The sequence below is a fragment of the Scyliorhinus canicula genome, chromosome 1 (assembly GCF_902713615.1).
Source record: "Scyliorhinus canicula chromosome 1, sScyCan1.1, whole genome shotgun sequence".
Classification (NCBI taxonomy): domain Eukaryota; kingdom Metazoa; phylum Chordata; class Chondrichthyes; order Carcharhiniformes; family Scyliorhinidae; genus Scyliorhinus; species Scyliorhinus canicula.
This window is the reverse complement of record NC_052146.1, coordinates 62037785-62326142: the sequence shown is the minus strand read 5'-3', so window position 1 is coordinate 62326142 and position 288358 is coordinate 62037785. Positions and strand designations below refer to the sequence as shown.

The following is a 288358-nucleotide window of genomic DNA, read 5'->3' as shown; positions in this document are numbered from 1 at the left end:
TACTGTTGTTTAAAACAGTAGAGGACAGAATAATCTGAGTAATTATAGGTCAGTCAGTTTAACTTTGGTTGTGAACAGATTATTGGAATCAATTCAAAGGGACTGTATAATCCTTAATTTTGAAGAACATAGATCAGGGATGGCCAAAGTTACTGAATTTAAGGTCCAATGCTATAATCTTCAGATGCTCGAGATCCGCAAAGCATGAGAAACCTTTAGAGGCCAACTACTGCTCGCAGAGAGGCCTTGGGAGTCTCCATCCTAGAATCATAGAATTTACAGTGCAGAAGGAGGCCATTCGGCCCATCGAGTCTGCACCGGCTCTTGGAAAGACCACCCTACCCAAGGTCAACACCTCCACCCTATCCCCATAACCCAGTAACCCCATCCAACACTAAGGGCAATTTTTTACACCAAGGGCAATTTAGCATGGCCAATCCACCTTACCTGCACACCTTTGGACTAGGAGGAAACCGGAGCACCCGGAGGAAACCCACGCACACACAGGGAGGGTGTGCAGACTCCGCACAGACAGTGACCCAAGCCGGAATCGAACCTGGGACCCTGGAGCTGTGAAGCGATTGTGCTATCAACAATGCTACCGTGCTGCATCCTGGCCTTAATTATATGAAAATTGGGCTAATATGCAGTCAAGGCCATCCAAAGGAGTTTTGTCAGGTGTTGATTTGTAAGCACTCCATGATGTTTTGATTTTATAAACCACTGCGATTCACAAAAGCATGTTGTGCAAAATAGTGAAACAAATTACACACTGGTTTTCTCGAGTTGAGCATATTTTGTTCCCAGAACTTGCTTCCAGAACTCAACTGTGGATTGTGATCTACGCAGCATTTTTAGACCCTCGTCCTCCTGGAAGTCCAACAGTTCCACTTTTACAGCAGATGGTTTTGTAATCAGAAGTTCGAGAATTGGACAACCATCGTTGACAACAGCAACCATGAATGGGTTGACAAGAAAGGTGAAGCAGGGTCTTAACTTCTGTAAGTCATCAAACTGACTTGAAACTTACCAAGCAGTCCTTGTAATCTATCTCTGCATTCTTTGAGTTTGTGATCTTTAACTTTAATATCAGAGAATTTGTTTAGCCAGACATGTGCTCCATTTGTTGCAGCACTGATGAGTTTATTCAATGTAGCATTTATCAACACTCTTGTCAGGTGCCTCCTACACAGGAGTTAGGAGCAGAAGTAGACAATTCAGCCCTTTGAGCTTGCTCCGCCATTCAATTAGATCATGGCTGATCTCTTCCTGTTTCCCATATCTCTTTAACCCGGTTTTATCAGAAATATGTCTATCTCCTTCTTGAAACCATTTAATGATTCAGCTCCACTGCACTATGGGGTAGGGAGTTCCACAAATGTACCACCCTCTGCGAGAAATAGTTCCGCCTCATCGCAGTTTTAAATCTACTGCCTCTCAACCTTTTTCTGTGACCTCTCATTCTGATTTCCCACAAGGGGGAACATTCGGTCGACATTTACTTTAGCAATCCTTCTTCGTATTTTATATAGCTCGATTAGATCCCCTCTCATCCTTCTAAACTCCCAGTAAGTATAAGCCCAAACTGTTCAATGTCTCCTCATATGTCAACCCTTTCATGCCCGGAATCAATCTAGTGAACCTCCACTGAACTGTCTCCAATGCCACCACATCCTTCCTCAGATAAGGAGACCAAAACTGGACACAGTACTCCAGATGTGGTCTCATCAACACCCTATACAATTGCAACAACACTTCTCTACTTTTATACTTCAGTCCTTTTGCAATAAACGCTAATATCCCATTTGCCTTTTTTATTACATGATGTACCTGCATATCGACTTTCTGCGATTCATGAACAAAGACACCCAGATCCCTCTGCCCCGTCGCATTTTGAATCTATTGTCATTTAGATAATAATTTACCTTTCTATTTTTTCAGCAAAAATGGATAACCTTACACTTATCCATATTAAATGGCATCTGCCAAATTTTGGTCCATTCTCCGAACCTATCTATAGCCGTTTGTAAACTCTTTATTTCCTCTTCATATCCTGCTTTCCCACCTATGTTAGTATCATCCGCAAATTTTGCTATGTTACACTCTGTACCTGCTTGCAGATAATTTATATAGATGGTAAACAGTTGAGGCCCGAGGACTGACCCCTGCAGCATCCTGCTAGTTGCAGTTCATCAGCCAAAGGAGGACCCGTTTACTCCAACTCTCTGCTTTCTGTCAGTCAGGCAATCCTCAATCCAATTTCATACTCTACCCCCAATCCTTTGCAATCTCACCATCTGGATCAGTCTTTATGCGGCATCTTGTCAAATGCATTCTGGCATATACCACATCCACAGGTTCTCCATTATCCACCTTGCCTGTTACATATTCAAATAACTCAAACAATCTATGTCAATACCACAAGTTGTTTCTTTTAGTGCTACTAAGTCCAGCATTTCTTCTTTCACAATTACATCAGAGGAAACAGAATGAACAAATACTGGTGGTTGTGGATTGTCTTGCCAGTCTGTGGATTCTTCAAGATCTAAGCTGGATGCTAGAGAATTCTTCAGGTTGCTTACCATCTTGTTGCCTAAACATTAGCACTACTCTGGGAGATACACCTCCGTAGAGTGACGTGAAATTGAAATTTGTGTTATTAGTCGCTGAAGGCTTGTGTTCTTTGGATCTAAAACTGCAACTACAGCAATATTCCACTTAGCAAATTCTCCATCCGTGTATAGATATTTAGCACAAACAATATTTCATTCCATAACAAAGACCCGCCAAAGACCCCCCCGATTCTCCACTTTACCATCTCATGATCGGGGGAATGGCCACACGCTATTGCTGTTTTTGCTTCTGTCTGGACTGTTTCCTTTCTCTTTCGATCCTCCACCGTTCAATCTTGGTTTTGGGCCCAGAGCGAAAAGCTGCACACTATGAGCAAGTTCAGGAGGCACCGTTTGGCCACCCGGTATAGATTAATCAAGGAAAGCCATGCTAAATTGCCCGTAGTGTCCTAATAAATGTAAGGTTAAGGGGGGGTTGTTGGGTTACGGGTATAGGGTGGATACGTGGGTTTGAGTAGGGTGATCATGGCTCGGCACAACATTGAGGGCCGAAGGGCCTGTTCTGTGCTGTACTGTTCTATGTTCTAAAGCGAGCATGATTTTCTTTCAGCCTAGGTCATTTTAGACAGCAGGAAGAAATAGATGGCTCAGTCAGCTGGGAAGGAAAGCAGACGATGAAGTTCAATCAGTTTTCAGAGATGTCGCAAGGTAAGGAATATACAATAAGTGGGAGATTACTGAGCAATGTGTTGGACAAGAGAACCTTGAAGTGTTTATCCACTGATTCTTATACGCATCAGGATAGGTCAACAAGGTGGTTAAGAAGGCATATGCCATGCACTCCTTTTGTAGCCGAAAAAAAAGGAGATTATCCCAGAATTACTGTATCACAACTTGAGTTCACCACATAACTGAAATGAGGCGATTGCACTGGAGACAATGCAGAGGAGATTTATAAGGATATTGCCAGGACTGGAAAATTTTAATAGTAGTAAGATTGATTTCCCTTGGAAAAGAGCAGCTAAGTGGGTGATTTAATGGAGGTATATAAATTTATAAGGGGCTCAGATAAAATAAATAGGGATGACCAACTTTGTAGTGACCAAAGACCAGGGAGCACACAGACTTAAAGTATTCTGTAGAAGGATTAGAGGAGGAGTTAAGGAGACATTTTGTTCACCCACAGGGTGTTAGGGACCTGAACTTACTGCCTGAAACAGAGAGGCAGAAAGGCTCATCACGTTAAAAAAAAGTACTTGACATGAAGTCGACATGAAGCACTGTGACCTGCAGGACTTGGAACTGAGTGAAAGAAAATTAAATTAGGCTGGGCAGTTTTTCATCAAACAGCATGGACACAACATTGAGCCAAATAGTCTCGCTTAGCAATTTTTTGTGATTCCGAAGAATGAAATGCATACATGATGCAAAATTTATGTTTATTTTATGCATTAATTATGCAATATAAAAACTGGATGAAATGTTAAATTGAATAAATACTATCTACCAATTTCTTCATGGCAATGACTAGTAGCATTCCTTAGCGTCCTTTCCAAACAACCAACAATGTGCATTTATAAAGTGTCTTTAACTCAAAATAATATTCCAAGGTGTTTCACAAAAACAGAATCAGACAAGATAATGAAGGAGACAGGAATGAGTTTGGTTAGAGGTAGATTGCAAGGAGCGCCTTAAGGAGAGATGTGGACGTTTAAGAGTGGTTCTCCAGAGTTTAGGGCTGAGACAGCTCAAGGTACAGCGCCAATGGTTATCCGGAGGAAGCAGAGCTAAGGCCGAAAGGCCTGGGACTACAACAAGCCTGATGTTTGTGTTAAAGGCGACAACGCGCTTTCACACCGGCAGTAGAGACTGCAGTGAGCCCACAACCATTCACTCCTGGGCTGCAAACATCCAACCCAGAGCCTTACTCAGTGCAACTCCCAATGGAAATTCACTCACCCCCAGCTACCGGCCTCAACCGGCAAGGCCCACCGAGCCTGACCCAACAACAGGCCACGCCCACCGAGCCTAAGATGGCAACAGGCCCCGCCCACCGAGCCTCGCCCAGCAACAGGCCCCGCCCACCGAGCCTAATCTAGCAACAGGCCCCGCCCGCCGAGCCTGGCCCAGCAACAAACCCCGCCCACCGAGCCTGGCCCAGCAACAGGCCCCGCCCACCCTGGCCCAGCAACAGGCCCCGCCCACCGAGCCTGGCCCAGCAACAGGCCCCTCCCACCGAGCCTGGTTCAGCAACAAGCCCCGCCCGCCAAGCCTGGCCCAGCAACAGGCGTCGCCCACCGAGCCTGGCCCAGCAACAAGCCCCGCCCGCCGAGCCTGGCCCAGCAACAGGCCCCGCCCGCCGAGTCTGGCCCAGCAACAAGCCCCGCCCGCCGAGCCGGGCCCAGCAACAGGCCCCGCCCATCGAGCCTGGCCTAGCAACAGGCCCCGCCCGCCGAGCCTGGCCATGTGAGCCAAGGCACCGCCCTCCTCTCCTGATTTGCATTTACCGATCATAATCCAATGCGGTACAATTTACTCTACTTTCAATTAACATCTGAAACTATCAGAAATAGTAAAAGTAGAACATTGTACTTTTAGGTACTAATATTGTAGCAAAATATTAACTTAAAATGGAACAACAAAAAGTCACCACCATCATATAAAAGTGCTTAAAATACTTAGGCTTTATAAAGCACTGAGTTTGAAGGTATTATTGTGCTCGCTTCGGCAGCACATATACTAAAATTGGAACGATACAGAGAAGATTAGCATGGCCCCTGCGCAAGGATGACACGCAAATTCGTGAAGCGTTCCATATTTTACACTACCTAAACATTTCACCTTCTGCAAAACACACATCTTTCCGTTTCCAAACTTTGCTCCCAAATACAAAGTATCCTACAATTGCATTTATTTTTTATTTATTTCTTTTCATTTATCTCTTCCCCAGTTTAGTCGGTTCAATCTTATTCTCTTTGTCCAAAATTGGGGCGGGGGAGGGGGGTGACGATTAATAAATTTGCAGATGAAGGTCTTAGGTTGCAGGAAGATATAGGCAGGTTGGTCAGATGGGCAGTTCAGTGGCAGATGGAATTTAACCCTGAAAGGTATGAGGCGATGGGCTTTGGAAGGAGTAACAGGACAAGGGATTACTCAATGAATGGCAGGACACCAGCAAGCTCAGAGGAACCGAGGGATCTTGGGCTGCTTGTCACAGATCCCTGAAGGTGGCAGGACGGGTTCATATTTAAGAAGGCATACTGGACGCTTGCTTTTATCAGCCATGGCATAGATTGTGAGTGCAGGGAAGTTACACTGGATATGTATAAAACTTTGACACAACAGGAGTACTGTGTGCAGCTCTGGTCACCTCACTGTGAGAGAGATGAGATTGCACTGAAAAGGGTGCAAACGAGATTCACCTGGATGTAATCATTTGAGCTATGGAAAGAGGCTGGATATTGGGTTAGAACATAGAACATAGAAAATACAGCACAGAACAGGCCCTTCGTCCCACGATGTTGTGCCAAACTTTTGTCCTAGATCAAGAACAAATTAATCTACACCCCATCATTCTACCTATCCATGTACCTATCCAATAGTCGCTTGAAGGTCCCTAATGTTTCCGACTCAACTACTTCCACAGGCAGTGCATTCCATGCCCCCACTACTCTCTGGGTAAAGAACCAACCTCTGACATCCCCCCTATATCTTCCACCATTCACCTTAAATTTATGTCCCCTTGTAATGGTTTGTTCCACCCGGGGAAAAAGTCTCTGACTGTCTATCTATTCCCCTGATCATCTTATAAACCTCTATCAAGTCGCTCCTCATCCTTCTCCGTTCTAATGAGAAAAGGCCTAGCACCCTCAACCTTTCCTCGTAAGACCTACTCTCCATTCTAGGCAACATCCTGGTAAATCTCCTTTGCACCTTTTCCAAAGCTTCCACATCCTTTCTAAAATGAGGCGACCAGAACTGCACACAGTACTCCAAATGTGGCCTTACCAAGGTTTTGTACAGCTGCATCATCACCTCACGGCTCTTAAATTCAGTCCCTCTGCTAATGAACGTTAACACACCATAGGCCTTCTTCACAGATCTATCCACTTGAGTGGCAACTTTCAAAGATCTATGAACATAGACTCCAAGATCTCTCTGCTCCTCCACATTGCCAAGAACCCTACCGTTAACCCTGTATTCCGCATTGATATTTGTCCTTCCAAAATGGACAACCTCACACTTTTCAGGGTTAAACTCCATCTGCCACTTCTCAGCCCAGCTCTGCATCCTATCTATGTCTCTTTGCAGCCAACAACAGCCCTCCTCACTATCCACAACTCCACCAATCTTTGCATCGTCTGCAAATTTACTGACCCACCCTTCAATTCCCTCATCCAAGTCATTAATGAAAATCACAAACAGCAGAGGACCCAGAACTGATCCCTGCGGTACGCCACTGGTAACTGGGCTCCAGGCTGAATATTTGCCATCCACCACCACTCTCTGACTTCTATCGGTTAGCCAGTTCGTTATCCAACTGGCCAAATTTCCCACTATCCCATGCCTCCTTACTTTCTGCATAAGTCTACCATGGGGACCTTATCAAATGCCTTACTAAAATCCATGTACACTACGTCCACTACTTTACCTTCATCCACCTTGCTTGGTCACCTCCTCAAAGAATTCAATAAAACTTGTGAGGCAAGATCTACCCCTCACAAATCCGTGCTGACTATCCCTAATCAAGCAGTGTCTTTCCAGATGCTCAGAAATCCTATCCCTCAGTACCCTTTCCATTACTTTGCCTACCACTGAAGTAAGACTAACTGGCCTGTAATTCCCAGGGTTATCCCTATTCCCTTTTTTGAACAGGGGCACGACATTCACCACTCTCCAATCCCCTGGTGCCACCCCTGTTGACAGGGAGGATGAAAAGATCATTGCCAACGGCTCTGCAATTTCATCTCTTGCTTCCCATAGAATCCTTGGATATATCCCGTCAGGCCCAGGGGACTTGTCTATCCCCAAGTTTTTCAAAATGCCCAACACATCTTCCATCCTAACAAGTACCTCCTCAAGATTACCAGTCTGTTTCAAACTGTCCTCTCCAACAATATGGCCCCTCTCATTTGTAAATACTGAAGAAAAGTACTCATTCAAGACCTCTCCTATCTCTTCAGACTCAATACACAATCTCACGCTACTGTCCTTGATCGGACCCACCCTCGCTCTTGTCATTCTCATATTTCTCACATATGTGTAAAAGACCTTGGGGTTTTCCTTTATTCTACCCACCAAAAATTTTTCATGTCCTCTCTTAGCTCTCCTAATCCCTTTCTTCAGTTCCCTCCTGGCTGTCTTGTATCCCTCAAGCGTCTGAACCTTGTTTTCTCAGCCTTACCTAAGTATCCTTCTTCCTCTTAACAAGACATTCAACCTCTCTTGTCAACCATGGTTCCCTCACTGGACCATCTCTTCCCTGCCTGACAGGGACATACATATCAAGGACACGTAGTATCTGTTCCTTGAACAAGTTCTACATTTCAATTGTGTCCTTCCCTGACAGCCTATGTTCCCAACTTATGCACTTCAGTTCTTGTCTGGCAGTATCGTATTTACCCTTCCCTAAATTGTAAACCTTGCCCTGTTGCACGCACCTATCCCTCTCCATTACTAAAGTGAAAGTCACAGAATTGTGGTCACTATTTCCAAAATGCTGCCCCACTAACAAATCTATCACTTGCCCTGGTTCATTACCAAGTCCCAAATTCAATATGGCCTCCCCTCCGGTCGGACAATGTACATACTGTGTTAGAAAAGCTTCCTGGACACACTGCTGCACAAACACCACCCCATTCAAACTCTTTAATCTAAGGAGTTTCCACTCAATATTTGGGAAGTTGAAGTCACCCAGACTACCCTGTGACTTCTGCACCTTTCCAAAATCTGTTTCCCAATCTGTTCCTCCACATCTCTGCTGCTATTGGGAGGCCCATAGAAAACTCCCAACAAGGTGACTGCTCCTTTCCTATTTCTGACTTCAACCCATACTACCTCACGAGGCAGATCCTCCTCGAACTGCCTTTCTGCAGCTGTTATACTATCTCTAATTAACAATGCAACCCCTCTCCCCACCTCTTTTACTACCCTCCCTATTCATATTGAAACATCTATAACCAGGAACCTCCAACACCATTCTGCCCCTCTTCCTGCCAAGTTTCCGTGATGGCAACCACATCATAGTCTCAAGTACTGATCCATGCCTTAAGTTCACCCACCTTATTCCTGATGCTTCTTGCATTGAAGTATACACACTTCTACCCATCTCCGTGCCTGCAAGTACTCTCCTTTGTCAGTGTTACCTCCCCCACTGCCTTACTACACACTTTGATGTCCTGAACATTGGCTATCTTAGTTGCTGGACTACTAGTCCGGTTCCCCTTCCCCAGCCAAATTAGTTTAAACCCTCCCGAAGAGTGCTAGAAAACCTCCTTCCCGGGATATTGGTGCCCCTCTGGTTCGGATGCAACCCATCCTGCTTGTACAGGTCCCACCTTCCCCAGAATGCGCTCCAATTATCCAAATACATAAATCCCTCCCTCCTACACCATTCCTGCAGCCATGTGTTCAACTGCACTCTCTCCCTATTCCTAGCCTCGCTATCACGTGGCACCGGCAACAAGCCAGAAATGACAACTCTGTCTGTCCTGGCTTTGAACTTCCAGCCTAACTCCCTAAACTTGTTTATTACATCCACATCTCTTTCCCTACCTACGTCGTTGGTACCAATGTGCACCACAACTTCTGGCTGCTCCGCCTCCCCCTTAAGGATCCTGAACACACGATCCGAGACATCACTGGCCCTGGCACTTAGGAGGCAACATACCTTCCGGGAGTCTCGGTCGCGACCACAGAATCTCCTATCTATTCCCCTAACCATTGAGTCCTATCACTATTGCTTTTCTATTCTCCCCCTTCCCTTCTGAGCTCCAGAGCCAGACTCAGTGCCAGAGACCTGGCCGCTAGGGCCTTCCCCCGTAGGTCATCCCCCCCAACAGCATCCAAAACTGTCTTCTTGTTTTGAAGGGGAACGGCAACGAGGGATCTCTGCACTGTCTGCCCGTTCGTTTTCTTTCCCCTGACTGTAACCCAGCTACTCTTATCAAGTACCTTGGGTGTACTTCCCTGTAACTACCTCCCTGTAACTCTTCTCTGTTACCCTCCTTCAGCAGAGAAGACTGAGAGGGGACCTGATTGAGGTGTATAAGATTACGAGGGGTATACACAGGGTGGATAATAAAAATAATAATAACCGCTTATTGTCATAAGTAGGCTTTAACGAAGTTACTGTGAAAATCTTTATCAGTGTCAGAAGTAGGCTTACATTAACACTGCAATGAAGCCACTGTGAACATCCCCTAGTTGACACACTCCGGCGTCTGATTGGGTACACTGAGGGAGAATTCAGAATGTCCAATTCACTGAACAGCACGTCTTTCAGAACTTATGGGAGGAAACCGGAGCACCCGGAAGAAACCCACCCAGATATGGGGAGTGTGGTGAATCATAATCTAGTAATTCACACTGTGATATATTTTTGTATTGTGTTCTTGTAAGCTCGGTATACGAGCAGTTGCGCGGCTCTGCCCATAGGGGGAGATGAGGAGTTTGTACTGGGCTCCACCCATGGCTCCTCCCACTAACTGGAAGTATAAAGCTTTGCAGTCGTGAGCCTGCCTGCCAGTTCATCTCGTCACAGACAGGCTCTGTTGTAAGACTATTAAAACCACTGTTCACTTCCAACCACGTGTCTTGTGAATTGATGGCCACATCAGGGAGAATGTGCAGACTCCGCACAGACAGTGACCCAAGCTGGGATTCGAACCCAGATCCCTGACGCTGTGAAGAAACAGTGCGAACCACTGTGCTTGCCGCCAGGAAGCTGCTGTTCCCCTTAATTGAAGGGTCAATAAAGAGGGGATGTCATTTTAATGTGAGGGGAAGGAGGTTTAGTGGGGATTTGAAGAAAAAGCTTTTCACCCAGAGAGAGGTGGGACTGCAGTCACTCTGCAACAAATTTCCTGGCCACTCACAATCTTTTTAATTGACAACAAACTTGGCCTGTTCTTGAATGTTGTCAACACAAAAGTCATATATAAACTCACATTGGGTTATCCAGATATTCCACTTTCCACATATGTTGAGGAAAAAACTCTGGAATATGTTGTGCACTAGCTTGGCAGGCTCCTCTCTCAACAGATCAGCATTGACAAGGAAATCCAACACTGGATCAGCGGTGCCAGTTCAGCCTATTGCAAGCAATGGTAGGCTGAACACTGTGGGCTGTTGCTCGTTGTGCTAAGTGTGCTTTACATTTAATTTGCTCTGTTTTATAATCTTGCTCTAGAGTCGCCAGGTATCTTTATGATACCACCACGAGGTTCAAGTTCAAGTGCTGATCAATAACTCAATACACCAGTTAGTAAGGTTCAAATCAAAACACATTTATTATATACACAGTCAATCGCTATTCATGCATAAAATACTACTCACTAGTCTATTTCTTACACTAAAAGGCCAATACTTAGCTTTGGAAACAGGCCCACCAGGTCAGGGGAACAAATGGCCTCTTGTTCGCTTCTGCGTCTGCAGGCTTCCAGCTGGTATGGACTAAGGGTTAGGAGCGCCTATCTTGTAGCATCCGTTGAATGGACACTTACTTGGTTGGTGCAGCTGCTAGGCAGGTCACGGTCAAGAGTTGTTTCGAGCTGCTGAGAGACCCTGCCAAGAAGCTGTTTGGCCGGACCCTGCCAAGAAGATCGAACTGAACTTGGGGACTCTATTTTATAGTCCCCAGGGGCTTCGCGCCTTTTTGGGCGGACCCCGTACCAGGTTCCAATTGATTGGACCATGTTCTAATCAATTGATTTGATTTCCCCAATACTGGGGCTGTTCCCTGATCGCTGGGCGGTTCCTAAGTGTCCGTTGGCCTTCCTTTGTCTTGGCTCCCGCTGGCGCCGAGGAGTCTGGCTTGGCCTCGATTATCTTAAGTGTTTCCAATTGTTCCCGGGGATCGCTCATCAATATGTAGATTGTTGTTAGTTTCACTGCTGTCTGGGTTTCTGCAAGTTCTAATATACAGGAGATTTTGTACCTGCATGTTTTCCTGTGTTTGGCCATTTCTCCCTGACTTCTTAGCGGATCTCTATTTTAAAGTCGGGAAGTGGCCAACCCAGGTGGCTACAGGGCAGAGGGCAGAACGGTGGCGCAGTGGGTTAGTCCTGCTGCCTCACGGCGCTGTGGTCCCAGGTTCGATCCTGGCCCTGGGTCACTGTCCGTGTGGAGTTTGCACATTCTCTCCGTGTTTGCGTGGGTTTCACTCCCACAACCCAAAGATGTGCAGGGTAGGTGGATTGGCCACACTAAATTGCCCCTTAATTGGAAAAAATGAATTGGGTACTCTAAATTTACAAAAAAACGCTGAGGGCAGAGGTGGGAAGAGGGTGAGCTCCAGGACTGGTAAGGGTTTGGGTGCGAGTTTTAGATAGAGTTCCCTGTAGACTGGAAATCAGTGTTCAAGAGCCTCAGGGAGCAGCAATGGAACTCCCAATCTTGGACTCTTCACTTGATTGAGAGCAGTAATACTGTCTCCAAAATGTCATTGTTGCCCAGAACCCATGCCAAGCACGATAAAAATGCATGGATCCAGTCTCTGCCTCCTGCCTTGTTTTTCAGTTGAGTGCCTCAGGGCCTTGCTCAGGCCAGTTAGTGATGGTTGTTACATCCTGCTGTGGCAAGCGCAGGCCACCTCGCACAATGACGGGGGCCTGGCCAGAGGTGGTAGGCCTTGTCAGTGACCATGATGTTGTTCCCAGAACCTGGATTCAGTGTAAGGCTCAGTGACCTTCTGTGCACTGCCTGGGTGAGTACTAATTCCAGTTGGAACCTTGGATAAGTGTCCTTGTGGGTGGCAGCACTTGTTGAAATACAGATCCTGATGTGGCGCATAATCCTGTGCTTTGATAGACTATAGCCGGCCTGTATGTCAGAGTGATATGCAACAATGTGATGGGCACAGCATCTTTCTTGGTGGTGGTGGTGAAGGGGGGGAGGGCGTGGCGGTGATGGCAGCGGTGGGGAAGGTTTGAGCCTTTGTTCAAGGGAAGGGAATCTAACAAAAGTACATTTTCTTGTACAGCAGAGGAGTCACAATGCACATGGATCAAGGCCGGACAGGTTGTGGGATACCCAACCTTCTTATCTTAATCAGGAATAGAGGACGCTCGAAAAACTTAGCAGGTCTGCCAGCATCTATTAGGAGAGTTAATGTTAGGAGTCTTTTGACATTCCGGTATTGTCTGGCCTTGTTTCAGATTCCAGCATCTGCAGAAGTTTGCTTTTTTTCTTCATCATCCTAAGTCAGGCGGAAGAGTGAACCAGGGAAATATCCTGTGAACATGGAGCCAGGTCCACGACTTGCGGGGTGCCAGAAGAGGGCGAGTCCAGTGGACAGAGAAGAGATTTGAGGAGGGCATGAGAGATGTAGGGCAACGATTGTAAGATTAACGTGTAAAATCCACTTATCCCTGTTGCTCCTCCATTCAGAAGTCTTTGTTTAACCAGATGTCCATTCTGAGTAGCAACCCGAATACATGCCCTCTGACTTGGTAATTGTTAGATTCCTTTGTTAGCCGCAAAGAGAAAAGATATGGAGTAGCCCACACTCTGGATTCTTTCAAACGCGAGAGAGGTGTTGTTCATACAATCTAAAATGGAGAGCTTTGCAAATCCCGCACAAACACTCTGCTGATGTAACTACACATCACGTGATGCTTCACCAGCAGGTATTTATTCTCTGGTACATGACATCCCTCTCCCTTTACTTCATTAGTGCAACAACAAAGATTTAACATTTATACAGTTCAATTAGACAGTCTCTCAGGTGGACGTCTATTCCATTTAGGTTGGATTCGACGTTCTGGAGACCTTGGATGTGTCATGTGTCCTCATTCCCTTCTGGAGATGGTACGTCCTGGGAAATTACTCCAGTATCTGTCACTATAGATATTGGAAAGGCCTCAGAAACAGAATCTGAATATGTCTCTGTGTCTGATCTCTGTTCCGAAATATCACTGTCTACACAAGCATGGAGGATTAATCAAACTGATTCCCTACAATAGAACTCCATTCTGCACTGTCAACTCAAGTCTTCATATGGTGTAGGGTTTCAGGTCTGGATATTACCAATGAACATGTGACAACATTCCTTTTTGGACCAAGTCCATCACCTTCCTAATCACTGGATCGGTTGTTGAGAAGAAGTCACAGGTACATTATCCACGACTGAGAATTATCGGACGTTGATGAAACATTCTTCAGATTGATGAATGACTTGTAACGGCAATCATTACAGAGCAGTCGCATTTACATGCTGCTCTGACTTACGATATTGGATATTGTAAGTGTGTGCCAATAATATCAAAGACCATCGCAGTAACCTACTAGCTGCCAAAGAAGATATATCTTTATCCGGCCCAAAGATTGTCATCAAGGGTTGATGATCTGTCAAAATAGTAAAATGACATCCATAAAGGTAGTGATGGAACCTCCTTACCCCAAAAATAATACTCAAAGTTTCTTTTTCAAGCTGAGTGTAATTTGTTTCTGTGCCAGCAAGAATTTGTGAAGTAAATGCTTCCAGTCGTTCTTCTGCTGAAGGTATAATGTGTGAGACAACTGCAAAACCCCATAGATTGATGCATCACAGAATTTACAGTGCACAAGGAGGCCATTAGGCCCATCGAGTCTGCACTGGCTCTTGGAAAGAGCACCCTACTTAAGCCCACGCTCCACCCTATTCTCCTAACCCAGTAACCCCACCAAATCTTTTTGGACACGAAGGGCAATTTAGCATGGCCAATCCACTTAACCTGCATATGTTTGGACTGTGGGAGGAAACCGGAGCACCCGGAGGAAACCCCCGCAGACAAAGAGCAAAGAACAAAGAAAAGCACAGCACAGGAACAGGCCCTTCGGCCCTCCAAGCCTGCGCTGACCATGCAAAACTAAAATCTTCTACATTTCCGGGGTCCGTATCACTCGATTCCCATCCTATTAATGTATTTGTCATGATGCCCCTTAAACGTCACTATCGTCCCTGCTTCCACCACCTCCTCTGGCAGCAAGTTCCAGGCACCCACTACCCTCTGTGTAAAAAACTTGCCTCGTACGCCTCCTCTAAACCTTGCCCCTCACACCTTAAACTTATGCCTCTTAGTAATTGACCCCTCTACCCAGGGAAAAAGTCTCTGAATTGTAGACCTCTATCAGGTCGCCCCTCAACCTCCTTTGTTCCAGTGAGAACAAACCAGTTTACTCAACCTCATCCTGGAGATTTACCAGGATGTTGCCTGGAATGGAGAGTAGGTCATACGAGGAAAGGTTGAGGGTGCTAGGGCTTTTCTCATTAGAACGGAGAAGGATGAGGGGCGACTTGATAGAGGTTTATAAGATGATTAGGGGAATAGATAGAGTAGACAGTCAGAGACTTTTTCCCCAGGTGGAACACACCATTACAAGGGGACATAAATTTAAGATAAATGGTGGAAGATATAGAGGGGATGTCAGAGGTAGGTTCTTTACCCAGAGAGTAGTGGAGGCATGGAATGCACTGCCTGTGGAAGTAGTTGAGTCGGAAACGTTAGGGACCTTCAAGCAGCTATTGGATAGGTACATGGATTAGGGTAGAATAATGGAGTGTAGATTAACTTCTTCTTAAGGGCAGCACGGTAGCATTGTGGATAGCACAATTGCTTCACACCTCCAGGATCCCAAGTTCGATTTCGACTTGGGTCACTGTCCGTGTGGAGTCTGCACATCCTCCCCATGTGTGCGTGGGTTTCCTCCGGGTACTCCGGTTTCCTCCCACAGTCCAAAGATGTGCAGGTTGGGTGGATTGGCCATGAAAAATTGCCCTTAGTGTCCAAAATTCTATGATTAACCTAGGACAAAAGTTCGGCACAACATCGTGGGCCGAAGGGCCTGTTCTGTGCTGTATTTCTCTATCTATCTATCTATCTCCTCATAGCTAATGCCCTCCATACCAGGCAACATCCTGGTAAATCTCTTCTGCACCCTCTCTAAAGCCTCCACATCCTCTGGTAGTGTGGCGAACAAAATTGAACACTATACTCCAAGTGTGTCCTAACTAAGGTTCTATCCAGCTGCAACATGACTTGCCAATTTTGATACTCAATGCCCCGGCCGATGAAGGCAAGCGTGCCGTATGCCTTCTTCACTACCTTCTCTACCTGTGTAGCCCCTTTCAGTGACCTGTGGACCTGTACACCTAGATCTCTCTGACTGTCAATAGTCTTGAGGGCTCTACCATTCACTGTATATTCCCTACCTGTATTAGACCTTCCAAAATGCATTACCTCACATTTGTCCGGATTAAACTCCATCTCCCATCTCTCCGCCCAAGTCTCCAAACGATCTAAATCCTGCTGTATCCTCTGACAATCCTCATCGCTATCCGCAATTCCACCAACCTTTGTGTCGTCCGCAAACTTACTAATCAGACCAGTTACATTGTCTTCCAAATCAATACAGGGAGAATGTGTAGACTCCAAACAGACCCAAGCCAATAATCAAACCTGGGACCCTGGAATTGTGAAGCAACCGTGCTACATCGTAAGCAAGTTGCAACTTCAGCTTGGGATTATAATGAAGCAACAGCTCTGACCTCAGTAAGGCATCCTTTACCTCACTGTATGCACTTTTGCATTGTTCCGACCAGTGCCATGCCATAGCAAAATGTGTAAAGGCTTCAATTGTGTTGTTTTACCATCATAATTGAGCAATCCTAAAAACGACCTTGATTAGCATTTGCTTGATTACACATTCTGTGGATGTGGTATTTCTAAGATTGCTGACATTTTCTTCATTTCCTTGTATAAGCCATCTTTAATACAACCCAGGTAATTCATGGATGACTTTAAAAAGTCACATTTTTTCTTTTTAACTCTTAGATTGTGGCTTCGTAAATGCTTTAAATAGCTTCCAAATTCTCCAAGTGTTCCTGTCCACTTGAAACGGTGGTGATTATGTCATCTAAATAACATTGCACCCCATTCAGCCCATCTAGAATTTGATCCATAGATCTTTGAAAACGAGCAGGAGCAGATGTTATTCCAAACGGAAATATTCTGTAATGAAACAGGCCTTTGTGCATCACTATGATGCGTGGGGCTGTGATTCAACCGCCACATTCAGCTGCAGATATGTCACCTGCAATGAAAGATCAATTTTACTGAATTTCTGTCCCTCCAGAAAGTCCAGCAAACAAGTCTTCAATCAGCGGCAATGGATAATGAACTTAGCACAATATTTGCTTAATAGTTGTTTCAAAATCTCCATGTATTTAGGGCTGGTTTAGCTCAGTGGGCCAGACAACTGGTTTATGATGCAGAATCAAGGCCAGCAGCACGGGCTCAATTCCTATACCAGCTTACCCGAACAGGTGCCAAAATGTGGTGACTAGGGGCGTTCCATAGTAATTTCATACTTGTGACAATAAAAGATTATTATTATTCTCACTGAGCCATCAGGTTTCAATACAAGGACCATATTGCTACAAGCGATTGGGCAACACTTGCCCGGCTTCGTTGCTTAAAATTAAGTCCAGGACCATCCCCTCTCTTGTAGGACATTCTACATACTGGCTTAAACATTTCTCCTGGATGCATTTTAAGAATTCTGCTCCCTCTAAACCTTTCACACCATGACTACCCCAGCTAATGTTGGGGAAGTTGAACTCATCCACTATCACCACTCTGTCACTGTTAAACATCTCTGAAATTAGCCTACATATCTGCTCTTCTTTCATAGAATTTACAGTGCAGAAGGAGGCCATTCGGCCCATCGAGTCTGCACCGGCTCTTGGAAAGAGCACCCTACCCAAGCCCACACCTCCACCCTATCCCCATAGCCCAGTAACCCCACCCAACACTAAGGGCGATTTTGGACACTAAGGGCAATTTTGCTTGGCCAATCCACCTAACCTGCACATCTTTCGACTGTATTTCTCTCAGACTGTTAGGGGGCCTATAGAACACTCCCAGCAATGTGATTGTTCTTTTATGGTTTTTAAGTTCTACCCATCAGGCTTTCTTTGAAGAGCCTTCTAAGATATTGTCCCTCCTTACTGCTGTAATTAATTCACTGATCAAAAGTGTGACACCCCCTCCTCTTTTATCTCCTTCCCTGTCTCGCCTGAAGATCCTATATCTTGGAACATTGAGCTGCTAATCATACCCCTTTTTCTTTTATTTTAAACTTTTTTTTAATAAATTTAGAGTACCCAATTATTTTTTCCAATTAAGGGGCAATTTAGCGTGGCCAATCCACCTATCCTGCACATTTTTTGGGTTGTGCGGGTGAAACCCACGCAGACACGGCGAGAATGTGCAAACTCCTCACAGACAGTGACCCAGAGCTGGGCTTCGAACCCGGGTCCTCAGCGCCGTAGGCAGCAATGCTAACCACTGTGCCACCGTGCTGCCCCTCATACCCCTTTTTCAACCGTAACTCAGTGACAGCAATGACATCATATCCCATTAATGCCCTCAACTCTAAAGTGTCCAAAGATGTGCAGGTTAGGTGTATTGGCCATGCTAAATTTCCCTTAGTGTCCAAGAACATGTAGGTTAGGTGAGGTTACTGGGGAGTTGGGCAAGGGAGTGGGCCTGGGTAGGGTGATCTTTCAGAAGGTCGGTGCAGACCCGATTGGCCAAATGGCCTCCATATGAACTGTTGTAGTTCTATGGTTCTAACATGTTTGTCAGACTCCTTGCATTAAAATAAATATAAAATCTTGCCAAACTCCCTTGTGACTTAGCTGGTCTAGGAATTCTGTGACTTCCAGACTCACTTGCTGTCCTTTCCAATTTTGACTGTGCCTCTCCCCCTGCTGAATCTTCTCTCAGGATCCCACTCCCCTGTCAAGTAGCTTCCCAGCAGAATCCACAGCCAGCCTATCATGAAGAGTATCATCAAGTGTTGCACCACACTCGCAATATTTTACCAACCTTCTTAAAGTTGCTACGAATTGTAAAATACCTCACCTTCTTCCTGACTACAGTAGTGGAACCAAAACCTTTCTGCAATCAGTAACGGTCCAGGAGAGAAATGCACTTCTTAAATTTTCATTAGTTCGATGGAGGTCTTTTCTCCTGGTTTTGCTGAGTGAACTAAATTTTGTAGCAGCAGAAGTATTATGCCCTACTGGGCTGAGAAATTTTACAACCTTTAGGTGCTCTGGTGTTTGATTTGCTGTGAGATATATTTGGAATCTTTCCTCATATGAGCTCCAAGTCTCACAGTTTTCAGCAAATGCATCCATGGCACCAGTTGGGGAATGGCGTCATCTCTGGGACCTTCTACCTTTCACTTCCTGCTATTCCTGCACTCCTTCTGCCTGCGCCTCTCTGAATCTGGGACGCCACCTGTGGGCAAGTGGCCTCCTCTCTGCTCTGGTCCTCTCCTCTTCTGAGGAGATCCCTCTGGCAGTGTACACAATTCCTATTTTTTGACAGATGGTTGCACAGGTTTCTGCATGGAAGGGGCCTCTTGGCAGAAAGGTTACAACTGCAGCTGCTGAAAAATCAGAGTGTTCTCCAGGACACCAAAAAAAGCTAGAAACGATCTGTAAACCAACTCCAAACAACTCATAGCAAAACTCCTAACTACAAACCTTCCCAACATCCTGTGGGCCTTTTATCCAACTCTGGGCCATCTGTGTCTTTTTCAGCTTAAAGTCAGCTTATGTATGTAAGTGGCCCATACATTGAGCATCAAAGCACATGGACCACTCAAAATCACTGACATTGACTTTTTCAAATGGGCTGAATTGGCCCTTTAATTGTTGGCAAGCGTAGTTCCGACTTAAGTGTGTGCCTGCCGATCAAAATAATGCAAGGCGGCACGATGATGATGCCCCATTTCACGATCGTTCATGTCAACCTTGCACCTGCTCAGCCAGCGCAGAACTCTGGGCCTAGTGTCCTTCTTGAAGCCAGCTCCAAAAGCATTCACGCAAACCTCCAGCAAAATTAATTTCAATGGACTGGACACAGTGTCTCCTTTGCCAGGCCCTGTTTCCTCAACTCTCACATAGTCAACATTCCACTGGAAGACTTAGAAACTGCTTCAAAGACACTCTGAAGCTCTCCTCGAAGAATGAAAACCGTGACGATAATGATTTGAATGGATTCAAATGACCAATGGTTCAAAATAACAACTTTTCCATCAAGCTGCATCACGCTTTGAGTCCAAATGTTTTAATGACGTGGCAGAGCAGCAGAAATGAAGGAAAGTGAAGGAAGCAAATCCTGCACTCTGGTCCCACTACCTCATGGGTCATCCTGCTCCATGTGTCCAAAGGTTCAAGGATTGAGAATCAGCCTATCCAGTCACATGAAGACCCATGGTAGAAACCTGCGACCCTGATCAAAATTGAAGGACAACCGATGCCTTTTTTTGATGTCCTGGAAAACACTGTATTATCAGTCTCACCCAATAGGGGGCAGCAAATCCAAAGATATCACAACATGACTACCAGTTCATTGGAGACTGGAATCAATATTAAAATAAGGGACGATAATGGCCTGGATTTCTCAGGCAGCAGTAAAAGGACAGCATTCAGTATTAGCCTCATAAAATGTTGTCCGCAAAAATTTAGTGCATCTAGAGCGTAGTTTTCCTTTATTTTGATGTGACTTTAAATTTGGCACCATGTATAGGGGATGTGTGGCATCCACCAATAGGGAAAGCAGCAGGAACGCTAATTAACCAATCAGATCAGAGGATTTTCACAAAGAGCAAAATAAGAAGCGAAAAACAGCTACTATGATTCACATCTTAATCATTGGACAAAAAGTGAATTTAAGATTGGGATCGCATTGGATTCAAGGTGAAACTGAAATATCATAAACCAACCTTACATTTCTTCTTACGATTTAGAAAGTCATAAGAACATAAGAAATGGGAGCAGGGGTAAACCATATGGCCCAACATGTCTCCTCTGCCATTCAACATGATCTGGGGTGACCTTTTGCCTCAGCTCCACTATTCTTTCATATTACTTGATTCGCTGACATCAAACATCTGCCGATTTCAGCCTTAAATATATCCAATGGTGGAGCATCCATAACCATCTAGGTGGACACTTCCAAAAGGCTCACAATCCTCAGAGCGAAGCCATTTCTCCTCATTTTGTCTTAAGTGAGTGATCCCATTTCCTCAGTCTGTGCTCTTGTGTTCTAAACTACCCAACCAGGGGAAACATCCTCAGTGTCTACCCTGTTTGACCTCTTCAGAATAATGTATGTTTCAATGAGATAGCCTTTCCATCTTAGGAACTAATCTAGTCAACATTTGCTGTACTGCCTCCAAGGTAGTTCATTCTTCTATTTGGAGATCAAAACTGCATGTAATGCTCTGTGTGTGGTCCCACCAAAGCCCAACACAATTGTAGTAAAACCCACTTATTCATTTATTCCAATCCCCTTACAAGGGGCACTTGCCTGTCTAATTGCTTGCTGTACCTACATGCTCATTTGCTGTTTCATCTATGTATTAATCCAAGGCTCCCTGAACATTTAAACAAAATGTTTTACTCCTTTCTCAGAATTACGAAGATAAAGCGCAGAGTGGATTGGACCAGCCCTTAATCCATCTCTTTGCATGCTCCAAAAAACAATTTAAATTGTATCCAATTCATGGTCCCTACATACATAGAACAGTACAGCACAGAACAGGCCCTTCAGCCCTCAATGTTGTGCCGAGCCATGATCACCCTACTCAAACCCACATATCCACCCTATACCCGTAACCCAACAACCCCCCCCCTAACCTTACTTTTATTAGGACACTACGGGCAATTTAGCATGGCCAATCCACCTAACCCACACATCTTTGGACTGTGGGAGGAAACCGGAGCACCCGGAGGAAACCCACGCACACAGGGGGAGGACGTGCAGACTCCACACAGACAGTGACCCAGCCGGGAATCGAACCTGGGACCCTGGAGCTGTGAAGCATTTATGCTAACCACCATGCTACCCTGCTACCCCATACAAGATCCAAGTTGATAAGTACAGGCATTACAACTGATCAAAGGCTTGATCCTATTCATGATCTTAGCCAAAAAGCTGCGAAGTGTGTCTCTCTGAACATAAATATTTTCAAGTTTCCCAACTTTTAAACAATTTTCTGCTTTTCCATTGCTTTTTTACCAAAGTGATTAACCTTTCTCACATTATAGCCCATCTACCATCTTGTTACTCATTTACTTAACCTGTCTACACCGTCACATCAGACTTTGTGTCCTCCTCACAGTTTACCTTCCCATCAGGCTTTGTGTCCTCACAGTTTACCTTCCCACCTGGCTTTGTGTCCTCCTCACAGCTTACCTTCCCACCAGGCTTTGTGTCCTCACAGTTTACCTTCCCACCTGGCTTTGTGTCCTCCTCACAGTTTACCTTCCCACCTGGCTTTGTGTCCTCCTCACAGCTTACCTTCCCATCAGGCTTTGTGTCCTCCTCACATCTTACCTTCCCACCTGGCTTTGTGTCCTCCTCACAGCTTACCTGTCCACCAGGCTTTGTGTCCTCCTCACATCTTACCTTCCCACCAGCCTTTGTGTCCTCCTCACAGCTTACCTTCCCACCAGGCTTTGTGTCCTCCTCACAGCTTTCCTTCCCACCAGGCTTTGTGTCCTCACAGCTTTCCTTCCCACCAGGCTTTGTGTCCTCACAGCTTACCTTCCCATCAGGCTTTGTGTCCTCCTCACAGTTTACCTTCCCATCAGGCTTTGTGTCCTCCTCATAGCTTAACTTCCCATTAGGCTTTGTGTCCTCCTCACATCTTACCTTCCCACCAGCCTTTGTGTCCTCCTCACAGCTTACCTTCCCACCAGCCTTTGTGTCCTCCTCACCGCTTACCTTCCCACCAGGCTTTGTGTCCTCCTCACAGCTTTCCTTCCCATCAGCCTTTGTGTCCTCCTCACAGCTTTCCTTCCCATCAGCCTTTGTGTCCTCCTCACAGCTTACCTTCCCACCAGCCTTTGTGTCCTCCTCACAGCTTACCTTCCCACCAGGCTTTGTGTCCTCCTCACAGCTTTCCTTCCCATCAGGCTTTGTGTCCTCCTCATAGCTTAACTTCCCATCATGCTTTGTGTCCTCCTCACAGCTTACCTTCCCACCTGGCTTTATGTCCTCACAGCTTACCTTCCCACCTGGCTTTATGTCCTCACAGCTTACCTTCCAACCAGACTTTATGAGCTCCTCACAGTTTACCTTCCCATCAGGCTTTGTGTCCTCCTCACAGTTTACCTTCCGATCAGGCTTTGCGACCTCCTCACGGATTACCTTCCCATCAGGCTTTGTGTCCTCCTCACAGCTTACCTTCCCATCAGGCTTTGTGTCCTCCTCACAGCTTACCTTCCCATCAGGCTTTGTGTCCTCCTCACGGATTACCTTCCCACCTGGCTTTGTGTCATCAGAAATCTGAAATATTTCACTCTGAGTACTTTGTCAAACTCCAGGGCAATATCGCAGTTGGGCATTTGAGAATATTTTAAGTGTTCAATCAATGAAGCCTGTCTCTTTGCTTTTCAGAAGTTAAAGGGGGTATTTTTATTTTTTGACGATGACATAAACATTGGATTAGCTGTTCACTGTACACAAAAACTGAATTATCTTTGGGATGGGGCGTATGCGGGAGACTAATCCAATACCCCTGGCATACTCTGAAAGTTATGCCCATTCTGCATCAGTTCTAAGTTTTGGACATTGGCAGCCCAAATTCTTCCTGAGGGCCATGCCTCAAATTAAATGGAACCGGAAAGCTCATGCAACTCACTGGATTGAAGCTGCTAGTTGGTGGGGAGGGTGGGGGAGTTGTGACTGAAGAAAGGTGGGGGGTGGGTCTGTGGCAGTAGTGACTCAATTTAATTTTGTGTGGACACAAGGAAGACTCTAGCTTACCCCATAAAATAACTTAAACTAATGGGGCATTAAATCTGCCGCCATGAACACTAATTCTGACAAGTTAAAGCTGGTCCCTTAAAATTTACATTAACATCTTAATTATTAATAAATACGCATGACAAACCAAACTAGATTAATTTATTTATATAAAAGAAATATTTTTCATTGATTACGTCTGCATTGAAATAGGGCACAATCTAACGGATGCACCTGACTTGGGGCACAACGCGGCCAGTAAATCTCGCGAGAGGCCCCTCACGAGATTTACCCGGCTCCCCACTCCTTGCGAGATCTAACGGGATCTCGTGAGATGTCATGATCCTGATCCTGCCCACAATGGGCAAGATCTGTATTTTTCACAGTTGCATTAAAGCGAACAGCTGGTCTTACTTTAATATGCACTTGCTGCATTTAATCAAGGCATGGAGATCTCAGTCAAGCGCCATTTATCACTGGTCTCCAGAAATGGGCACCAAGCAGAATGGCACTTGGGGGGGGGGGGGGGGGGGGGGGTCTCCCAGGTGATTGGGAATTTCTGGGGATCTCCCAGGTGATGGGGAATTTCTGGGTGGCTGGGCAGTACCCTGGCACACCTGATGCCACTGGGCACCCTGGCACTGCCAGGCATTGTGTCCATGTAGCCCTGGCAGGGCATTGCCAGTGTGCCAGACTGGTAGTGCCAAGGTACCCAGGTGGCATTTTGCCTATGCTGGGGGTTGTGTTTGTGAGTGCCTGCACGCATTAGGTTGGATGTGAGGAGCTGGATGACCCTCTTATAGGTGATTTGGGACACGGGTGTTGGGGGGTTCTCAAGATCGGGATGCCATTTTCAAATGGCACCCCAATCTATTCCTGCACTGGCAAACAGAGCTAGGCTCACTCCCCCGCCCTATCCCAATAACACAACGAACCTACTCATCTTTGGATACTAAGGATAGCAGTTTAGCGTGGCTATACCACCTAATCTGCACATATTTGGACTGTGGGAGGAAATTGGAGCATCTACAGGAAACTCACACAGATACGGGGAGAACATACAAACTCCACACAGACAGTCACCCAAGGTTGGAATCGAACTCTGGTCCCTGATGCTGTGACGCAGCAGTGCTAACTACTGAGAAGCCAGTGGCATAGTAGATAACATCCCTGCGTCTGAGCCAGAAGCTCCAGGTTTGAGTCCCACCCCAAGGAAGGTGTGGTCATAACATAGTCAAACAGATTGAGTGTCGACCTGCAAATCCTTCCAAACGTGGCAATGGCTGGTGGTAAGAGTGGGAGAGACTCCTGGTCAGCCATGCTTGATGCGGCGTGCCACCTCTCAAGCTGTAAGCCCCTGGTGACAGACTAGCAACTTGTTCTGGGAATTACTAACAAAGGAAACAGACAAAACTCTAGGTGCGGATAGAGAATTGGACCGATTGGAAATGAAAAAAAAACCTCTTTACCCAAACACTGGTGGAAAGGTGGCTGTTCAAAGCATAGTTGATGTGAATAACAGTGAGGTATTTAAGGGGAATAGAAGGTTATGTTGACAGGGTTAGAAGTAGGGGTTGGGGGAGAGGAAAGTCTTTTGCAGTTTGTAATGAACTCCAATTGGCTTTATTGGTTGGCCAATTGGAGTATGAGCTCCCTCAATGATAGCTCACCTGTGTAGGCTTTGTGAGCCAGTCTTAAATTGACTGGACTGCTAGCAGCACTGTTTGTAGATGCTCCTGTAATATCGTTATTGTAAATGAATATTGGTGTGGTGACGGAACTCCTGCCTCCCGTGGATTACTACACAGTTAAAACACTGGCAATGATCAGTTGAGTCAAATGGCCAGTTTTGAGCTGTTATGACATTTTTACATAAAGCCAAAACAATGACGTGGACTGAGGACATTTAATTAACTGGGCGCAATCTTCAATGAGTATAAGGAACACAGCTGTGAGGAACTCAATTTAATCAATGCTGTTCATTATAACATCTGACAGGATCATCCAGATCCATCTGTATTTGTAAAGATTAAAATAAAAATATTTTATTTGTAACACTATAGAATACATTCTACATTTCAGATGAGGCAAAGTGTACGGAGGCAGGTCTGCATTTCTGCGAGGTTGCTGGTTATAGGTCACAGGGTTGTAGCTTGTCAATAAAATGTTGCTGAGTTATTTTGCAGCACACAGGGGGTGGGATTTTGCAGCCCTCCTCGTCCGCGGGACCTTCCGGTCTTGCCAAAGGCGACTCCCCCGTGGTGGGTCCCCTCGGCGGCTCGCCAAGCGAGCCATACAAAACGCCATAGACTTTGGCGGTACAAGAAGATCGCACTGGTGGCCAATGTCGAACAGTCTGTGTCACCAGAAATCATGCCATGGGAGCTGGAGGCTGGCGGTGGACACCCACCCAAAGTTAGCCACATTAATTTGCAAATACGTTAAAACATGTGCAAGTGTATCAACCTGTCCTCCAAATATTGCAGTTCAGAGGTAAACCTCAAAGAGGCTGTTTTTCCCTACAATGTGGAGCTGAAAGCTTTCAAATGCCTGTCGGGCTTGATTTTAACACCGTGCAAGTGGCTGGGTTTTGAATGGGTTAAAATGGGACCCCAGTTCCTCTACTGGCACAAGCCAAAAAAACAGCAAAAGCACTTGCCAAGAAAGTTAACATTCATCAAGAGCAAACTTAAATACAATTAAGTTAAATTAATGACAGGTGTCCTAGATTCAGACATTAGATCTTCTGGCTTTAAAACGCCCAGCTTCAATGAACACACAACAGCAGATTGTGTCTCTCATGGCAGCAAGCTCCAGTTATATAAGAACGAGTAGTGGAGGTGTAAATGAGTGGTAGTGGCTTGGCTAGGGCAGCCCGGCAGCATAGTGGTTAGCACAATTGCTTCACAGCTCCAGGGTGCCAGCTTCAATTCCGGCTTGGGTCACTGTCTGTGCGGAGTCTGCACATCCTCCCCGTGTGTGTGTGGGTTTCCTCCGGGTGCTCCGGTTTCCTCCCACAGTCCAAAGATGTGCAGGTTAGGTGGATTGGCCATGATAAATTGCCCTTAGTGTTCAAAATTGCCCTTAGTGTTGGGTGGGGTTACTGGGTTATGGTGATAGGGTGGAGGTGTTGACCTTGGGTAGGCTCTTTCCAAGAGCCGGTGCAGACTCGATGGACCGAATGGCCTCCTTCTGCACTGTAAATTCTATGATAATCAATGTATACCCTGTACAACCTTCCTTCCAATTCACTTCAACAGAAAGGAAAATGGCACGGGGAGCAGCGAGTGTTTAATGGGCACCTCCCACCAAAGGCCAGCCCAGTATTCTATTTGACTTGATGCGAGCGATGCCTCGCAATGCCTCGCAATGAAGACCTGTGCAACTGTCAGAAGGAAAAGATTTATTTATTTAAATAAATCGGAGTACCCAATGCATTTTTTCCAATTCAGGGGCAATTTCGTGTACCTGCACATCTTTGGGTTGTGGGGGCGAAACCCACGCAAACACAGGGAAAATGTGCAAACTCCACACGGACAGTGACCCAGAGCCAGGATCGAACCTGGTACCTCGACGAGAAGGAAATGATTTATGATTTCACTCTATTTTGGGCTTCACTCTTTGGAGACTAAGAGAGCAGGGTGAATCCTGAGGTAACAAGTAATGGTGTAGGTGAGAAGTGAGGGGCAGAAGGACTAGACCAAGAAGAGTGGCCTTAGAGCAGCGAGCAAAAAGAGACAGTGATTCCAGGCAGAACACTGACTTCAGGTAGATGCTTTTCGGCCTCTTGGCTGAGATCAAGTGTAGGATGAAGCTCCAGATCAGATGCAATCCCACCCATGTCAGCTTGGATCTCTCCCTTGCAGGGGTCATGAATTATTTTCAATTTTAATATTTTTTGGAGCAAACAAGGAGTTGCCCTGTCCATTTTGTGCTTTGGCTTTGTAACTCTGAGAAAGAAGTAAAATTTTTTAAAAGTAGGCAAGAGCACTGGGTGGCCCAGTGTAGGGTAAAGTTGCATGAGGTGAATTCATGGACGCAAGGCCAGTTACTGCTCGAGATGCATTGGAGACTAAGGCTGTGTTGTGCAGTTAATGTATTAATGTTTAATAGACATTGTGAAACCTGAACATAACTTGGGGTTGTAAGTAACTAATTAGATGCAATGCAGTATACACTGTAGTAATGTGTAGTTTATAGCAAGTATTTAGATGTTTAACCTGTCGATTACACCTTGTAGCAACTTTCATGTCTGCAGCAAGAGACTTCCGGTGTCGGGATGTGCTGAGCGGATGAACCAAACGTGGCTCTCCTCCTGAGAATTTGGATTTAGACACTTGTAATTGAAAATAACCCACCAGAATCAGGAAAAAAACATCCCCTGACTCTGATCCAACAACAGCAGAACTAGTGATGTCTAGCAGTAGCAGCTCCAAAAAGAGGACATGGGCAACAAAAGCCTGGAGAAGCAAACAGAGGAGATTGCAAACGCACAAGGCGAAGAGGATCCAACCACACCCGACAGAGAGGGACTACCAGGCCACGCACGGAGATCCCACTCGCCGGTGGAGGGAGTTCCTCACGAAGGAATTAGAAGAAGTCAAAGAGACCATCAAGGCCGACACAAGGGCAATGGTCAAGGTGGCAGAGGGGGAAGCACTGATCGCCATGCAGGCGGCCCTGGACAAGGCAGAGAGGCAGCTGGAGGCCCTGGGGAATACCATAAAGGAGCTGGAGAAATCCTCAATGGCGAGAGCGACTGGATCATTGCACAGGAATCCAAGGTGGCAAGATTGGTGACAGCGCAGGGGACCGAAAAGGGAAAATTGAGGACCAGGAGAGTAGGGACCAGAACCTGTGGATAATAATCGCTTATTGTTACAAGCAAGCTTCAATGAAGTTACTGTGAAAAGCCCCTAGCCGCAATTTTCTGGCACCTGTTCAGGGAGGCTGGTACAGGAACCTGCACTGGTATTGTTCTGCATTACAAGCCAACTCTTTAGCCCACTGTGCTAAACCAGCCCCGAGGATATAGTGGGCCTACCGGAGGGAACCGAGGGCAGTAACCCCACGTAATACATGGCCCAGATGCTGGGAAACCTGGTGGGGAGAGACAGCTTCCCCCAAGCTGCCAGAAATAGACAAGGCCCACAAATCACTCCGGCCAAAGACCAGGGCTTGGGAACAGCCAAGGGCCATAATTGCTAAGCTGCACTGATACCAAGACTGGGAAAGAATCCTGTACTGGGCTTGGCAGCCAAAGTCCTGCAACTGGGAAGGGTACCCCATCAGGATCCACCAGGACATTGAGACTGACCTGGTCAAGCGCCGGGGAGAATTTAATAGAGTGAAGACAGCCTGTACAACAATGGGGTAAAGTTCGGAATGCTGTACCCAGCCAAACTATGGGCCACCTTCCAGGGCAGGGAACACTACTTTACTGTACCTGCGGACAAATTCGTCCATAAACACGGGCTGGGACGATAGCAGCAAAACCAGAGATGAAGTGGACACTCCGGCAATCTGAGACTTTAAAGGAAAATTTGCGCGGGACTGCATCGCCTTGCTCGGAATTTTGGAGCTAAGGCTCAGATAGTTGGGGATGAGCACAGCAGGGCGCAAAGGGATGAGCAGGAGGAAGAGGGAGAAGACAGGTAGCAGGCGAAGGAGAGGCTTAGGCCGACCGGCTTAGGCCGACCCCAGGAGGGGGGCCACCACACTTGCAGAAAGTTAGTGCTGGGAGCTATGAGCAAGGGGAAGGCCGTGACGCATCTCCATGAAACAGCCGAGGGCCATAATTGCTAAGCTGCAGTGGACCTACAAGACCATAAGACCACAAGACATAGAAGCAGAATTAGGCCACTCGGGCCTCGGGTCTGCTCTGCCATTCAATTATGGCTGATATTTTTCTCATCCCCATTTTCCTGCCTTCTGCCCATAACCCCTGATCCTCTTGTTAATCAAGAACCTATCTATCTCTGTCTTAAAGACACTCAGTGATTTGGCCTCCACAGCCTTCAGTGACAAAGAGTTCCACAGATTCACCACCCTCTGGCTGAATAAATTCCTCCTCATCGCTATGGAGAATCATACACCCAGGGAGAAGGAGTTCTCTGTCTCTCAGGTACACAGAGTATATACCAAGATTGACTCTTGTAGTGTGGAAATCAGTCTTCCAGGGGTACTAAAGGCGGAATACTCCTCAATTGTAATCTCCAACATGGATGCGAGGTCGGAGATGGGCTGTGCCCAGTGCTGCACATGGAAGTTGGGCATGACCTTCCTGGCTGATAAGGCCTAATGTGAAACAATATCACAGGTCACAGAGAGTACCTCACCAATAATCAGAACGGGAAGTTCTCACCCTCCATGTTCTGGGAGGCGGCGAAGGGGAGAGATTATCACTTACAAAGCACACAGGGACAGGAAGGAGAGGGTGGCTCGACCATAGAGCTGCTGGTGGAGAGGAAAAAGCTACAAATGAACTTTGACCTGCCCTCCACTGGAAAAGCAGTGCACTAACTTCGCCAGACACAGGAGACCTTCTAAGAACACGGAGACAAAGCCAGCTGCCTGATGGATCACCAGTTGAGAAAGCAGGCTCCCACAAGGGAAATAGCGCAGATCAGGGACACCATTGGCAGGCTGGTAGCCAAACCGGAAAAGGTCAACGAGCATTTGAGGCCTTCTACTGGGGGCTCAACATCTCTGAGCCCCCCGAAGGGACTCGAGGATAAAACAGTTCCACGATGGACTGGACATGCCAGACGTGGGTGAGGATAGAATTAGAACCGGGGGAAGTCAGGGTGAGTATTAACTCCTTCCAGGCGGGGAAGGTGCCGGGGCCAGATGGATTCCCGGCTGCCAAACAATATGCGACAGCACTGGCTCTGCACTTATGGGAGATGTTCTCAGATTCGCTCGTAACGAGTACGCACAAACTTAAATCTCACTGATACCCAAAAAAGATAAAGATCCAGCAGAATGCAGGTCCTACAGACCCATTTTGCTGCTAAACGTAGATGTGAAAATCCTGGCCAAAATCCTGGCTAAGCAACTGGAGAACTGTGGACCACTGGTCACAGAAGACCAGACCTGCTTTGCCAAGGGTAGACAACTAACATCGAACATCAGGAAAGTACTGAATGTGATAATGGCCCCACCCGGAGAGAGAACACCAGGAGTGAGCATCTCCCTGGATGGAGAAAAGGCTTTTACAGAGTCAAGTGGAAGTACCTCCTCGAGGTACTGGAGCCGTTTGGTCTTGGTTCAGGTTCCCCGTCTAGAGAGAGTGATGGGTGGGTGAAGGAGCCTGGAGCAGAGTGGGTAAAGATGGAAGAGAGTTCCTGCACAGGGATGTTCCTCTGAGCCCTTGTTATGACAGCACTCCCATCCCTGCCAAACACTCAAAAAGCCCAGTGATCGTAGCCATGCTCCAGATGTGGTATCAATTGAGGCAACACAGTGGCCTGACTGAAATGTCCACCACGCCCCCCATCTGCAACATCCACGGGTTCACTTCAGCAACAATGGACACCACCTTTAAAAGGTGGAGACGGGATGGGGGAACGTTGATGGTTAATGATATCTACACAAATGACGGACTAGTGATGCTAAAAGAACTTGCGGAGAGGTTTCAACTTCTAAAAAGGAAATTAGTTAAGACATATACAACTTAAAAACTTCCTCCGTAGGGAATCAACGACATACCCATGGACACTGAGACACTCAAAAGGTAAAAGAACTGTTGTATGTGGGTGACTTGGGGTAAGGGAACTCAAGGGACCTCTATGTATGACTGTTGGAGAAGGCACGCTCCCCTCTGGACGAGATGAGAGAAAAATGGAAGAACTAGTGATAAAAGTAGCGGGGTGGGATGGGGGGAATGGGGGGGGGGTATGTGACTCTGGATCGAAGCACTGAGCAGGGTGAACTCCACCTGCACATGTGCAGGGCTAAGGCTAATGCAATTGAAGGTGGTGCACAGAGCGCACCTAACCAGAACCCAAATAAATATGTTCCTTCTGGATGTGGAAGAAAGATGTGAACAGTGCCAGGGATGCACGGCCAGCCACACCCACATGTTTTAGGCCTGCCCCAGAATTGTCAGGTTCTGGACGATCTCCTTTTTGAGGCAATGTCCAGGGTTGTGGGGGTGAGGGTGGAGCCAGGGTTGTGGGGGTGAGGGTGGAGCCAGGGTTGTGGGGGTGAGGGTGGAGCCATGCCCAACAGTGGCAGTCTTCGGGGTCTCAGGCCAGCCAGAATTCTTCCTGGGGAGGGGGGAACTGATGCCCCAGCCTTTGCTTCCCTCATCGCCCTCTGAAGAATCCTGCTCAGCTGGCGGTTGTCAGCAGCACTCAGAGCTGCAGACCGGCTGTCTCACTTGTCGGAATTCCTGAAACTGGAGAAAACAAATTTCACTACCCATGGGTTGGAAGATGGCTTCCACAAGATGTGGAGGCCATTTACCTACTTGTTCCAAAACCTATTCACAGCCGTAGCCAACACAGCGGGCGGTGGGGGCAGGGGCAAGGGTGGGAGAAGCGCATGCGGGGAGGGGGGGGGCGCAACAATCTGCGGGCAGACCACAGATCGCAGGTGGCAGAGCCACAGAGGAGGGGCCCGGAAACAAGCAGCAGGGAGCAGAGGCAAGAACAACACACTGGGCGACACACGCCAGGGCGGCATAGTGTGGAGAAATGTTAGGTTAGCTGTTGCTTCGGTTGCAAAAATAGGAAGGCAGATTATTATTGGAACGGGTGTAAATTGAAAGAGGTGGCTACTCAGTGAGACCTTGGTGTATTTGTGCATCAGTCGCTGAAAGTAAGCGTGCAGGTACGACAGGTATAAAGATGGCAAATGGTAAGTTGGCCTTCATAGCGAGAGGACGAGTGTAGGAAAAGGGATGTTTTACTGCAATTGTATAGGGCATTGGTAAGGCCATACTTGGAGTACTGTGTGCAGTTTTGGTGTCCTTATCTGAGAAACAATGTCCTTGCTATGGAGCTAGTACAGTGAAGGTTTACCAGGCTGATTCCTGAGATGGTGGTGTTGTCTTATGAGGACCATAAGACATAGGAGTAGAATTAGGCCACTCAGCCCATCGAATCTGCTCCACCATTCAATCATGACTGATATTTTTTCATCCCCATTCTCCTGCCTTCTCCCCATAACCCCTGATCCCCTTATTAATCAAGAACCTATCTATCTCTGTCTGAAAGACACTCAGTGATTTGGCCTCCACAGCCTTCTGCGCCATAGAGTTCCACAGATTCACCACCCTCTGGCTGAAGAAATTCCTCCTCATCTCTGTTTTAAAAGATTGTCCCTTTAGTCTGAGATGGTGTCCTCTGGTTCTAGTTTTTCCTACAAGTTGAAACATCCTCTCCACGTCCACTCTATCCAGGCCTCGCAGTATCTTGTAAGCTTCAATAAGATCCCCTCTCATCCTTCTAAACTCCGACGAGTACAGATCCAGAGTCCTCAAACATTCCTCATATGACAAGTTCTTCATTCCAGGGATCATTCGTGTGAACCTCCTCTGGACCCTTTCCAAGGGCAGCACATCCTTCCTTAGATACGGGGCCAAAAACTGCTCAGAATGCTCCAAATGGGGTCTGACTAGAGCCTTATACAGCCTCAGAAGTACACCCTTGGTCTTATATTTTAGCCTTCTTGACATGAATGCTAACATTGGGGCAGCACGGTGGCGCAGTGGGTTAGCCCTGCTGCCTCACGGCGCTGAGGTCCCAGGTTCGATCCCAGCCCAGGGTCACTGTCCGTGTGGAGTTTGCACATTCTCCCCGTGTATGCGTGGGTTTCGCCCCCACAACCCAAAGATGTGCAGGGTAGGTGGATTGGCCACGCTAAATTGCCCCTTAATTGGAAAAAATGAATTGGGTACTCTAAATTTATTTTTTAAAAATGAATGCTAACATTGCATTTGCGTTCTTAATTGCCGACTGAACCTGCACATTAACCTTAAGAGAATCGTGAACAAGGACTCCCAAGTCCCTTTGTGCTTCTGATTTCCTCAGCATTTCCCCATTTAGAAATAGTCTATGCCTAAATTCCTCCTTCCAAAGTGCATAACCTCACACTTTTCCACATTGAATTTAATTTGCCACTTCATTGCCCACTCTCCTAGCTTGTCCAAGTCCTTCTGCAGCCCCCTTGCTTCCTCAATACTACCTGTCCCTCTACAGATCTTTGTATCATCTGCAAACTTAGCAACAGCACCTTCAGTATCTTCTTCCAGATCATGAATGTATATTGTGAAAAGTTGTGGTCCCTGCACAGACCCATGAGGCACACCACTAGTAACTGGCTGCCATCCTGAAAACAACCCCTTTATCCCCACTCTGCCTTCTGCCACTTTATCCATGCCAGGATCTTACCCTGAACACCATGGGCTTTTAATTTATTTAACGGTCTCCTTTACGGCACCTTGTCAAAGGTCTTCTGGAAATCTAAATAAATCATGTCCACTGTTTCTCCTTTCTCTAACTTCCTTGCTACCTCCTTAAAGAACTCTCACAGATTCGTCAGACATGACCTCCCTTTGACAAAGCTGTGCTGACTCAGTCCTATTTTACCATGCACTTCCAAGTACTTCGCGATCTCATCTTTAATAACAGACTCTGAAATCTTACCAATGGTAAGAGGAGACTGTAAGAGGAGACTAAGGGCTGGATTCTTCGGCCACGCCTGTCACGCCAGGGACGGGACGGGACGTGGACCATGTAAAGGTCTCGGGCTGGAATTTCCGGTCACTGGGCGGGCATGGCCGGAGAATCCCAATCTAAGTTGGTGAAATAAATTAACCTTTATTGTCACAAGTAGGCTAACATTAACACTGCAATAAAGTTACTGTGAAAAGCCCCTAGTTACCACCCTCCGGCACCTGTTCAGGTACACAGAGGGAGAATTCAGAATTCTCAGCTGGTACGGGAATTGAATCCGCGCTGCTGGCCTTGTGTGCATCACAAACCAACTGTCTAGCCCACTGAGCTAAACCAGCCCTTTGGAGTTTCGAAGAGTGAGGGAGGATCTCATCGAAACTTTTAAAATTCCAACAAGAATACAAAGACCAAAGAAAAATACAGCACAGGAACAGGCCTTTCGGCCCTCCCAGCCTGTACCGGTCTTGATACCACCCTTGGCCAAAACCCTCAGCACTTCCTCGTGCCATATCCCTCTATACCCATCCTATCCATGTATTCATCAAGATGCCTTCTTAATGCTTTTAATGATCTGCTTCCACAACCTCCCCTGGCAGCGCGTTCCAGGAACTCACCATCCTTTGCATAAAAAAACCTGCCTCGCACATCTCGTCTAAACTTTGGCCTCCTCGTGACTGACCCCTCCACCCTGTGAAAGACTGCCTGCCCATCCACTCTATCCATGCCTCTCAAAATCTGGCAGACCTCCATCAGGTCGCCCCTCAGCCTCTGTGGTTCCAATGAAAACAGTTTGAGTCTATTCAGCCTCTCCACATAGCTACCACCCTCCAGACCAGGCAACCTCCTGGTAAACCTCCTCTGCACCCTCTCCAAAGCTTCCACATCCTTCCAGTAATGTGGTGACCAGAATTATGTGCAAAAGTCCAAGTGCGGCCGTACCAAGGTTCTATGCAACTATAGCACGACTTGCCAATTTTTATACTCTATGCCCTGTCCAGTGAAGGCAAGCATTCCATATGCTTTCTTGGCTAGGGAAGATTCAGAAAGAATGTTCCTGATGGTGGGGGAGTCCAGAACCAGCGACCATCGTTTGAGGATAAAAAGTAGAGCTTCTAGGACTGTGGGGAGGAGAACTTTCTTCACCCAGAGAATGGTGAATCTGTGGAACTCACTACGACAGAAAGTAGTTAAGGCGAAAACATTGTGTAATTTCAAGAAGGAATTAGATATTGCTCTTGCGGCTAAAGGGATCAATGGAGATGGGGGGTGGGAAGGTGGCACTGAACTTGATGATCAGCCATAATGAATGAGGGCAGCATGGTGGCACAGTGGTTAGCACTGCTGCCTCACGGTGGCGAGGATCTGGGTTTGATCCCAGCTCCGGGTCATTGTCCGTGTGGAGTTTGCACATTCTCCCCATGCCTGCGTGGGACTCACCCCCACAATCCAAAGGTGTGCAGGGTCGGTGAATTGGCCTTGCTAAATTGACCCTTAATTGGAAAAAAAAAGAATCGGGTACTCTAAATTTATGTTAAAAATATGATTATAATGAATGGTGGAGCTAATGAAGGGCTGAATGGCCTCCTCCTGCTTCTATTTTCTAAGATTGTGAATGTATAAACTTTGATGAATGATGGAATTATGTACTATAAAATATGAAAATCAATAAAAACAATAAAAAAATGTCTGCAGCAAGAAACTTGCATTGCCGCTTTGCTTCAGCGATCAAATATAATCACTAATAGGTCAGGTACTTCCCATAAATAGCAGGAAATGCTGGAAGTATGCAGCAGGACTGACAGCATCTGTGGAGAGAAATAGTTAACCTTTCATCAGAACTGAGACAAGTTCGAATGTAAGAGGCCTTGAACAAATGGAAGGAAGAAGTGTGGGAAAATGAATAAAGACCAGATAATTTGTTTTAAATAGTCTTCCTGTGGTTTAGTGGTATGGTCACTGAACTGGTCATTCACAAACGGAGGGCAATACTGGGCTCGAATCCCACCACAGTAGGTGGTCGAATTTGAATCGGAGAGAAGAGCTCTTGGACATCCTTCACCGACCTCGTTGCGCTCTCACCTCAAAATGGTGAATAGCGGGAGAGGCCGATAATGTGAACCGTGCTCGGGCGCCTAACAGTTTGCGGTGTAACCAGCCTGGGATCTTGCCGTAGCATGGCGAGAAACCAATTATCACCACTTAGCCCTATTTCCATACAATTAACGGGAGTCACCCCTTATCCAACGGCCTCCTGTCATTCAGCGGGCTTCCCAGCAAGTGCTGACATTGGCACTGATTAGTGCTCCTTTTGAAAAACGTGAACTTGGAAAAAGGGCTTCTGTGGGGAGCCGAGGAGGGGAGTAACCATCTTTGCTCACATGCAAAGAGCTTGAGAGCGCTGGGCTTGCCATCCTAGTGTTCGGTGGGGAGCGAGGGGGGGGGGGGGGGGGGGGGGGAGCATGTGGGAGCCTAAGTTGGGGGCGGGGGTGGTGGACCCTCCGCATGGGTGGACCGCCATGTGAGGGTGGGGGGAGGCACTGGGGGGCAACTGCACGTAGCACCACCATGCTATCCCCTGGATCGTGTGTACCCGTTCCGGGGAGAATCCTTGTCCCTGCCCGTCTGCCCGGCCAACCACCCATAGCCCCCACTGATTGCCGAGGCTGCTGGCTGTGTGGCTGAATTGCTAACAGGGAATTGGCAATCGTGGTTAAGTGAGCATTTCACACAACCCAAGTGGAGTCCTGTTGGTGGGCGGGCCATGTAGCATGTCGGAGTCATTGCCTTGCATCCCAATCACACCTTGATGCCTGGTTACTGTGCCTGAACACTGCGGGAGGCAACACCACACACGCAGCAGTCAACAGCCAAACACCCAGCGGATGGGACACAGCTCTGGGGACAAGTCCACGTCCGGAGGATGGGTGAGTGGGTGAGTGCTGCGGGAACGGGGTGGGGTGGCGATGCCAGAGGAGATGGGCCAGGTGTTCGGAGGTCGGGCCATATTGCAGAGGAAAGGTATAGAGCCACCATACTGGTTATGCACAAAAGCATTTATTGTGTTTTACAATTCCCCACTGTACCGATGGTGCCACCGCTCGCCCCCCTCATCCTCTACCTACCCCCCAACCACTCCCCCCTCTCCCGGTGCCTTCAGTAATCCTCAATGTGCTTTGCCTTCTTAGCTTTACCACTATGTCAGAGGTGGAGGTAGCCAGTTGCTTACCACATCCCATGGCCCTCGATGCCCTGGTGGGCTTCCTCTGGTGGCTCTGGGGCCAGAGAGCACCAGTGCATTTGTCGGCGGCATATGCTGAGCCGTGCCACCCTGGCCTGTGTGTTGACTGTGACACGCGGCCTCATCAGGGCAGTGGAACTAGTGGGAGCTGGTGGCCACTGTCACTACTCCATGTTAGGCCTGGTTTGCCACCACGCGTCCACTCCTCCTGGTTGGTGCACATAGGGCCCTGGGATTCACCTTAGGAAGGAGGGGCAACTGGTTCAAGACCTGGCTGCCCTTCATGTTTTGGCTCTGCCAGGCCTGGTGGCTCCCCATGGTCTGCACCATCATGTCGATGTGCTTGGTGATGCTCCTCAGTGACTGGGACATGCTCTCAGCACCTTGGCAATGCCCACGAGCAGGTGGGACAAGCTCCGCAGCAACTCGATCATTCCCATCTGAGAGCGGGACATGTCCCATTGAACCTCATCAAGGTCAGCCTGGTACTGGGTAACATCCCCCAGTGAGACCGGCGTTTTGCCGAGAACCTCAGCCATGGTCATCACCGACTGCACGATGCCTTGGACACCTTCGTAATCGTGCAGATCTCATGCACCAGGCTCTCCACTACGGTCGCATCGATCTTAATGATGACCAGAGTGTTGGCCTCAGTGCCACCAGATTGTGCCCCAGAAGCCTGACCACTAACATTTCCCACCGAGGTGCGTGTATCTGCGCTGGTGGAGTGTGGGAATGATGGCTGTGACGCCTCGATCGTGTCTTCTTCAGAGCTCCCCTCCGAGGTGGTCTTGTGGGAGGCTGGAGAGAGGGCCATCCAGGATGGGTCGGCGCCGTTGGTTGCAGGACCTGCGGGAGGATGGACATTGGGTCAATGGGAGTTATGGGTCGGTCAGTAAGGCAATAACAAATCACATTGGACAGGTCCTCCGGGTGGAAACCAGTGGTTCCTCACCCCTGTGGCGTCTGCCAACATCTGCGTGGGTGACTGATCTGTCCTCGGCTACCCCAGTCACCTCCAGGGCCCGCTCCTCGAAGGAGGTGAGGATTCTTAAATCCGGCACCACACCGGTAGTCTGGGTCCTCTCCCAGCGATTCAGGGAGAGCTTTTTCTGAGGAGACACAGAGAGAGTATCGTTAGCCACACGTGTAGTTCACTGCGGTGCAGGAGGGGGCTTGTGAAGGAAAGGAAAGGGGGGTTGAAAGGAGAGGGGACGAAGGATGGTTTAGAGGGGATGAAGAGATAGGGGGGTGGAGGGAGAGTTGGGAGTCGCATGGAGAGTTGGGAGGGTGGATGCTTGTCGGGGGGCGGAAAGGTCTCGGGGGCGGGGGTCAGTGGTGTCTACCCACCCATGCTGCCCTGTGTTGGCCATTGATCTTTTTGAGGTAATTCTTTTTTTTAAAATTTAGATTACCCAATTATTTTTTCCAATTAAGGGGCAATTTAGCGTGGCCAATCCACCTACTCTGCACATTTTTGGGTTGTGGGGGCGAAACCCACGCAGACACGGGGAGAATGTGCAAACTCCACATGGACAGTGACCCAGAGCCGGGATCGAACCTGGGACCTCAGCGCCATGAGGCAGTTGTGCTAACCACTAGGCCACCGTGCTGCCCTTTGAGGTATTTCTTAACATTGTCACCAAGATTTGGATGAAATGACGAGGTGGTCACAGGTGACACCCAGATCGCGCTGGACACTGAGAAGAGCGTGAGCTTGGAGATGGCGCACTCAAAAATAAAAACTGCAATCGAAGCTGCTAATACCATGGAGGACCAGCCACAATCAAGCTTGAAACAGAAGATATTCTCCCAATATTAGAGAAGCTTGCTCCAGAGGTAATTGGTGACTCGTTCCAGGCCTTTGAAGCAATTCCTGCAGTCAACCCCAGATCATCAAGGAAACTGAGGATGAGTGGGAAGACATTGATGAAGCAGATGATAACTCTGATGTTGAAGAGTTTGACCATGCCAAGTGTCAAATACCGGAGATCCTTGAGGATACTGAGGATGATTGGGAAGACATCAATGATGAATATGATGGTGGCGATTCTGATGTGGAAATGATTGACAACTCTGAAAGTGAAACAGCGGAGGAGCTGATGACAGTCTTACTATGCAGCTCAACCGAGCACTCGTTCATTCTTGAACGAGACCATGATGACCCAACGAATGGATCATCACAACCAGAGAGCATCATAATCTCCAGTGAAGAAAATAAATAAAATGCTCCAGCGAGCCAAGAAGGGACAGCATCCATTGCCGTAGTGATAAACTCCACCCAGGCACCAGAAAGCAAGGCGCTCCAACATTCAGTTGAGGCTGCAGAAGTGGGCGTGTTCACGCAACCCAGTGATGACGCGTCAGCCTCTCAGGGTCCACCTGAAACTCCGACGACCTCCGAACACAGGGTGAAAACCAGCAGCCAACCAGAGGCTGCCAAGCCTAAATATAAACACAAGAGAGTTCATCATCCCATTATCAGAACAAGAAGAAGAAAGAGGAGAAGACTGGGAAAGTTCGCTCATCCCAATGACAAAAGTAAAAAAGGAGAAGGTGAGGTCATGAGTGACCAACCAGAAACAAAGAGAAGCAGCAAACAGTGTTGTGGCAGGAAGCGCAAAAGAAAGAAGCTGGTGATGGTGGCGTGGCAATCATGGACACATGCCTTCCAAAGGCACAGAGCAAAGAGGAGAAGAAGTAAGAGGTTGGCACGCACAACGAGTCTTTGAAAAGGCAGGCAACAGCCCAAATGATCACAGGGTGATTCGCAAGGGAGGCACAATGACCTGTGCGAAAGAGACAGACACTGGCTAGGCATATCATGTTTATAGACACCCGAGTTAAACCTATTTACAATGTTAGACATATCGTGAATGTGAAATGAAAATCGCTTATTGTCACGAATAGGCTTCAAATGAAGTTACTGTGAAAAGCCCCTAGTCGCCACATTCCGGCGCCTGTTAGGGGAGTGTATAAAGTTAAAATAGCAATGATGATTGTAAACAAATGTCAATTATCTCTGAGGAAGGGGGATGTGGTGATATGTCTGTAAGCAATATCATAGATGGCTGGTGGTGCAACCTCCAACCAACAGGTGGCAGTACAGACATGCCATGTGATCTCAAGACAGTGGTCATGTGACAAGACACTCCAATATAAGTGACAAAAGGTTTCATTATAACAAGCAGATGTTATAAGACGTAGAAGTCTTAAATAAAGATCCTGGATCAGACAAGTCAAGTTGTTTGGTAGAGTCCTTGCTGGACATTGAACTCCGAATACAACGGGCTGGATTCTCCGCAGCCCCGTGCCGAACGCGATTTCGGAGTGGGGCGGAGAATCCAATTTCACAGCAAAATTGGGCCCGGCGCCGGTTTGGCGATTCTCCAGGAACCAAGAATCAGCGTGTTCGCCGAGTACTCCGCACGGCTGGGGGCCGTGTATCGTACCGGTCGGGGTGCTCTGGTGTGGGGGGGGGGAGGCCTTATAGGCGGCCGGGGGACAGATTGGCACGGTTGGATCTTTGGGCGTGCGGCCGATTGGGGAGGGTCTACATTTTGAATCTGCTTCCATGGCCCAAGTCCACCATGGCGTTCAGCGCGGCGTGGGGACATTGTTCCATTTTGGGAGAATCCAGCCCAACATCTGCGATAGGGTGGAGGGCAGGAAAATTTAAGTGACAAAAGGTTTCGTTGTATCTCCCATTTCTTGAACAATTTATTCACTTTACTTCACGTACAATACTGGGATAATTTATTCACTTATTCTGCAGAACCCAAATTTGCAGAAAGGCTTTGCTTTAAGGAGATAGGATTTTTGCCAAGATGATTCATGAAATCAAGTGACTGGATGGCTTAGGCTGTAGTTACACAAGGTTACCAGACTCACTGCTGCCAATGCTTTATTTAGACTTCCTTTGCTGGATTGCAAGCTTACAAGCAAATGATTGTGCTTACTGCCTTTGTATTTTGAATGGAAAGAAATTTAGCACTAAAAACATTTGCTTCATTTTGTAAAGGACGAAGAAGGCCCAATGGATCATAGAATTATAGAATTTACAGTGCAAAAGGAAGCCATTCGGCCCATCGAGTCTGCACCGGCCCTTGAAAAGAGCACCCTACCCAAGCCCACACAAGCCCTATCACCGTAACCCAGTAATCCCTTTGAACCTTTTTGGACACCAAGGGCAATTTAGCATGGCCAGTACACCTCACCTGCACACCTTTGGACTGTAGGAGGAAACTGGAGCACCCGGAGGAAACCCACGCAGACACGGGGAGAAAATGCAAATTCCGCACAGACAGTGACCCATGCCGGGAATCAAACCTGGGACCCTGGAGCTGTGCAGCAACTGTGCTAACCACTGTGCTACCGTACCAGGGATTGAGGGTTATGGGGAGAAGGCAGGAGAACGGGGATGAGGAAATATCAGCCATGACTGAATGGCGGAGCAGACTCGATGGGCCGAGTGGCTCAATTCTGCTCCTATGTGTTATGGTTTTATGATACCAAACGTGAAGGCTGACTGGATTGATGCTGCATGTGACGTCAAGCCCAGAGGTGATGTGCGTGTGGGTGACTCCAGAATGCAACAATGTGAGATGCATTTATGGCTGCTGGGGATGTGCGGGGATAGGGGATGGAGAGACTGCCCCTCCATAAATGCGTCTCACGTTGTTGCATTCCGGAGTCAGAATAATATGAGCAGTTACACCACTGCTTAAGCAACACTGCCAAACGGTACTTGATTGTGTCAGTATAACTGCCGCTGCCTGATGTTTGGAGCTAGATGTCCAGTAAGCAATATAGAAGGATGCTAGGCAGCAATGGAGCCTTATCACTGTTTCCATAGAGTCCCGACAGTGCAGAAGGAGGCTATCCGGCCTATCGAGTCTGCACCGACCCTCAATAAGAGGAGTCTACCTAGGCCCACTCCCCACCATATCCCTTTTTAAAAAAAATTTAGATTACCCAATTATTTTTTCCAATTAAGGGGCAATTTAGTGTGGCCAATCCACCTACTCTGCACATTTTTGGGTTGTGGGGGCGAAACCCACGCAGACACGGGGAGAATGTGCAAACTCCACACGGACAGTGACCCAGAGCCGGGATCGAACCTGGGACCTCAGCGCCGTGAGGCGGTTGTGCTAACCACTAGGCCACCATGCTGCCCTCCACCCTATCCCTTTAATCGCATGCATCAAAATCACCTCACCCACACATCTTTGGACTGTGGGAGGAAACCCACGCAGACACGGGCAGAATGATAAAACTCCACACAGACAGTCACGCAAGGCTAGAATCCGGGTCCCTGGTGCTGTGAGGCAGCCATCCTAACCACTGTGCCACCTGACCACTACTCATTCCTCTGACACATAATAGATTTCAGTAAGATGTTTCTGCCTACAATAATTTCCCACAGTTGTCAATATTGAGCTGTTTGAGCTGAGCATGGCTGTCTTGGCAGGTTTGCAGTGAAGCACCATTGTCCCTCACAATTGTTGGCAAATCAGAGGTGTGGCCCAGTGCTTGGCTTTAGCCACATTCTCCAATCTGAGTAGAAAATGCCTCACACAGTCACAGAGTAGCAGCAGCTGTTCCTCACACTGAACATTTACTTCACAAGATATCTGCCACCATTCAGGTTCAAGACTGAACGTGAGGAAATGTCACTAGGAAGAGCGTGGAAGCCAGGAGTGACAGTGAGCATGACGTGCCAAAGGATGTGTGGCATTCAGCTGTCTGTGCTTTCGAGGGTTTGTTGGAACTGGGCATTTGTTAGAATGGAGGTAGCTTTAGTGGCTGGTGTGTGTTAGGAGTTCAGACTCCCAGCTATCATCTGTCAGCTCTTTTTTCATCTGCACTTATCAGTTAGCTCTTATTCCAGAAATCTCAAGCAGCACAGGATCCTGAAGTTCAGATGTGTCTTCCCCATAGGCCAAGATCCCTGATGGCAGGGTCATTCCTTAAAGTAACCATTCTCTTTATCCGTAGAGGTAGATAGTTAACTCAAAGACGTCAGCACGGTAGCATAATGGTTAGCATAATTGCTTCACAGCTCCAGGGTCCCAGGTTCGATTCCCGGCTTGGGTGACTGTGCGGAGTCTGCACGTTCTCCCGATGTGTGCGTGGGTTTCTTCCGGATGCTCCGGTTTCCTCCCACAGTCCAACGATGTGCAGGTTAGGTGGAATGGCCATGCTAAATTGCCCTTAGTGTCCAAAATTGCCCTGAGTGTTGGTTGGGGTTACTGGGTTATGGGGATAGGGTGGAGGTGTGGGCTTGGGTAGGGTGCTCTTTCCAAGAGCCGGTGCAGACTTGATGGGCTGAATGGCCCCCTTCTGCACTGTCAATTCTATGAAAACCGATGTCCAAAGATGTACAGGTTAGGTGGATTGACCGTGCCAAAATTCCTCTTAGTGTCCAAAGATGTGCAGGCTAAGTGGGGTTACCGGGATAGGGTTGGGGAGTGGGCCTAAGTAGAGTGCTCTTTCTGAGGGTCGGTTTAGACTGGATGGGCCAATGGCCTACTTCTGCACTGATGGGATTCTATGGAAATTTTTCAGGATGGAGATAAAATCGTGTTATTTGGTGGAGTCCTGATGACTTACATGTGATACAACCTATTTTATTGCACGCCCTCCTTCCCCTTGTACCCCTGCCAGGTCCTTTCCTTCCATGATTCCATATTTAAATAGGTATTTCATAGAGACCTGTCCATAGCCACTTAATTATTAATTGTTCTCCCCTTTATTTGACTCCTTCAACCATGAACTTCAAAAAAATTCCTTCATGCTTTGAGCCAATAAATTCTTAATCATGTTTTCCTTCTGGGTTGGCTCAAGGCCACTAAATTATGAAAGATCTTTTTCGTTTTCCATTCACATTTCTGCTTTCAGTAAATAAATTATTAACTGAAGTGTTTACTTCATATATCAGTTAAAAGACAATTAATTACAAAATTATTAGTCTCGCTCACACCTTGACTTCAAGTCAATAAGTAATTAATCAACTAAATAAGTCACTTCAAGCCTGCATTGATGAAATATTTTTTTTCTCTCACAGGCCCTGGTCGGAATGTCAGCTGCCGTCGATGAAATAATGAGCTTTGCCACACCATATTTTTCACAGAGTAAACAATTATCAGCAGAAAGCAACAGAGTTTCTTTAATTTTTAACACAACTTGCTGCGTGGCTAAAACGGATTTAAAAGTTAACCCTTAAAAATGACTCGAATCCTTAAAAAACAAATTTGTGAAGGGCGACTCTTGATTTTTGACTTTGGGCAGGATTTTCTGTGCTGCTGCTGGGCACGTTTTTAGCCTCCCTCCCTGAGGCAGGTGAAATTTATTGTGGAGACTTGAAACGTTAGCTCTGTTCCCTCTCCACAGATGCAGCACGGTAGCATTGTGGAGGGCAGCACGGTAGCATTGTGGATAGCACAATCGCTTCACAGCTCCAGGGTCCCAGGTTCGATTCCGGCTTGGGTCACTGTCTGTGCGGAGTCTGCACATCCTCCCCTTGTGTGCGTGGGTTTCCTCCGGGTGCTCCGGTTTCCTCCCACAGTCCAAAGATGTGCAGGTTAGGTGGATTCGCCATGATAAATTGCCCTTAGAGTCCAAAATTACCCTTAGTGTTGGGTGGGGTTACTGGGTTATGGGGATAGGGTGGAGGTGTTGACCTTGGGTAGGGTGCTCTTTCCAAGAGCCGGTGCAGACTCGATGGGCCGAATGGCCTCCTTCTGCACTATAAATTCTATGATAATTCTATGCCGTCAGATTTTACAGCATTTTCTGTTTTTATTACAGAATCAGAGATTGGTTAAAGGCAGAAGGAGACCATTTGGCCCATTGTGTTGACAAGGGCTCGCCAAATGAGCTGGATGCTGGAGGTGGGGGGGAGGGAGAGGGGAGGGAGAGGCAGGGGGCAGATGGAGAGACTGGCTGCTCGAGGTAAGGGAGGATAGGGGAGGGAGAGAATGGCTGCGAGTGGTGAGTGGGAGACAGGGGTAGGAGACAGTGGCTGCCAGTGTTGAGGGAGGATAGGGGAGAGAGAGACTGATTACTGAGAGTAAGGGAGGATTGGGGAGCTAGAGACTGCTTACTGATGGTAAGGGAGGATAGGGGAGGGAGAGACTGATTACTGAGAGTAAGGGAGGATGGGGGAGGGAGAGACTGATTACTGAGAGTAAGGGAGGATAGGGGAGGGAGAGACTGATTACTGATGGTAAGGGAGGATAGGGGAGGGAGAGACTGATTACTGAGAGTAAGGGAGGATTGGGGAGGGAGAGACTGATTACTGAGAGTAAGGGAGGATAGGGAAGGGAGAGACTGATTACTGAGAGTAAGGGAGGATTGGGGAGGGAGAGACTGATTACTGAGAGTAAGGGAGGATTGGGGAGGGAGAGACTGATTACTGAGAGTAAGGGAGGATAGGGGAGGGAGAGACTGATTACTGATGGTAAGGGAGGATAGGGGAGGGAGAGACTGATTACTGAGAGTAAGGGAGGATTGGGGAGGGAGAGACTGATTACTGAGAGTAAGGGAGGATAGGGAAGGGAGAGACTGATTACTGAGAGTAAGGGAGGATTGGGGAGGGAGAGACTGATTACTGAGAGTAAGGGAGGATTGGGGAGGGAGAGACTGATTACTGAGAGTAAGGGAGGATAGGGGAGGGAGAGACTGATTACTGAGAGTAAGGGAGGATAGGGGAGGGAGAGACTGATTACTGAGAGTAAGGGAGGATAGGGGAGCTAGAGACTGCTTACTGATGGTAAGGGAGGATAGGGGAGGGAGAGACTGATTACTGAGAGTAACGGAGGATTGGGGAGGGAGAGACTGATTACTGAGAGTAAGGGAGGATAGGGGAGCTAGAGACTGCTTACTGATGGTAACGGAGGATAGGGGAGAGAGAGACTGATTACTGAGAGTAAGGGAGGATTGGGGAGCTAGAGACTGCTTACTGATGGTAACGGAGGATAGGGGAGGGAGAGACTGCTTACTGAGAGTAAGGGAGGATAGGGGAGCTAGAGACTGATTACTGAGAGTAAGGGAGGATAGGGGAGGGAGAGACTGATTACTGAGAGTAAGGGAGGATAAGAGAGCAAGAGACTGATTACTGAGAGTAAGGGAGGATAGGGGAGGGAGAGACTGATTACTGAGAGTAAGGGAGGATAGAGGAGGGAGAGACTGATTACTGAGAGTAAGGGAGGATAGGGAAGGGAGAGACTGATTACTGAGAGTAAGGGAGGATAGGGGAGAGAGAGACTGATTACTGAGAGTAAGGGAGGATTGGGGAGCTAGAGACTGCTTACTGAGAGTCAGGGAGGATAGGGGAGAGAGAGACTGATTACTGAGAGTAAGGGAGGATAGGGGAACTAGAGACTGATTACTGAGAGTAAGGGGGGATAGGGGAGAGAGAGACTGATTACTGAGAGTAAGGGAGGATGGGGGAGCTAGAGACTGATTACTGAGAGTAAGGGAGGATAGGGGAGAGAGAGACTGCTTACTGATGGTAAGGGAGGATGGGGAGGGAGAGACTGATTACTGAGAGTAAGGGAGGATAGGGGAGAGAGAGACTGATTACTGAGAGTAAGGGAGGATAGGGGAGAGAGAGACTGATTACTGAGAGTAAGGGAGGATAGGGGAGAGGGAGAGACTGATTACTGAGAGTAAGGGAGGATAGGGGAGAGAGAGACTGATTACTGAGAGTAAGGGAGGATAGGGGAGAGAGACTGATTACTGAGAGTAAGGGAGGATAGGGGAGCTAGAGACTGCTTAATGATGGTAACGGATGTTAGGGGAGGGAGAGACTGATTACTGAGAGTAAGGGAGGATAGGGGAGCTAGAGACTGCTTACTGATGGTAAGGGAGGACTGGGGAGGGTGAGATTGGTTGCCGGTGGTGAGGGAGGGGTATTGGAGGGTGAGACTGGCTGTCAGTGGTTGGGGGTGGGTGGGAGAGAGAGGTTGCCGATGGGTGAGGGGTGGGTGCGAGAGACAAGGCTCCCTACATGAGTCAAGATTGTAGAATAGCAAAATCTTTCCTCTCCAAACCACCTGGGCTCCATAGGTGCGAAATGAAATGAAATGAAAATCGCTTATTGTCACAAGTAGGCTTCAATTAAGTTACTGTGAAAAGCCCCTACTCGCCACATTCCGGCGCCTGTCTGGTACGGGAATCGAACCGTGCTGCTGGCCTGCTTGGTCTGCTTTAAAAGCCAGCGATTTAGCTCAGTGCGCTAAACCAGCTAAACCAGTGAGCTAAACAGTAAACAAGTGTGTAACTGTGCGATTGAGAGAGTGCGCGAGCGAGTAGGTGTGAAATGAATATAGGAAATAGTTATGTTTTATATTTTATATTCTGTTGCAGTAATGGTATTCAAAACCATGGGTTGAAATTTATACAGGTAGTAAGTCTGCTAAAGCTGTGATTAAAGTGTAGTAAAGGTGAGGTAATCATTGATTTTAACCATTTACTTGTTTACAGAGACATGGCTGATGGAACATTGTTTTGATTTCGGAGGATTCCTAGGGTGTAGATAATTTATGAGTGTTGCGTTTATTCCTAGACATCATGGGGCATCTTAGTCGGGGGATGCTGGAGAATGCCTTCTACTTGGGATACAGATTATCGGCGGGATTCTCCAATCCCCGGCGCTGATTTCATAATCGGCAATTGGGTGGGGAATCCCTTTTGATGCCGAAAGTGGGGGCGGCACCTGTTTGATTTAGGATTCGTATGCTCCACCCCTCCGAAACGGCATCATCGTGGTGCGCGCTGCATGTCATTGGGATGGCCTCAGTGCACCACCTGAAGGCCCTCCCCCGATGCTCCACCCCCGATGAGCTGTTCCCGACCACGTGTGGTCTCAGCCGTGTGGGAACCCAGCGTGGGCGGCTGCGGACTGTGTCCATCACCATCACAGTCGGGTGGGAGCCATGCTGCTGGCTGGGGAGGCCTGCGCGAGGGCTGGGGGGACTGGTGGGAGGTAGCCGGGTGGGGCGAGGGGATGGTCGGGGGAGGGAACTATCTGACAGGTCGGGTTCGTGCACAGCCGGCGCTATGTTTTACGGTGCAACCGCTACAGGTCTTCGCCGTGCACATGCGTGGCCACGGACCCGGCCATTCTCCGGCCGTTTATTTCGTGGCGGCTGGGAATTTTGCCGGTGGTGAGGGAGGGGTATTGGAGGGTGAGACTGGCTGTCACCGGTCGCAGGATTGGAGAGGGGGTGCCGCCGATTTCTTCCACGTAAAGCGCCACAGATCCTCTGCACTTAGCCTCAGAAACTGAGAATCCAGAGGGAAGCACAGTGGCGCAGTGGGTTAGCACTGCTGCCTCACAGCGCCGAGGTCCCAGGTTTGGTCCCAGCTCTGGGTCACTGTCCGTATGGAGTTTGCACATTCTCCCCTGTCTTTGCGTGGGTTTTGCCCCCACAACCCAAAAGATGTGCAGGGTAGGTGGATTGGCCATGCTGAATTGTCCCTCAATTGGAAAAAATGGATTGGGTACTCTAAATTAATTTTTTTAAAAGAACGGAGAAGCCAGCCCATGATTTTAATTGAATAGGAGTGTCTGACAAGGCAGAAGGATTTTCATGTTGATCCTGTAAAGGTTGGAGTTCTGATATAGTCTTAACAGTGAATGAGTGTGTGGGAGAGTGAGTGGGTGAGTGAAAGAAGGCATGTGAATGTGTGCATCCTCACCCCACACACTAACATATACTCATACCCATTCACACTCTAATGGTCATCTTTATTAATTACTAATTTAAAAAAAATCTATTTATTGCTTTAACATTGATTATTTTGCTCAGTTGTAAGAATCTTTCCTATTTATTTCCTTTGTTCCCATGGGGCAGCACGGTAGCGCAAGTGGTTAGCATTGTGGCTTCACAGCGCCAGGGTCCCAAGTGTGATTCCCCGCTGGGTCACTGACTGTGCGGAGTCTGCGCGTTCTCCCCGTGTCTGCGTGGGTTTCCTCCGGGTGCTCCGGTTTCCTCCCACAGTCCAAAGACGTGCAAGTTAGGTGGATTGGCCATGATAAATTGTCCATAGTGACCAAAAAGGTTAGGAGGGGTTATTGGGTTACGGGGGTAGGGTGGAAGTGAGGGCTTAAGTGGGTCGGTGCAGACTTGATGGGCCGAATGGCCTCTTTCTGCACTGTATGTACTATGCTCTAATTTTATTTTATTATTTTTGGTCTACGGCCCCATAATTGGGGTATGCCTTTAAAGAGAAGACTCAAGCTGACGCAGCCGGCTTGTCAGGGTATTATGCTCCCAAGTTTTATGTTTGGAGAGGAGTCTGGCCAGACTCTTCGGTGCCGAGTGAATCGTAGGAACCGGCTTTGGAGGAAGTTGTTTCAATTGGCTAACTGGCAACCGTTGGGTTGGCAAGGGACAGTGTTCTGCCTGACAACAGTCAGTGATTAGTTCCCGTGTTATGCTTTCCTGGAGAATTTGGCAGAGGTGTTTAGACCTTGGAAGGAGAAGGAATAGACTCTCTCTCTTGCTTGTTGAAGTCAAAGAACTGCTTTATTGTTCTACAACCAAATGAGTGCCTGGATTTTGCTGTAAACTTGAAGTGATCCTGAATCTACAGAGAAAGTAGACAACCTTGCCAGAGAAACCCACCTCAAGCCGAGAAGGAAGAAGGACCAAAATGAAAGTCTGAACTTCAGAAAGATATCTCAGTGCATCTAAGATCCTTTTATTCTATTAACATTTTCTTTCCCTATCAACCATCTTTTCCCCTCTGTGTTGTTTATCTGTTTGTGTGTAGAGAGATTGGAGGTAGTTAAGAAGTGAGGGCTGCGAAAGGGGCAGTAGGTCGTCAGTTACATTTTCTGTCAGTTTAATGATAATACTGAACACGGTAAAAGGTTAAGTGTGTTAAAGTTGCAAACCTGGTGACTGTAGTTTTTTGGCTCAACCAAGAACCTCGTGTATTTACAATAAAACTTCATCTCAATGATGTTGGGACTCCGGGTCAAGTGGGGCTGGAATTGACCGCGCACTAGCCCAAGGTTCTGTGACACAGTATGTTATTTCTTTCAATTTTGATTTTAAAAAATTCCTGTTTAATGTTGTGCCTAACTTTATCTTTCTAAAATTTGCTCATCGTTCCCTTAAATGAGAAAAAGTTGAAATTGAGCCCCTCCCACGACAATCCTAGGCTGCAGTGATTCAGTCCTCTGTCAGCAGTTGGCGCTGTGGCTGTTCCGCTTTCAGTTTCCCAACAGCTTAGGGGCGGAATTTTACAGTCAGTCTCGCCAGTGGGATCTTCCGGTCCTGCCGAAGTCAATGGGATTTTGAACGGCTCGCCACATTTTCCATCCTGCCACAGCGGGTTTTGTAACACTCCACCCTTAGGGTCCTGAAATAAAAACGTAAAATGGTGGAAATACTCGGCAAGTCAAGCAGGATCTGTGGAGAGAGAAACAGGGTTAACGTTTCAGGCCTGCGACCTCTCGTCAGAACATTTATCACGGATTTCCAGCACCCACAGCATTTGACTTTTGTATCTTGGGTTCCTGTACTGGCCTGCATGAATGACCTGTGACCTGTCTGACCTTTTAGAAGGCCCTCAGCTTTCAGAACTGTGTCTTGAACCCTTTCAGAGTGATTTCTAAAAAAAATGTATCTTCACATGTGTCATTCAACTCTCTCTCCCTATCAGTTTTATCTGGAACATCTAAAGGGTTCTGCCCTTTAGATGCCATTGGCCTACGACACATGAGATTTACAGATAAACAATCAAATGTGCAGATATTCTGATCAGACATCCTTGCCTAAATTCGCTTCCACAACAGTAAATTACTGCTTAAAGATCTTGGCCTGATAATGTTTAGCCTACTTGCTGCAGTGTAATCTGCCATTGAAGATTTTAGCAGATAATCAGATTCTTATCAATTCAAAGCACTAACCATTAACCTGTCTGTTTTATTAGTGCCTGTTAAGTGTGTCTCCTTAACGAACTTGAGGTTATATTTTATCATTTTTTCTTTAGAATTTCCACAATGCTTCTAAATGCTTTTTCGGAGCTATGTGGGTGGTTTCTTTCCCTTTGTTTTGTTCTTTGGCCATCTTCTGAGAGGGTGTTGCCTGAATTCAGAGTGAGAGTTCAGGATCTGACATTTAAGTATGGACGATGCAAGAAGCTTCCGAGCCGAACTGTAGCAAGGCTGCTTTGTGGGCGGCATGATCTCTGAGAGCATGATCTTTCTCTACTGTCAGGATCTTTTTAGCTGAACCCTGCAGTCTGTGCTCTTCTCTTTAACAGGCTGTTGAGAGGAAGGAGGTGCTTGTTCTTTTGGTGATCAGCCTTTGGCTGGGGTACATTTGTCAGGGGTTTGGAGCAGTGTAAAATCTTGCTCACTACTGTAGTCAATGAGGAGCCCCGAAACGGTAAGTCAAAAGTAGTTTATTTTGTACCCGCGTGTGTGATGTGGGAGTTCAGGGACCCTTCCGGTGGCCCTGACTCCTTCACGTGCAGGACGTGCGTCCACCTGCAGCTCGTATTAGACCGCTTGATGGCTCTGGAGCTGCGGTGGACTTACTTTGGAGCATCCGCGATGCTGAGGACGTTGTGGATAGCACGTTTGCTGAGTTGGTCACACCGCAGGTGAAAGGTACTGAGGGAGATAGAAAATGGGTGACCAAAAGACAGAGAAACAGTAGGAAGGCAGTGCAGGTGTCCCCTGCGTTCATCTCCCTGACATTGTGGATACTGTTGAGGGAAATGGCTCACCAGGCGGAGACAGCAGCAGCCAGGTTCATGGCACCATGGCTGGCTCTGATGCACAGGAGGGCAGGAAAAAGAATGGCAGGGCAATAGTGATAAGGGACTCAATCGTAAGGCAAATAGACAGGCGGTTCTGCGGACGCAATCGAGACTCCAGGATGGTATGTTGCCTCCCTGGTGCAAGGCTCAAGGATGTCTCGGAGCATTTGTAGGACATTCTTGGGGGGGGGGGGGGGGGGGAGCGAACAGCTGGCTGTTGTAGTGCATATAGGCACCAATGATATAGATAGAAAACGGGATGAGGTCCTACAAGCTGAATTCAGGGAGTTAGGAGTTAAATTAAAAAGTAGGACCTCAAAGGCAGTAATCTCAGGATTGCTACCAGTGCAATGAGCTAGTCAAGCAGGAATGTCAGGATAGATAGGATGAATGCGTGGCTTGAGAGATGGTGCAAGAGGGAGGGATTCAAATTCCTGGGGCATTGGAACTGGTTCTGGGGGAGGTGGGACCAGTACAAACTGGACGGTCTGCACCTGGGCAGGAGTGGAACCAATGTCCTGGGATGGTGGTTTGCTAGTGCTGTTGGGGAGGGTTTAAACTAATGTGGCAGGGGAATGGGAACCGATGCAGGAAGTCGGAGGGAAGTAAAACGGGGACAGAAACAAAAGGCAGTAAGGGGAAAAGTGTAAGGCAGAGAAGTCATAGTCACAACTCAAAAAGAGCCACAGTACAGGGTACAGTAACTGAGGAGAGCTCAGTGAATAGGCCCAATAATACTAAAAGGAATAAAACGGGAAGTAAAAACATAAATGGAAAATGAAGCAGCAGGTTATTACTTAAAGATATGGGTTCAACGATAAGGAAAATTAGGAGAAAAGTTAAAAGGAAAAATAACTTAGGAGAGGTTACTGATAGAAGTGTTAAGATTCAAAACGGAGGTATAAAAGCCAACAAAAGGGTTATTTACCTAAATGCTCATAGTATTCGAAATAAGGTAAATTAGTTGATGGCACAAATTATCGTGAATGAAAATGATTTAGTGGCCATTACTGAAACATGGTTGAAGGATGGTCACGGCTGGGAGTTAAATAACCAAGGGTATCAAACTATTCGGAAGGACAGAGTGGATGGTAAGGGAGGTGGTGTAGCTCTGATATTTAAGGATGGCATCTGGGCAGTAGTGAGTGATGACATCAGTGCTATGGAGGATAAGGTTCAATCCATTTGGGTGGAAATCAGGAATAGTAAGGCAAAAAAGTCACTGGTAAGAGTAGTCTATAGGCCATCAAATAGTAACATTACGGTGGGGCAGGCAATAAACAAAGAAATAACTGATGCATGTAGAAATGGTACAGCAGTTAACATGGGGGATTTTAATCTATGTGACGATTGGTTTAACTAGGTCAGTCAAGGCAGCCTTGAGGAGGAGTTTATAGAATGTATCCATGATAGTTTCCTAGAACAGTATGTAATGAAATATACGATGGAACAAGCGATCCTAGATCTGGTCCTGTGTAATGAGACAGGATTGATTAATGATCTCATAGTTAGGGATCCTCTCGGAAGGAGTGATCACAATATAATGGAATTTAAACTACAGATGGAGGATGAGTAGGTAAAATCAAACACTAGTGTTTTCTGCTTATACAAAGGAGATTACAATGGGATGAGAGAAGAGCTGGCTAAAGTAGACTGGGAGTAAAGACTTTATGGTGAAACAGTTGAGGATGTGTAGAACCTTCCAAGTGATTTTTCACAGTGCTCATCAAAAGTTTAAAACAACTAAAAGGAAGGACGGTAGAAAGAGGGAAAATCGACTGTGGATATCTAAGGAAATAAGGGAGAGTGTCAAATTGAAGGAAAAACCATACAAAGTGACAAAGACTAATGGGAGACTAAAGGAACCGGAAATCTTTAGGGGGCAACAGAAAGCTACTAAAAAAGCTATAAAGAAGAGTAAAATAGATTATGAGAGTAAACTTGCTCAGAATATAAAAACAGACAGTAAAAGTTTTGCCAAATATAGAAAACAAAAAAGAGTGGCTAATGTAAATATTGGTACTTCAGAGGATGAGAAGGGAGATTTAATAATGGGAGATGAGGAAATTGCTAAGGAACTGAATAGGTTTTTTGGGTCAGTCTTCACAGTGGAAGACACAAATAACATGCTGTGACTGATGGAAATGAGGCTATGACAGGTGAGGACCTTGAAACGATTGTTATCACTAAGGAGGTAGTGATGGGCAAGCTAATGGGGCTAAAGGTAGACAAGTCTCCTGGCCCTGATGGAATGCATCCCAGGGTACTAAAAGAGATGGCTAGGGAAATTGCAAATGCACTCGTGATAATTTACCAAAATTTACTAGACTCTGGGGTGGTCCCGGCCCATTGGAAATTAGCAAATGTGACACCACTGATAAAAAGGAGGTAGGCAGAAAGCGGGTAATTATACTCCAGTTAGCTTAACTTTGGTAGTAGAGAAGATGCTGGAATCTATCATCAAGGAAGAAATAGCGAGGCATCTGGATAGAAATTGTCCCATTGTACAGACGCAGCATGGGTTCATAAAGGGCAAGTCATGCCTAACTAATTTAGTGACATATTTTGAGGACATTACTAGTGCAGTAGACAATGGGGAGCCAATGGATGTGGTATATCTGGATTTCCAGAAAGCTTTTGACACGGTGCCACACAAAAGGTTGCTGCATAAGATAATGATGCATGGCATTGAGGTAAAGTAGTAGCATGGATAGAGAATTGGTTAATTAATAGGAAGCAAAGAGTGGGGATTAATGGGTGTTTCTCTGGATGGCAATCAGTAGCTAGTGGTGTCCCTCAGGGATCCGTGTTGGGCCCACAATTGTTCACAATTTGCATAGATGCTTTGAAGTTAGGGACCAAGGGCAATGTGTCCAAGTTTGCAGACGACACTAAGATCAGTGATAAAGCAAAAAGTGCAGAGGATACTGGAAGTCTGCAGAGGGATTTGGATAGTTTAAGTGAATGGGCTAGAGTGTGGCAGATGGAATACAATATTGACAAATGTGAGGTTATCCATTTTGGTAGGAATAAGAGCAAAAGGGATTATTATTTAAATGATAAAATATTAAAACATGCTGCTGTGCAGAGGGACCTGGGTATGCTAGTGCATGAGTCACAAAAAGTTGGTTTACAGGTGCAACAGGTGATTAAGAAGGCAAATGGAGTTTTGTCCTTCATTGCTAAAGGGATGCAGTTTAAGACTAGGGAGGTTATGCTGCAATTGTATAAGGTGTTAGTGAGGCCACACCTGGAGTATGTGTTCATTTTTGGTCTCCTTATCTGAGAAAGGACGGGCGCGATTCTCCGCAAATGCGGAGAGTCGTAAAGGCTGCCGTGAAACCGGCCATGTTTCACGGCAGCCTCCACGCCCCCTCCCGGGACCCGATTCACCTCCCCGGTCGGGGCTATCATCGCGGCCCCGGGAAGAACGGCAGCGCGGGCTTAGCGAACGTTCGCTAAGCCCGGCTGCCAAGACTCACGGCGGCTGACGCGCACGATGACGTCAGTCGCGCATGCGCGGGTTGGACGGCAACAAACCGCGCATGCGCGGATGACGTCATCGCGCATATGCGTCAAACCCGCGCATGCGCGGTCCGTCATGCCCCTCAGCCGCCCCGCGGACTGATACTGCGGGGCGGAGAAGGGACAAAGAGTGCGCGGGAATCGGACCCGCTGCCCGCGATCGGTGCCCACCAATCGCGGGCCCATGCCACCCTTGGCACGGCCGTGGTGCGGCCGTGCCAATCGGTGGCATGGTTGTGCAGAATGGCACTTTGCGGCCGTTTTCACGAACTGTGATAGCAGGTGTGTTTAAATTCGTGAAAACGGCCGTTAAGGCTTGGGAAATCGGCCCATCGGATAGGGAAGAATCGCTGCTCGCCGTAAAAAAACGGCGAGCAGCGATTCGTGTCGGGGGGCGGCCGTGGGGGGGGGGGAGAATAGCGGGAGGTTGGGAAAAATGTCAGGAAGGCCCTCCCGCTATTCTCCGACCCGTCGTGGGGGGCGGAGAATCGCGCCCGACGTACTGGCGCTGGAGGGTGTGCAGAGGAGATTCAATAGATTAATCCCAGAGTTGAGGGGGTTGGATTACGAGGAGAGATTGAGTAGACTGGGACTGTACTCGTTGGAATTTAGAAGGATACGGGAGGATCTTATGGGAACATATAAAATTCTGAAGGGAATAGATAGGATAGATGCGGGCAGGTTGTTTCCACTGGCAGGTGAAAGGAGAACTAGGGGACACAGCCTCAAAATAAGGGGAAGTAGATTTAGGACTGATTTTAGGAGGAACTTCTTCACCCAAAGGGTTGTGAATCTATGGAATTCCCTGCCCAGTGAAGCAGTTGAGGCTCCTTCATTAAATGTTTTCAAGATAAAGATAGATAGTTTTTTGAAGAATAAAGGGATTAAGGGTTATGGTGTTCGGGCCGGAAAGTGGAGCTGAGTCCACAAAAGATCAACCATGATCTCATTGAACGGCGGAGCAGGCTCGAAGGGCCAGATGGCCGACTCCTGCTCCTAGTTCTTATGTTCTTATGCACCGGTTTTCTGTCACAGTCCAAAGATGTGCAGGTTAGGTGGATTGGCCATGTTAAATTGCCCTTAGTGTCCAAAAGTGGTTACTGTGTTATGGGGATGGGGTGGAGGTGTGGGCTTAAGTGGAGTGCTCTTTTCAAGGGCCTGTGCAGACTTGATGGACTGAATGGCCTCCTTCTGCACTGCAAATTCTATAATTCTATTATTCCTGAAATTCCACCATCTCCTTCAGCTAGCATGTCTTAAGAGGGCATTGGTGATCGTGGCCTTTCAATTGGATGTGTCCATGATTATCCTTGGATTGGATTTTTGATTTTTTGTTTATTGTCACGTGTACCAAGGTACAGTGAAAAGTATTTTTCTGCGAGCAGCTCAACAGATCATTAAGTACATGAAAATAAAATAAAATAAAAGAAAATACATAATAGGGCAACACAAAGTCCTGCAGTATGGCTGACCAGAACATTATGCCACTCTTACCACCCGCCATTTTGGAAGGATTTACAGGCTGATAATTAACCTGTTTGGCCAGATTATTGACACATCTCCCTGGCCCATCAAGTCCTGGAGTTAGAACTTCTGGCCCAGAATTAGTGATTTCTCTACAATTGCACCAGAAGGTCACCCGACCTGAAGCTGGAAGAACATCAAGGGTTGACTTTGGCTACTCTCGAAGGAAGGCTCAGTTCTGAACTGCAATCAAAACAATAAGAATGTGGAGGCCACCTTTGCTGCCCCAAGATTTACTGGGCTTCTCTGATTAGATTTTACTGGGTATGAACCTGAAGGTCTCATTAAGGAGCAGCAGATGGGAATTTCCAAAAATTATGGTGGTGAGATTTGTGCCAGGGCTCCACATAGGCTGGAAAATTTGAGAAGAGACATGGTATTGAGTTGAAGGTGCCATCCAGCAGCCATTAATACACCACTTGTAATCTTGTCAGCATGGCTGCTGTTGGAAGACCCCAGTGTTGTTCACAAGGTGCCAAAGCCTCTGGGAGACTGAAACTCCTCATTGAATCCCAACAGAAGGAAGCCATTCAGCCCAACAATTCTGCACCGACCCACTGAAAGAGTACTCCACCCTGGCCCACTCTCCCACCCTATCCCCATAACCCCACCTAACCTCCATATCTTTGGGCAGTAAGGGTCAATTTGAGCATAACCAGTCCACCTAACCTGCACATCTCTGGGCTGTGGAAGGAAACCGAAGCACCCAGAGGAGACCCACACAGAGAACATATAATTTCACACAGGTAGTCACCTAAGGCCGAAATTGGACCTGGGTAGGAAGGGTGACCAGCAGACAGTCAAAGAGGAGCAAGTAGGTAGTGCAGGGGTCCCCTGAGTGTATCGTCAACTGCTATACAACTCCGAACACTGGGAATAGTGCGGTTCATTGGGAGAGTGCAGCCAGAGCCATGTCCATGCCACCAAAGTAGCTCAGCTATAAGGGGCAGGCAGGGGGTGTGGATAGGGGAGGAAAATTGGAGAAATGACACTCTCAATGGATTTTAGAGTTCGGGGAAAAGACAAGGTGTTGTGGTGGCCAAAGGCATGATCCCAAGTGAACCATTGTGGGGCGGCAGTGGCATAGTGGAATTGACGCTGGGCTAGTTATCCAGAGACCCCAAGCTATGTTCTGGGGCCCTGAGTTTAAATCCCGCCATGGCACATGGTGAAATTTGAATTCAATAAAAGAAAAAATCTGGAATTAAATGTCTAAAGATGACCATGAAGCCATTGTCAATTGTTGTAAAAACCCATCTGGTTCACTAATGTCCTTTAGGGAAGGAAGTCTGTCATTCCTACCTGGTCTGGCCTATATGTGACTCCTGATCCACAGCAATATGGATTGCTCTCAGGGATGGGCAATAAATGCTGCTCCAGTCAGTGAAGCCCACATCCCATGGAACGAAAATAAAAAAAAGTTGTAGAACGTTCTGAGGCGAAAAGATGTACAGTCATATGCTGTGGTCCATAGAGGCATCAATAACACAGGTAGAATGAGGAATGAGGTCTTGCAGCCACATTTTAGGGAGCTTGGAAGAGATGGGAAAGGAAGATCCCAAGGGTAGTAATACCTGCACAACAGTGAGGGTAGAAATAGGATAGAGCAGATGGAAGTGTAGCTGGAGATATGGTGCACAAGGAAAGTCTTTAGGTTCCTGCGACACTGTGACTGGGAGAGGTGGGACCCCTATAGGCCAGATGGGTTGCACGGAAGCAGAGCTGGGTCTATGGCAGCACGGTAGCATGGTGGTTAGCATAAATGCTTCACAGCTCCAGGGTCCCGGGTTCAGTTCCCAGCTGGATCACTGTCTGTGCGGAGTCTGCACGTCCTCCCCGTGTGTGCGTGGGTTTCCTCCGGGTGCTCCGGTTTCCTCCCACAGTCCAAAGATGTGCGGGTTAGGTGGATTGGCTGTAATAAATTGCCCTTAGTGTCCTAAAAAATAAGGTTAATTGGGGGGGGGGTTACTGTTATAGGGTGGATACGTTGGCTTCAGTAGGGTGATCATTGCTCGGCACATCGAGGGCCGAAGGGCCTGTTCTGTGCTGTACCGTTCTATGTTCTATGTTCTATGTCCTTGTGAGTCAGTTTGCCGGTGCTGTTGGGGAGGGTTTAAACTAACTTGGCAGGGGGCTTGGGAAGCAGAATGTAGTATTAGAAGAGGGAAAGAAGGTTTATTTATGATTGGGAGAGGCGCTAGAATAAGAAGTAGCAAGATTTAGGTGAGGTCCGAATAAGAGGGAAATCAATATGGCATAACTTTGCTTTGCAGTGAATACATGTAAGTGCACAAAGTGTGGTAAATAAGTTTGGTGAGTTGCAGGTGAAAAACAGCCACATGGGAATATGGTGTGAAACAGGAGAACTGGCTCAAAAAAGGGCAAGACTGGGTATTAAATATTCCTGAATATAAGGTGTAAGGAAAGGTGGGGAAGGTAAAAAAAAGGAGGGCGGGGTGGCAGCATTGATTAAGGAAAATGTTATAGTGCTGGAGAGAGAGGGAATCTTGGACGGGCCAAGGACAGAGTCTATTTGGTTAGAGTTAGAACAATAGAGATACCATTACACTACCGGATGCATTCTATAGACAACAAGTTGGTGGGAAAGATAGGGAGGAATGAATTTTCAGGGAATTAGAGAAAGTTGCAAACGTGATGGGAGTAATGAAAATGGGGACTTTAATTGTGGTAATATACGCAGCCACGGTATGAAAGAGAGAGAAGGGGAAGAGCTTTTCAAGTGTGATCAGTAGGTTTCCAGCCCCGCAAGGAAGAAGACGTAATAATAATCTTTATTATTGTCACAAGTAGGCTTAACACTACAATGAAGTTATTGTGAAAATGCTGGTTGTTGTTCTGGGGAATGGGGAATTAATGCCAAGTGGATCAACAGTCAGCAGGGAAACATTTGGAGAATAGGGATCACTGAGTCATTAGGTTTAGATTAGCCACGGAGTAAAAATAATAGATTGAAGAAGAGTCAATTTCAGTGGGTTCAGAACACATCTTTCTGGGTAAATTGGAGTTAGAGATTGGTAATGGGCTGCTATTAAAGAGGAGATCATTTGGATACAGTTGGGTTACATTCCCATGAAGAGGAAAGGTAGGGCAACCAAAATCAGAACACCCTAGATAAGAGAGATAGAAAGAAGAAGTCGAAAAAGGGTAAATACGCTCCAATGCAAGGTGATAATACAAGAGAGAACAAGATTGAATATTGAAAGTTCAGTGGAGCAGTGACAAAAGAAATTAAGGGTAAAGAGAGAGCATGAGAAGAGACTGGCAACTAACATTTTTTTTTTTAATTAAGGGGCAATTTAATGTGGCCAATCCACCTAACCTGCACATCTTTGGGTTGTGGGGGTGAAACCCACGCAGACACGGGGAGAATGTGCAAACTCCTCACAGACAGTGACCCAGGGCCGGGATTCGAACCCGGGTCCTCAGCGCCGTAGGCAGCAATGCTAACCACTGTGCCACCGTGCCGCCCGACTGGCAACTAACATAAAAGGGAATCCAAAAGGCTTTGATAAGATTTAAGTTACAACAGTACAGTAGGAAGAGGACCTGTGGATTAGTGTCAAAATTAGGGATCTATGAATGGCGGCAGAAAGCATGGCTATGGTACTAAATTAGCACATTACATCCATCTTTAGTAAGGAAGTTGATGCTGCCAACGTCATTGTGAAGGAAGAGGTAGTTGAGATTGGCTGAAACTGATAAAGAAAGTCACCATAGTCCCCTAGGCTGTTCTCCCCTTTTGAGGGTCACCTCACCTCAGACAAGGGGCAAGGTTGAGAAGGCAGGTCTTTCATGAATAACTTCAGCCAGTACAGGAATTGAACCCACTCTTTGCTGTTGGTTTTGCTCTGCATCACAAACCAGACATCCAGCCAATTGAGGTCTCAGAGGAAGTGCAGGAAAGGATGGGTATATATAAAGTTGAAAAATCACCAGGACTGCTTGGGATTTATCTGGGGATGTTGATATTGTGGAGGAACTGGCTATAATCATCCAATTCTCCTTAGATATGGAGATAGTGTCAGAGGATTGGAGAATTAATGTTGCACTCTTGTTCAAGAAAAGATTTAAGGGTAAATCCAGCTCCTGCAGGCCAGTCATCTTAAGCCCAGTGACTGGAACGCCTTTCAAATCAATAATGTGGGACAAGTATGGATTAATGAAGGAAAGCCAGCATGGATTTGCTCAAGGCAAAGCACGTTTAATTAAGTTGGGTTTTTTGTGGAGGTAGGAGAGAATGTTGATGAGGGAAATCTGATTGATGTGGTGTACATGGACTTCAAAAAAGGGCACTTGACAAAATGTTACGCAATAGGTGAAGTCCATGTAATGAAAGGAATAATGGCAGCATTGTCCGGGAAATTGACTAAAGGGCAGGAAAGAGAGTAATGGTGAACAGTTGTCTTTCAGACTGACAAAAGGTGTACAGAGTTGTAATCAGGGGTTGGCAGTATGACAATTTGATTGAGATATTAATGACTTAGATTTGGGTGTGTAGGGTGCAATTTCAAAATTTTCAAATGACACAAAACTTGGGAGTATTGCGATCTGTGAGGAAGATAGTGAAAGACTTTTAAAGGATAGGTACAGACTGATGGAATGGATGACATATGACAGATGAAACTTAATGCAGAGAAGTAAAAAGATGGGCAGGTTAGGTGGATTGGCCATGCTAAAATTTCCCCTTAGTGCCCAAAGCTGTGCATATTAGGTGGGGTTATGGGGATAGGGCGGGGAAGTGGGCCTAGGTAAAGTGTTATTGGTGCAACCTTGATGTGCCGAATGGCCTCCTTCTGCACTGTATGGGTTCTATAGAAGTGTGAAGTTGCGCATTGCGAACAAGGAGTGGCAATGTGAAATAAATGGCACAATTCTAAAGCGGGTGCAGGAGCAGAGAGACCTGGGGTTTATGTGCACAAATTGGTATGGGGATAGGACGGGTGAGTGGCCTAAGTAGGGTGCTTTTTCAGAGGGTTAGTGCAGACTTGATGGGCCAAATGACCTTCTTTTGCACTATAGATTCTGTGATTATAAGGTATGGTGAACCCAAACAACAATTCTGCTTCAATGGAGGTTATTCATGAAGGCCTTCCTTCTCAACTTTGCCCATCGCTTGAGGTGTGGTGATCCTCAGGTTAAATCACCATCAGTCAACTCTCCCCCTCAAAAGCGAAAGCAGCCCATAGTCATCTGGGGCTATGGCGACTTTACCTTCCCTGTACTCTGTGTACCATACTGATTCCAGGGGTGAGGAACTTTGGTTACATGGATAGATTGGAGATGATGGAAGTGTTTTCTTCAGAGAAGAGCAGGTTGAGACGGGATTTGAAAGTGGTTTTCAGAATCATTGAGGGGCCTAGATAGCAGAAGGTTTGAGACTAGAAAACATAAAGTGATTGGTGGAAAACCCAAAGACAACTGGAGAATTGTTTTGTTATGCCCCTTATGGTTCGGGCCTGGAATGTACTACTTTAAGGGCAGCACGGTAGCACAGTGGTTAGCACAGTTGCTTCACAGTCCCAGGGTCCTAGGTTCAATTTCCGGCTTGGGTCACTGTCTGTGCGGATTCTGCATGTTCTCCCCATCAAAAGATGGCCATGTGTACCTTCAGTGCCTTCAGTGCCCTTAGTGTCCAAAAAGTTGGGATGGGGTTGCTGGGTTACCGGGATAGGGTGGAGGTGTGGGCTTGGGTAGGGTGCGCTTTCCAAGGGCCAGTGCAGACTCAATGGGCCGAATCGTCTCCTTCTGCACTGTAAGTTCTACGCAAGTGTGGTGGAGGCAGATTCAATCATGGCTTGTTGTTTCCTGTTATTCAGTTCCCCTGGTTTGTCCCAACATAACCCCACCTCTCTCCCACATTGCCACTGCCCCTTGTTCAGTTTTGCTCCCACTAAGTACTGACCTTTGTTCTCCAATTAAGACATTCTGTTATCCCACCTTTGCCAGCAGAGCTGGGCTGAAAAATGGCAGATGGAGTTTAACACTGATAAGTGCGAGGTGATACATTTTGGTAGAAAAAAATTGAATGCGGATTACAGGGTCAACGGCAGGGATCTGAGGAATGTGGAGGAACAGAGAGATCTTGGAGTTCATGTCCACAGATCTCTGAAGGTTGCCACTCAAGTTGATAGAGCCGTGAAGAAGGCTTATAGTGTGTTAGCGTTTATTAACAGGGGGCTTGAGTTTCAGAGCCGCGGGGTTATGCTGCAACTATATATGACCCTGGTGAGACCACATTTGGAGTATTGTGTGCAGTTTTGGTCACCTCATTATAGGAAGGATGTGGAAGCATTGGAAAGGGTGCAAAGGAGATTTACCAGGATGCTGCCTGGTTTGAAGAATAGGTCTTATGAGGAAAGTTTGAGGGAGCTAGGGCTTTTCGCTTTGGAGCGGAGGAGGATGAGAGGCGACTAATAGAGGTTTATAAGATGATGAGGGGGATAGATACAGTGGACGTTCAGAGACTATTTCCTCGGGTGGATGTAGCTGTTACAAGAGGGCATAACTATAAGGTTCAGGGTGGGAGATATAGGAGGGATGTTCGAGGTAGGTTCTTTACTCAGAGAGTGGTTAGGGTGTGGAATGGACTGCCTGCTGTGATAGTGGAGTCGGTCACTTTAGGAACTTTCAAGCGGTTATTGGATAGGCACATGGAGCATACCAGAATGACAGGGAGTGGGATAGCTTGATCTTGGTTTCAGACAGTGCTCGGCACAACATCAAGGGCCGAAGGGCCTGTTCTCTGCTGTACTCTTCCATGTTCTATGTTCTATTAACAGACCTTTGTCTCATGTCAACCTCTACTTAGTTCCAACCTATTATTGGCCTTCCATTCTGCCCCAACCCGCATTCAGCTATATAATTAATCACATTTCTCTCCCTCTTCAGTTCTGTACAAGGGACATATGGACTCAAAATCTGCACTCTGTTTCTCTCTCCACTGCTGGCAGACTTGCTGAGTTTTCCCAACATTTTCTGCTTTTATTTCAGTTGGGAAGGACCATGATGAATAAAAAATGCAGAGCTACACAGAGAAAAGGCTGGAAAAGGTGAGGGACTGGGGATAGTGTTCCTGCAGAGAGCTGGCACAAGTTCAATGGGCCAAATGTCTTCCTTCCGTGGCTGTAACATTTCTACAATGATATCATTCAAAATTGTACTCATTGCAGCCTGCCTCAAGCTAATGAGGATCGCTTCCACCGGCCCTGCAAACTGTATCAGTGTGAAATGCTGAGAGGGTACTAGTAGGTGCAATGCCAGTGTAAGGGTGGCTCCAGTGATTTTTCAGCTTTCCTAATTTCTGACTTGCATATGACTAAAGTTCCCATTCAGAGGCTGGGGACTGCATTACTGACTGCAACACACTTTGGTCAGGTTTACAAAGACCAAGGGTACGTGTAAAGTAGTTCTTGCATTTGACTTGGCTGCGGACAGGGAATGTGGTCAGCCTCAGCTGTCTCTCTCAATGCCACAAAGGCATTTGACTTGGTTTACTGCCCGTTTGTAATATATACCATGTGACAGATGGGGATTGCACAGCATTTCCTTAAATGGGCTCGCACTCGATATTAATTAGCAGGAGTAGGGTTGCCAACTCTGGCTGGACATAGTCTGAGAGCTTTCATCACATGACCTCCTGTCTCAAACTGCCCCACCCCACAGCCCTATCATTGAGCACCCAATGTGTCCGTCATCGTGGTGACCCGCCCTCTGCAGCACACCCTCCCATCCTGATTGGAAAAGCAAACATGTTCCTTGTTACCGGATTAGGTGATTCCTGACTGTCAGTCAAACCATCTTTTGCCTTCCCCATTTTCACAATTGGAAACAAAAGTTTTTAAAGCAAATAAAGAAAGCAATTACATTGAAACATTTTTAAAAGCATTTTCTCTCGGGTTACCTTCAGTAGGTTATCCCTTATTTCCTAGAAGCTCTGGAGAACCCTGGGTAGGAGCTCTTGGCTGATATTTCATTGAGGGCTGGAATCCTAACCATCATCTTCATTTGAGCACTACTCTCTCAACAATGTTGTGCTATGGAGTCTTGGGCCGTGATTAACTGTCCAATGATGGCTCTAAGTATCCACATGAAGAGGTAGAATATTTGAAAGCAGGTTCTCATTGTGAAATAGGAGCCTGATTTGGAATAAACTACTGCTACTTTCCCAGAAACTTTGAAAGTGAAAGGGGTGAAGGTGGTGCCAACTTCACCCTTATTGGACCAAAGATGTGCAGGTTAGCTGGATTGGTTAGGATCAATGTATGGGGTTAAGGGAATAAGGTGGGAGAGTGGGCCTAGGTAGAGTCCTCTTTTCGGGGGTGGGTGCAGACACGATGGGCTGAATGGCCTCCTTCTGTACTGTAGGATTTCTGTACATTCTATGAAGAAATGCTCCCCTCAGGGAAACGTTTAGCATCCCCAAACCCCATCTCTAGCCTTATATTCCTCCCAAGCACAGGCTACATCTCTCCAAACCTCACCTCACGTTGATTTCAGACCTCCTACCCCTCCTCAAGGCTGAATTGGCAATATCTTCAAGTGACCTCAAGCTAAAACTCCGCCGCACACTATAACTTCTCTTCCCCTCCCACTCCCCAACCAACCAGGCTCTCCGTTTGTCCTTTGGGATGCTATGCTAAGTCACGGTCCCATCTGCCCTCTCAGGTACACATCAAAGAGCATAAACTGCCATTTTGATAAAGCACAAGGGAGTTGTTCATAGTTCCCAGGTAAATGTTAGTCCCTCTGCCAAAATCAGTAAAACTGATTACCTCGTCATTGTGGGGAGGCGGTGGTGTTGTGGTATTGTCACTGGACTAGTATGGCAATACCCTGGAGACGTGGGTTTGAATCCCTATTTGAATTCAATAAAATTTGGAGCTAAAAGAATAATAAAGGCCATAAATTCATTGTTGATTGTCATAAAAACCCAAGACGCGCTTGTTAGGTGAATTGGACATTCTGAATTTTCCCATCTGTGTACCCGAACAGGCTCCGGAGTGTGGCGACTAGGGGCTTTTCATAGTACTTTCATTACAGTGTTAATGTAAGCCTGCTTGTGACAATAATAAAGATCATGTCCTTTAATGGAAGGAAATCTACTGTCCTTTCCTGGTCTGGCCTACAAGTGACTCCAGATTCTCCAGCAATGTCCTCTGAAATGGCAAGCAACTCAGTTGAAGGGCAATAAGGGATCAACTATAATAAATAAATAATCTTTATTGTCACAAGTAGGCTGACATTAACACTGCAATGAAGTTACTGTGAAAAGCCCTGAGTCACCACATTCTGGCGCCTATTGGGGTACACAGAGGGAGAATTCAGATTACCTAACAGCACGTCTTTCGGGACTTGTGGGAGGAAACCGGATCTCCCGGAGAAACCCACGCAGACACGGGGAGAACGAGCAGACTCCGCATAGACAGTGACCCAAGCCGGGAATCGAACCTCGGACCCTGGTGCTGTGAAGCCACAGTGCTGTGCATTGCGCTACCGTGGTGGCCCAGCCAGCGTTGCCCATATGACATGAATGAGTTTTTAAAAATTACTTCATTGCTGTTTGAGGAAGCTTGCTACATGCAATTACAACAGTGAGTACTTTTCAATAGTACTTCATTGATTGTAAGGTGCACTGAGACACCACGAGAATGTGAAGTCTCACCTCTTGACTTCTTATTGAGTGGCAAAAGTCTGTTCCTGAAATTTCCACAGAGTACGCCACTCTTTTCAATCATACCACTGTGAAATGAAGGCCCAAAGCTTCTCCACAAGAATGGGAAAAGTAGGCTTTCGGAACAATCATTCTATTGAATTGCTCCATTGTAATAAAGATTGCTTGATGCACAGAAGCTGGGCGAACCGTGCCTGTAAAAACATTTCCATTTCTTGATTGACAGCTCACAGCTGGGTGGGTTTGGAGAAGAGGCCCAGAGACACATTGAGCAGCAAGGATGCCAAGTGTAGCAGGTGAGTGAGACTGGCCCCTCGGTTTATAATATAAGAAGCACTCGGAAAGACGAGTGCTGATTGATGGGGGAGTTAATGTCATCTGGCTTTAGCCAGAGTACAGAGCTGTCCAACACTTGCGCAAGGCGGTGATTGGACCTTTGGATTTCCTTTATAAAAAAACATTAATTTATTTCAGAAGCTGTTTTTGAATGGTTAAATGTTAAATATCTTCCGATGCAAGCTATATTGAAAGATGCTTCCTCTGTAAAATTAATTGGAACAGGACAGTGGTAATACTGGTGATGTTCAATTTAAACCATTACATTTCGCTGGATTTCATTTGTTTGCAGTGTTAAGAGATGTCAAGGTCTCAAAGGGTCTAGATCAGTTGCTAATTGGTCATTTCAACTGTTTATTTGAAAAGACAGAGATAGGCTTTCATTTCTCTTTCCTTCCTATTTGGAAAGGACAGAGTTCCAAACAGGGCTCAGTTATTTTCCACTCTTCCTTTCTCATTTCAATTCCCTAAAGAGAATGCATTTCTTGCCATTCTGGCTCAAAGTGTAAAGAAAAATTAATTTCACCAACAAATAAATGACTCAGTGGATGACTCAGTTAAAATGATCCTGAGGAGGGACTTCCGGTTGCGGCGATGCAGAGCTAAGCCGCACGTTCAGTAGCTCCCGCTATTTTCGGACTTTTGGGCTCTTTTTAGGGCCCGTAACGGCGCTTGACGGACTTTTCCCGGAGTGGGAAGACATCAGCACTTTCCTGCCGGTGGATGGACTGGACCAGGAGCGGGGCGATAAAAAAATCGGTGCTGGAGCAGAGAAAGGTGCGAGGGAGGAAGACCAAGATGGCGGCGGGCGGGGAACTGGCAGCGTGAGCTGCTGGAACCGCTAAAGGCCTCTTTCGACAAGCTCCTGGCAACCCAGATGGCCCAGGGGGTGGAGATCCGCGAGGTTTGGCAAAAGGCCTCGGAGAACGAGGATGAAATCCTAGGCCTGGCGGTGAAGGTGGAGGTGCACGAGGCGCTCCACAAGAAATGGCAGACGAGGCTTGAGGAAATGGAGAACCGCTCGTGGCGGAAGAATTTGCGGATCCTGGGCCTCCTGGAGAGGCTGGAAGGATCGGACCTATGTGGGGGCCTATGTGGTCACTATGCTGAATTTGCTAATGGGAGCGGGGTCCTTCCAGGGGCCCTTGGAGTTGGAGGGGGCCCACCGAGTGCTGGTGAGGAAGCCCAAGTCCAACGAGCCTCCAAGGGTGGTGTTGGTGCGGTTTCACCAGTTCGTCGATCGAGAATGTGTGCTCAGGTGGGTCAAGAAGGAGCGGAGCAGCAGGTGGGAGAATACAGAGGTCTGAATTTACCAGGACTGGAGCGCCGAGGTGGCGAAGAAGAGGGCCGGTTATAACCGGCCGAAAGCAGTGCTGCACAGTTTGGCCTGTTACAGCCGGCGTGCCTTTGGGTCACCTATAAAGACTGTCATTATTACTTTGACTCCCCGGAGGAGGCCTGGGCCTTTGTCCAGGCTGAAAAGCTGGACTCAGACTGACACTTGAGGGGGGGGGGGGGGGGGGGGGGGTGTCGGGGACTGTTGTATAGTGTTTTGGGGTTTTTCCTTCCTTGTTCCTTTGTTTTGTTTTTTTGGGGAAGTTTGTGGGATGTTTTGTAGGCCCGTTGGATGGGCTCCGGGAAAGGGGGGAAGGTGTTGGGTTGGGAGAAGTTGAAGGTTGGGGAAGGTTGATGGGGCCTCGGGGAAGAGAAGGGTGGCCCGGGCCGGGGCGGGGGGGTTTGGGCCTGGGAAGGGAGCTGCGCCGGAAGGGGGGGGGGGGAGAGGACCGAGCGGGGGGACTCTTACCACAGAGATCCCCGAAATGGAGGGATCCCCTGAGGTCCACTGAATAGGGGAACCTAGGGACCCCCTGAATAAGGGACACCTACCGGAGACCCATTGAATAAGGAGAACTAGAGACCCCCTGAATAGGGTGAAGTGTTGGATAGTGTAGGCTTGCGAGGTGAACATATACCACCAACACTGAGGAAGGTTCAACTCTATTTTATTAACTAACTATTAACTAATTGACATACGAGAACTGTGGGTTTAAACGATGCTAGTTTAACTAGAGACCTGTGCCTGTCCGAACCAGTTGAATCTCTCAGCACGTGGTGTGAGTCTGTACTAAACTTGATGAGCTCTTGTGCTTCTGAGAGGCAGCATCCAGAATGAGCGGGAAAAGTGATGCCCTCTGCCTTTCTAGTGTGTGAATTCTAACTGGTGATTGGCTGCGGTGTTTGTGCATGTTGATTGGTCCCAGTGTATGTCCATCAGTATGTGTCTGCACCATGATATACTGGTGTATATTATGACATAGGGGACCCCCACAGAGACCCCCCCCCCTAACCAAAGGGACTTCTTTCGGAAGCCGTGGGGGGCAAATCTGGTGGGGGTGCGGTGCGCATGTCTGGGTTTGTGAGGGGGAGGCGAGGATGGCCCTCGATGGACCTTGGGAATACCCCCCTTAGCGGGTCCACCACGTCAGGGCCATGATTGTCCATACCTGTTTTAGTCCCCGGCCACATGACTCCCGGCACAGAGGACTGGAGAATCGCGAGGGCCTGGAGAATATGGTGCCCAGTCTGTTAAGTGGATGCAAATGCATCATTGAGACCCGTTTGCATCCATTTGCATCCTCTTGCTGGCAAGTGCGCAAGAACCCCAATTCCATCGGCAGCATGGGGCCAGAACATCGCAAATGGCGGCGATCCCCTTTTTACCCTTGATGTCAGATTCTCCGTCACATCAGGAATCCCGCTACCGATGGGGTGGGAGCGGCTGAGAATTCCGCCCGCTATTTTCCTTTGCTTTTCTACGTGTCAATTTTCACCCATTCTACTTCACCTAACACTATCCACATTGTGTTCTATTCCTTTCACCCTCATCTACTTAACTAGCTTCCCCTAATTACGTTCATGCTAATAGCTCCAATGACACCGTATGGTATGAAGTTTATAGTCTCCCCACTCTGAAAAGAAAGTTCATTACCGCACAATCACTTTTCTCATGAAGGATTTTGGGGTGTGACCTACCTCTTGAACTTGTCTGATACATATTCTGAATGGAATGTGCCAGTTTCCTGACTGACTATGTGATTCAAGGGGGCTTCTTGACATGGGAAACCTATCAGCTACGTATGGCATTGGTCAGGGGGCAGGCATCCAACCTTTTCACTCGCACATTTCCATTTCTTTCTCACTCTAGGGGCCAATGAGCAAATTTTGGCAAGGTAAGGGTCTGGATCCTCCCTTTCGCCAGCAGTGCACTCACGCCCATGGATTTTCTGATGGCGTGGCGGTGCCCACAGTGGGAAACCCCATTGGTTGATTGCCGGGATGGAGAATTCCGGTGCCGGCGGGTGCGCCCAGAAAAAGGGTGTGGCAGGATGGAGGATTCTGGCCAAGGTTTGGCATAACATTAAATATGAATTACAAAATAAAGTTGAGGTGTGAAAAAAGTAGCAACTTGCCAAGTAAAAATAAAGCAATGTCAAAGCAATAAATTGATAATTAAAAAATAATAGTGAATAATGATCACAATCATTAGAATGTGAGAGGGACAGAGTTTGTTTGCCTCATTTTCTTGATGCACACTCACTCACCCTTATCCACTGTGTGAGTGGGTGTGATTGTGTGTTGTATGAGGGTGAGAGTGAATAGGAATCCTCAGGCCCCTGAGACTGCGGGTGAGTCAGACTGACACACGCACTCTCTCCCTCTCTTTCTCCCTCCCTCACTCTCTCTTTCTCTCCCACACTCACTCACACATTCCCTCTCTCCCTCACTCACTCTTTCTCTCCCATGCATTCACTCACTCACTCATTCGCTCACTCACTCACTCACTCACTCACACTCTCTCCCAAATGAATTGTCTCTTTCTCTCCCACATTCACGCACTCTCTCTCTCCCATGCTCACTCACTCACTATTTCTCTCCAATACTCCCTCTTTCTCTCCCACTCTCTTTCTCGCTCAGATGCTCATTCTCTCTTTCTCTCCCGCACTCGCTCACTCTCTCCCACACTCACTCACTCTTTTTCTCCCACGCTCGCTCACTCTCCCTCACACTCGCTTACACTCTCTCTCCAATACTCTCTCTCTCCCACACTCACTCACTCTCTCTCCCACATTCACTCACTCTCTCTCTCCCATGCCCACTTACTCACTTTCTCTCTCCAATACTCCCTCTTTCTCTCCCACTCTCTTTCTCGCTCACACACTCATTCTCTCTTTTTCTCCCAAGCTCGCTCACTCTCCCTCACACTCGCTCACTGTCTCTCTCCAATACTCTCTCTTTCTCTCCCACACTCACTCACTCTCTCTCACACACACTCACTCTCAATATTGCCGATGGATTTAATACCAGTGAATATGTTGTTGCTAATGTGGTGCTCAGATCTTGAGAGAATGCCATATTGACCCAGAGTGGCCAATGTAAATCCTAAATCAGTGGGCCACAATAGATTGGCACTCAGCTACCGCAAGCATTTTATCACAAACATTTTGGACTTCACCCCGTGTTTCCTCATCTATCTCAGTACTTGGCATATGGTTCTCCAAACTTATTTTAGAAACAGTGGTGGCCCAGGGTGCGGTGATATGGAAACTCTGAAATTGGGGATTTGCATCCTGTCTTGGGCTCTGACACTTCCCGCATTTGTGTGAAAGAAATAAAAGACGTGACATTTCGACTGACTGGGCTCGGGAGAGCTCACAGTACTTAATGATTTTACAATGTTACTGTGTTCCCTTTCAATGCTCCACTCCTTGGCAGTCACACAAATTGAGAATCAGAACCTCCTCTTGTTACAGCAGCTCCTTTCCCATAAGGGTTCCTGGGACAATGATTTAAAGTGACCTTTCACATAGCAAATGTTTTGTGCCTGGATTTTACTGCCTGGAAGTTTGGTGGAGGCAGATTCAATCCAGGCATTCAAGACGATAAACAATGTGCAAGTGTAAAGGGGGAAAGCAGGGGAATGGCACTGAGCTCAAATGCTCATTTAGAGAGCTGGTGCAGACATGATGGGCCGCATGCCCAAGGGGCTGGTTTAGCACAGTGGGCTAAACAGCTGGCTTGTAATGCATAACAATGCCGGCAGCGCGGGTTCAATTCCCGTACTGGCCTCCCTGAACAGGCACCGGAATGTGGCGACTAGAGGCTTTTGACAGTAACTTCATTGAAGCCTACTTGTAACAATAAGCGATTATTATTATTATATAATTATTCTGTGCCGTGACAGTTCTGTGATTCTGTTTGTGAGGTGTCACCAACAGACCACAATCTGTCAGGATAGGTAACAGCACCTCCACCACAATAGTCCTCAACACCGGGGCCCCGCAAGGATGTGTGTTCAGTCCTCTCTTATACATACACGACTATGTGGCAAGATTTAACTCCCATTCAATCTATAAATTTGCGGATGATTCGACTGTGGTGGGTCATATCGCAAACAACGGCGAATCAGATACAGAAGGGAGATCGATCACTTGGTTGCATGGTGTACCGAAAACAACCTCTCTCTAAATGTTGGCAAAACCAAGGAACTGATCATCGACTTCAGGAAGTTCAGCTGCGAACAAACTAGTAATGGAAGGTATAGTACCCATTCTGGAGAAACTAGCCCCAGAAGCATCCGGGGAATCATTGCAGACCCAGGAAATGGTTCAGGTCGTGGAATCCCCAACACTTGAGGCCACTCCACCGAAAGATGAGTTAGAGGAGCAGATGTCGGACTCTGTCTGCAGTTCCACCATGACGGATGACACGTATACAATAGTACAAGACGAGGATGAGCAACTGGCGGCATCTGTATGCAGCTTCTCAACAACATTTGATACTGATACCATGTTACCAGGCGTGGCTGTATCTGTATGCAGTTACACGATGATGGATGATGCGTACTTAATATAACACGATCAGGGTGAGTCACCACCTGGTTTCTCTGGAAACGATGTCTTATGCATTGTGATTCCGAGTGACGAGGAACCATCACTTGGGGCTCAAATGCAGGAAGTAAAGATAGCACCCCACGTTGGAGATGTGGATCCTATCTGCAAACTGGAGTGCAATCCAACCCAGACACCAGAGTGCGATGATCTGCAGCCAGCTGTTAAAGGTGCAGACTTCTCCATGACCACACAATCCCTCAAAAGCATGTCAACACGAGACGTCTCTGCAGACAATCCACAAAAAACGCTCTCATGGCGGAGGCCGGTGGCAAGATGGGTTCCACCAGAGCCAAGCAAAAAAAAGAGGAGCAGTCACAAAATCACTCATAAAATCGCCCTCAAAAAAAAGGAGGAAGAGAAGGAGAGTGGGGGATATCTTGAGTCTCACCGATGATACCAAGCAAGAAGTCATCGGAAATGTGCTGACACTCAGGATGCTGAACAAGAAAACATTGGCAATGTGGCTGACAGGCCATAGAACACACAGCAATGCAGCAGCAAAAGGTTTTGCGTGAAGACCCAAAGAAAGCTGGTGACGCAGAGGCTGAAGACGTGGGAATGGCCAACAAGGACACTGGCCTTCAGGGCGTAATGTGGCAAAAGGCTAAGGCACAAAAGACCAGCAGGGAAAGCAGTCTTCCAGAAAGCTGACAAGAGCTCAGACAATCAGCGGAGTGATCCCATCAGAGATGCACAATGGACACATTTAGTAGGCATATTATGTTACTTGAAGCTCAGTTAAATTTGTATATACGTATGCTACATGTGTTAAAAGATAATACAAATAATGTATCTGTGTACAAATGTTAAACATCTCCAAAGGAAGGGGGATGTGGTGATATGCCTGTGAATAGTATTACACATAGTTAGTAATGCGACCTCCAACCAGCTGGTGGCACCAGAGATCAGTCACATCATGTCAGACATTCATCAGTTGGTAGTAAGGCATACTCCAAGACAGTTGCACATTTGGGTAGTTCCACGGAACTCAAGTAGTAACCTAGTCTGTATAGTATTCTGTATGTTCTCCTACGATGTGTAGATCAATAAAGCATCATTCGAATTAAGTCACCGGAAGTTCTATGTGCATCATTGCTGCGGCAAAGTCACCGAACACAAAAATATCCAATGGCCTTCCATCATTCATTGGCCTCCCCAGCAAGTGGTCACACTGGCGCGGATTAGTACTAATTTAGAAAAATGTGAACCTGACGGAAGGGCTTCTGTGGGGAGCCGAGGAGGTGAGTAGCCATCTTTTCTCACAGGCAAAGAGCCTGGAGGTGCTGGCCTTCCCACCCCAGCCAAGGGGTGGGAAGGCCAGCACCTCCAGGCTCTTTGCCTGTGAGAAAAGATGGCTACTCACCTCCTCGGCTCCCCACGGAAGCCCTTCCGTCAGGTTCACATTTTTCTAAATTAGTACTAATCCGCGCCAGTGTGACCACTTGCTGGGGAGGCCAATGAATGATGGAAGGCCATTGGATATTTTTGTGTTCGGTGACTTTGCACCTCATCAGACTCATCCTCGGGGGGGGGGGGGTGTTGGGGAACCCTCGGCTGGGGGTTGGGGACCCTCTGCAGGGTTGGGCTGCCATGGGAGGATTGGGGGGAGACACTGGGGGGGGGGGGGGGCAACCGGGGAGCAACCGCATTAGTACCCACCGTGCCAACCCCAGGATTGTGTGTATCCATTCCGGGGGCAACCCTTGTCCCTGCCCATCTGACACACTGATCACCCATAACCCCCATCGACTGCAGAGGCCTGCGGCCAGGGCGTACATGGGTCACTGGTCGTTTGAACAGATGACAGATAGCGTATGCCACCGGAGGCTCCGCCTCAATAAGGAGATGGTGCAGCAATTTGGTATCACTCGGAGGAGGAGGACACCTGCTCCCGGTGGCACTCAAGGTCACTGCAGCTCTGACCTTTTACGCCTCGGGATCATTCACAGGACTGTGTGGTATCTCACAGGCCTCAGCCCACAGGTGCATCCAGGAGGTCATGGATGGCCTGTTTGCCTGGGCGGAAAACTCCTAAACTTTGACATCATCCTAGCCCAGGAAAAGGCCTGGGGACTAGGTTGCTCCGCCATCGCCCAGATGCCCCAGAGCCAGGGGGTTAATAGATGCCAAGCATGTTGCCCTGCGTTCACCAGGCCATCTGGGAGTGCCCTGCGTTAACAGAAAGGGGTTCCACTCCCTGAACATCCAGCTCGTGTGTGACCACCACATGAAGATGCCTTGACCACTTTGGTGGTGCACTCCAGTACACCACCTGGAGGGTTGCCTGCTTTGTGGTTGTCTGCTGTGCACACCTGGCACAGCAGCGGGACGATGTGCTGGAGGTTGCTGATGAGGAACATGTGCCCACCTCCGAGGAGGAGGAGGCCGAGGACGAGGCTGATGAGGTGGCACCAGACCAGCAGGGGTTGGAGAACGAGGCGAGGGAGGAACTCCGGAGGAGCAGCCGGAGGCTGCAGGACAGGCAGCAGCGGTGAAGTTCCGGCAAGACCAGAGGGATAGGGAGGTCCTCACACCCGGCCGCTTCACTTAGGAGGTGGCCTGGTCTGACATCGCTACCTTACCCACCCCATATCCCACCCTCCCAGCGCATGTGTCACATCACTCCAGGGTGCTGGGGCTGTGTCGGCGCCGCAGCAGGTCACCGTCGAGGGCAAGGGGGTGATGATAACTCGCAGAGAGCTGGGAGCTGCTGCTTCTCAATCTATGCCATAGTCTGACCCCTGCCTGTCTGCTGAGTGCTCAGTCACACCAATCACCTGCATGTGGAGTGCCCGGGGAAGGGGGATGCATGGGGATGTGGACCAAGGGTTCGGAGGTCGACCAGCATTGCGGAAGAAAGTCACAGATACATTATACTAGTTGTGCACTATAGTTTTTCTTGTGCCTTACAATTCATCACTCTCCTGATGGTACCGACTCCCCTCCCCATGCTACACCACCCCTCTTACCCACTACCCCCCAATCCGTTCTCCCCTCCCCCGGTGCGCTCAGTGATTCTCGATGTCCTTTGCCTTTCTAGCTCTACTGCTATGTCTAAGTAAGTCCCCAGGATGCACATCAGAGGTGGAGGCAGCCAGCTGCTTACCTCACCCTATGGCCTTTGATGACCCTGGCAGGCATCCTCTTGGGGCTCTGGGACTGGAGGGCCCCCGCGCACTTGTCAGTGGCTCATGCACAGCCGTGCCGCCCTGTTCCAGGTGCTCTGTGAGATGCGGCCTCATCAGAGAGATGGAACTCGGGGGAGCACGCCACTGGGATGGGTCCGGGTTGGCACTCACTGCCCCATAGGACCATGGGACAGAGAGGTGGGTGGTTCGAGCCCTGGCTGCCTCTGGCGGTTCCCCATGGTCCGCACCATCGCCCTCAGCGATGCTCCTCAGTGACTGGGACAAGCTCCACAGCGCCACAACCATTCCCATCTGAGAGCGGGCCATGTCCCGCAGCACCTCATCAAGGTCTGCCTGGTACTGGGTCACATCCCCCAGCGAGGCAGACATTCTGTCGAGACCCTCGATCATGGCGTCACTGACTGCACAATGCCTCATACAACTTCGTCAATGGTGCCAATGTCGTGCATCAGGCTCTCCACTGTGGTTGCCACCCTAGCAATGTTGGCCTCGGTACAACACATTGCCGGCGACATCTCCTGTGTCCGTAGCCTCTGTGACTCCTCCAATTGGCCATGGATCTGCTGGACTGTTGCTGACATCTCCCTCTGAATGTCCTGACCGCTCCCCGCTCCCAATCATCTCCATCAGCTCCAGGAATACCTCTTTTGTAGGCTCAGCATCAGGCTGGGGCCCAGCTGGGTCCTGGGATCCAGCAGACCTCCGACAGCTGTCAGCTGTGAGGTGCTCACCAGATTGTGCCCCCGAAGCCTGATCACTAACATGTCCCATCAAGGTGTGTGTATCTGCACTGGTGGAGGGTGGGGATGACAGCTGTGACGCCTCGGTCACATCTTTCTCAGAGCTCTCCTCTGTGATGGTCTTGTGGGAGACTGGAGAGGGGGCCACCTGGGATGGACCAGAGCCGTCAGCTGGATGCCTACGGGAGAATGGTCATGTTGTCAGTGGGAGGAATGGTCAGTCAGTAAGGCAATAACAACTCACATTTGACAGGCCCTCTGGATGGAGTCTGATGGTCCCTCACCTTTGCCGCGTCTGTCACCCTCTGCATTGGTGATCACCCTGTCCTTGGCCGCATCGGTCACTGCCAGGGCATGCTCCTCGAAGGAGGTGAGGATTCTTAACTGTGGCACCCCATTGCCAGTCTGTTCCCTCTCCCACTGATTATGGGGGACTTTTACCTGAGGAGACACAGAGAGGGCATTCTTAGTCAAACGCATAGTTCACAGTGGTGGGTGGGGGTGTGAAGGATGGGTTGGGGGGAGGTGAAGTGAGGGCAGGGTGGAGGGGGTTTGAATGGAAAGTTGGGGGGGTGGATACTTGCGGGGGGGTGGAAAGGTCTCAGGGGGAGGGGTTGCATTGGTATCTACTCACTCATGTTGCTCGTTGTTGGTCGTTGACCTTTTTTCGACACTGGAGGCCAATCCTCCTGGTCATACTCCCGGCGCTCAAAGCCGCCACCACCTCGTCCCAGGTAGCACTGGCTACCCTAGCGCTAACCCTGCGGGACACTCGGGGGAACAGGACAGCTCTTCTGGCCTCCACAGCATTTAGGAGCCTCCCGAGATCTGCATCCATGAAAATGGGGCCTGTCGTCAAAGCGACATTGTTGCAAGCTGGCTGGCGTTGGCCGAGCAGGTGCTGCTGAAGTGCCTTATTAGCGAGGGGCTGGCGAACGCGGTGCTGGAGAATCAGCTGGCGAGCCTTCATTTGCGGTGAGAAGTCTGTGGGGCCACGTTAAGTGGAGCAATTAACGCGTTGCCGGCCTTGCTGGGCTGAGCGCTGGGAAGCTCACAGCATTTTCCGCTTGTGACGACACTTCAAAATCTTTCCGGAGAATCGCGCCCCCATGTGCAGTAGTTTTAGTACATTTTAAATAGATAACAGACATAGCTGTGAGAATTCACATTTATTATTGGTAGGTTGTGCCTTATGGTAAACTGCATTATAAATAGATGATTGCACACATTGGGGGTAATTATTGCCTTTGGATAAGAATGTCAAATGGGTAATAATAGATTTGAACTTGATATATATCTCCCCTGACTTTTAGTTCCTTTAACTTCAATCAAAATTAAATTCAGGAGGGGTATTAAATGGGTGGGTGACCTGATATTGTCTGGTTTACTTTATCGCCTATTGGCAGAATTACACCCATCGCCTGTCAGTTGTAATTTCAATTTGGTTTTGCAACAAAGAAATATTCTGTCAGACCTTTTGTTACAAAAAGAGATAAAATTGGAAGAGATATCCAAATTACAGAGTCAATATTTTCATTGCCAGTTTTATCCATTTTTAGTTTCCTGAAGGTGGATTGAGTTTGTCCTGGTGTATGTTTCCACCAATACCAGCAGCCTACCACTACCTTACCCACTGGCCATTGGCTGTCCCACCAAACAGGTGCCAATCCCAGCATCCAACCATGCTCAGATGTCAACAGCTAAAGAGATCGAGTGGGCAGGTTGGCTGATTTCCTTTACCCTTCCCTAGCTAAAGGAAATTGAAGACATTTGCAGTGCTCCAAATGAACTAACTCACTCAACAGAGACTGGAAGTTCAATCCGGGTCCTTCTGGTCTACGTATTTATTGAACAATCTGTAATCCACTTTCCACCAGGCCATCAGTGGGTGACTGAAGTTAATGCTTTCGAATCCCTTCATTTGAGTTTTCCCCAATCACTTCTGTGAGTTTATTCACAACAGGTTCCTATTGCATCTGTGACCTTGGAAAGTGTGCAAAGAAACTGAAATGCAATCACACAAATTTAGAGTCAAAGATAGAGGTAGGAGGGGGTGACTAAAACTTTGTTCGCGGAGGATTTTAAAGAGGATCAGAAAGGAAGTGAGGGAGTTAGAGAAATGATAAGGTGGGAGGTCTAGAGTCCAGATGGTTGAAGACACAGCTGCCACTGGTGTGGTGAAGGGAATGAAGAGCCCTGAAGAAGCCAGAGATGAAGGAAAGCAGAGGTGTTAAAGGATCGCAGGGCTGGAGGAGAGTACAGGAATTGGGAAAGGTGAGCTCTCGAAGGAATTTAAGCTTGAGGTAAGAATGATAAATCTGAGGTGCTGGGCACTGGGTTACAATGCAGGTCAGTGGGTGAGAGAGAGACTTGAGGCAAGATGAGATACAGCTAACAGACGATGAAGGACAGGAGGCTGGCCAGTATAGCATTGGAATAGTCAGATCCGTACGGGAGTAGTTGTCTAATAAGTAACTGGGCCATCTGGACCAGAGAAGTCCAAATGGCGACCTCTGACCTGGATTTGCTGATCTCTGCTTGGTAGAATGGGCACTCCATTCAGTATCAGCGCTTTTAAGAGAAAATTATTCCTCCTCCTGATCATAATTCAATAAATGTTGCTGAGCGTATGGGCACATTGTTGGTTGGAGAAAAACTTGAGCTTTGTCATGATGCCTCCAGGGTCAAATAGCTTGTTGTCACATTGTACATGTTTGCGCCCAAATGAGGATCATAAGCCATCAGACGATGCGATCAACAGACTTGCAAGGAATCCTGAGGAATGAGGACGCTGGATGAAAATCATTGCGCATAAGGAAATGTTTAAATAAAGATTTGCAGTCAGCACAATCACACACTCAAAGTGATGCCGAGAAAAAGCAGCTCATGGAAGAGGGAATTTCTTTCCTCTTGTTTTTGGTGAGCGATGTCATTGTAGAATAAATCCTTGAGACAGAATTATCAGTCATGATGTGCCTCCCTCCTGAGATTCCTCAAGCATGGAAGATACCGATGATTCTCTTGTAAAGTGCAATTTGGCTGTATGAAGTAGGAACACTGAGTGTTGTTGGACAGTGTGTAGGATGAGTATGCTGGGTATTAGCGAGAGGACAGAGATTGCCGCTGAGCCTGACTGCAAGATAGAGAGACAGGAATCGTTGCTGTTGAACTTCAGGAACCTAAAGAGATGCAGGGAACATTAGAAAAAGAGGCCAAACGGTTTCAGCGCACAGGTTAATCTGTAACCTGGTCAAAGACGACAGAAAATAGCTATGGCGAGAAGGTGCTATGATGTCAGAAATTAACGTATCATTCTGTCAAGTTGTGCTCACCTATTGCTGTGCAGCTATGAGGAAATCCAATTGACTGTCATGCTGCTGATGATTTAATGTCAATTGCTTTGTGCCAGTTAATTTTGAAATTATATTAATTACCAAGCAGAACCTTATGTTAATGCTCTTGGCTGTCTCTGAACGCAGTATATAGATTGAACAAAGAACAAAGAATAAAGAATAAAGAAAAGCACAGCACAGGAACAGGCCCTTTGACCCTCCAAGCTTGCGCCGACCATGCTTCTACACTTCTGGGGTCCGTTTCCCTCTATTCCCATCATATTCATGTATTTGTCAAGATGTCCCTTAAACGTCACTATTGTCCCTGCTTCCACCACCTCCACCGGCAACGAGTTCCAGGCACCCACTACCCTGTGTGTAAAAAACTTGCCTCATACATCTCTAAACCTTGCCCCTCGCACCTTAAACCTATGCCCCCTAGTAATTGACCCCTCTACCCTGGGAAAAAATCTCTGACTATCCACTCTGTATATGCCCCTCATAATTTTGTACACCTCTATCAGATCGCCCCTCAACCTCCTTCGTTCCAGTGAGAACAAACCAAGTTTATTCAACCTCTCCTCATAGCTAATGCCCTCCATACCAGGCAACATCCTGGTAAATCTCTTTGCACCCTCTCTAAAGCCTCCACATTCTTCTGGTAGTGTGGCGACCTAAATTGGACACTATATTCCAAGTGTGGCCTAAGTAAGGTTCTATACAGCTGTAACATGACTTGCCAATTTTTAAACTCAATGCCCCGGCCAATGAAGGCAAGCATGCCGTATGCCTTCTTGACTACCTTCTCCACCTGTGTTTCCCCTTTCAGTGACCTGTGGACCTGCACACCAAGATCTCTCTGACTGCCAATACTCTTGAGGGTTCTAACATTCATTGTATATTCCCTACCTGTATTAGACCTTCCAAAATGCATTACTCCACATTTGTCGGGATTAAACTCCATCTGCCATCTCTCCGCCCAAGTCTCCAAACGATCTAAATCCTGCTGTATCCTCTGACAATCTTCATCGCTATCCGCAATTCCACCAACCTTTGTGTCGTCCGCAAACTTACTAATCAGACCAGTTACATTTTTCTCCAAATCATTTATATATACTACGAACAGCAAAGATCCCAGCACTGATCCCTGCGGAACACCACTAGTCACAGCCCTCCAATCAGAAAAGCACCCTTCCATTGTTACTCTCTGCCTTCTATGACCTAGCCAGTTCTGTATCTATCTTGCCAGCACACCTCTGATCCCGTGTGACTTCACCTTTTGTACCAGTCTGACATGAGGGACCTTGCCAAAGGCCTTAATGAAGTCAATATGGACAACATCCACTGCCCTACCTGCATCAAGCTTCTTTGCAACCTCCTCGAAAAACTCTATCAAGTTAGTGAGACACGGCCTCCCCTTCACTAAACCATGCTGCCTCTCGCTAATACGTCCACTTGCTTCCAAATGGGAGTAGACCCTGTCTCGAAGAATTCTCTCCAGTAATTCCCCTACCACTGACGTAAGGCTCATCGGCCTGTAGTTACCTGGATTATCCTTGCTACCCTTCTGAAACAAAGGAACAATATTGGCTATTCTTCAGTCCTCCAGCACATCACCTGAAGACAGTGAGGATCCAAAGATTTCTGTCAAGGAAATTGTAACGTGGCTTTCCTAAGGTCTTTTATGTGTGGTAAGTGGTAAGAATAATTATTTTCAGATTTCCGGGGGAGAGACACCTATCCTTGTTTATGTGCTGATCATCTATTTGGGTTAGATTTTATTGGCCTTATACAGCCAGAGAGAGGCATGGAGCTGGAAATTGTGGGCAGGTTCTCCTGAATCTACCATCCACGCAGGCTGAAATTTCCTGCTGTTGGCTGGAGGCCCTGCAGTTTGCCCAGTGCATCCTTCCAACATGCCCTACGTTTGCTTCAGATTTCCAGCAATCTTTTGAAATCGTGACTGTTTTCCTAGGGCTAGGCTCACACAAACCATCGGCGCCGGATTTTCCCAGAAGAGGGAATGAAGATGCTACCCGCCATGACCAAGAGGACATTAAAGATTGTCGCCACCGTGAGTGTCGCAGGAAAAGTCCTGTTATGACCTGGAAAGGCAAGTGCGACCTCCACCAAATGGGACAAACCCTTGGGCGGAGACCCTATAGCAGTCATAGGAGCAGAGGAGACATGGGACGCATACTGTCCCTCAACTTTGGAGGAATGTATGACCCAGGTACTCACTCACTCCTTGGAGAACTTCTCAGGGAGGCCGCTTCTGCGGAGAGATAATGAAGGCAACATGCTGCCTCTTAACGATTTGGAAGAGCTACCCTTCTCCATGTCGGGCTACAATGCATTTTCTCCCCTTTTGACTTTTCCTCGCAGGAGAAACAGATGCATAATATGTGGAAAATTGTGGAGCCTGGTGGAGGGGTCCAATTCACTCTTCCAATAAGTGTGGCCGAGGAGGCTGCAGGGGAGACAACAAGAGTGCTACAGCTGGAGGTAGCTGGAAATGGAGAGATTGCCATTTCCGATCCGGAGTTATTGAAGAGGGTCACTGTGGCGTAATGTTGATGTTAATTGTTGATTTTTTTCTGTTCAAAGCACACAATCTGAATAAATTCACGTCATTAAAGGGAGATGCAAAACTATGTTAACTTTGTGCAAAGCAATAATGAGAATGTGTGTCACCTCATCTCCTCACTGAAGACACATAAATATGTCACCATCTACAAAGAGAGTCGCAGTCCCCTTTTTTACTGGTTCTCTGTCATGTCCAGATCGTTCTGCCAATACCTATAGGTCCGAAGCTAAGGGGAATCTGGCCACCTGGGCTTCCTTCCTTCCTGCACAGGCAGCTGTTCTGCAGCTACAGCGGCCTGGCTTTCTGAGGGTGTGCCGCCCCTTTGCAGCTTTGCTCTTCCTGGTGGGCTCCACGTAGCCTTGATCTTGGACCCGATGCCCAGGTGATGCCCAGGCGGATCAGGATCCGCTGGATTGGCACAGTTTTTATTTCTGGTTTCTCACCTGTCCTTTGATGTGCTTCCACAGCCTTTTCTTCAAAAGGATTTTCACCCAAGAGATATCTTTGACACTAACCCTCGCAAAATCTTTCTGAACTCCTAACTTGCCCCGACTTGGTGCCACACCTGGTTTCTGTGGGTCTGATGTTCCTAAGCGCTAGCCACCTCTATCAAAGTGGCAGAGTTTCTGGAAATTAGGCTTTTAACAAGCCCCTAATAAGATTGATTAGCTTGTTCAAGAGTGCGGGGCAGTTGGGAGGCGGTGACCTCCCCTATCCTCATGAAGAATTCTGATGTGGGACATCGGCAGGCTTGGCGTTGCCACCATTCTGTCCACTGTCCACCTCCATTTCAACTCAAATCAGGCTGTGAAAATGTGACCGTTTCCTATGGATTTATAATACCTCTTACCAAGTATGAACTAAGACTTTTAAAAGAAAATTGGCTCATTATCTGGAAATAAAAAATGTGCAAAGCTATGGGGAAAAGGCAGGGAATTGGCACTGGATGAATTGCTTCTTTAGAGGGCCAGCATAAACACATTGGGCCCATTGTGGCATGGGCAGCACGGTAGCATAGAGGGTAGAACTGTTGCTTCACAGCTCCAGGGTCCCAGGTTTGATTCCCGGCTTGGGTCACTGTCTGTGTGGAGTCTGCACGTTCTCCCCGTGTCTGCGTGGGTTTCCTCTGGGTGCTCTGGTTTCCTCCCACAAGTCCTGAAAGACGTGCTGTTAGGTAATTTGGATATTCTGAATACTCCCTCCGTGTATCCGAACAGGTGCCGGAATGTGGCGACTAGGGGCTTTTCACAGTAACTTCATTGCAGTGTTAATGTAAGCCTACTTGTGACAATAAAGATTATTATTAAGTGTGGAATAGATTCTCCTCTTGATCCAGCAGACTGTGTTGCACTGTTTTGAATCACTTTGTAGTTTCTATTCACCAGAGATGGTTAAACATTGCTGTGAACTTGTTCCCTATGTTTTCCTACTTCAACCAGATGCATTAAGTTTGATTTGGCCTTGGAACCTTTGTTGTAGTTCATTGTGTTTTTCTGTCTGACTCTTCCTTGAGTCTAAACTAAGATAACTCCTTATCTCAATTAGTATGGTGGAGGTCAACTACCTGTGAGCACAAATATAATAGTTCAGCCTAAAGGCAGTATTCTGAGAAATATTAACGTGAGCAATACCTGAACTGGGTCATTGGTACGATTAAGGGGAAAAAAATAAGTTTAGTTGGATGCTGTGTTAGAGGAACTGTAATTTTTTTTTTTCGATTGCTGATCTACAATGGAATCACAGAATGGTTATAGAAAGAGGCCATTTGGCCCAATGTGTTTATGCTGGCCCTCTAAAGGAGCAATTGATCCAGTGCCAATCCCCTGCCTTTTCCCCATAGCTTTGCACATTTTTTTTCCAGATAATGAGCCAATTTCCTTTGAAAGCCTTAGTTGACCCTGCCTGCACCCCACTCTCCGGCAGTCCATTCCAGATGCTAACCACTCGCCCTGCGCAAACCGTTTTCCCCATGTCGCCACTGCTTCTTTTGCCAATTACCTTAAATTTGCCCCCTCTCATTCTCGACCCTTCCAACATTGGGAACAGTTTCTTTCTATATACTCTGTCCAGACCCCACAAGATTTTGAATACCTTATTCAAATTTCCTCCCCAGCTTTTCCCAGAAGACCAGTCCCAACTTCTCCAATCTTCCGATGTGACTGAAGTTCCTCATCCCGGTACGATTCTTGTGATTCAGCATTTTCTCCAATGCCTGTGCATTGAAAGTCTTTCCTTAATTTAACCTTGCGACATGGAAAGGAAGATTAATTTGCATTCTTGTGCTTTTCGCAATTAGACTTGGGCCTTGATTGTAACAGGGAAGCATGAGGGATACATGTGGATTGGTGCTGCGATTAAGTGAAACCTCTCAGACGCCCACCACCATCCAGTTAGATACACTTTTCTCCCCGCCGACTGGATACGGGGGAGGAAATTGGGTTACAGGAGGTCGGGAATTTTGCACATCCTTCTTCGGTTCTGATTGGTGATGGGTGTGGTAGGCTTTATTAGGGGTATCGCGGTACCTAGGTGGGATGTACCTTACACTGTAGTATGAGTGGTAGAACCTGCCTGCTGGTTCCGCCCAGCAGGCAGAGCATAAGAGTCTGTGTTTCACCCACAGCAGTCATTCTGTACCGGAGCTGCTGGAGTAACTACTTGTTCATTAAATCCTTCAATTGGACTACAATCTTGCTTCAGTAGTGATTGATCGTGCATCAATGGGCAAAAGCTGGGAATTTTTGCTTTGCAATGAGTGTTGACAGGGCTGCGTATTCTCAAAGGAACTGAGGAGACTTAAGGGTTCCAGGCAGTTCTAAGAGGAATAACATTTCAAAATTTACTTCAGCCTCTTCTGTACAGCTGACCTCTCCAACCATATTTCTGCTGCCCAGCAGTGGACAGCACAGAACTGCATCCTGCCCACTCCCCAATGCCTCTCCCCCCCCCACCCCTCCGCAACCCTCTCCATTCCTCCACCAATCGCTGCCCCTCCCAGGTGGAGGTTTAAATTCTGAATGGAATGATAATTTCAAAATATAAGTGGAATCCTGCCTGTTTTTATCAGGGGGGCGGGGTGATCCAGGGAACTCAAATATTCAGCCGGGTACATGAACTAGAGACAGGATTATGATTGTTAGGACTTTTACACATTGTTGAACTATTTCCTACCTGTCAAATGTTAATAATCGAGGCCTCAGTTCCTTCTACTTTCAGTTGGCTGCTGGGTTACAGAGAAGTCAGCTCCATTAGTACCGTATTTGATGAAAGCACAGCAATAACCGAAGATTTCTTTCCAAGAGAAAGCAGGTTTCATTTTCCATCATTTATTTTATTTTTACAACCCAGCTCTGGAAGAAAAAAAACGACTCAATAAAGCAGTTGCTGGTTACGTTTTAACTTGAAGTGCCTCTCCTGTGGATTTGAATGTTTGAGCAGATTTCTGCATTTTCCTGAAAGTAGACTTTTACAAAATGCAGGGCAAATCCAACCTGCCAATACTAGCCCCCTAGGAAGGGGTGAATACCTGGGCCTGGAGACCCGTTAGCGCCGGAGTCACTCACGCTGGTTTTGACGCCAGCGTCAACACTTGGCCGGGATTTCGGAGAATCCCAGCCATAATGTTTTGGCTTCGACTGCTTTCTGTGGTAGCGAATTTCACAGGCTCAGCACTCACTGGGTGAATAAAATTCCCCTCATTTCAGTTCTAAATGGCTTTCCTGTATCCGTATACTGTGATCTCTGGTTGTGGACTCCCCCACCATCAGGAACATCCTACTGCATCTGTCCTGTCCTGCCTGCTAGAATTTTATATGAAAAAAAAGAAGAAAATCGCTTATTTTTCACGAGTAGGTTTCAATGAAGCTACTGTGAAAAGCCCCTAGTCGCCACATTCCGGCGCCTGTCCGGGGAGGCTGATACGGGAATATTTTTCTATGATTTCCTTCATCATTCTTCTAAACTCCAGTGAACATAATCCCAACTGACATAAGGGCTGGATTCTCCGCCGGCGTGATTCTCCGTTTTGCCGGCGCCCGGGGGTTTCCCGACGGCGTGGGGCTGCCCCACAATGGGAAACCCCATTCACCGGTCGGCGGAACGGAGAATCCCGCCGGCGTATGGAGGCTGAAAAGTGGCGTGGCGGGGCGGAGAATCCAGCCCCACATCTCCTCATACATCAGTCCCAACCATCCCAGGAATCCGTCTGGTAAACCTTCGCTGCACTCCCTCCAAAGCAAGAATATTCTTTTTCAGATAAGGAGACCAAAACTGCACACAATATTCCAGGCGTGGCCTCACCAAGGCCCTGCATAATTGCAGCAAGACATCCCTGCTCCTGTACTCAAATCCTCTCGCTACGAAAACCAACATACCATTTTCCTTTTTTACTGCTTGCTGAACCTGCATGCCTACCTTCGGCGACTGGTGTACAAGGACACCCAAGTCTCATTGCACATTCCCCTCTTTTTTTTATAAATATTTTTATTGAAGGTTACATTTTTACATGGTACAGGAGATGACTGAAACGGTTATTATTTACAATTTACATGCTTTCCCTTTTTGTCACCCCCCTCTCCCCCCACTTTGTTATCCCCCACTCTGCCCTCCCATTTTCTAGTATGTTCAGGCCCTTTCGTCTGGTTTATTTGTTGTTTGCTTTGCTGTTATAGCTTTGTGGGAGGACCCACTGACCCACGTGTCAATCTCTCCCTGGGTTCCCTCCTGGCGTTTCCTTTAGTCTCTGCCCCATTGACCCCCCCCACCCTTATTGCTGTCTGCTTTTTGTGGCCCTGGTGGTTCACATGGTCCACCCCCTCCTCCTTTTCTATCTGTTGTTGACTTCATAAAGGTCCTAGAACTCCCCACGCTTTGTGGAAGCTCTCGTCCGACCCTCGGATGGTGTATTAGATCTTTTCCAGGGGGAAAAATTCCGATAGGTCTGCCAGTCAGTCTGCAGCTGTGGGTGGTGTTGCTGATCGCTAGTGGAGCAGCATTCTCCGGCGGGAAAATGGGGAAGCAAAGGCAAGCGTGTCGGTCCTCTTCCCCATATGAAGTTCTGGCTGGTCTGATAACCCAAAGATTGCCACTCTTGGGCACAGCTCCATCCTCACCCTCACAGCCTTGGACATTGCCTCAAAGAAGGCTGTCCAGAACCCCACAAGTCTGGGGCATGCCCAGAACATTTAGGTATGGTTGGGCAGGCCTCCCTGGCACCGTTCACATTTGTCCTCTAGCTCCAGTACAAACCTGCTGATTCGGGTTCATGTCAGGTGTGTTCTGTGCACCACTTTAAACTGCATGAAGCTTAGCCTTGCGCAGCAGGAGGTGAAGTTGGCCCTACTTAGTGCTTTGCTCCAGAGTCCCCACCCTACTTCCGGCTCTAATTCTTCCTCCCATTTCTGTCTTGCTCTGACTAGTGGTGTTTGCGTCCTTTCTAAAAGTCATCTGTATATATCCCTGCAGTTCCCCTTTTCCATACTGCCCATGTCCAGTAGCTCCTCCAACATTGTGTCTCTCGGGGCTCTAGGGTACCTCTTTGTCTCCTTGCGGAGAAAGTTTTTCACTTGTAAATGTTGGAGTTCCACCATGGCCGCAGATGGGACACCTCGGTTCGACCTAAATGTTGCCTCATCTGGTTCCAGGTTCTACTACCACTTGGCTGGATGTGTGTTTTTCCGGCAGGGATGGGACAGCGGCTGTCATGGCAAGGGCTCGGATGGTCGTTCCCGTGCAGAGGGTCTCCATCCTCACCCATTCCACGTTCGGTTCCCTGATCCATCCCCTCACTCTCTCAGCTGTGGCTGCCCAGTGATAATATTGCAACTCGGGAGGGCCAGGCCACCAAAGCTGCTTCTTCTCTGCAGTGTTGTCTTAGGGATTATTGGATCCCCCCCCCCCCCCCCCCCCCCACATACACAAATGCCATAATCATTTTGTCTATTCTTTTGGAAAAAGGCCTTGGGGATGAAGAACGGTATGGATCTAAACAGGAAGAAGAACCTTGGCAGTATGTTCATCTTGATCGTCTGAATCTTTCCAGCTCGGGAAAGTGGGAGTGCATCCCATCTCTGCAAGTCCTTTTTAACTTCCTGTGCCAGTGTGGATCCATGCCCACTGGTGGGCTATCTGGATCCCCAGGTAGTTTAGGGCTATTTTAAATGTGAGACCTTCCAGCTCAGTCTCTCTCCCATTTGGATTCACCGGGAAAAGCTCACTTTTGCCCAGGTTAATTTTGTAGCCCGCGAAGGCCCCAAACTCTTCCAGGAACTTCATGATTTTTTTCATGCCGTTCTACGGCTCCGAGATGTGGAGGAGCAGAACATCCGCATGGAGTGAGACTCTGTGCTCTCTGTCTCCTCTTCAGATACCCTTCCAGCCTTTTGCGACCCGCAGGGTGACCGCCAGGGTGAACAGGAGCGGGACAGCGGGCATCCCTGCCTCGTGCCACTGTGCAGCTGGAAGTATTCAGAGTTGGTGGTGTCGGTCCGAACACTCACCTTGGGAGCGTTGTGCAGGAGTTTCATCCATGAGATGAATCCTGTCCCCAGCCCAAACTGCTCCAGTACCTTGATGAGGTCCTTCCATTCGACTCTGTTGAAGGCCTTTTCTGCATCCAGGAAGACGATCACCTCTGGTGTTCTCTCCCTGGCCCGATGGAGTCAGTATTACATTCAGCAGCTACCTGAGGTTCACAGTTTGTTGTCTACCCTTGACAAAGCCTGTCTGGTTCTCTATGACTACCTCTGGTGCGCAGTTCTCCAGTCTCTTGACCAGGACTTTTGCAAGTATTTTCGCATCGATGTTGCGCAGCGAAATGGGTCTGTATGATCCACATTCCGTCGGGTCTTTGTCTATTTTGGGTATAAGCAATATGCTTGTGTTAGCGTTGGAGGCAGGGTGCCCCTCGTTAGTGATTCTGTGAACATCTCCCGTAGGTGCGGGCCGAGAGCCGGTGTGAATGTTTTGTCGAAGTCAACCGAAAACCCTTCAGATCCCGGTATCTTCCCGTCTCTTAATCTACAGCCATTCAGATAATAATTTGCCTTCCTGTTTTTCCTACACAAGTGTATAACCTCACATTTATCTACAGTATACTGCATGTGTCATGCATTGCCCACTCACTGAACTTGTCCAAATCACACTGAAGCATCTCTGCAAACTCCTCACAGCTCATCCTCCCAACCAGCTTTGTGGCATCTGCTAATTTAGTTCCCTCATCTAAAACATTAATATATATTGTGAACAACTCAGTCCGAGCACTGATCCATGCAATACCCACGAGTCATAGCCTGCCATTTAGAAAAAGATTTTATTCCTATTCTTTGTTTCCTGTCTGCCAACCGGTTTTCTACCCATCTCAAAAAAGGGGAAAGGATCCGGTGGAATGTGGGTCGTATAGGCCCATATCACTATTGAACACGGATGTGGATTGTGTCCCAGGGGTGGTGGCAGAAGATCAAACAGGCTTCGTGAAGGGCACGCAGCTTGAGAATAATATAAGATGGCTGTTGAATGTGGTGATGAATCCGTAAGGGGCTCTGGTACCGGAGGTGGTGGTGTCCATGGACACAGAGAAGGCATTTGATCGGGTGGCGTGGTGGTACTTGTTTGGGGTTTTGGGAAGGTTTGGTTTGGGCCGAGATTTGTGGCATGGATACAGTTGCTGTATGTGGCACCAAGGGGGAGAGTGAGGACGAATATGAGCTCATGAAGCTTTGACTTACACAGGGGTACGAGGCAGTCGTGCCTGCTCTCGCAGTTGTTGTTTGTGCTGGCTCTCAGAGGGTTGGCGGAGTGGTGGGGGATTATGAGGGGACAGAGGGAGCATCAGGTGTCGCTCTATGTCAATGACCTCTTGCTGTATATTTCTGATATGTTGGAGAATATGGGAAGGGTTATGGTCTTGCTGGGGAGGTTTGTAGGGTTCTCAAGGGCCAAACTGAACGTAGGGCAAAGCAAGGTATTCCCAGTGAATGAGCTGGCACAGCAGGCTAATTTAGGCGAGATGCCATTTACGGTAGCGAGGGACAGGTTTAGGTATTTGGAGATTCAGGTAGTGAGGGAATGGGGTGGCTCCATAAGTGGAACTTAACAAAGCTGGTGGAGGAGCCAGGGAGGATCATAAGAGGTGGGATACACTGCACTTAACGCTGGTCCAAGTGGTGAAATTGAATATTCTGCCGAGGTTCTTGTTTATCTTTCAAGCTCTCCTGATCTTTACAGCAAAGGCCTTTTTTCGCAAAGTGGACACGATCATTTTGGATTTTGTATGTGTGGGGAAGGTGCCGAGGGTGGGGAGGACCCTGCTACAGAGACAGAGGCAGCAGGGAGGGTGGCATTGCAGAACTTGCTTCATTATTATTGGGCGGCGAATGTGGACAAGGTACGGCGGTGGTGGGAAGGAGAAGGGGTGGAGTGGGTTAGGATGAAAGAGGAATCTTGTAAGGGGTCAAGTTTGAAGGAGGACTATGGTGATGGCAGCGTTGCCAATGACTCCGAGTAGGTACTCAGGGAGCCTAGTGGAGCAGTCCACGGTGAAGATATGGAATTAGTTGAGGAGGCATTTTAGGATGGAAGGGATGTCGGTGCTAACGTCGCTGTGCGATAATCATTGGTTTGAGCCGGGGGGATGGATAGTGTATACACGAGGTGGAGGGAAGTGGAGCTGGTCAAGATAAGGGTTCTGTATTTGGAGGAAGGGTTCGCCAGTCTGGAGGAGCTAAGGGAGAGGGTTGAGCTGCTGAGGAGTAGTGAGTTCAGGTATCTGCAGGTTAGGAACTTTGCAAGAAACCTAGGGAGGGGGTTCCCTAGGTTGATGGGATACACCCTGCTGGAGTGACTGCTGCTTCCGGATGTGGAAGGGGGAGAAGAATGGGGATATATACAAGTGGCTGGGGGAGCAGGGAGGCGAGCAGGTGGTGAAGATCAAGGAGAAATGGTAAGTGGAGTTGGGAGGGAAGATCAATTAGGGTGTATGGAGTGAGGCACTGCAAAGGGCAAACGGGACCTCCTCTTGTGCAAGGATGAGCCTGATACAGTTTAAGGTGGTGCACAGGGTGCATCTGACTCGGGCGAGAATGAGTGGGTTCTTTCAGGGGATAGCAGATGAGTGTGAGAGGTGTGGGCAGGGGCCAGCGAATCATGCAAACATGTTTTTGGGTTGCACAAAATTGGGAAGATTCTGGGCGGGAGTGTTCGAGGATTTAGCCAGGGTAGTGGAGGAGGAGGTGGACCCGGACCCTATGGTGGCGATATTTGGGATTTCAGAGAAGCCAGAGCTCTTGGAGAGGAGGAAGTCCGATGTTGTGGCCTTCGCCTCTTTGATTGCACGGTGGCGAATTTTGCTGGAGTGGCGGTCGGCATCGCCATCGGGGGTAGGGCTTGGTTGGGTGATCTGTACAACTTTCTGCGGTTGTGGAAGAAAAAGTATGAGTTAAGGGGCTCTGCAGGGGGGTTTGAGACAAGATGGGGGATGTTTGTGACTGTTTGAGGAGCTGTTTGTCCCGGGTGTGTGTGTGTGGGGGGGGGGGGGCATGAGAAAGGTGAAAAAGGGGAAAAATGTCTGCAGACTGTACAGTTGATTGTTGGGAACTATGGGCGAAATTCTCCGCACCCGCGGAAAGTCGGCAAACCATCGTAAAAATCGGGACCGTTTTACGATGGTGGCGAAGGCTTCATTTCCCGACGGATTCACTTCCTGGAAATGGGCTAGTAGCGCGGCCGCGTCAATTACGTGCGTGATGACGACGGAACGCGACAACGACACGAACCCGCCCATGTGACGCCGCCCGACGCCGTAAAAAGGCGCGGGCGACCACAGAATCTGTCGGGCAGGATGTCGGAGCCGAGGAGAGCTGCTCCTCGCTTTGTAGATGCAGACGTCGAGGCGCTGCTCGATGCCGTGGAGCAGAGGAGGGGCATCATCCGCCCGCGGAGAGGGCATCGCCAACCTGCCAGCACGGTACGCCAGGCCTGGCGTGACGTGGCTGCTGCCGTCAGTGCTGTGGGGCAGACCCCTCGCTCAGCAGAGCAATGTCGGAAGAAGCTACACGACCTCACCAGGTCTGCCAGGGTAAGTGCCATGAGGGTGCCCCCTAGTCACAACCATCCCTCCCCCTTAACTGCCCGGGGGGGGGGGGGGGGGGGGGGGGGGGGGGAGAGGGATTGGGGCAGAGTTATTTGAGGGTGGTTCACAAAGTTGTCACAGACCCAGCGCTCTGGCCCCGAGGAGAGATGCAATCGTCTGACGACAACTTGCCCCCCCCAAACTGTGCCAGTATCTGAACGGACTGCTGATACCTACCGTTTTGTAATGATCTACCTATGTTCCCTCCCCCAACAGGCCAAGGCCGGTCATAACCACCGTGAGCGGCACAAGACTGGAGGGGGTTCGCCCAACATGCACCCCCTCAGCACCTTTGAACAGAGGGCACTGGACCTTGTTGGGGGGTCTGCCTCCCGCGATATCGCGCAATGCGAGGTTGGCGGAACTGCAGCAAGTGAGACAACCCTCCCTGACAAACACCCCCCCTCCCCCATCCTCTGTCCCTTCACAAACCCTGCCCACTGGGACACCTCCCCCATCCTCTGTCCCTTCACAAACCCTGCCCACTGGGACACCTCCCCCATCCTCTGTCCCTTCACACACCCTGCCCACTGGGACACCTCCCCATCCTCTGTCCCTTCACAAACCCTGCCCACTGGGACCGTCCAGCGGCCTGCCGAGCAAATCGAAATAACCCGTCTCATTCTCTTCCCTAGGACGTGATGCCGAACGACCAGGGCCGTCTGCCTCCAGACGGAGACAGGAATCTGCCGCCACCTCACCCGGGGCCTCACAACAGAGGGTGCCCGATCAGCGGGCAGCCCTATCCGCCCCAACCCAATCTGCGGACCAGGACACACAGAGGGTTCGAAGTCCACCACCACCACCAGAAATGGCCAGGGACAACCCTCCTGTCGCTGAGCAGCCCCACACCATGGACGAGGCCCTAAGCATTGAGAGCGTCGGGCTTGCGGCACTGCTTTCTCCCACCACATCCATCATCCCAGAGACACACACCCCGGCGGGCCTATTTAGTGATGAGTCTCCTGGGGCACAGTCTAGTTGGCACATCACAGCTGAGCAGGTACAGCAGGTGGAGGTCGGAGCAACAGAGGGCCCGGACTCGCGGAGGCCAGACCAGGCCCAGGATGCAGCTGGCTCCCAGACATTTTCTGAGTTCCTGGAGTTTATCAACCCACCCGCACAGCCGATGCCTCAGGAAACCCAGGGAAACAATGACGGGATGAGGGCTTCCTTCCAGACTCTGCAGACGCTGTTAGAGGAGTCGAACCGCGTCCAAGAGCAGGGAGTGGTGCCGCTCATGGCAGAGACCCAGTCCGACACCGCATGGGTGGCATCCGCGGTGGAGGCAATGGGTCAGGTTATGCAAGACGTTGGGGTTAATGTGCACGCGTCATCCTCGGCCCTGGACAGGGTGGCCCTCTCACAGGCAGCAATGTGCCAGAGCCAAAACGACATTGCCGGCGCCCTGCGGGCCATGGCCGAGTCTCAGCAGGTCATTGGCCAGTCGCAGCACGCCATGGCACAGTCCCAGCAGTCGATAGCACAGTCCCAGCAGTCGGTCGCGGAGACCATCAACCGCCTGACACATGTGCTGGATGGCGTCGTGCACACACAGGTTGAGATCGCACAGTCCCTGGCGGGAATGTCTAACTCCCTGGACTCCGTCTCTGCAAACCTTCGGATCCTGGTGGATACCGTTGCAGGCCTCCAGGACTGGCAGCGCCAGGTGTCGGTGGTGCGACGGGGAACCTCCCCGCTCGCACCTCTGTCCCAAAGTGAGGCCCGGGGGCCACCGGGCTCCCCGAGGGAGGAGGAGGTTTCGGGGCCCGTCCCATTAACTCCATCACGGGACGTACCGGAATTCTCGGCCTCCCCCCGTCCCATCCCTGGTGCATCGGGTGGGCAGCAGGCAGAGCAGGGTGGCACAATGTCACCCGAGACGCCCGCAGAGCAGCCTGGCCCATCCAGGCCGGGTCGCCCCAGGAAACGCATAGCCAAGGAGAAACGAGTCGAGGGGGGCGATTCGCAGCAATCCTCCTCCACTCCTGCTGTATCATCTGGGGATTCACTTAGACGTAGTGGTAGGGCCCATAAGGCAACTAAGATAGACACTGAGTAAGTTGGCACGGGTGAAGGGCACAGTTTAGTTGTAGGGGCTAGGGCACCTGTAAATAATTGTTAATATTAAACGCACTGTTCCACCTTACTTGTAATACCGTGTGATTGTTCCACAGGCACAGGAATCGTGATGGTGACCGAGTGTCGCTGGGGGTGACGGGTGGTGAAACCTCGGTGCCGGGTGTGCAGTCCCTGCCCCTACCCCCCTCCCACAGCTAGCCCACGCGGGCACGTGATGGAGTGTCAGTGACGAACTCAGCGGCCACCAAGGTGGATGGTTCAGCTATTGCCATGGGTCAGACTCTCTCTAACGATTCTGAGCTCACAGCTCTTCGCAGAGCGGGCTGTCATCATTCCACATGGCACTGATCACACCCGCTGACACAGCCATCAATGTTGTGCCATTCCGTCTGTACCCAGTGATAAGCGTCATGTCGAAGTGGAGCAGTGTACACTGAGGGGGGGGGGGGGGTTGTGGTGGTGGCAGTTGTGTGGTGACCCTCTGCATGACTAGCGATGCAGGTGGTGGTTTGGTGTTCATCGGGGACGTCACATGCGATGCGTGAACCGTGCTGCCACCAGGGCGTCGCGTGCCTGCCGTCCTTGCCGGGTCCGTCGTGCCGCCTCCTGGACATCACCAGCACCTGGGTCGTGTCTGCGTGCTGCGCCCGCCACTCCGCCAGCGTCCTCCTCCTCCTCCTCCTCCTCCTCCTCCTCCTCCTCCTCCTCCTCTGTGCTGGCACCACTGCCACTAGCTTCTCCCTCCGCCTCCTGCAACAAGTCATCTCCCCTCTGCATCGCGATGTTGTGCAGCGCACAGCAGACCACTACAATGCGAGCGACCCTGTCGGCCTGGTACTGCAGGGCCCCTCCGGAGCGGTCCAGGCACCTGAATCTCATCTTCAGGAGGCCAAGGCAGCGCTCCACCACACCCCTGGTTGCTGCATGGGCCTCGTTGTATCGTGTTTCCGCATTGGTCTGAGGCCTCCGTATAGGCGTCATCAGCCAAGACCTCAGCGGATAACCCCTGTCACCTAGCAACCAGCCCCTCAGCCGGGGGGGACGTCCCTCAAACATCGCAGGGATGAACGACTGCGCTAGTATGTAGGAGTCATGCACACTCCCTGGGAACCTTGCACAGACGTTCATGAACCTCATGTGGGGGTCGCATACCACCTGGACATTAATGGAGTATGTCCCCCTCCTGTTTGTGAACACTTCCTTGTCCACAGCAGGCGGGCGCATGGGGACGTGAACACAGTCGATTGACCCCTGAACCCTCGGTATCCCGGCCACACTGGCAAATCCACGGGCTCGTGAGTCTTGACTTGCTTGGTCCTCGGGAAAGGTGATGTAGCGGTCCGCGATGGCATAGAGGGCGTCGATCACATCCCGGATGCACCTGTGCACCGATGACTGGGAGATCCCAGAGACGTCCCCGCTCGGAGACTGGAAGGAGCCGGTAGCATAGAAGTTCAGAGCGACCGTCACCTTGATGGCTACCGGGATCGCGTGTCCTCCCCCTGTTCCACGTGGGGCGAGGTGCGACAGGAGTTCGCAGATATGTATCACCGTCTGCCTACTCAGCCGGAGTCTTCTCCTGCAGGTGATGTCCGGCATTGTTAGGAAAGAGACCCGGACACGGTACACCCTCGGCTTTGGTCGTCGCCTCTGACGCCATGGCTGCACCCTCACTCTCTCCTCTTCCTCTTCCTCCTCCTCCTCCTCCTCCTCCTCCTCCTCCCCCCCCCCCCCCCCCCCCCCCCCCCCCCCCCATGCTGCTCGACGACTGGCAACTCCTCGGCCCTTCCCTCTGCTGCTGCAGCTGGCCCTGCAGCCACTGCGGGTTGTGGGTGTGGATGCTGCTGCATCTCCAAATCCAGTAGAGCGGCCCCAACCACTGCGCAGAACATAGGCGTTCTGTTCACAGACATTGTGCTAACCTACAGAAGGGTGGTGGGAGGCAGAGAAACGGAACATGTTAGACGGACGTTAGTCGACACCTCGGCAGCCGCCAGCCATGGGATACCAGTGTGTCCCGGTGGCCTGGTCGCGCTGCTGACACGCGGTCAGCCTAACCCCTGGTCACTTTCTGCATCCAACGGCCAGTAAACTATGGCCTCCTAACGGGTGCGTCAGTGGCCTGTGGCCGGAAGCCACAGGGGAACCAGCGGCCGTGTCCTCGTCACCTGCACACCATGGCATGCTGGCAGACATTTTGTTACGGGGTTGGACGGCTCACTCTCTACCAACCCCCCCCCCCCTCCGTCGCCCCCCACTGCCCCCTCCGTCTCCCCCACTGCCCCCTCCGTCTCCCCCACTGCCCCCTCCATCTCCCCCACTGCCCCCTCCGTCCCCCCCACTGCCCCCGTTCTGGACCCCCTCCCGTTCCCAGGGATGCCTTCCCCGTTGTGGCCAGACTCGAGCGGTGCGCTGAGCGGTGCGCTGAGCGGTGCGCAGAGTGGTGCCCTCCAAGCAGTCGTCAGCCAGGCCGGCTGGTTGACGAATTTAAAAAGCAGGTGTGTTTCACGACGTCCAAACAGGGCGCCATGACGTCGGGACTTCGGCCCATCCGGGCCGGTGAATAGCGGGGGGGCTCTCAGTGGCGATTCTGGTTGTGTCAGGGGCGGGAAGGAGGCGTTTGTCGGGAAACGCGACTCCGACAATTTGCGGGGTTCGGAGAATAGCGGGAGGGCGTCGGAACAGCGTCGCCGTAAAAATTTCCGACGCCCGCTATTCTCCGAACCGTCGTGAGTCCGGAGAATCGCGCCCTATGTTTCCCGGGGTGTTTATTTGCTGTAACCTGTTTTGATACATGTTTGTAATAAAATACATTTAAAAAAAAAGAGCGACTTCCCTTGACATCAAGCGCAAACAGATCTTGTGCATGTGGGAGAAGAAGGAGATTTTATTTTCTCTTGGTTGATTGAACCTTCCTGGATCTGCACCCCCTCCCCAATCTGCTCCATAAAGACATTCAATTCTAGAGCCATGCCTGACATGTTACCTCTCCTGGGGATGGACCTGTCTAAAGTCAGGTGGTGTCTGGTTCCAGGGTTTCGGCAATCGCTTTTTTGACAAATTCAGCAGCTTCACAGTTGGGGGCGTACATAATTACCAAGACTACCGGAATTCCAGGGTCCCACTGACTATCACGTATTGCCCACCTCAGATCCGTCAATGTGCTTGTCGCCGTGAATGCAACTGTCCTGTTAATTAGTATGGCCAAGCCCTTGTCCTGGTTGTGGTGATATGCATCACTTAGACACACAATGGGTTAATGTAAATACACGTAGACTAGATAGACACTAGAGGGAGCACGAGAGACATGACACACAGACATTCGACCAATAGGTCAGTAAGATAGGACACGACCAATGGGCATTCACAATACATCCAGAGGTGACACTACCACAGGAGGGCATTACACCAACCCATATAAAAGGACACAGCACACATGATCTTCCTCTTTCCAGTGGAGACTCTCAGTGTGTACACAGGGTTGATTTGAAACACATCACACCCACCACGTGGATTGTAGCAGACTGGTTCATCAGTCTGAGTAGCTATAGCAGGATTAACAGGAGAGTCGAATCCAAGTAGGAGAATTGTTAACAGTTTAATAAAGGTATTAAAGCTATCTCCAAGTCTGATCCTTCCTTTGTCAGAGTGCACATCAAGGAAGCAGCTTATACTACGTCAAGAGCATAACAAAACACTGTTGTCAAAACATAAATTAAATCTTTGGCCCACCCAGCCCCACCTTACCCGCAATCGCTCTCTCTCTCTCTCTTAAGCGTTTCTCCTGTAGGAAGACTATGTCCACCCTCAGACTCTTGAGATGGGTGAGTACTCTGGATGCGATTCTCCCAAAAGGGAACAAAGTCCCCGAGCGAGCGCGTTTAGCCACGTGTTTCTTGGCACTCGCAATGCCGAGAAACACATGGCTATTCAATGCGACTCGCTTTGAATAAGGGATCAGAATGGGGAAGGTGCAGCCGAGTCCGCACAAAGCTCCGCCTTCCAGAATTCCCCCTTATAGCGAGCGATCGGGACACCATTTTTAAATGGCATCCAGATATGCGAGGCCCCCAGTGCAATTCCTGACCTTGCTCCAGGCCTGAACGCAATATGGGAGACCCCCCCTTGCACCCCTCACACATGGCAGCCCCGACCCGATCGCATGCATGAAATGGCTGGCACCCACATGGCACTGCCAAGGTACCCAGGTGGCACCAGCAGTGCCAGGGCACCACCCTGCCTAAATGGGGGCCTCCGTTCCATCCCCATTTGTGGGGACCAGTATCAAATGGTGCTTGCCCGAGGTCTCTGAGGCAAAGGGGTTGAATCCTAAAGCCCCAGGTACCTAGGTAATCTGCACATTAGAGTGAGGCTTGCTGTCTCGTTCTAATGTGCAGATTTGCTAATAGGTTACCTGCCCATTGTGGGCAGGCTTCACATCGCAATGTGTCGCGAGATTGCGTTGAATCTCGCGAGGCATTGCGAGTCGTGTAGATCCCGGGACCGGGGACTCCCAGCTTTCAATGGCCACGCTGTGTCGCGGCGAGCTGCTTTTCTGCCGCAGCATGGCCGTTGGATCGCGCCCAGGATCTCTTCGCCGGCCCATTGAGTCCCCTCATACTCCATGTTACCATCCATATGGGGGGACTGGTCACCCCCCCTCTCACCCTCCTGTGGGTCAACCATACTCACCCTGTTGTCCCTGTGGTGATATGCATCACTGTAAATACACAAGGGGTTAATGTAGATACACTAGAACTAAATAAACACTAGAGGGAGCACCAGACGCATCATGAAATGCAGACATACAGCTAATGAACACATAGAATAGGACACGACCAATGGGCAGTCAAGACACCCAGAGGTGACACTACCACAAGGGGGCTACCCATATAAAAGAACAGGGCACACATGCTCTTTCTCTTTCCATAGGTGACACTCAGCGGGACAGGGGCAGATCAATGCATCACACCCATCGCATGGATTAGAGCAGACTGGTTAGTTAGATTGAGTTAGTATAGTTAGATCACCAGGAGAGTCGAACTCAAGTAGGAGAATTGTTAACTGTTCAATAAATGTGTTAAACCTATCTCCAAGTCTGAAGCTTCCTTTGTCAGAGCATACATCAAGGAAGCAGCTTATGCTGCACGAAGAAGAATAACTCAACAGTCCCAGTCCTGTTTGTCCGGGCCTGTCCTTGTTCAAGGGCTGACTACTTCATCTTTTTTGTCACCTCCACGTTGTCTCCTGCAACCAGCGCTCTATCCTCCCCCTCTCCCCTTCCCCTACCACCCTCTTTTCCTCCCCCTGTATCCCCTTACCCTTGCTCCCCCTCCCCCCCTAGACCTGTTCTCCTGCTCTTCGACTTTGGGTACGATCCACCGGCCAAGCTATGCTGGAAAAGCAGCTCACCACTCACAGCCCACGCAGTGTGGCCAGTGAAAGCCGGGAGACCCCGCTCCCGGGATCTATCCCGCTTGCATCGCCTGCGAGATTTAATGTAATCTCGCGAGATGGTGTAAGGTGAATCCCACCCACAATAGATAAGATCACTTTTTGGCAAGTCTGCGTATTAGAACGAGGCAGTAATCCTTACTCGAATGTGCAGATTCCCGAGGTAGCTGAGGCTTTGGGATTCACTCTCTTCCCACAAACAGGGACCAGTCGGAAAGGCACTTTTGGGGGTCTCCAAGGCGATTGGAGGTCCCCAGCTGCATGCTCTTTGGGCAGGGTGGTGCCCTGGCACTGCTGGTGCCACCTGGATACCCTGTATGGTGATTGTACATCATGTAATTCACACTGTATAGTATTGTGTCCTTGTGGGCTCTGTCTGTGAGCCGTTGCGCGGCTCTGACCACAGGGTGAGATGAGGAGCTTGTACAGGGCTCCACCCTCGGCTCCGCCCATGGCTCTGCCCATGGCCCCTCCCACTACCAGAAGTATAAAGTGCTGCGGTCTTGTGAGTCTGCCCTTAGTTCTTCTGGTCGCAGGCAGGCTCAGTTGTAAGTCTGTTAAAGCCACAGTTTACTTCCTATCGTGTCCCGAGTGAATTGATGATCACATCACCCTGACAGTGTCAGCCTGGCTGCTTGGCAGTGCCACCTCACTGTCAACCTGGCACTGCCAAGGTGACCAGGTGACACAAGCAGGGGCACTGCCAAGGTGGCAGGTTGGTGATGCAAACTGGCATTTTTTGCACATGTGCTATTGGGCAGGAGTTGTCCAGTGCGGTAGGGCTGGGGGACCCTCCAATATTGTGTTCGGGCTGGAGGGAGGTCGGAGATTCTTCTTTGGGCCTTGGAAGTCGGGACACGATTTAAAAATGGCATCCTGGTCTATCGCTACAATGGGGAGTTCCGACGAGCAGAGCTCCCCATTGTAAAAAAGGGACAATGTGCGGCCTCGGCCACACATTCCCAATTCAGGCCCCTTATTCAAAGTGAGCTCAAAGGTCATAGATCATAGAATTTACAGTGCAGAAGGAGGCCATTCGGCCCATTGAGTTGGCCAGGCCTTTGGAAAGAGCACACTATTTAAGGCCACATCTCCATTCTATCCCCATAACCCAACAACCCCACTTAACCTTTTTTGGACACTAAGGGCAATTTAGCATGGCCAATCCACCTAACCTGCACATCTTTGGACTGTGGGAGGAAACCGGAGCACCCGGAGGAAACCCACGCAGATACAGGGAGAACCTGCAGACTCCGCACAGACAGTGACCAAGCCAAGAATTGAACCTGGGACCCTGGCGCTGTGGAAAAACTGTGCTAACCACTGTGTTACCGTGCCGCGTCAAATAGCCGTATATGTCTCGGCACTGCAAATGCCGGGAAACACATGGCTAAACACGCTCGCTTGGGGACTTGCTTCTCTTTTGGGAAGATTGCGCACTTTGTCTTTCAGCCCCTTCTGGGTTCTGACCAGGCTAACCTCCTCGGCCTGGAGCTCCATGAACTGTTCCCCTAGGATTATGGTGCCTTCTCGAGGTACACTTGTCCTGGGTCTCCAGCCTCCGCTCCATATTGCCCGTCACTTCCCTCATCCTTCCACTGCCGTTTCAACGGCTGCTAAGCACTCAGAGGTGATCTCCACCCTGTGTCTCTGGAGCTCGGAGGTGATCTCCCCCTGTGTCTCTGGAGCTCGGAGGTGATCTCCCCCCTGTGTCTCTGGAGCTCGGAGGTGATCTCCACCTTGTGTCTCTGGAGCTCGGAGGTGGTCTCCCTGCTGTGTCTCTGGAGCTCGGAGGTGATCTCCCCGCTGTGTCTCTGGAGCTCGGAGGTGATCTCCCCCCTGTGTCTCTGGAGCTCGGAGGTGATCTCCACCCTGTGTCTCTGGAGCTCAGAGATGATCTCCACCCTGTGTCTCTGAAACTCAGAGGTGATCTCCACCCTGAGTCTCTGGAGCTCGGAGGTGATCTCCCCCCTGAGTCTCTGGAGCTCGGAGGTGATCTCCCCCCTGTGTCTCTGGAGCTCGGAGGTGATCTCCACCCTGTGTCTCTGGAGCTCGGAGGTGATGAAGCCCATTAGCCTGTCCATCAGCACCTGGGTCTGCGCCGGGACTTCTGCGAATTAGGCCCTTCCTGGTTCAACCTGTGACTTCAGGCTCTGAGGCTGAGGTTTCCATCCCCTTGTCTTTCCTGGCTACATGGCTGGGCAGCTGACGTTTTCCCATCCTGCTTGGCAGTGCTGTTGATGGGGGGTTAGAGTTGGGGATTGTAGGTACTTTTGGTGCTGGTTTGCTGGGGATCTTACACGACAGCCATCTTCCATGTGGCTGCTCAGCTCATGGCCACCACCGGAAGTCGAAATAACACAAGTTTTAATGGTCACATGATTTGTGTCTCGGGTTGCTGTCAGTAGCCTTCTGGAAATACAGCCTTTATTACTGGACAATCCTGTACTGTTCGCAATCAATGGATGGACAGCTCTTTGACTTTGATATTAGTCCTTGAGATTTGTACAGTACTGCTTTAAGGCATGTAACTATTAATTTATGGATATCTTCCTGTCCAATCTCCTGGATGGGTTTGGAAAATAAGACCCTCTTTTACTTTCTCTGAGGGAAGTACATGGGGAGAAGAGAAGCTAAACCCTAGAGGGGCCCCACAAATCCAAGGCAAAGTCAACCCAAACCAACGAGGTAATAAACAGGAGATTTTAATCTGGACTTCATTTCGTACTGGGTCTGTTACTGAAACCCAGTTACATGTGATATAAATCCATAAGTGTTGTAATGGTACAAAAAGTCAAGGAGGTGGAATATCTGCTTTCACATCATAGTTCAAAGTCAACCACTAAAGGAATAAATTATTCACCTCTTCCACATGTCTTTATTTGTCAATAAATAATCAACCACACCCTTTGACTCTGCGTCAATAATCACTTAATAAATAATTAGCTAGACTCGAGCTATGCAGAACAGAAAGGTCACAGGTCCATTCCTGCTCCGTGCTGCATCAGTCAGTCCCGATAGGAAAGTTGCTACAACTTCAAAGTCACTGAGTTAGATAGGGGAAGAATTGGACAAGACTCCCACTTCCCCTTCCCATTTACCCCAAATAGAAGATAGATGTACGTGAGGACAGTATGAGGTTTGAGTCAGGACAAGGGTTTTCCCTCACATGATTGTAATGGTGAATGGAATGGGTCAAAAAAGCTGGCTCTCCATTAGAACATAGAACATAGAACGATACAGCGCAGTACAGGCCCTTCGGCCCTCGATGTTGCACCGACATGGAAAAAAAACTAAAGGCCATCTAACCTACACTATGCCCTTATCATCCATATGCTTATCCAATAACTTTTAAATGCCCTCAATGTTGGCGAGTTCACTACTGTTGCAGGTAGGGCATTCCACGGCCTCACCACTCTTTGCGTAAAAAACCCACCTCTGACCTCTGTCCTATATCTATTACCCCTCAATTTAAGGCTATGTCTCCTCGTGCTAGCCACCCCCATCCGCGGGAGAAGGCTCTCGCTGTCCACCCTATCTAACCCTCTGATCATTTTGTATGCCTCTATTAAGTCACTTCTTAACCTTCTTCTCTTGAACGAAAACAACCTCAAGTCCATCAGCCTTTCCTCATAAGATTTTCCCTCCATACCAGGCAACATCCGGGTAAATCTCCTCTGCACCCGTTCCAAAGCTTCCACGTCCTTCCTATAATGAGGCGACCAGAACTGTACGCAATACTCCAAATGCGGCCGTACTAGAGTTTTGTACAACTGCAACATGACCTCATGGCTCCGGAACTCAATCCCTCTACCAATAAAGGCCAACACACCATAGGCCTTCTTCACAACCCTATCAACCTGGGTGGCAACTTTCAGGGATCTATGTACATGGACACCAAGATCCCTCTGCTCATCCACACTACCAAGAATTTTACCATTAGCCAAATATTCCGCATTCCTGTTATTCTTTCCAAAGTGAATCACCTCACACTTCTCCACATTAAACTCCATTTGCCACCTCTCAGCCCAGCTCTGCAGCTTATCTATGTCCCTCTGTAACCTGCAACATCCTTCCGCACTGTCTACAACTCCACCGACTTTAGTGTCGTCTGCAAATTTACTCACCCATCCTTCTGCGCCCTCCTCTAGGTCATTTATAAAAATGACAAACAGCAACGGCCCCAGAACAGATCCTTGTTGTACGCCATTCGTAACTGAACTCCATTCTGAACATTTCCCATCAACTACCACTCTCTGTCTTCTTTCAACTAGCCAATTTCTGATCCACATCTCTAATTCACCCTCAATCCCCAGCCTCCGTATTTTCTGCAATAGCCGACCGTGGGGAACCTTATCAAACGCTTTACTGAAATCCATATACACCACATCAACTGCTCTACCCTCGTCTACCTGTTCAGTCACCTTCTCAAAGAACTCGTTAAGGTTTGTGAGGCATGACCTACCCTTCACAAAACCATGCTGACTATCCCTAATCATATTATTCCTATCTAGATGATTATAAATCGTATCTTTTATAATCCTCTCCAAGACCTTACCCACCACAGACGTTAGGCTCACCGGCCTATAGTTACCGGGGTTATCTCTACTCCCCTTTTTGAACAAAGGGACCACATTTGCTATCCTCCAGTCCTCTGGCACTATTCCTGTAGCCAATGATGACCTAAAAATCAAAGCCAAAGGCTCAGCAATCTCTTCCCTGGCTTCCCAGAGAATCCTAGGATAAATCCCATCAGGCCCCGGGGACTTATCTATTTTCACCTTGTCCAGAATTGCCAACACTTCTTCCCTACGCACCTCAATGCCATCTATTCTAATAGCCTGGGTCTCAGCATTCTCCTCCACAATATTATCTTTTTCTTGAGTGAATACTGACGAAAAATATTCATTTAGTATCTCGCTTATCTCCTCAGCCTCCACACACAACTTCCCACCACTGTCCTTGACTGGCCCTACTCTTATCCTAGTCATTCTTTTATTCCTGTCATACCTATAGAAAGCTTTTGGGTTTTCCTTGATACTACCTGCCAAAGACTTCTCATGTCCCCTCCTTGCTCGTCTCAGCTCTCTCTTTAGATCCTTCCTCGCTTCCTTGTAACTATCAAGTGCCCCAACTGAAACTTCATGCCTCATCTTCACATAGGCCTCCTTCTTCCTCTTAACAAGAGATTCCACTTCTTTGGTAAACCACGGTTCCCTCGCTCGACCTGCCTCTTCCAGTATTTCCCACGGGAACTATCACCAGGTATACAATGGCATGGTATTTACTTCAGCCGTTATATTGCAGAAATGTAATATAAATATTACTCATTTGTCTTGCCGAGTTGTATTTAACCTGATGGTAAACAGTCAAAGTCTTCCAGTTGATGACAAATTATTTATAAAGTTTCAAAATAATATACTTGTGAATTCTTTCACTTTAATACTTTGAATAGTAATATAATTAACTAAGATTATATTAAACTAACAATTATGACAATATACTACACTCTGATCTGTCACGTCTTTATTCTAGCTGCACTACAAACACACTAATCTACAGAAAGAGCGGGGAACTCCTTATATAGTTCCTGTTAGTGTTGCCAGCTAGTGATCATCTGTCTGTACTGCCCATTAACTGATCATGTATTAACATATACAGAGATCACTACATCCCCCTTTTTGTGTTAGACTTTTCAATATATATGGTAAAGAAAACTGTACATAAGAAATGAAGTAATCTGTCATGCATTTGTATATTAGTTTAAAAAATTTTTTTTAATTCAAATTTTTGCATAATATCAACAACAAAAAGACAGATTTTTATAAAACAAAGAACAGAAAGAACAGTCCCCCCCCCCCCCCCCCCCGTGCATACACAGCGGAGGGGATAAACTAACACCCATCATTCCCGCAAACATCTGCCCGTCCCTTCAATAGACAGGACAGAAACCCCCCCACCGCGTATACACAGAAGATGAAATGAATTAATGCCCGACATTGGCACAGAACAACTATGCCCGTCCCTCTAGTACAAAACAACAAAACATCCCCCCCCCCCCCTCCCTCCCTCCCGCCCCCCCCCCCCCCCCCCCCTCCCCCCCCCCCCCCCTCCCCCCCGGGTTGCTGCTGCTGGCCTGTTTCTATCGTTCTGCCAGGAAGTCCAGGAATGGCTGCCACCTCCTGAAAAACCCCTACACTGACACCCTTAGGGCAAATTTCACCTTCTCTAGCTTGAGAAACCCTGCCATGTCATTGATCCAGGCCTCCACGCTTGGGGGCCTCGCGTCCTTCCACTGAAGAAGAATCCTCCGCCGGGCTACCAGGGACGCAAAGGCCAGAACACCAGCCTCTTTCGCCTCCTGCACTCCCGGCTCCTCCGCAACCCCAAATACTGTGAGCCCCCAGCCCGGATTGACCCTGGATCCTACCACCCTCGACAACGTCCCTGCTACGCCCTTCCAAAATTCCCCCAATGCTGGACATGCTCAGAACATATGGGCATGATTTGCTGGGCTCCCTGAGCACCTAATACACCTGGCCTCACTCCCAAAGAACCGGCTCATCCTTGTCCCGGTCATGTGAGCCCTATGCAGCACCTTAAACTGTATGAGGCCAAGCCTCGCACAAGGAGAGGACGAGTTCACCCTCCCCAGGGCGTCTGACCACGTCCCCTCCTCAATCTCCTCACCCAGCATATCCTCCCATTTACCCTTCAACTCCTCAACCGAGGCCTCGTCCATCTTCTGCATAACTTGGTACGCTGCCGAGATCCTCCCCTCCCCAACCCACACCCCCGAGAGCACCCTGTCCTGGATCCCACGCGGCGGCAGCAGAGGGAACCCCGCCACCTGCCTCCTGACAAACGCCCTCACCTGCATGTACCGAAAGACGTTCCCGGGGGGGGGGGGGGGGGGGGGGGGGGGGCATTGTATATTAGTTATGAATCAATCAAATAGTCATAAGTTCAAACGATTCATTTTTCTTCTACGTCTAGTAGATCTTCTCAATTTGATTGGCAAAGTCGATGCTTTAATGTTCTGCTGTTCACTTTCAACAGGTTGTTTGATAGTCACATGCTGATTTAAAGATTGGTTTAAATTCAAATTTGGAAACATAGGTTGACAAATGTGCACTTTTAAGATGACACGCCTGTTCCTTCTAATCAATCCACCTTCTGCAGTTTTGATTATGTAGGGGTGTGGGGAGATTTGCCTAATAACCATAGCAGTATCAGACCATCCTCCATCAGGACATCTGATTCTAACAACGTCATCTACTGTGACAGGTTATGGTGGTTTTGCATGTCTGTCATTGTAACTTTGATGTTTTCATGTCGCTGTTGAATTCTTTTCAACATACCCAGCTGATCTGGATCACCAACATGAATTTTCGGTAATGTTCTAATTTCACGATTGTACAACATTTGAGCTGGAGATAAACCTGAATTCAACGGAGAGGCTCTGTATGATAGTAAAAATCTGATTGAGAATCTCTTGCTTTGCTGAATAATTGCTTCACAATATGTACACCTTTTTTCACTCTTCCATTTGATTGAGAAAAATGGGGACTTGAGGTTATGTGGTTGAAGTTATATGTTCTTGAAACTTCCGTTCACTCCCAGCTAGCAAAGCCGGACCATTATCTGACATTGCGGAAAACCATGTCTCTGAAAAATTTCCTTACACGCTTTGATCACTGCTGTAGAGGTGAGATCAGGTAGCCTCATTACTTCTGGATAGTTGGAGTAATAATCAATGACAAGAACAAGGGCGGGGGGGGGAGGGGGTCCAACCCCGAGGGAGGCCTCAATGGTGGCCTGGCCCGCGATCGGGGCCTACTGATCGGCGGGCAGGCTGGTTCCGTGGGGGCCTTCTGTCCTCCGCGCCGGGCCCCTGGAGGGCTCCGCCATATTGCCCGGGGGCCGGCGCAGAGAAAGGAACTCCCGCGCGTGCGCGGAAATACACTGCCTGTACACGCGCCGGCCCTTTGGTGCCGGCTAGAGCTGCGGAAAACACTCCGGCGTCAACCTCGCCCCTAGAAAGTGGAGAATTCCTCACTTTCAGGGGCCATTGGCACTGGAGTGATTGGCGCTGGTTTTCACGCCAGTGTGGGGACATAACCCCATTATTGGAGAATCCCGCCCATAGCCTTTTCCACTTGCATGGAACAAGTCAATGCCTACTTTCACCCATCGTGACGCAGCAATGTCACTTTGTTATAGTGTTTCTTTGCATTGTGCTGGTTGATGCCTTTGACATGTTGAACACAACTATCATTTCTGCGATATCTTTGTTTATACCAGGCCAATACACAGCTTGCCTAGCTCTTCATTTGCACTTCTCGAAGCCGAGATGTCCTTTCTGAAGTTTGCATTTCTGAACTGAGATTTGATGGAATGACAATTCTGTTGTTTCTTAATAGTATGCCATCTACCACAGTAAGTTCAGCTTGAATACTTTGATACTGAAGACAGTGTCCTTTTGGCCACCCATTCTGTAGATGATTGATAACTCTAAGCAAGGTTATGTCTTTTTGTGTTTCATCACGCATCTGCTTCAGCTTTTCATCTGATGCAGGAAGTGTTTCTCTATATAACTGCAGTTGAGCTTCTACGTCGTTGATGATTCAAACGGTAGATTCTTGGTATTTATAGATCTTGAAAGTGTATCTGCAATTACGAGATCTTTGCCAGGAGTATAGATTAATGTAAAATCATACCTCCTCAACTTCATCATTATTCTCTGTAACCTTGGTGTCATATCATTGAGGCTTTTCTCTATGATAGATACTAGAAGTCGATGATCAGTCTCAACTATGAACTTAAGTAGACCATACACATAGTCATGAAACTTAGTGATGCCTGTTACTAGTCCTAAACATTCTTTTTCTATTTGCACATACCTGCACTCTGTGGCGGTTATTGCTTTAGATGCATATGCTATCGGAATCTAATTGGTCTGCTCGTCTTGCAAAGTAAGACGACACCAATGCCATCTTGACTTGCATCTGTTGATTTTTGTGGGTTTAGTTGGATCGAAGGAATTTAAACTGGGAGCTTTTATTAATTGTTGTTTGAGGTCCAGCCATTCTGCAGGATGACGTGGAGTCCACTCAAAATCAGTATTTTGTTCTGATCAAGTTTCGTAGAGCAACAGTTCTCGAAGATATGTTGGAGATGAATTTCCCGAGGAAATTTATGAAATCAAGAAACCTAAGTACAGCTTTCTTGTCTTTTGGTTGCTGCATTTTCAGTATCATGTATTAACATATACAGGGATCACTACATCAGCGACTTGGCCATTTTCCAGAGCCATGTGGTTGGGGAAACAAAGTGGGGAGACCCGACTGACAAATTCCCATCCGCAAATAGCCCAATGGTAATTTTTTTCCCTTCTCTCAACCAGCAGACTTTTGTTTCTAAGGTTATTAAGGGTATAGAAAAAGTAAACCAGGAATATTACTTTAAATTGGACTGTGGTAGAAGAACTAAGGGACACTGGTTGATTCTAGGTCCCCTGAGTACAGATGGCATGAAATCTTCTTCACACAAGGAATGGTTGCAATGTCGGGTTGCCAACTGTGATTAAATGTATTCCTGGAGGTTTCACCACATGTCTTTCTCTCATCCTTCAGCCATTAGTGAGACAACCATCCAACATTGCACAAAAATAAAACGTGCTGGAATAACATCCATTTTTGTGACGTACGGCCTTCCTTTGTCAATTAGAAATCAAAAAAACTCATTGTCCAATTTGATGATGCTTGATTGTTATCCAAACAGCATCCCCCCACCCCCCGCCACACCCATTTCAATATTTTAATATCTGCTAAAGAGAAATGTTTAAAGAAAATTACAAAAATGACCTAATCTTTTGGATAACTCACCCACACCCACCATCACAGTTTCCGAAGTCAGATCGGCTTAGCTGAAAGTGAACCCTCGAAAGGCGACGGGCCCGGACGGGATCCCTGGTCGTGCACTCAGAGCCTGCACGGACCAGCTGGCAGAGGTATTCACAGACATCTTTAACCTATCCTTACTCCACTCTGAGGTCCCCACCTGCTTCAAGAAGACCACCATCACACCGGTGCCAAAGAAGAACCAGGCAATGTGCCTCAATGACTACCGTCCGGTGGCCTTGACTTCAGTTGTAATGAAGTGCTTCGAGAGGTTGGTCATGAAGCGCATCACCTCCATACTCCCAGAATGCCTGGATCCACTGCAGACGCCATCCCCCGGTCCTACACTCATCCCGAGAGCATCTCGACAACAAGGACTCCTACATCAGACTCCTATTTATTGACTACAGCTCCCAGCCAAGCTCATATCAAAGCTTCAAAACCTAGGACTTGGCTCCTCACTCTGCAACTGGATTCTCTACTTTCTGACCCACAGACCACAATCAGTAAGAATAAACAACAACACCTCCTCCACGATAGTCCTCAATACCGGGGCCCCGCAAGGCTGTGTATGTAGCCCCCTACTCTACTCCCTATATACACACAACTGCGTGGCAAAACTTGGTTCGAACTCCATCTACAAGTTTGCTGATGATATGACCATAGTGGGCCGGATCTCGAATAACGACGAGTCAGAATACAAGAGAGTGATAGAGAACCTATTGGAGTGGTGCAGCGACAACAATTCCTCCCTCAATGCCAGCAAAGCTAAAGAGCTGGTCATTGACTTCAGGAAGCAAAGTACTGTGAAAAGTACTGTACTGCCGAGGTGGAGATGGTTAGCAGTTTTAAATTCCTAGGGGCACACATCACCAAAGAGCACCTGGTCCACCCACGTCGACGCTACCACCAGCGCCTATACTTCCTCAGGAAACTAAGAAAATTTGGCATGTCCACATTAACCCTTACCAACTTTTCCAGATGCACTATAGAAAGCATCCTTTCTGGCTGCATCACAGCCTGGTATGGCAACTGCTCAGCCCAGGATCGCAAGAAACTTCAGAGAGTCGGGAACACCGCCAGTCCATCACACAAACTTGCCTCCCATCCATTGACTCCATCTACATCTCCCGCTGCCGGGGAAAGCGAACAGCACAATCAAAGACCCCTCCCACCCGGCTTACTCACTCTTCTAACTTCTTCGATCGGGCAGGAGATACAGAAGTCTAAGAACACGCACGAATAGACTCAAAAACAGCTTCTTCCCCACGGTTACTAGACTCCTAAACGACCCTCTTATGGACTGACCTCATTAACACTACACCCTGTATACTTCATCCGATGCCGGTGCTTATGTAGTTACATTGTTCACCTTGTGTTGCCCTATTATGTATTTTCTTTTATTTCCTTTTCTTTTCATGTACTTAATAATCTGTTGAGCTGCTCGCAGAAAAATAATTTTCACTGTACCTTGGTACATGTGAGAATAAACAAATCCAATCCAGACGCTGAGTGGGGACCAATCTGGGATCTCACAGACCTTGGTGCACAGGTGCATCTGGGCCGTCATAGAGGCCCTATATGCCCGTTCGACACAATACATCCACTTCAGTATGGACCGAGCCCACCAGGATGCCCGGGCAGTGGGCCTTGCTACCATCGCCGACATGCCCTGGGTCCAGGATGTGATCAGCAGGATGCAAGTCGCCCTATGAGCACCAGCATTTGTCAGGTCACTCTACATAAACCAAAAGGGATACCACTTAATGAACGTGCAGCTGATATGTGACCATCAGCTGCACATCATGCACGTCTGACCCAATACCCAGGCAGTATGCACAAAGCCTTCATCCTGCCACGTTTGATAATTCCTTACCTGCTCGATACACGTCTCTCCCTACCCCTTCCTCCCGGCCTGCAACTCTCTCCTTGATACATACACATCATGATACATACCCGCCGCACTATGGGGGTGTGGACCCTGGGTTGGCAGTAACACCAGGTCTGGTCCATGGGATGGAGGATGATGACATCCTACTGTGCAATGAGCTCTGGCGCTCTGCATCGTTTGACAATCTCTGACTCGGCCCAAGGTCACATGATCCCTGCATGCGAGCTGGCCATTCCATTACATGGTACAATCTTATCCCTGGGGTGGCGGTGGTGGGGACAGTCAAGGGGGAGGGTATGGAGCCCAGCCCACCCACAGCATCTGCTCATTCCAGCCTACCCCTCACACTCATTTGACAGAGCACCGAGGCATTTTGTAATAGTGTGAACAGGTGTTTAATGTGCACAAATATATACATACATGTGCCCGAGCCCCTATAATTAAACTATGCCCTGCACCAATGCCAACTTAACTGGTGTCTAACTTTCTGGCCTTACGAGCCTTAACACAGTGGATCCCCAGACGGAACATCAGGAGTGGAGACAGCCTCCTGTGATTCCCGCCCTGTGACCTGGGTCCCAGTTGGCGGCGTCTTCTGGGGTGACCAGGCCTGAATGTGTCCGACTGCTGCTCGGGTGTCCAAGGTGATGTGGTGCTGCCGTTTTCTGCCCGCTGCCCACCAGATGGTTAAGGGACAAGAATGGGTGATGTCCGAGGTGCTGCAGTGTTCTGGCACCTCCCCTAAGGGAGCCTCCCAATGTCATACTGGGAGTCCCTCCAAAGCGGTCCAGGCACCTGAACCGCATCTTCAAGATGCTGAAGCACTGCTTGATCATACTCCTGGTCGCTGTTTGAACATCACGTAGTGGGTTTCGCCATCGGTTTGTGGCCTCCAGATAGGTGTCATCAGTCACAACCGCAGTGGATAACCTGTCACCAGGAGCCAACCCCCCCAGCCGGCAGTGGGTGGGGGGGGGGGGGGGGGCATGGGGGAGGATTGATGGGCAAGCTGCTAATGTAGCTTTAAGACAATTTGCCTTTCTTTCTTTAAACTCCTACCTCCTGATATCACCAATTATGATTAGAAATGTTAGGTCTTTTTCAGGGTATGCAATAATGTCCCAAAATAATTGCCATACCCAGTTCTATATCTAATTTTACTTGAGCCCTTTACATAGACAGCTTAATCAACAATAAGGGTGTTTCACTGGATTTGACTTCTGTGCTGATGGAATGGTTTACTCTGGCACTCCTTTACATGGAACCACCACTCTCTTCAGTGACTTTATTGTGCTATTGATCCTGAGCCTGAAGTAAGTAGAACTATAATTTTCCTAAACCCACTTTTGGTCTTTACTATTGAGATAATCCAAGTCTACTCTACATACTGTAAACATGTATCCATTGTCTAAACAAATCAATTGATTGAATCAACAATTAAAACACCCATGTTGTCAATTTACAGCTGACCACTTCAAAATTACTGAAGTGTGAAGTAGGGTGAGTGTAATGCACTTATCTCGCTTTGACATGGTTGATGTTTGTAAACATTGTAGTCAGAGCACTTTAGAGTTACTCAACCATGAAGGAAGCAAGGCTGATAGCTGTGAGTGTGTGTAAGTGCCAATCGCAGCCGAGTTAGGGAAATGAATGAATGGCTTGCAGCTCAAGGATCTGAGGGGTTTAAACACAGTTTACTGGTTCTCTTTCCAGGAATTGACATGTGGAGCTTCCTGCATTTGAGCCATTACAACAGTAGTTCTTTTCACTGCTCCTGTCTGGACTTCTCTCTAGCTTCAAGACAGTGTCTGTTTTCTGGGGTCTGCCTGACAGGGGTCTATTTTCTCAGAAGGTCGGTGGGGGTCTCCTTCTTTATGGGGTCTCTGTGGGGAGTCTTTAATTAGGCGTCTCTGGGACGCCATTTTATTTAGGGGATTTCTGGGGGGGTCTCTATATCAAAGGGGTTTCTGTGGGGTCTCTATGTAGTGGTCTCTGGAGATGGTCTCTTCAGTTAGGGAGTTTCTGGGGGGTCTTTATTTAGGGATCTTTGGGAGAGTGTCTTTATTTGGGGGTCTCTGGGGGGGTTTCTTTATTTAGGGTATGTCGGGAGGTGTCTTGTGGGGGTGGGTGGGCAGGTCTTGCCTTGTGGGGGAGGGTGGCCCTCAGATGGACTCCTGGGGCAACTCCCTTAAGGAATTACCCTCTTGGCCCACCACAAAGTTCACCACCTCAGGGCCATGTTTGTCCATACCTTTGGTAATCCTCGTCCACGTGATTCCTGGCCCAGAGGACTGGAGAATCGTACGGGCTCGGAGAATATGGTGCCCAGCCTGCTAAGTGGATGCAAATGGGTTTAATGACCCATTTGCTTGTGTGGGTGCAAACCTCGAGCCCGCCACCAGCAAGGGGCAGGGGTATCGGAATAGATCCCGTCTTCTTCACTAAAGCGGGATTCTCTGCCTCACCAGGAACTTTGCTACCCTTGGAAATGCAACCTACTCTCAGAATTAAATCCTTTCATCCTTATATTATTATGGTGGGTCCGTGCTGCACCTGCTCCAAGGCTAGTACATCATTCCGGAGGTTCAGTGCCTAGAACTGAATACGACATTCTAAACGGGGTCCAGCCAGTCAGACCTTTTATATAACTGAAGCATAACTTCCAGCCCTTTGCATTCCATCCCCTTGAAATACTGAGCATAATTCCATTAAGATTGACAGTTATTTTTTTTGACATGTCCACTATGGTTTCTATGATTCCTGCATTTGGATCTTTAATTCTATTTGCACCTCCTCAGTTTCATTTCTTCTGAATTGTGCCATGGGATCTTTTATGTCCAGGAATCGAAAATCGGGGCCTCGGTTTAATAGGTTATCCAAAGGAAGGCACCTCCAATAGTGGAGCCTCGCTCACTAGTGTTAGCGACGGTAAGTGTCAGGGATTGTGTTAGTGACAGGATATGCAAGAGATTGTGTTAGTGACAGTATGTGCAAGTGACTGTGTTTGTGACGGTATTGTAAGGCACTGTGTAAGTGATGGCATGTGCAAGGGACTGTGTTAGTGATGGTATGTGCAAGGGACTGTGTTCGTGAAAGTATGTACAAGGGATGTGTTAGTGACAGGATGTGAAAGGGATGTGTTAGTGACAGGATGTGCAAGGGATTATGTTAGTGATAGTGTGTTAGGGTTTTTAAAAATATAAATTTAGAGTACCCAATTAATTTTTTTTCCAATTAAGGGGCAATTTAGCGTGGCCAATCCACCTAACCTGCACATCTTTGTGTTGTGGGGGCGAAACCCACGCAAACACAGGGAGAATGTGCAAACTCCACACGAACCGTGACTCAGAGCCGGGATTGAACCTGGGACCTCGGCGCCGTGAGATCACAGGGCTAACCCACTGCGCCACCGTGCTACCCCTGTATGTGCAAGGGGTTGTGTTAATGATAGGATGTGCAAGGGATGGTGTTAGTGGCAGTTTATGCAAGGGATTGTGTTAGTGACAATATGTGCAAGGGATTGTGTTACTGACTATGTGAAAGGGACTGTGTTAGTGGCAGTATGTGCAAGGGATTGTGCTCGTGACAATATGTGCAAGGGATTGTGTTAGTGACTATGTGAAAGGGATTGTGTTCGTGACAATATGTGCAAGGGATTGTGTTAGTGACTATGTGAAAGGGACTGTGTTTGTGGCAGTATGTGCAAGGGATTGTGCTCGTGACAATATGTGCAAGGGATTGTGTTAGTGGCAGTATGTGCAAGGGATTGTGTTCGTGACAATATGTGCAAGGGATTGTGTTTGTGACAATGGGTTGGAGAATCGCCGGAGGCCGGCGTCAATCCAGCCCCCACCGTGTCCCGAATTCTCCGCCACCAGAGATTCGGCGGGGGCGGGAATCGCGCCGCGCCGATCGGCGGGCCCCCCCCCCCCACCCGGCGATTTCCCGGCCCGCGATGGGCCGAAGTCCTGCCGCTGTCAAGCCTCTCCCGCCGGCGGGAATCAAAACACCTATCTGACCGGCGGGACTGACGGTGTGGGCGGGCTCCGGGGTCCTGGGGGGGGGGGGGGGGGGGGCGGTGGCTTGGCCCGCGATCAGGGCCCACCGATCGGCGGGCCGGCCTGTGCCGTGGGGGCGCTCTTTTCCTTCCACCTTCACCATGGTCTTCACCATGGAGGAGGCGGAAGTGACCCCCTCCCCTGCGCATGCACGGGGATGACGCTCCGGCGCATGCACGGACTTACGCCGGCCGGCGAAGTCCTTTCGGCCCCGGCTGGCGAGGCGCCAAAGGCCGTCCACGCCAGCCGGCGGAGCGCCAACCACTCCAGCGCGGGCCGAGCCCCTCAATGTGAGGGCTTGGCCCTTCAAGGTGAGGAGACTTCCGCACCTTTGGGGCGGCCTGACGCAGGAGTGGTTCACGCCACTCCATCCCGCCAGGACTCCTTGCCCCGCCGGGTAGGGGAGAATCCCGGCCAGTGTGTGAAAGGGATTGTGTTACTGACAGTATGTGCAAGGGACTGTGTTAGTGACAGTATGTGCAAGAGACTGTGTTAGAGGCAGTATGTGCAAGGGATTGTGTAACTGGCAGTATGTGCAAGGGACTGTGTTAGTGACAGTATATGCAAGGGACTGTGTTAGTGACAGTATGTGCAAGGGATTGTGTTAGTGACAGTATGTGCAAGGGATTGTGTTAGTGACAGTATGTGCAAGGGACTGTGTTAGTGACAGTATGTGCAAGGGATTGTGTTAGTGACAGTATGTGCAAGGGACTGTGTTAGTGACAGTATGTGCAAGGGACTGTGTTAGTGACAGTATGTGAAAGGGATTGTGTTACTGACAGTATATGCAAGGGACTGTGTTATTGCCAATATGCGCAAGAGACTCTGTTAGAGGCAGTATGTGCAAGGGACTGTGTTAGTGACAGTATGTGCAAGGGATTGTGTTACTGACAGTATATGCAAGGGACTGTGTTAGTGACAGTATGCGCAAGACTGTGTTAGAGGCAGTATGTGCAAGGGACTGTGTTAGTGACAGTATGTGCAAGGGATTGTGTCAGTGGCAATATGTGCAAGGGATTGTGTTACTGACGATGTGAATGGGACTGTGTAACTGACAGTATGTGCAAGAGACTGTGTTAGAGGCAGTATGTGCAAGGGATTATGACTGCATTAGTGACAGTACATGCAAGGTATTGAAAGTATGTTAGTGACAGTAGTGCCTGGAATTTCAGTGTTCATGGACTGTTAGTTTAAGTTTTGCGCTGACGCCTTGAAGTGAGGCTCGATTCTATAACTTGCTGACTCAAGAGATGAGAATATTCCTAACTGAAGCATGGCTGACATCATTGGAAAATGACAGTGGAGCCTATGTGTACGGCAATCATAGCATAATGAGTTGGCGACCCGCCTAGTCATACAGAGGCTTGGACTAATTACCTAGACACAGACGGCAGGATTTTATGGTCCTTCCCACCCACGGGATCTCCCAGTCTTGCTGAAGGCAACCATAACCCCCTCCCACTCTCACCCCCGGCAACATGAGTACCTCTGTGGTGGAACCGGCAAACCCCGCGAAATGCTGGAGACATCTCCCACCGGTGGCCAAATAAAACCACCTCTGTTGCTGAAAAATAAACCACTCGGGGTTGGGGTGAGGGGGCGGGGAAGGTGGTGCCCTGGTATCCAAATCCTACCACGACACCAGGTGAAGTTGAATTCGAGAAATTGCTTAAATCCGGGTCAAATAACTCACAGCGACCATGGTAGTTCAAGAAGTTGGTAACACCTTATGGTGAATAAATCCTAGCTCTTCTCCTGATGCCTACACCCCTTCAGGGAATGAAACAAGAAATGCTGCTAGCCCCTGTTAGGGTTAAAAGTTATTTTTATAGTTTAACTACAAATTTAGGAAAGCTTTAACAGCTTGATTTTAGCACCTCTCAATTAATGAAAATCTAATTTCTGTATGCAGTGAAAATAACTCTTTGCAATTATTAGCAATAAAAACCAGAGTACTTGCACTGCCAATAATTAATCTGTAGATACTAAGTGCTAGGATAAATGACTAAAAATTAAGTAAAGTATGTTTGCCGAACAAATCATTTTTACAAGGCTTGGACTATTATTTAATGTATCTTTTATCTTTAGTGCACTCAATCCTGTCATTTCTATGAATGCGAAGGTGGTAAAATCAGATCTAAATGACCCGTGGAAGAATATACCCAGACCTTTGCTGATTAACTCAACAGGGAAAGGTGCCATTCCTGCCCCTGAAAATATTATTCAGAGCTGGAATTACGAGCCTCGTTTGGAGTTCAAAGTGGTGCTCGTGTGTGAAATGTGAACAGCCAGTAACTTGGCTTTTGACTCTGTCAAGGACATCCCTCTATAAAGATTCTCTGCCCTGTGGTGAATTACTTTAGCAGTTCGCTGCCTAGTTGGTGGGATTGTAAGCTCCTCTATTCTACAGTAAGTACACATGTGGCGACCAGCACTGACAATTTGATTCAGCGTGCAAATCTGCCAATTTATTGAGCGTGACTGTTTAAATTATATTGTATCTGTGTGCGTTTCAATTGCTTATGTGTCAGGGCTATATTTTAAAACTGTGCTTTGTAAAAATACTGAAACAATATTTCTGAAAGTCTGTCGAAGCAGTCAGAAATTACAGTATGTGGCCTATGTCGAACAGCAATGTAATTTATGGCCTTATGACTTGGGACTCTTCAATTAGAACAGGAGTCAGTTACAGTATAGGGTGCCAGAAGGGGTCCGAGTAAAAAAAAAAGAAGTTTGATGTCAGATCGTGATTCTTAAAGCAGCTTTCTATGACTGATTACAGAAATACATTGAACGTCCTGATGGCATGTTGCACAGTCTCCTCTTCATTGTTGCTGATCCTTGCACACATTGCTCTGCGCAGACTGTAACCGGGTGATGCCTCATTGATCCTATTAAGAGACAGTTGATCCTCTGTGCTTTTTGTTCCAGACTAGTTTTAATCTTCTAATGTTGATCAAATTATTCAATCTGCCTTGTTTATTTGCAGTTGATATTTTGTTCTCTTATTTAGTGTTTTGCCAAACCTGGACAACAAAACAGAGAAGTAATTTGTGTAAGAATTCCCTGTCATCTGATGCACAGTAGGCCACAACTGGATCAGCCCGGCTACAAATACGACCTTCTAATACATGCAAATTCCATGAAATGACAAAGCGGTGTAAACAGCAAGTTATTTTCTACTCGACAAATGTGGATCAGCAGCTATTGACCAAAACTTCAGAATGCGTAACTAAATCCTAGTAAATGCTCCAATTTTGTTGAGGGAACAGTGAATCCATTCCTCTGTGCTGTGGCGCCTTTATTGCTGACAATGTGTCTGTAGGATCAAATAATGGTCTTGGAGAATTTGCAAGTTTCATTTTGTGTCAGTCCTGATTCCTGCAAATGTTCCAGGACAACTGTGAGCATTTTGTTGTGTTCTTCTACTGTCATACCGTGGAACAGAACATTGTCCATATGGCAGAGGACACCCTCTAGACCTTGGAAAATGGCCGACATCATAGGTTGAACAATTTTCAGATCCTTGGTGATTTCAAATGGTGAGCAATTGAAGCAGAAACTGCCAAAGGGGGTGATGAATGAGGTTGGAAATCTAGACTTTTTGTCCAATGGAAGTTGCCAGGAGCCGTCGTTACCGTCAAGCTTTGAAAACTCTGTTTGTAGATCGTTAGTTCGGGTGCCATCCACCCAGGGCATCGGGTGGACTCCCCTCACCACAGCTTCATTGAGCTGTGTCAAGGTATGAAGGGACCTGTTTGGCTTTGGGACTGGGACCATCCCAGGACATCATTCGATTGGCTGAGTGAAGGAGGAGATGTCACCCATTATTGTCACCTCGTCCTGCTGCTCCTGCACTTGCTTCATGAACGGGGCGGAGCAGTTTTTGTGGTGTGAACAGGCACATGGGCTTACCATCCTCCCTCTGTAATCCTGTATGCGGTCCTCAGTCACCCCAATCCGGTGAAGTGTTTTGAGAGCTCCTTCTCAAACTTGGAAACAGGCTCTTGCTGGTTGGCCTCGTCAATTTTGTGTAGGAGGCTGAGGTTGACATGGGTCTTTTAGCTTAAAAAGCACATTCTTGGTTATGGATGATGAACAAGTGCTCTCGTACTCTCTTGTCTTTGTATCTGAGTGTCGCCTGCAGAGGAACTTCACTGGGTGTTTGATGATGTCTGGGCACTACAGATGCATTGTGGATGGTATCAGCCGTTGGGTCACAAGCCCTGGTTTCTGGTCTGAGAGAACTGCAACACTGGCTTCCATGTCCAATTTAAAGTTTGTGAGATGATCGTTCACTAAGCTGTCCATGTTTTCATGTGAGTGCCCCTTTAAGAAAAGTTTTGTTTTTACCGCATGGCTTGTCGCGCGGCACATTTGTGGGTGGAGCTGGGCTGTGGCTGTCAGATGACAGGGGGTTTAGTGTTTTCGTTTCATTTTCGATTTGTTGGTTTGGACTGGAGGAGAGAAGCAGCGTTTCCCTGTTTTCACTGTTTTATTTTAAAGCTATTCCAGTGAACTGAAAGCACATTGGGTGTGGCAGACTGCTTTGGTAACTTTAAAGATAGAGTTGCTTTCCGGAATGAGTTTTCAATCTGCTGGTTGGAGGCTGGATCTCAGTGAAAGGACCAGTCCCATTCAAGTGAGATTACAGTGTGCTGGGCCACGCCTTTGAAAGGGGTTTTGGTTTTATTGGATTTTGTATTGAATTGGAACAGCTACTACAAGGGATTCATTAAGAGCTATATACATAGATTACTGTGTAGCTGTTGTGTGATTTTTTTATGTTTGCTATTTAGAACAACTTCTTGCTAACTGTTTTATATATGTTAACTATATTCTTATAATAAACTTTGTTTTGATAAAGAAGCCTCGGAAGTTTGATGAATCCGACTTGAAGTGAAGGCTCTTGTGCTCATTCTAGCCAAATTCAACATAAATTAAAAGTTATGGGTCATGTGAGCTTCATAATACACTTTGGAGTTTAGCCAGGTTGTGTTTCCTCTTGTGGTACTTTGACGTCCATAGAATCCTTAGAATCCCTACAGTGCAGAGAGAGGCCAATTGGCCTAGTGAGTGTGTAACCCCACCAAACCTGCACATCTTTGGACTGTGGGAGGAAACTGGAGCACCCGGAGGAAACCCATGCAGACAGGGGGAGAACGTGCCAAATCCACACAGTTGCCCAAGGCTGGAATTGGACCCGGGTCCCTGGCGCTGTGAGGCAGCAGTGATACACAATGCCACTGTGCCACCTTTGTGAATAATCTTGGGATTATTTTTTGCATCTGGCTGTGTTAACTTTGCATAGCTTTCTGAAGTGTCCTATGCGGTTGCAATTAAAAGACTGTGCTGAGATGGCCAGACATAGATTATGCCTGTGGGGTCACTTGGCTCCACATTGCTGGCATGGGCACCTGCCCTCTCGTAGTTAGTTGGGGTATTTCTTCCCTTGGCCTGGAGTGTCCCAGCTCCTCTGCTGTTTCATTAGACGGACAGTGAGGGCTGCTCTGTGCCATGGCTTACTTTTGTCTCTTAAGATCAATCTCTGCTATAATTGCATTTCTAATTACTTGAATGGCCTTTTCAATGATCAAACGATCCTTAGCTTGAAGCATGACTGAAGCATTGTCTGCCACTCTGATAACAGTCCTGTCCCTGATTAGCTCTGATTTTAGCTCACTCGCAGTCACAGCCGGCAGCCATTCTGAGCAGCTCATTAATGAAGGCGTCATTAAACTTTTCTCTTTCAAGGAATTCGTTACTATTCAAATTAATATATGCTCCAAATGATTTTCAAACTTCATTAAATTTTGCTGAAGAGTCATCGATTCCTTGTTCAGCTATTATATCATCAGCTATTGGACCTACAGAATAAAGCAGTGTGTTAACCTGTCCACCTTCTGTCATTTCACCTAGACCTAATGCAATCATTTATCTAAAGAATTTCTTTCCCCAACTCATATTATTCCCCAACCCAATTTTCTGATTGATCAGGGCCTTGGATGAGTCCAAACTGGACTAGTAAGGCAGACTTTTGATCCATGGCCATTTTAAAGTAAAAGTGGGTATAGATTTAAATGTTGTAAGGGAATCCAAGATGGCACTGCCGTAGGCTTCTTCTCAATGCAGTTTCCCGTGCTGGTCAGATTTGGTGAACTTCCACAGTAATGGTGGTCGCATTTTCTGTGTTTTAAATTTTCAGCAGAGACTCACTGGCTCAACCTTTTGTTGAGTCTTCCTTGCAGTACCTATGCATTTTCTATTCGTGCAACTATTGATTCCAGGCTTTTTCTGGGACTTTTAACTGTCAATTATTTTAAATTTATATTTCTTTATTCAAGTGAGCTGAGCTGCCACATGATTATGCGCCAAATTGGGAACAGCGTATTCGCTGTATGTTATAAAATGGCAATTCTGATGTCTGTTCGCTTCAAAATTTGTCCTGGCCAAGAACTTGTTTTTTTTTTCAGCACATCTCTGCTGGGTATTCTAACTCTGCACTCTTTGGGTACTGAAGCTGGGGGTTCAATGGAATTTTCTGCTGCATTGTGGAGTTTTATTTCTGCTTTCTGCTTCCAATCCTGTTTTGCAGCTTTTCTCTGGTGATCTCCTTCTGCACCTTCGTTACTGGTGCTTTTTGTCAGTGTCCCTATGCGGCTCTTTGTAATATTCCAGTTTTAAGTTTCTTCTCCAGCTTCTTGTTCTGAAATCTACCAACATGTAAAATATTATGTGCAGTTCAATAGGTTTCATGAAGAGGTTCTGAGTCCACTGTAGTTTAACAGTAAGTGTTTATTAACTACTCATAACTATATATACTGTACAATATAAGGTCTAAGCTCGGATCTGTATCCATGCTTGCCTCTAGACACATCTCTGTCCAATCCAATTCTGCCCTCAAGATCTGGGTCATGTGCTCCTTTTTATCACACCGTGGGCAGTATCCAGTCCCGCATTAACCCTTTCTATGTCAGACCTTTAAACTACAGACGTTTCTTCAATTACCGGCTCAAATATAAACGTATTTTGCTTTCTTAAATTTCTAGTGCTAGAGCTATCTATTTTAACTGGCTTGATTGTGTAGGTTGACTGAAGACTCATTCTGTGGCCAGAGGCATTATTGTGTGGCGGAAGCAGATTCAATTGTGACTTTCAAAAGGGAATCAAATAAATATTGGGCAAAAAAAAAAAGAGGGAAAGAATGGGGGAGTAAGATCAGGCGGACAGCTCTTTCAAAGAGCTAACACAGGCCTGATGGGCCAAGTGGTCTCCTTCTGTACAGTACAACTCTGGATTTATGAGCGAGCTGCTCACCATTAAAAAAAAAAATTAGAGTACGCAATTCTTTTTCTTCAATTAAGGTGCAATTTAGTGTGGCCAATCCACCTACCCTGCAAATCTTTTTTTTGGGTTGTGGGCGTGTGACCCACGCAGACAAGGGGAGAATGTGCAAACTCCACACGGACAGTGACCCGGGGCTGGGATCGAACCCGGGTCCTCGGCGCCGTGACGCAGCTGTGCTAACCACTGCGCCACCGTGCTGCCCCGTGACTCACCATTTCTGATCTTTAATGCTCACTGCTCTCAAACTGGAATAAATGAGATGAGGAGCAGTTAACAGTTCTGATAGGGCTTGGCAATTTGACCTCTCATGACACTGGGGCTGGCAAGTTACCTGTGATCAAGTGTTCTAACAGTTTTAAAACTCTTCTTTGTTAAAGCCTTCTGATTTCTGTTTATATGCACCCCAATTGCATTCTAACACCTGACTTTGCTTTGAGATGGCTTTTCAGCAAACGTGTTGCTCAAGATTGTAGCTCGTGAGACTGATGGCAAAATGTTGAACTTGTTTGTTCCCCTGACCATCATTGAAATGAAAATCGCTTATTGTCACGAGTAGGCTTCAATGAAGTTACTGTGAAAAGCCCCTAGTCGCCACATTCCAGCGCCTGTCCGGGGAGGCTGGTATGGGAATCGAACCGTGCTACTGGCCTGCTTGGTCTGCTTTAAAAGCCAGCGATTTAGCCTGGTGAGCTAAACCAGCCCCTTGGTGAGCTAAACCGGCCCCTTCATTTCAGTGGTGTCAATAACCCGTTTAAAAATAGTCAATGCTCCCAGGGAATTAGAGTATTAAAGGGGTGGGACGGCAGGATATCACACAAATAGTTTAACCTTCATCCAGGGATATTAATTCTACCCGATGGTGTTCAGTGCCCGACTGTTACATATGGGCTGGGATCCCGGCGGGATAGAATGGCGTGAACCACTCCGGCGTCGGGCCGCCCCAAAGGTGCGGATTTCTCCTCACCTTTAGGGGCCAAGCCCTAACCTTGAGGGGCTAGGCCCGCGCCGGAGTGGTTGGCGCCCTGCCGGCCGGCGGGAATGGCCTTTGGCGCCATGCCAGCCAGGGCCAAAGGGACTTTGTCGGCCGGCGGAAGTCCGCGCATGCGCTGGAGTGTCAGCGGCCGCTGACGTCATCCCCGCGCATATGCAGGGGAGGGAGTCACTTCCGCGTCCGCCATCGTGAAGGCTATGGTGAACGCGGAAGGAAAAGAGTGCCCCCACGGCACAGGACCGCCCGCCGATCGGTGGGCCCCGATCGTGGGCCAGGCCACTGTGGGGGCACCCCCAGGGACCAGATCGCCCCGCACTCCCCCCCAGGACACCGGAGCCCGCTTGCGCCGCCTGGTCCCGCCGGTGAGGTAGGTGGTTTGATTCCCGCCGGCGGGACCGGCATGACAGCGGCGGGACTTCGGCCCATCGCGGGCCGGAGAATCGCCGGGGTGGGGGGGGGGCCCGCCAACAGGCGCGGCGCGATTCCCACCCCCGTTGAATCTCTGGTGCCGGAGACTTCGTGAGATGGTGGGTGCAGGATTCACGCCGGCCCCCGGCGATTCTCCAACCCGGCTTCTGTCACACTCAAGGGGAAGGACATTAGGTTGGGTCCATTGTTAGAAGCAGTTCCCATCAATCTTCTAAGTTTGCTCAAGAGCCGTGAAACATGGACCAGGATTTTATGGCCCTGTCATGGGTTGTCTCCCCCGCTACTGCCCTGGCGGACACGGCAGGCCATTTAAATTGCTGTTCACTTTGGTAGCACCGTAATATCCCACCGGGTGGGAGGTGCCATAAAATCCTGATCCTGTAATTGATTGTAGGTTTGTACCTGCATGCTCACTCCCGGTGAGAGGATGTGCTGAGCTGACGCAGAAAAACTGCATTTTCTGTTTTTTTAATAAATTTTGTGTACCCAATTCATTTTTCCAATTAAGGGGCAATTTAGCATGGCCAATCCACCTACTCTGCACATCTTTGGGTTGTGGGGGTGAAACCCACGCAGACACAGGAGAATGTGCAAACTCCACAGGGACAGTGTCCCAGAGCCGGGATCGAACCTGGGACCTCGGCGCTGTGAGACAGCAGGGCTAACCCTCTGCGCCACCGTGCTGCCCCGCAAAACTGCATTTTCTGTCCAAAAGTAGCCCACCAAACCTATTGAATCCACAGCCCCCAACCCCCATTTCCCTCACAAGACAGCAGCAACCACCGAGAAATGCCCGGCAATAACTCCAGGACCCGAAAGGATGGCAGGGCCAGAAAAAGCTTGGAGAGGAGGAAGACAGTGAAGACGAGGAGTGAGTCGGAGCTGTCCACACCCGAGCGAGCAGGTTTGTCGGAACTCCCACCGGGCCATCCACTGATAAACGAGCGGATGGACCTCATGACCCAGGAGCTCCAGAAAGATAGAGATATCATCAAGTTGGAAATGCTGGCGACAGTGAAGGAGGTGGTTGTGGACGCCCTGGCCCGCTTCAAGGTGGTGTTGGAGAAGACAGAGAGATGACTGCAGGCACAACCGGCAACAATCAGAGACTCCGAGAAAGCTGCGATCAGTCAAAATAACCGAATCGCCTCCCTGGAAACAGAAGTAGCAAGGTTAGTGGCGATGAAAGGGGCAGTGAAGGGGAAGGTGGAGGACAACAGAATTGGTCGGGCCACCAGAACCTCCGTATCATGAGCCTGCGGAGGGCATCGAGGGCAGGAACGCCACGGAATATGTACCCCAGATGCTGGGTAACCTGGTTAGAAGGGAGAGCCTTCCCTGGAGATAGACAGGGCCCTCCGATCACTCCGGCCAAAACCTCAATTGGGAGAGCAGCCAAGGGCCCCAATAGTGAACTGCACTGATATGATGATCGGGAGAAGATTCTGAACTGGTCAAGGCACTCTCGGACCTGCCAGAGAGCCACCCATTCACTCGGAGTCTACCAGCACCTTGGGGCAGATATGACAAAGTGCCGCGCTGAATTTGACACAGCCTAGGCGGACCTGTACAAGAGTGGGCCGCAGTTCGGTATGCTGTACCCGGCCAAACTGTGGGTAACCTTCCAGGGAAGGAATCTTCAAGGAATTCTACTTCACCTTACCGGCCGAGGCAGACGGGTTTGTGCGAGGACACGGGATAGGAAGGCAGCAGCAATAGTGCCAACAATTTTCATATTTTATATTGAACAAATTACAAATTGTTAGGAGAGAAAAAAAAAACAAACACGCAAAAATTAACATACATATTTACAGGTAAGCATCTTCGTAGTAGTAACTGCGCCCCCCCCCCCCCCCCCCCTCAACATGTTTATTTAGTTTGGTTTTGGGCCTTAGCTAGCCATCGAACCCCCGTAACGAACCTGTAGCCCCCCCCCCCCCCCTCCCGCTACCTTCCCCCGACTATTCTTCCTCTTGTACATTGGCCACAAATAGGTCCCGGAACAGTTGCATGAATGGCTCCCACGTTCTGTGGAAGCCGTCGTCCGACCCTCGGATGGCAAATTTGATTTTCTCCATTTGGAGAGATTCCGAGAGATCGGACAGCCAGTCCGCAGCTCTGGGCGGTGCTGCTGACCGCCAGCCAAACAGGATTCTACGGCGGGCGATCAGGGAGGCAAAGGCAAGGGCGTCCGCCCTCCTCCCCAGGAATAGATCTGGCTGTTCTGAAACCCCGAAGACCGCCACTATCGGGCATGGCTCCACCCTCACTCCCACCACTTTGGACATAACCTCGAAGAAGGCTGTCCAGTACTCCACGAGTCTGGGGCAAGACCAGAACATGTGGGCGTGGTTGGCCGGGCCTCTTTGGCACCGTTCACATCTGTCTTCCACCTCCGGGAAGAACCTACTCATACGGGTTCTTGTTAAGTGGGCTCTATGTACCACTTTTAGTTGCGTCAGGCTGAGCCTTGCGCACGTGGAGGTGGAGTTGACCCTATGCAGTGCTTCGCTCCAGAGTCCCCACCCTATCTCCATCCCCAGGTCGTCCTCCCATTTCCTCCTTGTTGCGTCCAGTACGGTGTCGTCCCTATCTACCAGTCGGTCATACATGTCACTACAGTTCCCTTTCTCTAGGATACTTGCGTCCAGTAGGTCTTCCAGTAGTGTCTGTCGTGGCGGTTGTGGGTACGTCCTCGTCTCCTTTCGTAGGAAGTTTTTGAGCTGCAGGTACCGTAGCTCGTTCCCCCCAGCTAGCTGAAATTTCTCTGTCAGTTCGTCCAGTGTTGCGATCCTGTCGTCCGTGTATAGGTCCCTGACTGTCAGTGTCCCCCCGTCCTGCCTCCACCTTTTGAAGGTGGCGTCAGTCAGTGCTGGTTTGAACCTATGGTTGTTGCAGATGGGAGCCCTGTTCGACATTTTGGTCAGGCCAAGTTGCTGCCGCAGTTGGTTCCAGGATTGGAGGGTGGCTGTCACCACTGGGCTGCTGGAGAATAGTGCCAACAGTGACGGGAAACTCATTTTAAAGAAAAAAATACATTTGCGCGGGACAAAGCTGCCTCGTTTTCGACCTAGCTTTGAGTCCCAGGAAGGAGGGGATGAGAGTGGAGAGGTGCAGAAATAGGTGAGGCCGGAGAGGGGGGGGGGGGGGGGGGGGGGAGAAGAGCACAATGGGGGGGGGGAAGACAAAGATCCCACCCAGGAGGTGGGTCCACTGCACTAGCAGGCAAGCCAATGCAGGGAAGTATAGGCGAATGGGAAGCGGTGGCACAGCTCCCAACAGAGAGGGAGTGCCTGGCAGAAGGGGGGAGATAGCTCTAGAAAATGGGCTGGAGGGCGGAAAGACAGAAAGGGGGAGGGTGTGCCCACAGGGGCATAGGGAGGGCAGGAACAAGAGGAAGGACAGATTCAAGAAGGAGAACTGGGAAGCAATGAAAACAGCGGCACCAAGATTAGCCATCTTGGTGGACCCAGAAGCAAAGGGAAACCCCGGAGTGCGGGGATGCATCCAAGAGGTATTGTTGACCCCACAGGAGGAGGGGGGGGGGGGGGGGCTGGGGATAGATGTGATTATCTGCCTGGATGCAGAAAAGGGCGTTCGACAGTCGTGTGGGAATACTTCCTAGATAATAATTTTTATAATAATCTTCATTGTCACAAGTAGGCTTACATTAACACTGCAATAAAGTTACTGTGAAAAGCCCCTAGTCACCACTTTCCGGCGCCTGTTCGGGTACACGGAGGGAGAATTTAGAATGTCCAAATTACCTAACGGCACGTCTTTCGGGACTTGAGGGAGGAAACCGGAGCACCCGAAGGAAACCCACGCAGACACGGGGATGACGTGCAGACTCCGCACAGACAGTGACCCAAGCCAGGAATCAAACCTGAGAGCCTGGTGTTGTAAGCACCAGTGCTAACCATTGTCCTGCGAGGTATTGGAACGGGTTGGGTTCGGACCAGGGTTCACCTTCTGGGTAAAACTACTGTACAGCGCTTCCATGGTGAGCGTGTGAACCAACACCACCAGCTCGAAATATTTCCAGCTGCACAGAGGCACCAGGCTGGATGTCCGCTGTCTCTGCTGCTGTTCGCCCTGGCAATGGAGCCACTAGTGATTGCCCTTGAGCAGCGAAGGGGTGGAGAGGTATCCAAAGGGGAGACAGAGAGCAGAGTCTTACTCTATGTGGATGACCTGCTCCTTTACATCTCAAACCCCCAGACCAGCATGGAAGGGATAATGAAACTCTGAAAGAGTTTGGAGCCTTCTCGGGTTACAAATTTATCCTGAGCAAGAGCAGGATCTTCCTTGTGAACCCGCAGGGGGAGGGGCAGCACTGGTGGGACTGCCGTTTAAGCAAGCCCAGACCAAATTATGCTAGCTGTGGATCCAAATAGCCCATGACTGGATACGGATCCACAAATGGAAACTGACAAGTGATGAGCCATCAATTGCACGAGAGACGAGTTGCTATACAAAAGTTAGGCTTTAATAAGCTAGACCTTAGCCCTGCGGTTGACTACAATAAAATGGACGACCGCCTGGCGTTCCGACTATTTATACCTCGGTATGGAGGCGTGGTTAACTCAGCCTCTCGACCAATCGGAGAGCCGTCACATGACTGGTCTCAACCAATCGGTCGAGAGGCACATGACCGACCAGGGCCAATGGTAAGCCGGTGTTCTGCACCAATGGCAGACAGCTATGCAAATCATACAACCACAACAAGTTCAGTGGAGGAAGTAAAAAGGGACTTGCAGAGGAGGAGCCCATTCCTACTCTCCCTCGCAGGGAGAGTGCAGACGATCAAAATGAAAGTGCTGTCCAGGGTCTTCTTCCTGTCCAGATCCCTCCCGATCTACATCCCCAAGGCCTTTTCCAACACAGTCAACAAACTTATCGTGACATCTGTATTGCGGGGGAGGGGGGGGGAAGTCTGAGAATCCAAAAGAAGGTCCCAGAAAGGAGAAGAAACATGGGAGGCCTTACTCTCCCGAACCTACAGTTCTACCTCTGGGCGACCACCGCAGGAATAGTACGGGGATGGGTTGAAGAACCGGGAGCAGAGTGGGTGAGGATGGAAGAGAGTTTCTGCATAGGGACGACACCCTGAGCTTTAGCCACAACCGCTCTCCCATTCCCTCCCCCGGCCAAATACCCGAGGAGCCCAGTGGTAGAAGCCGCGCTCTGGACGTAGTACCAAATGAGACAACACTTCAGCCTAACCGAAATGTCCACCATGGCTCTCATCTGCAACAACCACAGGTTCATTCCTGCAATAATGGACACCACCAAGTTGTCATGAAGATACTTGCTTGTGAATAAATATGTTGTTTTTTAACATGGTTTTGTAATTTATAAATGGTTGGATATAAAATCTCAATAAAAACATTTTCAAAGAAAATATACCTGCAGTATGCTGGTTACACCATCCTCCCAGAAAAGGACTTGGGCTTTTATCTAATTCATTGATCTCAATATAAAATTGAGAGAGGTTTTGATCGATTTGATGCAGTGAAAACCTTTCCACTGGGAGGAGGGTCAGTAACCCTGGTCGGGATTCTCCCCTACTCGGCGGGGCGGTGGTCCCGGCGGGGGTCCCTTTAGGGGATAGGCCCACGCCGGAGTGGTTTCCACTCTGCCAGCCGGCACCAAAACTGGCGCCAATGGCCTTTGGCGCTATGCTGCCCGGATTCGGGGCTGGCCGAAAGGCCTTCGCTGGTCCGCGCATGTGCGCTAACGCCACCACCGGCGCATGCGCAGTGGGGGGGGGGGGGTCTCTTCCGCCTCCGCCATGGTGGAGGCCGTGGCGGCGGTGGAAGAAAAATAGTTCCCCCACGGCACTGGCCCGCCCGCCGATCGGTGGGCCCCGATTGCGGGCCAGGCCACCGCGATCACCCCGCGCCCCCCCAGGACCCCGGGGGCCCGCTCACGCGCCAATCCCGCTGGCACCACAGGTGCTCCAATTCCCGCCGGTGGGAGAGGCCTGTCAGCGGCGGGATGTCGGCCCATCGCGGGCCGGAGAATCGCCACGGGGGGCACGCTGATCGGCGCGGGGTGCATGCCGATCAGCGGGGCATGATTCCCGCTCCCGCCGATTCCCGGGTGGCGGAGGATTCCGGCCACGGTGGGGGTGGGATGTACTCCGGCCCCGGGCGATTCCCCGACCCTGCGGGAGGGTCGGAGAATTCCGCCCCAGAGGACGAAGATCTCAAATAATTGGCAAAATATCCAGAGGGGAAATGAGGAGATTTTTTTTAAATTCAGGAATTGTTATGATCTGGAATGTATGACCTGGAAAGGTGATGGAAGCAGATTGAATAGTAACCCTCAAAAGGGAATTGGCCATCGACCTGAAAAGCAATCATTTGCAGAGTTATGGGGAATGGACAGACGATTTGGACTACTTGGATAGCTCTTTCAAAGAGCTAGAATCATAGAATCCCTACAATGCAGAAGGAGACCATTCAGCCCATCGGGTCTACACCGACCCTCTGGGAGAGCATCCATCGTAGGCTCACTCCCCTATCCTTGTAACCCCATAACTCCATCTAAGCTGCACATCTTTTAAAAATATATATTTTTATTGGCATTTTCAGTTTCATATACATTGCATTTTGTGTTAGTTATTAAACAGTGCATAATAACCAACACACCTTTGGACTGTGGCAAGAAACCACACAGACACAGGAAGAATGTGCAAACTCCTCACAGGCAGTCACCCAAGGCCGGAATTGAACCTGAAACCCTGGCGCTGTGAGGCAACAGTGCTAACCACTGCGTCACCTCACCGTGCTGCCCCAAGCAGGAATATGGTTGTTTGAGTAGCCTCCTTCTTTGCTGTAAGATTCTGTGTACCTTTGGTTCCTAATCTACTCACCTATTAAAAACATTTTGGTTGCGTCTTACAATAATCTGTGTTAGTGTTGATCTATGCACTGGCAGTTCTGAGCTTCGTCATTGGACTAAGTGGCGAGTTGTTGGTTTGGGACAACATATCCCTGTCTGAGATGATTATACTTTGCTTCCTGACACTCCACACCAATCTGACAGATGTCATGCCCACTAAAGGTTGTTTGGATGCCCAAGGAGGTAACATGATGAGAGAGAAATGTGAGCTGATTGGAGAGAACCAACAGGCATTTATAAATATATCAAACCTGAATCCAAACTCGAAACGTTAGCTCCCTTCTCTCTCCACAGGTGCTGTCAGACCTGCTGAGATTGTCCAGTATTTTCTGTTGTAAATTAATAATGTAGGTTCTTTATTAAAAGATAAGACTATACATTATTACATATATAATAGACAGCATATATAATAGACAGTATTAAACAGAGGTTATGTACACCTGTCTGACTTTGACATCTGCTGCTGTACTCTGAATACAAAGTCATGGGATATCACATCACATCCTGACTTGGTGGTAGTGATTGACAATGGTTTATGATACACTTCCTTAAAGGCATATGCACATCATAGAATAATTATGAGCTAAAATGAAAACTTTTGTAACTGAAGGAAAGTTATTGACCTGGTTAGGTGCTGGTTTTGGTGTTAAAAGATAGATAGGGATAAAGAGTATGTCATCAAGATTGAAGGAATCAACTAATAGGGCAGGGTTTTAGTGGCCAAATAGGTGTGGGAACTGAGGTAGGCAGGTACATAATTTATTGTCCCCAGCCGTTCCAGCTTCCCATTGCTTTCTGATGGTCAGTGATGTCTGTGATGGGGAGGCAACAAACCCGACGCTGGACGACAGTCAATTTCGCCTGTTAACAAGCTTGTTGTCAGCTTGTTAAGGACTAGTTTGCAATTTGTAAGGGAATGCATTGGATTCATGCTGGATTGGAACAGGACAAGTGGAAGGAGGTAGCAATGCAGCTAGGAGCCAATCATTGCCGCATCATTCAATGAGATGGGCTCATCCACTGGCACACAGTTACCATCGGGTGAGCAGAGTTAGGAGGGCAATTGGTTTGCATGTGCTCAGTCAGTCAAGGGGATTGTGATCCTCCAAAGATCATGGGGGTCATTAGATAGAGGTGCAATGAGGATTGTGAGCTGACTGCAAGCAAGGCGACAGCTGGCTATCTGATTAAGGTGCTTGGAGATAATGATGAGCAGTCATGAGGAACAACATCCTCATGGGTGGATGCAGAGTCAGGTGGCCAAAGGAGGGGAAGGAAGACAGCAAAGGCCAAATCCGCAGTTTTGAATCCACTACCAAAGAAGAAGCTATTTCGACATGTCAGAGAATCCGTACCGCTGTGTTACAGTGCCTACCTAGGCAGATGGTAACTAAGTTTTGTGCCCTCATTGAGGAAAACCTGAGACCTTGCAGTACTGCTTGCCATTCCTCAAATCACCTAGCTTTGAACTTCTTCACCTCTGGCCCTTTAACATTGCCCGTGGACCTTGGTGATGTTATTCAAATGGCAGCACACCATTGCATCTCACAGGTCACTGATGCTCTATTTGTGAAAGAAGGGCAGGTGTACAACTTGAAACAGCTGGAGCCTCGGAGGCACAAAATGCAGTGCATTTCGCCTCGATTGCTGGATTCCCACAGGTGCAGAGCATCATTGATTGCACCCATGTAGCGTTCAAGGTGCCCAATGAACTGTCAGGGCGATTCATCACCAGGAAGGGCTTTCACTCCCTCAATGCTCAGGTGGTATGCAACCACATCATGAGATTTATGCATAAGTGTCCTAGCAGCTGCTATGATGTCTTCACCCTTCGGAATTTCCAGGTGCTGCTGCTCTTCAGGCACTCACTCAAACTTCGAGGTGAAAAGGGATATCCCTCGAAGAGTAGGCTGCTCACAGTTTTCTATGACCCCGAGACACAGGCACAACTGAAGCCATCTGCTCACAGGCAGTACTTTTGAGCGGGTCACCAGATTTCCAAAGATACGGTTTCAGTGTCTCGCCTGGTCAGTTACACCCCTGCAAGGGTCCGCACATTGTCCTGGTCTGCTGCACACGACCACATTGCTCTCCAGGGAAGTGTGGACCTCAAGGAGGGTGAAACATTAGATTGACACACTCATCGGAAGAGGAGGAAGCTGCAGAGCGGAGAAGTGACCATGCTGTGCAGGAAGATGGCCGGGAACATCTCAGGAATCAAAGAACCTCATCAGGATGGCAAGGAAGCCCAGGCACATTTGATCCTGACACAACTTAATCTGAGCTTTATTCATACAAAAGGTGCACGCTCTGGAATTCACTTTGTTCTGGATATGAGAACATTGTCATAAAAATTGCAACTTTTGATAGGTCCATTCTTAACAGCAATGCACGGTGTACATTTCTCCAGCTGTCTCTGTGCCCTGTTTAAAGATCATTATTCCCTTCACTACCTCTTCCTTCTTTTGAAGTTTTGCCATTCAAGATTGGAAGCTCACATGTCTGGGATCACAGCCCAACATCTCCAATGTGGTTTAAAAATGAACAATTCACACAAGCACAACTGAAAGTTATCCCAATGAATCTGCCACTGTAATGGATGGTGTGGTGGCCTTCGCTCTCAGCCATTTCTATGCAGTGCTCCCCTTGTAACCTTGGATGAGGTGGACGCAGCCTGCTTGTGTGTGTCTGTTTGCAACAGAGATGCCCAGGACAGTCATCATGATTGTGGAGGTGCCAGTGGGGGTCGTCCAAAGGCTACTGCATCGGTTCCAATGTAGGGGCAATCTCTGAGCCTTCGCTCAGAGGCGCTAAGGAGACCGATAATAATTGTGCTCTGTAAAGAGTAGCACTCTCATCCACATCAGTCCAATAGCCCAAAGTTGTGCAGGTTAGGTGGATTGGCCATGTTAAATTGCCCTTTAGTGCCCAAAGATGTGCAGGTTAGGTGGGTTTATGGGGCAACAGGAATAGGCGGGGGAGTGGGCCTAGGTAGGATGACCAGCCCATGCGTACCAGCCTCCCCGGACAGGCGCCGGAATGTGGTGACTAGGGGCTTTTCACAGTAACTTCATTGAAGCCTACTCGTGACAATAAGCGATTTTCATTTCATTTCATTTCATTTCATGATCTTTCAGAGGGTTAGTGCAGACTCGATGGGCCAAATGTCTTCCTTCCGCACTGTATGGATTCTATGAATCAGTGAGTGCCTCAGCCGTTTGGTGCTCTGCTTTGCTGGAGGGAACCGCCAGCTGGGCGACAGCTGGCATCCACACCATGCACCTCTGCACCATTAGAGCTACTAACCGATCATTGCTGCAGAATTTAGCATGCATTCTATCAGTGCGCAATTCCTGCATCAACTTGAGTTCTGCTGCATGTGGTTCTCCATAAGGCTTGCCACTCTCTCAATGGAGAAGCTCATCTGTTCAAACCCCAAGCCAGGATGATGCACATGGGCTGAATAGACACTTCCACTCTTAGCCCAGGGCGCCACACTACCCTGTGGAACTCTGACATGTGGCTACATATCTTACGCTGCAGTCAAAGCAGAGCTGCCTTCTATGTGATTTCCAATGTCATGCGTGTGTCCAGTTGAGCCTGACTGCATCTGATCTCCAGCACTTGAAGGGGACCATCCACTGCTGCACCTGCCTTTCTCACCTTCTCCTGCTCACTCTTAATGCAGTACTTTCCATCCAGTGCCTCCCTTTCTAACGTTGTGTGATGACCATTGATATAAGAGTATCTGCATTGAGGAGGAAATGCTTGGATGGTGTGACCATTCTGGGTCTATGGCTTTTATCTTGTGTGAGGATCCAGGTCATGCTGTTGGCATTCTACCTCTCCACAATTGACTGACCCTTCGGGCGACACAGGGATGTCATGAGAACTCATCTCTGATAGCAACTGCAGAACCGATTCTTCAGCAATGAAGCTGAAGCTTTGGCCTGCCGTCGGACGCAAAGAAGTGCAATTTATCCCCTTCATCTACAGAATTCAACATCTTTTCACCCTCTCCTACTCCCATTTCTCCAATGGCTACTTCCTCATGTGATGTCGCCCTCATGATGTTGAGTGGTGCCTCCTCCACCGAAGTTAGGGTAGTGTCCTGGAGTACTCCTCCACGTGTCCGATCTCTCCCCCTAGAATTGTGTGCCCTCTTCTTCAAGGACAAAAGAGCGAGGTCAGGCAATGCTGATCTCTCTCTCTCCCAATTCCAGCAACTAATTTAAATGAGGTGCTGCATTCTATCATATCATATAATTTACAGTGCAGAAGGAGGCCATTCGGCCCATCGTGTCTGCACCAGCCCTTGGAAAGAGCACCCTACTTTAGCCCACACCTCCACCCTATTCGTGTAAACCAGTAACCCCACCTAACCTTTTTGGCATGGCCAATCCACCTAACTTGCACATCTTTGGACTGTGGAAGGAAGCCGGAGCACCCGGAGGAAACCCATGCAGACACGGGGAGAACTTGCAGACTCCACACAGACAGTGACCCAAGCTGGGAATCAAACCTGGGACCCTGGAGCTGTGAAGCAACTGTGCTACTGTGCCACCCAATCAGAACCCCTACAGTTCAGAAGGAGACCATTCTGCTCATTGAGTCTGCACTGACCCTTTGAAAGACTACCCCATCTAGGCTCAATCCACCATCCTATTCCTGCAAACCCACTGCAAGCGGCAAGTTAGCATGGCCCAACCTGCACATCTTGGGATTGGGGGAGGAAACCGGAGCACCAGGAGAAAACCCACACCGACACAGGGATAATGTGCGCAGTCCACACAGACAGTCACCCGAAGTCGGAATCTAAGTCGAGTCCCAGATGTTGTGAGGCAGCAATGCGAACCATTCAGCCACCTCGGCCGTTACAGGAATTGAACCCATGCTGCTGGCCGTGCTCTGCATCACGAACCAGCTGTCGAACCAAGTGAGCTAATTTAGCCCTTTGTTGTATTTATGGTGCTGTTTGCTGCCACTGTATGCTGTATTGTGGGTTTTTTAGATGTTTTGTTGACAAGTACATTTGTTTTTTTTTAAATTTAGAGTACCCAATTAATTTTTTCCAATTAAGGGGCAATTTAATGTGGCCAATCCACCTAACCTGCACATTTTTAGGTTGTGGGGGCGAAACCCATGCAAACACAGGGAGAATGTGCAAACTCCACACGGACAGTGACCCAGAGCCGGGATCGAACCTGGAACCTTGGCGACGTGAGGCAGCAGTGCAAACCACTGTGCCGCCGTGCTGCCCGAGACTTGTACATTTAAACATGAACTGTTTATTATTAGTCTTTAACTATTCCCAAATCCAAGGTATGGTTCATGCACGGTAATGATTGACCATGTAGACAGGCTGCTTACTTGCAGAGTTCTATTTCAAGACTGTTCCCTCCCAGAGTCACTTACCATGTGGTTCTACACATCATTCCCTGGACGATGCTATTCTCCAGTCCTATGTTAACCCTTGCTCTGCCGAGCATCTTTACATTAAGAGGCAAGAAGGCACATGTCACAACAGTCCTCATTATTTGAGCCTCGTTGATAGGTCAGTAATTATCCGGGCACACATTTCTCCCATGTTCAGGAGCACCATGCACCCTCAGACTGCTCAGCTGGTGTTTATGCTGGTGGCTGCTGACCTGGAGAACATTCATCTGGGTGTCAGACTGTATTCACCTTTCAGGAAGTGCACCCAAGGCCTCCTCTCTGCACTGCAGCTGCTCACTTGCTCTGCCACCATTAGTCAGGCCTGCCAACCTCTGGGAACAAGATACCTCGATGAAAGCAAATTACTGTGGATGCTGGAATCTGAAACGAAAGGGAAAATGCTGGAAAATCTCAGCACGTCTGACAGCATCTGTAGGGAGAGAAAAGAGCTAATGTTTTGAGTCCAATATGCCTCTTTGTCAAAGCTTTGACAAAGGGCCATCTGGACTCGAAACGTTAGCTCTTTTCTCTCCCGACAGATGCTGCCAGACCTGCTGAGATTTTCCAGCAAGATACCTCGATGATCTTTCACCGCCCACAGCATCACCTCAAGGGTGGTATCAGTGAATATTGTGTCTGTCCTGCCACGGGATATCTGCTTTCTGCCTTTCCTGCCCTTGTGTTCTCCTTGCCACCTCAATATGGCAACTATAATGATGGTTACCATCCCTTAAATTGGGTCTGCACTTTTAGCCTCCTGTTCCTGTTCTTGCCGCCTTTAATTGGCCACTGTGGTATTATCATAACTATCAGCATTGCAAGGGTTAATGTAGTGCTGAAAGTAGCCACTAGAGGGAGCTGCAGTTACAACTATATAAGGCAATGATGCTAGACCTTAGGGGAGGTGTGTATGCAGGAGATAACTAGTGCAGGTCATAAGAGCAGATAGTGTGAGTAAGGTTAGATTATAATTTATACCAGTAGTGAGATTAGCCGTATCTGAGTGTAGTTAGCTGTTATTGATCAATTGTGTATTCTTATGGACTAAGTGTCGAAGCCCAGTTTCGTGGTGTAAATTAAATCTTTGTTCAAGTTAAAAACTATTCTGTGGTCTTTGTGAACACTACGCCAACCATCCTGAAATAGGCAACACAAAGAACACCACAGCCACCAAATCCACTCCTGGGCTAATACTTTGGAAAATCCCTTCTCATCATTGCTTCCTCCTTGGTCCGGGGCTGGAACCTGCACACAGTGCCCCTGTCAGGGTCCAGTTCCCTGCCTGTGGATCAGTCAGTATTTAATAATGATGAGATAACATGAGGGAGAGCCATAAATTTAAGTTTCCCGATGATACTGAGATTGGCGACAGAGTTAAATGGTGTAGAAGGGGGAATAGAATCACAAATAGGCATTGATAGATTGAATGAATGAGCATTACTGAATTTCAATGCAGGTCAATGTGAGGTCAACCATTCTGGACCATAAAAGAATAGCTTTGAGTATTTTTAAATGGTCAAAAGCTAGGAATAGTGGAGGTCCAAAGAGATTCAACAGTTCAGATCATTAAAATGATATGGTCAGGGACAAACAATTAAAAATGTTAATAGAATGTCAGCCTTTATAACTAGAGGGCTAGAATGTAAAGACTTTGCTGCAGTTATACAAACCAATGGTCAGACAATGCCTGGAATACAGCATGGTGCTGAACTCTAGTTATTCCAGTGTCCAAGCTGTCACACCCTCGCAGACGTACCAATGCATGTATGAATAATGAACACTGCTTTTTTCACACAACATGGAGAATGTACAGTTGCATTGTAACACGATGGATTCGAAAGGGTCAGGTGACCATCTCTCCTTGTCTGCAGATATACTCAAAACTGCTCAAGGCTGGAAAGTAGCCTGCTTTAAAAAGAAACATTTACCGGATGTGGGTTGGTTAGGCCAGCATTTATTGCCCATCCATACTTGCTCATCAGAAAGTGGCGGTGAGCTAACTTCTTGAACCGCTGCAGTCCTTGAAGTGTAGGTACACCCACTGTGCTGTTAGGAAGGGAATTCCAGGATTTTGACCCAGTGACAGTCAAGGAACGGCGTTATGTTTCCAAGTCAGGGTGGTGAGTGACTTGGAGGGGAACCTCCAGATGGTGGGGTTCCCAGGTATCTGCTCCTCTTGTCCTTCTAGATCGTAGTGGTTGGGAGTTTGGCAGGTGCTGCCTAAGGAACCTTGGTGAGTTACTGCAATGCATCCTATAGATGCTACACACGGCTGCCACTGTTTGTCGATGGTGGAGGGATTGAATGTTTGTGGAAGGGGGAGCAATCAATTGGGCTGCTATGTCCTGGATGGTGTCAAGCTTCTTGAGTGTTGTTGGAGCTGCACTCATCCAAGCAAGTGGGGAGTATTCCATTATATTCCTGACTTGTGCCTTGTAAATGGTGGACACGCTTTTTTTTGGAAGGGGGGGGGGGGGGTCAGGAGGTGAGTCACTTGCCATAGGATTCCTGGCCTTTGACCTGCTCTGTCATAATACTGTGGTAGCCACAGTGTTAATATGGCTAGTCCAGTTCAGTTTCTGATCAAGGTAACCCCCCAGGATGTTGATTGTGTGGGATTCAGCGATGGTAATGCCATTGAATGTCAAGGGGCGATGGCTAAATCCTCTCTTGTAGGAGATGGTTATTGCCTCGCACTTGTATAGTCTGAATGTAACTTGCCACTTGTCAGACCAAGCTGGATATTGTCCAGGTGCTGTTGCATTTGGACATGGACTGCTGCATTATCTGAGGGGCTGCGAATGGTGCAGAACATTGTGCAGTCATCTGCGAACATCCCCACTTCTGACCTTATGATGGAAGGGAGTTCATTGATGAAGCAGCTGAAGATGGTTAGGCCGAGGACACTACCCTGAGGAACTCCTACATTTATGTCCTGGAGCTGAGATGATTGACCTCCAATCACTATAACCATCTTCCTTTGTCTCAAGTATGACTCCAACTAGTGGATGGTTTCCCCCTGATTCCCATTGACTCCAGGTTAGCTCGGGCTCCTTGATGCCACGTTCGGTCAAATGCTGCCTTGATGTCAAGGGCAGTCACTCTTACTTCACCTCTGGCATTCAGCTCTCTTGTCTATGTTTGAATCAAGACTGTAATGAGGCCAGGAGCTTAGTGACCCTGGCAAAACCCAAACTGAGCGTCCATGCGCAGGTTATTGCTGAGTAAGTGCCGTTTAATGGCACTGCTTTAAAAAAAAATGAGAGTACCAATTCTTTTTTGCCAATTAAGGGGCAGTTTAGCGTGGCCAATTCACCTACCCTGCACACTTTTTTGGGTTGTGGAGGTGAGACCCATGCAGACACGGGGAGAATGTGCAAACTTCACATGGACAGTGACCCAGGGCTGGGATCGAACCCGGGTCCCCGGTGCCGTGAGGCAGCAGTGCTTACCACTGCGCCACCGTGCTGCCCTGCTTAATAGCACTCTTGATGACTCCTTCCATCACTTGCTGATAATGGAGAGTAGACTGACAGGGCAGTATTTGGCTGGGTTGGATTGTCCTGTTTCTGGTGTACAGGATATACCTAGTAGTCCTGTGTTGTAGCTTCACCAGATTGACACCTATTTTTAGATATGCCTGGTCTTGCTCCTGGCATTCCCTCCTGCATTCTTCATTAAACCAGGGTTGATTCCCTGGCTTGGCGTAATGGTAGAGTGGGGGATATGACGGGGCATAAGGTTGCAGATTGTGGTTGAATACAATTCTGCTGCTGCTGTTGGCCCACAGCACCTCATGGATGCTCAGTCTTGAGTAGCTAGATCTGTTTGAAATCTATCCCATTTAGCACAGTGGTAGGGCCACACAACACGATGGAGGGCATCCTCAATATGAAGACGAGACTTTGTCTCCACAAGGACTGTCCGGTGGTCATTTCTATCGATACTGTCCTGGACAGATGCATCATGCAGCAGACAGGTTGGTGAGGATAAGGTCAAGTATGTTTCCTCCTCTTGTTGGATCCCTCACCACCTGCTGCAGTCCTAGTCTAGCAGCTATGTCGTTTACGACCCGGCCAGCTCATTCCCTGGTGGTATTACCGAGCCACTCTTGGTGATGGACATGAAGTCCCCCATCCAGAGTATATTGTGTGTCCTTGCCACCTTCAGTGCTTCCTCCAATTGGTGTTCAACATGGAGTACTGATTCATCAGCTGATGGTGGCTGGTACATGGTAATCAGCAGGAAGTTTCCTTGCCCATGTTTAACCTGAAGTCATGAGACTTCATGGGTTTGCGAGTCCATGTTGAGGGCTCCAAGGACTACTTTCACCCAACTGTATACCACTGTGCCGTCACCTCTGCTTGGTCTGTCCTGCCAGTGAGACACAACATACCCAGGAATGGTGCTAGCCGTATTAAATGAAATGAAAATGAAAATCGCTTATTGTCACAAGTAGGCTTCAAATGAAGTTACTGTGAAAAGCCCCTAGTCGCCACATTCCGGCACATGTTTGAGGAGGCTGGTACGGGATTATTCTGTTATTCTGTGAGTATGGCAATGTCAGGCCATTTCAGAGGGCATTTAAGAGTCAACCACATTACTGTGGGTCTGGAGTCACATATAGGCCAGACCAGGAAAGGATGGCAGATTTCCTTCCCTAAAAGACATTCGTGAACCAGATGGGTTTTTACAACAATCGACAATGGTTTCATGGTCGTCATCAGCCTTTTAATTCCAGATAATTTATTTCCTGGTATTGTTGTGGTGCGATTCGAACACTGGTCCCCAGATCATTATCCTGGGTCTCTGTATTACTAGTGCAGCGACAATACCACTAAGCCACTGCCTCCCATCATGCATGGGTATGGGAAGAGTGCAGGAGCATGGTGTTGAGATAGAGGACCAACAATGATCAGACTGAATATCGGAGCAGGTTCGAAGAGCAGAATGGCCGACTCCTGCTCCTATTTTCTATGTTTCCATGTTTGTCTGTTCAGGATATTAAAAATGTAAATTACTTTTTGAAAATTCCATTGAGACGACATAAAAAATGCAACAGATCTCTCCTGTAGATTTAACAGAGGCTGATGCACAATAACCCCTCTGGCCTGGTGGGCTACATAATTAAATTCGACAGAATGGGTATGATGAACACCATTCTATGATAAGGAGATGAAAATGGCTGAGATTCAAACCCCATTGTGTCAATGCTCACATCTTCAGGGACCATTTGTATGGACGATGGGAACACCAACATTGTGGTCACCAGACAGAAACCAGCTTGCAAGAAGAAACATTTATTGACACACATTTTGAAGGCAGCATCAGACGTCAGTCCGTCTGTGAGGCAAGGAGACCACAGAGGGAAGAGAGCCTATGTAGAGAAGGAAGAATCCACAAACAGGCAGAGAAGCAGAGCTAGCTATTTGCCTGCAGATTTGAAGAACTGAGCCAGATCTTCACTACAGGGGAAATGCCAGAAACCTGCTGTTGCAAGAAGGAAGATCCTCTGAATTTACTGCCGTAACTTCCAACCTCCATTTCCTCAGTGAACCAAAATAGAATCATCAGGTTGGAAATATTTCCAGCTTCTATCTCGAAAAATGCAAGAATAATAGTGACCGTTGGACTTTTCTCAAAGCCTAAATGCATGCTCCCCTTTTTTGTAACTAACGTTTCTTCTATGCGTGTCTTGTGTACATGTCTGAGTATTGCTATGATTACATTGGGGTGTTGAGAAATGAACATTTATTCTTCCTTTCATTTAGAACTTACAAGAAAAACTGTCATATGTTATTCTTGAGAGTCACAATATTCACGAGGTTAAAACACTTCTTCCTCAAACCATGTCTTGTGGTCAGTCGAAAGCTGGTAAAAAGGAGAACCATCTGACGTAGTGTGGTGACTCGGGGATTTTCACAGTAACTTCATTACTTGTGACACTAATAAAAAGATTATAAATAGATTATCTCTCCCTCCAGTCTGTAACAAAACTGTAAGAAACTGCTTCGCTCACTGTGGGTCCTCTCATGATTGAAGAGTTTGATGTGCGGCCGGCATGCGCATCCAAGAATTGGAAGTTCATGTTACCGTTGTTAGCACCTGGGGGATCGTCTGCAGCTGCACCATCTCTGACCTTGCTCTGGGCACATTGGATGTTGCAAGTTTGGCATAGGCGGTCCTCAAACATGCCTCTGCATGGGCCAGTCTGCAGTTTTTCCCTATGAGAGGTGGTCTGCAGTGCAGAAGTTTGTGGCCTCTTTTCTTAGCATGTCCTTGCATTGTTTATACATCTTGATGTTGTTGCCCTGAGGCATTCCCCATAGAAGATCAACTTAAAGATTCTATACCAACACGACCTTCCCACCTAAGTAGAAATTACTGGAGGGTGGTTTTTAGCAGTTAAACATAGAACATAGAACGATACAGCACAGTACAGGCCCTTCGGCCCTCGATGTTGCACCGACATGGAAAAAAACTAAAGGCCATCTAACCTACACTATGCCATTATCATCCATATGCTTATCCAATAAACTTTTAAATGCCCTCAATGTTGGCGAGTTCACTCAATGTTGATGAATGTGTGAGTTTCAAAAGACACTTGACACGCAAAAACATTAATCTTAACTCAAGTCTGTGTAATCTTTCCTCATAATTTAATCTTTGAAGGTCTGATCACATTCTGGTAAATTTCTACTGCAGTCCCTCCAAGGCCAATATATTCTTTTAAGGTGGGCTGCCCAGATCTATATGCTGTACTCCATATACTTGTAGGTGTCACCTTCATGTCACAAAGGACTCTGTTCCACCCTTCCAACCTCTTTCCCTCCACTGTGAGGTAGAGGTTAACAGGGTTCACCACGCAAAGGGATGGATCAGACTTGAAGTTAGAGGCTGTAGATCAAGGGAGGACGTGAGCGCTCTGGAATGTTTCCACCAAAGGCACTTGAGGTCCATTGTGAGTTTTCAATGACGGGGAAAAAAATCACACACAATGAGGTCCTTCATCGTTTTGGATTCAACAGCACAGATGCCACCTTCCAGAAAAATCAACTTAGATGGGCAGGCCATGTCTCCCACAAATTCTTTTTAGCAGTGCAATGACGTGCAAGTTTTAAAAGACATAGTCAAAAGGTTAATCTGTCGTGTTTCATTTCACTAACTGATGGAATTAGAGCGTTAAGGAGTGATTTGACTGAGGTAGTTATGGTTTTGAAGGAAATTGACAGAGTGGATCGAGTGAAACCTGTTCCACTACTGAAGTCCTAGGACAAGGAGATATAACATTAATATCAGGAGTGGAGTTATGGAACATTTCTTCACACAGGAATGTTGTAGCAGCATCTAACTCTCGTCCATAAAACCAGTAGATGCACCTCAGTTTAATCTGATAACGATACATACTTGTTAGCCAAGTATATCGAGGGATATGGAGCTGAGGGCTATGGAAGGATTAGGGTGACTTATGATTTTATTGAATGGCAGAACAGGCTTGAAAGGCTGAATGGCTCATTCATGTTCCTATGTTCCTATGCCAATGACTTCTGTGCCTGCTCCTGCACTGTTACCTCTCATGTCCCCAAAGATCTATCCTTGGCCCTCTCTTATTTCTCATCCACATTCAGCCCCTTGTGACAACATCCAAAAGCACAGCGTTAGTATTCACATTAATGCTGTTCACACCCAGTTATACCTCAACGCCTCTTCCCACCCCTCCACTGTTCATAAATTATCAAACGGTTTATCATAAATCCAGTACCGAATGCACAAACATTTCCTATAGTTGGCCTATTGAAGCCATTGTTATCAGTCCCGTAGATTTACTTGCTTTGAATACCTAAGTTTGGCATTATTTAACTTCTCCTTCTTGACTTCTTCATCTTCTCTCCTACTCCTTAGAAATTACCCATCTACCATCCATTAAAAACATTGGGCAGGATTCTCCGGTCTCCGAAGCAAAATCTTGATCGGCGATTGGCCGGAGAATCCCCTTTGCCGGCGAAATCGGTGCGGCGCCGCTTTTGCGATGCTCTGCCCCCTCCAAAACAGCAGACTTGCAGAGTACGCATCACGCCATTGGGACAACCTCAGGATGTTACCTGTGGCCCTCAACCCAATGCTCCACCCCAGATGGGCCAAGTTCCCGATGGCGTGGGGTGCGTGTGGTATTTTTTTTTGGGAACTCAGCGTGATGGCTGCAAACTAAGTCCAGCGGCACCACTATCGGGGGAGCCGATCTGCGGGCAGGGGAGGCATTGGTGGGGGCTGGGGGCACTGGTGAGGGGTGGTCCGGGAGTGGCAAGTGTGGCCAAAGGGGGGCACTATTTGGCAGGCCGGTTCCGCACACGGCCAGTGTCATGTTGCACGGCGCTGCAGCTAGAGTCGGGGGCTCTACCTTGCGTGCCTGCTAGCCCCCCAACAGATGGCAAATCGGTGGCCATTTTGCACGTTTTCTCGATTGTAAAACACCACCGTTCCCACGCCGGCGTCAGCGCATAGTCTCCCAAATGGAGCATCCAGCCCATTGATCTGGTTATGTGCCTCATTGTTCTTTGTAGGTGAGTACTGCATGCAAATTGTGTGTTACAACAATAATAATACTTTCACAGGTGTTTTGAGGCACACTGGGATACTGAACCATAGAACGGTTACGGTGCAGAAAGAGGCCATTCAGCCCCACATGTCTGCGTGGGCCAAAAAAAAAGAGAAAAAGGAAACAAGCTGCTTATTCTATTCCCATTTTCCAGCATCTGGTCCACAGTCTTGCAGGTCACAGAACACCAGATGCAGATCCAGGTAACGTTTGAATGAGTTCACCGCTGGTGCTATATAAATTCAAGTCTTTCTTTTCATTCATCCACAGTTCTATCCTCCGCCACCCGTGGACCCTTCACTATTATTTTGAATTGGAATGAAAGTTGACGATTTGGCGATATGAACGGCTTGAAGATTTGGTGCTGGTCAGTATACTAAGATCTCATGAATTGATATTAACACCGGGATTAAAATCAACCCCAATAATTGCAATCAAGCCTTGGTGCATTCAAACGAGTATCGCAGTCCAGCATTGGGAACGAGCAGACACATCATACTGCAGTGAGGTCAGTTCAGCCAGGGGCAGTGACAGGATTTGTACAGCATCAGCACACACTGACCTTTGAAACAAAATTAGGTTCAATAAATGATCCTTCAGTTTCATTGTTCACTCACTCATTTATTTTTAAACTCCAGGCATTCCAAGCAGTGGATGGATCCATTTCCTCTCCTGGGCAAATAAGAGTGTGATCTTTCTATTTACCCGTGGGCTTTCTGAAGACATTTAACAGACTCAGTCTCGTGCTCCTGTTGTGAAACCACAGTGCAGTGAGTGGCGGGTGAATCAACACCTCAACATGGTCAAAGGCAACACACAGAAGATTCAACTTTTTTGCCTTCTAACAACTGGACTTGTTGCCTATTCAGCACTTCAAACAGGTAATTTGAAATAAATTGTTGGAAATAATGAAATATTCTTCCTGTTCCTTTTTCCTGCAAGGTTTAATTTCTGATGTTTATGTATATTTCGATTGGGCTCTTTCGACATTTGGATTATTTGGCACAGTTAAGAGCTGATAATAAAAAATTTAAGGCACCTAATTAATGAAAGAACAATTAACAGACCAAGATATGTATCATTTTTGGGGGGGAGTTCAGTGTGCTCTGAAATGCTTTGAAAGTTTTTTTCTATATTCTGGACAGAAGAGCATTATTCAAAGTGGCTTCTACTTTCTAGCTCTGATTTCAAACTTTCCACTCTACACAATTTACAATTTGAGCTGGATTTAGGATTATTCTATTCAGAAGTTGCATCCAGGAGAGGATGAGATGCCGACCTCACTTAATGCAGTTGACAGACCCTCTCATATATGCAGGTGTTTATTCGATCAGGGGGTTTGGAATGGCAGGGCTTTGTCAGGCTGTACAGTGACTGTGAGCGCTGTGGTTTCTGAGTAAAAACACAGCCAAGTCTTTTGTTTCAGATACTTTGATAAGAGACCACTTGACTTCTAATTGCATTTGACCCTTTCCGATATTATTTCCGATCAAGTTTTTAAAAAATGTTAATTTTTCCTGCTCGCCGCCCTGAATCTATTTGCTTATGCTCGGGGTCGAACGACAGCAGCCACCATTCCGTGCCTCACACTACTGGCCATTCCATAGGTGGGATTTAATGCTCCATCTGCGAGCCGACTGGAAGATGGCAGTGGGGTGTATAGTGGGGCAGGAAGGCCAGAGTGAGGATGCATCGTCTTCCTGACTCTCCCAATTAGGGTCAGGGCGGACAAGATCGATGACAGCCTTCGAGCCAGGAGGCCAATTAAGGCCTTTACTTGGCCACTTACAGGGTCACACCACTTGAAGAGCTGTTAGGCCCACCCTGGCGGGCATGTCAAGGGCCTGACTTGGTGGGGGGGCTGGGAGGGCATTCCTCCCTCTCAGGCATTGTATGTCCTATGGAGTGACCTGAAATGAAATGACATGAAAATCGCTTATTGTCACGAATAGGCTTCAATGAAGTTACTGTGAAAAGCCCCTAGTCGCCACATTCCGGCGCCTGTCCGGGGAGGCTGGGACCTGCCAGCAGCACTGAGGGATTCTACTGGAAGGCACCTCCCCCACCTCACTGGGATTTTCATAATTGGCCCAGGTGTTCTGGCCCGACTCAGCTTGTCCGGGGTCTCTAGTGACAATCCTCACTCCGGCCTACTGCAGTACTGGCAATGGCCACCTCTCTGGTGGTGCTGCCAGTACTGGAGAGGCAGCTTCCGATTGGCTGGCAGCTCTTGGAGGTGTGAAATTCCCCCTGCAGAAGCCACAAATTCCAGGGGAATCCCAGCAGAGAGCCGGGATGAGATTTAATCCCCACTGTGATCCTGGAAATGGCCACGTTGTAGTTGCCCCCAGCACTCTAGCTGGAAGACAGGCCTACTCACGTGATCATTCAATCCCACCCAGTGCAATAGGGCAGGAACCGGCTCAGCTGGGCTGGGCATGAAGGGAGAATTGCACTTTTGCTGTTGATTTCAATGATGGCCAGCCAACGCCACCTTAGGTCCAGGGGCCTAGTTGAAAATGTACCTTGCTGACACTAAAACATAATAGTTCTGAGCAAGATAACCTTGTACCCAGGTGTTCCAACCTGTGCTAAGAACAGAAACCATTGATTTATGGCACTGGTTTGGAGGGCAGATTTATTTTTGCTGTGCATCACTTATTCCATCGTAGGAATGATTTTTTTATGATCCAAGAGGAGGTGTGTTTTAAAAAAAATTATTTTTAAAGTGATTCCAATTAGGGGCAATTTAGCATGGCCAATCCATCTACTCTGAATATCTTTGGGTTGTGGGGGTGAGACCCACAGAGACACGGGGAGAATGTGCAAATTCCACAGAGTGACCCGGAGCCGGGATCGAACCCAGGTCCTCTGCGTTGTGAAGCAGCAGTGCTAACCACTGCACCGCCATACCGCCCAGGAGGTGTGTCATTTGCAGGTGTTCATTTTGTCACTGAAATCTAGTAGTGATATTGCATGATCTCTGAAGTATGGTCATCAGAAATATCTTTAATTGAGATAGGGATTTTCCCTTATAGTAAAGAGAGTTATTTATTTGGGAGCTACATAGAAATAATTCAACTTGTGATGCCAGGAGAAATGCAGTCTATGGCCAGAATTTGACACTTACAACCCCCTCCGTCCCCGTCCCACCCCTCTAGCAGGGGGGGGATTCCTTCCAGTATCCCACCCACCCTGACCCAGACGCATTGTCACGGTCGGCGGACAAGACCTTGGACGCGGAGGCCCCCCCTTGTCCCAATTTAGACCACTTAATGCCCACTTGTGGGTCCTTTCCCACCCAGCCTCAATTTTTAGGTTAGCGGACACTCGATGACTGAGGATGTGAAACAGAAATAGTTCTCACTCTCGTTCTCGAGTGGGAAAGAGGGGGAGGGGTTGCCTTCATTGGAAGGCCCCTTCAGACTGGAAGCACCCTCCCTGGAGAACAGGAGAGCTCCAGCCCTGCCTCCCCCCCACGACTACTACCCTGACACAGAGATCATCCCACTCGCGATCCCACCTTGCCCCAATGGCACTCCTTCCCTCCCCTTCCTGGGACACTGATACTTGTCTGCGGCCCCGGGATTTAGTCTCAGGCACAGCGTTGCAGTTCCGCTTCTGGCCACTGCAGCGCTGTGCCTCTATGGGCTGAAGTGCTGCTGGCCAATCAGATTGGCCAACAGCCCTCCAAAGCGGGACCTCTGTCCAAGTGTGGACGGAAGTCCTGCTTGTTGTCAATCCATGATCATTCGAACGTGAAACGGCAGGGAGCCTGTTATTGGCGGGGATGAACTCCCTGCCAACTGTTCAACTCAGGCAAGATGGCGCTGGAGCGTGGCAACTCTTTGCGAGCTCTCTCACACAGATCCTCTTCCTACATCTCTTATAACCGTACTAACCTCTTAAAACTTAAATCCAACATTAACACTCTATGTATTTACATTGTCTATTTATGTTTTTTTTCCATGTATGAAATGAACTGTGTGGACAACACGCAGAACAATATTTTTCACTGTAGTTTGGTACCCGTGACAATAAACAAATCTAACGTATGCCTGACACGACAAGTTAAATTATTTATGTGTGGTTCCCAGCTGAATAACTCTCTTTACTGTAATGAAAAACCCCTATCTCAATTAAAGAGATTGCTCATGGCCTTCCTGAAAATTCTAGCCTTTGTTTTCAAAATCGATCAATGAATTATTCCTCATATTTTAAAGCTCCATTCCTACAACCTTGCACAATTCTTCATTATTTTCCTTTTGCCTTTACTAATTCCTTTTGAAAGGAAGGCATGGGTGACAATTGTTCGAATGTAGGTAGAAACTGATGACTGTCATTGCAATCCACAAAATTATTGACAAATAGAAAAGGACTGCACTTCATTTGTTAAAGCATTATTAATGAGAGACTGAGTAAGTATTTTGTTCCAGGCCAGACGTGCTGTGCTCGATGAGCATGAACATTTCATGGTGTTATCAATGCAATGAGACAAGTGGGGGTAGTGCTGATATATCTGTACATCCAACTAGCTAACTGCAGAACATACAGATAGGCCCTCGACTAAACACTTGGCATGGAATTTCCTTGCCCTTCGCACCAGCAGTATCTCCTGGTCCCATCAAAGGCGACCCCCCTTCCCACAGTGGGTGCCCCAGTGGCGGGACGGACGAGCCACACAAAATGGCATAGACATCGGCAGGACTGGAAGATCCTACCGGCGGCCAGCCACCTCCATCACTGACCAACATGGTGAATGGAGGTGGGGCGGAAAGTCCAGTCATTTTTATGAATTCTTAATTATAGCTATGGCAGACATACAATCTGGATACCTTAACCTAGGTTCTTTAATAATATTACTGCCACAAATATAAACCTTAACTCAGGCATTTATTAACAAAACTGCAACAAATATAATATATATATATATATAAAACTATTTCTGCATTCATCACACATTATAGAGTCAGCCACATTGCTGCAGGCCTGGAGTCACATATAGGCCAAACCAGGTAAGGACGGCAGATTTCCTTCCCGAAAGGACATTAGTGAAGCAGGTGGGTTTTTACGACAATCAAAAATGGTTTCACGGTCATCATTTCTTTTACTTCCAGATTTTTATTCAATTTCACCATCTGTCATGGTGGGATTCAAACACTGCTCCCCAGAGAATTACTCTGGATCTCTGGATTACTGGTCGAGTGACAATATCACTGCGCCATTGCCTCCCCTAATATCAGGCCAGAATTCAGGCATTAGAATTCTCGTCCTCGGCTCATTTTCTATGTGGAGTTTGCACATTCTCCCCTTGTCTGCAGGGTCTCACCCCCACAACACAAAGATGTGCAGGGTAGATGAATTGGCCATGCTAATTTAGCCCTTAATTGTAAAAAAAAGAATTGGGCACTTTAAATTTATTAAAAAAATAATTCTCAGCTCCATTTAACAGAGCTGTCTGGTGTGGTCCCTGGACCCAGAATCTTTGAACGCAGAGGCAGGAATGCTATCACGAAGCCAAAGATGCCCCCACCCAACGACATTATAACAATAATTATCTTTATTGCCACAAGTAGGCTTACATTAACACTGCAATGAAGTTACTATGAAAAGCCCCTAGTTGCCACACTCCGGCGCCTGTTCGGGTACACAGAGGGAGAATTCAGAATGTCCAAATTACCTAACAGCACATCTTTCGGGACTTGTGGGAGGAAACCGGAGCACTTGGGGGAAACCCACGCAGACACAGGGAGAACATGCAAAGTCCACACAGACAGTGATTTTTGGGAGCTCTTCTGTGGCTGAGAGCCCACAGTGTTCAGAATTCAGCATAACTTGATGCTGCTCATGTGCCGAGCAGCCAGCATAGTGACTGTTGTGGCAAATGGAATTGCAACATTTCTGTGCTAATCTGTCTACTCCTAACATTGCACTTCCCCTCTAGAAATCTGAGGGATTTTATCTGAAGGATTTGTGGTCAAGGTCACCTTTATCTTGGTGGCAATTCTGCATTTTTTAACAAAACTCTAACAATTGTAATCTTATCTCCAGCTAGCTTTGTACAAAACACATTGATGCAACAAATTCTTGCCGCAGGGTTAAAGAGTGCTGAATTATACCTTTCTTTTCCTGAGGCAATTAGTTATAGGACTGAGGCACATGAGATGGAAATGCTTCTTATTTCATTGCATAAAGTATCGTTATAAACTCAGAGGTGTCGTTTAGTTTTTAGGAAATTAAATCTTGATACCAGGTCTTCAGATCTAAGTGATGACCTGACTATGGCGTGACTGTCAATTTAGTTAACAAATAGGAATAGGCAGTAACTAAAAATGACAAGATCACATTGGACAGGATCCTCCACTTGGTAGACTACACTTAGAAAATTGAAACATACACAGAAAATAGCAGGAGGAGGGCATTCGGACCTCCGAACCTGTTCTGCCATGCATTATGACCATGGCTGATCATCAAGTTCAATACCCTGATCCCACTCCCCCCCCCCCCCCCCCCCCCCACCATATCCCTTGATCCCTTTAATATAATCTATAATCTTTATTCTTGTCACAAGTAGGCTTACATTAACTCTGCAATGAGGTTAATGTGAAAATCCACTAGTCGCCACATTCCGGCTCCTGTTCGGGTACACAGAGGGAGAATTCAGAATGCCCAAATTACCTAATAGCATGTCTTTCGGGGCTTGTGGGAGGAAACTGGAGTACCCAGAGGACACCCACGCAGACATGGGGAGAACGTGCAGACTCTGCACAGCCAGTGACCCAAGCTGGGAATTCAACCTGGGACCCTAGTGCTTGAAGCAACAGTGCTAACCACTGTGCTACCATGCCTTTCTCCCCAAGAGCTATGTCTAACTCCTTTTTGAAATCACACAATGTTTTGGTCTGAATTACGTCTTGTGGTTGTGAATTCCACAGATTCACCACTCTCTGGGTGAAGACATTTTTCCTCACCTCAGTTCTAAAAGGTTTACCCCTTATCCTCAAACTATGACCCCTAGTTCTGTTCTCCCCCACCAACGGAAACATTCTTTCTGAATCAACCCTGCCTAATCCTGTTATAATTTTATAAATTTCTGTGAGAGCCCCTCTGACTCTTCTAAGCTTCAATGATGTAATCCTAAACAACTTAATCTCTGCTCATATGACAGTCCTGCCACCCCAGGAATCAACCTGGTAAACCTTCGCTGCACTACCTCCATAGCAAGAACATCCTTCCTCAGATAAGGACACGAAAACTGCACAGAATACTCCAAGTGTGGCCTCATCAACTCACTATACAATTGCAGTAAAACATCTCTATTCCTATACTCAAATACTCTTGCTATGAATGCCAACATACCATTTGACTTCTTCATTGCCTGCTGTACCTGCGCGCTTACTTTCAGTGACTGATGCACATTCTGAGTGTTCACCTTCCTCAATTTACACCCATTCAAATAATAATCTGCTTCCTATTTTATGTTCTTCCACTGGAGAACAATTACTATTGCACTTGCCACAGCTACAAAGCATTCAGTATTCCTTGCAATGCAAATTTATGTATGGTGAGGGATATGACGGATTCCCAAGGGAATGCCATTATCGGGCTGCCATTTTGAGTGGGCGGCCCGATAGCGAAGCCCCTCGGTTGGCCACCACTCCTGCACCGTAAATCAGCCCCCACCACCCCCCCACATTGCAATGCAGCCCTCCACCTCTGCCCGCATGGCAAATCAGCCCTCCACCAACGGATTCTCTGGGTGCCCCTCTTCCCCCAATGTAAGTGGATGACCCAATCTGCCTTACCCCCCCCCTCCCCCCCCCAGGACACCTTAAATAGGGTGACACACCCAAAGGGATAATGACCCTCCCAGGGACCCCGTAAATAGGGAAGACCCCTACAGAGGTCCCACTAAATAGGGAGATCTCCCACAGGGATTATCCAAATAAAGGGAGCCCCCCCCCAGAGAACCCCTTACTAAAGGGACTCTGCCCCCAGAGACCCCTAACTAAAGGGACTCTGCCCCCAGAGACCCCTAACTAAAGGGACTCTGCCCCCAGAGACCCCTAACTAAAGGGTCCCCACAGGGACCACTGAACTTAAGGGAGCTCAGAGCGGTCCCCGAACTAAGAGGACCCCCACAGGGGCTCCCTGACTAAAGGGACACCCCTCCACAGACCCCCACCTTAAAGCTGTCTGGAAGCTAGAGAGCAGTCCAGTCAGGGGCAGTGAAAACAATTACAGTTGTTACACTCACCTGCAAGCACCATGTGTCCATTCCTGGAAAAAAAACCAGATGTAAGACTTGACTGTGTTTAAACCCCAGGATCCTCTAGCTGCAAGCCACTCATTTGTTTCTGGTAGTTGGCTATGATTGACAGTTTCCACAAAACAGCTGTAAGCCTTGCTTCATTCATCTTTTTCACTCTTAAGTGCTTTAACCACAATGTTTACAAACATCAACTGCATCAAAGAGAGTTAAGTGCATTCCAATCACAACCTTCATGCTTGAGTGATTTTGAACTGCTAAGCTGGACATTGACAGCCATTAACTCTCTTTGGTTGGGGAGAGTTGCCCTCAGAGGCTAGCCCATGGTGAGGTCCAGCACGTCTAGTTTATGTTTGGTGATACCTGTTGTGAATCCTGCCCACATGATTCCAGGCCCAGAGGACCGGAGAATCACAAGGGGCTTTGGACTCTGATGCCAGGGGCGGCATGTGACACAGTGGTTAGCACTGCTGCCTATGGCGCTGAGGACCCGGGTTCGAATCCCGGCCCTGGGTCACTTTCCATGTGGAGTTTGCACATTCTCCCCATGTCTGCGTGGGTTTCACCCCCACAACCCAAAGATGTGCAGGTTAGGTGGATTGGCCATGCTAAATTGCTCCTTAATTGGAAAAAAAAAATTGGGCACTCTAAATTAATAAAAAAGACTGATGCCGGGCTCGCTAATTGTATGCAAATGGTCACGAGGGCCCATTTGCACCCATTAGCATCCTCCCGCTGGTGTGTGGGCAAGAACCCCGACCTCGCTGCCAGCAGGGGACCGGAGCATAGTGGTCGGTTCGGCATGGGCACGAACCTCGATTTTGACCAGTGGCTCAGTTCACCGCCAGATTGCGATCCACTTTGCCGCCATCCCAGGGCGGAGAATCCAGGCCATTGACTTGAAATTAACTTGGGCCAGATGCCTATTGATATCTGGCTGTAAATTTATTGATTACTGCTTGGCATCTTCCATTCAGAGGAGGTGTCCCAAAGCAAATGCAAAATGGCCTGAGTAGGGAATCTGAGGGAAACATTTCATCTGTTTTACAATGATGACAACACTTCAAATGTCTGTAATTGGCTGTAAAGTGTCATGTGACATCCTGAGGTCAAAAAAGCAGTACAAGTCCAAGCCTTTTGTTTCAGTATGTCATAGTCAAGTATTATACTGGATAAAAATGGATGAGGAAGACAATTCTCGCTACCTTAGTTAATCCATCTAGAAAAATATGCATTCTGACATTTAACTATGCTTTACATTGTTATTTTTATTCTTTCATGGAATGTAGGTGTCACCAGTTAGTTCAGAATGTGTTGCCCATCCCTAATTGCCCCTTCAGAAGTTGGTAGTGAGTCGTCTTCATGACTAGTTGCAGCCCATGAGGTGTAGATATACCCACAGTGCTGTTAGGGAGTGAGTTCTAGGATGTTAACTAAATGACAGTGATGTATTTCAAAGTCAAGTGCATTACTTGAGGAGAACTTGCACCTGGTGGTGTTCCCATGTATCTGTTACCCTTGTCCTTATAGGTGGCAAAGGCTGGGGGTTTGTTTGGAAGGTGCTGTTGAAGGAGTCCTGGCAAGTTGCTGTAGTGCATCTTTTAGATTGTAGACACTTTTGACACTGTATGTTGTTCGTGGAGGGAATGAATGTTTATGGTAGTGGACGGGGTGCCTATCAAGTGGGCGGCTTTGTCCTGAATAGTGTCAAGCCTTTTGCGTGTTGCTGGAGCTGCACTCATCCAGGCAAGTGGGACAATTCCATTACACTCCTGGCTTGTGCCCTGGAGGTGGTGTCCAGAATTTTTGGGAGTCAGGAGGTGAGTTACTCACCACAGGATTCTAGCCCCTGATCTGCTCTTCCAACAATTTTATTCCAAAGTTGATTCCAATATTTTGTCTCCATTACCTTATCCATAAGGTCATCTCAACTGTTTGTATCCCCGTTACATGAAGAAGAGCTGTTGACATCAGTCCTATATCTGACTTTACCTGAATTAAACTTGACAGTCTTTAACCTACTGTCCTGGTTTAACTTGAAGCAGAGTCAACGAAAGTAAACTTTAAAATCCATGGACCTTGAAATTATTGCTGTGGCATTCCAGTGTGAAAATACTTAATGCATTAAAACAAATTGTTTTTTAATAAAAGCAGCCTAGGACGAACATAATAATTCTTCATGCACATGTAACTTTGCTGCTCATTTTCGGGACAAATACAATATATTGGGTTAAATGTGACATTGATAAAATATGTACCACTGCTTTATTCTGAGCCGTCCCATAAATGAAACATTCATTTTATGTTTCTCAGAATAGGGAAAATATAATATCCTTCCAAATAAAATGATGTTCGACCACAAGTTAATAATATTGGTTGGAACCCATGCTTAACTGTTGCGCTGTGAAAAAGCCAATATTAAGGCTTAGCCGAATCTGTGTATAGCAAAGGCCGTGCTCTCTTTATCTGAGTGTTCATATTGGGCCACCAAGGAAGTGTGTAAGTGGAGCTTATGATTAACATCATGTAATATTTACACAGAGATTTCTATTTCTCGCAAGAATAATTTCATGTAACTGTTAACTTGAGGTGAGTTAGTACCTAAATATATATCTTAATATGTTTACTTGTGCCAATTAAACTCAACAAGGTTTACCACTGCTGGCCCCTCATTGGATCAAACAGCTTTAAAATTATTCCCATTAATCTTTGGCCATGGCCCATTTTATAATAGCTTACACTGTGATAGCAAATCTGCGATCTATGTGGTAACACGATCAAGGTTGATCCCTCTCCCACATTGGGTGACTGTCAGTGCAGTTAGAAATTAAATGTGCTGACGAGAGTGGGTAGCAACGCTGAATGCCAAGCTGGACCTCAGCCATGCCTTTATTTGTCTTGCTTTAACTTTCTTTCACTTTTTGTCCTCATCTAGTTGTTCCTCAGCATTTTCTTCTTACCTTTATATCTGTTACCTTAACTTCTGAATGCAGATGCCTACAAGTCAGTCCCATTAATCACCCAATAATATATTTGGCTCAACTAAATTTTAAAATACGGGCGGCACAATAGCTCAGTGGCTAGCACTGCTGCCTCACGGTACTGAGGACTCGGGTTCGATTCCAGCCTCGGGTCACTGTCTGTGTGGAGTTTTCACATTCTCCCCGTATCTGTGTGGGTTTCACCCCCACAACCCAAAGATATGCAGGTTAGGTGGATTAGCATTGCTAAATTGCCCTGTAATTGGAAGAAAAATAATTGGGTACTCTAAATTTAAAAAGAAAACCCTACATTTTAAAATGTAAGAACAGGAGATGAACATTTTGTTCATGAGCCTGATCAATCATTTTGTTGACCAAGGACTCCCAGCGTAGTGATATTGTCACTGGGCTAGTAATCTCAGAGACCCAGGGTAGTGCTCTGGGGGTACTGGGTTCAAATCCCACCATGGCAGATGGTGAAATTTGCATTCAAAAAAAAATCTGGAATTAAAAGATCAAATTGCAAAATAACCATCTGCTCCATTAATGCCCTTTAGGGGAGGAGATCCGGCCATTGGGATTCTCTGCTGCCGGCAGTGTATCCCTGCCGGTGGCTGTCTTGGCGGGGTGGCTTCAATGGGAAATCCCATTGACAAGCGGCGGGAGTAGAGAATTCCACCACCAGCGGGAAACTACGTGGCTGGGGGAACCGGAGAATCTTGCCCCTGCTGTCCTGACCTGGTCAGGCCTACATGTGAGTCCAGATCCACAGCAATGTGGCTGATTCTTACATTGTCTACCAAACCACTTAGTTCATGGGCAATTAGGGGTGGGCAATAATTACTGGCTAAATGCTGGCCCAGCATTCTGTAAATGAATTTTTCAAAAACCCATGCAACCAAATATCCAATCAAAAGCTAATGTAACCGGCAGTAATCTGAATCAGAGGGTGTGTTTTTTATTCATCTCTAATCCACCACAATCCAAAAACCTTGAGATCTGTTATCTTTACCTGGAGAGTGATGCGAATATGGAACTCACTATCGCAAGGAGTGGCTGAGACAAATAGCATGGATTTATTTCAGGGGCGCAGATTGGTGTACAGTGCAGGCACGTTGCATCCTCTATGATTTAAAAAAATAAAATAATTTTTATTGAGATTTTCAAAAACATATCTCAACAGAAAATAACAATAAGAAAACAGTATTAACAACAGCAAAAAGAAAAACACACTAACCCCCAAAACCAAACCCCCCCCCCAGTAACTACAAAAAGAAGAAATAGATAAACACCCGGCATATTCAATTAACACATATACACATTTCTTCCTTCCCCCGAAACAAACCCCCCCCCCCCGGGTTGCTGCTGCTGCCGCCGGCCTATTTCCCTACCGTTCTGCCAGGAAGTCCAGGAAAGGCTGCCACCGCCTAAAGAACCCCTGTACTGATCCCCTCAGGGCAAATTTCACCTTCTCCAATTTGATGAACCCCGCCATATCATTGATCCAGGCTTCCACGCTTGGGGGCCTCGCACCCTTCCATTGAAGCAAGATCCTCTGCCGGGCTACTAGGGCCGCAAAGGCCAGAATACCGGCCTCTTTCGCCTCCTGCACTCTCGCCTCCACTGCAACCCCAAAAATTGCGAGTCCCCAGCCTGGCTTGACCCTAGATCCCACCACCCTCGACACCGTCCTTGCTACCCCCTTCCAAAACTCCCCCAGCGCTGGGCATGCCCAGAACATATGGGCATGGTTCGCTGGGCTCCCCGAGCACCTAGCACACCTGTCTTCGCCCCCGAAAAACCTACTCATCCTCGTCCCGGTCATGTGGGCCCTGTACAACACCTTGGACTGTATGAGGCTAAGCCTCGCACAGGAAGAGGAGGAATTCACTCTTTCCAGGGCATCTGCCAACGTCCTCGCCTCAATCTCCTCACCCAGCTCCTCTTCCCATTTACCCTTCTGCTCCTCCACCGAGGCCTCATCCACCTCCTGCATGATGTGGTACACGTCCGAAATCCTCCCCCCTCCAACCCACACCCCCGAGAGCACCCTGTCCCGTACCCCACGCGGGGGCAGCAGAGGGAAACCCTCCACCTGCCGCCTGGCAAACGCCCTAACCTGCATGTACCTAAACATGTTCCCCGGGGGGAGCGCAAACTTCCCTTCTAACTCACCCAGGCTCGCAAACCTCCCATCCACAAACAGGTCCCACATAGAGCTTATGATTAACATACTGAAAATGAATTGAAATGGAAATCGCTTATTGTCACAAGTAGGCTTCAAATGAAGTTACTGTGAAAAGTTCCTAATCGCCACATTCCGGCACCTGTTCGGGGAGGCTGGTATGGGAATTGAACCGTGCTTCTGGCCTGCCTGGTCTGCTTTCAAAGCCAGCGATTTAGCCCAGTGCTAAATCAGCCCCTGTAATTCTTAAATAGCAGTTTATATCTTTTCTCAAAACAATTGCTTCCAGGACAATTCTTGACGTAATTGGTAACGTCCAAAGCCTAGTCTTAGTATAAATATACGTCTTAATGTTTTTATTTGTGGCACTTGAACTCAAGGATACATACTTGGGCAGTTATTTCACTGGTACAAATTGCTGTTCATGCTCATTATTGCCTCCAGCTCTTAGCCATAGATTATTTTATGGTTGACTAAATCAGTTTATCAATGTACAGATCTATCTAATGACTAGATTGTGCAGTGATTATCAATTTAGTTAAAAATGAAGTGTTATGGTTCCAATTCTCTTCCATAGTCTGTTTCCATAGCTAGTAATTCCTGGAACAGGTTGCTAGTCTATCGGCTTATAGCTGAGGGGCCCCATTCCACATCAAGTATGGTTGACCAGGAGTCTTCCCTGCTCTTACCACCAGCCATTGGCATGTTTGGAAGGATTTGCAGTGTGACCTGTTTCTTTAAATTCATTTACGGGATGTGGGCGTCGCTGGTTAGGCCAGCATTTTTTGCCCATCCCATGTTTCCCTTCAGACTATGTTATGAAAGTACCTTCCTTGGCCACCAAGTCCTGGGGCGGGACTCGAACCCAAAACCCCTGGCTCAGATGCAGGGACACTACCCACAAGACCTCCCAAGTGTTACGGTGATAGGGTGTATCTCACCATGCTCAGCTGCATTTATAGCTGATTCCATTCATTCCTCAAATTCTTCAAGCACCTTCTGTTCTCATTTTATTGTTCCTGATATTTTTGATCTATTGTTTTTTTTCTCCAAACTAGGTTTCCTTAGCATTGAATCAGATTGGGCAGCAGCTCTTGTCTGGCTCATTTTGCCTTTATTTATTCCCCTGGGGAAGTAGGAAGTGTAAGAAGTAACAGAAAGCTAAAAATCAGTCAAGACCCATTTTTGGGTGTGGAGTCACTCTTCGCAATCTTCCCATATTCATTCCTGTTGAGGAATGATGTGGAGATGCCGGCGTTGGACTGGGGTGAACACAGTAAGAAGTCTTACAACACCAGGTTAAAGTCCAACAGGTTTGTTTCAAATCACTAGCTTTCGGAGCTCTGCTCCTTCCTCAGGCGAAATACAGATGAAGGAGCAGTGCTCCGAAAGCTAGTGTTTGAAACAAACCTGTTGGACTTTAACCTGGTCCTGTTGAGGAAGGCATCACACAAATTGAAAACATGCCGCCTCCTTGCTTAACTGCTTGTAGAATTTATCCGGGTGGGCCTGACCATTTCACAAAGACTCTTTCCCCTCTTTGAGGAATGGTGGGAATGTATTCGAGGAGCAGGCTGAATATAAACCTCCTGAACTGAGCCATGAACACTCCTTCTATGACCAGCAAGTGCTGGAGTGAGACCTGATCCCAGAGCATCTGGCGAAGAGGCAGGGGAGCTAGCGACTGAGTGTCTGGACCTCCCCACAAATCAAGATGGCACATAATCACCAGGTACAGACAGAATTGGCTGTGACAAAGATTTTCTGAGCCCTGAAGCAGGAGGTGGTTCACTGAATTGTTGCTGTGATATGGCCTGTGGCAGTCGGCATGGCCTGTGGCATTTGGTTTAGCTCTGTTGGCTGGATGGCTGGTTGATGCACATTGATCAAAATGTACTTTATTGGCGAACGTTGTACAGCGGCATTGCAATGTCTGCGTGCAGGGTACAGGTCTATGATTGGTTGCTCCGATCATGTTGCTAACCACAGCAACCAATGGTTTAGCACAGGAGCTGCCCGGAGATTAGTTATATAGTTTTCAGTTTGGCAAGCATCCGGATTTGCCCCACTTCAGTGGAGGGATACAATGCAAACATGCGTTTTCCAAGAAGAGAAAAATAGATGCTGAATGCCGAGCATTTAACAAGTAGTCAACTTCCAAATACCTCCTTACGGATGTAGTAAGAAATCTCAGAGAACTTGGACCAACAGTTGAAAAGCAAGATAAATGATTTTTCTTACTTCACTCTGGCATTCTATAAGAGCTGAGACATAAAAGACACAACCCTTTTCATTGATTATCATATGAGGCATCACCACAAATTTTGAGTTGACAGAGGAACTGGCTTCAGCGCAGCAAATGAAAAACGCGACTGCTAGAAAAGCTTTATTGGAAGCAGTAAATAACATATCTCAGATTATGGACTGAATTGGAAGAATCTGACGAGTGTGACCACAATGCGTCAACTTCCAACTTGAGCTTATTGACTTGCAGTCTGACTTATTGCTTCTGGAGTGATTCAAATCATCACTACTTCCAAGGTTTTACAACTCTCTCAGTGAACAGCACTTTCTGAGGATCAGAGCTCATGTCCAAAAGATGCTTTAACGGTTTGGGCCAACTTGTGTCTGTGCTCGGACATTTTCTGTTGTGAAATTAAATAGATCAAAGAACAGGTCCACCATCAATGATGACCACTTTGCAGCAGTGCTCCAAAGATGGCAGAGATGACACCTGACTTCACCTCCCTTGTTGATGCCCACAAGAGCCTTTCCTCTTCACATTGAGTAACTAAGTAATTTTATTACAAAACAGATATGCGGCCTGCAATGACATGTCCACCCACCCCCGCGAAAATAATTGCATACGCCAGCTCTCGGGACGGATGGTCAAATTTTGGAAAGTTAAGAACAAAGAACAAAGAAAAGTACAGCATAGGAACAGGCCCTTCGGCCCTCCAAGCCTGTGCTGATCATGATGCCCTAACTAAAAAAAAACCTTCTGCCCTTACTCGGTCCGTATCCCTCTATTTGCTCCCTATTCATGTACCCATCCAGATGCCTCTTACATGTTGCTAATGTGGCTGCTTCCACCACATCCTCTGGCAGCGCGTACCAGACATCCACCACTCTCTGTGAGAACAATTTACCCTGCACATCTCCCTTAAACTTTCCCCCTCTCACCTTGGATCTGTGCCCCCTTGTAATTGACACTTCCAACCTTGGAAAAAAACCTCTGACTGTCCACCCTGTCTATGCCTCTCATAATTTTGTAGATCTGTATCAGTTTCCCCTTCAGCCTCGTCTTTCCAATGAAAACAATCCTAGTTTATTCAACCTCTCCTCATAGCCAACACCCTCGAGACCAGGCAACATCCTGGTTAACCTTTTTACACTCTCTCCAAAGCTTCCACATCCTTCTGATAATCTGGTAACCAAAACTGCACGCATTACTCCAAGTGCGGCCTAACCAAGGTTTTATATAGCTGCAGCATGATTTCCCAACTCTTGTACTCAATGCCCCGGCTGATGAAGGCAAGTATGCAATATGCCTTCCTAATCACCTTGGCCACCAGTGGTGTAACTTTTAGGGAACTGTGGACCTGTACGCCCAGATCCCTCTGTATGTTAATGTACCTAAGTTTTCTGCCATTTACAGTGTAAGTCACACTTAGATTTGATCCTCCAGAATCCATCAACTCGCTGATTAAACTCCATCTGCCATTTCTGTGCCAAGTCTCGAATTTATCTATATCCTGTTGTATCCTCTGACAATCCTTAGCACCATCAGCAACTCCACCGATCTTCGTGTCATCTGCAAACTTACTAATTAGACCACCCGCATTTTCCTCCAGATCATTTATATATACTACAAACAACAGAGATCCCAGCATTGATCCCTGTGAAACATCACTAGCTACGGATCTCCATTCTGAAAAACACCCTTCCAACGCTACTCTCTGTCCTCTATAACCCAGCCAGTTCTGTAACCATCTAGCCGACCCCACCCAGAATCCCATGTGATTTTAGTTTTTGTATCAGTCTGCCATGTGGGACCTTGTCAAACGCCTTACTAAAGTCCATATAAACTACAACCACAGCCCTTCCCTCATTAATTTTCTTTGTCATCTTTTCAAAATCTCAATCACGTTGGTGAGACATGACCTTCCCCGTACAAAACCTTGCTGCTCGTCACTAACTAGTCCATTTTCCTCCAAATGTGCTTCCATCTTTTCCCTCAGTATCTTTTCCAAAAGCTTCCCCACCACTGATCTCAGGCTCACCGGCCTATAATTTGTTGGATTGTTCCTGCTTCCCTTCTTAAACAAGGGAATAACATTGGCTATTCTCCAGTCCTCTGGAACCTCTGGTCAAAGAGGATGTGAGATATCTGTTAAGGTGCCAGCTATTTCTCCCTTTGCATCCTGCAGTAACCTGGGATAGATCCCATCCGGCCCCGGGGACTTGTCTACCTTAATGCAATTTAGCGTACTCAACACTTCCCCCTTTGATATATTGACGTTCTCAAGAGAGTTCACACACCTATCCCTGACCTCAATATCCGTGGTAAATACCGATACAAAGTACTTATTAAGGCTTTCACCCATTTCCTGTGGTTCCACACATAACTTAGGTGGATCCATTGTCCATTGGACAACTCCATTGTCCCTAATTCCACATTTAGGTTCCTGCCTACTTTCACTGTACTCAAGGGCTTTGTCAGTTTTTAGATGCCTAAAACTATCGTATACTTCCTTTCTCCTTTTGACAATGCTTACAATATCCCTTGTCATCCAGTGTCCTGCATTTTTGTGGGGACATGCCTGTCCTGCACTTCAATCAACTGGCCTTTAAAAGTCGCCCACATTTCAGACGTGAATTTGCCTTCAAATTGTTCCCAATCCACATTTCCCAATTCCTGTCTAATTTGGATGTAATTGGCCCTCACCCAATTAAACACCCTCACCCACGGGTCACTCTTGTCCTTATCCATGACTGCTCAAAATCTTATGGAATTATAGTGGCTAAATCCAAAATGCTCCCCCATTGAAACATCAATCGCCTGGCCTGGTTCATTCCCAATAACAAGTCCAGTATGGCCCCCTCCCTGGTTGGATTGTCAACATACTGTATCAAAAAGCACTCTTGGGCACATCTAACAAATTGCCCTCTATCGAAGCCCCTGGCTGTAAGGGGTTCCCAGTCAATATGGGAGAAGTTAAAGTCACACATCACAATTACCCTGCTTTTTTCACACCTTTTCAGTATCTGACTACACAACTGTTCTTCTGTCTCCTGCTTGTCTATAGTATACTCCCAACATTGTGATTTCACCCTTCTTATTCCTGAGCTCCACCCACAGCGCCGGCCCTAGGGTTGCTGGCGCCCCGGGCAAGCTGAACTTCGGCGCCCTTGGTGGGGGAGGGAGGGGGCGTGGGAGGGGGGGGAGGGCATGGGGGGCCCTGGTGGGGCAGGGCCTGGGGGGCCCTGGGGGGGGTCGGGGCCTGGGGGGGGCAGGGGCGGGGCCGGGGCGGGGCGGATCCGCGGGGGCGGGACGGACCCGTGGGGGGGGGGGGGCGGACCCGCGGGGGGGGGGCGGACCTGCGGGGGGGGGGGCGGACCCGCGGGGAGGGCGGACCCGCGGGGGGGGCGGACCCGAGGGGAGGGCGGGGGGGCAGACCCGCGGGGGGGGGGGGGGCGGGGGGGGGGAGCGGACCGAGACCGAGGGGGGAGCGGACCGAGGGGGGGGGCGGACCGGGGGGGGGGGCCGCCCTGGGGGAGGGCGGCCACAGCGGGGGAGGGCGGCCACCGCGCATGCGCTGGTTGGCACCGGCCCAACTGCGCATGCGCGGGACCAGAGTCTGGCGCCCCCTAGCACATGGCGCCCCGGGCGACTGCCCGAGTTGCCGGTGCCTTGAGCCGGCCCTGTCCACCCATAATGCTTCACTACAAGGTCACTCCAATGTGTCCTTCCTCAACAGAGCTGTGATCTGCTCCCTCATCAGCAATGCATTTTCCCCACCTCTTTTGTTCCCCTTCTGTCCTGTCTAACACAATGATATCCCGAAACGTTAAGCTGCCAGTCCTGTCCCTCCTTCAACCTTGTCTCCGTAATGGCAATTGCATCATAGTTCCATGCTGTTTGGTACAACATTAAATATGAATTTCTAAACAAAGTTGGGGTATGAAGAAAATAAGCAACTTGCTGAGCAAAAATAAAGCAATGTTAAAGCAATGAATTGATAATTCATGGTGATCATCATTTGAATGCGAGAGGGACTGAGTCTGCTTGTCTGGATCACTCCCAATCTCTTGATGCTCACTCACCATCACCCACTGTGTGAGTGGGTGTGATTGTGTGTTGGTGTGTGGGGGTCGGGATGAGTGGGAATCCTGAGACTGTGAGTGAGCCAGACACACACAATCCCAAACTCACTCACTCACGCTCTCTGTCTCCCACATGCACTTGCCTGTACTCTGTCCCACACTCACGCAATCTCTCTCTCTCACTCACTCTCTTGCTTTCTCCCAAACTCACCCATTCTCTGACTGGGATTTTCCAGCCCTTCCCACAGGCAGGAACTTCCAGTCCTGCTGAAGACAATTCCCTGCAGTGGGTGCTCCAGTGATGAGGCAGGAATTCCATGCAAAAGCTTTGGTGGACAGGAGGATCCCGCAGACGGCTAATGTTTTGCCGCATTCGCGGACGGAAAATCCCGACCAGATCTCCTCTCTCTCTCTTTCTCCCTCTCCAACCCCCCCCCCCCTCCATGTGTTCTCTCTCTTTCCCACTAACCCTCGGCAGTGAGCCTCTTCGCCCACACCACCCCATTCAGCCTCTTCCTCCCCTGCCCACCCTGGCCTGGCAGCTAGCCTCTTCCTCCCCTGCCCACCCTGGCCTGGCAGCTAGCCTCTTCCTCCCCTGCCCACCCTGGCCTGGCAGCTAGCCTCTTCCTCCCCTGCCCACCCTGGCCTGGCAGCTAGCCTCTTCCTCCCCTGCCCACCCTGGCCTGGCAGCTAGCCTCTTCCTCCCCTGCCCACCCCGGCCTGGCAGTTAGCCTCTTCCTCCCTCACGTGGCCCCGCAGCCAGCCTCTCTCTCAGTACCTCTGTCAGTATCTCTCTTTCTGGAGCACGCTTGCTGCTGCCAGTGTTGCTGTTCCTGCTGTCACAGCCCGCTTCTCTCTGACACAGGGGAGGAACAGTCTGATTGAAAGAAAGAGCAGTTTCTTTCAGAATTTTCCACTCCACTTACCGGCATTTTGAAAACCGTGCCTCAGGGGAAACATTGAGGAAGGGGTTTTGTGGGCCACATCCCACCCATGGGCTGTGCCTTGGACAAGCCTGGTCCAAATCACCTCACTTGATGCTCTTTTATATAACACAGTGAGAAAGGCGTGGTGGGGGTGGGGGGTCCGCGGTGGTGGAATCCCACTTGTAACATGTTCTTTGGTGAGTGACATGTGTCAAGTTTGGAATGCCTGCATTGGAGCTAAAATGGCAGTTTGACTTTGGTGTGGCCACTTAGGAAGTTTCTGGTGCACACATGAAGTGTCATCCCCAGCATAGGGTGCAGCATGAGCCATGCCTAAAGAAGTTGGAAGCTCTGCACATCTCACCTGGAGGGCCTCTCTATATATGTATATTGTGGGCCATAGAAGAAATACTGAGCCTCAAATGGCGCCGATTCTCCGCACCTCGGAGAATCACACGCCGGTGTCGGGGCGTCATGGCACGGTTGCGACGATTGTCCGACCCGGCGCGTGGCTCGGAGAGTCATCCCCAAAGTTCTATTTCTCAATTTGAGCTTTATTAAAATGCTGTAGCAAACAAGGATAGAAAGATCAGCGTGGGAGCAATGTGGGAAATTAACAAGATAGCTGATTGGAAGCTTTATGATTATGAATTGAACAGAGGGATTCTACAAAGTGGTCATCCAGTCTGCATTTGGTCTCCAAAATTATGAAATGAATAGTGAGCAGTGAACATAATACTAAATTAAAAGAAGTATAAGTAAGTCACTGTTTCACCTGAAAGGAGTATTTGCAGCTATTGGCATTGAGGAGTGAGGATTTAAAAGGGCATCTCCTGCGCTTACATGGAATGGTGCTGTCAGAAAGGGAAGGGGTGTTGGAGATGACTGAGGAGTGGACCAGTCTGTCGAAGAGAGAACAGTTCCTTTGGAATGCTCAAAGCAGTGGGCGGGGTAGGATGTGTCTGTCGGTGACATCATGCTGGAGGTGGCAGAAATGGCAGAGGACCTCCTGAATACGAAGACTACTGGGGTGGAAGGTGAGGACAGGGGGAACTCTACTGTTGTCCTGGGAGGGAGGGGAAGAGGTGAGAGCAGATGTGCACAGAACGGAATGGACACAGTTCAGCATCTGTCAACCCACGTGAGGGAAAGATTCCTCAGTTGAGGAGGAAGGCATGTTAGAAGTGCTGTTGTGAATGGTTGTATTGTCTTAACAGATGTGACTGAGATGGAGAAACTGGGAGAATAGAATTGAATCCTTGCAGGAAACAGGATATGAGGAAATGTTGCCAAGAGAGCAGTGGGGTCAATGGGCCTTTAGCTTATAGGAACTCCTTGATTATGTTCTACCTCTCAATTTGATCATGGCCAACTTGAAAGTACATGATTAAATCTTGAACATGTCTTATTTTTCACTTCCAGATGCTCAGAATTCATGTGAAAACAGTTGTGGACAAAGGCTGGCGAAATGTTCCTGCCATGTGACTTGCGAATCATTGGAAACATGTTGCCAAGATTACAGGGAATTCTGTCTCCGGATATCTCCTCGATCAGGAACCTTAATGGGAGGAGCAGATTTTGTCATTGTTGGTGCAACATTTAATGCTGAAGCCACAATAGTCTGCAAGTGAGTCTCCATTGTAGTCAGTATGCATTAAGAACCATCTCCCTGCAATTATAAAGAAGTAATGTGTTTATCTTTTAATGTGCTACAGAATTATTGCCAATTTTTCTTTTAATCTATTTCAATATATATTTTAAAAATGTGATGTTTCCACATTAAAAAGGTTTGATAAAAGGCTGGGTGTACAAATTGGATGTACAGCCTGGAGTAGTTTCCCACCTCTGTTCGTCAGGGCAGATTTTCAACTCATTACAAACCAGATGTACAATCCACGTTTGTTTACTCAAACCCTATCACTTTGCCTCGAGGCGTGAAACGGATGTCGCAAATGTGCCTCCCAGTCTAGAATCTGCCTGCTTTTCACTTCCACAGTTACAATTCACCTTTTATTTTGGCAGGCTAATTCAGATCACTTTCCTACACATTTAAAAAGGCGTTGCTGCAAAAATGCTCTTCGATTACTGCAGGTGGAATTTTCATAGAATTTACAGTGCAGAAGGAGGTCATTTGGCCCATCGAGTCTGCACCGGCTCTTGGAAAGAGCACCCTACCCAAGCCCACACTCCCGCCCTATCCCCATAACCCAGTAACCCTACCTAACACTAAGGGCAATTTTGGACACTAAGGGCAATTTATTATGGCCAATCCACCTAACCTGCACATCTTTGGACTGTGGGAGGAAACCGGAGCACCCGGAGGAAACCCACGCACACACGGGGAGAACGTGCAGACTCCGCACAGACAGTGACCCAAGCCGGGAATCGAACCTGGGACCCTGGAGTTGTGAAGCAATTGTGCCAACCACTATGCTACCGTTGATGGTCGATCAATGACTCCAGAAGCGAGATTGGATTACAATTGAAGGCTTTATTGGACTAGATGTTTTCCCCAGCAGTGCAGGTACAGAATGCAGCAGCTGGGGAGACACAGACTCTTATACTCCACCTTACTGGGCGGAACCACCAGGCAGGCTGCACCAATGATCTTGCTGTCTCAGGTACCTCCCACACCAATGGCCTTACAGCCTCAACCTGGGTACCGTAATACCCCTAATACCGACGACCACAACCATGCTGCCCAAAATAACCCATTCCACATTGATGCAAAGTAGTTGGGGTTTTGCTTTGGCACAGAACCTGGGCTGAATGAAATTGGCTGCAGTGAGTTTAAGGAGGCCAACTGATGGAGATACTTTTGCACTGCTTCATTTCCATATCAACTGTAACTGTTGGAAAGCAAAGGTTTGCTTTCCGTAGCTGCTTCGACCTGTGGAAGCTTTCAAATGCCATCTTCAATCTCTTGCAATGGCTTCAGACCCCAACATTGGCATATGTATGAGGCCATTTCCTGACTGCTGTAAGGGACATGCCTACTCAAAGGGGAAGTTAGGATGCAGGTACAATATAAACTCCACCCTGCATGTTCCATTCACACCAGGCTTTGGCATAAGTTTGTTTTTGCCACATTTCTCCCCTGTCACATGAAGGCTGTAACTCAAGGCCGAGTCAATTTCGACAGCTATGTCAGCTCTTGGTACCTTGTGTTAAGTACCTCATTTGTATGTGATGGCCAGATAGTGACAGATAGCAGGTTTTTCAACTATTAGGGCACCACAGCCAGTTCAATCCTGCCTTCATCAATGTCCACATGCAACCAGAAGTAGGAATTCTAAATGTTATCTTTTCCTTCAAAACACGGGCATTGAGGCCTGATGTGACACCCATATTGCCATCTTGGCTGAGGTTAGTCTTTACTGCACAATTGACCCTGGGACATTGCTGGTCGGTTTGATCGCATGCCAGAAATGGGTACTTCTGTTCTGAGCTATTGGAATACATTCGCCAGATTGAGCTTTCAATGCACTATTGTAGTTGAGTGGTCCAGACAATGCACTGTATTGTTAGAGCATCAGAATCATGACCTATAATTGGGGCCACCTCCTGATACAGGACACTGGGGATAACTCCCCCGCTCTTCTTCAAAATACTGCCACGGGAACTATTACCGTGCCAGGGTGGCAAAGTCTTAGACGAGGAACTTACAGCCTCTTGACATTATAGGTGGCAAAGTGACCAAATGAGGTACGGCTGATCTCAGTATAAGGCCGACTAACTGTTAATTTCGGTTGCAAGCTTTAGACAGCTTTTTGCTCTATCTTTGTGAATGTAATGGTTATCGTCTGCACTCGCTGCCTTTGTGTGATTATGTTTGCTCTTCCGAGTTAAAGACTATGATCTCGTGCCTCTGAGGTTCATTGAAAAGTTCTGTCTGATGTATGCTTCACTTGGATAAACCACAGACACTATCACATTTCAGGTTCAAGTCAGACATTCTTACCAATGGTTATGTTGATAAAGAAAGGAAGGCACACTGCATCTCACCATTGCTGTATGAAAATGGAAGAATACCATTTGAGTTGTCAACGGATAATGGAACGACCTTCACTCGCCAAGGCACATGGGTATCAGGTAAGGTGATACCCTTTGGCTAAATTGTTTTAAAACTCTTTCATGGGATCTGAGTGTCATTAGCAAGGCCGGCACTTGTGGTCCATTCCTAATTTCCCTTGAGAAGGTAGTGGTGAGCCACCTTCTTAAACTGCTGGAGTTCATCTGGTGGAGGTATGTCCACAGCGCTGTTAGGAATTCAGACAAGTCACTTCCTTGACTCGTAGTATGAAAACAAATCAAATAAGTGAGTTCAGGGTAGTTCAGTTTAAATTGTTTGGGAACACAGAAGGGAGGAAGATTTCTTAATTTCTACTACCCACCATCTCGGAAGCCACTTCGATGTTTAGATGTTTATAGCATAGAAACAGGCCCTTGGTCCCAGCTGGTCCATGCTGACATGAAGCTGACAAGGGCCTGGTGCATCGAAACCTTCAGAAAACGGACTGCTCTAAATTCCAAACCACTGTTCATGGCTGTTCTGGAGCAGAACATCATCAAATCTGGCATCCAACTTCTTTCAATTTCTTATGCTGTCATTGAAAGAAAGCAAAGGAACATTATTGGGAAGATTGGACTATCTTCTCATCCAGAGAGCAAGTGGAAGGCTTGCATAAGCTAGAGAAACTATTGCTTTAATGAAACAATTATAGATAGTTATCCTTTCCTGGTGTGTGATACATTTGATCTCCATTCAGTAATTGCCCATGGGGACATAACTGACTGCATTTTGCCGAGATAATGTTGGGCTCAATTCTGAATAAGGAGCCCGGAAGCGGATGTGACGGGATGTCAGTTGTGATCTCTCTGGAGGCAGCTGATTAACAAGCAGCCTCCGGGATCCCCATCCAATTAAGGATGGCCAGGGAACCATCAGGCCCAATCGGAGGCCTGTGGGAATGACCTGACAGCAGCCTGATGTGGAGGTTTGGGGGTGTTGCCAATGTAGCTGGGAGAACATGAAGGTACCTCAATCTGGAGGGAAATTTCAGCCCAAACTGTGGGGATCTGTGAATGCAGATCTAAACATCATCACCCCAAGGTGCAGTGTCCCCCCCCCCCCCCCCCCCCCCCCCACCCATGATTCTTGGGAGTAACCCTTTGAAAGACATATAGTGAGAGACAGTGGGCCTTGACAGATGGCTAGGGGATTTACTGTGAAAATCCCCTAGTCGCCACACTGTTCGGGTACACTGAGAGAGAATTCAGAATGTCCGATTCACCAAACAAGCATGTCTTTCGGGACTTGTGGGAGGAAACTGGAGCACCCGGAGGAAACCCACGCAGACACGGTGAGAACGTGCAGACTCCGCACAGACAGTGACCTAAGTCTGGAATCAAACCCGGGCCCCTGGTGCGGTAAAGCAACAGTGCTAACCAATGTGCTGCATTTCACAGAATGACTGCGCCAAGACATCTAAGATTGTGCACTGACCTACCTTGTCACATTCATTGGGTGCGATTTAATGGAAAAGCTTCCAAGTTTGGCAGCAAGTGGGAACTGCTGCGAACTTCCCAAAGCTCGGCCCGGTGAGGCCATCACTGCTATAAAACATTAATTAGCCCACTTAACGAGGCCCCACAGGCTTCACGCCGCAAATGACTGTCCCACCGGCTGATTCGCTGGGACCACGCTCGTCAGTCCCCTGCTAACAAGGGAGAGAAGCAGTTAAACCGTTCCTGCACAGTCAACCTCCCGCAGCTCACAACCAGGCCACCAGGGAGACCAGCCCCACGATTCGGGAATACCAACCTGGCCAGACTGTTGGATGCGGTCAAAATCAGACGGGATGCCCCGTTCCCCCGAGGGGCTCGGACAGTCAGCCACAGGGCAGCCAGTGCTGCCTGGGAGGAAGTGGCAGTGGCCGTCAGCTCGGGGAGCATTACCAGGAGGACTGGAACCCAGTGCCGTAAGAAGGTCAACGACCTCCACCGAGCACCGACTGCCTGGCACCAGCCCTGCCTGCCACCCCACTGCAGCATGCATCTGGCATCGTCCCCGCTCAGCACTGTTCGGTTACCCAGCTCACCCATGTCTAGAAATGCCACCCAAGCTGCCCCCCACCCCAAATAGCCCCCATCCCTCCCCATTCCCCCAAATTCACCACCCCCCCATAGTCCCCATCCACCCTATTCCTCACACCCCTAATCTCTCCCCACTCCACATCCCCCATATTCCCCATCCCCCATACGCCCCATCTCCCCCACTCCCATTCCCCCATACTCCCCATACGCCCCATCTCCCCCCACTTCCATTCCCCATACTCCCCATCCCCCCATGCACCCCACCCCCCTACTCTCATTCCCCCATACTCCCCATATGCCCCATCTCCCCTCCCACTTCCATTCCCCCATACACCCCATCCCCCATACACCCCATCTCCCCCCCCACTCCCATTCCCCCATACTCCCCATACGCCCCATCTCCCCCCCACTTCCATTCCCCCATACACCCCATTCCCCCATACACCCCAACACCCCATACACCCCATCTCCCCCCCACTCCCATTCCCCCATACTCCCCATACGCCCCATCTCCCCCCCACTTCCATTCCCCCATACACCCCATTCCCCCATACACCCCATCCCCCATACGCCCCATCTCCCCCACTCCCATTCCCCCATACTCCCCATCCCCCCAATGCACCCCATCCCCCCCACTCCCTATCCCCCCCACTGAAATCCCCCACCCCACCACCCCTGCGATGAACGATGTGTGCCGCTCCCGACGCCCTTTCTGTGTCCCTGCATGAGAAGTTGGCACACAACAGATGGGAGAAGGCCCAGATGGCAAGGTGGCAAACATCAGAGTCCTCACCCGCTAGGAGGAATGGGCCTTGGAGGTTGCGGACAGATATGTCACCGATGTAGAGGTTGGCGTACAGCACAGAGGTGAGGTTCCATTGGCCCCCATCCAGATAACCAGTCACACGTGAGCTGTTAATACCATGCAGAATGACCCCTCCCTCCCACTGAACACATGTCCATTTTCCTGCATCCTCATCTGATGGTGCCGGCCCATTCGGGGTAGTCTCCCTCCCTGCCTCCCATAACAACATCTCAGAGTGTGCTCCGACAGGATCACCATATTCACGGCACAACTTTCCCATCCTCCACCAGCGTAGAGACACACACCTCGGTGGGCGACAGTAGTGGCCAGGCTTCTGGGGCACATTCTGGTCAGTAGTACACAGTTGCCGACGCACATCAGGTGGAGGCAGGAATGCCCAGGCGACACAGCTATCGGAGGGCTGCTGATTCCCAGGACCCAGCTGGGTCCCAGTCAGATGCTGAGCATCTGGAACAGGTTTACCCGGTGATGATGCAGTTGATAGGGTGCAGCCGTGATATTCAGAGGGAGATGTCTGCGACACTCCAGTAGGTCCATTGCTGATTGGAGGAGTCCCAGAGGTTATGATTGCAGGAGATGGCAAGGGCAAAATGTGGCACCGGGGTCAACACTGCTCGGGTGGCGACTGCAGTGGAGAGCCTGGTGCACAACATCAGCAGCATGAGTGGAGGTGTCCAAGGCGTGGCTCAGTCAGTGACAGCCATGGCTGAGCGCCTCAACAGCATGTCCCATCACTGGGGGACCTGTCTCAGTCCCAGGCGGATGTTAATAAGGCCGTGCAGAGCATGTCCCAGTATCAGGTGGGCATTGTCAAGGCATTGTGGTGTTGTCCCAGTTACAGGTGCGCATTGCCAAGGTGCTATGGTGCATGTCCCAGTTACAGGTGGGCATTGCCAAGGCATTGTGGTGTTGTCCCAGTTACAGGTGCGCATTGCCAAGGTGCTATGGTGCATGTCCCAGTTACAGGTGGGCATTGCCAAGGTGCTGTGGTGCCTGTCCCAGTTACAGGTGCGCATTGCCAAGGTGCTGTGGTGCCTGTCCCAGTTACAGGTGGGCATTGCCAAGGTGCTGTGGTGCATGTCCCAGTTACAGGTGGGCATTGCCAAGGCGTTGTGGTGTTGTCCCAGTCACAGGTGGGCATTGCCAAGGCGTTGTTGTGCATGTCCTAGTCACAGGTGGGCTTTGCTGGGGCACTCCAGACCATGACCCAGTCACCAAGGATCATCGCAGAGAGCATCGACACTGTGCTGCAGACATTGGGGAGTTGCCAGGGCTGGCAGAGCCAGATGATGCAGGGGTATCGATCCAGGTGTTCCTCCATCCCGAGGTGAACCCAGGGCCCTGTGGGCACTGACCAGGAAGAGGGGGCACTGGGTGCCAACCTGGAGCCACTCTATAGAGTGGCGATGGTGGTCACAAGCCCGAGACCACTCTCCCTAACAACGGCGCATCTCGGAGTCAGCACCCGGAACAGGGTGGCACTGCAGGGATCTGCCGTTGCCAATTGGGTCGGGATCCTATGGCCAGAGGATGCCCGCCAGGGGCATCGAAGGCCACTGAATATGATAGGTAGTAGGCTGCTTCCACCTCTGATGTGCATCCTGGGGATACACGTTGGCGCAGCAATAGAGCATGGGAGGCTAAGCAAGTCGAGGACCATTGAAAGGGCACGGGAGGAGGGGGATTGGAGGTAAGAGAGGGTGGGTGCAATGAGGGGCTGGGGAAGGGGTGAGGGGTGGGGGGGGCGGGTTGTGAGAGGGGAGGAATCTGCGGTGGCACCATCGGGGGATTGGAGCAGTTGGGAACATATACGAATAGCGTTAAATATCTTTGCACTCGCGAAATATGGCATGTCTGGCACTTCTGCAAAGCAGGTCGAGCACTATTCCCTTGTCCCAGTTCCCCGGGCATGGAAGTCGGCACCCAGGCACCACCCAAGTGTGAGCGAGCACACAGCAGACAGGCAGGGGTCAGACTATGGCATAGATTGAGGAGCAGCAGCGCCCAGCTCTCTGCAGGTTATCATCACCTCCCTGCCCTCAACAGTGACCCGCTGACAGTGCAGACACAGTCCCATCGCCGTGGACTGATATTTTGCAGACCCTGGGAGGGTGGAATAGGGTGGTGGGGGCTGGGGAAGTGGAGGGGGGAGGGAGCGGTGGGAAAGGGGAAAGCTGAGGGATAGGGGTAGCGGGGGAATGTGGGGAGGTGGGAAGGAATGACGGTGCCTCCTTGTCCTCCTCCTCGGTGGCCACATGTTCTTCCCCCTCCACCTCCAGAACGTCGCCCCGCTGCTGTGCCAGTTGTGGAGGGCAGTAAAAACTTCTTATTGTGCTCACCCCAGTCCAATGCCGGCATCTACACATCAGTTGTGGAGGGCACAGCAGAACACCACAAAACGGGCACCACCAGAATGATCAAGGCATTGGAACCGCATTTTGAGGAGTCCGATGCACCGCTCAATGACAGCTCGGTTGGCCGCACGGGCCTTGTTGTATCGGGTCTCCGCATCGGTACTCGGCCTCCGTAGTGGAATCATTATCCAGGTCCTCAGCGGCTACCCCTTACCCCTAATAGTCAAACGGCCATCCTGGGATGGACCACAAAGAGGTCAGGGATGTCCGACTGCCCCAGGATGTAGCGTTGTACACACTCCCTGGGAAGCGTGCACACATGTTCATGATCTTCATGTGGTGGTCTCATGCGGGCTGGATGGTCATGGGGTCGATCACCTTCCTGTTGATGTGGGGCACTCCCAAATGGCCCAGTGAGTGCAAGGTGACATGCATGCCATCATCTACCCTCAGTACCTGAGGCATCCTAGCGATGGCGGAGAATCCTGCTGCCCGGGCATCCTATTGGCCTTGGTCCAGGTCAAAGTTTATATAGTTTGCTGCCTGGAAAACAGGGTACTCATGACCTAATGGATGGCCTTGTGGGCTGCAGCCTCTGAGATGCCTGGAATGACCTGGAGATGGAGAGGTTCAGGGCTGCGGTGAGCTTGGTGACCACTGGGAGCGGTTATCCTCCTCTTCCGCGTGGTGCCAAGTCCGCAAGGACATGGCACAAATGCCCTACCGTCCCCTTATTGAGGTGGAGCCTCCTGCAGCACACGCTGTCTGTCATCTTTTCGAAAGACCAGCGACTCCTGTGCACCTTGGGCTGATGGGCGACCGGGTCCTCAGGTTGTGGCATGGGGCTCTGCACATGGGCCACCTCAAGCCTCTGTTGACACTGCTGCCGCTGCCTTCTGTGGTGTCTGGCCACCTGGCCTGCCAGCTGCACCCCGAGGACAGCTTCCGCGGGGTTCAAGATATCATCCATCTCGTGTGATATCTGTAAGGAATTGGAGAGAGGGTGTGAGACTGACATAGAGTGGTGTCTTCGACCCCGGGATCCTCCATTCCCGTAATGCTCTCGCCTTCCCTTCTTCACACCCTCTGTCATCTGACATGCCTTCCTACGCACCCCTGGTCGTAGCGGGGGCCCTGCTCACTGGACCCCACACCCTGTACCCCAGACACCCACACATAATGTGACCTGTACCGAACGCTGGTCCCCTCCCTGGTGCACACACCAACCCTTTGCTCACCGAAATGTCCCCAGTGCCAGGGTCCATCCCCTGGGTTTTCGAATGTTGGCCGCTGCATCCGTGGTATTGCTTCCGGCAGTGTTCAGGCACAGTGTCCAGGTATCACGGCCTGATGGGTAGCTGGGCAATATCTCCCACATCCACATGAAAAGCCTACCAATGAGAATCCACTTGGGAGCTGTGACGTGCTAACGTAACTACGATTGCCAATTCCCAATTAGCAATAGTCTTCAGCCAAGCATTTAGAGGCCTCTGCGCTCATTGGGAATTATGGCTGGTCAGTGGGGCAGACAAGCAGGGGCTGGGGTTGCCCCTGGAATGAGAACACATGATCCAGGGGGTCGCATTGCAGACCCGTGGGTGCTCAGACACCCCCTCCCCCATCTGGCCATGTCAGGCAACCCCCCCCCCCCCCCCCCCCCGACCCCCCTCCCACTTTCTGACGGGCCACCCCGACCGAGACCGACCCCGGCCCCCTGGCATTGCCAGGGTGCCAAGCCGGCATTGTTTTGGGCTGGGGTGCCCTGTGTGGGTGTTGGCAGGGGGTGTGGCCGTGGACCCTTCCACCGTGCATTCGAGCTGTGGGGATTCGTGGGATGATTTGGGAGCCTCGGTGATGTCTCGATCTCTCGCTATACCGAGGAATTCCTTTGATCAGAGTTCCTCAGCCACGGCCTCGGCCACGCGTTCCCTGATGAATATGTACAACCTGAGTGCCATTGAATAGCCCTGTGTTTCTTGACGCTGCGAACGCCACGAAGCACGCGGCTAAATGCACTTGCTTTGTGACTTTGGTCCCAATTAGTTCAATCGTGCCCAGAGAGGTAGCCTCAAAGCAAATACAACCGAGAACCACATAAATCCTTCGCCACAAGGGAACACCTGATCTCATTATTAGTTCTAATGAATCATGATTTAACAATCATGATCTCCTTGAACTTTGTTCTCCCAGCTGATGTGCTTAATGAACGCCTTGATTAGATTGCTGCTCTGTAAGCATTCCTTGAAATCCACTAGTCCATATATCGTGACCGCAAACCATTCAATCTTGTGCGCAATATTTTTTAAATGGCAGAAGATGGGCACTGATCTCTGAAAGGAGGGACGAAATATATTTCCCAAGTGGAATATTATGGCTCCTTAAACACTGTTCTGATGAAGCTCTGCCAGAGGATTAAGGTGTTTCAAAATCCACTTAGCAGTTAACAGGGTTCACAAGACTGCAACCCAGAGTGTGGCTGGGAAGTCAATGATTCAATCTTGGCAATTCCATAAAGCCTTGACACCAACGAGACCAATTGGGAAAGCAAAGTTCAAGTAGTTTAGAATTTTCAATTTGTGACCCTGAAATCAATCTCTGCTCAATTAATATTAATAAAAAACATTGTTTTCCTTTTTGCAAGACGGATTTGTTTGGTCCATATTTGTACAGGGGGCAGGTTACACGTAGAGGATGACTGCCAACATCCTTCAAGCTGCTTATGCCAATCAACCTTCAAAACTAAATATTTACCAATTGCAGCATTATCATGACAAAATTATCTTGGGCTTATTACAGCAACATTTTATGATCAATTAACTGAATAGGTTTACAATGGGCCTCTCCGAGCATTAGCAAAGTTCTGTGTTAAAGGAAGGGTTGTAAACTTGATGCAAAAGATTTGGCAACATTGATACTGACATGACAGAATGATAATGCCGAGTGATTTCACTCGCCCGAAGAAGAGAGGGCACACGTGGAAAACTGACTGCTGGACATTGGCCGCCCATCAGGAACTTACATGATTTACTGTTGAACCCAGGTTAAGTGTGAGTTTAATACAAGGGTTTATTCCGCAGTCGGGCACTCTAAGTGAAGGACGATGCCCACAGTGGCGTTCCAGCTGGTAAACTGCAGTAAATTTGTGGACACAATATCAGGCATTCTGCAATTCCTCCTCAGTTCACCCCTGCCCGCATTCAGCCCTCCACAGTGGGCGGGATTCTCTGGTTCCCCCAGCCGTGTGTTTCTCGGCTGTATGCCGTTCGCTGGTGGTGGGATTCTATCTTCCCGCTGCTTCTCAACCAGGTTTCCCATTTAAACCATCGTAAGATGCCTGGGAATCCCGTGGGCGGGGGGCGTTGCCAGTGGGAAAAGAGAATCCCAATGGCCGGAGAATTCTTTTTGTCCTATGCACGCACCAGAATCAGGAATTCTATTTTGATATGCCGGAGGAGGCGAGCACAAACTCGGGGACTTCTGAGGGTATTGAACTTTGGAGATGCCAGGGAAATGCGGGTATGTATGCCGAGTGGATTGTTGCATTTATTGTGTTTGGGCATGGATTGGGTAAGTGTGTTCTACTGTTCTTGGAGAATTGCGGGTGGGAGGTGGTAGGGATGGATGGGGGCTAGGTGGTTGCCTTGAGTGGGGGCTACCATGCCAGCAGGTAGGCTAGTTAATGGGAGTGAAGTGGGGGGATCAATCTGTGGAGGGAGTGGGGGAGGGGTAGGTCTTTGTTTTGGGGAGAAGGGGATGCTGACGTGGGTGGTGTTGGTGTTGGTTAAATTGGCGGACATCTTGGGGAGGCCTCGAGGGTGCGTGAGATGTGGACCTGGGGGAGCTGGTTAAAGAGGGGGTTGATCGGGTGATAGCTGAACGCGGAGTGCGGGGTGGCGGGGGGGGGGGGGGGGGGGGGGGGGGGGGTGCCATGGCCCGGTTGATTACGCTGAACATTTGGGGATTAAATGGGCTGATTTTGCACATTTAGGTGTTTGAAGGCAGTCATGGTGTTTCTTCAGGAGAAGCATTTGAATGTGGGGGACCAGATGAAGTTGAGAAAGGGCTGGGCGGGGCAGGTATTCCATTCAGGGTTGGATATGAGGACGAGAGAGTGACAGTGTTGATCAATAAGAGAGTGACCTTTGAGGTGGGGAGTATCATGAAAGATCCTGGGAGTGTATTTCTTATGATGAGTGGAAGTTTGGATGGGCGTCAGTGGTGCTGGTGGATGTATATGCCCAAAATTGGAACAATGTAGAGTTTTTGAGGTGGGTTTTGGCACAGAATCCGGACCTGGGCACGCACTGGCTGATTATGGTGGGGCTTGGGGCTGGGATTTTAATACAGTGCTGGACCCAAGTTTGGACCTGTCCTGTTCCAGGTCCCTGACGATGTCGACCATGGCAAAGGAGCTGTTGGGGTTTATGAAACGCACGGGAGGGAGAGGCAATCCCGTGGCGGTTTAAGAGGCCGAGGGCGAAGGAATTTTCATACTTCTCGCATGACCACCATGTGAACTCCTGGATTGATTTCTTTGGCCTAGATAATTGGCTGGTTTACCCAACCATTGGAGCTGGTTTAGCACACTGGGCTAAATAGCTGGCTTTTAAAGCAGACCAAGGCAGGCCAGCCGCGTGGGTTCAATTGCCATACCAGCCTCTCCGAACAGGCGCCAGAATGTGGCGACTAGGGGCTTTTCACAGTAACTTCATTTGAAGCCTACTTGTGACAATAAGCGATTTTCATTTAATTTTTCAAGGTGCTGTTACTGGGGTGGTTGGGTCAGAATATTCAGCAAATGCGGTGTCTGACCACACGTCGCATTGGTCGGAATTGCGGGTGGCAAAGGGGAGCCCACAGCAGCAACAGTGGAGGTTCGATGAGGGGTTATTGGTGGATATGGCGGTTTGTGAAAAGATTGGGCTGGTTATCCGGAACTATGAGGAGCAGAATAAGATGATGGAGTTTTCCGCTTCCACATTGTGGGAGCCGGTGGTCAGGGGGTAGTTTATCTCGATCCAGCACACAAAGAGAGGGTGGAGCGGGCTAAGAGGTTGAGGTTGTGGAGGCCATTCTTTTTTCTTTAATTTAGTGTACCCAATTCATTTTTTCAAATTAAGGGGCAATTTAGCGTGGCCAATCCACCTACCCTGCACATCTTTGGGCTGTGGGGGCGAAACCCACGCAAACACGGGAAGAATGTGCAAACTCCACACGGACAGTGACCCAGAGCTGGCATCGAATCTGGGACCTCGGCGCCTTGAGGCAACAGGGCTAACCCACTGCGCGGTGGAGGCCATTCTGAGGTTTGACCAGGGGTACTCAGCAGTGCCTGAGGAGGCGCTATTGAAGGAGAAATGGAAGCTGCAGATGGAATTTGGACTTGTACCCACGGGAAAGGCGGTGGGGCAACTGCGCAGGGCCAGGAGGGAAGTAAATGAATATGGGGAGAAAGCCAGCAGGATGCTTGTGCATCAGCTGAGGAGGCAGGCGGCAGCAAGAAAATTGGACGGATGAGAGATGACGGGGGTACGGTGGTAACAAGAGTGGGGGAAGCGAATGGGATGCTCGAGGCTTTTTACCAGAAATTGTACAGCTCAGGTCTGGGTTAAAAGTTAAAAGGGGTGGGGTGGGGTGAGAGGTAAGGGGTGAGAGTGGGTAGAGTAGGGGAGGGAGGTTTCCCGGCAGTGAATAAGGGTGTTGTAGCTATTTGCTGTTGCTGCGGTTGGTTTTGGTTTCTCTTTGTTGTATATAATAGAAAATGTTTCCAATAAAATATCTAAACAAAAAATTATTATATACTATTGGGACGACAGGCTTCATTTAAATGCAAGTTATGCCTTACTTTTCATAGAATCCCTTCACTGCAATCAAGTCTGCATCGACCCTTTAAAAGACCACTCTACCTAGGCCCAATTCCCCACTCTATCTCCGTAACCCCTGCACAACCTTTGGACACTAAAGGGCATGTTAGCATGGACAATCCGCCTAATCTGTACATCCTTGCACTGTGGGAGGAAATCGGAGCACCCGGAGGAAACTCACGCTGACACGGGTAAACATGCAAATTCCACACAGACAGTAATCCGAGGTCAGAATTGAACTCGGGTCCCTGGCGCTGTGAGGCAGCAGTGCTAACCTCTGTGGAGCTCGATGAGATGGAATGCAATGGTGTCCTCCGCCGAGCGCACCAGCATACTAATTGGGGCAGCTGCATCACCTGCATGATGAGAAAAGATGGAAATCTCCACAGAGCTAACATCAACTCGATGGGCTGAATAGCCTTCCTGCATTCACGAGTATGCAATACAGTTAAATGTTAAAAGACAAAATGACTTCAAATGTCATAAAGAGTAAATCTGGAAAATTAGTACTTGAAATTAAACCAGGGCAGTGGAAGAAATCCGCTGGCTTATTGATGACAAATTTAGGACTGATCCATTCCTCCATCCTATCTTCTACTATCCTACTTTACACATCTAAGTATTTGTTGCATTGATCACTCTTTGTTGAGGAACTTCATGACAGTTTCCATGCAAAATGCGACTCTGTGCCCCCATGTCTCTATGATGCCTTGACCTGTCTTTAGTCATTGACTTGGTTGATGACATCCATTCTACTCTGGCACTTCACCACTGTTTTGCAGCTGGGTGTGACGTTTCTTACCTACTTCCATTCTTTTTTATTCCAATCAAGGACAATTTAGCATGGCCAATTCACCTATCCTGCACATCTTTAGGTTGTGGGGGTGAGACCCATGAAGACATGGGGAGAATGTGCAAATTCCAGACGGACAGTGACCCAGATCGAACCTGTGTCCTTGGCGCAGTGAGGCAGCCGTGCTAACCACTGCGTCACAGTGCTGCCTACTTACTTCCATTTTTACCTATTTACTCATAACCTGAGAATCACCTTCTCTTCCCACTCCCGCACTGTTAGTTCTGGGGTTTTCGAAGGGTCTATCCTGGACCTCTTTCTAATTCTCATCCACATGATGCCCTTCAGCGACAACATCTGAAAGTACAGTGCCAGTTGCTACATTTACATTGATGGCACCCAGCGTGACCTCACCACCTCCTCACTCAATCTCTCCGCTGTCTCAAAATCTTCAGGCTTCATATCTAACATCCAGTACTGGATAAGCAGAAATTCCCTCTAATTTCTCCACCATTGTTTTCGGGACCTGTTATAAACTCTGTTCCCGAGCCACTGACGTGATCCCTTTCTCTGCCAGTTGTCTCAGGCTAAACCAGACTGTTTGTAACCTCAGCATTACATTTGACCCCAAGATCAGCTCCCAACCAGCGTACCCTCAGCACCAGTAATGCCACCTATTTCATCTTTGTAACATTGCCTGACTCCTCATCTATGTCAGTTTCTCTGGTGCTGAAACTCTTATTTGCATTTTCATCATGTCTAACTTGCGTTGGATAGCGAACGTAGGGAGAGGTGGTGGTGGGGGGTGGGGGGGGGGGGGGGGTGGAGGGGTTGTGAATAGAGCAATGTGTGAGGCCCTGGTTCATTTATAAGGTGATGATATCAACAGATGCATTCGCTTTCATGACATTGAATTCAATGACCTTGACCATATGTGCAAGGTCATTGAAGTTCCTTCTGCAGTATAAACTCAGGGCTAGCCTCTTTGCATTCTCAGCGATGGCCATCTGCTCCCCACTGCCTTCTCAGTGTTTACCTGGAGGCCTCGTGCCTATTTTCAGCTACCAGGGAACCTTGGATCATGCTCCCTGTTGCCCTGCATTCATTCTTCTTCCTGTGAGAAACTCTTTCACAGTTTCAGAACCTTCTACAGCCAGAATACACCAGGCCAGCTTTAAATGGTGCCAGCTTTGTGCGACCTCGGACTCCTCTCGGGGTATAAAGGCTCTCAGCAGTACTGATCTGCAAGCTACTATCATTGTAATGAGCAGGTAGCAGCAAGTTTATTTGTTGTAAGTATAACAATGAATGAGCGCGGGTTAATCTTGCATACTGATCCCTGCACCCATTATTGGGCCCTTATCAAACTTTTTCCCTAAGTATTAAACACCATTCAATGAATTCAGTAAAACGATTTCCTCAGGTGTACAATAATTACTGCCTTATAAAATTTGGAATAACCGAGTCGACTCTAGCATGATCGAAGAATTAAAAAGTAATCAATTTTAGATTCTGTTGGGATAGATGTTAAGAGAAAATTTGACCATTCAATATCATGAATCATAACTGAATATTTACTGATCTATCTGATAAATTATCTTACGTGTGTTATTAGGATATGTAATCACAAACATCTGCAGGCAACGTGAGTAAGATTAGTCAATCAACTGTGTATGCCTGTATCAGACAAGTGAGGGATGTTGTTCTGGCCAGAGCCATCTCTTGTCCTGTGCAGATATCAAGCACGACGACAGGGCTCTGAGATCTTCTAGGATTGCAAGTATCATCTGAGGTACCCTACACAACACCCTCAGATATATAGGCCCCTACAGGCTAATAACCCTTTTGGGGTGCAATTCCGACGTTGAGTGACTGTCTGTGAGGAGTTTGCACTTTCTTCCCATGTCTGCGTGTGTTTTCTCCGGGTGCTCCGGCTTCGTCCCACAGTCCAAAGATGTGCAGGTTAGATGGATTGGCCATATTAATATTGCCCTGTAATATTGCTCCTTCTGCGCTGTAGGGATTCTATGATTCTATTCTCGAAAGGACCGTTGGAATTTAAGACCCATAGTATCCCAACAGCCTTGATGCAATACTGCTCTATTTTTCTGTGATTTAATCAAAAAGTGTGGACTTCATAATAATAATAATCTTTATTGCCACAAGTAGGCTTACATTAACACTGCAATGAAGTCACTGTGAAAAGCCCCTAGTCGCCAAATTCCAGCGCCTGTTTAGGTACACGGAGGGAATTCAGAATGCCCCAATTACCTAACAGCACGTCTTTCTGGACTTGTGGAAGATTTAAGAAGAGCAGGAACTGAGAGACAGAGTACAGATTTAAAACGAGTGGGAGCTGAGAGGGACACTGCTGGGCAGCGGGCTGAGTTTGACATTATTCCTAGAATTTACTGATCTTTACTGTGTTTCATGGCTTCACTTCCTTTGAAACACATTTCGTAAGATGGATTCACAACTTAGTGCAAAGTGTTTGATGCATGTTGATGAATCACTTATTAAGGGAAATATTTTATAGTAGGGGAAAAACAAATGGTTGACTGTGCAGATAGCAAAAGAGTGGTACCATGCTGGAGGCCCATAAAGGGACTAGCGTGTGGTACTCAGGCACTCCCCAACACATCAGCCCTAAACTAAATGGCAACATGGTACCTGCCAGATATCAATTGAGATACAGGATACAATTTGCAAAGTGCGGAAAGAAAGCAATCAGAAAGTATTATGATCTGTTGCCTCCATCATTACAGTTATAAAAAAATGCATTAATTGAACTTCTGCAGAAGGACTCATTGATCACCTGTTGGAACTTAGGTAATGGTGTAATGTCCATTCACACAGCGCCCAAAGTGTTTGTGGATCACCTACCAATGTCGGGTGGGCTAACAGGATATGCCTCCTTATGGTCAAGGCAGCCACATTCTCAGGCAATGTGATACAGTAGGCTTGTCTCAGATCCATAGGATAGAATCATAGAATCCCTACAGTGCAGACAAGGCCATTTGCCTATTGAGTCTGAACTGACCCTCTGAAAGAGCACCCAACCTTGGCCCATTCCCCTGCCCTAACCCCATAACTCTACCTAACCTGCTCATCTTTAGACACTAAGGGCAATTAAGCATGGCCAATCCACCTAACCTGCATATCTTTGGACTGTGGGAGGAAACTGGAGCACCCGGAGGAAACCCACACAGAGAAGGGAAGAACATGCAAACTCCACACAGACAGTTACCCAAGGCCAGAATTGAACCCGGGTCTCTGGTGCTGTGAGGTAGTAGTGCTAACCAATGTGCCACCGTATTGCCCTTAAAGCTTTTGTTGAATACGCCTCCCCGCCTGTCCCTTGCTTGGGTGTTCATAAATTCAGAACTGCTCTTGTTACACAGCGTAATTTCATGTGATTTATTTTAAGCACCTTCCTATTGTCTTTTTCAACCCCACAGTACACCATGGCAAATTTTCACCCTTCAAGAAAAGCATCTTGGTGAATGCCACCAAATGGCAGTACTACGGCACACCAAACGTTATGGGACAGCTGACTCTGATTTGGAACTCATCACTGCTTCCAGCAACTTCTGTCAACGTTGAGCTCTGGGGTTACAAAGAACACGGTAAACTGTAGTTCTGTGTGAATTCAGCCAGTTTTGAGGGAGTGTACAACACAAAACTACGGTCAGCAGTTTTGCATAGAATTAGACAACCACTGCTTTTATTCCCATTTTGTCCACTACCCATGGAATAGTTGCATGGAATTTACTGCAAAAACAGACCATTCAGCACAATTACGGGGAGACGGGGATGGAGTGGTAATACTAGTGGACGAGTAATCCAAGGCCCAGGCTCATAACCTGGTGGACACAGGTTCAAATCCCACCTTGGCAGCTGGTGGAATGTAAATTCAATTGATAAATTTTGAATATGAAGCTACTCTCAGTAATGGGGGCAATGAAACTATCACCGATTGGCATAAAAAATTATCTGGTTCGATCACGTCCTTTAGAGAAGGAAATCTGCCACCCTGACACAGTCTGGCTTACATGTGACTTCAGATCCACAGCAACTCTGAACTGCCCCTCTGAAAGGCTCAGAAGCCACAGTTGAAGGGTAACTAGGGATAGGCAACAATTATTTTAATAATAATAATCTTTATGAGTGTTACAAGTAGGCTTCCATTAACACTGCAATGAGGTTACTGTGAAAATCCCGAGTTGTCACACTCTGGCACCTGTTCGGTTACACAGAGGGAGAATTGGTCCAAACGTCTTCAGCTGCCTGGTTGAAACGTCTGTATTTCTCATCTTAAACCGCTCCGTCTCTAACCCTTTAAAAAATGACTTCAGGGTCCGACTTCCTTGACTAAGCTTTCAGTCACCCCCTCCTATTCTCTACTTTTCTCACTGGTTCAGCGTCTGTTTTCCTTGCAGCTACCTACGCAGTACCTTGGAATGTTTTTACATTCAAGGCAATATATAAATACAGGGTCACTTTGCGATCTCGGTGTTGTCCTATACGATATATCTTGGCCCTACACCTGGGTTTCCCAATTTTAACAAAAAGGACTAATGCGAGCCAACCCACACTGCAATTGAATTATATAATCCTGTGAATTTGTGAAAACAGCAAAGCTAGTCAACCACAGCAACAAATGACACCAGAACTCTCTGGAGATACCTTCATGATGTTCCTTTGCTGGTCTGGAGCTTCAATTGGGGTACCAACAGGTTGGAAAGTTGAGGCTATTGTATTTATAGCCATACCTTCACCCTGTGTTCATGTCTAGACAGACTTCGCAACAACCCCAAAATTATTATATCCTGTTCCATGATGACCCGGATCACTGTGAATAAAAGCAAATTACCGTGGATGCTGGAAAATCTGATATAAAACGGAAAATTATGGAAAAGCTCAGCAGGTTTGGCAGAATCTGTGGAGAGAGAAACAGGGTTGAAATTTCCAGTCCGTAGGGCTCTGAATCATATGGACTTGAAACATTAACTCTGTTCCTTTCTCCACTGATGTGCCAGACCTTCCGATCACCGAGAAGACTGATTCATGGGTTAATTTCCAAGCTATTAATGATGGTACCATTTATCAGCAATCTTCGGGCATGGCAGTTGTTGATATACTGATCAATTGAAGATTGGAACAAAAGTTTCTTGAAGCCACATCATAAAGAGCTGCGGCACCTGACAGTCAAACACCAGCATTCTTAATCTACACAACTTTCGGCTAAATGTCTTCTTCATTTGGCTCTTGTATGTCTGAATCCTTAATAGGTGCCTGGGTCAATCGATTGAAAATGCTGGTGGTTCTTTTAGCTAAAATTTTCAAATATTGCAGCACTCCTTTGGTCGACATTTGCAATTGCCAATCCTCGGTCAGTTTCCTGTGCTCAGATTTCTAGTGGGTTATTTCTGCACTGTAAATTCTATGGTATTCTATGATATTTTATCCATTTGCTCTCAGGCGGCTAGGAGCCGACCAATCACCTTTCAACCTTCTCCTCAATTGAGCAGAGGGAATGGAAACCTATCCAAAGCAAGCAGTGTCCTTTTTAAGTGATGCCACCAGGACCGCTCTGCAATTTTAACCATTGGCTTGAGTGGGAAATGGCAATGAATTGCCCAGCAGGACCTCCCAGTGATGGGGGCCAGAAGAGGGCCAAAGAGGAATGTTTAAACACTTTGTTTTGACTTTGAGTATGGGTGTGGAGGCATCCCCCAGCTTGATCATGGGAACTTCCTGAGGAATGACCAATCCCGCCACTTAACTACTGTTGGTGGGATGCCCTCATACCACATGATTTCTACCACGCCCCCCCCCCCCCCCCCCCCCCCCCCCCCCCCACCCCCACGCCCCCCATGAGCTGCAGTTTTCAGGAGGATTGCTGTTACATATATAAATCGTGTATTAGTGATCGTAATTTCAGTTCTAGAAAAATTCAAGCTTTGGAATGGCAAACGTTACATACACTTTATAGGGCAAATTTATATTAATTTAAGGTAACGGGAAATAGCTCAGGATTGTGCTATGAGGAGCGATTGAGTCGACTGGGTCTGTATTTACTGGACTGCTGAAGAATGAGAGGGAATCTCATTGAAACGTATACAATTCTAACAAGGCTGAAGAGACTGGATTCAGGGATGGTGTTTGCTCTGGCTGAGGGTCCAGAACATGGAGTCAGGCTCTGAGGAATGGGGGGTTGGCCATTTAGGACTGAGATGGGGAGAAACCTCGTCAATCAGAGAGCGGAATTCTCTCCTACATATAGCTGTGGAGGACTGGTCACTGATTGTATTTAGGAAGGAAATAGATAGATTTCTGGACACTAGGAGCACAAGTACATCACTGATATGGAGGATCAGCTACAATCACACTGAATGGCAGAGCAGGTTCAATTGACTGAATAACTTACTCTTACTGTTGTGTATTTGGATGGTTCTGCCAGTTTTACCCTGATAGATACCCTGAAAGTGTAAGAGGAAAAAATTCACTTCTAACTCCAGCGTATCTAGTTCAAAAACCACCCAGCCTCACACACCACACCCCACCCCCACACACACGACCCCTCAAGGGGACCCACCATACCATCCCCACCCCACCCTGATCCGACCTATCCCCCATTCCGGCTGCACGTGCCCTGACCTGACGTAACCTGAACCCTCCCCACCCCCGCCCTCCCCGACACCCCCCCCCCCCCCCCCCCCCCAGTTGGCAACCCCAGTGCCCGGCCTCCGGTCCGACTGCAAACCCCTCTCCCGGACTGACCCCATTCTCCTTGGCTCCCCTCTGGTCCAATCCCCTGCTCCCCGACTGATTCCCTCCCACCCGTTCCAGGTGGACCCTGTACCCTCCTGGACTGATCCCATCTTCGTTCAGCCAACCCCTCCCGTCCTGAGGGCCAACCCCTCCCATCCTGAGGTCCAATCCCCCCCCCCCCCCCCACCCACCCCACCATCTCCTCTCCTGCCCCGCTCTGACCTACCACCCCCCCCCCCCCCCCACCTTCAGTCTGGCCTTTGCCTCCTCCACTTCTCCAGTCTGACCCCAGCCCTGCCCCTCTCTGGGCTGAACCACCCCCTCCACTTCGAACCGACACTCCCTCCCATCCGACCACCCCCCGCAGCCCCTCCAGTTTCATTGCCCTGCCCCAGTCTCAAATGACCCTGTAAACGTCACCTGACTGCTGTAAAAAGGAGGAGTGACTTACCTCTGTGCATTGCAGTTACTCCATGACAATGCTGCCGGGTCTCACCCAGCCTGAGTGAGGAAGGTTGGGCGAGAGAGGGGCTTTGGAATTCCTTCCAAGGTAAGCCTGGCGAGCACTCTTGAGTAAGTTACTGGCCTATGTTTCTTTCGATGTAACTCACAATTTGATAACTTCTTCCATCAGGTTCACCTTACTCGGAATCCTGGAAAGGAGAATGGAGTTACCTGTACTCACTTGCAACAGCTGTAACGAACAACGGGATTTTTAAATTCACCCCTCAACCAGCTGCAGAACCTTATTCTGAATGGGAAATTGGAATGCTGCGTCTCACTGACCAGAAACAAGCTGTTGGGAAACTGTGAGTACATTAATCTGAATTTGGGCATCTGATTGTAAGGTAAGACTAGGGGTAGATTTTCAATTTGGAGCTCAGATGTTAAACTGATGTTGCAGTTTCTCATTTCTAGTGTTATAAAGTTAAACAACTAATTGGACTGCTTCCCATTTTGTAGTTCAGCTATTCTCTCCATCCTTATCAATCCAGAGTCGTTTCCTAATTTTGCCTCTTTCGGGATTCAAATATGGGAGCCGTCAATATGCGCAAATGTAACATTTTATGGGTCAGGGTTTAGAGAACACTAAAGTATATCATGGAGTTCACCTGATCCACAACCTTTAATAGATTTTGGTAATGAGGAGCACAAGGGCCCACTTTCCAGCTGTGATGCAACAGAGATCTTAAGTATTTTTAAACAAAACAATGTTTATTCGATGAATCCAGTTAACATTTTATTATCACACAATAAACATCTTCTCAACTACCAACACAAATACCCCCCCCCCCCCCAAAAGTACAGTACTCTATGGGTAACCCTTAATAACTTTCCTAACAACATTCATTAGCCAAACACCCTTTTCCTACAAAATAGTAGGTTTAAATTCCTTACAGAAAACAGGTATTACTTTGAAGTTATCAAGTGGTCTAGAGATATTCTTCAGCATGCAGAGAGAGAGACCCAAAATACAACTTCTTTGTTTGAATGCAGCTCCCAACTGAAAACGAAACTAAAATCTCAGAGCCACAAAGCAGCTTCCAGCTCAAAACAAAAATAAAAGACAGGATCACAGCCCAGCCCCACACACACAATGACATCACTGCAGCCATTTGATAAAACACACTTTTCTTAAAGTGATCCTCACATGACAAATGGTGGACATCATCAACATCAGCAACTTGGGGATGTTGCAGGCAGTGGGGAGGTGGACAGCCATAGCACTAAGGGTTTGGATGGAGAGAAATTTGTCGAGTGTATTCAGGAAGAATTCCTCATTCAATATGTGGATGGTCTGACGAGAGAGGGGGCAAATCTTGACCTCCTTAAGGGGAATAAGGAAGGGCAGGTGACGGAAGTGTTAGTGAGGGATCACTTTGGGACCAGTGACCATAATTCCATTAGTTTTAAGATAGCTATGGAGAATGATATTTCGAGGGTATTAGGCATGAACTTTCAAAAGTTGATTGGGGGGTGCCTATTTGCGGGCAAGGGGACAGCTGATAAGTAGGAGTCTTTCAAATAGGTGTTAACTAGGGTTCAGGGTGAGCATGTTCCTCTTAGAGTGAAGGGTAAGGTTGGTAGACGGAGGGAACCCTGGATTACTCGGGATATTGAGGCCATGGTCAAAAGGAAGAAGGAGACATATGACATGCACAGGCAGCTGGGATCAAGTGGATCTCTTGAAGATTTTAAGGCTGGTTGGAGTAGAGTTAAGAGAGAAATCAGGAGGGCAAAAAGGGGACATGAGATTGTCTTGGCAGATAAGGCAAAGGAAAATGCAAAGAGTTTTTACAAATACATAAAGGGTAAAAGGGTGACTGGGGAGAGGGTAGGCCTTTTAAGGATAAACAAGGTCATTGATGTGCAGATCCACAAGCGATGGGAGGGGTCCTAAATGAATATTTCTCCTCAGTATTTACTGTTGAGAAAAGCACGACTGTTAGGGAAATTGGGGAAATAAAAATGAAATGATGAAATGAAATGAAAATGAATATTGTCACAAGTAGACTTCAATGAAGTTACTGTGAAAAGCCCCTAGTCGCCACATTCCGGCGCCTGTTCGGGGAGGCTGGTACGGGAATTGAACCGTGCTGCCTGCCTGCCTTGGTCTGCTTTAAAAGCCAGCTATTTAGTCCAGTGTGCTGAACCATCCCCTGTCTGGAGGAATGTATATATTACAGAGAAGGAGGTGCTGGAGGTATTAGAGTGCATCAAGATAGATAAATCCCCAGGACCTGATGAAATATATCCCAGGATGTTGTGGGAGGCTAGGGAGGAAATTGTCAGCCCCCTAGCTGAGGTATTTGAATCATCGACAGCCACAGAAGTGGTGTCTGAAGATTGGAGGGTAGCAAATGTTGCGCCCTTGTTTAAGAAGGGTTGTAGGGATAAGCCTGGGAACTACAGACCGGTTAGCCTTACTTGTATAGTGGGTAAATTGTTTGAAGGTATTCTGAGGGATAGGGTCTACAGGCATTTTGACAGGCAAGGGCTAATTATGGAAAGTCAGTATGGCTTTGTAAGGGGAAAGTCATGTCTTACGAATTTGATTGAGTTTTTTGAAGAGGTAACCAAGAAGGTAGATGAGGGCAGTGCAGTCGACACTGTGTTCATGGACTTTAACAAGGCCTTTGACAAGGTACCGCATGGTGTGTTGTTGCAAAAGGTTAAATCTCACGGAATCTAGGGTGAGGTAGCCAATTGGATGCAAAATTGGCTTGGCGACCAAAGCCAAAGGGTGGTTGCAGAGTTGTTTTTCAAACTGGAGGCCTGTGATCAGTGGTGTGCCTCAGCGATCGGTGCTGGGTCTACTGTTAGTTGTTATATATATATAAATGATTTGGATGAGAATGTAGGAGACATTGTCAGTAAGTTTGCTGATGGCACCAAGATTGGTAGCATAGTGGATAGTGAAGAAGGTTATATAAGATTACGACAGGATCTTGACCAATTGAGCCAGTGGGCCAATGAATGGCAGATGGAGTTTAATTTGGATAAATGTGAGGTGATACATTTTGGTCGATCAAATCAGGGCAGGACTTACTCAGTTAATGGTAGGGAGTTGGGGAGAGTTACAAAACAAAGAGATCTAGGGTTAAAGGTTCATAGCTCCTTGAAGGTGGAGTTGCAGGTGGACAGGGTGGTGAAGAAGGCATTCAGCATACTAGGTTTTATTGGTCAGAATATTGAATACAGGAGTTGGGACGTCTTGTTGAAGCTGTACAAAACATTGGGAAGACCACACATGGAACACTGTGTTCAGCTCTGGTCACCCTATTACAGGAAGGATATTGTTAAACTAGAAGAGATTTACGAGGATGCTACCAGGACTTCAGTTGTAAGGAGAGGCTCGATAGGTTGGGACTTTTTCTGCTGGAGTGTAGGAGGCTTCGGGGTGATCTTAGAGGTCAATAAAATAATCAAGAGCATAGATAAGGTAGATAGTCAACATCTTTTCCTAAAGGTAGAGGAGACTAGAACTAAAGAACATAGATGTGGAGAACTAGAGGACATAAGTTGAAGATCAGAGATACAAAAGAGACCAGAGGGGAAATATTTTCACACAGAGGGTGGTGAGCATCTGGAACAAGCTGCCAGAGGCAGTGATAAAGGCAGATACAATTTTTTCCTTTAAAAAAGTTAGACGGGCAGCACGGTGGCACAGTGGTTAGCACTGGGACAATGGCACTGACATCTAAGGTTCAATACCCAGCCCTGGGTCATTGTCCATGTGGAGTTTACACATTCTCCCCGTGTCTACGTGGGTTTCACCCCATAACCCAAAGATATGCTGGTTAGGTGGATTGGCCACACTAAATTGCCCCTTACTTGGAAAAAAAATTGGGTACTCTAAATTTATACAAAAAATGGTTAGACATGGGCAGGGTGGGTATAGAGGGATGTGGGCCAAATGTGGTAAGTGGGATTATCTTAGTGATAGAAACTGAATGGTATTGATAAGCTGGGCCGAAGGGCCTGTTTCCGTGCTGTAAACACCTATGACTCTATGACTAGGTGGGGGTTGGGGTGTCCATGATGGGCCAAAAGATATTACCAGCAATAGTTTACCCATTCTGCTTCAGAGGTGGGGCCCGCAATGCTGACCAGAGCTGGGTGATCCAATGCAATGTTTGAATCTGCATCTCTCCCTCTATTTCTTTGTTACACTCAGAATACAGAGAGCTGGTAAAAAGAAAAAATGGGATTTGTTCTTCGAGTTCCGTTGGACTTTTGGAAAGGCCAATTTTTCAGAATTGCACAAACCCACACGTTGTGATTTGGCAGATACGTGTTATCTCTTATTTATCTGCGTTGAATTTAAACTCTCAGCAAACAAAGTCATAAAGATTAAAATCAACCCTGACTCAGATGCAATGATTAAATGCGGCTTGTTCCTCCTTCCACAGTATGTTTCCTGATTATATTAAGGATTTCAGTTGTAGTGAGGTATTGCTGTGGCTTATTGGTAGCATACTCAGCCCCTTTCACACCGGCCGGTGCGGCGCAAACCACTCCAGTGCCGGCCTAGCCCCTGAAGATGCGGAGGATTCCGCACCTTCGGGGTGGCCCAACGCCGGAGTGGTTCACGCCACTTCTTCGCGACGGAGTTGCCCGTTACGCCAGTTCGCGGAGAATCCCGCCCATGATGTTTGAAAGTCCTCTTGATGCTGGGTGGGAGGGGACTTTGATTATGCTGCCCGCTTTCCCCAAAGCAAGGGGAGGTATAAATGGAGTCAGTGGATGGGAGGCAGGTTCATGTGATGGACTGGGCAGTGTCACAACTCTCTGAAGTTTCTTGCAGTCTTGGGCCGAGCAGTTGCCATGCCAGGCAGGCTGTGATGCAGCCAGATAGGATGCGTTCTATGTAACATCTGTAAAAGTTGGTGAGAGCTAACGCGGACATGCCGAATTTCCTTAGTTTCCTGAGGAAGTATAGGTGCTGTTGTGCTTCCTTGATGGTAGCATCGATGTGGGTGGACCAGGACAGATTTGTGGAGATGTGTACCCCTAGGAATTTGAAACTGCTAACCATCTCCACCTCGGCCCCGTTGATGCTGACAGGTGTGTGTGCAGTACTTTGCTTCCTGAAGTCAATGACCAGCTCTTTAGTTTTGTTGGCATTGAGGGATAGATTGTTGTCGCTGCACCACTCCACTAGGTTCTCTATATCCCTCCTGAATTCTGACTCGTCGTTATTCAAGATCCGGCCCACTATGATCGTATCGTCAGCCACCTTTGGCCTGCTGTAATACTCTGGTGAAGCCTGGTGCAAGCTGGAGGAGCAGCATCTCATCCTCCGGTAGGATATGTTACAGCCTTCAGGCCTCGACTTTGAGTTGAACAAGTTTACACTGTGACCTTTTCTTTCCATCTTTTTTAGTATATCCCAAACATGTTTTGTCCCAATACAAAAACGCCCCCTCCTCCACTGGGCTATCTCTCACTTGTCCTTAAATATTTCTACATTTGCGTTGCAATCTCTCCCAGCTCCCATCAATCATTGACCTGCTACTCTGTTCTTGCTGTTCCACCCTCTCTTATACAGTATAATACCCAGCACATTTCTCCCTCTCTTTAGCTCTGAAGAAGAGGCATACGGACTCTAAACGTTCACTCTGTTTCCTCTCCCTACAGGTGCTGCCAAATCTGCTGGGCTTTTCCAACATTCCCTGTTTTTGCATTCCTTTCAGGACTGACCTAACCTGCCTTTCGCCTCGAGTTACTTATTTTTTTCATTCTCTCTGGGATGCGAGACTCCGGCACAAAATTCCCCACACTTCTGCACTGACCGACATTCTCACTCAAGAGGATCATAGGTGGAGGTGATAGAAGTGTTCCAGTGTTTCCATAATGAGACTTGAGCTGAACACATTGATAAGTCAGAGACGTGGAGTTTTACTCTGCAGCTAGCCAGCTTTTGTCAATCCGATGATGGCTATGGACTGCCACACCATGGCGAATAAGGACTCAGAGGAAATATATGTATGTGGTCTTTTCCCCTGATGTTGCCAGTTGGGTTCCTATGGATTTGAGTGATTTATAAAGTAAATAACCCATCTTGCCTTTTGTATTTTTTTTGACTCAGCAACGTCAGAGCGTTATGGAGTCCGAGCCATGCGCTAGCCTGGCACCTAGAGGAAACGTTTCGGAAAAACTCAGCGGCCTGGGCGTACAAAAAATGTTTGGCCTGGCATAAAACTGAAGAGATGCTCCCGGACTTCCTGCAGGAGATTATAGATTGCCCATGTACCTTGGCACAATCCAGGGCAGATACGGGCAGATTTCATGTAAGAACAATATTTCATTGAGGAAGGGACTAAACTGAATTATTGGTTTTTAATTTAAAACAGGCTGTTTTATAAATGTTCACCCCTCTGCCCCCAATTCATAAGAACATAAGAACTAGGAGCAGGAGTAGGCCATCTGACCCTTCGAGCCTGCTCCACCATTCAATGAGGTCATGGCTGATCTTTTGTGGACTCAGCTCCACTTTCCCACCCAAACACCATAACCCTTTATTCTTCAAAAAACTATCTATCTTTATCTTGAAAACATTTAATGAAGGAGCCTCAACTGCTTCACTGGGCAGGGAATTCCATAGATTCACAACCCTTTGGATGAAGAAGTTCCACTTAAACTCAGTCCTAAATCTACTTCCTCTTATTTTGAGGCTATGCCCCCTAGTTCTGCTTTCACCCGCCAGTAGAAACCACCTCCCCACATCTATCCTATCTATTCCCTTCATAATTTTATATGTTTCTATAAGATACCCCCACATTCTTATTAATTCCAACGAGTAGAGTCCCAGTCTACTCAACCTCTCCTCGTAATCCAACCCCCTCAACTCTGGGATTAACCTAGTGAATCTCCTCTGCACACCCTCCAATGCCAGTACGTCCTTTTTCAGGTAAGGAGACCAAAACTGAACACAATACTCCAGGTGTGGCCTCAGTAATACCTTATACAATTACAGCATAGCCGCCCTAGTCTTAAATTCGATCCCTCTAGGAATGAAGGAAAAAACTCCATTCGCCTTCTTAATCATCTGTTGCACTGTAAACCAACTTTTTGCGACTCATGCTCTGGGACAGGCAGGTCCCTCTGCACAGCAGCATGTTTTAATATTTTATTATTTAAATAATAATCCCTTTTGCTGTTATTCCTACCAAAATTGATAACCGCACGTTTGTCAACATTGTATTCCATCTGCCAGGCCCCAGTCCATTCACTTAAACTATCCAAATCCCTCTACAGACTTCTAGTATCCTCTGCATTTTTTGCTTTACCACTCATCTTAGTGTTGTCTGCAAACTTGGACACATTGCACTTGGTCCCTAACTCCAAATCATCTATGTAAATTGTGAACAATTGTGGGCCCAACACTGATCCTTGAGGGACACCACTAGCTACTGATTGCCAACCAGAGAAACACCCATTAATCCCCACTCTTTGTTTTCTATTAATTAACCAATCGTCTACCCATGCTACTACTTTACCCTTAATGCCATGCATCATTACCTTATGCAGCAACCTTTTGTGTGGCACCTTGTCAAAAGTTTCTAGAAATCCAGATTTACCACATCCACTGGCTCCCCGTTATCTACCGCACTGGTAGTGTCCTCAAAAATTCCACTAAATTATTTAGACACGACCTGCCCTTGACGAACCCATGCTGCGTCTGCCCAATGGGACAATTTCAATTTCCATCCAGATGCCTCGCTATTTCTTCCTTGATGATAGATTCCAGCATCTTCCCTACTATCGAAGTTAAAAGCTCACTGGCCTATAATTACCCGCTTTCTGCCTACCTCCTTTTTTTAACAGAGGTGTCACGTTTGCCAATTTCCAATCCGCCGGGACCACCCCAGAGTCTAGTGAACTTTGGTAAATTAAAATTCCTTGATTCCTCTGCTCCAGATTTGTCCAAAGGGCAGCTGGAGTATGGGGGGAGGGGGGGGGGGGGGAGCTGAGAGATTGTGGGGGCCTGAGAGAGTGTGGGGGGGGGGGGGTTGGTGAGAGAGTGTGGAGGGATGCAAGAGCATGGGGGATAGAGCGTGTGGGGGTGAGAGTGTGTAGGGGGAGAGAGTTTGTAGGGGCTGAAAGAGTGTTGGGGGGCAGGTTTATACAGTGCGGAGGAGATTAGAGAGTGTGTGTAGTGGGGGGGGGGGGGGTGAGAGAGTGTGTGCGGGTGTGAGTCAGGATTAGATGGGGGGGCGGTTGAGAGTGTGAGGACAGAATGTGTCTAGGTCTGGCTCACTCCCAGTATCAGAGTTCTCATTCATCCTTACCCACACATACCATCATGCACTCTCATCCACTTTCACAGTGGCTAAGGGTAAGTGAGTGCACACCCTGAGTCTGACAGTGAGCTGGCCACACACACACTCACCCTATTGCACTCTAAAACTCGGCTTTATTTATTACTTTGGTTTTTTTTTTGCTCAGCAAGTTGTTTCCTTTCATAACACAATTTTTAAAAAAAATCATGCTTAAAGTTGTGCAAAACTTTTATCTTTTGGAAACTTGGTCATCGGTGCCTTGAGTGAGAAAAAATTTGAGATGTGGCCCCCCCCTATGCAAAAAGAATGGACAAAACTGTTCTACCCACAACACAGAGCATTTTATTGCTGCCAGCCTGATTCATGGGTGCCAGCAATCTCTGGTACTTTGTTCATGTGACCAACCTTTGTATGTAAGGTCTGACATTGTTACAGTTGGAAAGACTACAAGCTTCACTGACAGAACCCCATTCATTTTCAATGAAAGCCCATTGGCAGCTGGATTGGGAAAATTAGGCTCTGCCATGGAGGTTATTATAGCCTCACCTAACTCTGTCTTCCCGGTGCCCAATTACCTAAACCTTTTGGTAGGGTTGCCAGGCAGTGAGTGGGAGTGGAAACCTGTTTTATTTCCCTGCAAGGGCACTGTGATTAACAGCCAGGCTGGAGAATCAACTCCCCTTCGAAGTCTGTGGATTGATCCTGAGCGATTTCCAGAGCCAATGGCTCAGTACCAGCCTCCCGTACCGGCCTCCCCGAACAGGCGCCGGAATGTGGCGACGACGGGCTTTTCCTAGAAGCTTCATTTGAAGCCTACTTGTGACGATAAGCGATTTTCATTTTTCATTACAGTATTGCCATAAGTGGTTCATGCACCTGCTGAGCTATCAGGCAACTCGACAAACAACTCGCTTAAGTGTATGATTCTCAACCCCCCACCATAAATAGATAATTCAGCTTATTTCATTTATTGAGAATCCTGTTTGACATTAAGTGGTTGCCTCATTTCCCCAGGGTACATCAGTTACTACATTTCAGAGCATCCCTCGCTGGATAAGCAGCAGGAGGGATACAAGTGAACTGCATTGGTAAGATTAGCAGTTTTAATTGACTGAACTCCAATCATTCAAAGAAGAAAAGTACAGCACAGGAACAGGCCCTTCGGCCCTCCAAGCCTGCACCGACCATGCTGCCCGTCTAAACTAAAACCTACACTTCCGGGGTCCGTATCCCTCTATTCCCATCCTATTCATGTATTTGTCAAGATGCCCCTTAAATGTCACTATCGTATCTGTTTCCACCACCTCCTCTGGCAGCGAGTTCCAGGCACCCACTACGCTCTGTAAAAAAACTTCCCTCGCACATCTCCTCTAAACTTTACCCCTCGCACCTTAACCCTATGTCCCCTAGTAATTGACTCTTCCACCATAGGAAAAAGCTTCTGACTGTCGACTCTGTCAATGCCCCTCATCATTTTGTAGACTTCTATTGGTCACCCCTCAACCTCCATTGTTAGAGTGAGAACAAACCAAGTTTATCCAACCTCCCCTCATAGCTAATGCCATCCATACCAGGCAACATCCTGGTAAACCTCTTCTGCACCCTCTCTAAAGCCTCCACATCCTTCTGGTAGTTTTGATCTCTCAGGGAATAAAGTGGAACGGGAAGTGGGCAGATAAGTGGAGTCGAGGTAGCAGGTTAGGGACCCTTAGAGGTCGTGCTCCTGCTCCTCGTGCTGTTTCTCTGTGGAAGACAGTTCCAAAGACTCACAACCCTCTGTGGTGCCTGTACCAGTAAAGAGAGTCATAGAATCCCCACAGTGCGGAAGGAGACCATTCGGTCTATCAAGTCTGCATCAACTCTCCAAAAGAGCACCAGACCCAGGTCTACTCCCCTGCCCATCCTGCCCTATCCCTATAACTCCCTAACCTTAGCTGCACATACCTGGATACTAAGGGCAATTTGGTATGGCCAATCCACCTAACCTGCACATATTTGGACTGTGGGAGGAATGGGAGCACCCGGAGGAAACCCACGCAGACATGGGGAGGACATGTAAACCCCATCAAACCTGGGTCCCTGGCACTGTGAGGCAGCAGTGCTAACCACTGTGCCACCCATGGCCAAGAGGCACTGACTCAATTCTGTTGAGGGAGTACAAATTGAAAACGAGGGACTTTAGTATGTTTGAGACTGGATTGACTGAAAAAAATCTAATTTCTGATGCAGACAGACTATGGGTGTGACATTGAGAAGGGGAGCATATGTACCTACCACCCAGGAGCTGTGCACTGCGTTCGAGCCATACAAGCAAGGTAAGTGGAAAAACCAGCATTTGTTTTCAGAGGCCAGCCTAGTTGGATTCTTGATGCTATGTGACAACGTGAATGTTTCAAATGGATTAATTTGAAGTGATTTTTGGAATTAGGCTGGGCAGTGGGTTACACCACTGGCCAAAGTGCCAGGTGCTAGGTGCACATCCAGCTCAGACCAGTGGGCCTAAATTAAGAACATAGAACATACAGTGCAGAAGGAGGCCATTCGGCCCATCGAGTCTGCATCGACCCACTTAAGCCCTCACTTCCACCCTATCCCCATAACCCAATAACCCCTCCTAATCTTCTTTTTGGTCACTCAGGGCACTTTATCATGGCCAATTCACCTAGCCTGCACATCTTTGGACTGTGGGAGGAAACCGGAGCACCTGGAGGAAACCCCCACAGACACGGGGAGAACGTGCAGACTCCGCACAGACAGTGACCCAGCGGGAATCAAACCTGGGACCCTGGCGCTGTGAAGCCACAGTGCTATCCACTTGTGCTACCGTGCTGCCCACAATTCTTCTTGTTCCATTAGCTGTAAATGAATTTGGGTAGCCTCAGTGGTGTTGAACAGCAAGTGATTGATACCAGTGATGTTACAATTATCGATCAAAATTGAGATTAGCCTGGTGGGGTGACAAGTTATCTTCCCATAAGGATATTTATAAAATCACTTGAGCTTTCAAGACACTTTCTATCACCATTTACTGGGGGTGACCCATATATTATCAGATTAATTGAAGTTAACTTTATGACTGCCAGATGATACTAAGATTGGTGGAGTTGCAGATAGCGAGGAGGACTGTCAGAGAATACAGCAAACTATAGATAGATTAGAGAGTTGGGCAGAGAAATGGCAGATGGAGTTCAATCCAGGCAAATGCGAGGTGATGCATTTTGGAAGATTTAATTCAAGAGCGGACTATATGGTCCTGGGGAAAATTTATGTACAGAGAGATCTGGGAGTTCAGGTCCATTGTACCCTGAAAGTGGCAACGCAGGTTGATAGAGTGGTCAAGAAGGCATACAGCATGCTTGCCTTCATCGGACGGGGTATTGAGTACAAGAGTCGGCAGGTCATATTACAGTTGTACAGGACTTTGGTTAGGCCACATTTGGAATACTGCGTGCAGTTCTGGTCGCCACATTACCAGAAGGATGTGGATGCTTTAGAGAGGGTGCAGAGGAGGTTCACCAGGATGTTGCCTGGTATGGAGGGTGCTAGCTATGAAGAAAGGTTGAGTAGATTAGGATTGTTTTCGTTGGAAAGATGAAGGTTGAGGGGGGACCTGATTGAGGTCTACAAAATTATGAGAGGTATGGACAGGGTGGATAGCAACAAGCTTTTTCCAAGAGTGGGGGTGTCAATTACAAGGGGTCACGATTTCAAGGTGAGAGGGGGAAAGTTTAGTGGAGATGTGCGTGGAAAGTTTTTTACGCAGAGGGTGGTGGGTGCCTGGAACGCTTTGCCAGCAGAGGTGGTAGAGGCGGGGACAATAGCAGCATTTAAGATGCATCTAGACAGATATATGAATGGGCGGGGAACAGAGGGAAGTAGACTTTGGAAAATAGGGGACAGGTTTAGATAAAGGATCTGGATCGGCGCAGGCTGGGAGGGCCGAAGGTGCCTGTTCCTGTGCTGTAATTTTCTTTGTTCTTTCTTTGACTTTCCATGGTGGGGTTGAACTCATGAACTCCAAGTTTCTTCCCGGTGTTGTACCGCAAAGATAAGCCTGCTTTCTCCATTGTGGACATGATCTTCCACCATTTGCCAAAGTTTAAGGCACTGTTAAACATGATGTAGTGAAGATGTTTCCACTTGACAGGAGCACAAATCTGAACATCACGAATATAACATATTTACTAATAAATCCCACAGAGGTCTTGTGGCGCAGTGGGTCGTGTCCCTCACTATGAGCCACAAGCCCCGGGTTCGAGTCCCACATCAGGACTTGATGGCCAAGAAAAGTGCATCCGTAAAAAACTAGCTATGGAAACAGATAAAAGTCAGCCTTGTGCATCACTAGGCGCAGGAAGAGAAACAATAGCATGGATTAGTTGAGGAAATAGCATGGATGGATTGAAGGGGGAAACAAAAGAGAGAGAATAATTCAGAAAAGGTTAGACAAAGTAAGTTGGAAGGAGCCTTCTGAGGAGCATAAAAGTGTTGGGTCGAATGATCTGTCTGTGCTGTCAATTCAATGTAAATATCTTGCCGTTGAGGGCCAGTCATTATCATTTCACAGATAAGGCACTAGGTGGCGCACCTTCCCTGTACAGGATGAACAGCTCACAGACCTGAGGACAGGGTCACTGCAAATGGAAGGCAAGTTGCTGGGGCCAGTGCAGCTCTGCAACAGGGAGGTACGGTGGGAATCGGCCCCAAAAACACTTCTCAAGTTGAACATGGTTTGGAGGCAGGAACACAACTGAGGATAGGGGAGACAGGAAAGGAGGGGAAAAGCGGAAAGGAGGGAATGCAAATTAAGGTCATGAAGATGCAGATAGAGGAGGCAGAGTGATGTGAGGAACCAAGAGGGGAATGCAGGGGGGAGGGGAGATGGAGAGGGCGCATGGATGAAAGAAGGACAGCGCAAGGAGTGGGTGAGACAAGGAGGAGGGGGCCAAGGGGAAGTTAACCTCAGTGCAGGGGAAGGAGGCCCAGGAGGATAACTTTGCTTCTGTGGGGGGGTCTGAAATCGATGGACTGAAAATCGGGTGACTCCCACAACAAGTAGGAGGTCAGCTCAGCTCAGTTACCAACAAGGTGCTTATATCGCAAACATTGGGTGAAACATTCACCTGAGGCCCTGTCTGCCCTCTTAGATGGATCCACAAGATCCCACAGTTCAGGTACTATTTGACAACGAAGCAGTGAGGTTCTCCCTCAACTCCCGATCAATATATATTCTTCAGCCAACATCACAAACACAGATTATCTGATCATATTTACATTGCTGTCTGCAGCAACTGGATATTTACAAACTGGTTGCTGTGCTTGTTACATTACAACAGTGACTGCATTTTGTGAGGGCCACGAAGAATCCAGCACGAGTTGAAGGATAAAAATAAATAACATTTATTTACAATAACATATATATATACACAACAGCAGCAGCAGCAACTTCCCTTGCTGCTCACCCTCCTCTAGCCGGTTCCAAACTGGCCAGCTTTATTTATGCAGGGAATCTGTTAATGATTTCTCCGCCCCCCTCATTGGGGAAGCTCATACTCCCTAAGGATTGTGGGATTGTCATTAGTCCCCAGCCAATGGTAAGCAGGCAGGTTATACATTCCTCCCCCTCCAAAGTCCAAGGAATCCACCGAAGACCCTGGCGAAGGAGGGCATCGGACTCGTTTTGCCGCAGGCCGGACACCATTTGCATGAGGCACTGGATCAGGTGGCATGTAACGAGAATGGCGAATGGCGCTTCCGTGATTAACGGCGTAACGGTTGTACATTCATGGCCCGTGGGCCCGAGGATTCCCCCTCTGAGGCGTCCTGTGTCTCCATCTCGGAGTCAGAGTCTGCTGCCTCTTTCATCCCGGCGCCTCTATATCCGTGCGGTTTTGCAACGACCTGCGCAGGCTTTGAGTGCGGCACCAGAGGAAGATTATGAGGAATACTTTCCACTGCGTCTGGTCTCTGTGGCTGTAGAAATGAGCTCAGGGGGCGGGGAATCTTTGGAAGAAACGGTCTTCTGAACCGAACATGGTCTACATGCTTGCGCTGGAGACGACCCTGGGCTTGCACCTGGTAAGAGATAGGGCCGTTTGATGAAAGATAACGCCAGGGACCCACTGGGCACCACCAGCAAAATTCCAAACGAAAACTGGGTCACCAGGTGCAAACTGCCGAATCAACCGATGCTGAGAAAAACCATGTCCCTGCCGTTCTTGGGTGCAACGTACTTTTCACCAATGTCCGGGAAAACCATGCTAAGGTGGGTGCAAAGTCTCCGGGCCCATTAGGAGTTCCGCGGGACTAACCCCAGTCACTGCATGTGGGGTGGTCCTATATGAAAACAAAAAACGAGCCAGTCTCGTGTCCATCGACCCAGAACATTGCTTCTTTAGGCCTTGTTTGAATGTCTGCACTGCGCGCTCCGCCAACCCATTTGAAGCCGGGTGGTATGGGGCAGTACGGATATGGCGTATGCCGTACAACTTCACGAACCTCGCAAACTCCTCACTTGTGAATGGAGTGCCATTGTCCGTGACCAGCACCTCGGGGAGGCCATGTGTACTGAAAGACAAACGCATCTTCTCGATTGTTGTGCAGGACGTTGTGCCTCCCATCTTATGCACCTCTATCCATTTAGACTGGGCATTGATTAATAGAAGGAACATGGATCCTTGAAAAGGGCCGGTGAAATCCGCATGCAAGCACGCCCAAGGCCGCCCTGGCCATTCCCAGTGATGTAGGGGCGTAGCTGGCGGAAGCTTCTGATGCTCCTGGCAAATGGAGCAGTTTTGGGCCTCAATGTCGGTGTCGAGGCCTGGCCACCAGACATAACTCTGGACCAACATTTTCAATTTGGTCACAACATAGTCACAGTACTCCGCAATCCGGCTTAGCCTGGATAGGAACTCGGCAAAGGATTCTCCTGGGGTCCTCTCAGCGGTAATAAACTGGTAACGTTGGACTATCGTGGACGGGGTTGGATTAAAATATTTCCCCACTACGTTCACAAGTTCAGGAAATGTTTTGGTGTCCGGCGCACCTGGGTACGTAAGGCTCCTAATCACCCCAAACATATGCGGGCCGCAGGCGGTGAGCAATATGACCACCTGGCACTCGTTTTCGGTGATGTTGTTTGCCCGGAAATAGTAATGCATCCGTTGTGCGACTGGTTCCAGCTTTCCAGCACAGCATCAAAAACATCCAAACGTCCATACAGAGGCATGGTATAATAGAAAACAACTTCCAACCTGTATCCAACAAAAATCCAGGGAGGTGGCTTCAGCAGTGTAGACAGCTATTCACTTTAACCCTCGTCACCAGTTTTGTGAGGGCCACGAAGAATCCAGCACGAGTTGAAGGATAGAAAGAAATAACATTTATTTACAATGACATATATATACAACAGCAGCAGCTGTTCACTCTCCTCTAGCCGGTTCCAAACTGGCCAGGGAATCTGCTAATGATTTCTCCGCCCCCCTCATTGGCGAAGTTCATACTCCCAAAGGATTGTGGGATTTCCATTAGTCCCCAGCCAGTTGTAAGCAGTCAGGTTATAACACTGCGCAACAGAAATACTTCATTGTCTGTAATTCATTTTCGATATCTTGAGGTAAGGAGTTTACAAAAATATTCCTTTCTTTCATCGAGATGACTGCAGCCACTGATATTTCAATGGTTCTCTGGGCAGTGGATCTCTGCAGTCGATCCAATCATTACTGAGCACATTCCAAACAACACAACTCAAATTCTGTCCGTAAAGTCATAATTTGATGGCTGTTGATAACAACAGAACACGCTTGGTATAATCTTTATTGTTTTATTTGTGTTTGTGGTTTTCAACGCTCTCTCTTTAGGAGTCCCATTAGAATGGTTTGAGCCAGTACCCTTGCACTCTCTCTCTCTGTTTATCTCTGTCACTGTGTTTATCTCTCTATCTCTGCCTTTCCCTTTGTCTCACTCTCGCTCTGTTTATCTCAGTCCCTGTATTTATCCCTATCTCTGCACTGCTTCTTCTGACAAAGTGCTCCACCTAGTGGTTTAACTGTGAATGGCACAACTTCACCAGCCACTCTGTATTGAAGATATATATCTCTGTCTCTTTGCCATTACTTTTGTGGGACCAGCTGGTTTGGGTGGGTAGGGGGAACGTTGGAGAGGAAAGGATTTGATTGGTCAGCAACTATGTTAATGACCGTTGCAGATCCAGACGCTGGATTTGACAGAAGCCAAAAACAGTATAGATAGGTACGGTCAACTTCTAAGACGCTAGAGCGAGTGCAGAAAAGATTCACAAGAATGGTTCCAGGGGTGAGGAACTTCAGTTATACAGACAAATTGGAAAAGTTGGGACTGTTTACTTTAGTGAATAGAAGGTTGAGAGGTATTCAAAATCATGAGGGAACTGGATAGAGGAGAAAGTGTTCCCATTGGTGGAAGGATTGAGAACTAGAGGCCGCAGCTTCAAGGTAATTGGCAAAAGAAGCAGTGGAGACGTGAGGAAAAACATTGCACACAGCGAATGGTCAGGATCAGGAATGTACTGTCTGAGCGTGTGGTGGAGACAGGTTCACACAGCGAGTGGTTAGGATCTGGAATTTACTGTCTGAGAGTGTTGTGGAGGCAGATTCACACAGCGAATGGTCAGGATCAGGAATGTACTGTCTGAGCGTGTGGTGGAGACAGGTTCACACAGCGAGTGGTCAGGATCAGGAATGTACTGTCTGAGCGTGTGGTGGAGACAGATTCACACAGCGAGTGGTTAGGATATGGAATGTACTGTCTAATAATCTTTATTGTCACAAATAGGCTTACATTAACACTGCAATGAAGTTACTCTGAAAAGCTCCTAGTCCCCATATTCCGGCGCCTGTTCAGGTACAATGGGGGAGAATTCAGAATGTCCAAATTACCTAACAGCATGTCTTTCAGGACTTGTGTGAGGAAACTGGAGCACTGGTGAGAGTATGGTGGAGACAGATTCACACAACGATTGGTTTGGATATGGAATGCACTGTCTGAGAGTGTGGTGGAGGCAGATTCACACTGCGAGTGGTTTGGATATGGAATGCACTGTCTGAGAGTGTGGTGGAGACAGATTCACACAGCGATTGGTTAGGATCTGGAATGCATTGACTGTAAGTGTGGTGGAGACAGATTCACACAACGATTGGTTTGGATATGGAATGCACTGTCTGAGAGTGTGGTGGAGGCAGATTCACACTGCAAGTGGTCAGGATCTGGAATGCACTGAGAGTGTGGTGGGGGACGTTCAACTGAGGCTTTCAAAAGGCAATTGGATTATTATCTGAACATGAAGAATGTGCAGGGTTGCAGGGAGAAGCCAGAGGAGTGGCACCAGGCAAGTTGCACTGTTGGAGAGCTGGCGCAGACAATGGGCCGAATGGCCATCTTCTGTATTGCAACAATTCACGGTTCATTGATGGTCAAGTTAAGAAGGCTAACCAGAATGATTATTGATGCAATCCTGAGCATTACATGTGTCATTGTGGTATAACACCGGATTGAGAAGTCAGATATTTCAGGACCATCCGTCTCTTTGAACATAGAACATACAGTGCAGAAGGAGGCCATTTGGCCCATTGAGTCTGCACCGACCCACTTAAGCCCTCACTTCCACCCTGTCCCCGTAACCCAATAACCCCTCCTAACCTTTTGGGCACTAAGGGCAATTTAGCATGGCCAATCCACCTAACCTGCACGTCGTTAGACTGTGGGAGGAAACCGGAGTACCCGGAGGAAACCCACGCAGACACGGGGAGAACGTGCAGACTCCGCACAGTCAGTGACCCAGCGGGGAATCGAACCTGGCACCCTGGCGCTGTCAAGCCACAGTGCTAGCCACTTGTGCTACCGTGCTGCTTTGGTTGAAGCATGCTTATCATTTGTTAGTCGATTGTTTTGTGGAACCCCAAGAAGTTTTTCCAAGGGTTGGTTACTGTGACTGGGATTTTTCAGTCCTGCCAGCAACTGTCAGCTGACTATTGGCGGCTTCGCAAAATTTCCCATCCCTCCCGTGACGACAGCTGCCGCGGCCGCCCCGTGTTAACCTCCTCTGCTCGTGTTTGTTGAAGAATTCTCTGCTTGACATCAATGGAATCTTGAGCAGTATCCATTAGAATAACTTGCTGATATGCTTGCTGGAATATTGTGAGCTTGTGTATTCAAACTTATACAAAGCCCTGTTTGCCCATCAACCCTGGTGTTCACTGGCCTGCCCTGGTTTCTGGTTCAGGAATTAAATGACTCAGAATTCTCTCCCTTATGTCTGAATCCCTCCATAACCTCACCCCTATCTTTCTTTGCCACCTGGTGCAGGCCCACAAACCTCCAAGATGGCTCCCGTCCGATTTTGCCCTCTTGATCATCCCCGACATTGGCAGCCATGCCTTTGGCTGCCAAGGCCCTAACTGCGGAGTTTCCGTCCTAATCTCCTCTGCCTCTCACTCACCGTTGCCCTTTGCAAGTTTCCTTGTGGTAGCTGTGGCTCGGCTGATGAACACTTTTGCCTCTGGATTTGCAAGGCTCCAGGTTCAAGTTCCATTCCAGAGCTTTCAGATGAGACGATAAGCTGAGTCTGCCTCCTTGGGTGTGATGTGATAGATCCTGTGGCACTGCTTTGGAGAAGAACAGGGGAGCTACCCCAGCATCCCAACCAATACCTAACGCTCAATTCGCGTTGTATAATGAATGACCTGGTCATGAGAGTGTTGTGTGTATTTGCTGGTGTGTTCCCTCCATTACAAGTGTTTACGCTTCAAAGATACGTTAGACATCCGTTGGTCACGTAATATAAATGCTACTTTTTCTTTTTTTCCCTTTAAAAACCTATCTCTTTGACCAAATTATTTGTCACATATTCTAATATCTGCTTACGTGACTGTTTTGTGGTCCGCTGAGGAAACTCGGGATATTTTATTACTTTATAATAAATGGTGTTCCTGTTTGTTACTGGCAGCTTTTCCTGTTGGTGAAAATTCTCCCACTGATCTGTTGTTCTTGCTCCACCAGCCCTCAGTATGGAGCAGGACAGCAATGCTGCTACGATGCCAACGGCAGGCAGATACTCACCGGAGACTCCATCGGAGGCAGCACCCCCGACCGAGGGCACGACTGGGGCTCCCCGCCGTACGTGAACCCCCCGCGGGTTCCCGGCTTCTCTCACGGCCTCTATGACGTGATTAGCTTCTACTACTGCTGCCTGTGGTCTGATCACTGCCAATACTACTTCCGGCATCGGCCCTCAAGTGGCTGCCGGACCTACAGGCCTCCAAAAGTGGGTAAGTAAGCCCCCCCCCCTCCCCTGCTACAATTGAGGCTGTCCAGTGCCATGACATGCGAGGCAACAGTTAGACACAAATGGACAGTCTCAATGCCCCCGAGAGTTGCCAAACACGATGAAAGTTAGGATTTGTTTGTCAGGCCTGTTCTCAATTTAGTTGAGCCAGCCAAAACATTATGCAACACTAAACATAACATTTAATGGTAATTGACTGCAGATTATTCCCCCGTTAACATGCCGATCCAGCATTAGCATTTTGAAAGCTTTCGAGGGGGATGTGTGGACATTCAGCCTCTGGAGGCTGTCAAGAGGCTGCCCGATGAATGTTGCTGTTGCCAGTAACAAACAAAACAACTTGTATTAAACTGAGCCAATATGGGCAGGCAGAGGAAGCTCGAACCACATAGGTACTTGAGCTGTTGGTCCCCCCCCCCAAGAGGCAGGTCTGTCCTCTCACTGTCGGAAATTTTTTTTAGTGGTGATTTGAGGGCCTGGGCATTTCACTATCAAATTTGTGCTCCACTGACTCTTGGCAACAACGCAAACCAGCCATTAATGGATCAACGACCTGTTGTATCTCTCCCTTGTTTTTTATCTCAATTTTACATCATTGCCCAAAATCAAACTTATATCCAGGGGCACTATCCTCAGGGTGTGTGACCTGACCAGAACGCACAAAGTTCAATATTCAAAGGCTTTGCTAAATGTGAAACACAAAGGTTCGCCCCCAAAATACTGAGAGTTTCAATCTACTCCAGCCAATGGACGTTGGCAGTGTTAGAGGTGTCTTCCAAGAATGGAAGAAGATAAAATGTAGAAAACATCTTTTACTCCACCATTAGTGGCCATGCCTTCAGTTGCCAAGGCTCTAATCTCTGGGACTCCCACTCTAAATCTCTCCGCGTCTCCAACTCCCTCTCCTCTTTTAAGATGCTTCTTAACATCTATCTCTTTGACCAGGTCTCCCGTCACCTTCCATATTATATACGACAGGGCAAGGCGGGTAGCTCAACAGCTTTGACTGTTCGGTTTGCTGTCAGTCATGAAGAGGGGTAATGAAGCTATATCTGGGCAGTGTCTAAAATGGGCGTCTGATTCACCACACCAGGTCTGGGGAGCAAGTTGAAAAACACTCTTGATTCTTGAATTGCAAACCATGGGGTGAATCTCACGGTCCCTTCTGGCATATTAGAATGCAGGGGTTGTGGTACCTGACCTGTCACCTCCTTACCCATCCTGACATGTCCCCTCTATTATGTTAAATGGGTGAGGCACCTGGAAGTCCGCTCACTTGGGTCATTGAGGTCTATAAGTGTCCAATTAAGGGCCACTTAAGTGCCTCATTCTGCCTCTGCTGATTTTTGATGTACGCCAGGCAAGGCGGGTATCTCAACAGTTTTAACTGCTTGCAGTCCCAGCAATGGCTACTGTTCAACCCTGGCACTGATTGGCTGGCAGTTCTCCAGGACAGGACTTGCTCCCCGTTGGGGGCAGTGGTCCCACTCTAAAACTATTGGGGCTGCTCCCAGCGTAATATCACTGCGGCCCAACCAGGTTTTGGGTGGGTGGGATGTGGACTTTTCTGTTGGGGGTGCAGCGAATACGCTATCCTGTAAAATCCAGCCCCCCCACCCGCCATGAATCTGAACCCTGAAAACAGCGACATTCTGAGTCCTGTTGATTTTAAAAGAACAGAGCAACAGTTCTAAAGTTTAACAATAGATGTTGAATGACTTCAACTCTTCTCCAGGCACAGCATTTGGAGACCCACATCTCTTTACATTTGATGGCGCTAACTTTACCTTCAATGGGAGAGGAGAGTACACACTGATAAAAGGAGAAGGAAACAGCACAAGTGGAACATTACGAATCCAAGGGCGGACAGATCTAATCGAGAATATAAATGGTAAGAATCCTCTGGCAGCAAACATTCCCTGTGAAACAGCTTCTCTGTGGTCCACCGTGCTCCTGTCATGGTTAATGATCCTCCTTCCATCTCTCAACATGTCACTGAATGGACCACAGGCCGGTCTGTGCGAAATCAGTGATGCAAAAGATTGGGTTGTTGTATTATTTTAATTTGTTCATTCGTGGGCTGTGGGCGTCGTTGGTTGGCCCAGCATTTATTGGTCATCCCTAACTGCCCTTGAACTGAGTGGCTTGCTTGGCCATTTCAGAGGGTGGTTAAGCGTCAACCACATTGCTGTGGGTCTGGAGTCTGGAGTCACATGTTGTCCATATCGGGTAGGGACGGCGAATTTCCTTCCATAAAAGAGATTAGTGAACCAGATGGGTTTTTATGACAATCTAAAATGGTTTCATGGGTCATCATTAGTCCTTTCATTCCAGATTTTTATTAAATTCAAATTTCACCATCTGCCGTGGTTCGGGTTCGAACCCTGGTGCCCAAAGCATTACGAGTCTAGTATTGTAAAGCATGCTGCGAATAATGTTGAATGGTCCATGGGCTGAATTCTCCACCGTCGGGATTCTCCGTTTTGCCGGCAACCCGGGGGTTTCCCGACGGCGTGGGGCTGTCCCACAATGATGAACCCCATTGACCAGCCGGAGAAACGGAAAATCCCGACGGCGTGCTGAACCAGAAAACTGGCGCGGCGGGACGGAGAAACTCGCCCCAAATCTCCCAGCTATACTGTGACGTTTGGTGCCATTTCTTTCTTCCGTGTCAGCTGCAGCTTTGGTAACAGTGAACCTACAACATCTAATGGGTTTAAAAAACTAGTTGTTTGCAGCACTTCAGGGGTTCTTTAGGAATTCGAACGATGGACCGCACAAAATTCTGCATTTGAACTTCCAGCTTGGTTACATGATAAGCTGGGCAGTTGTCTGAGGAGAGGAAAGAAAAATTGACTGAATTGTTTCAGTGTCTGTAATCAATGAAAGGACTGATGGTGACATGAGGAAATCATTTCTCCCGCAGAAAGCTGCACGCATGATCTGGATAGGGTGGTGAGAAAAGATTCAGTGATAACTGGCAAAGAGAATTGGATGAATGCTTAATGGTGGAAAATTTGCTGGGAATGTATCCAGTTGGCTCGACCTTTAATCTTTTGATGTTCCCATCTCAATTTTTTGTGATGGACAATCGCAAGCAACAAGCTGGAAGCACATATCAGCTTTTCTCTTCAAAAATAATCAACTCATTTAGGCGATTTTGAACTGGTAACTGTGAGAAATAATTGAAGAGACTGGGCGGGTCGGATTTTTGTGGTCCCGAATGGCACCATTGAAAAGAAGAGCAGCTGCACACAGCCATTTTCATGAGACCGGGGACGGGGACCAGGGGGGCGAGGGGGGGGTGAAATAGTGCTCCCCAAAGCTTGGCCACTTCCACGAAAGGTAAAACTGACAGTGCTGTGAGCTCATTGACAGCCCGCTCAAGGTACAATTTATTTTCCTGGAAGTGGTTGAACATTACAACAGCTGCATGGCGAGGTATGGGTCATCAGGGATTGGTTTAGCTCAGTTGGCTGGGCCGCTGGTTTGTGATGCAGAGCAAGACCAACAGCACAGGTTCAATTCCCATACCAGCTGAGGTTATTCATGAAGATTCCACCTTCTCAACCTTGCCCCTCGCCTGAGGTGTGATGATTGTCAGGCTACGTCACCACCAATCAGCTTTCCCCCTCGAAGCAGCTATGGTCATCTGGGACTATGGTGACTTTGTTCATGAAAAAGGCACGGACCATGGATTGGAAGTGTCAAGAGTTTTAAAGCAAGTAAAATGGCTTTGCCTCCTTTACAGTCCATCTTTGTTTCCTGTAGCATTAATCGTTCATCAGGATCTGTTATGATAATGCTGTGATTGGAAGAAGAGAGATGGTGGTAGTGTAGTGTTATTATCACTCGACGAGTAATGCAGGGACCTGGGTTCGAATCGATGCCCCCTGAGTTGGATGCTGAGATTTAACTTCAGTCTAATTATGGCCATTGTCAATTGCTGTAAAAACCATCTGTGTTCACTAATGTCCTTTAGGAAAGAAAATCGGCCATCCTTACCTGATCTGGCCTACATGTGACTCCAGACTGACAGCAACGTGGGTCACGCTGAAATGTCCTATAAAGGCACACAGTCCAAGGGCAATTAGGGATGTGCAATAAACAGTGACACCCACATCCCATGAATGAATAAAAAATGTAACTGCCCATTAAACAATGTGTTTGCCAGATTGTTACTTTTGCCAGCTAGCAAGCTGTCAACAATGTAAATGTGGAAAAGTCGTTAGCTGAGTTGAGAAATGTTCATGGAATGGATAAAAAGGTAGTGTACTATCACAATATTGGAAGGTTAGCCTAATATGATAACCAAGTGTAAATGTTTCATCTTTTGCCATTGGTCTTATGTATTCAGTGTGGAGCTGTAGTAAGGTGGCAGTTCCAAAGTCTGCTTGTTTATTCAAGGAGCATTATGGGATCATGGCCACAATCCAACTGCCTAATTATTTTATAAGGATTTCACGCAGTTTATACAGTTCTTTGAAGAGTCTGTTCATTTATTCCAGAGGTTTTATGGGCTATTCAACATCTTCCAACTGTTATAATAGGGCTTGTAAGTTCTGTTCCTAAAGTGGATAATGGTGATGGGATGCAGGGAGGTGAAGGGTGTGAGAGAATGAGGGGGTGGAGAGATGTAGGGTTTGGGGATGGGGATATGCGGGGATTACATGTTGAGGGGGTAGGGGTAGGTGATGTTTAAACCAGTCAGAAAGTTTATCTGTATGTAGTTAAACACCAGGCGAAGACCTATTGCGAATGGAAGGGGGCATTTTGACCTGATTAAGGCAGCAGGTCCACCCCCGGGCCACTTTAGGCCTGGGTCCTTGGAAGATTCCACTTGCTGCGACAGAGATAGAATCATGACAGTGGGATTGCCCCGCCTCCTGATTCCGACCTCTGACATGATAATATGACTCTGAGGCTCTTTCCTCAAGCAGAGTGAAGGCAGACAAGCACCTGAACAGAGATCTATAAAATTATGAAATGAGATTGTTAGGATAGATATGGAGATGATGGGGGTGAGGTTATTGGATTTACAGCATGCGTTTCTTTAATGCCACATGTCCTCTTATGGTTACAAAAGTACACGTACACATTTCTGCCCTGAAGTGCACAGACTTTCATATTGATAAAGATCTGTACAGTTAATGTTTTCTGGAAGTATGCAGTGTCATGTTATTTTGACATAATACCTTTATATTAGGAAACCAAAGGTAGTTTTAAGGAATTTATATTTCATAGAATCATAGGCAACCTACAAAGCAGAAGGAAGCCATTCGACCCATTGAGTGTGCACCGACCCTCTGAAAGAGCACCCTACCTAGGCCCACTCCCCTGCAACCTCACCTAACCTTTTGACACTCAGGGGTAATTTCACATGGCCAATCCACCTAACTTGCACACCAGCCACAACCAATTGGCAGAGAGGCACATGACTTGCCTGGGCCAATGGGCAGCGAGGCTGCTGTACCAATGGCATCTTTGGAACCAATGGTTCTCCGGTAATATGATCTCTCTAGCCATACTACCACATTAGGTATAAAGTTTGAAGGCATCAGATCTGTGTGTGTGCACTGCTGACAGCAGAAACGGAACCTAGATTGGATTACATGACACACTTTCCTTCCATTGATTGCATGCTGATATCCCTTAAAGGCTAATTACAACATGCAGAGCAAACAGATCCAGATAACAACACTGATTTGACACCAACATTTCCATTTTGGAGCTCCATTCTTCGAACCACAATCTCGAACAACAACAGTAACTTGTATTTATATAGTATCTTGAATGTAATAAAGTGGAAAGGTCTACACTGGCTGACCATGTCAGTATTTTTTTATATAAATGTTTTTTATTGTGTTTTTGAATAAGGTATATTTACCGTTATGTACACAAAATAGAATACATACATAGAAGAGAAGGGAACCCGCACAAAAAACAAAACAAACAGCAAAAAAAAATGCTAGAATAAAATAACTGGTGGGGTATTATGTGTTAGCTCAACAGCTGCTCTGTACAATTGGCAGTATTGTTAAGAGCACATAAGTAGGCATCTGTTTATGGGGGGGGGGGGGGGTAGATATACACTTGAGCGCCAGGGAAACAAATACAGAACAATTACGCAAATGGATCTGGTGTTGATGTTGTTGCTTGCTTCTCCCGGACAGTTTTTGTTGCCGTTGTCGTCTCCCGATCACCTCCGCTTCAGCCGTTCGTCCTGTCTTTCGCCCAGATTTTCCTTGTTCTCTGCTCCTGTAGATGCCAAGTTTGTCGTTGTTTCTCGTGCCCTCCTTCCAGCTGTCATTCCCTTGTCACCCCACCCCCCACCTCACTGGTTCCCCTCTATTGTTCCCTGTCTTCCCCCCCCTTCCACCGCCCCCCCCCCCCATCCCCCCATCCCCTGTGGTTCGCCTTTCTTTTCTCTTAGGTTTAGCTACGATCCCTGGTCTATCCCTCCCTCCCCCGCCTTGGCTACTTTCCCCTGATTCTTGGCTAACTGGCTATTCTTCTGCTTGTTCATTGGCTGCAAACAGGTCCCGGAACAATTGAGTGAATGGCTCCCACATTCCATTTGGAGAGATTCCGAGAGGTCGGACAGCCAGTCTTCAGCTTTGGGTGGTGCTGCTGACCGCCAGCCGAACAGGATCAGGGAGGCAAAGGCAAGGGCGTCCACCCTCCTCCCCAGGAATAGATCTGGCTGGTCTGATACCCTGAAGACCGCCACATTCTGGCATGGCTCCACCTTTATCCCCACCACTTTGGACATTGTCTCGAAGAAGGCTGTCCAGTACCCCGCAACTCTGGGCAACACCAAGAACAGTACAGCACAGAACAGGCCCTTCGGCCCTCGATGTTGTGCCGAGCAATGATCACCCTACTCAAACTCACGTATCCACCCTATACCCGTAACCCAACAACTCCCCCTTAACCTTACTTTTTAGAACACTACGGGCAATTTAGCATGGCCAATCCACCTAACCCGCACATCTTTGGACTGTGGGAGGAAACCGGAGCACCCGGAGGAAACCCGCGCACACACGGGGAGGACGTGCAGACTCCGCACAGACAGTGACCCAGCCGGGAACCGAACCTGGGACCCTGGAGCTGTGAAGCATTGATGCTAACCACTATGCTACCATGCTGCCCTGCTGTCCCTTGTTGCGACCCTGCTGTCAGTGTACAGGTCCCTGACTGTCAGTGTCCCTCTGTCCTGTCCCCACCTTTTAAAGGTGGTGTAAGTTAGCGCTGGTACGAACCTATGGTTGTTGCAGATGGGAGCTTTGTCCGACTTTTTGGTCAGGCCAAATTGCTCCAGTAGTTGGTTGCAGGACTGGAGGGTGGCTATCGCCACTGGGCTGCTGGAGTGTTTTTGGGAGGGGATGGGAGTTCCGCCGTGGCGCTGTTGCTCATTCTGGGTGAGTGTGCTTTACACTCAAATGGCTCTGTTTTATTCCTTAGCTCTAGAGTCGCCAGGTATCCTTATGATACCGCCACAAAATTCAGGTTCAAGTTCAGATCAATGACTCAATACACCAGTTAGTAAGTTCAAACAAGACACGTTTATTATTACACAGTTATTTACTACTCATGCATATAACACTAAAAGACTAGGCTATTCCTACCACTAACAGGCCAATACTTATCTGGAATAAGGGAACTGCCGGATCAGGGAACAATGGCCTCTTGCTTTGTCCTGGATACGCAGGCTTCCAGTTGGTGTGGACTAAAGGGGTCAGGAGTGTCTACTCTTGTATCGTGCGTTGTATGACACTTACTTGATGGCGGCTGCTGGCCAGGCCTCTCCTTCTCAAGGTCTTCTGCTGCAAAGGTGTTCTGCTGGGAGGGCCGGCTGGTCAAGAAGAAAGAATCAGTCCTGGGACCTGACTTTTATAGGTCCCAGGGGCTTCGCGCCCTTCTGGGCGGACCCTCTATAAACCTGCAATCGATTGGGTCTCTTCCCAATCGATTGATTTGAATTTCCCCAATAACGGGGCTGTTCCTCGATCACTGGGCGGTTCCTTCCACCTTATTTGTGTCCTTTGTTTCAGACTCCACTGGCGCCGGGATGTCTGACTTTCTATAGAATGTTTCAATCTCTTCTAATTGTTGTGCCCATTGTGCCTGGGAATCACCGGGTATCGCTCACTTAATATGCGCAGCTCGTTAGTTACAATGCTGTCTGGTTTCTTTAGCAGCTAGAATACACGGGGGATTCTGCAAACTGCTTGTCTCTTTGCAACTGTCCATTTTTCCCTGTAACCTTTGCGTTCTTCCATTTTGTGTGGGGAAGTGGCCAACCCAGGTGGCTACAGCGGGCCCGGAGGGAGGTCCCCATGCAGGAGGCCTCATCCGCGCGCACCCACTCGGCTTCTGGCTTCTTGATTCATCCCCTTATTCACTCGGCCGTCGCCGCCCAGTGGTAGAATTGTAGGTTTGGGAGGGCTAGCCCCTCCCTGTATTTTGTTTTTTGCTGGACCTTCTTTGGGATCCTAGCATTCTTCCCCCCCATACGAACGCCATGATTAGTTTGTCTATTGCTTTGAAAAAAGCCTTGGGGATGTGGATTGGGATGGATCTGAATAGGAAGAGGTACCTGGGCTCCTGAGTATTTGGACGTTCACTTTCATCGTCTGGACTCTCCCGCGAGGGAGAATGGGAGTGTGCTCCATCTTTGCAGGTCCTTTTTTACTTTGTCTGTCAGGCTGGTGAGGTTCCATTTGTGGATCCCATTCCAGTCATGGACTATTTGAATCCCAAGGTAGCGGAATTTGTGTCGGGCTTGTTTAAACGGCCGTCCCGTTAGCGCTGCGCCCCCCCCCCCCCCCCCCTTGCGGGTGTACCGGGAAGATCTTGCTTTTGCTCATGTTGAGTTTGTAGCCCGAGAAGGCTCCAAACTCTTTCAGGGGCGCTATGATTCTGTCCATGCTGCTTTGCGGGTCCGAAATGTCGAGGAGCAGGTCATCTGCGTAGAGTGAGACTCTGTGCTCTCTCCCTCCCCTTCGGATCCCCCTCCAGCTTTTTGCTGCTCTGAGCGCAATTGCTAGCGGTTCGAATGCAAGAGCGAACAGCAGTGGGGACAGTGGGCATCCTAGTCTGGTGCCCCTGTGCAGCTGGAAGTATCGGGAGTTGGTATTGTTGGTCCGTACACTCGCCATGGGAGCGTTGTATAGGAATTTTACCCAGGGGGTGAACCCTGTTCCAAGCCCAAACTACTCCAGTACCTTGATGAGGTATTTCCATTCGACCCTGTTGAATGCCTTTTCTGCGTCAAGGGAGACGATCACCTCTGGTGTTCTCTCCCCGGATGGGGTCATTATCATGTTTAGCAGGCGCCTGATGTTCGAGGTTAGCTGCCTACCTTTGACAAAGCCCGTCTGGTCCTCTGTGACCACTTCTGGTCCGCAGTCGTCTAGCCTTTTGGCTAAGATTTTCGCCAGTATTTTGGGATCTGTGTTCAGCAGTGAGATGGGTCTGTATGACTCACATTCTGTTGGATCATTGACCATGTCAGCATTAACAACAGAAGTGCTAAAGGATCCACAAAAGATATGGGGTGGAATTCTCTGTCGGCCGACGCCAGAATCGCAAAATGCGATTGGGTGGAGAATTGGTGAAATCGTGGCCAGATTCACGCCAAATCGCAATTTTCTGATGCCTTGATAGCGGCATTAAAGTGTTCCACTCCGCATGTACAGTAAATACCGTTGGCATATCACAGCGCCAGGGACTCGGGTTCAATTCCCGACTTGGGTCACTGTCTGTGTGGAGTCTGCACATTCTCCCCGTTGCCACAGTTGGCGGGGGGCCAACTCTACCTTGGGGTGCTCTGGTTTCCTCCCACAGGTCCTGAAAGACGTGCCTGTTAGGTGAATTGGTCATTCTGAATTCTCCCTCATGGTATCCGAACAGACGCCTGAGCGGAGCGACTGGGGATTTTCACAGTAACGTAATTGTAGTGTTAATGTAGGCCTACTTGTGACACTAATAAAGATTATTATTATTATTACCAGGCCTGACCTGATAGTCTCCGGGGCCTGCGCGATCCTGTCACTCCACCGGGGGAATTGGGGAATTCCCAATGGCGACGTTCACTTGTGCTTTCAAAAATCCTGAAACAGATGCTGTGGCTGCTGAGGGGGAGAGAGGGGCTACCAAAAGTATCCAACATCGTCATAGTGTGCTGACAGTTTTGCCGCTGGCCGAGGGGGTCTTCTGCGAGGGCTCAGGGAAGTCGCGGGCGAGGCCAGGAGGTGGGCGTGGGGTTGGGGTGGACAGGCAGGAACACTATTGCCGCAGCTTGCCAGGCAGCCATGCGGCTGCGCACACCACTGACTCCACTGTGAACCTAGAGCCACGGGTCGTATGGTACCCCGCCCAGACCACCCCTCCAGGGTACCCTCTGGCCCCAGCCGACCCATCAATCAGATGGTTGTACTCCAGCGCAGATAGTGCCATCTTGTTGGCTGTGATGAGTATGTGGGTAATGCTAATATGCAGCTGCAGCTTGTCAGCCTCTCAATGTCAATCCTGACCCCGGCGAATCTGAACATTATTTTCCATTGGAATCGATCATGTTCCACGTGAGGCCGGTCCCCCAACGGTAGCTGAATCAGTCCAGGCGCGGTTCCAGTTTAGCTGTCGTGGAACTCCACAAATCCTGCCCCGGCATCAACACTTAGGGCTGGATTCTCCGATTGCCGACGCCGAAATCGCGTTCGGCGATTCACTGGAGAATCCGCTGAAAATTGGGGGCGGCGCTGTTTTTCGGACGCTCCACCCCCCTCGAAAATGACATAATCACTGAGTACACCGCACACCATTGGGACGGCCTCAGGACTGAAGCCCTCCCCCGATGCTTCGCCCCCAAATGGGCGACACGGTGTCAGTCGCGTGTCCTCACAGTTTTCGGGGACATCGCGTGGCGGCTGTGGACTGTGTCCAGCGTTGCCACAGTTGGCGGGGGGCGGGGGGGAGCTCATTCGCTGGCCGGGGCATCTTCGGCGGGAGCTGGGGGGGACTGGTGGGTGTGTGGTCCGGGTGAGGGGGATCTCCCCATTCTTTGTGTGAAGAAATGTCTCCTTAACTCTGTCAAAAATGGTTTACCCTGAATCCTCAGACTGTAACCCTGGTTCTGGACACACCCATGATTGGTAACATCTTCCCTGCATCTACCCTATGTGGTGAATGTAACTCCGTAATTCACACTGTATTGCATATACATGAGACCATGCATTTGTAAGTCGCTGCATTAGTTCCGGGCAACCAAGCCGCCCCTTCGCGCTCCCGAGCCCACTAGCTCGCTCCACCTGTTCTGTGCGCCCGCACCGGCTAACCCCCAGCGCCCTCAGTCCCCAGTCATACCAGACGGGTATGGAGCTCGGACGAGATCTTCCCTGGAGTCCGCCATCGTACCCCAACCCAAAACACCCGTCCAGCCACCGCAAGAAGCTGCAACCCCGGTGCTCCGCAGATCGCAGCAGACAGTCCGACCACAGGACAGACTCAATTTATGAACCACCACCCCCCGCCGGACTTGATTTTTTTTGTAGGGGGTGAATGTGGTGAATGTAACTCTGTAATTCACACTGTATTGTGTATACATGAGACCATGCATTTGTAAGCACAGTTGCATTGCCCGACCACTAGGGGAGTAGCGCTGGGAATGCTTAGGTGTTTGTACAGGGCTCCACCCTTGGCTTCGCCCACGACTCCTCCCCCTGGACTGCTGTATAAATACCAATGCTCAGAGCCAGTCGTTCAGTTCATCGAGAGTTCAACACGGAACAGACTGGCTCTATTGTAAGTAGATTAAAACCACTGTTCATATCTGAAAGCACGTGTCTAGTGAATTGATGGTTCCATCAATTTAATCTACTTAAGAAACAGTCAGGATCAATCATGGAATCAGCCCTCAAGCCTGAGCGACTGGAACTCGACCCACAGGATGCAGAGGCAAAATAATTTTTTTCTCATTGGCTGCTTTAAAGCCTACCTGGCAGAAGCAAGCAAGCCGAAACAACAGAGGCGCAGAAACTGAGCCTACTGCACGCGAGGGTGAGCCACAGAATCTCTACTCAACTAAACTGCGGCGGTTCGTATACTGAAGCCCTAGCGCTACTCGACAAAATGTATGTAAGGCCTGTAAATGAGGTCTCCGCGCGACACGTGTTCACTACTCGCCGCCAGCGGCCTACGGAATTGCTCGCAGAATTCCTGAGAGAGCTTAAAACTTTATCTAGTGACTGTAATTACCAGGCGGTTACCGCAGCAGAACATAGAGAACTTGCTGTACGCGATGCCTTTGTTGCGGGCCTTAGGTCAAATTACGTGCGCCAGCGATTGCTGGAAAAGGGGGCCCTAAATCTTGAAGCGACTGTTGAACTTGCTACCACTATGGATGTCTCCTTCCGCAGCCTCACCTCGTTCCCCGCGGACCCCGCGACACCGTCATGGGCCCCCGTCCAGCGACTCCCCCAGGCCTGCGCCGTGCGGCCGCCCAGCCACAATGCTGCCCCAGCCTGCCACTTGTGCGGCCAGAATCAGCACTCGCGGCAGCACTGCCCGGCCCACAACGTGACCTGCAGCAGCTGCGGGCGAAAAGGACACTATGCCAGAGTGTGTCTGGCGAAGAAAGCCCCAGCCTCTAACCCTCCCACGGCCCAAAGCACTCGTTCCCTGAATTCACAGGCCCGCAGGCCCCAAAATGCTGCAGCCTATATGCCGACTCCGCCCCCACCCGACATGTGCGACTCATGGGGGCGGCCATCTTGGCAATCCTCCTCCATGCGGCCGGCCATGTGCGACTCATGGGGGCAGCCACCTTGGCAATCCTCCTCCATGCGACCGGCCATGTGCGACTCATGGGGGCAGCCGTCTTGGCAATCCTCCTCCATGTGGCCGGCCATGTGTGACTCATGGGGGCGGCCATCTTGGGATCCATCCCCTTCAAACTCTGAAACTTACCTCGACGACTACGAACTCAGAGGGCAGTCATCCCGGGCCACTCCAGCACAGCTGATCGAGCAGCCGACTACCCGTAACTCAGCGCAGTCACTCTGGACCAATCGCGCCCGAAGCATCTGCAAAACTCGATGACAGAGGTCCAAATCAACGGGTACAGCACGCCATGCCTTTTCAACTCCAGGAGTACTGAGAGCTTCATACACCCAGATCTGGTAAGACGCTGTTCGCTCTCCGTTTTCCCCGTGCGGCACCGCCGCGACACTCACAATCCGAGGCGCTAGCAATGCAAAATTTCAACTCTACGTCTTGCCCGAACTCTGTGCGCCACTCTTATTAGGCCTAGATTTTCAATGTAACCTTAAGAGCCTCACCCTCAGCTTCGGCAGGCCCCTGCCCCCACTCACTATCTGCAGCCTCGCCACGCTGCGAATCTCCCCCCCTCCTCTCTTTGCCAATCTCACACAGGACTGTAGACCCGTAGCCACTTGTAGCAGGCGGTACAGCCTGCAGGATAGGGTATTTATCAGAACAGAGGTCCAAAGGCTTCTCAGTGAGGGGATCACAGAGGCCAGCAACAGTCTCTGGAGAGCTCAGGTGGTGGACGTGAAGACCGGGGAAAAATTCCGTATGGTTGTCGACTATAGTCAGACCATAAATAGATTTACGCTCCTTGACGCGTATCCCCTCCCCAGGATTGCAGACATGGTAAACCAGATCGCCCAGTATTGGCTCTTTTCCACGGTGGATCTGAAGTCTGCATACCACCAGCTCCCAATCTGCCCGGAGGACCGCCACTACACGGCATTCGAGGCCAATGGCCGCCTCTTCCATTTCCTCCGGGTCCCCTTCGGCGTCACTAACGGGGTTTCGGTGTTCCAACGAGCAATGGACCGAATGGTGGACCAGTACGGGCTGCGGGCCACGTTTCCGTACTTGGACAATGTCACCATCTGCGGCTATGACCAGCAGGGCCACGACGCCAACCTCTACCGTTTTCTCCAGACGGCTCGGAAATTAAACCTCACTTATAACAAGGAGAAATGCGTTTTCCGCACAACCAGACTAGCCATCCTCGGCTATGTCGTGGAAAACGGAGTCCTGGGCCCAGAGCCGGACCGTATGCGCCCCCTCGTAGAACTCCCCTTCTCTCGTTGTCCCAAGGCCCTCAAACGGTGCTTGGGTTTCTTTTCCAACTACGCCCAGTGGGTCCCTCAATATGCGGACAAAGCCCGCCCACTCTTTAAGGCCACACTATTTCCCCTGTCAGCTGAGGCGCGCCAGGCCTTCAACTGCATCAAGGAGGATATCGCCAAGGCGGCCATGCGGGCGGTGGATGAATCCACTCCATTTCAGGTAGAGAGCGACGCCTCAGAGGTAGCTCTAGCAGCCACATTAAATCAGGCAGGGAGACCAGTCGCATTTTTCTCCCGAACCCTCTCCGCTTTGGAACTCCGACACTCGGCAGTCGAAAAAGATGCACAAGCCATTGTGGAGGCTATTCGTCACTGGAGGCACTACCTCGCAGGTAGGAGGTTCACCCTCATCACCGACAAATGATCGGTTGCCTTTATGTTTGACAACTCGCAAAGGGGCAAAATTAAAAACGATAAAATCCTGCGGTGGAGGATCGAACTCTCCACCGATAGCTACGATATTAAGTATTGACCGGGGAAGCTCAACGAGCCCCCAGATGCCCTATCCCGCGGGACATGCGCCAGTGCGATGATCGACCGCCTGAAAGTCATCCACAACAACCTCTGCCACCTGGGGGTCACCCGGCTCGCCCACTACATCAAAGCCCAAAATCTGCCTTTCTCTACTGAGGAGGTAAAAGCCGTCACCAGAGACTGCCCGATCTGTGCGGAGTGCAAACCGCACTTCTATAGACCAGACACGGCCCACCTGGTCAAGGCTTCTGGGCCCTTTGAACGCCTCGCGATCGATTTCAAAGGGCCACTCCCCTCAACTAACAGGAACGTTTACTTCTTAAACGTCATAGATGCGTTCTCCCGCTTCCCATTTGCTATGACCTCCCACACAGTCATTAGGGCCCTGCATAGTATCTTCACCCTGTTTGGTTTCCCCAGCCACGTGCACAGCGACCGGGGTTCGTCCTTCATGAGCGACGAGCTGCGCGGTACCTGCTCGACAAGGGCATCGCCTCGAGCAGGACTACCAGCTACAACCCCAGGGGGAACAGGCAGGTGGAGAGGGAGAACGCGACGGTCTGGAAGACCGTCCTACTGACCCTCCGGTCCAGGAATCTCCAAGTCTCCCATTGGCAGGAAGTCCTCCCAGACGCGCTCCACGCTATTAGGTCCCTCTTATGCACAGTGACCAATCAGACCCCTCACGAGAGGCTCTTCAGTTTTTCCAGGGGCACTACCATGGGGATCTCACTTCCGGCATGGCTGAAGACACCGGACCCCGTACTTCTGAGGGAACACGTCAGGGCACACAAAACCGACCCCCTTGTTGAGAAGGTGCGCCTGCTTCACTCCAACCCCCAGTACACCTTCGTCGAGTTCCCTGACGGCCGTCAGGACACCGTAACCCTCCGGGACCTTGCACCCGCCGGATCCAGCATCCCCTTTATCACTACAGATGCACCCCTCACCCTACACCCCATCCTGCCGCCCATTAGCTCGCTGCATTAGTTCCGGGCAACCAAGCCACCCCTTCGTGCTCCCGAGCCCACTAGCTCGCTCCACCTGTTCTGTGCGCCCGCACCGGCTAACCCCCAGCGCCCTCAGTCCCCAGTCGAACCAGACGGGTATGGAGCTCGGACGAGATCTTCCCTGGAGTCCGCCATCGTACCCCAACACACAACACCCGTCCAGCCACCACAAGAGGCTGCCTTCCCCGGTGCTTCGCAGATCGCAGCAGACAGTCCGACCACCGGACAGACTCAATTTATGAACCACCACCCCCGCCGGACTTGATTTTTTTTTGTAGGGGGTGAATGTGGTGAATGTAACTCCGTAATTCACACTGTATTGTATATACATGAGACCATGCATTTGTAAGCACAGTTGCGTTGCCCGACCACTAGGGGGAGTAGCGCTGGGAATGCTTAGGTGTTTGTACAGGGCTCCACCCTTGGCTCCGCTCATGACTCCTCCCCCTGGACTGCTGTATAAATACCAATGCTCAGAGCCAGTCGTTCAGTTCATCGAGAGTTCAACACGGAACAGGCTGGCTCTGTTGTAAGTAGATTAAAACCACTGTTCATATCTTAAAGCACGTGTCTAGTGAATTGATGGTTCCATCAGGGAGTCATTGTGCCATATAGTCAATAGGGAATTCTGCAGGAACAACTTTACTCGGTGAGTGTTAGAATATGGAACTTTCATTACCAACAGCCTGACGACCTGAAAATCCCGCCTGAGGTCAATGGATTTTTCCATTCTACGCGGCTCACCCGTGACGTTCTTGCGGCAAACGCAGCCGGAGAATCCCACCCAATATTTCTTTGTTTTCAGTACTCAATAAAAATTTTTTCCAATTAAGGGGCAATTTAGTGTGGACAATCCGCCTAACCTGCACATCTTTGGGTTGTGGGGGCGAAACCCACGCAAACTTGGGGAGAATGTGCAAACTCCACACGGACAGTGACCCGGGGCCGGGATCGAACCCGGGTTCTCAGCGTCGTGAGGCAGCAGTGCTAACCACAGTGCCACCATGCCGCCCTTCCTGCCCAACATTTCAAAAGTACTTCAATGGATGTAAAACGCTTTGAGATGCGTGTCGGTCATGAAAAGTATTATATAATTGCCAATGTTTTCTCATACATTGAGGCAAATAATATGGATTCATTTCAGAAATAACTGATTACGTAAATGAGAGGGGACGTATTGGAAGCATTTGCTAATGGGGTGAGATGGAGTAAAGTAGATGTTAGTGTGGAGTATAATCACTGGCCTAGCACTGTTGGGTTGAATAGCCTAAGTCTGCCATAATACTATGTAAAATCGCCATAGTCCCAGATGACCCTTTGAGGGAGGGAGCTGACTGGTGATGATTTAACCTGAGGATCACTACACCTCAGCGAGGGATAAGGTTGAGAAGGTGAGGCTTTCATGAATAACTTCAGCTGGTATGGGAATTGTTGGCTTCACTCTGCATCATGGACTAGCTCGCCAGCCAACTGAGCTAATGGTCCCGGGAACCATTTTCTCATCGATTGGGTCTTAAATTCTTAATTTCTCCTGCCTCGGCCCATTTGCTATTGAAATCCTTACCTATACTTCTGTTGCTTCCATACTTGACTATTCCAGTGCTCTAGAGGCAGGCATCTCATCAGTCACCCTTTGCTCACAGGCCCGCGTTGAATCTTGGTCAAGCAACACATCAATTTCAAAATTTTCATCCTTGTGATCAAATCCCTTCATGGCCCCTATCTCTGCAGCCTGCTAAAACCCCCCAAACTCTTCCATCCTCTGTCTAGTGTATCCCCATTTGCTTGGTTCCACGATCAGTGGCCCTAAGCCCAACCTCCCTCAACCTCTGCCCCTCCACCTCTCTCTCTTCCTTAACACCTGTGGCCTCTATTCTAACATCTGCTTATGTGGCTTGGAAATTTCTCATCACTTCTTTTGAAGTGCCTTGGGATATTTTAATATGTTTACGGTGCTGTAACAAGATGTCGTTGTTGTGAGAACCTGTTGACTATAAACCATTGGCTCTTTCCCTAATAGTGATAGTTTACAAAGTGGCCCTGTCGAATGTACATCATTGCTTTGGTATTCATTAAATGTTTTCTACGTCGGATACTTTTCAACTTAATACCCTGGGCAGTAATTTAATATTCCTAACTATGAGGTGAGACGGCTTGAGCTTGGCATCTATTCTTTGGTACCAATCTATACATGAAATGAAATGAAAATCGCTTATTGTCACAAGTAGGCTTCAAATGAAGTTACTGTGAAAAGCCCTTAGTCGCCACATTCCGGCACCTGTTCGGGGAGGCTGGTACGGGAAGAAGATGCAGTGCAGATACAGTAAACGTCATAAATACCGAGTATGTGCAATTAAAGCAGTGAATGTGTGGCAGGTTCCACAGTGTTTGAAGTGGGGCAAGGACTTCTCCTAGGTTGCCATGTCAGGATTCTTTCCTCACCAAATAGCACCAAAGGCAGATTTATTCTCACTGCTGTTTTGGGGCCAATGCTATGTGCAAATTGATTCCAGCAGTTAGCCAGGTAAATTATGGAATTATAACAGGTTGATGATGGCAAATTACAGTGTCTAATTATTGCATTATGGTGATGAGAATTTAGCACAATTGAGGTTGACAGTTATAGAGATTATAACACTGGGAAAATATGGTACTATAAGAATGGGCTATGTAACTGTGAACAGTTATAAACACAGTAGCTATCAGCACAATCACCATTCAGGCTGGACTGTGAATTCTATTACAAGCTTGACAGTAGACCTCTCTTAGATTTATAGCTGCAATTTTTATATTGTTCAGAGTTACGTCAGAGCAAAATTGATTGGCAATTAGTCGCACTCTCTTCTTACAGGAAAACATGAAAATGCAACTGGGCTCACTGCTGTTGCGATGCAGGAAGGTGACTCCGATGTGATTGAAGTCCGTGTTTCAAACCATTCCAGTAATGGAAGCTTGGAGGTGCTGCTCAACCATGGGTTTGTTCCCTTCGATGAACAGAACTGGATGGATCTTAAAGGTGAGTTTCCTGTCGAAATGATGAGGGCTCAGATGATCTGAGTGCTCCCAGCTACTTTGTGAGGTCTCCAAGCTGGCAACATTGAACCCATCAACTGTGCTTCAGTTGGCAACACTCTCACCTGGTTCAAGTCGTCCTCCGAGCACTTGGTTACCAAGATGTTGGACACTCCAGCGCTGTGCTGAGGGACGTGCTGCACTGTTGCCGCTGCCATATTTCAGTTGAGACACATATCACGATTTCACCTGCCCTCTCTGGAACATATTCAATTCTGTGGCCCTATTTTAAAGAAGACAATGTGAGTTCTGCCAGGACCCTGGCCAATATTTACCCCTCAAACGACATTGCGAAATAGATTATCCGGTTGTTAACGATTTCCGTGTGCGGAACTTTGCTATGCCCAAATTGGCCACTAGCTTTACAAAATTACAACATGGGCGACACTTTAAATAGTCCTAAATTGGCGGTCAAGGCCTGAGAACATCAGAAGTGCTAATTAAATGCAAGTTTATTTTTCTCATTCTAATGATCCATCTTTTCAGGTAAGTACACCACATGAGCATAGTGTGATGTCAAGGAGTATTTAATTGGCTGTTTGTCCTCTCCCAGGTGTTTTTGTGTATTCCGCCAACCCGCAGAATGTTACTGTCATGTTTGCTTCTGGAGCTGGTGTGGAGATGCGGGCTCGGGGCACAATCTTGAGCATCATGGTTCTTTTGCCGGAGACATTTGTGAACCAGACGGAGGGTCTCTTTGGAGTGATGAATAACGATCCAGATGATGACTTCACCTACAAAAATGGCTCCGTTCTGTCTGCTGATGCCAGCCAGGAAATGCTGTACAAAATGGGTGCCAGCTGTGAGTAGAAGGCCTCCAGTGACGTTCCCTCTCACCTTTGAGCCACATGTAGAAATATATTTTGCCGTACGACATTTTATATCAATCCGCACCCAGCTTTAATCTTTTGATGCCCAATTTAATGAACAAAGCTAGCATGACAAGACAATAGGTTGTTGCAATAGATTGTTGAATGAGAGGAGATGCAATTCTAGTCTTGGGGAAAGAAGGCGGGAAAGTGTGTGAAGTGTCAGTTGGTGACCATATCGGGGATAGTGATCACAATTCAGTTTGATGTAGTATTACCATGGAAAAGGACAGAGATAAAGCTGGAGTAAACATTTTGATCTGGGGGAAGGCACATTTTGTAGAAATGAGAAGGGTTTGGCTGTGGTGGACTGGCTAGTATTGCCAGAGATGAAGAAGGGAACTTGTGTGCAGATGCAGATGCTGTGGGAAGGGTTTAAATTAATATTTTGTCTCTGTGTTTAAAAAGGAAATGGATGATACAGTAGTCCAGGAGGAACACTGTGAGATACTGATGGGATAATCATAAAGAGAAAGAGGAAGTACTCGGATAGGTTGGAATCCTTGAAAGTTGATAAGTCGCCAGGGTCAGATGGATTGTTTGACAGCCTGCTGAAGGAGGTCAGGAAGGAGATAGCAGATGCTCTGAGGATGATTTTCCGATCCTCACTAGACACAGGGGTGGTACCAGAGGACTGGAGAAATTCAAGTGTGTACCATTGTTTAAAAACAGATTGAAGGAAATGCCGAACAATTGTAGGCCAGAGTCTTACGTCAATGGTGGGCAAATTAGTAGAATAAATCCTGAGAGATAGGATTAACTGTCACATAGAAAGGCATGGACTAGTCAGGGATGGATTTATTAAAGGAAGGTCTTGTCTCACAAATTTGATTGAAAACTTTGAGGAAGTGACAAGAAGGCTTGATGAAGGTAGTGCAGTGGATGTGGTGTACATGGATTTTAGCAAGGCATTTGACAATGTTCCTCATGGCAGATGGATCATGAAAGCGAAAGCCCATGGGATACAGGGCAATGTGGAAAACTGGATAAAAAGTTGGCTTAGTAACAGGAAACAAATGGTAATTGTCGATGGCCGCCCGTGCAATTGGAAAGTTGTTTCAAGTGGTGTTCCACAGGGCTCGGATTTGGACCCTTACAGTTTGTGTTATATATTGACAATTTGGATATGAACGTGGGGAACATGATTGTTAAATTTGCAAATGACACAGAAATTGGCCAAGTGATGGACAGTGTAGAGGTTTCTATAACCTGCAAAAGGATATAGATGGATTGGTAAAGTGGTCGATAAAGTGGCCAATAGAATTTAACACGAGAGACGTGTGAGGCCATGCATTTAGGGAGGTCAAACAGTTGTAGGGAGTACACAATAAATGGGAATATACTAAGAGGGGTAGACAAAGTGAGAGAAAGTATGCAGGTCCCTAAATGCAGTAGTTCAAGTAGACAAGGTTGTTAAGAAGGCGCAAGAAATGCTCTCCTTCATTGGCAGTGGTATAGAATATAAAAGTAAAGATATAATGTTGAAATTGTATAAAACACTGGTGAGGCCATAACTGGAGTATTGTGTGCCTTCTGGTCGCCACATTACAGGAAGGATGTAATTACTCTGGAGAGAGTGCAACAAGAATGTTGCCAGGGCTAGAAAAGTGCAGCTACGAGGAGAGATTGGATAGGTTGGGGTTATTTTCCTTGCAACAAAGAAGGCTGAGGGGTGACTTAATTGAGGTGTACAAAATTATGAGGGGAGAGATGGGGTGGACAATTTAAAATTGTTTCCCTTGGTGGAGAATTATAGAACCGGGGACATAGATTCAAGATAAGAGGCAGAAGGTGTGGAGGGGACATGAGGAAGAACGCTTTTACGCAGAGGGTAGTGGGCGTCTGGAATTCGCTGCCCGTGTTGGTGGTGGAGGCAGAGACCCTTAACTTTTAAAAAGTACTTTGATCTGCACCTTAAGTGCTCTCAGCTACAGGGCTTTGGACTGAGTGCAGGAAGATGGGATTGGAAGGGACAACTGGCATGGACAAGATGACCTGAATGGCCTCATTCTGTGCTGTCTCCTTTCTATGATTCTAACATGCTTCCCCGTATGATTGGTGTAGGGTTCACTGGTTTAGTTGATCTGTCATTGACTATGTTAGCCTGGTAATGGATCTAAGCTCACTATGCTTGTTTAATTAAGTCTAGGTGATGCTTCAGAGCTAAAGTAAATGGAAAGACCTATAAGCTAGAGCTGGGATAGGCATGGGAGCAAACAATTTGTGATTGCAGTTATTTTAAAGCATTGTAAATAAAACTGTTGCCGACTTTAAGCTAGTGTAATTTCTGCATTGCAACAAGATAAATCAGAGATATAAAATATACAACAAATTGGCAAAACACAACAATTGAGTCCTGCTCTTTTCTGCCAAAACGTCTCACGATTCCAGGATCACCTTGAAAACTCAGTTTCTCTTCCCAATACCAACTAAACGTCTCCCTGTTACTCCCTCCATCTTCAGTTCAAACAATAGATGTAAGCAGTTCACTAAGATTGCAACCATCTGATCAACTGACTCTACTGCAGCATGGTAGCATAGTGGTTAGCACAGTTGTTTCACAGCTCCAGGGTCCTAGGTTCGATTCCCGGCTTGAGTCACTGTCTGTGCGGAGTCTGCACGTTCTCCCCATGCCTGCGTGGGTTTCCTCCGGGTGCTCTGGTTTCCTCCCACAGTCCAAAGATGTGCAGGTTAGGTGGATTGGCCATGCTAAAATGCCCTTAGTGTCCAAAAAGGTGGGTGGGGTTCCTGGGTTATGGGGATGGGTGGAGGTGTGGGCTTGGGTGGGGTGCTCTTTCCAAGGGCCGGTGCAGGCTCGATGGGCTGAATGGCCTCCTTCTATACTGTATATTCTATGTACTGCTTCTCTCTTCTTCCTCTTGGCTAACATGCCAACTTCCTCCAAGATCTCCCTCTTCTCCAGCTCGGGACTCGCATCTGTACTCTGGCTCTCACGCTAGTTAATATTGTAAATGGTTCCCTCTCCTGTGGTACCACATCCTCACTTTCAAAGCAGCCAGCACCACCGATAACATGATGGGTGGGATTTTCTGTTCGTTTCCCTGTGGCGTGTTTTCCGGCGGCGGCGGCATCTCGCCATTGGCCATCGGCGGGATCTTCTGGTCCTGCTGATGTTGGCGGCGTTTTGCGTGACTCGCCCATTCCGTCACCGGGGGATCTACCAGGGGGATGGCTTCGGTGGGACCGGGATATATTGCTGGCAGGAAGGACCGGCATTCCGCCCAATGTTGTATTCCACATGTATGTTGGATAGGGTGGCGGGGGGAGGGGGCACCAACTGCTGCTTCTGATTTGTCACGTTGCTTGTTCGACACCAGCCAAAATTTCCTCTGACTAAACATCTGAAGGATTGTTGCCTGAGGCTAGAATTCAGAGCAACAGCGCTCACCACTGACCTTGAATCTCACTACAGATCTACGCACCGTGACTCCATGGCAAGAAGCTGAGTTTTAATACATTTTAACATATTTTAAGGACATCGGTGAAATCATTGAAGAAAAAAGTTTAGATATTGAAATATTTAAAAAGATTGATGTATCAGACTGGAAAGTCATGGGGTTTTACTTTTAACAAGATTTATCAGTCTACAAAATAATTGGAATTTTAACAAGATTTACCAAATCTTTCTCAAAGTCTGCACGTTGACCTTTTGACAAAATTTATCTGATTATAAAAAATGTTATTTGCATTAAAACAACGTAAAGGTCTGGTAAATCTTCTTAAAACATTTCAAATGTCAGATTAATGTTATCTCAGATTTATTTCATCGAATCTATTTTAACATTTAAAAGATCCTTTCTGATGTTCACGATGTGGAGATGCCAGCGTTGGACTGGGGTGAGCACAGTAAGAAGTCTTACAACACCAGGTTAAAGTCCAACAGGTTTGTTTCAAACACTAGCTTTCGGAGCACTGCTCCTTCCTTCACCTGAGGAAGGAGCAGTGCTCCGAAAGCTAGTGTTTGAAACAAACCTGTTGGACATTAACCTGGTGTTGTAAGACTTCTTACTTTCTGGTGTTGGCCTCCTTGAGAGGTTTTCGCAAATTGAGAGGAGGCTCCTTAACACCTGGAAATAAGGCAGGGCTAAAATGATCAGTGTGAGTACTTCATTATCAGTTGACAATAGGCTGAATTTCAGACGTGTTCCAACCAGCCTTTTAAATCTGCACCATGGCAAAAGAAGTTGCAAGGCCTCGGGGGCAGTGATGGTGGCCCACTGAAACTTCCAGATTTACACTACAGGTGTGCACTCCAGATGTTGGACTGCACCAATGTCTAATAATGCAAATGCGGGGCTTGTCACTATTAATGACACCGCAAAATCTCCCCCAATGGCTTCATGTCCCCGTCACACTTTCCATTCACTGATTCTAGCACAACGTCCATGTCCTGTTCAACTATGAGCTGAATGTCTAAAATCAACTTTTCCATAAACCAAAACCACCAAATTCAATCTCTGTCAATGTCACCTGTCACCACCCTTGCCTCAGCCAATTTGGCTCATCATGGTTTTATTTCCTCCAGACTCAACCATTGTAATTCCCTTCTGGCCCACCTCCCATCTTGCAACGTTCGTTCAAAACTCTCCGTATCCTAACTCGCACTAAGTCACGTTCAGCCATCGCACCTGTCCTCGTCACCTACATTGGGTCTTGCTCCAGTCACACTTTAAAATTCTCTTCTCCTTGGCCTCTCTGCACATTATTGCCCTCGCCTCCTACAACCCTCCGAGATCTCTGCAAAAATGGGCTTGGATGTTCTCTGCCATTCCTGAAGCTCGCCCAAAACAAGCATTCAGCTCTTTGCAATTTTAAGGGAGGAGCTTAATGCCTTCTCTCGGTCCCATTTCAGAAATTAGATTTTGCAGAGTGGGGTGAGTGTCAGGTCCTGCTCTGCTTTGGATTCTTCACTGGCCACTGCAGCCTGAGCACTGGTTGCCAACAAATGGCAAAAGTTAAAACACAGCTGTGGAAATCGGGATCGCTTCCCTGACTCTGCAATGCCCTGATTGCCATTCCACCCACTTCCCCCATCTCCAGGGAGTTACTTATGGGCTGCTGCCAATGAGGCAAGTGACCCAATATTCCAGTCTTCAAATGGATAAGGCCCCCTGTGGAGACACAACTGGTGCTGACAGGCTTCCTAATGACATAAGAACATAAGAACTAGGAGCAGGAGTAGGCCATCTGGCCCTTTGAGTCTACTCTGCCATTCAATTAGATCATGGCTGATCTTTTGTGGACTCAGCTCTACTTTGCGGCCCAAACACCGTAACCCTTTATTCCTTTATTCTCCAAAAACTATCAATCTTTATCTTGAAAACATTTAATGAAGGAGCCTCAACTGCTTCACTGGGCAGGGAATTCCATAGATTCATAACCCTTTGGTGAAGAAGTTCCTCCTAAACTCAGTCCTAAATCTACTTCCCCATATTTTGAGGCTATGCCCCCTAGTTTTGGTTTCACCCGCCAGTGGAAACAACCTGCCCGCATCTATCCTATCTATTCCCTTCATAATTATATATGTTTCTATAAGATCACCCCCGCATCTTTCGAAATTCCAACGAGTACAGTCCCAGTCTACTCAACCTCTCCTCGTAATCCAACCCCCTCAGCTCTGGGATTAACCGAGTGAATCTCCTCTACACATCTCCATCCGTCTAGCAATGAAGGACAAAATTCCATACGCCATTTAATCACCTATTGCACCTGTAAACCAACTTTTTGCGACTCATGCACCAGCACACCCAGGTCCCTCTGCACAGCAGCATGTTTTAATATTTTATCATTTTATCATTTATCTTTTGCTGTTATTCCTACCAAAATGGATAACCTCACATGAGGCTCAATTTTAGGCTAAAACATTGAATATATTCAGGAGGCGGCTAGATATAGCACTTGGGGTGAATGAGATCAAAGGTTACGGGGAGAAAGCAGGATTAGGCTATTGAGTTGGATGATCAGCCATGATCATGATCAATGGCGGAGCCGGTTCAAAGGGCCTCCTCCTGCTCCTATCTTCTATGTATATATCTATGTATCTATGTAGGCCTGTCTCAGCCCCCGTGATTTGATACGTGCTACCTCCACATTGCTGGAATTTATAATCCAATTCCTCTGCAATGCTATTCCCTCTTAATTTAGCACTTTTCATAGAATTTACAGTGCAGAAGGAGGCCATTTGGCCCATCGAGTCTGCACCAGCTCTTGGAAAGAGCACCCTAACCAAGCCCACACCACCCTATCCCCATAACCCAGTAACCCCACTCAACCAACGCTAAGAGCAATTTTGGACACTAAGGGCAATTTATCATGGCCAATCCACCTAAGCTGCACACCTTTGGACTGTGGGAGGAAACTGGAGCACCCGGAGCAAACCCACACACACACGGGGAGAACGTGTAGACTCCGCACAGACAATGACCCAGCCGGGAATCCAATATTTCCTGTATAAATTTCAACTTAATCTGAAATGGCCACAGAATTCCTTGATTGAAACTTATGGAAAGCTACTGGTCTTTACACTGTGTCTACACATACACCTTAGGGAATTAGGGATCATGCTTTATATTTTAGAGCTTTAAGGTGTGGTCACTATTACTCAGTATTAATCCAAGACTTCTATTGAAAACGCCCATTGCTCCAATCTTGGCTGAGATTTTCCCAGCACTTCTGAAATGTGGAACCATTTGTGCTTTAATGCTCATGGTTTCTAATCCTGTCTTCAGTCCTGCCTTGAGATTTATCTCAAACTCCATGAATTGGGGAGGCACACTGGTTAGCACTGCTGCCTTACAGCCCCAGGGACCAGAGTTCAATTCCGGCCTCAGGTGACTGCTAGCACTTCCTCCTCGTGTCTGTGAGGGTTTTCTCCGGGTGCTCCGGTTTTCTCCCGCGGTCCAAAGGTGTGCAGGTTAGGTGGATTGACCATGCTAAGTTGCCCTTTAGTGTCCAGAAATGGTGAAGTAGGGTTACGGGGATAGCTTTGAGTGGTGGGCGTAAGCAGGGTGCTCTTTCCAAGGGCTGGTGCAGACTCGACAGGCCAAATGGCCTCCTTCTGCACTGTAGGGATTCTGTGATCTCTTCAGCAGCCAGAATAGACCTTTCTCTAGACTCCTCAGATAGGGGCAGCTAATATTTTTTGTTCTGAACCTTTTGCAACAGCTTTTGATTCTGTAAATTTGTCACTCTCTGGTGGCCTTTAATGAGTACTGGCTTCATTACTTCAATGTTTCCTTTGACAGGGGCGATTGAAAATCAAAGCTCTCTCTTCACTTACGACAGCCAGTTCTTGCTGGACAGTTACTTACACGCTCCCAAGCATGACCTGGACTTCACTCCTATTTTCCATGTGTCGGACAACCCTGAAGATCCATTGTATGCTGAAATGCTGGCCATGTGTAAGGAGAATAAATTTTGCCGATTTGATACTCTTGTAACCAAGAGCCTGAAAGTGGGAAATGCAACAAAAGTCTCCTATGAAAGCTACGTTACATTGATTGAAAGCCTTGAGCCAGGTGAGATATGTAACTGTTCTATCTGTTAACTATCGATATAAAATGAGAAAATTCAAAGCAGAGAAACTGACCATTCAGTATGACTGCTCAATCCTATTATCTAATCCTATCAGCATCTCTTTTTATTCCTTTCTCGTGCGCTTTTCTCCCTTCCCCTTCAACACTTGCATGCTATTGCCTCACCTTCTCTATGTTGTAGCACATTCCACATTCTCAGTCTTCTCTAGGTTAAGACCATTCTGCAGAATTCTTTATTGGATTTATTAATAGCCATCTTGGGCTGGATTCTTTGATTTTGCGGTTAAGTGCTGATGCTGGCGTGGGAACTGTGGCGTTTTACGATGCCAAAATTGGCACCGAACCCTCACTGATCCTGGGACCGGTGAGGGGCTAGCAGCCACACTGGGTAAAATCCCCGGCTCCCATGATATAAACGGCTGCAGAATGGCCAGGTCCGTGGCTGTGCATGCGCACGGCGACGACCTGCTGCGGTCACGCCATACAACATGGTACCGGCCGTGTGCCTACCTGACCTGCCAAATACTGCCCCGCTGGCCAACCCCTGGCCACCCCCCACCAGTCCCTCCAGCCCTTGCAGAGGCCTCCCCCATCCGGCCAGCAGAATGGCACCTAGCCGAATGTGGAGGCGCTGGACCAGTTCGCGGCTGCCACGCCGAGTTCCCAACTGCTGAGACCGCATGTCCCCCGTGCTGTCAGGAACAAGACCCTTGGGGGCGTAGCATCGGGGAGGGCCTTCCAATGACGCACCAACACTGTTCCAATGCCGTGTGGCACGTGACGCGATGATGCCATTTCAGAAGGGGCGGAGAATAGAAAACCGACGGCAAACGGGTGCTCCCCCCATTTGAGCGTCGGAAGGGATCCGATCGCCGATTAAGATGTCGACACGGGAACGGAGAATCCTGCCCCTTATATTTATGATATCTAATTTTGGATTCCCCTTGAGTGAAACCATCTTCTCCATGGCTACTCTATCAAATCCTTTTATGATTTCACTTTTATATCCTTTCCATGTTCATGGGAGACAGTGGTGTAGTGGTATTGTCACTAGACTAAGTAATCCAGAGACCGAGGCTAATGCTCTGTGGACCCGGGTGTTGTCCCCTACTCCTTGAGGGTTCACAACTGACATGCCACACAAACTACACAAGATTGATAATATTCACTTAAAGACTCTTTATTTAAATTAATACGTCACACAGACTTTAAACTCGCTAAATATAGCTTTCATAGATTTCACAGAATTGACAGTGCAAAAGGAGGCCATTCGGCCCATCGAGTCTGCACCGGCTCTTGGAAAGAGCACCCTACCCAACCGCACACCTCCACCCTATCCCCATAACCCAGCAACCCCACCCAACACTAAGGGCAAATATCACACAGACTACTTTGTCACCCGGACTCTTTAACTCACTGAATGTCACACAATAACTCAATGTACTAATAAACGTTACTCAAATCACAAATCAAACTCAAGTATCACTGTAGCAGAACAGCTGGCCTGGCTCTTCTCCGGGGGTGCTTCACTGATCTCCGAGTCATTGACTCGAGGTTGTCTTCTGCGCTGGTTATTCCCAGGGTTTTTGCTCCTGAAACTTTGATCTCCCATACCTTTGTACTATTCCTACCCTTCTAGAATGTTCAATGACATTTGTGTGGAACCCTCATGTGGCTGAGGTCATTCTTCCCAAAGGTTTGGAAAATAGGACACATCAGTTTCCTATGCAGTATCCCACCTTAACAGCCCTTTGTAACCACAAAGGTTAGATGACCCTCTTGCTCAGGTCTGTGACTGTCTTTGGTTGTCTAGCTCCAACGTTTGTTTCTTCTTTTCGCTATGAAATTGCTATCTTTTGATTATGACCTTTCTTTTTTTTTTATAAATGTTTTTATTGGGTTTTTGAACAAGGTATAATTACCATTAAGTACACAGAATAAGAAACATATATCTATATATATACACACATATTTAGAAGAGAAGGGCACACCCCAACATAGAATACAATAAAATATGAAATAGACTAACTGGTGGGGTACTGTGCACCAGCTCGACAGCGGCAGCTCTGTGCATCTGGCCGAATTATTTACACCACGTAAGTACGCAACTGTTTGCAGGGGGGTGGGGTGGGGGGAAGGGGGGGCAGGGGTGGCGGGGACTGGGGGGGGGGGGGCAAATATACATTTGGGTGCCGGGGAGATAACCACAGTGTGCGACACCTGGCCGGGTCGCGTGCCGCTGTCGCCCGCCTCTCCCGGACGGTTCTCGCCGCCGTCCCCCGCTCGCCTCCGCTGCCCTTCCCGTCCTCCATCCCCAACCTCCTCGTTCCCTGCTCCTGGAGATGTCATGCACGTTTTGGCACCCCGTGCCTTCCTTCCGGCTCCCGTTTCCCTGCCCCCCGCCCCATCCCGCTGGTTCGCCTCTCCTGTCCCCCCTCCCTCCACGGTTCACCCCTCCCTCCTCAAGTTCAGCTGTCTCCCCCCTCCCCCCAACCTCCCTGTGGTTCGCCTTTCTTTCTTCAGGTTTAGCTGCCCCCCCCCCCTCCCGCCCTCCCTCCCAGTCCCTCTCTCCCTTTCATGCCTTGGCTACCCTCCCTTGATTCTTGACTAAGTTCCCCTGATTCTTGGCTACCTGGCTATTCTTCATCTTGTTCGTTGGCCACAAACAGGTCCCGGAACAGTCGCGTGAATGGCTCCCACGTTCTGTGGAAGCCGTCGACCGACCCTCGGATGGAGAATTTGATTTTCTCCATTTGGAGAGATTCCGAGAGGTCGGACAGCCAGTCCGCAGCTCTGGGCGGTGCTGCTGACCGCCAGCCAAACAGGATTCTACGGCGGGCGATCAGGGAGGCAAAGGCAAGGGCGTCCACCCTCCTCCCTAGGAATAGATCTGGCTGGTCCGAGACCCCGAAGACCGCCACTTTCGGGCATGGCTCCACCCTCACTCCCATCACTTTGGACATTGCCTCAAAGAAGGCTGTCCAGTACTCCACCAGTCTGGGCAAGACCAGAACATGTGGGCGTGGTTGGCCGGGCCTACTTGGCACCGTTCACATCTATCCTCCACCTCCGGGAAGAACCTACTCATTACGGGTTCTTGTTAGGTGGGCTCTATGTACCACTTTTAGCTGCGTCAGGCTGAGCCTTGCGCACGTAGAGGTGGAGTTGACCCTATGCAGTGCTTCGCTCCAGAGTCCCCATCCTATCTCAAGATTATGACCTTTCTTGGGGCTCACCACGATAGGTCTTGTGTCCAGACACCTGTGGTTTCCATCATTGTGCATTTTTTATTGTAGATTGAGCTGAATATTTCTTTACTTGACCAAATTTCCCATCATGAAATTTGGTTCGGCTACACGGAAATTTGAGTTCAATAAAAATCTGGAATTAAAAGCCTAATGATGACCATGAAACCTTTATTCATTGTCGTAAAAACCCATCTGGGCTTTGGGGAAGGAAATCTTCCGTCCTTATTTGATCTGACCTACATGTGACTCCAGACCCATAGCAAAGTGGTTGACTCTTAAATATCCTTTCAAATGGCCTAACAAACCACTCAGTTCAAGAGAAATTAGAGAGGGCTGGTTTAGCACAGCGCTAAATAGCTGGCTTTTAAAGCAGACCAAGGCAGGCCAGCAGCGCGGGTTCAATTTCCGTACTGGCCTCCCCGAACAGGTGCTGGAATGTGGCGACTAGGGGCTTTTCACAGTAACTTCATTTGAAGCCTACTGGTAACAATAAGTGATTTTCATTTCATTTAGATGGGGCAACAAATTCTGGCTCAACCAGTGACGACCTCATCCCATGAAAGAATAATAAAAAAATTCTATCCTTGTGCACTGGGATCGTCAACCTGTGATGACAGAAGTGGGAGTTGTGCACTTGATGGAGTGCACTAAGCTATTAACTGTCAGGACCTTGAGGTCCTGGGGGTAATGATTGCTGTGTGTTATAGAACATAGAACAGTACAGCACAGAACAGGCCAGGCCCTTCGGCCCTCAATGTTGTGCCGAGCCATGATCACCCTACTCAAACCCACGTATCCACCCTATATCTGTAACCCAACAACCCCCCCCCCCCCCCCCTTAACCTTAATTTTATTAGGATACTACGGGCAATTTAGCATGGCCAATCCACCTAACCCGAACATCTTTGGACTGTGGGAGGAAACCGGAGCACCCGGAGGAAACCCACGCACACACGGGGAGGACGTGCAGACTCCACACAGACAGTGACCCAGCCGGGAATCGAACCTGGGACCCTGGAGCTGTGAAGCATTTATGCTAACCGCCATGCTGCCCCTGCTGTTGGAATGTTCCTTCTTGAAGGAACTTATTAGGGACATCCTGAGGGGTTGGGTTTGCTTCTTCTGTGCACATGGACATGGGTGGAGCCGAGTCCTGTACCTTCATTGATATCCTGTTCTTGTTTGAATGAGCAGCTTGTTCTCTTCTTCATTAATGGGGGATTGGTGTACCTCAGGTGAATATGGACCCGTGGTGGGGTCCTGATCCTTTGTTGTCCTGTGATCCACTCCTGCCAGTTTTAGTTCTCCTTTCTTGTTTTACTTGTGAGGTGTTGACGACACTGATCATAATCTGAACATGTTACTGCCGGTCCTCTATGTATAAATGTATGGAATGATGTTGGTTCTGTACTGGGCCCGAGACTGAGGTTATGTTGAGTTGTGTGATATATGTGTAACTCCCATTTAGATCTGGGGGTTCTCGTGTATTATCATCATATATTTCCTTTTTTCAAGGGTGGGTATAAAGAATCCGTGATTGGTTGCTGCATGGGTGAAGATGGGTCTGGTATCCAAGGAGAGGAAGTTGCAGTGTGTCATTGGTACCTCTGGCGCTGCTGGAGTGGAGGGAGATGTATATTGGTGCATGCCCGAACATGGCATGAAACTTTTATCCTGAACTCTGGTGGTATCTGTGAGCAATCGCTGCGTGGAATGGTGTGCACCATTTTACCATGTTTTCATGGCCTTATCCTGTTTATCCCTTGTTCTCTCGTTGGCTCATAGAGGCATCAAGTTATCATAGAATCATAGAATTTACAGTGCAGAAGGAGGCCATTCGGCCCATCAAGTCTGCACCAGCCCTTGGAAAGAGCACCCTACTTAAGCCCACTCCTCCACTCTATCCCCGTAACCCCCCCTAACTTTCTTTTAGACACTAAGGGCAATTTAGCATGGCCAATCCACCTAACTTGCACATCTTTGGACTGTGGAAGGAAACTGGAGCACCCGGAGGAAACCCATGCAGACATGGGGAGAATGTGCAGACTCCACACAAACAATGACCTAAGCCGGGAAGTGAGCCTGGGACCCTGAAGCTGTGAAGCAACTGTGCTAACCACTGTGCTACCGTTCTGTCTGATGATTGTATTGAGTTACTTATACTGCTGTTCTGTCCTCCTCTGTCTTCATGTATGTGGAGCCTTTTATTTTGCTTGTTGTGCTGTATCATTTTTGTCATTCCATTGCATTGTTTGTCAAAATAATAATAAACAAACTTTAAAAAAAATTGTTGGACCACAAAACTTTTTGGCCTATTCTTTTGCCTTTTGTGGACTGTATGGCTATGCACCATTGAGAGTCCCTTGCAGTCCAATCTTTAGGCCCTTTAATTTGCATTTACCTCAGTTGCTTCTTCAGACTGACTGATCTCGATTACTTTGATTTCGGATTTTGCTGCCAACATGACAACAGTGCGAAAACCATGCATTTCCAGAACTTACCAGGTACATAAAACTCAAACAGGACAGGGCAGCGAATAAAAGTAACATCGGTGCAAATAAGTTGTTCAGACTGTGTCAGGGCTGACAGGATTTGGGGCCAATGATTTGACACCCGATTCTAAACTGTCTGGTAGTTCAGCATGATCGTTAATAAAGAACGCCGAGAAATTCAACTTCACAAAAACAAGTCAAAAGTATGTAGAACCATCGGAATCACACACAGTCCAGGCAGAGACACCCTTTCCATGGCAGAACCGGGCAATTGTAGAGGTCAAGAGTTTAAAATTACTAATTGCTTTCACAAGGAGGCAGTAGATAGGTTTAATGTCATATTTTAAACAACTAGAAAGAAGAACAGTATAAATACTGTTCCAAACAATAGGCAGATACTTGGGTATTTGCAGGATAAAAGGTTATAATTATAAGTTGTTGTTGTTGTTGATTTAAGGCTCTGAAATGGAAGGCAATACTGGGAACATGAGTAACTGGGACGGAACAATGATGGGAACAACTATTTATATTGAACCACTAACAGTGTAAATGTTCCAAGGCCTTTCACAGAAGAGAAACAGACATCAACAAGAAGTGAATTTATATAGTACCGTATGCTGCAGGTGATCCCAAAAGTGCTTTACAGTCAGTGAATTACTGCCGCAGTATAGTTATTATTGTTATGTACACAAATGCAGCATCCAATTTGGGTAGGCAAAGGTTTGCAAAGAGCAAACAAATCAATGGACCATATAATCTGCTTTTGGTTGCTTTTGTTAGGGAAACAATGTTGCTCAGGAGAACCCCTGCTCATCATCACATGGCATGATGGTATTCCCTTCGATTCAGCGAAGCAGACAGATGGGACACATCTCACCTGAAAGATACTGCCTCCACTAATGCAGTTATACATCAATACTGAATTGAAATGTCACCTGGACTATCAGCTCTCTTGAGTGGGGACTGAACCATGATCCAGTTGGAGAGGAGACTGAACTGATGGCTGGAAGGCAGGGTTAAAGGTGGCTGGGATTTTCCACCGGCGGGATCTGTCAATCCCGTCAGAGTCAATGGCAATTTGCTTGGCTCGCCGTCCTCCCCCACTGCTGGGAAACCCACTGCGTTGGGGGGGTGGGATTGACATTGGCAGGACTGTCAGATCCCACTGGCGGGAAGGGTCATTATGTTTGAGTGGGGCCTCTGTAATGGAGGAAAGAAGACAGAATGTGGGGGAGATGATGTTAAAGTGTGCACATGAGGCACTGACAGTTGAAGAGTGGAGCAGGGAAGTAGACAGAAGATCTCAGGTAGAAGACAGTAGGGTGTGATCTGGGATATTGGCTTTGCGTGAGTTGCAAAGAGTTTGGTGGGACAAGGCGGTGGAAAGAATCTTCAATTAAAACAAGAATGGTGAACTAATGGGGATGCTAAGGATATGGATGGTGGATCTGCAGGACAAGGTGTGGGCGGTAGCTGGAGTTTATGTAAGGTGGAACTTGGCAGCGTGGGCAGGAGGTGTCAGACTTGGAAGTGACTAAAGCTAGGAACTTACCGCAGGTCATTTAACCGTCATGGCTGTGCCAGATCTTTGAAAAGAGCAATCCAAACAGTCGCATTTGCCTGCCCTTTCCCAATTGCACCCCAACTTCTTCTCTTTCAATCACTTGCAATTTGGAACGTTGGCAGTGGGGTGAGAGAGTGGCCATGTTGAATGCAGCAGGAAGATCACGGAGACACAAAATGATAATGTTTGGTGACTTGGATTCAGACAAGCTTCGTGAAAAATGGGTTGCTTGCCGGAATCACCGATACTCTTAATCCTCCCTGACCTAGTGCTATGAAATCCCACAGGAATATGTGATTTGTGTGCCTTGAATCAGTGATCTAAAGGTTCAGAGTTTTAAATACAGCTTCTGTTGCAGGTTTTTGAAGCACTTTTCAGATCAATGCTCGGGAGGAAGGACTCATAAATCTTGGTTTCCTGAAGCTGTCAGGGTTCGATGAAAGGTTTGTTGCTGAGAGTCCTATCACACAAAGACTTTCCCAACAAATGAAGGACTTCCTGTGACAGAAAGGATTTCATTGTCTTCTAACGCTTCTTTGTGTTTCCGAGTATTGGATTTCACATCATTGACCAAATCACCTTTTGATTTTCTTTTTCTTCTTCAGTGACCTCCTGTGGGTTTCTGGAAGACCCCAAGAATGGGAAAAAGAAAGGGAACTTCTACTTGATTGGAGCATTGGTAAATTTTACTTGCAATCAGGGCCACGTGCTTTCAGGATCGGCCACACGGACGTGTCTGCCAACAGGCCAGTGGTCAGGAGAACCTACCTTCTGTATATCTGGTGAGAGCATTCCCTCATAAACACACTCACACTATATTATCCTCAATAAAAACAGAAAATGGTGGACATACTGTGCTGTCGCATTTTTGGAGAGTTAATATATCAGGCCTGTGACCGTTCTTCAGAATAGTGTATTTTCAGCTTTTCCTATTTTTTCTTCTTAAAAAAAATATTTAGAGTGCCCAATTCATTTTATTTCCAATTAAGGGGCAATTTAGCATGGCCAATTCACCTACCCTGCACATCTTTGGGTTGCGGGGGCGAAACCCACGCAAACACGGGGAGAATGTGCAAACTCCACACACACAGTAGTGTGCTTTTCCTATTTTTATTTGAGATTTTCAGTATCCGCAGTATTTTGCTTTTGGATTACTCTTTCTTTGCTTCCACTCCTGAGTGTTGACTCCTGCTCTGGTGCACATCTTTGGCATCAGTTTCATTTTCAGTGTATTGTCCAGGTTATCGTTCGTCATATGTGAATGTAGATGATTGACTGCATGCTCAACTCTGTCCCCGGCTGAAGCCCAACTGTCCACCTCTTTGAGCGTTTCTTAATGAACACCCGGAGGCCATGTTGATATTGACCCCAAATCATATTGTCCCAACTATTCCTCTGGTTGGCTAACTCAGCACAGATCACAGTATTGAAGCTGAAAAACTGTACTGTTGTTCTTACTCACTATTCTTCATCAGTAACTAATAGGATCCTGCTGCTCATAAAACACCCCTGGGCTCACCTGCTGATGGACAATTGGAAATTTGGGGAAGTTGTCAGAGCTATTAGCATTGCTGTCTGCCAGCTGGGACCTGGAATGGGACGATGTTATGACCTTGCAACTTCCAAGTTGATCTCTAAGTCAGTGAATTTTCGTGGTGTTCCGCACTTTAAGTGGCACTGCAGGAAAGAAGGCAAGCTTGGGAAACCAGCTACAAGGAGAGCCATATTGGCAGAATTCAGTATGCCAGAGAGGGAGACATGCAGAGAGAGCCTAATTAGCAACACCCACCATGATGCCACCAACCATAAATGCAGAGTTTTGGCATAGCTGCCTGGCAACAACCATAGGGAACTGCCTTCACGGGCTCTTGGTAAGCAGATACAGACCTTTACAAACTGCTGTCTATGTATGAGCAGTTAGCACACAGTAGGCTTGACACAACTGCTGACTAACAGCCTCCAGGCCCTTCCAAAAATGCTGCAGTTTTTTTCCCCTTGAATTGGAGGGGGGGCGCCTCATTCTGTATTGAAATGAAAATGAAATGAAAATCGCTTATTGTCACAAGTAGGCTTCAAATGAAGTTACTGTGAAAAGCCCTTAGTCGCCACATTCTGGCACCTGTTCGGGAAGGCTGGTACGGGAATTGAACCGTGCTGCTGGACTGCTTTGGTCTGCTTTAAAAGCCCAGTGATTTAGCCCAGTGTGCTAAACCAGCCCCTATTGGTTGGAGAGACAGGCATTGTTCAGAGTGAAGTCTCATTAGTTGGAGAGGCAGGCATTGTTCAGAGTGAGGTCTTTCAGTCGACATTTAAGGTGAAGCCCTTCCTATCTGTTGGATCAGGTAGATGCAGAAGATCCTGTTGCACCATTGAAAGACAATCAGTGTCCCGACGAACATTTCTTCCTTTGCCAAAGCAACCAAAACACATATTACCCGGTAATTCAATCCTTTGCAGATTGATCCACAGTATTCCTACAGTGCAGAAGGAGGCCATTTGGCCCATCGTGTATACACTGACCCTCCGAATGAGCACCCTAGTTATGCGCAACCTCTCCCCGCCCCGCTCTCTCCTTGTAACCCTGAAACGCCACCTAAGCTGCACATCCCTGGACATTGAGGGAAAATCTAGCATGGCCAATACACCTAACCTCCACATCTTTAGACTGGGGGGAAACTGGAGCTCCCGGAGGAAACCCATGTAGATACGGTGAGAACGTGAAAACTCCACATAGACAGTAACCCAAGGGTGGAATCGAATCCTGGTGCCTGGCGCTGTGAGGCAGCAGTGCTAACCACTGAGCCACCATGTCGCCCCCTTACTGGGTGACTTTACTGGGGTAGAAATTGGTTGCCCATCTATGCAGTTACCTAATCTGCAACTGGAGTTTTGGGGACGGCGTGGGACCCCCTTGACTCAGGAAGGTCCAACTGAAGTGATGGCTCTTCAAATAGGAAACATCGCAGGATGTCATGATGACAAGATAATGTACCACATATGCAGATCAGAGACAATAATTCACTTTCTGCATGTGAGATTGATGACAATTCTGTCATTTTTACCCCTCCTTTGTATCCGACAGACATGAAACTCCACCTAAAGAACATAGTTAGAAATTACAGGGTAGGGCCTCATTTAAGATTCTAAAACCTATCTGGTGGAAACATGTTTTATTTATTGGAGAATATGATTGAACCTGTATTGGCAAATCTCCAGAATATTATTAGAGCATTTCAAAGGCCCACATCACATCGTAAAGCAGAATAAATTAGATTCTTTACCAGCATGGAATGAGGCAGCGATCATGAAAACAGCAGTGCTCCCGCATGTGCAGAGAGTGCAGTAAAATCGCAAACAGATCAACACATTGGCACTGAGAGTACTGAAAGTTGTATGGAAATTTCAACTTGATTTTGTTTGTGGTATGTTTGTGAATTTTGTTTTCTTGGTAGAGCTCTGATTGGGCTAAATGTACCACGGGGGAATAGGACTGAACTGAAAAAACAATCAAGGGGTTCATCAGTGAGCTGCCGGGCTGGTGAGTGTGGGAGGGGGGAGGGTCACTGTAATTGGCATCACTGTCTCCCGGGCAAGGAAGAGAAAACTTACCCAGAGTTTAAATTAATGAGCGCTCTCTGGTACTGCATTCTGGCATATATCTGTTTGGTCACTGATTGGTGGCCACATCTGGCGCAAGGGGTGATGACACCATGGTTGTCACTTCCTTCAAGCTCGTACACTACGAATAGTCACTTGGGCGAGTGACTACAAGCCACCATGGCACCAAGTTTACCATGTTCAAAAGAGGGTAATGGAAACTCAGGAAGAGTGGAGAGGTGGAACTCCAGACTCTGAATGAGCCTGCCCCGTCAGCAACTTTGGTTTTCAATAGGACGCCCCGATTTAAAAAAAAAAAGAAGCTCCCTCCCATCCCCCGCGCGCAAACTTCCCCCATTGCCGACACCACTGCTGCATTTCCCCACGGATCTCCACCCTCCCCGCCGCCACAGACCCCCCCCCCCCCCACACCCCCCCACACACACAGTCACTCCCATTCCACATGGAACATCCACCCATGCAACCCCACCCCCTCACAGAACACCTCCCTCACACTGCCCGTACACTTGCCCCAAACTCATAAAAATGGAAAAGATCCAACTATTTCCCTCTTAAGTGTTTAGGCATAAATGAGCCATCTTGTTACCAGTACAAATCAGGGGGGAAAACACCACAATGTTTTGCCTTAGTGTTTGTTAACATTTTGAGGAGGCACAAATGGAGTAATTTTGAAATGTCTTTTTGTTTTACAGAGAACATTCTGGGCATTGTGCTAGGAACTCTACTCGCTGTGTTCTCCCTGGTTGTAATTGGAGTGATCTTAATGCTGAACGAAAAGCGTTTGAAAATGTGAGTTACGGTTCTGTGGTGCTCTTCACTGTTGCCATTTCTCATCTCCTTGCTCCTTCCTTCCCTCAATTCTCCCCCCTACCTCTTCAGCCGAATGAGTAACTCATGCTGGGTTACTGCCCAGCATGAGTCACTACCTGATCGTCAGTGCAGGAAGAGATCTAGGTGCCATTAAATGCCGCCTGATTGCTCAACCACCTCAGCTACCTCACCACGGCATCCGGATCCATCCAACTTATCTGTTAGGGAGTCCTCAAGCCCCCCCCCCCCCCCACCTGCCCTCTTAAGGGCAGGGCACCCCGATGCCTGATTCCTGGCATAGGAAACCTGGCACCCAGGCACCCTGGCAGTGCCCCTGCCAGCATGGCAATGTCACCCAGACACCCTGGCAGTGCCCCTGCCAGGATTCCAGATGGCAACAGGATTGCCAGGAGACCACCCCACCCAGAGCCTGACAACCCGGGGCCTCCAATGGCCTGGGAGACCTCCCCTGGTGCCGTTACACCTGGTCCACAACCAGTGTTAAACAACGCCATGGCGAGGTTTCCCAGGCATGGGTGTGTTTGCTCCCAGTCCTCGGGATAATCGGGCGTAGACATATTTAAATGAACCATTGTTAATCTGGATCTCGCCCAGCGAGAGCATGATCCCGATTGCGACGTCTCCCGTGATCCCGTTCGATCTTGCGAGGCATTCGGAGCATCGCAAATCTTGTGAGAGGCCTCTTGCGAGATTTAACGACCTTGTCACGTCATGAGTTGGGTGAGACTTGGCCGTTTGATCGGGTGCAATATGGTCTGTGGAATCAAAGCAGGTCAGTGAAATTAAGTGACAGAGAATCCATGAATGACAGAATAGTCTTGAGGAGCTGAACAGCCTATCATTTACTATGGAGTACAAGCAACTGGAGAGTGATTCAGAGTAAGATGTCTGCTTGATACGTTCATTGACTCTCTTGCTCTTACTCAGAGAGTGCTTTAACATCTCCAGTTTTTCTTTTCTTTATTCTTTTGTGGGATGTGGCACCTCGGTAACAAGGCCATCTTTAATTAATCCTGAACTGATTGGCGCGCTGGGTCGTTTCAGAGGGTCGTTAAGAGTCCACCACATTGTGGCTGAGATTAGCTGCCAGGAAAGATTGAGCCTGAGGCCTCCCTGGCCTCTAAAGCTGAGCAATTCACTGAGCAATGGAGCCACCAAGGGAACTATTTACCTCTTATTTAATTAAAGAATGGAGAAAGCAGAGCTGTCTGTAATGTCCGCCAATGTGATACCAATAAGTTGTTGAACCCTTGGTGATCCGCTACAATTTTCCTGCATAATTTATCTGTTTACAAAATGCTTCAATTATTAATTTATATTTGACTGCACTTGAAAGAATCAAAACAAGCCCCTATCACAATTAGTTCTTGTTATTTTTCTGTGAAACCGGCATCAGAAGAATTCATACTCCAATTAGTTAAACTCTTCTCCGCATATCTGCATTAACCTTGAAGAGAAAGTCTAGCTGGAAGAAGATACAAAAAGCATTGTATTGATAATTACTTGAACTGCTATCCTGGTGTAAAGGGGCAAAGTTGTGGAAAAGTCAAGTCTGAACCTTTCCCCCTCATGGCTACACAAACCACACATTTCAGAAAGGGTCAGCGGGGAGTGGGGCACCTACCTGATTTTTTTTTAAAGCTTTGCTTTTTCTCGGGCACTTCGCGTGGCCGCCACTGGCTGAGATTACCTACTTTTGGTGGAAATAAGGGATAGATGTTTTCCTTTTTGTGCTTGGACATGAAGTCATCAACCTCAATGGGACACAGACAGGGGAAACTGGATATGGAGGATCACATGGCTAATGGAATCCACCAGCCTTTCATATTTTGAACATTGACTTGACTTAAACGAATAGGACATCAGAATGACTCAGTTATTAGCTGCGCAATTGTCGTGCTCAATTATCCAGCATCTATTCCATCAAAGGGAAAAACACCAAACTGAAAAACACCAAACTGACCCGGGATCGATTCCCGGTTTGGGCCACTGTCTGTGCGGAGTCTGCACGTTCTCCCGTGTCTGCGTGGATTTCCTCAGGGTGCTCCGGTTTCCTTCCACAAGTCCCGATTGACGTGCTGTTTAGGTGAATTGAACATTCTGAATTCTCCCTCAGTGTTTGGATATTTTGCTTTGATCATAATCTTCACAATCTCTGTTTCCACGTCTTTTTCAGTGTTTGTTTCTTTACTTCTGTCTGTTCCTGAATCCTCAGATTGAAAGTAAGTTGACAGCTTTCACTGCAGCCTCTTTATTACCTGCGTATGAGTGATAGATCTATTTACTAATCATGGAATCATAGAATGATACAGCACAGCTGGAGGCCATTTGGTCCATCGTGCCAGCTGTGCTGATTCTTTCCAAGAGCTGTTCTGTTAGTCCCATTTCTTTGCTCTTCCCCAGGAGCCCTGCAATTTATTTTCTCTTCAAGTACTTATCTAACTTTTCAAAGTAACTATTGAATCTGCCTCCAACACTCTTTCAGGAAATCAATTCCAGATCACACAACACTGCAGAAAAAAAATGGTTTTCCTCTTGGATCTGGTTTTTCGAATTATAATAAATTCCCAATCTGTTAATGCCCCCTAATCTGTCGATGCCTCTGCATATTACCTGCCACAGCTCCCCAATCTGTTGGTGTATTAGTCCCTGTTAAGAACCCTATTGAGGTTAGATGTGAGGGTATACTTTCTGTAGTCATTCATATAAAAGATATTTATTAATTTGTAAAAAATGCATACCAAAACAAAGGTACACTTAATGACAATAATGGCTGACAATATTAAGTTCTTTACCCGTCAGTCTGGCCTCAATAAAACTCGAGATAGATTTGTAGGTATAATATTATTTATTTTTAACCAACTTGCAAGACTGACTCAGTCCACAGAGATTCAGAACACACAGGCAGTCTTCTGAAGCCCCAGAACCAAGTGAAATCGAAGACAAAGAAATCTCTGCAAATATCATTCAAATGGCATCAGGTTTCACATACAAGATTCCCATAGGCCATCCTATACACCTCCTGACCTGGCCATATAATTTGATTGGCTCACTTCGCATTCCTCAACCCTGGGCCTCTTGTTACCCAGCATCCTTTTCCCCATCCTCCACGAGGCTCCCCTCCCCGCTTCCTGGCCATGCTTTCCGAATCCCTTTGTCCTTTGTTTGTGAGCTCACTACTATCAGACTGGCTCACATCTACATTATTCTAGCTAATAATCCTATTTTATATCACATTCGTTTGTTCAATTCTTCATGGCCACACACACTTCAATTAACCCCGTTCCACATCTATCTACAATCCTAAACTCTGAGAATGTCCCTTGTCCCAAAACAACATCCCATTAGTTTTATCTCTATGAGCCAAATACAGCAGATAATTACCATACATGAGTTGTATCTTGATTTTGGGAAGCCTTTCTTCGGATTCAGTGTTGACCTTGAGATTCTCAAATAATAGCTTCTGTCGTAGAATCCTGCTTTCGGGAGAACTTCTCTTTCATGATTATCATGGTTATGAGCTTACTTGCTCATTAGCTGTCCTTCTCCTGCAGCACAGAGCTAACCCTAACCGATATATCTGTTATCCTTTTTTAGCTTATCCTATCTAAACAACACATTCTTGGAAGTCTTTTAGCATGTAAATGCGGCATGCATTCTTATGTCTCCATTTTGAACTTCTGTCTTCTATATCATCTACAATTCTATCCTCTATTGTTCTCCATTTTGTTTCAGTAAAACATGTTTGTATGCTGTAAAGCTAATTCGCACCATCCCCCTGCCCACCCCCCTCCCCGAGGCAGCTAAGCCCTTACTAGTTTCCTTTCATCCAATTCTTTTATTTTTATTTTATCCAAGCTTCTTGGCACTTCCACACAGCTCTCATCCCTGGCCAACCCTCATTTATAGTCAGATTATTCCATGTCATGAAGGTATTGTTGCTTTTTCAATTTTGCATGGGATAGTCGGTGCAGAATCGTCCCACTATCACACTCAACATTTAACCTCCAATGGGTGAGTCAGGTGGTCTAGATTTTGAGTAAGTAGCTTCGAAATCTTGAAACTAGAACCATTTTCCTCTTCTCCGTTTCCAGTCACACAGAAGAGGACTGCATCAATTTTTCAACCCTGCTACATCGTCCAGGCATCTCCTGGGCCTCTCTTAATGGGTCTTTCATAACCTGTTCTTTCAGGCTCTGTGTTCCTGTTGATAAGGTAGAAGGAGGCATCCCTGGATTTCCAGTCTCACCTCTTTATGCCCCCCCCCCCCAACTCCCCACCAGAAATCATGGGATCTGAACCCAGTATTATCCCCAGACCAAGGAATCTAGGAGTAACCTATCTGCCTGCATGTTCCTTCCTATTGCAACAACATGCTCATACCCCTGTTTCTGCACCTCATTCTTAGCACAATTCCCTACCCTTCGCTAGAGGTTCACCAAAGAATCGGCAATTATCTTGGGGAGGCAAAGTAAGTGTCCTGTCCCCATTATGGGTGCATTGGTCTGTCTGGGGCCTGCCATGTTTACTAATATCAGGAGTGTCCCTTCCAGGGCACCACAACACTAACCATGACGGACAGTCCCCTGGTTGTTGTTGCTTGGGATGTTTCTTTCATAGTCGTGGTGTTGGAGGAACACCCCCCCCCCCCCCCCCCAAGGTTTAGTGGGCTATTTTGGGTTAAAAGTGCCTTATTTTGAGGTTCTGGGAGGAGAGTCATCTTTTGTGTGTCTGCTCAGCACATCTCCATCGCCGATACTCAATGAATGAGCCTCCACAACTCTCTGAGGTAGAGAATTCCAAAGATTCACAACCCTCTGAGTGAAGAAATTCCTCCTCACTGCAGTCTGTCCCTTATTCTGAGGCTATGCCCTGGTTTTGATGCCTAACCAAGGGAAATACCCTTCCCGCATCTACCTTGTCGAGCCCTGTATGTTTGAATGAGCTCACCTGTCATTCAGCTAAACTCCAGAGAATAAAGGGCTGGTCTATTTAATATTTCCTTGTAGGATAATCCCTTCATCCCAGGAATGAGTTTGGCAAACCTAAATGGCACAGTGAGCAAATATAAAACCCCACTTTGAGTCATTCACACCATGGAAGACTCCACTGTTCAATTCCTGGTTGGTGCTGAGGAAACTGGGGCCTAATTTTCAAATGGTTGCAGATTTGGGACAAAGTGGGGTCGCTGTTCCATAGGTGGTTTTGGAATCCTGACCCTTCTGGGTCAGTTTTGAATGTTCAAAGGGAAAGCAGGGGAAGGGAACAGGGAATGCCCACCCATTAATGACTCATTAAGCTCCTTAACGAGCTTGCTACGGGGCCTGTGCATTTATGGTTGCAATCCTTAATCTTTAATTTACTGAACTCAAACATTCTGGTGCCTATTAGTACACAACTGTTGGGTTCATTGCAGGGCCATCAGAAACTTTCCCTTCATTCAAATAAAGCTGACCTTTATTGGACCTCCTTGCGCAGGTCCCAATGTTTGACCTTCATTTAGCTTTATTGACACCTTTTATCGCCACTGATGCTGCGTTCCCTCAAAGTAGCTGTCTACTTCCATTGGCTAAGCAGTGGCAGGCTCCAACATGGCTACTGCCTGCCTTACTGATGCCACGTAGGCAGGTCCAACATGCTCCACGATTAGGCTTTTTGAATTCATAAAGAGCATCACAAGAGCGATGCAGGTTGGGAAGGGGGTCAGGACCTGGATTTCATCCAGGTGTCAGTTTTTAACCCTACATTGGAATTCTAAGCCTGGTCCCAGTTGAAACTAGTGGTAGAAGTTTCATTTACCCTGGTCAAGGGCAGTTGAGATATTTTCCAGTGTTTCCATTGTTTAGCGTTGCACAAGAACCTTAGACAAAGAGTACACTTGTGTGGACAGCGAGTGAGGTCAAGCACCAGGCTTGGCTTGGCTATGATGGCCATTAATAGCAGAGATGGACTGTTATCGATGTCCCCAAGAGACTTGCCATTGTCGCCAGTTTGAGTGTTTCTGTTGTAATTATAGAGGTCATATTCAAGAATGTTGCCACGTAAGGCAGAGTACACCAATACACAAAAAACAGTAGCAGCGGCAGTCCACAGCATCACTGCACCAAGTGGAGAGGAACTCTGAGGAGGAGCACGACATGTGCCTTCTGAATGTAGTCCAGGTAAACAGGACATCCGCATTGAAATCATCCTTATTGTGAATGATTAACCCTTGAAAATGGAAGTCAACACCAGGGTCTCTGTGAAGTAGCTCAAACTTTAAATATGAGCAGCACCACGGCCAAGCTGTCAACTTACATTGGTGTGGAGATGTCAGCGTTGCACTGGGGTGAGCACAGTAAGAAGTCTTACAACACCAGGTTAAGGTTCAACAGGTTTGTTTCAAATCACTAGCTTTCGGACCACTGCTCCTTCCTCAGGTGAATGGAGAGGTAGGTTCCAGAAACATTTATATAGACAAAGTCAAAGATGCAAGACAATGCTTTAAATGCGAGCATTTGCATGTAATTAAGTCTTTACAGAGCCAGAGAGAGGGGTAATCCCAGGTTAAAGAGGTGTGAATTGTCTCAAACCAGGACAGTTGGTAGGATTTCGCAAGCCCAGGCCAGATGGTGGGGGGTAAATGTAATGCAACATGAATCCAAGGTCTCGGTTGAGGCCTTACTCATGTGTGCGGAGCTTGGCTATAAGTTTCTGTTCTGTGATTCTGCGTTGTCGCTCGTCCTGAAGGCCACCTTGGAGAACGCTTACCCGGAGATCAGAGGCTGAATGCCCTCGACTGCTGAAGTGTTCCCCGACTGGAAGGGAACATTCCTGGCTGGCGATTGTCGTGCATTGTCCGTATATCCGTTGTCACAGCATCTGCATGGTCTCGCCAATGTACCACGCTTCGGGACATCCTTTCCTGCAGCGTATGAGGTAGACAACGTTGGCTGAGTCAAACAAGTATGTTCCGCGTACCTGATGGGTGGTGTTCTCACGTGTAATGGTGGTACCCATGTCGATGATCTGGCACATCTTGCAGAGATTGCCATGGCAGGGTTATGTGGTGTCGTGGTCGCTGTTCTGAAGGCTGGGTAGTTTGCTGCAAACAATGGTTTGTTTGAGGTTGCGCGGTTGTTTGAAGGCAAGTAGTGGAGGTATGGGGATGACCTTGGCAAAATGTTCGTCTTCATCGATGACGTGTTGAAAGCTGCGAAGAAGAAGTCATAGTTTCTCCGCTCCAGGGAAGTACTTTAATGTGTTTAGGGTGGAAGCTGGAGAAGTGGAGCACCGTGAGGCTATCCATGGGCTTGCGGTAAAGCAAAGTGCTGAGGTGACCGTCCTTGATGGAGATGAGTGTGTTCAAGAATGCAACTGATTTTGGAGAGTAGTCCATGGTGAGTCTGATGGTGGGATGGCACTCATTGATGTCATTGTGTAGTCGTTTCAGTGATTCTTCGCCGTAAGTCCAAAGAAAAAAAATGTAATTGTTTATCTGGTTTATAACATCGGTTGAAGGTCCTGTCCGGTGAGGCGGTCTTGTTCAAACTTGTGCATGAAGATGTTGGCATATTGAGGTGCGAATTTGGTCCCCATGGCTGTTCCGTGCGTCTGGATGAAGAACTTGTTGTCGAAGGTGAAGACGTTGTGATTCAGAATGAAGCGGATGAGTTGCAGAATTGCGTCTGGAGATTGGCAGTTATCAGTGTTGAGTACTGAGGCTGTTGCAGCAATGCCATCGTCAAGGGGGATGCTGGTGTAGAGTGGCGAGACGTCCATTGTGACGAGGAATGTTCCTGGTTCAACTGGTCCGTGGGTGCTGAGTTTCTGTAAGAAGTCTGTCGTATCGTGACAGAAGCTGGGCGTTCCTTGTACGATGGGTTTCAAGGTGCCCTCGATGTAGCCAGAGAGGTTCTCACACAGGGTCCCATTGCCTGATACGATAGGACGGCCTGGTGTGTTGGCCTTGTGTATTTTAGGGAGGCAGTAGAGATCTCCAACGCGTGGAGTACGTGGGATGAGAGCACGTAGGATGCTCTGAAGGTCTGGATCCAAGGTCTTGATTAGTCTGTTGAGTTGCTGAGTGAGTTCCTTGGTCGCATCTGCGGCTAACTGTCTGTAGTGTTTCTGGTTGTTGAGTTGTCGGTACACTTCTTTGCAGTAGTCCGTTCTGTTCAGTATGACGGTGGCCCCTCCTTTGCTGGTTTGATGACATTGTTGCGGTTGCGTTGTGCTTGGGTGACGTTCAGGGCTGTCTTGTGAATGTGACTGATGAATCTGGCATTAACGCAACTCCTGACGGCTTGAGCATACATGTCGAGTCTAGGGCAGCGGCCTTCTGGAGGGCTCCAATTCGGCTCTTTCCTCTTTGGTTGCCGCACCGCAGATCTCTTGGTCTGCTGTTCTGGTTCATTGGTTGTCTCATTGGGTGCAAATGCTTGCATTCAAAGTATCGTCATTGACTTTGTCTATATAAATGTTTCTGGAACCTACCTCTCCATTCACCTGAGGAAGTAGCAGGGCTCCAAAAGTTAGTGATTTGAAACAAACCTGTTGGACTTTAACCTGGTGTTGTAAGACTTCTTACTGAACTTACATTGGAGAAGCTTTGAAAATCCTTGGCACCATTAACTCACCAGTTTCTTATAAAGAGGAAGAGGCCTATCAGTCCTTAGTTGTCACAGAGGGCACAGACCCAGCCTAATGGGAAGGCACTGGTAACAGAAAATCAAATATAACTGGCTGGAATTTTTAAAAATTTTCAACAGTGTCCTTCAAGATGTCCTGTGAAGATATGAGGATGTTTTCCGCAGCCAGCTACACCAGATCAAAGGTGTGAAAGTCAAAATTTATGTCAATCTAAATTTGACACCCTAGTTTTTTAGAGCCAGACCAATCATCTGTGCCCTGCATCATAAGGTCGAAACTGAGTTGAAGTGATCAGAAGAACTGGGCATAATTAGACCAGTTCAGTTCTCCTTGTGGGCAGTCCCCATAGTCCCTGCTCTCTTGCAAATTGATAAGAAACTGTGGTGCTACAAATTAATAATCAATCAGGCCGCCCAGGTGGATAGATATCTGATCCCCAGGATTGAAGGCCTCTACACCAAGCTGGCAGGAGGCCCTACCTGCTCTAAATTAAATCTCAGCCACGCATACCTACTATTGAAATGGGACAAAGTGTCCCAGAGTTTCACCATGATAAATACCCATAAGGACCTATTTCAGTGCATGAGGCTACATTCTGGCATAGCGTCAGCCTGAGCTATTTTCCAGCGTACGATGAAAACCTCCTTCAAGGGATCCCAAAAGTGATGTTTTAGTTACTGGGACTACCCCCCGAAGTACACCATGTCTAGCCTGGAAGTCATGCTCCAAAGCTTCCGAGACACAGGTGTCAAATGTAAAAAATGTACGCTTCAGGCCTCAGAAGTGATATATTTAGGATTCCGTGTGCATGCAACAACTCCATATCCCCTCAATTGTAGGCTCATTCTGAATTTAGTCACAACATTGGCACCATTACACCAGCCACTAAAAAATCAACAACAGTGGCAATGGAGGGAGCCACACGAAAAAGCCTTTTGCTTGGTAAAGCAAGCTTTTCAATCCTCATACCTTTCAGTTCACTTCAACCCTGGGAAAATAATTGTCCTCACATGCGATGCACCTCCTTATGGAATAGGGGCAGTACTATCCCACAAGATGGCGGATGATTCCAAGCGGCCCATCGTCTTTGCCTCAAGAACCCCTTGGAAAGGCAGCAAAACTATGGTCAAATCGGGAAAGAAGGGGCAGCAGTGTCCCTAGCAGTTGCCTGAAATAAGTGCTCGGGCCCTCAAATATGCTAATGAAGTGTCTCACTCATGTTTAAGCACCTCAGCCCTACACTCAGTTTTTTATGGCATACTTTTGGATAAATATATTTACATAAATTCACCGTTAGGCAAATGTGTTTGATGTCTCACCTCCAGCAAAGTGACAGCTGCTGAGTGGAGCAGCTGTAAGAAAATCTCTGGCCATTACAGTGAACCTTCCTTGTCAGAAATGGTATTTTATCAAAGGTACTCCTGGTAAGACTCCAAGAAGGTGTATTTGTCCTTTGGCCATTGCGATTCCAATTGAAAAGAAAATCAGGTGGGGTATACAACAGGCTGCCCATGAATCAAGTTCTTCCTGCGGCCTAGTGGTCTGGGCCATTGAACTGACAAACCACAAACCTAGAGCAATGCTCTTGAGTCCCTGACTTGAGTCCCACCATGGCCGGGGGTTTCAATAAAAAAAACACCTTCAGGTTAGTGCAGCACCCAAGAAAAATTTCACGTCCCCCAAGAAAATAGGTTAATCACATCACAGAGTTGGTAGTGGCTGCGTGGATGAATAAAAGGCAGTTGAATGGGTGTTACGAGTCTGGAACATTCTCCAAAATAGGTTCCAAAGTGTCTTTCTGTATGTTTCATGGTCTGGAATATAATTCCACCCAGCTAAACAATGTAGTCAGCATTGTATTGGCTGTAACTGAGTTCAGAACACTCTTGTCTCAGAATTGCAGACACATGGTCCTCGATTCTCCACCTTCTGCTGCTGGTAGCAGAGTCCCCGATGCGGCGGAGAATCAGAAAATCAGGAATGTCGTCAGGCACCGGACCGGACTCGTTGCTCCGACTGCCCACTGTCGGCAGCATCGAAGTTCACAGCGCATGCCAGCGGGAAGATGTAAATGAATGGAAACGGGTATTAATGACCTCCTTGCATTCATTTAGCAGGCCCAGCATTCTATTCCCCGGCCCTCCATGACTCTCTGTCCCCTCGGCCAGGAATCATGTGGGCCGGGATAACTACAGGTCTCACCAAACATCAACCTGACATGGTGGACCTCGCAGTGGCCCAAGGGGGTAATTCCTAAAGGGAGTTGCCCTCAAACTCCATCTGAGGGCTGCTTTCCCCCCCCCCCCCCCCCCCCCCCCACCTGCCCACACCCCCCCCCCTTTACTAGACCCCCCCAAGACCCCAAAATGGGAGAATCCCTCCAAGAGACCTCCTTAATGGGGAGAATTTCCCCAGGGACCCCCTAACTTAAGGAACATCCCACAGAGATCCCCTGGCTAGAGAGACCCCCACAGAGACCCCATAACTAAAGGACCACCCCCCCAGGAGACCCCCTAACTAGAGGGACCCCCCAACTAATGGAACCCCCCAGAAGGACCCCCGAACTAAAGGAATCCCCATTCCCACAGAGATGCTTGAATTAAAGGGGCCCACTGCAGTGACCCCCTGACTAAAGGGAGCCCCCGCCATAGACTCCTCCCCCCAAAACAAGAGATCCATGTCTGGAAGCTAGAAAGCAGTCCAGACAGGGGCAATGAAAAATACCACAGCTGGAAACTTACCTGGAAGCTCCAAGTGTCCATCCCTGCAGGGAGAACAGCTGTGAACTGTGTTCAAACGCCTCAGATCTATTAGCTGCAAGCCATTCATTTCTTTCTAATAGTGGGCTGTCACTGGAGAGAGATCAAGGGTGGGAGCCTGGGCAATACTGACCCCCTCTCCCCTTCCCCGGCCACTGAGGATAGGTCTAGTGCCTGAGCTGTTGCTGCAGTTAACTCATTACCAAGTTTGATTGGACCTATGACTTTACGGTTAGTGCAGCTGAGTGCCATACTTTAATCATGAGGCCAGTCGCAAGGCTGTTTGCTATTAGGAGAGTGTTACATTGAACAATGACTTTAACGGACTATAGCACTGTGTATACCATAAATCAATGGGAAATAAATGAAAGAATAGCATACGCTGTCATCACATTTAACATTTATGAGCTAGTTGTGCTTCTGTGTTTGCTGAGATGTTGTTAATTAATCATATGGAGATAACAGATGGCCAGTTTGAAACACTTCTCACTGGTTCAGTGAAATGTCCATGCCCCAAACACACTGTAGCCAAATCACAGAATCTCTATAGTGCAGAAGGAGGCCATTTGGCCGATTGAATCTGCACCCGATCCTTCGAAATAGCACTCTACTCATGTCCACACTCCTATCTACTCCACCGTATCCCCGTAACCCCATAACTTAACCTGCACAGCCCTGGGCACAAAGGCCTCACCTGACCCAAGGCCGAAATTGAATCCGGGTCCCTGGTGTTGTGAGGCAGCAGTGCTAACCATGGGGAGTTCAATGGAGAGAATACTGGACCCACGGCTAGAAAGAGAAACAAAACGGAGCTGCTTCATCCTCCGGATGATTCACAACCAGTAAATTAATCATTTGGAAGTGCGGACAGTGTTGAGCAGGCAGGAATACTTTTAACACTTGGCGATACCATATACTTCCTGCCAAATTCCTGCTTAAGTTTTTAATGCGAGTGGAATGAGAGGAGGGGATTGTATGTGTGCAGTCCGTGATCGCCAATTGGGAACTCTGGTTATCTAGATCGCTCAGTGATTTGTTTGGAGACTGTTAAATGCAGTGGTGAGTGCGTCTTGTCTATCCAAAGGACTCATCCATGTTCCGAACGTAAACTATCAGGTACATCAGCCGCAGGATAAAGCTATTGTACTCGACAAGCCCATTTCATTTTCATAAATTAACCCTCCTTATCTGTCTCTTTGTCAAAGTCCTGAACTGAGGGCTGGCAGCAATGCAGAACTTGTATTCACTTCCTTTGTCAGCCATTTTAATGGAAGCTTCAACCCAGTGAGATAGTGGAGGAGAAGGTTGACGTAACTGCCATAATTTGTTCATGGCGCAGCATCTGCTGGGATTGGAGTGCTGCGTCTGTTCCTAGTGGCACAGATACGGAGTGATTTTAAAACTGGTACAGAGGGAAAGGCAAACTGAACCCAGAAGAAATTATCAACCTGGGCACAAAGGAAATGGAACTGGGAGCAGAAAACAGGCAAAGAGAGTGCAAGAATCCAGGATCAAAAAAACCTGAGCCAGACAGGGCAGAAAAACAACCATTAATCGAGCAGAAAAATGAGCACAGAGACAATGGGCAAAAATATTGTTTCTGGTTTCAATTCCTACCGTCGGGAGGAAATGCCAGTCAAGAACCCACAATAACCGATGCAGGGACTTACTACCAACTGCTGAATCTCTCGAGTCACATGGTGTATCTCTATCGCCACCTGGTGGTCGGAGGCCATGCTGATAACTCTATACATTGAAAGATAATTATATACATTGATGTGCACATGCATATCACCACAGTAGGCCAGAATTTAGAGTGCACCTTAAGGTGGAGGCAGTCTCTGAAGACTTTTTCAGAGATTAAAAATAAAATGTGGCCTCAGACGCGAGGATGTCTTCCGGCAATCACAGCCATGGGGGGCAGATGGGGTAAATTCAGCGTTGATAGCCCCTGGTTTGCTGCCAGGACGTAGCTTCAATACATTGGCCAGGTCACGATCTCGGAGGAGGCGTTTGTGCCATCATCTGGAAAATCTCGGAGAACAGTTTCTGACAATAAATGGGCAATTGAATTGACCTAATTGGCTGCCTTCCTCTGACTGATGAGTACCACCAGTCCCAAACACTGTCCCCCCACTGATTCAACCTCAAGGAAAATTGGCCAGAGGTGGGACAATGACGGCATGCCAGCCAGTAGTGCGAATTTTGCAGGCTCACCCATCTCTGGCACCATCTCCACATCCTATTGGAAATTCGGCACCTTGTGCTCATTTTACACTGGACCAATAGGCCTCCACTGGCTCTGCAATGACTCTCATTAGTGCATTTATTGTGGGTCAATTGTCAGTGTTGTCTTTAAAATCAGAAATTACTAACTATTGTGACTTAGCCGTCAAGCCATTACTGAATGCCTTTCAAAGTATACTGCTGTGCGGAAACTGCCATCACAAGTACTGATAAAGCTGCAATGCTTGACATTTTGCAGTTGTGATGAATGGTATTAGTAGCTGCTGTAACTGTACCTTACTTTTAATACATTGGCCCTTTAAGACCGGCCTTGGAACCCTGGGGGACTCCGCCTCTGGCTCCGCCCCCAGGAAACGGTATATAAGATGAGGCTCACTCGGCAGCATGTGGTGAGCACACTTCTCGGCTGCTGTTCAGTTCTCTGATGATTAAAGCCTTTGAATTACCGATCTCTCCTGTGTCGTAATTGAGGGTATCTCAGCAGTAAAGTAGCAATTCTTTGCAGTTTACAGCCATTGTGCATTTGGATTCGATGACAGTTTTATTTTGCTTCAAATTTCAGTTTTTAACAACTTGCATCTTCAATATGATAACATATTCCAAGGTGCTTCACAGGAGTGTACATGAACAAAAAACTGACATGGAGTCACGTCATGGCATATTAGGGCAGGTGACCAAAAATCTTGATCAACGATTTTGAGGGGTCTCAGAGGCGGAGAGGTAGTGAGGTGAGGAGCTTCTGGGTTCCAGAGTTTAGGACACAGGCAGCTGATGTAATAGCCACACCCAAAGAGTTGCAGGTTAGGTGGTGTTATGGGGAGAGGGCAGGGGAGTGGGCCTAGGTGGTGTGCTGTTTCAGAGGGTCGATGGGTTGGATGGCCTCCTTCTGCACTGTAGGGAATTCTATAAGTGTGCAGCTGGTTTAAGGGGGCATTCCTCACCATAACTGTGTGACAGTACGCCATCGATGAACCCTATTAAGAGTTAACTGAGAGATCTTCTACTCTAACCCTTTCTAAAAAGAGTTCCATCAGCTGATTTCCAATCCTTTAGAGCTGAGTGCAGATATATTGCTTAAGGCTTCATTAGCTTCCATGTCTGTGGCTACTAAAGATCCGAGATGCAATGTGAACAGATTCAGTACTTTGACTATTTTAAGAGAATAACCTTATAAGCACAGAACCAGAGAAAAGCAAAATACTGTGGATGCTGGACAATTGAAATAACACCAGAAAACATTGGAAATAGTCACCAGACCAAGCAGCATCTACAGCGAGAGAAACAAAGTTAATTTTCAGATTATTGACTTTCAATTAAAGGTGGAAAAGAAATAACGATTGAAGAGGTTTTAAGGAGGTAGAGAAAAAAGGGGGGAGGGGACAAAGGAATAAACAATGCAGGATGGGCATGGACGATGAATTGACTAAAAGGATATGGTTCAAGGCAAAACGAGATGGCAATGGGACAAATTAAAAGAAAAGGTAGAGAAACTGCAACAACGGAATCATTACCCACAGGTGCTATCTGAAAATGGGAGCAATGGCTATGGTCTGAAATTGGCGATACTAGAAGGCTGTACAGCGCCTGACTGAGAAGCTGGGCCATCAACTGTCTCCGTCCCATTTCATGTACCCTGCACTCACCCCTTCCCATTCCCTTCCAGGACCTTAATGGGATTCGCCTTGCCCTCACCTTCCACCCCATCAGCCTCCACATTCAAGAGATTCTCCACCACCCTTTCCACTGGTCAATAGTGAGCCACCTCTGCCACCAGAAAACAAGCCATAGGGGAGGGGGGCATTCCAACCCACAGTCTGAAGGAGGCGTAAGACTGGAGATCAAAGTGAGATGGGCGCAGAGAGTTGAAATGACAAGCCCATGATCTACAGTTGTTGACAGGGCCCTCAACAGTGTGCAGTCCAGCTCCTACGCCACTACCTTCGTTCCCTCCCCTCCCTCCCAGAACAAGCATAGAGTCCCCCTTGCTCTCACATTTCATCCCACCAGCCTCCGTATGGAAAGCATAATCCTCCGCAATTTTTGCCAATTCCAGGGTAATGCCACCACCAAACACATCTTGCCTTCACTCCCTCTGTCAGCATTCTGCAGAGACTGTTCCCTCCGAGACAACCTAGTCTACTCCTCCACCATACCCAGTACCTCTCCCATCACCCATGGCACCTTCCCATACAATCGCAGAAGGTGTAACACATGCCCCTTTACCTCTTTCATGCTTAACATTCCAGGCCCAAAACACTCATTCCGGTTAAGCAGCGTTTCACTTGCACCTCTTCCAATTTGGTCTACTGCATTCGCTGCTCCCAATGTGGTCTCCTCTATATCGGAGAGACCAAACGCAGACTGAGTGATCGCTTTGCTGAGCATCTTTGGTCTGTGCACATTCAGGACACCGACCTTCCCGTTACTTGCCATTTTAACACAACACCTTACTCCCATGTCTGTCTTGGCCTGCTGCAATGTTCCAGTGAAGCTCAACACAAACTGGAGGAACAACATTTCATCTTCCGGATAGGTACGCTACAGTCTTCTGGTCTAAACATCGCATTCAACAACTTCAGATGATTAGCTCTACCCCACCTCGACCCATTTGTTTTCATCCCATTTTATTTTAACTATCTTTTACCATTTCTTTCTTTCTTGTCTTTCTTTATATATATTTACCCACTATCCTATCCCCTTTTCCTTAACTTTTCTCCCCTTTGCTCCTTTCCCCTCCCCCCCACATCTACATCTGTCACAGTTTACACTCTGATATTAGTTTTTCTGCTGTTTGGCCTTTCACACCTTTAGTTCTCTCTGGGGACTGCCGTTCGCACTCTTCCCTTGGTTTCTGTGGCTATGACTCATCTTTCATTCTCTCACTCCACAGTATAAATATTTCCCACTTTCTCTGTCTTTTAGCTTTGACAAAGGGTCATCTGGACTCGAAACGTTAGCTCTTTTCTCTTCCGACAGATGCTGCCAGACCTGCTGAGATTTTCCAGCATTTTCTCTTTGAGCTCAGGATCACTCTGTATCTGGGTTTCCTAACATGGAGGAGACTACATTCTGAATAGCAAATAGTGCAAGTTAAAGTGAAAGTAGTCCAGCTAATTCACTTTTTCATCTGCAAGAAGTATTTTAGACCTTGAACGGTGGGAAGGGAGGACAGCAATAGGTGTTGTACCTTCTGTTGCATGGGAAAGTGTCAGCTAATGGGGTGTCAGCTAATGGGGCGCCAGCTAATGGGGTGCCAGCTAATGGGGTGCCAGCTAATGGGGTGCAAGATGAGGACAATTGGAACTCTGTTGAGGTTCTAGGAGGGAGAGCAAGGAGTGGGAGCAGAAATACAATGGACATAGCTGATAGCTCTGTTTTCTGATACGCCATTTTATACCTTTTCAGACTTAAAGGCCTGGATTTGCCATGAATGTGGGGACCCTGTTCACTGACTGGAAAGTCAGGGGCAAGCCTGTCTCCGCAAACTATGGAAGCTACAACTCAGTTTTACGCTGCTCAGATAATTCAAGCTGTGACAAAGAGTCATCCAGACTCAAAACGTCAGCTCCCTTTTCTCTCCACAGATGCTGCCAGACCTGCTAAGATTGTCCAGTATTTTCTGTTTTTGTTTATAATTATTTGGCCGTCATGGCTGCCGATATCCCTCCTCATAGATCTGCTGGTCAATCAATAGGAAGGAAGTTCTTTATTTCCAGCTAGGCCATTGTGAGTGGTGGCCACAGCTGGGAATGCCGCCGTCCCAAGACCAGCCATCGTGTAGGAGTCTTGGAGTGTATATACGTGAGGTCGGGGGTTCACTGAGGCCCCTGCAAAAGATGGGGAAGAGTCAGTTGAAGGGCAGGGTGGTCTTCCAACAGAGGCAGCTCTTTCCACTGGCCTGGGTGGTGGTGGTGGTTGGGGGAGGGGGGTCTCCATGTGACACAGGACGCCAGATCAGGAGGGATACCCCCACCGAGCTCACATGGCCCCCACCTACTGAGCAGACTCCCAAGTGATGAATGCCCATCTGCCGCTGATACAACACCAGCAGTGGCAAGATGTGGCAATTGTCATGTGAGAGTACCTTTAAGAAATGGATGTTTAAGCAATGTACCTTTAAAAAATGAGGCAGCTCATATTACTGAAGTGATATCAGAGTGTGGGTGGAGCTGGGTTTTTAGCTCAGCCATTTTGCAGTGTTTAGTTTCAGTTTTGGGAGAGAGCAGCTGAAAAGTGCCTGGCTGGTTTGCTGTGAGCTGTTTTGAAAGGAGAAAGCCAGTTTTGAGAAAAGAGCTTAGGTGTGTCTGTGTTTGCAGTAAGCTGGATCTGCTGTGATCTTTGCCATGAAAGACTATCTCTGAATCATTTGGGGGATTTAAACTCATAATAGTAATGTATTTAACCTGATGTGTTTCTGTTGTTAAAGGTGTTAAGTCTTTTGGAGGTTTGAAGGAACATTTTGAGGGATTATTTAGTGTTGTATTTTTTCGGGGTTATCTTTGAAGGGGTGTTAAGGGATCCAATGTTTATTTAAGAAGGTTAAGTTGAATTCATGGAATAAACATTGTTTTGTGTTTAAAAACCCACATGTCCATTGTGCTGCATGTGATTCACACTATATATAGTTGCCAATATCACTCCATGTATATATGTTCGTTATCAACCCGTTGTAAGATCAATGCTGTATATAGTTGCCAATACAACTCCGTGTATATATGTTCACTATCCACCATTGTAAATGCAGTTGCACTATCCGACCACCAGGGGGAGTCGCTCTGGGAGTACGTGAGAGTTTGTACTGGGCTCCTCCCTTGGCTCCACCCAGGACTCCTCCCCTTGGGACCGATGTATAACGATCAGTGCCTTAGAGCCAGCCTGCAGTTCATGTGAAGTTCAACGACGAATAGGCTGGCTCTGTTGTAAGTGTATTAAAGCCTCTGTTCAGATCCAACTACACGTGTTTGCTGAATTGATGGTTTCATCATCCATAATTGTAGTACCACACCTGGAGAACTAGCCGTGTGCTTCAAAAGCAACAATACATTAAAGTGGGGGTTGGTTGAACTCCATGATACATTTTGGGTTTCTGAAAACACCGCTCCCATAACACAATTAATTGGCCACTTAAGAGCTCCAGTTAGCCTAAGAGTGGACAAGCTGCGCACCAGCTATCCCGCCACAGATTAAATACCAACAGAGGCAGGTAGGCAACAGGGGTAATAAACCCCACCCCCCAACTCCCACCATCCCATCTGATTAAACAACAAAGACCCTCCTTCTAACATCATTCCAGAAGGATTGGGGGGGGGGGGGGGGGGCGGATGACGGAAAATTACAGATAACGTGGTTTTCAATAATTTCACATCATAACCACCTCCTATTTTTTCTGCAGCAATTATTGGTGGCGATTCTGCTTACTTTCATCTTCAGCTCTCCAGTACACCTCTCATTATTTTTCCCATTACCATCCCTCTTGCCTTTCACCAATCCCTATTTTGCCCTTGAATTGCTGGTTCTGCAATCATTCCTACCTTCCACCCTCTTACTGGCCTTCTCTTTGTTCATTCCTCCCCTCCCTCTTTTCCTGCCTTACTCAAAACCTGTTACATTTTTCACTTTTCCCAGTTCTGATAAAACTGAGATGTTATCTCTGCAAATGTTACCTGACCGGCTATGTATTTTTTGCCTGCTCTGGGGCGGCACGGTGGCACAGCGGTTAGCACTGTTGCCTCACAGCGCCAGGAACCTGGGTTCAATTCTGGCCTTGAGTGACTGTGTGGAGTTTGCACGTTCTCCCGTGTGTGCGTGGGTTTCCTCCGAGTGCTCCGGTTTCCCCTCACAATTCAAAGATGTGCAGGTTAGGTGGATTTGCCATCCTAAAATTGCTCCTTTGTGTCCAGGGATATTTGTTAAGTTACGGGGATAGGTGGGGGAGTGGGCCTAGGTAGAGTGCAGACCTAATGGGCTGAATGGCCTCCTTCTGCACTATAGGCATTCTATGGTTCTAAGTCACAAACTCACTTTCATTCGCAGATGGTCTAGCTCGTCCTTTGCCATTTGATCGAGCGTGGCAACATTACTCATCATTTTTCTTTCTTATCCCTTTGCAGGAACAAAGCCAAAATGGCTGACACTTCTCATGAGTTTCAAAATACCAGGATGGAGAAAACTGAAAATATGTAACCCTAAAGATCAAACCCTTTGCTCACCACTCCATGCCCCCCCTCCCCCCCCCCTCCCCGCCCCTCATCCCCTCCAACCCCCTCCCTTGGCGTGGACATCTTCTCTGACTGGGATTCAGCCCAGCAAACACTCTCTGGGAGACGGATCTCCTTCACTTTTTAATTTCCGAAGCCTTCGAAGAAAGGATGACGCATTTTTCAGACTATCTTTCAGGGAGCTACGGGGCTGCTGTTGACAAATTAGCTCTGGCTGTGTCCTGTTTAGGGGAATTTAAATGATCGTTTACTCTAATGCCTCACGTTGGCTGGGCCAACTAAAACATTTAATCAGTTCAGCCTCCAGCAGTATCAATACCAGCCACAGGACTGATGGCTCAGAGCAATGCTGACCTGATTGACGGGATTGGGAATATCGGTGTGCTTAGATTTGTCGGTGCACTGATTATAATCTTCAGTCTACTTTTCACTCTGATCTCGCTGCTCCTTCCTCTGCGCCCAGCACCAGTTCTAAACACTGACCTTCGCTTTGCTCGTGGGGTGGGGGGGGGGGGAGACCTGTATATTTTGCTGTTGCACAGAGGGATCTAGAAGTGAAGTTGATCCTGAACTCTTTCTGGCCTCGCTATTAGTCACATTTCGTCATTCTTTCTATTCTGATCTTCTTCAAGACCTGCTAAGGAAACCCATCAGAGTACATTTGCCTTTTCCAACACATGTTTATCCCACGGCGATATGAATCGTGCAACTTTTCTGCACTCCAGGTTGTTCTACTTGTTGTAGACTTTACACTGATCACCTCAAGGGCAGGTACAGCACAGTTAGCATAGTCAAACCTCTTCTGCACTGCCCACTGCCCTGATCACATGGCTTGGAATTCCTGCTGTCAGGACCAGATGGAGGTGCTGAACACCCACTTTCCAGTATGCCACTGACACAGTCTCCCCAGCGAAGGCCCCCTGATAGGCTGCCCATGCTTTGGAGTGTTCCACTGAAGATGGTGGGTGGGGCCCCCGATGCTGCTGACCTAATCAGAGGGCTGGAAGTTCTGGGGCCTCATTGGTAGAGGTGAATGTTGCTGAGGCAGGTTGGAAACCAGGAGGGTGTCTGAACACAGAGGTGTCCTCCAACAGTTGGGTATGACTTAAAAATTATGAGTGCAAAGACATCAGTCCCATTGACGTGAAAGGAAACCTGCCATTAAATATTATTAGGTGCAAAGCCATTAGACTCCTTGAATTGCATGGTATTCCCTCCTCCCCTCAGATGCATTGTTTGGACCAGGTCTAGTCTTCCCCATTGGCAACCTCTTCTTTTGGGCACAGAATCTCTGACTCCGATGGCTGCCGAATCTGCTGGAGAGGGGCTGTGTCCATGGAGATGGTGGCCTCCCTACAGCCCCCTGAGATTGCCATTGGGAATGCATTGGGAGCTGTCCCAGTGTGGGTCCCACCCTATTTCCTCACCCAACTTGCCTCCCTGCCTCCAAGTACCTTGGGGTCAGGAAAATTCAGCCCCCAGGCTTCAACCTCCAGTCTGACTGGCAACCACAGCACTGTGAAATTTCATTCCCCGCAACAACTGTCCTTGTGGCCTTTCAGATTCAAAGTGTTGAATTTTGTGAAAGATTTTGTTCTGCTTCCATCAATTGGCTCTCCAAGCTTATTTCACTCCTAAGGACAGAATAGAATGCCCTCCCTCAAGGAACTTTTGGCGGTGAGGGGCATTCAACTGGGGGAAAGGTGGTGTATGTGATCCCACAGACTTCCTGCCCCTGTCCCAACTATGTTTGTGTTGGGAAGGCCCACTTTCGGACCTCATGACGCCTCCGCTGCTATTCACCCTGAGGCGGGTGAGGGGGCCGGTCGTGCAGAAAACCCGCATAGCGAACGTTTGTGTGTTGCATGTGGGCTTCCAGGGTGGCAAGCGGTTCATCATTCAGTGCCTGATCGAGGGACCTGGCTCCAGGAAGGTGTGGCCTGCTATCCCCTCCCCCTCACCCCACGACACTGCACCTCCACTCTCGGCCTTGCTGCGACCTTTGTCCCCCAATGACACTTACTCTGTGACACCACTCATTCCTCAATGCTTGGGGCAATTGGCGATCCTGCGCCTCGGACGAGAGTAGTACTAGCAACAACCATCACCTCCCTGGTGGCGCTGACGAGCAATGGAGAGTTGTCAACCTTCGTCAGCAGGCAGCTCTCGATTCCTACCTGTGGGGTCCTTGATCCCTGAGGAGGCCAACTGCAGCCCAGCTAAGTGACTGATTGCCACCTAATGTGGCAGGCCTTCCGGAAAAGAGGGGGCACCAGGGCTCACTTTCATTCCCACCTCAATGAAATACTTCCTCCAGTCAGCATACTGTGTGAAATTTGCATCCCATCAGTCTGGTAACTTTCAAACTCAGGACCCACAGCATGAAAAGATAACGGCTTAAACCCACTACTGTGTCTCAAAAGTCCATCTATTTCTGTCTTAATCTTTTTGAACAAGAAATAATATTTTTCTCAGACGTAACATCGAGCCAGCTTTGTTCATTTTGATAGCATTGCGTGAATGTGGAATATAGCAGCCTTTCCGAGTTCTTGCTGCCATTTTGTGCACTGAAGCCATTACTTCAATATGTAACATTATTTCATGGTTGAACATATCATTTACTGCTGACATAATTAAAAACACAAATTTATTTTTTACCTGACATATGCGTTTGCTTTGATATACTATCTTCTGTAGCAACATGCAATTTATTCCACAGAAGATTCCTCAGTGCGGTTTCCCTCATGTGGAGAGCAATCAACACCAAGGTCCCCTGACAAAGTGGTGCTTCCCAATGAGGTGCCCCTTAGCTAAAGCAGCTTCCCTCATGGAGAATCTTTTGAAAGACAGTGACCCTTTTCAGGAATACAATTTCACTAAGGCACCATTTAAATACAGGTTGAGCGTTACAATCAACTGAAAGTGAGCCTAACTGTCAATGGCTTTTAAGATAGAGTAATGAAAGGATCATTATTGATTGTAATATTTGTCAAATTTATTTCACTAGATGCCAGAAATTTTTTGATTCAAATAAAGTGTAGCTGACATCTGGAAGTTACTGAACATAGCAAGGAAAATAAGCCAAATTGATACACAAACAACTGAAATTGGGAAGTGGTCAACTTTAAGCACCATTGGGTTAGGGTAGCACCTTCGCCCATTCATTTGTAGGAATCTTTCCAAGCCTACTCTGCTCAATCAGCCGATGGAATAGGAATTCCATGCAAAATGAAATGAAATGAAAATCGTTTATTGTCACAAGTAGGCTTCAATGAAGTTACTGTGAAAAGCCCCTAGTCGCCACATTCCGGCGCCTGTTCGGGGAGGCTGGTACGGGAATTGAACCGTGCAAATGGAAAACAATGCTGCCGATTCGCCATTGATAGTTTTGCATAGGTTATTCATGAATGCCCCATCTTCGCAACCTTGCCCCTCGCCTGAGGTGTGGTGTTCCTTAGGTTAAAAACAAACACCAGTCAACTCTCCCGCTCAAAGGGGAAAGCAGCTTATGGTCAGTGGAGACTATGGCCATTTGACCTTACCTTTAGTTTTGCACCAATGCCCAAGACGAATTGCACACCAGAGATCCTGCTCCCCCATCCCCCCATGCATCTTTGACCCAAGCTCAGAATCATAGAATCCCTACAGTGCAGAAAAATAAAATCTATGTGTGCTTTTATTTGCATTTGGTACACAGAAGATGGGCTGGATTCTTTGCTGCATGGACGGGACGGGGTCCACGTAAGTTTCCGCTGACTTCAGGCGAGGATTTCTGGTCACCGGGCGGGGGCGGCCGGAGAATCTCTGCTCCTTGATGCTTCTGAGTGAGAATGCCAAAATGATTGGCATTTCACACTGCGGGCCATGCCTATTCAAAACGAGGTAGAGATTGTCCAAACTATACAAACACTTGACCCGGGCAACATTTAAAGCCAGAGGTAACAGGCATTGCATTCTTCCAAAATGACCCATTTCTATAGGGTGGAGTTTGATGGCCTCTCCTGCCGGCGGGATTTTCTGTTCCTGATGGAGTCCATGGAGTTTTGAAGGGCTCGCCGTATCTTACGGCCCAGCTCCCTCTGAGACGAGGCAGTAAATTCCCGTCCTATGTTCACTTTTCTTTTTAAAGGAGTCATGAAAAATGACACCATCATGGGACAGAACTCCGTCACTTGCTGATGGACACACAGATGTGATGCATCTGTCTTTTGACAGAGGTTTCTGAAGGAGGCGGGAGCTCTGGTGATGACTATCCATCTACAGCTTCAGTGCTTTTTCCTCATTGAGCAATCAATGTCCAGTGTACGGGCTATTTCTGGCATGGTCGGCGTGAAGAAGAAGCTCAGGTAAATTGGGATATAGCGACCAGGCGCAGCCAAACTTGGCTGTGACAACTTGAGGTTTGCAAGTTGAGGGAGGCAGCAAAGAAATCTCCATTTATAAATTTTGGCGTTCAAGAGGAGCAACAGAGAGAAACTGAGAGGAACAGAGACTACTGTTACAGAAGCGATTGTTGCGAGCAGGAAAGGAGTGAAGTGTGCGCCCCTCAAACCAATTGTGTAGTTTATTCCTAAATGATTACATGAAGACAAAGTGATACAGTTTTAAGGTGGTCACGAGTGTCAATACAATAAAATTAAAATTTCACGGGCTCATTAAAAAACATCCTGTCCCTGTCTATCTTTTAGGGCTGTCAGTATTTACTCCTTCTGTCAAGTACTGAGAATCCTCGGACATACAACTCAATTGGTTCCTGAAAACCGTGTTGTAAAAGTTGAAGCATCTTAAGTCGGAACCGGTTTTCCCATGGGAACAATGTTGTAAAAGGGGGGTTGGTTCCTGAACCAATGCCCTATCTTCACTGAATAGAGAAACATTTTTGAGACCTTGCTTCAGTATAATTCAGTGTATTTTCCATCATGTAATCATGCCTACACTTTCAAAACCACTTCTATACTGTACCTGAGAAGCAATTGGCCCTTCCTGAGGTTGTGAAAGGTGGAACATAATAATTGGTTTGTTGGGTGTTGTGTTGGTAAACTGAAACTGGCGTTGTAAAGTCAAAGCAGATTGTCAACTTATAAAGGTTGTAAGTGCCATTTGTTGGAACTCGAACATTGTAAAGTTGAGGACTACCTGTATAGGTGAATGTCATAACCCCCACAAGGACCTTGGGGAAATCACTGACCATCACCCCATGGGTCCTGTGGCGTATGAGCTTCTCAGGTTGGCGGCGGGGGGTGGTGGGGGGGGGGGGGGGGGGGGGTGGTGGTGGTGGTTGGAGGCTACCCAGCTGAAACTCGTTAAAGACTACACATAAAAACTGGCCCAAGCAGGGCCCGGAGTTATTGGTTGTCCCAACAAGGGCTGGATTGGGAGAGAGTTACTACCATGGGCAGGATATTGCATGTAATTCAATAAATTCTTTTTCCATTACCGCCGGCTTCCTCAAGTTACTAAAGTGAATATGGCAGCCATTTTGTATATAGTAATGCCCCAGAAGTAGGAAGTCACATGGAAACCACACTCCACAGATGAAGGACACAGAAGGGAGGCGGGACATTTGGAAAATTGAGTAGGTGGAATTAGGGTGAGGGTTAAGTATTTATAACTTGTGCTATTCACTCTGCAGATAACTTCCGCTTTGGGTTGAAAATATTTTAAACGGAATGGTGTCGATTTTGAATTTACTGCCTGGGTGTAAAACGGGTGTTTTACTGGCTAACTTTCATTTCCACTGATGTTTGGCATTCAAAGAGCAAGTTGGAAATCTACCCCAATATCAGTAAAATAAGACGCCATGGCAAGGGTTGATGGTTTCACTGCTTTAAGACTGTTTCACCCACACAAGCCATCCCTCAAGATTCCTCTCCCCCACGCATGGCAGCAGCTGCCTTCCAGTAGCTCAACCAAGCTTCCATTCTTAAGTGTTAACCATGACTTGGTAGCACTTTACTGAGTCAAAACTCAGGGGGCTACAATCCGACCAGAGACTTGAGCGGATATAACCGACACAGGCACTTCAGTGCAGTACCTAGGGAGCTGTCAGGAGTGCTATCTTTCAGATGAGGAACTGGGGTCCTCTCTGTCATTTCATAGAATCCCTACAGTGCAGAACGAGGCCATTTGGCCTATCGGGTCCAAGCTGTCCCTTTGAAAGAGCACCGTACCAGGCCGTGTACCCCACCCTATCCCCGTTGACCCCACCTCGGGGCAATTTAGCATAGCCAATCCACCTAACCTGCACATCTTTGGACTGTGGCGGAAAAAGGAGCACCTGGGGGGAAACCCACGCAGACACGGGGAGAATATGCTAAGTCCACGCAGACAGTCACCTGAGGTTGGAATCGAACCTGGGTCTCTGGTGCTGTGAGGCAGCAGTGCTAACCACTATGTCGCCCCAAGTGGATGAAACAGCAGGGCAATCTTGGTCAATGTTCTTCTCTCAACCGGTATCGCTGAAAGATGATGCCCAGTGTTGGTGGTAAGTTCATCACTGACCATGAAGTAAATCTTCGTTGATGAGTATTTCATCTCTATTACCATGCAGTGGTATTTGTGTCTGATTTCAGCATTATTTACTGGAATAACAGTGATGGAATCAGACTCCCAAACAGCCAAACATATTTAAACATTTTCACAGGCCCCTCCAAACACTTTAAAACATTTTTTTTCAGTGAGAAAATGAAATATTGGGACATGCAGGTGGAATGAGTGTGCAAGGCAAAATATCCTGAAGAAACATCTTTGAGAAAGAAAATTATGTTGAAAGATTTAGCTTCAAAATCTATTAATTCAGCATTTAATAGCACTCAATGAGTATAAAATTACTTTTTCAGGGTGAGTCCTGTTGGTCATCAAATATTGTCAATCACTTTGCTGTTGAGAATCCAGGCCGAGATTTACCCAGCCCCGTGGAGACAGCGTTGGAGGAGGTGTGTGTGTGTGTGTGTGTGTGTGTGTGGGGGGAGGGGGGGGGGGGGGGGGGTGGAATTCGGAAAGCAGAGCTTTGGCTCAGCTTTGATATGGTCTGGATTTTCATCTCAAGTTGGTTGGAGGGAATTAGGAAAATTAATGTTTTGGCTGACCGATCTCAGGCTGCAGGGCGAATGTGGGCTGGAGATGGAGCAGCCGGCCCTGGAAGAAGTTTGGAGGCAGCCATAGTGGCTGCGGGGCACTGAGGCAGGCTGTTCAGAAGTTTTGCCTTAGTGCCGTGCGACTTTGCCCCAGTTAAAATGAAAACACAAAGGCCTACGAGCCTCTGTTCCCTTATAGCCCATTATCCTCCAAACATTCCCATGCCACCTCATTCCCCCTCTGCCATCCCACCCACCCTCCCTCCATGGCCTTGTATGCTCCCTAGGGCAAGTTGTTGCACTTTCATACCCATTGACCCACTGTAAACTGCCTAGAACCAATGACCCTACAGAGAATAGTTGAAGGTGTAATGAGAAAGCTTCGGAAAAAAAATAATTCATTGATAGCTTTCCCCTATGTGTAAAAAGTTATTTCACTCCAAGCTGAGGAGCAAAGAAAACATAGTTTGATTGACAGCTCAGGCTGTCGAAGTACTGCAATCAATGTCATAATGTTTGTTCACACATGTTAAGTGGTTTTGAGGGCTTGTGGTTTTTATTATTGATATTTTAAACGCCCTGCTCCTATATTTTTATTAAGACATTTATAAATAAACATAAAATAAAACCACAAACAATATAAAAAAGATAACCAACAGATAACAAACAAGAGAATACATCACAACTCAATAAATAGCCAACAACCCGCCTTCCCTACCATACCCCCCAACCTCACTGCCTCCACTTTTTCTTGTTAACCTTACACCCCCCCCCCCCCATGGATTTAACTGCCTCGGAAGAAGTAATTGAACGGTTTCCATTTCCGAGCAAATCCTTCCATCGGCCCCCTTAAGGCAAATTTAATTTTCTCCAATCTAAGGAAATCCTCGAGGTCACTCACTCACCCATACCCCTGGTTTTGGAGGCTCCGAGTCCCTCCACCCCAACAGGATCTGTCTCTGGGCTAGCACCCTCCCACCTCAAAGGACCCCCCCCCCCCCACACACACACACACAGAGGTGCAGTGGGCAATTGTAATGCCATCTAAAGACAGCATAGTTAAGATTAGCTAACATGGCACAGACCTGGTAACAAACATATGTCCACATATGTCTCTTCTACATGTGGAAATGGCCTATTCATCTGTGGAGCTTTTTTAAAAAAAAGAATTGGCACAAAGTTCCAAGGTTTGACTATGTTCCCACCAGAGAATCTGGAGCAAAGACTGGAACACCACTGATAAACGAGCAGAGTTTGGCTGCTCAACGGAAAGAATATAGAACGATCCATGCTATTTCTGGTAATTGCTTGCCCAATGCAATGTTTAAAGAAACATTAATACTTCAATAGGGAGCCTAATTCCTGGAAGAATCAGGAATAACTGATTCCATCAACCCTGCCAGCCCTGCTGCGAAATGAGTAATATAATTTTCCTGCAAACTTTTCCAATGTGTTGTTTGTGTCTTTATTAAGACAGAACTGAAGTGTTCCCTTGATGGCTTAGAGATAAAGACATGACCATCACTCAGCCAAGTGTACACTAGCAAAGGCCGATGTTTGATCCTTGATTCTATGCTGAAATAGCTGAACAAAACACCAACCCAACAAAACATATTTTCTGATGTCAACTCCCTTAATTGAAGGAACAAACTTTCGTCATTTGGATTTGGAGGAGATATAATTGCCTGGACTCAGGCAGGGAGCATTGCCCGACCCTGATAGAGGTCACCAAGGTTTCTGTCCACATGTATAACGGTAGGTGCTGTATTGTTTGAAAAATGAAAATTGCTTATTGTCACGAGTAGGCTTCAATGAAGTTACTGTGAAAAGCCCCTAGTCACCACATTCCGGTGCCTGTTCGGGGAGGCTGTTACAGGAATCGAGCCGTGCTGCTGGCCTGCTTTGGTCTGCTTTCAAAGCCAGCGATTTAGCCCAGTGTGCTAAACAGCCCCTGTTTGGTTGTGGATCCATATTCCATTACCTTTAAAATCATTCTGACTTGAAACAATTCTTTAATAGCGTAATAATATATGCAGGAAATAAGCAAATACACATTACTAACCCACGGCCCAAGGGCCGCATTGAAGTCCATGAAGCCTCCTCTACGTGGCCCTCGGATCGTTTGTTGAAACTGTTGGTAAATGAGTTTGAAGATTTCTGCAGCGGTTGCTCCTCCAATCACAGCCTGCTTCTCTCCCAAGCTTGCAGCTGATGATAGGCTCAATAGTGAGTGCTGGGAAACACGTGGCTAAACGCGCTCTCAGGAGGACTTTGTTCCCTTTTCGGAGAATCGTGCCCAGAAGTCTCTCCTCTCACCCTTTTACACATTAATGGTTGTCTTTATATATTACTTATTTATTTCAATTATTAATCAATTGCCATGGCATTTTCTTTTGATCGGCAAGTTGCTTAAAAAAAAATCATGCTTAATGTTGTGCAAACCCACCGATGAGGTCCCAGGTTCGAATCCCGGCCCCGGGTCTCTGCCCGTGTGGGGTTTGCATATACTCCCCATGTCTGCATGAGTCTCACCCCCACAACCCAAAAATGTGCAGGGAAGGCGGATTGGCCATGCTAAATTGCCCATTGGAAAAGAAAGAATTGGTAGTCTAAATTTATTTTTAAAAATATTGTGCCAAACCATGGCCGATATCACGGCGAAGTGTTGACTCTGGCGTCAAAACCGACGTGAGCGATGCCAGCGTCAATGGGCCGCCAGGCCCAGTAATTCTCCTGTTCTTCAGGGGCTGGAATGGCGCCAGAGTGCTGTGCACTGCTCTGGTGCCGAAAGCCGGCCCTGCAAGGCCAGCGCGGGTCCGCGCATGTGCGCGACAGCCGTCTCCACACCGGCGCATGCATGTGGTTGCCGACTCCGCGCCGGCCCCCGCGCAACATGGCGGAGCCCTGCAGGGTCCCGGTGCGGAGGAACACAGGCCCCCCCCCCCCCCGGAATGAGAGCACCCGCCGATTGGTAGTCCCTGAGTGCGTGCCTGACCACCGTGGAGGCCCCCCCCAGAGTCGGATCCTCCCCCCCCCAACCAGGACGACCCCCGCAGCCAGAACACCGAGGTCCCGCCGGGTAGGACCATATGTAAACCACATCGGCGGGACTCGACGGAACTCAGCGGGCAATCAGCGCCGGGGCCACCGTGCGGGCGCGATTGGTGCCGATTCTCCAGTCAGGCGCGGGCTCGGAGAATCCTGGCCCTTATCGTTCTGAAATTTGCTCATTGGTCCCGAGTTTGAGAAAAATTGAAATGTGCCGCCCTCCCCTTCCCCCTCCCACAAAGGTTGGACAAGCCTGTTTAAACGAAAAACAAATAAATAGTTTCAGGCCACAGGGAATATAGGGGGTCCAGTGGATACATTTTAATGAAGGTAGAGAGCTGAGAACACATAAACCTTGCAGGACAGAAGGAGGCCGTTCAGCCCATCATATCCATGCTGGCTGAAAAAAGCTATGCTGCCTAATCCAATTCCCCAGCTGTTGGTCCATAGCTCTGCAGATTACGGCACTTCAAATGGATGTCCAAGTGCTTTTTAAATACAATGAACTACTTCATCAGGCAGCGGGTTCCAGATCCTGACCACCCTCTGAGTGATACAAAGTCTCCTCAAATCCCTTCAAATCCTTCTGTCAATTACTTTAAATGCCTTCCTTTAAAATATTTTCCAATGTTTTGCTACTGTTGTGCAGGACATTGGTTAGTCCACATTTGGAGTTGTGTACAGTTTTGGTCTCCTTATTTAAAAAAATAATACAATTGTTTTCAAAGCAGTTCCAGGAAAAGTTCACTTCACCGTTCCCGGGGATGAGGGGGTTATCTTGTGAGGAAAGATTGCACAGGTTGGACCTGTAAATATTGGAGCTTAGAAAAACAAGAGGTGATTTTATTGAAACATATAAGATCCTGAGGGGTCTTGACAGCGTAGATGCCGAAAGGATGTTTCCCCTTGAGGAAGAGACCTGAACTAGGGAAAACACATTAAAAATAAGGAACCTCCCATTTATGACGTAGAGAAGGAGAATGGTTTTTTCTCCAAGGATTGGATTTGGATTTATTGTCACGTGTACCGAGGCACAGTAAAAAGTATTGTTCGGCGTACAGTCCAGACAGATCGTTCTATATATGGAAAACATAGGACATACGACAAATGCATAATGTAAACATATAGATAGAGACATCGAGTGAAGCATACGGAGTGTAGTGCTACTCAGTAGAGAAGATGCGTGGAGAGATCAGTTCAGTCCATAAGAGGGTCATTTAGGAGTCTGGTAACAGCGGGGAAGAAGCTGTTTTTAAATCTGTTCATGCGTCTTCTCAAACGTTTGTATATCCTGCCCGATGGAAGAGGTTGCAAGAGAGAATAACCTGGGTGGGAGGGGTCTTAGATTATGCTGCCTGATTTCCCAAAGCAGGTGTAGACAGTCAATGAATGGGAGGCAGGCTCACGTTATGGGCTGGGCTGTGTTCACGACTCTCTGTAGTTTTGTACAGTCTTGGGCCAAGCAGTTGCTATGAGCCTGTGGAACTCTCTTCCCTGAAAAGTGGCAGAGGCTGGATCAATGATTATCTTTAAGGCTGAGGAAGATAGATTCTTGATTAACAAAGGAATCAAAATTTATTGGAGATCGGCAGGAAAGTGGCGTGGAGGCCACAATTAGATCTACCATGATCTTATTGAATGGCAGAGCAGGTTTGAGGGGCCATGTGGTGATCCACCACTGTGTAATTGTGTGCGTGCCTGTATTAGGGGATGTACAGCAGTACTTGTATTACAGGTTTGTCGGTAGCCCCTGCCGGCTAGCTCCGCCCACAGGGAGCAGTATAAATATGTATGAGATCTCCTGAGCTGCCATTCTACCAGCTGCAGTCGAAGGATAAACATCTCACGGTAATAAAGCCTCTCTTGTACTGATTCGAGTCTTTAAGTGCAATTGATAGCGCGTCAATTTATTACCATGAGATTTTCCCCATAATGGACATCAGAATAAAAACTGATCGCTTGCAGCTTGATCCGCAATCGCCAAACACCACAAAAGACTTTAACCTCTAGCTGGCTTGCTTCGAGGCCTACATCACCTCAGCGGACCCCGCACCGTCGGAGGCTCAGAAAATTCAACTCCTCTACTCAAGGTTGAGCTCCAGCGTGTTCCCGCTGATGCAGGACGCGCCGAACTACGCACACGCCATGGAACTTCTCAAAGAAAATTACGTCCAGTCGACGTAAACTCTGTTTGCGAGGCATGTACTCGCCACTCGCGTCCAACTGCCGGGTGAGTCGATTGAGGACTTCTGGCGGGCCCATATCCCTCTAGTACGGACTGCGAGTGCCAGGCCGTCATGGCCACGGAACATTCCAATCTCCTCATGCGGGATCCATTTGTGATGGGGATTGCATCGGACCCCATCCGGCAACGACTGCTGGAAGGGACCGCGCTCGATCTAGCGGCGACAAAGACTTTAGCGCTCTCCATGACGGTCGCCTCCTGTAACATGTAGTCCTACACCGCCCGCCGCACGGCCCACCCATCCTACCCCTCGTGGACCCCGCAACTGACCCCCCCCGACTGGGGCCGCTTCCGCGCAATATGCCTGCGCTGCTCGCCACACCGCGCACTCTGGGGTTCCCCGCTGCTACTTCTGCGGCCAACAGAAGCACCACCGCCAGCGCTGCCCGGCCCGCGCCACGACCTGTAAATCCTGTGGCAAGAAAGGCCACTTTGCAGCGGGGTGTCAGACCCGCGCAGTTGCCGCTATCGCGCCCGACCTCTCCCCCTTTCCTCAGAAGATCGCGCAATGGGCGCCCCCGTCCTCTGCTCCCGGGGCCACGTGCGACCAGTGGGCGCCGCCATCTTCTCCCCCCAGGTCCACGCAAGGCCCGTGGGCGCCGCATTCTTGCCCCGCCCCCGCAATGCGTGCATCATGGGCGCCGCCATCTTCCCCCCCAGGTCCACGTGCAGCCGGTGGGCGCTGCCATCTTGCCCCACCCGCACAACGTGCGCTCCATGGTCACCGCCATCTTGCCCCACCCCCGCAACATGCGCTGCATGGGCCCCGCCATCTTCTCCCCCACAGGTACTTTGGATGCCTCCATTTTGTCCTCCCCTCGGGTCTGGACCACGAGACCCGGGTCGCTGCCGCTCCTCGTCGGACTCCTCGGACGATCGCCCGCTACTCGCCTCCATGACGCTTGACCAATCCGTCCTCACAACCTGGCTACCGCTTCAACGACGGTGCTCATCAACGGCCACGTGACCTACTGCCTTCTTGACTCCTGGAGCACCGACAGCTTCATCCATCTGGACACGATAAGGCGCTGCTCCCTCGCGGTCCATCCCACCAACCAGCGGATCCCACTCTGTCCCGATCCGGAGCTTCTGTCTGGTCAAACTCACCGTACAAGGCGTGGAATTCAGCCGTGTCCGCCTGTACGTTCTCCCCAACCTCTGTGCTACACTGTTACTGGGCCTGGATTTCCAATGTAACCTCAAGAGCCTCACCCTCAAATTCGGCGGACCCCTACCCCCACTCACCGTTTGCGGCCTCGCAACCCTCAAGGTTGACCCTCCCTCTTTGCCAATCTGACTGCAGATTGCAAGCCCGTTGCCACCAGGAGCAGACGGTACAGCACCCAGGACAAGACCTTCATCAGGTCCGAAGTCCAGCGGCTGCTTCGGGAGGGTATTATCGAGGCCAGCAACAGTCCCTGGAGAGCCCAAATGGTGGTGGTTAAAACTGGGGAGAAACACAGGATGGTCGTGGACTACAGCCAGACCATCAACCGGTACACGCAGCTCGATGCGTACCCCCTCCCTCGTATATCTGATATGGTCAATCAGATTGTACAGTACCGGGCCTTTTCAACGATTGACCTGAAATCCGCCTAGCACCAACTCCCCATCCGTAAATCGGACCGTCCCTACACTGCCTTCGAGGCGGACGGTCGCCTCAATCAATTTCTTAGGGTTCCCTTCGGCGTCACTAACGGGGTCTCAGTATTTCAAAGAGAAATGGACCGAATGGTTGACCGGTACGGATTGTGGGCCACGTTTCCGTACTTAGATAATGTCACCATCTGTGGCCACGACCAGCAGGACCATGACGCCAACCTTGCCAAATTTCTACACACCGCATCTCTCCTCAACCTCACTTATAACAAGGAGAAGTGCGTGTTCAGCACAGACCGCTTAGCCATCCTCGGCTACGTAGTCCAAAATGGATTCCTGGGGCCCGATCCCGACCGCATGCGCCCCCTCATGGAGCTCCTCCTCCCCCACTGCCCCAAGGCTCTCAAACGATGCCTGGGGTTGGCCATGATAAATTGCCCTTAGTGTCCAAAATTGCCCTTAGTGTTGGGTGGGGTTACGGAGTTATGGGGATAGGGTGGAGGTGTTGACCTTGGGTAGGGTGCTCTTTCCAAGAGCCGGTGCAGGCTCGATGGGCCGAATGGCCTCCTTCTGCACTGTAAATTCTATGTAATAGCCAAGGCCGGAATGCACGCAGTAGACTAGACACTGCCCTTCCAAGTAGAGAGCGACGCTTCAGATGTCGTCCTTGCCGCCACTCTAAACCAGGCAGGCAGACCCGTGGCATTCTTTTCCCGCACCCTCCATGCCTCCGAAATTCGACATTCGTCTGTTGAAAAGGAGGCCCAGGCAATCGTTGAGGTGGTGCGGCACTGGAGGCATTACCTGGCCGGCAGGAGGTTCACTCTCCTCACTGACCAACGGTCGGTAGCCTTCATGTTCAACAACACGCAGCGGGGCAAGATCAAAAACGATAAAATCTTGAGGTGGAGAATCGAGCTCTCCACCTATAATTACGAGATCTTGTATCGCCCCGGCAAGCTCAACGAGCCCCCAGACGCCCTCTCCCAAGGTACATGTGCCAGCGCACAAGTGAACCAGCTCCGTGCCCTGCACGACAGCCTTTGCCATCCGGGGGTCACTCGGTTGTACCATCTAGTCAAAGCCCGCAATCTGCCCTACTCAGTCGAGGAAGTACGGACAGTCACCAGAGACTGCCAGGTCTGTGCGGAGTGCAAGCCGCACTTCTACCGGCCAGACCGCGCGCGCCTGGTGAAAGCGTCCCGCCCCTTTGAATGCCTCAGCGTGGATTTCAAAGGGCCTCTCCCCTCCACCGACCGCAACACCTATATCCTTAGTGTAGTCGATGAATTCTCTAGGTTCCCCTTCGCCATCCCATGCCCGGATATGACGTCTGCCACCGTCATCAAGGCCCTTGATTCCATATTCGCTCTGTTCGGTTTCCCCGACTACATCCACAGTGACAGGGGATCCTCGTTCATGAGCGATGAGCTGCGTCAGTTCCTGCTCAGCAGGGGTATCGCCTCCAGCAGGACGACCAGCTACAACCCCCGGGGAAACGGGCAGGTAGAGAGGGAGAACGGGACGGTTTGGTGGGCCAGCCAGCTGGCCCTACGGTCCAGGAACCTCCCAGCCGCTCACTGGCAGCAGGTCCTCCCGGATGCACTCCACTCCATTCGGTCACTGCTGTGCATCGCTACTAACAACACACCCCATGAACGTGTTTTTACCTTTTCTAGGAAGTCTACATCTGGGGTGTCGATCCCGAATTGGCTCGCAGCTCCAGGGCCGGTCCTACTGCGTAGGCATGTCAGACTCCACAAGGCGGACCCTCTGGTGGACAGGGTACGCCTGCTCCACGCAAACCCCCAGTATGCCTACGTGGAGTTCCCCGATGGCCGCCAGGATACAGTCTCGCTCAGGGACCTGGCTCCCTCGGGTGCCAACCCCACTCCCACACACCTCCCCACCCATGCTCCACCCTCCCATCCCCCGGCGCTCCCAGCATCAGCCCCACCAGGTCCATCCCTCGTTCCCCTGCCCACACTTGAGGACATGGAAGATTTCGGCACGCTCCCGGAGTCATCCAGCCGCTGGCCAGCACCAACACCGCCAGCACCGATGCCGTCGACGCCGACACCACCTGTACAGACGTCGCCACCACTGCTGCGTCGCTCCCAACGAACCGTCAGACCACCGGTCAGACTTAACCTCTGGCGGGCACCGGGTTGCAAGATTGACACTTGATTTTTTCCCCCTCCCCTCTGTAAATAATTCACGGATTATGTATATAGTTCTACGTCACCCCCGCCGGATTCATTTTTAACAGGTGGTGAATGTGGTGATCCATCACTGTGTAATTGTGCGTGTGCCTGTATTAGGGGATGTACAGCATTACCTGTATTACAGGTTCGTCGGCAGCCCCTGCCGGCTAGCTCCGCCCACAGGGAGCAGTATAAATATGCATGAGATCTCCTGAGCTGCCATTCTACCAGCTGCAGTCGAAGGATAAACATCTCACGGTAATAAAGCCTCTCTTGTACTGATTCGAGTCTTTAAGTGCAATTGATAGCGCATCAGGCCAAATGGCCTACTCATACTCCTAATTCGAGTGTTCACATTTTAAATCTATGCCACCTGGTCATTGACCTTTGTGTTAAAGATGATGTGGAGATGCTGGCGTTGGATTGGGGTGCGCACAGTAAGAAGTCTTGCAACAACAGGTTTGTTTTGAGTCACTAGTTTTCGGAGCGCAGCTCCTTCCTCAAGTGAAATATCTGTTCAAACTCATCTGCATATCAGCAAACACCACCAGCACAATCAGGCAGCGTTATAGATCTGGATTTGTTCCCAAAGACATTTTGCATTCAATATTTGAGAGTGGTAACTTGGTGCAGTTTGATTAACACAACTGAAAGTGAGTTTATCAAGAAAAATACACACTTTAATCAGACCGGCGCTAGTGAGGAACCCAATTTTAAATTGCTAAATCTCAGAAATCAGTCAGTGATCAGCTCCTTAGTAAATTAAAAGACAATTCAACACCTTTTGCACCCAAAAGAACCAACTTAATATCTGGGGCTTCCTCGAAGTTCCATAAGCTAATGGAAACTCCTAATTGATGATTACTTTGCTCTGGGTTGTGGCTCGTTTTGAAAGCTGGGTGGGCTTCTCGCGTGATTTTTAAAAAACTCTCTTTGAACGAAATTCCGCTGTCTTTTGCACTGGTTTTGTCGATCTCAACTGAACTGCAACAGAAAGTACCAGCGCACCTGAGCAGGAACTCAATGCCTCAAAGTGAGCCAGTGTTATTACTTTGTCCATTCATTGTTCTCAACCAAAAAGTGGTATTCTTCCAAACCCGCTACCTCTATCATGTAGAAGGATGAGGGCAGCAGACACATGGGGTGTGATTCAGCCATCGTGTTACGCCCAGTGCAGATCAGGGTGTGACGAGTGAATCCTCGGAGAGGCCTACATAGGGCTTTGTGCCGGGTGCCGAGCCGATCGCGAGCCACCCGCCTTGCGGTGCCGTTGCGATCTGAATCACTCCCTCACTGGGTGTGATCCAAATAATAATTTTTAAATAAGCCATGAGGATCATTTAAATATACTGACACCATGTTCACCTGGCGCCCGAGAGTCACCAGTCGCACCAGCAAGGCCTCATCCGGGTGCTGACTAGCACTGGTCTCCACAAGCAGAGACCAGTCGTGATGGCCACTCGGGGTTCTTGGAGGCCATTGGCGCCCCCTGAGTAGTCGGGGACAGGGCAGGGCAGTACTCTGGGACTATCCCTGGCACCTGGGCACTGTGGCAATGCCAGGTTGGCACTGCCAGGATGCTTGGGGCACTTCCTGGGTGCCAGGTTTGCAGTGCCAGATGTCCCAGTATCAGGTTGGCACTGCCAAGGGTCAGAGCCTGAGGGAGGCAATGCCCATGAAAGAGGGGATCAAGAGGCAGTATGAAGGAGGGGCCTCATGCAAGTTGGGGGGGTGAAGGGGGGTCCTGAAAGGGGGTGTCCTGAAATGGGCTTGAGGGGGCCTTAAAAGGGGGCCGACAGCGACCCCATAGAGGGGTGATGTCACTTGGCAGGGTGGGGAGGGCACGGTAATGCCCATGTCAGGGGGAAGTGACATAGCCTGTGGGTGGGGTGTGTGGGGAACCCTCAAGCTCACTTAGACATTGGGCATCCTTTCAAAATAGCTGCCCAATCGCTGAGGAGCTTGTCTTGCCGGCAAGTTCAGCTCCCCATTGTTGAAAACATTTCTAAGCATGGGCCAGACCGAAAGAAACATCCAAAGTCCCCCAAAAAATGAATAAGTGTTTGTGAATCCGGACCTGGATCTCACCCAAAAAGCCAGCAAGAAACTCACCTGCAAACCCGCCGAACATTACACCTCACACCGCAATCTTCCCAAAAGGGAGCAAAGTCCTCAAGTGAGCGCGTCTAGCCATGTGTTTCCCGGCATTCGCACTGCCGAGAAACACATGGCTATTCACTTTGAATAAGTGACCTGAATGGAGAATGCGCGGCCGATCGCCCCATTTATTACAATCGCTTGCCGGAACTCCCCGTTATAGTGAGAGATCGAGACACCTTTTTTAAACAGCATCCTGATCTCCGAGTCCACAAAACAATTTCCCAACCTCCTCCCAGTCTAGACGCAACATGCGAGGATCCCCAGCCCCCCACACACCCCGCAACACCCAGCAACCCCAGTCCAATCGTGCGCAAAAAATACCAGGTTGGCACCCTGGCAGTGCCCCTGCCAGCTGCCACCTATGTGGTACTGCCAGGATGTCCAGATCACACCAGCAATGCCAGGGCACCACCCTGCCCAAAGGGCATGCAGCAGGGGGTCTCCAAGGGGACCAGACAGATTGACACAAGCTCCAATCTGTCTGGTCCCTGTTTGTGGGGACCAGTAACAAACGGCGCTCGCCCAAGGTTCCCGAGGTGAAGGGATTGAATCCCTAATATGCAGATTTGCCAAGAACTTATTCCGCCCATTGTGGGCGGGATTCCCCTTGCACGTCTCGTGAGATTGCGTTGGTGGGGTAGATACAAGGAGTGGGGTCTCCTGCCTTTCACCGGCCATGCTCAACCATGGCGAGCTGCTTCTCCGGCGCAGCATGGCCAGAAGATCGCGCCGAGAATTATTTGGGATAATCATGCTCACACCTCTCCAAAAATAAATTGGGGGGCAGCGGGGAGGGTACAGGGGTGGACGATTGTGGGGTGTTGAACACTGGAGAGGAAAAAGGCGTAGACCCAAAAAAAGGGAATGACGGTCTTGTGGTGCAGTGGGTAGCATCCCTGCCTCTGAGCCAGAAGCTGCAGGTTCGAGTCCCACCCAGGACCTGATGGCCCTGGAAGATGTGTTCATGACCTGGCAAAACAGGGTGAGTGTGTCAACCTGCAAAATCCTTCCAAACATGCCAATGGCTGGTGTAAGAGCGAGAGACATTCCTGGTCAGCCATGAATGACGTGAAGTGGCACATCTGAACTTATAAGCTGCTGGTAACAAACAACCTGTTCCTGGAATTACTATCTATGGAAATTGATGAAAATCTGCCTTAGTACATGACTAGGTGCAGGGAGAGAATTGGAAAGAAAAAGGGAACGCCTCTATTGTAGGAAGGAAGGATTTCAAAGGTGGAGCTGTCCCCAATCGTACTCCTTTGTCATTCTCGTGCCTGGTTTAAGAGTGGCACGGAAGCACAGTGGTTAGCACTGTTGCTTTGCAGCTCCAGGGTCCCAGCTTCGATTCCCGGCTTGGGTCACTGTCTGTGGAGTCTGCACGTTCTCCCCGTGTCTGTGTGGGTTTCCTC

General features: G+C 48.1%; 2 protein-coding genes, 1 long non-coding RNA gene and 1 other non-coding gene across 5 annotated transcripts in view; 2 read left to right on the top strand and 2 right to left on the bottom strand.

The window, feature by feature from the left end:
• The window catches only part of LOC119963021 (dual specificity protein phosphatase 18-like), a 7837-nt gene extending 3204 nt beyond the window's left edge, over nt 1-4633 (bottom strand). The window contains exon 1 of one of the 2 annotated variants that reach the window (XM_038791482.1): nt 4533-4633. The gene's annotated coding sequence lies outside the window, so the exon portion shown is untranslated. Of the gene's footprint in view, nt 1-2815; nt 2999-4532 lie in introns of those variants that run through there. The other variant, XM_038791489.1, reaches the window with a different exon arrangement.
• A 655-nt stretch (nt 4634-5288) lies between these two features.
• On the top strand, nt 5289-5395 carry LOC119978580. Its single transcript, XR_005463494.1, has one exon. It is a non-coding gene; the product is annotated as a U6 spliceosomal RNA (small nuclear RNA).
• A 44641-nt stretch (nt 5396-50036) lies between these two features.
• On the bottom strand, nt 50037-86478 carry LOC119963017. The gene is made up of 2 exons (XR_005460004.1): nt 86313-86478; nt 50037-50899 (listed from the first exon to the last, which is right to left on the bottom strand). It is a non-coding gene; the product is annotated as an uncharacterized LOC119963017 (long non-coding RNA).
• A 58160-nt stretch (nt 86479-144638) lies between these two features.
• Nucleotides 144639-268630, top strand: susd2 (sushi domain containing 2). Its single transcript, XM_038791464.1, has 17 exons — nt 144639-144727; nt 146633-146729; nt 147001-147243; nt 168473-168677; nt 170991-171142; nt 186442-186609; nt 190392-190566; nt 196350-196551; nt 200773-200858; nt 209578-209846; nt 211599-211754; nt 228361-228525; nt 229135-229383; nt 236716-236988; nt 244916-245092; nt 248621-248717; nt 268507-268630. Exons 3-17 carry the CDS (start codon nt 147162-147164, stop codon nt 268577-268579), a joined length of 2529 nt encoding a protein of 842 aa, XP_038647392.1. The 5' UTR covers nt 144639-144727; nt 146633-146729; nt 147001-147161; the 3' UTR covers nt 268580-268630.
• Nucleotides 268631-288358: the final 19728 nt, after the last annotated feature.

Excerpts from the sequence above, each read along its gene's own strand:
- susd2 (XM_038791464.1), top strand. The coding sequence starts at position 147,162 with ATGGTCAAAGGCAACACACAGAAGATTCAACTTTTTTGCCTTCTAACA. Across the intron at positions 186,610-190,391 it reads CTGGGGTTACAAAGAACACG|GTTCACCTTACTCGGAATCC; the intron begins GTAAACTGTAGT and ends TTCTTCCATCAG. Across the intron at positions 228,526-229,134 it reads GAACTGGATGGATCTTAAAG|GTGTTTTTGTGTATTCCGCC; the intron begins GTGAGTTTCCTG and ends GTCCTCTCCCAG.